The following is a 245751-nucleotide window of genomic DNA, read 5'->3' as shown; positions in this document are numbered from 1 at the left end:
GCGCGAATTATGATGACTCTTGTATGTCAAAATGCAATACGTTTTTGACATATGGGAGTTTGAGTTAAGCGTCCGTGCGTCAAACTAAAAACGCTTTAAACAGTGTTGCCAGATCAGAGGATTTCCCCTAGATTTAGGGGGATTTCAACCGAGTTAGGGGCAGAATAGTTGGGAAAAATATTTGGAGGTTTTTTTAGGGGAAATTTCAAAAACACGCCAAATACAGTTTTTTTCCTATTGTATATCACGTCCTGATTTTAGAACTAAATTGGAGTATGAACACATCGTTAGAATATAATCCGTGTGGTCCTTACTAATTGTTTATTGGTTTGAGCTGTCAAAGAACGATGTGATTTTAATTAAATATAAATTCAGAAATTACATGAAAATTCAGAAACAACACTACACAAGAATAATTATTTTTTTTTGTATTTGAAGGGGATTTCTGGGGGAAAATCAAATTAGTCTAGGGGTACGTCGCCAAGACCATCTGGCAACACTGGCTTTAAAGCAGCTAAACTTTACCGAATTTTTACAATGTCTAATTATGACTATTTTATGATTATCAAAAGCATGAACTTATTCTGAGGAAATGATGTTGGGTGTTGTTAAAACTAAAGATTACCTTCAATTGCCCTTCCTACTTTTTTGATGATAATTTTAATGTTTATTTCTGAATTATTCAGTTAAATAAGATTCGTGAAATCAAAATCAGTCTAATTGCAGTCTTTTAACTAAAGTACTTTTTCGTCTCTTTCTGTCTTATTGTGTCGATGCGACGTAAAGAGATATTTATTTTATATGAATGGTATTAAAGTATAATATGTATAACGTACATGCAATATTATAAACGTAAAGTACATGTAAGCTTTTTTAAGAACTTCCAAATTAAACGATTTTCTTTAATTCTAGGCTTACGTTAATTTTTTTAAATTATTTACTGGTGCGAGAAGTTGTTCCCTTCGGTTCCTACCTTTGACTATATAAACATTTATTACACAAAGTTTGGTAGCCAAAAGCCGAACTTAATGTTTTCCATACAAAATGTGCGCGAATACCTAAGGTTAGCTCTACGTTTATCAAAAAACATCATCATCATCATCAATGTACAGCCCCTTATGGGCCTTAGCCTCTGAAAGTATCTTTTGACATTGCAATCTATCTCGCGCTTATTGCGTCCTACTTCGAACACCTATTGTTTCGTGATCCTGGGCATCTCCACCCCACCCAGCGTTGGGGTTCTGTCGTTCGCTATTCGGTGCACATGTCCTTAATACCACTTGAGCCTATTCCAGTTTTTGAATGGGACGATGTTGGTGTCGTCAAGGATATAATTAAGTTCTTCATTAAAGCGAATGCACTATATACCGTCGTCCCAACAGGGTCAAAAATTATTCGAAGAAAGATTCTCCTTGAAAATAAGAGGAGAAAGCTCGTCCTCCTTGCCAGAACCATAATAATATAATATTATAGGATTAAATGAGGATAAATAGGATTGAAACAACTTTAATACCACTGACAATGAATACCAAATAAACAATCAATAGCTAGGGAGCGACAAAATTCTGCAACATGTTATACATGGAAAGGATAAATAATATAAGAATTTTGATGTATGCCAATACACCAAAATTCTTGTAGGTACAAAAGTCGGTCTTGCGGCGCATCCTTTACCTCGACTTGAGGGTTTTGCTAGCCGCGAAACTTGCTCTCATGGGTGGCTAATGACATTTATATTTGCACTGGTATTTCTATTGCGGATTGAAAACCTTCACAGTTGGAGTTGTCAAAGTTTCAGTAAGTATTAGCTCACGGCCCTTTTTACCTCGAGGATTTGGGAATTTTGCCGGATACGAAAGTCTTTTAATCGGTATTCAAGCTACATTTTATATTGCAAAAGTGTTGCTACCATAATCTCAATACTTTAGGTGCTTGGTGACGAGGTCCGCTTGGCAGGCCCCCCTCTCGAAAAGCACTAGCCTTAGTCTATATCTCTCAAAACAGAGCCACGCTTATTTAGATCTTGTTGCATAGAACGTAAACTAGAAAATGATTTCTCATCATCTCAAATACGAACTAAAAGATTGGAAGCTGATGTTTTGATATTATTACAAGGTTTTTGTTTTAAGATGGTTATCACATTAACATAATTATATAAGTAAATCCTTTATCATCAGTTAGATAGTTATGGCGGATTGACGTGATAGGCGCTAAAATAGACTGTAACTTTTTTAAATAAACCTTATGTTATTGACATACGTTTTCGCTTGCTTATATATTTTTTGACGAACTTGTAAGAATACAGAAAACTATGTTAAGGATTTCCTTGGCCACTACAAATTATTTGATATGTTATTATTATATAGCTATCCTTGTATGACGAATTGAACTATTCAAAACAGTGCAATATCATATTAGTAGGCAAGCGCCATCTCTGTAAAAAAGCAAAAATTTGCCCTTGTGTGCCCTCGATTGTTTGAAAGCTTGCAGAATTGCAACTTGAACTCTACGTGTGATATGAGTTAAGTCAAAGACTAATAAGTAATTGTTTGGTAAATTATATTACCCTTAACCATTATAATTGTATAAACAAATTATACTGTAAATAAATTGAGGTTTTGTATAATATACTGACTTATTGTCGCTTTTACTATTTCACACCCCTTCATACAATACAAGGCAAACCCAACTATTTCAAATTCCTCGGTCTAATACAAACTATTTACGTAACTCAGTCATGTATCGCATACCATCAGATTGTAACAGAAATTACCAGCAATTAAATTTAATGTAACTAAAAAATTTTTAAAAAATTGTATACAAAGCTCTGGTATCCTTTATTAGATATAATGGTTATTCCTGTTTTATACTAAAAATATTATAATGATCAATACATCTTACTATTTATTATATAAATGTATTTTTTGTATAATAATAGTTAAATGAGTTTTATGTCTATGTTTAAATGTGTATTCCGTTTTTGGCTTTTGTATATAATATAATTGTTTAAGAAGGATCTAGCCGTAGGAATACTGATAAACAAAACAAAAATATTTTTAGTATTTTTGGTTAGGTAATGAAACTCTAAGAACATATAGAGGAAACAGCCAATAAAATATTGTGCAAAGAAAAAGATAAAAGGGGCAGGCGGCTCCTATTTGTCAGTTAAGTCGCTTAAAAGCACTATTATTTTTAGGTAAATTAAAATTATTCTGCAATAGGAATTTTAGCAATAAACTAATTAATAAAGCCAAAACTAACACCCTTTTCTTAGATCATTTAGATAAAATGTTAAAGGATATTTTTATGTAGTCAAGAGATAGATAGAGATATTACATCAGACGCTTGCAGACAGTTCTGCGATACTAATACATATTCTATGACAGAGGGTCGCTCATTTTCCCTCCTCCAGTCTGTCTTTGTTTACGAGGGCGATCGGGCGTTGCTCCGATCCCGCACTGCACATTTTCGTTTATAAATAAAACTTAAACTTATTTGACAAGGATTTCTGCTTTTAAAATACATTAAGATTTAAGACGTTTTTGAAAATACTCTAAACATCACAATTGTTCGTATTAAACAATTGTTATAATACAAATGCGTGTAAAGCGTAAGTGATATAATTGTGGACAAGATTAAAAAAGGCAATAAAACTATGGATTGGCGCGAAAAACTTTTCGGGCGTGCACTTGTAAAATGCGATGCACCTGGTACGCAAAATGGTAAATTCGAAAATGTACCAACTCTTGAAGCGTTAGCCGACTGTGTTGAAGAAGGGGATGGTGCTGTTTGTGGTATATACTTTTCGTTTGCTAATATCAGTGATGCTAGTGATGACTTCGGTGTTCGCTTGGAGCAGGTTTATAAAGCGGTTCATCCGAGATTGAAGGTGGTCGAGGTGGTGCTTTGGGCTCATGTGGGTACTCCGGAGGGTCCAGTTGAAAGAGAAGCTGGTTTTCGTCGCACCCTTACTGGAAAACCGTGGTTCGCTGTGCCATTTCACGACGTTGATACGAAGGTATGTGAATAGAATTTTAGGACCGACTTTAGGATATGTACAATTCATATTTCGCCAATTAATATTTTTCAATTTGATAAAAGATTAAAATTATATATGTAAGAAGAATATTTTAATACATTACTTTTATATCGCTATTTACTTTATGCCTATTTAGCTCAAACTTCTAAAGAGCTATGTGGCTGCGTAAATACCTACACAGACTGTGTGAAATTGTTCAAGTTTAAACATAAAAACGAGCAAGTTTAATTAAGTTAAAAACGCTTGCTTGCAGCACGAATACAAACGGAATGAAATGGCGTACATAAACCTAAGTTATTATCCACGCGATATAAAGCACCTTTCCCCTCTATAATTATTCCTAAGAGGTGGGCGAGGGTGTACTGTACACCCTTCCAAGTGTTGCCATAACCAACGTAAGGAATTGGAGTGCAAAGAGAGAATCTTGCCCTTTAAATGCAATCTAATAAAAAATATAAAATCGTGAAAAAAATCGTAAACTTAAAAGTATATCCAGAAATTCTTAATTAATTCAATTTAATGTTGTACTCGTACCACATGTATATGTGTGAAAGAATCATAGATTATAGATAAAACCCTCAATTCATATACACTAATATACTGACGTAGTCTTGTCTGGTTGATAAGAAAGCTCCATCGTAAAAGTTAAATTTTGAAACAAAATAAAGTTAAAAAATATTTGTTTTGTTGTTATAAAATGAAACTACAATTAGCTGTAGTTTCTTATTTGTGTTATAATCGCGTAACCAATATTAAAACAAAAAGAAGTGAAACTTCAATTACACTAAGCTTACCCCTCATTAATACTGGCAACACTTGTAACCCTAATTTAAAAATGAGAAAATTAAAAAAGATGTTGCCCTCCCTAATTTCTCTAGGGATGTTTTCGTGCTGATAAAGTGATAGGCTCTTCGGGCGTGAGGTTCCTATGACGCACCCTGCGTAGAGTAAATATTTGCTGAATTGCGGATTCAAAGCGTTTGTTTTCCTTCTTTTTACCCATAAACAAAGAAACGATGTGTTTTCTTACAAATATTTTTATTTGAAATGTTTTTTATGTTTCTTTTCAGAAAATTAATTTTTAAACGATTTATAATTAAACTGGAAAGAGCTGGTATACAACATTATAACGTGTAGTATAACATGTTTAAAAAAAAGTCAGCTACGCTACAACCCTTCTAGATCTGGGCCTCAGATATCTCTGTATCTGTTTCATTTTCTCAATATAATAGGCAAGGAAAACGTCTATTGGTGCACAGCCGGGGATCGAACCTACGACCTCAGGAATGAGAGTCGTACTCCGAAGCCAAAGGCCAATAGGCCAACATGTTGAGTTTTATTTTTATTTGAGCTAGGCTTACGTACAACGCGCCGGTAGACAGCTACTCTGGGATGTAGAGTACATACTGTGCGCAATCTTGGTTGTTTTACTATTGCTCACCCTGCTGTCTGAGGTCAGAAATGCAGATGTTTTAGGTACTTAGTGCGTTGAGGCCTGGACGTCAAAAGCAACGGTCATGATATAAACTTCAGTTGTACCAGAAGTTGTCAAAATGAATAGTAATAACATTGCCCCAAGTTAGATTAAGTAATTAAGCAACGGAAATGTAACAAAATGTTTAGAATTCCCTTAAGGCTTTTGGCGCTTGTCACTCGCCATCCATTAACTCTTGCGTTGGCTATAAATAAACAGTAGATATCTTTATTTAATGTATATTTTATTATTATATTTCTATAATTTTTATATAGGCTTTAATAATGACTAATGCCTTAAAGGCGTAATTTATTTGGATTTCTTTATGACTTGATCATAGATTTCATCGCATACCATATAGTATATAGAATGTGTGACGACAAACAGATAATAAATATTATTCACTTAAAACAATCAAACATGTCCAGATTGTCTATTTCGCTAAGAAATAAGCATTACTAGAGAAAATATAATTGACTTTTCTTAACAAAATATTATTATATTCGATTGATAAGACAGAATAAGCGTAAGCTGTAAACGGCTGTCGTGGTGGTCAAATAATTTTTAAAATTACTTGTAACAAAGAAATTTAACTCTTTATTACTGTAAAAAACTAATATTTAAAAAAAACATCGTTGAAATTACAATGTTAATATTATTTTTTTATTAATTGTAAATTATTGTGTTGTATTGTATATTATTATACAAAAGAAGGAATTTCCATTGTTTTACTAAATTAAAACCTGTGTTACCTTAACAAAGCTCAGTTAATTAAGGCTAAACAATAGAAAATGTTTCTTATAATCGTATTGTACGCGTAGACAACATTAAAAAGACCCTTCATGCCGAGGACAAAGCTTGGAAAATAATTAATTTAATTTACAAGCTACGGCCCCTACTTAGAAAGCGGAAACTGACTCATTTTCCGTTCAATTTACTCCAGACATTCAGTGACTTCTATAGATTACTCTACTAGCCAAGCTGAATTCCAAAAATGCATGGTGAGAATTATGTACAATTCTTAAGAAAGTTGGTTACGGAGAATTTTTCACGTAACGAAAACGTATCCCTTCGTTCGCAATTATATTCGTTAAACTATTTGTCCAACTATATAAAAAAAGGGTGCGTGTACTTATGTATGCGCGTTAGAAGTTATACTTCTTTGGCATTATTAAAAATAGTTTTTGATTGCATGCAAATAATTAATTACAATTAAATAATCAAAGACTGGAAAATGAGTCATTATAGTCAATAAAGTTCAGTTTACATTTGAAAAATTAAATAAATAAATATTCATTATTATTCTCTTACATTAAGTGTAACATAAATACTATTATTATTCGAATGTTGTTTTTAAATTATGTCCAATGCCGTAGCATCTTCCGTGGGCAACTTCATTCTGTAAATTTTGTGTCACGGTGCGCGCGCATCGTAAAATTTCACTCTCATCAATTTTTCATCATCATAACGCGCCTAAAGAAGTATAACTTCAAAAACTTTTTTTTTGCAATTTCTTTTTGAAATGCGTCGCGATAATACCAAGAATATAGTTCAAATATGAATGAACCAGTTTAATACAGACTAACGGATTACTATAAAAGCAATAAAAGTATATCAAATTCATACTATTAATCAAGCAGAGAGATATTCTCCATTTTCTAACATAATGGGAGGCAAACAAGTGCTCTAACAAAGAGCCCGCACTGCATTCAGTCTGCGCTTGACAAATACTTGACATTTATACATTGCGCTTGCGATTTTTTTGCTCTCATTGATTACACCGTTATCGAAGAAGGGTTATTGAAAAAAGAACTTGATTTATTAAGTGTCAGAATGTAGGTTTTGTTAGGGTTTGGTTTAAGGACTGACTACTCTTTATTAATGTATGTAATATCTTTATTTGAAATATTTATGAAATAAATAATTTAAAACATTACGTCTACTTTGGTCAAGAACTAGAATGGTAGAATAGGAGAGCAACCCCGGGGCCACCTTAATGTGGCGGCAATCCTCTGCGGGCATTGTGATGGGAGACGAGCTTCACAAAATCCTGATAGAATAGGAAGCTCGCTTTGGGAATAGGGGATGTTCAAGAACTTTGTTGGATTCTTCTTTTCTTTCTTTCTTATAGTATAACTTTTTATTATTTTCTTAGAAACATTTTTTTAGTTCAATAAAAAGTATTATCTACTTTAATAAAAATAGGGATTAATCGTAGAGGGGTAAAGATTAAGGGTAGTATGTTTTTTGTATGTTGTATCATAAAAACAAACATTTAGGGTATGAAAAAAGATGTCCGATTCGCAGACCTAACCAATATGCACACAAAATTTCACGAAAATCGGTCGAGCCATTTCGGAGGAGGTTAATTACACCGTGATACGAGATTTTTTTTATATAAAATAATAATTTACATGTTATCCGTAAAAAAAGAATCTAGTAAAAATAAACGAAACTTTTAAAAGCGTTGGCTGGTTTTTAAAATGTATGTAGACAATAAAATTGTATTACAGTAGATATTGATTCAGTCGGAGCTGCCACCTCAAAATAGCGTGTCTGCACAGACAAAGCCAGATTTTTAGATCAACTGATGCGTACTATATATAATAGAAACTACAATTATTGACCTCAGAGCTAGAATGCAAATATAATTTAGACTTATATTATATTTTATCCAACATACACACTTCGAAAAAAAAACTGTTGAAAATTCGTAAAAAACTTCTTGCTGTGATCTGCATACCAAAACATACCCGTTTAAAAACTATTTAAGATGTCTTCTTGCTAATCAGGGTAACGATTTGAGAGTACAATTTACATTGGGATAAATAAAGAACTGATACGCCAATTTGATTTAAGAGCGACGTCAAAATTATTGTTTTAAAATTTTCATTACGATGGCAACAATGTGTGTCTCATATACAAGTTATCTGTGTGAACACAGGCCAGTTAAATTTTTTGTCCTAAAGCTGAAATTCTCATCGCTTCTATAAATCCTGGGGTTTATTGTGAACACACGTAGGCAAAGTTATATCAAAGTCAAAAAATAAACTCAAAGTATAGCAAAGCTCAAAGAGTAACAAGCAGTATTGTGCAGACAAAGTTCCGTTTGAAACGAGTCGTGAAACCGACACTTGAATTTAACTCATTAGTGGTAAGCCACTGTCGGTCACGGTTCAAAACGCGACAGAAATGCACTGCAATGTGCAATGTGCATCCGTTGGGGTGACCAACGTGTCGGTGTTTTAAGGTATTCCAAGTGCAAGTAAAGATGAAAAACTTAACAAATATCGGCATTGTTCTCTAATTTTGCGTTGTAATTTGGCGATTAAAAGTGGTGGAGAGTTGTCAGCTCTTCAGTCCTACCTGATTCGAGAACTGGAAGATGTAAATTTAGTCACTAGTTAATATTATTTTGAGGTTTATAAGTTAGTGAATAAATATATTTACTGTGGTTGTAAGTAATATATATAAACATGGGGTAAAATTCGGAGATAAGTTACGGAAGTAACTCCCCCATCTGTCAAGTAATAGATAAGATATATTTTTATATACCAAATTTCACTGGAATTTTATTTTTGATTGAAAACATCAAAAATAAATTTCTTTCGATACGATACAGTTGACTCTTTGGTTTTAAGATTGTGTCTTATATATATGTATATATCGTTTCTCCGTAGATAAAACTTTAAATGTAATCCATATGAGCCATATATATCTGTTTTTTCTGTTAATAAAAGCTTTAATGATGGTCTCTACAGCTACTATTAACTGATGCATACAGAGGCACACTGCGGAACAATAACTTCCTGTGCTGTCACGGTGCACAGTTGCACCCCGCTTTTCGAACACGGCTGACTCCCTATTATCAATGTTAGTTTTTTGAGCTGGCATAATCAAATTTGTTATTGAAATCTTCGACTAAATTTGAAATAATTATAAATAAAGCGATATCATTATTCTTATTAATGTCTAACAAAAAAAAACAATTTTATTTCTTACTCACACTCAGTCTTGACCTGAAACAAGAATCTTACAGCGCTTACTGTCCTGTGCCACCTTCCGCCAATTGCTGGATTGCAGCTTCTACAACTCTGTTCACTAGAGGATGGCCAATCCAGCGGTACCTAGGCTGGTCGTCGACCACTAGGTCGTCTCAGTTAAGCTTCCTTCCCTGCTCGATCTTGGACCATATCTTTTTATTTATACATTATTATACAGTAAATCTTGAGCAGTGTTGGCCTAGTGGCTTCAGCGTGCGACTCTCATCCCTGAGGTCGTAGGTTCGATCCCCGGCTGGGCACCAATGGACTTTCTTTCTATGTGCGCATTTATCATTCGCTCGAACGGTGCAGGAGGAAACCTCACGATGTTTTCCTGCACCGGCTTCCCTTAGACCCAAAAAGTCAACAGCGTGCACAGATGCTGATCATCTAATTACCTATTAAATAACCAAATGATCATAAAACAGATTCAGAAATCTGAGGCCCAGACCTAAAAAGGTTGTAGCGAAATTGATTTATTTTTATATACAGTAAATCTTGCTGTAGCAACGTAAGCTTGTTATGCCGTCTTCAATAAGGTATATATACAGGCATCGAGTGACCCTTTACGGGTGTTGGTCTCTTCGGTTTCTCCACAATAATCCTCTAGTGGTCTCGACTGGCGACTTAAAGTTCATATATTAATATCATAATATTTGAAAAATTTCTCATCCATCTTCGACGCAATCTTTCAATCTCCATCACCTCTTCTACTGTGATGTATATAAAAAACAAAATCAAATAACGTTGCAGTTTAAGAAAAATAATACAAAAGAGTACTACAAACAAATATACAGAAAAAGGGTTTAGCCACAGGGTATTGTTAGAAAACAGAACCATTGTTAAAGTGTGATAATTTTCAAACAACTTCCATATTCTCTTGTTTGAAAATCCCTTTGCGTAAAGACGTCGTTATTCTTACAAGATTTTATTCAATAACAAGAATTCCTCGGTAAGTAATAAACCTAAGGAAATATTACTTTTGCTCTCATTATAAACATTTTTCTCGACGTTCTTTGCCTTCTTAATTTATTGGGAGACTATGGTTTTTCTTGTTTCAGGATATGTTGGTATATTATATAGAAAGAATTTATAAGATACGTACGCTTTTAAAACTTATAGAAAACGTTAAAAATATTACGAACAACAAATTATGTTTTTTTTTTAAGACAATTCACACCAATTGACCTAGTCCCATGCTAAGCTGGTGAAGCTTGTGTTATGGGTACTAGGCAACAGATATACATATTATAGATAGATAGACATATAAATACATATTTAAACACCCAAGACCTAAGCACAACACCAAATGCTCATCACATCGATGTTCGTCTCAGCCGGGGATCGAACCCGGGACCCATGGATTCGCAGTCAGGGGTACTAACCACTAGACCAATGAGTCGTATGTTGTTTATATTTGTCAAATGTAACTAGACTAGTCTTCAATTTTACAAATATGTATTTATTTTAACGCTGATATTATTAGGAGTTCACAGAATATTAAAAACCAAACTTAATAGAAAATAAAAAATCGATTTATACATTTAAAAAGACGAGATTTATTATATCTTTTAAGGATTCTTCCAGGATATTTCCAGTCCCAGAGATTAAAAAATGATTGCCATATGAATTGAATTATTGTGGCATCTTTATAAAAGCTCACTTTGCTTAAGATTTTATCATTTCTGTTATATTATCTCAAGATTCAAGATTTCTTGAAGTTTTCAACATCAGGTGGCGAAATATTTCCCTAATAAATCAAACCAAACTTTTGTATTCGTTCCAAATATTTTTTATATGAATAGCTTAGGACAATACTTTTCTATTTATAGACTATTTTAAAGCGTTTTAGATTTTTTAATTTAGTCTGTTGTTACTGGTCAAGCCATGGGTTTGACAAAATAATAAATGCTAAATTATGCCTCAAATATTTGTAATTCTAGCGCAAATTTAAGATTAGATACATGTTATTTTCTTCGCCCGCTGTCTTATGCAAAATATAAATTACTAATGTTATTCATATAAAAATCGAATTGATAATTGCCCATTGCGACGATAGTGCGCATAGACAGAAAGTCCATTGGTGCACAGCCGGGGATCGAACCTACGACTTCAGGCATGAGAGTCGCACGCCACTAGACCAACACTGCTGGCATTACACAATACTAACGGAAATAATTATCATTTGGTTGCGAATTTGTATATTGCATTGAATGTAAGCAATTTTAGTGCATGCATTGTCCGTTTAATTCTCAGTAGTCTGGGCCGTCCAGTCTGCATTCTTGAATCTGGTTATGACGTAAGCCACATATTCTAGACAAGATCCTCGATGGGTCAAGGAATTGTAATGTGTAATACGGTCACGTGACAGTGTTAATAATTGGCTACTATTAAAAAAGTTCCTATAAATGTTTTGTTAATTTCAGACAGTTTTTTACTCCATAAGGCACTATACGCACAAACGATACTTAGAATCGAATAGTGTAAAACAAAAACAATAAACATCGCTAAGAAAACTCAGTTAAGTTACTTAGTCTTTGGATAAAAGGTAGCACGAACATACATCGTATTTGAGTAGTACTTGTGGATTTTCTTTTTTTTATTACCGGAAAGTCGGGGCATGGTTTATATGGGAATCACTGACGGTGTAAGGCCAGCATTGCATAGAAAAAGTCTAGTAGTAGTGATTATCCTACGTGTGTCGTCCACCCTGGGACCTACTGCATCCTACTCACGGGTGCTCACAACCTAGAACTCTCCAAACAGAATCCACTCTCCAGGGAGGAAACATGCACCGACAAAACCGACCTTGTCTAAAATCTCTGAAGTAGCAGCCTATCTACTATCGGATTAGGGTACAGTTGGTTAATCTTGCCTGAAAAGGATTTATGAAACCGTGCCGACACTTAACGTTTCAGGCAAAAAAGCCACGTGGTTTAAATTGGGTGCCTCGTACTGAACTAATAAAATAAACTGTGAAAATTGTATATTCATGAAATATTGTGGTTTTAATTCACTTGAATGTTACCGAGATTCTATCAATTGCCTACATAAACAAACTTAAATCAAATCAACAAGGTTTAATTTACCAGAATATATTTACAACTTTTACGTTGGACGCGATAATTTTCCTTTATTTGAGCCTATACTTGTGTCGTTTGCACTAAAAAGGTTTTTGTCTAGAGGCTGTATGTTACACACGTTTTGTAGGTGTTATTACATCATTGTCATATACACTACTTGAATTTAAACTCGTATATAGATTGACTCATCATTATTACATCATGGTCAAAATAAGCATTCATCTTTAAATAATTTAAGTACCTATCTTGTCGATGCTAAAATAAATATCGTGAAAGTTTTCCACGTAAAGATTATAAAATCGAATCGTTGACTTTAATTTATGTATTATCATCTATTAAAAACGTTTAATTAAATGATGAACTCACGTTATATAAATAACAAACTTAAAAAAGTAAATACAAAGTAATTCATTTTAACGTAACTACACATAATGCTATTTCATGAAATGGTTGACCATAATACTATACTTGTGACAATATTAATATATTATCATATACATATCATGTCATTATCATAAAATTTCAATGAAGTTAAACGAATAATAGTTTCAATAGATATCGCTAATAATTAAAAGTTGCTGCCTTTCTTTACTTTATTTACGAATTAGAATTTGTATCTTGATACAATTCCCACATTACCATGACAATACGAATTGGTAGAATTTATTTTATGGTTTTTAACAACATCAGTTATCCTAAAAATAATTAACAAGAGAAGTGACCTATCTCATGAAAATATGTATAATATTTGAATTTTTAAATGTACTTTAATATTTGACTTTACCTCTACTCCTCCTACTACTGTTATCCACTTGAAGGAACCCCTCTTAGACCCCTAACACTTGTAATACGCATCTAAAAGTAGTTTTTCTTTTCATGGAGTTCGCGGTTAGTTGAAGGGTTGACGTCTTGACAAGAGCACTTTCCTTTCACAGAAGTGTTTCACGCATTTTCACCGGGAAATATGATTTCACCGTCGCTTTCTCTATCACGACTTATTGAATTTTTCGTTACCGTGATCATTTAGAGGAAGTTTAAAATAACGTTTCATTTTATTACTTTATCTAATATATAAAATTCTCGTGTCACTTCCCATTCTCCTCCGAAACGGCTCGAACGTTTCTTATGAAATTTTTTAAGTAAGTCTGAGAATCGGCTATCGACTATCTACCTTTCAAACCCCTCAGTGATAAGGAGTGTCCAACCCAAAATTTAATTTTTCATATTTTAGACAAAACTTTTTGATTTTATTCTTTTATTATGTGGCATTAAAAAATACATATAACCCTTAATTTCACGATCTCTACGATCAACCCCTATTTTTTATTTGTTAATTAAAACTTATGACTTGAACACCGAGGTTTATATAGAGCAAAATTCACAGAAAAACTTAAAAAGTTTTCATTCCGGAAAACTGAACATTCTCTGGGGTAGCATAGCAAAATGTTCCATGTTGGTAGGCTAAGTAAAATCACATTAAGGAGAAACGAAGTTCGAGGTGGTAGCTAGTTTTATATACAACAAAACGGCAGGAGGCTCATCTGATGTTATGTGATAGACACTCACATTGCCAGTGGACTCTCAAGTGCGTTGCCGGCCTTTTAAGAATTGGTAAGCTCTTTTTTTAAAGGACCTTAACTCAAAGTTGTAAATGTACATAAAATATTTTGACAGATCTCAAAGATTGTAGAGGCAGTTTGTAATATTTCGGGTTTATTTAAATAGAGAACTATATCATTTTCTAAACTAGTTTTGTAGGACAATTAAAACATGTCTACCAGGGTACGAGACGAAACAATAAAGCCAAATGGAAATAATCGTATCCACGTAATAATCTCGGGTAAGGGTTGTAATCGCCCGACGTAATTTAGTAGGGTGTGCGGGCAAGCGTTACAATCACATACATATTTGTTTCAAGGAATAGTACTTCTAGTAAAACAATTTACAAGTTTAATAGCCAAAATAAAATTTCTTTAAATATGGAAATATGACCAAGCACCTCGCCTCGAAAATGTATCCAACGTTTCAATATTCATTTAAAAGGTTTTGTTCATTTAAGTGCGAGCAGTGTTGGTCTGATAGCTTCTGGTCATAGGTTCGAACCCCTGCTTTGCACCAATTAACTTTCTGTGTATGCGCATTTAACACTCAAGAAAACATCGTGAGAAAATCGGAACGCCGTTGGCCGAAACAGTCTATGGCATGTGTCAGGTACAGAAAGCTGATCAAGTACATGCCTATTAGAAGAAAAAACAAAATGCAAAGGTGCCTAGTTATTTGTTATTGTTCATTTAAAATCAAATTTCCCTGCATCTTTCCCCTGTTAGTTTCGGTTAGAAATAGCTTAAGTAGAAAATAAAAACTTCACAACCGATAGGAAATCTTCTATTATGGTCAAGGTAATTAAGATTTTTTTATCGCTTTACCGAAAGGCACGAAAGTTCTAAATAATTCACCGAATTGTTTCAGTTCAGTTTGCATTACAAACGATTTTGTTAGTAGTACATTTTTTATAGAACAGCGGGCAAACGGGCAGGAGGCTCATCTGATGTTCAGTGATACCGCTGTCCATGTACACTCTCAATGCCAGAGGGCTCGCGAGTGCGTTGCCGGCCTTTTAAGAATTGGTTTGCTCTTTTCTTGAAGGATCTTAAATCGAATTGGTTCGGAAACACTCCAGTGGGCCGCTGGTCCCACGTAGTGGTGGTGCGCGGAAAAAAATAACAATAATAGAGATAAACAATTTACCTATATCCTGATTAAAGTTCCAGGATACGTTTTTCTTACAAATTCTTAGAATATAACCCCTCTGTTGCTAGCCAAAACATCTTTAGAATTCCCTAGACATTAACGAAAGGGTTGCGATCACTCGACCGCAATAACTGCGGCGTAAGTCACTCTTAATCTTACTCGTTTCGATCTAATTCCTGTCCATTGTTGTGTATTAAGGAACTTATGGGAAACTTCGTCTGGTTCTGGCACTTTTTAATTCAGTAACTCCCATTACATAAAATATTTGTAAAACCTTCTTAATTACATTAAACCTCAAATATCAATTGAATGTTTTGTTTTTATCGTTCTAGGATTAAAAATACCAATATTGCGTAAATTATTTTAGGTGCAAGATTAGTTGGAAACATTTGCACTTTGATCAATGTACCCCGTTTTATACAATTCAGTAACTTTTATTATGCACAGTATACTTTATAGTGTGGACATCTTCGATATTCCTTAATTGTTAGCGATTAATCCTTCCTTAAACTCATAGTTTACTAGCTTTAGTTTTTACCATGATACTAAATAGGTTTATGTGAGTTAGATAAGGTAGGTTTAATCTATAATCTATATCTTGTGATTCTAAACAAATGGGCCGATCTAAAGTTTGACTCTGAAGTTAATGGATGAGATAAATTTATTGTTGGGTCTTAAAAGCTATATCGCCTGTAAGTTTGAAGACAAAAGTAGGCATTTTGTACTTTTTTAAATAATGTACTCATTGAGAATATAATATATACATGTGTTTTGCAAGGGATTGCTGCTATTTCATTATACACTGCGTTTTCATTTTAAACTGTTAGTCACGGGATAATCCGTGTATGTAGGGGGGGTCTCCCGTGCCTGTGCGAGGCAAATTTTCCCTCGTAATGAGCTGAGATAACCATCCCAGCAGATGGGGCTTATACAAAAAACGATAAAAACATCCATTCTATGAATAAAACATGCCATGATCGAAAGCTCAATATTGGCGATGCTTTTGGTTTGTTTTGTTAATTAATATGGTATGTTGCTTATGATTTATTTAGATTAAAATTGTACCACTATAAACTTGATAGTTTAAAGTAGGTATATATAAAGCAAAGCTATTAAATAGTTAAACTTTTAACTAGTAATCATTTAATTACCTTTCTTACATTTACATAATAATAGCACCTTTAAATCTATAGCTTCGAGAAGTACTTCTTTAAGTAATCTCGGTATACCAAACATACCATACATTTGGTTCAGTTGTACTATATATACTGTACAAAAGCTATAAGAGTACATACTTGTTTCCGTTTTCTATCAGTACTTGGAGAATTTCGTATTAGAATAATTCAAAAGTATAGGTCTTGTGCTAGAGGTTCAGGTGGATCTCTAATAACAAAGCGAAATACACAGCATGTATATTTTTCTCAGTAGTACATTAAAGTCCTAGATCAGTGATGGGCAAAGTACGGCCCGCGGGCCAACTCAGGCCCACGAAAGTATTTAATCCGGCCAGCCGAGGGTCCATCGACATAGATAGTATACGGCGCGTTCAGAAGAAAAAGTAGATTCTACTTGTAATGTTTTAATAATATTATGATTAAAAGCTTTAACACACAATGCATTTTCTATGATTCTGGCCCTCCTCTAGAATTTCTTAAACTTTGTGGCCCGCCATTAAAAAAGTTTGCCCACTACTGTCCTAGATGATAAAAAGCAGTAATCCATAGTGCTGGATGTAGGTCGTCACACGAACTCTTGACTTCATTGTGGCGTGAGAGCATCCAAGAGAATGAACATAGCATAATCATCATCTTTGCTATTAATGGATTGAAAACTATAAACTTCTTTTTAGAAACTAAACTTTTAATAAAATATGCTTCACATATTAAAGCCAGTTTTTAGTAAACGCTTTCATCGTTGTAATTAGCTTATCCATTGAGCCAAATTTAAATTTGAAAAGAACTTTTCGTCCCTTTCTTGATGACATTTACCAACCACTTTTCAAATGATTTTTTAAACGAACGACATCCTTATAACTATATAATGTGATATATGGCAAAACTCACTTCTAAAGATTTGTAGGTAACTAACTATGTGGGAACGAAATAATTTGCTGTTAAAGAAAAATTGTTGTAAAGTAATAATTATGTTCTAATTAAGTAGCTAAAAACACAGGAATACAGATACATTTAATAAATCCTCGAATATTTTTAAACGCAACTACTAATCTTTTATAAGCTAAATAAAAAGGGTTTTTACAATTATCAAGAGATTTTAAGACCGTAGCATACTGCAATATTTAAAGCAAAAGCTCCAAGTCAGATGTATTTCAGACTCTAACAAAAGACTTTCTTTTCAAGTGTTATCAGCTCCACAATCATAGAGCAAACAGTAGTCAACAGAAAGACAGGTCATGTCCTAGATATCCTAGGTACTCAGCAAATGGTTAGGTTCAAAGGGCCCTTAGTGAACCACGCTATATGACCTGGAATCTAGGTCTTAATGTAACAATAGTACTCGGGGAAGTAGTTCATAGAAAACCATTGGTTGTGTGTTTATTAGTTGCTATGTATACAACATAATATCTGAAATATATTAATATTTTTTTAGTAAACATATTAATATATTTTAATTGATTGACGCATAGAGGAGCTATAAAACTAAATATGTGGTCTATGTGGTAGAATGCTCTTAATGTTGGCAGCGTATTCCTAACCTAATAGGTCCAATCTTTTTAAATTTGTTTTAATTTTCTTTTTATTAATTATTCATTATTTTTACTATTACTATGTAGGTTAAGAAAATTGTAAATACTGTTTATTTTATTGTTATTATTACTAATAAACATTTATTATTATTGTCTCGTTTAAAAACAAGTTTAAACCAACAATTTCACAGAACACTGTCCAGTGTCCAGACTAAAATACTTTTTTATCAAAATCGATTGAGATTTAGTGCGGCATTGACGAGGTAAAGTAATTGAGGCGTGCTTTTAAATTCAAAATGAATAGTTGTAAAATGATAATAAAAAACATTTTATCCGATAGAGCGATATTGTTTATATGTAAGCTTCGTAACACTAATAAAATTTTAATTTCACTGAATTCACCGAGCGCGAAGTGGAGAGTTGCATACTGTCTATCTCGTCGGATGCTGTCGGATGCGATCAAGTTAGTCGTGCTATGATCTTACCTATCTTGCCAGCTATTCTTCATGTTATTACTCATATTTTTAATTATTCAGTTACTAGTGGTAAATTCCCTACTTCCTGGAAGGATAGTCTAGTTATTCCTATTCCCAAACGGCCCGATCCAATTAACTTTTCTGACTTCCGGCCCATTTCTATTCTACCATTCCTATCTAAAGCTCTAGAGCGCCTTATACACTCGCAGCTTAGCGGTTTTCTGAATAAAAACTCAATTCTAGACCCTCTCCAATCGGGTTTCCGCCCGGGGCATAGCACGACTACTGCATTGGTTAAAGTTTGTGACGACATTCGCCGAGGGATGGATGGTGGGCAGCTCACTGTTCTCACTCTGCTTGACTTTAGCAATGCTTTCAATACTGTGAACTTTGAAATTCTGCTTGGGTTGCTTCGCTCTATGAATATCTGTCCATCCGCTATTGACTGGTTTCATAGCTATCTTAACGGTCGTCGGCAGCGTATTAAAATGAATGATGCTTACTCTCAGTGGAATAGTATAAGTGCTGGTGTTCCGCAGGGTGGCGTTCTTTCACCTCTTCTTTTTTCTATCTTTATCAATACCCTGACTGCACATCTATCCGCTAGTTATCACCTTTACGCTGATGACCTCCAAATCTACGTTCAGTCTACACTGGATGAGCTTCCTCTTGCAATACAGGCGATGAATGATGATCTTGAAAACATAGCCAACTGGAGTAAAGACTTTGGTCTTCAAATTAATCCTGCCAAGAGTCAAGTCATTATCATCGGAAGCCCTTTCTTTATTTCAAGAGTCAAATGGGCTCAGCTCCCTGGTGTTTACCTTGACGGTGTGGCCTTGGCCCTCAATAAGACTGTTAAAAACCTTGGGGTCTTCTTCGACCAAACGTTTTCCTGGGGTCATCACGTAAAGGAGATCAGCCGTAAACTTTACGCCGCTTCTTTTACTCTGAGACGTCTTTCTAATTTCCTTCCTATCCGCACTAAAACTATGTTAGCGCAGTCTCTTCTGCTTCCTATTCTTGATTATGCGGACTCATGCACCTCTGATTTGAACGAAGAGCTTCTTGACAAGATCGAACGCCTGCAGAATTTCTGCATACGTTTCATATTTGGTCTTAGAAAATATGACCATGTGTCTAAATTCCGCAGGCAGCTGGGGTGGCTACCTATTCGATTCAGACGTCACGCTCATCTTCTTCAACTTCTATACTCAATTCTTTTCAATCCGAAAACCCCTTCTTATCTCAAAAATCACTTCAAATTCTTAGGTCCTTCTAACTATATGTTACGCTCTTCTAATAGATGTTTATTGGAAATTCCATCCCACACTTCATCCTTCTTAGGCAATTCTTTTACGATCTCCGCCATTAAGTTGTGGAATACGCTGCCTGACTCCGTACGATTGGCTACCTCTCTGTCATCTTTTAAAACTCTTCTGTATAATCATTTCTTAACCTTATCCTATCCTCATCAATCGTGACTTGTATAATTCTTATGTAAATCCTTTTACATCACTATTTGCTGTCCATGTATTTGTAAGATTAGCTTTTAAGTTTTTAGTTTGTATTACTTTAGATTAAGGATTCTGCACTTCTCGCACGCATGTTTCTTTTTTATTTTTTTTTAAGTTTTTCTCTTAACTAGGGTTGCCTGGAAGAGATCGCTTATTAGCGATAAGGCCGCCCGTTGCATCCCATAGAATTTTTATGTATTGTGTTTCTTTCATTTGCAACGAAGGGTAAATAAATAAAAATGATTAATATCTTTAAAATCCCTAACATTTTAAATTGGACATTTTGAAATAAGCTCCAAATTAGAATTCAGTGATCAAACCAGATGCAGACTCAATTACCAAGTTCAAACAAAATATAAATAAATTGCGAGCTGCGTTTAGTTCGGCTATAACATCATTTCCGGCGGTTATTTATACCAAACATACCAACCACCACTAATGATTTACAAACACCGTGTACCATGTTAATACTATTTATGTCTTCATTATGATTTGGAATGCCCAAATTATTATTGGTAAATAATATAAGTGAAACGTTGCCTATGTTTCAATCAATTATATTTTATTGCGGCTTGATCCCTTGGCGTTGCGTAGAGAAGTGGGGTCTCTCTGCATCTTCTACCGCATTTACCATGGAGAGTGTTTAGAGGAGTTGTTCGGTCTAATACCTGCAGCTGAGTTTCATCATCAGACGTCAAGGCAAAATACAAGATACCATCCGTATCACCTAATCGTCCGTCGTTCCACAACTGAGCGTTTTCTAAGGCAGTTTTTGCCACGCACCACCACTATGTGGAACCAGCTGCCCACTGAAGTATTTCCGAACCAATTCGACTTAGGGTCCTTCAAGAAAAGAGCGTACCAATTCTTGAAACGCTGGCAACGCACTTGCGACCCTTCTGGCATTGTGAGTGTCCATGGGTGGCGGTATCACTTAACATCAGGTGAGCCTCCTGCCCGTTTGCCACCTTGTTTATTACATAAAAAAAATTGCGAATGGACGTAGAAATCAGTTAGTAACATTTGTTTTAATAAGAGACAATATCTGGTTCTGCTTTTGCTCACTCCATGTCTGCAGTATAAAAACCTCGTAGTAAAATCCGTACATATGCAATACATATTTCTCTCAAATAAACGTTGATAATATAATATACCTATATCACGCACACATTTCAATTGGCCACCTTTATATCCATGTGAATCTATTGTCTAATATCTAAGGCTAAACTGGTGATATCAAAGAGGAATTATTCTCTATATTGCAAACACAATACCTTTGATATGCATCTGTTCTGATCATAATTGGAAATCATGCTTTCACTAGTGGGTTATTTGTTATGGTGCTCATTAAAAATTATAAACTGTATAAAGTTTTAAAGGAGAATACTGTGTTATTTTAATTAAAATAACAGGCCCATATTATATTTGCACCAATGCCTGAAAATATTTTTAACTGATGCTATGAAATGCTTGTATCTTAGGATCACTTGTTCTCATTTTTTAATTGAATCGCGTTGGAAAAATATCAATATTAAAATTTTTACTAAAGTTATTAATAATTATAATACCTATGCTGTATTTATTTTCTTATTATGTTTTTTAGAACAAAGGTCAAACTTACCTGATATTCGTTACAGGAAACAAAGTCTGTTCTTGAAAGACCAAAAGTCTGCTCGGATTAACCTGACAGGCAAATTTGGAGCTTCATGTTTTAAAAAAAGCTCTTAGCTACATTAAACACAAAAATAAAAATATATAACATAATTCTTATTTATATACTTATGCCACAGGGATCAAACTTTTTAAATTTGTTTTAATTTTCATTTTATTTATTTTTAATTATTTTTATTATTACTTTATAGGTTAAGAAAATTTATATTTAATGTCTGGCCGTATTAATTATATTCTTTCTAAGTAAAATGTTTTCCATTATCACTATTTATTGAACATAATTCTTATAATATTTACACAAGTTTTTTCTGAAATAAAAAAATTAACTTGTAAAACTCGTAGTATTAAAAGGATATCTACAAAAGACTCATCCATTAGCCAGTATGCAACGAAAAGAACTATTATTTGCATTATTCATAGTTTTTCCGGATGTCATTCTCAGTATGATGCAATCTGCTAAAAGCCTCACTCTCAAGAGACTGCAACAACTGCCTGAAACGGTGCGTTTCACTCGATTGGAAACGCTGGGTATAGATTTTTTAATTCTAAACGTAAATCCCATTGCTAGAAGGTACTCAGTTTATATATGTAAGGAAAACATAATATTTAATATTTTCCTATACAAACTCTTTTTATATTTTATTTTTCTTCTTTGCCGTCTGATCGACGTTGTTTTATTTGTCACTTGACATGATAGATGTAAGATGTTTTAATTTTTTCTTTATATTATCTTATTTTATAAAAACTTGAATATAGGCTTTAAATGTTGTTTCTTTTGTATTCACAGATGAGTGAATAATTTGTAAATATATATTATTCATTAAATGTAAATTAATAGATATTTCTTTTGTAAATAAAACTTTTGTATTCACAGATAAACGCAGTTGCGCCTTATTTATTCCCAGTACTCGTATAAGCGATTGATACCATTATATATATAAATTTATATGAAATACATTTTCCAGTGTTTTACAATATTTATTCCGGGTAGCTGGAAATTAAATAAAAATGCTTTGTTCCAGTATAAAATACAGTTACCTATTGTATCAGGAAAAACTAGGAATAAGTAATAAAAATAAGAGTGGAGTACCCTGACGTAAAGGTCTCCCTAGACTTAGTTCAAAGGCTCCAATATCTGCTACAACAATGTAATTTGTTATTAATTAAAGAAATTTTGAATAAAAATAAGAATTATGTATGTTATTATTTGTTTTATTGAAATTGAAAGGTCGAACCTCCATCGCATTTTTACATTTATTTTGCAACAACACGTACAGAAAACTTGGTAGTGTCAACGTTGATCCTATGTATAGGCAAGTCTATCTAATATAATCTATGTCTAAGCAAGTAGGTGATCAATCTTCTGTGTCTGTCACAAAACGTCGAATTTATGGGGCTTGCCGGTTTCCTCACGATGTTTTCCTTCACCATACTAGCGACTATTAAATACGCACTTAGAAAGTCCATTGGTGCGCAACCGAGGATCGAACCTACGGCCCCAAGGATGAGAATCGCACGCTGAAGTCACTAGGCCAACACTGCTCTAAGATATATCTATGCAATTTGATTAGCTATTCTTTTACAGTCTATAGTACGGGAGGTAGCAACGTTTGAAAAAAAAGAATTTTAGGTCAGCTGATTTTGTGATATGTCTTCCTTCTTGCACTTCCGGTTAGAGTCTGGGCAATCTGGCTGTCGGTAGTGGTTGCGTTCATTAGTGCGCATCCTATCTGTCCAGGTAAAAATCCTGGATTTTAAAAGCATTTTAAGAAGCGTAATTTTTAATTTTTCGTTTTTAAATACGTCTACCTGACATACTTTTTTTATTGCCAGACATTTTTCACGTTGCTAACTATGTGCCAGACGCGATTTTAAGTTTTATTTTTATAAAAATTTCAAAGCATTTTAGAATGTCTGTAATTTTAATATTATGTTATTTAAATATAAGAAAAACTGAAAATGAATTTGCCAGACATTAATTCGGTTGTTAAGTCTTGAATTAAAATGATAAAGTTTTGCAGTATGATGAAGCATTGCATTTTAAGAAGCGTAATTTTTGATTTTTCCTTTTTAAATACGTCTACCTGACATACTTTTTTTATTGCCAGACATTTTTCACGTTGCTAACTATGTGCCAGACGCGATTTTAAGTTTTATTTTTATGAAAATTTCAAAGCATTTTAGAATGTCTGTAATTTTAATATTTGTATATTATTTAAATATAAGGAAAACTGAAAATGAATTTGCCAGACATTAATTCGGTTGTTAAGTCTTGAATTAAAATGATAAAGTTTTGCAGTATGATGAAGCATTGCATTTTAAGAAGCGTAATTTTTGATTTTTCCTTTTTAAATACGTCTACCTGACATACTTTTTTTATTGCCAGACATTTTTCCCATTGTTAACTATGTGCCAGACGCGATTTTAAGTTTTTTTTTAATAAAAATTTCAAAGCATTTTAGAATGTCTGTAATTTTAATATTATGTTATTTAAATATAATAAAAACTGAAAATGAATTTGCCAGACATTAATTCGATTGTTAAGTCTTGAATTAAAATGATAAAGTATTGCAGTATGATGAAGCATTGCATTTTAAGAAGCGTAATTTTTGATTTTTCCTTTTTAAATACGTCTACCTGACATACTTTTTTTATTGCCAGACATTTTTCCCATTGTTAACTATGTGCCAGACGCGATTTTAAGTTTTTTTTTAATAAAAATTTCAAAGCATTTTAGAATGTCTGTAATTTTAATATTATGTTATTTAAATATAATAAAAACTGAAAATGAATTTGCCAGACATTAATTCGATTGTTAAGTCTTGAATTAAAATGATAAAGTATTGCAGTATGATGAAGCATTGCATTTTAAGAAGCGTAATTTTTGATTTTTCCTTTTTAAATACGTCTACCTGACATACTTTTTTTATTGCCAGACATTTTTCACGTTGCTAACTATGTGCCAGACGCGATTTTAAGTTTTATTTTTATGAAAATTTCAAAGCATTTTAGAATGTCTGTAATTTTAATATTATGTTATTTAAATATAAGAAAAACTGAAAATGAATTTGCCAGACATTAATTCGATTGCTAAGCCTTGAATTAAAATGAAAAAGTATTGCAGTATAATGCTTGTAGTACGAGCATAAAAAGGAATATAAAATTAGATTAAAATTAATAATCAACACTTTATTTAAATTGTCCTAATTACTAAATGTAAGTTATGAATAATTCATGCAACGTGAAAAATGTCTGGCAATAAAAAAAGTATGTCAGGTAGACGTATTTAAAAAGGAAAAATCAAAAATTACGCTTCTTAAAATGCAATGCTTCATCATACTGCAATACTTTATCATTTTAATTCAAGACTTAACAATCGAATTAATGTCTGGCAAATTCATTTTCAGTTTTTATTATATTTAAATAACATAATATTAAAATTACAGACATTCTAAAATGCTTTGAAATTTTTATAAAAAAAAAACTTAAAATCGCGTGTGGCACATAGTTAGCAACGTGAAAAATGTCTGGCAATAAAAAAAGTATGTCAGGTAGACGTATTTAAAAAGGAAAAATCAAAAATTACGCTTCTTAAAATGCAATGCTTCATCATACTGCAAAACTTTATCATTTTAATTCAAGACTTAACAACCGAATTAATGTCTGGCAAATTCATTTTCAGTTTTCCTTATATTTAAATAACATAATATTAAAATTACAGACATTCTAAAATGCTTTGAAATTTTCATAAAAATACAACTTAAAATCGCGTCTGGCACATAGTTAGCAACGTGAAAAATGTCTGGCAATAAAAAAAGTATGTCAAGTAGACGTATTTAAAAAGGAAAAATCAAAAATTACGCTTCTTAAAATGCAATGCTTCATCATACTGCAAAACTTTATCATTTTAATTCAAGACTTAACAACCGAATTAATGTCTGGCAAATTCATTTTCAGTTTTCCTTATATTTAAATAACATAATATTAAAATTACAGACATTCTAAAATGCTTTGAAATTTTTATAAAAATAAAACTTAAAATCGCGTCTGGCACATAGTTAGCAACGTGAAAAATGTCTGGCAATAAAAAAAGTATGTCAGGTAGACGTATTTAAAAAGGAAAAATCAAAAATTACGCTTCTTAAAATGCAATGCTTCATCATACTGCAAAACTTTATCATTTTAATTCAAGACTTAACAACCGAATTAATGTCTGGCAAATTCATTTTCAGTTTTCCTTATATTTAAATAACATAATATTAAAATTACAGACATTCTAAAATGCTTTGAAATTTTTATAAAAATAAAACTTAAAATCGCGTCTGGCACATAGTTAGCAACGTGAAAAATGTCTGGCAATAAAAAAAGTATGTCAGGTAGACGTATTTAAAAACGAAAAATTAAAAATTACGCTTCTTAAAATGCTTTTAAAATCCAGGATTATTACCTGGACAGATAGGATGCGCACTAATGAACGCAACCGCTACCGCCAGCCAGATTGCCCAGACTCTAACCGGAAGTGCAAGAAGGAAGACATATCACAAAATCAGCTGACCTGAAATTCTTTCTCGAAAACGTTGCTACCTCCCGTACTACTATAGGTTCTTTTGAACATACTGAAACTACATACAGTTTTTATGCTATGTAATCATAATTTAAAATAATAAATCTAAAGTATCTTAACTTTCAACTTAATAAAAAATAATTATACATAAAGCAACCCATCTACACAAGACTTCGATCATTTTAACTTTAGTAAAATCAGTTTTTGACATTTTAAATTATATTATAAATAACTTTTCTTTCTCTTTTCAGCGCCGTCTGACGCAAAAATACAGCATAGCTGTGGGTGTACCAACTCTAGTCATCAGAGGGAGAGGGGTTCGAGACGCTCTGCTAAGTGACCCAACAGGGGAGGGGTTCCCCTGGCCAGCCCCACCGCTCAACGAAGTGCTAAGGGGCATTCAGCTACAGGGCGAGCAGTCTAAGCTGTATGAAGAATTATCTGCGAATGCTATTAGGGTGTTCTACTTTGCAGCTCATTGGGTGAGTTTTAAGAATATACTCGTAAGGAACAATCAGTGCCGGACAAAGCCAGCGCGGGGCCTGTAGCAAATTCTGCCTAGGGGCTCTTGGTTAGGCTTTAGGATTTAAATAGGTCGCTTGTTTCCTCGAAATACTTATAATCGATATTATATTAAAATCGATTAGAAAAGTACAATCTCGGCTACCTAAACTCGCAAAATAAATGTATACCTATATAAAAATAAAAATAATAATAAAAATCTGAAGGGTACAAAAATATAACATGCTAGTCTAAATATGTATATCGATTATAATTAAATTTTGAAAATTAACGTTAAAAAGATAAATACGTACTTATTTTTACGATTATACTTAACGAAGTCGAGTTTATTTTTATGTGGAAGTGATGCATAGACTAAGCGCTTCGCGTTAAAGGTATGCAAGATATTTTACGCTACTGTCTAAATTAATACTTTTTTTATTACGGTCAGACAGGCGTTGGAGCGCGGGGCCCCTAAGTTCGCGGGGCCCGTAGCATTTGCTACTCTGGCTATGTGACTAATCCGGCACTGGGAACAATATATCTAGGAACTAAGTGTGTACTGTAACAATGGAGAGTTAAAAACCCTTTTAACTTTTTCAACCATTTTCGTTAATTGCGTTGAATAAATTTAGTACAACTCATTTTAATCTTGCACGGGATATACATAGTTTATTGTATATGTATTAGAGGATTAAATGCCTCATATATTAATCCTCAGTGCCCGCCATGCCGATCGTTTGCGCCGAGTTTATGTTCAACGCTGTCAGCCGTCCGCAAGCGCAGAGCCAAATATGCGAACACGCAGCTTATACTCGTTTCCAGCGATAGGTAAGTAAACATAAATAATTAAAGTAAATTTATTTATATACTTCAAACTATACTCGGTACAAAAATGTATTTTAGCTCTTTAAACCACAGATAGAATCCTCGATTTTATATAAGATTGTGACTAAGTAACAAATTATAATTCAACTATAACTACTAAGTAATTAAAATTGAAATATTATATATATAGTATTTTACTATTTTTGTTTGGGATGAAAAATTGATGTTGTCCGATTTGCACACAAAATTACACGATAATCGTTCGAGCCATTTCGGAGGAGTTTAATTACAAACACTGCGACACGAGAATTTTATATTTTAGATAAAACTTCTTATTAGAAACTCGAAATAAACATTTACATATCATTTCGAGTGTCTAACATCAACTGTGATCAACTAGACAGCAAAAGCAGTTTAATTTAATAATATGTAATAGTGCTGGTATGTTGGTATCCTTAGGTGTTATCTTCTATTGGCAGGTGGCTAATGGATGGTATCACTTGACACCCCTCGTGTCGTAACGTTACCAAACACTTGCCCACGTCCACATGTTTAAGATCGAGGGGAGCTTAATGATGGAAGCACTGTGAAAGAGGTTCCTTTGTTGTTAATTTAAAAGTTATATGGCAAACTAGGTGGCTGAATTAATTACATAGCTAATATATAAAGTACGATAAATCAAAAACACAAAAAAGGGGATTCATTAGGGCGATTCGGGAGGAAGAAACGAAATGACGAACTATGACTACCTAATGTCAAAATACGATACATTTTTGACGTACACATTCTCTATGGTGCACATAGTCCATTGGTGCACCTAGGTTCACCGATAACCTACGACAACCTCCTGCCAGCAAAACTGCTCTTTTTTATCAAGCAGCATTTTCGTGTTGTCTACAAAATATTTTCTTCCTAATTTCCTGTGAGTCAATAATTCACCCGTCGTTCAACTTTCCTCTGAGGTAATTAAATTCGTGTTAAACTTTACAATTGGGCGCCGGAGGTACAGGAAAACAAATGAATAACGATTGTTGGGTAGAGTTCTGTTTGCAAATTCCTCTTTTTCGTTACTCAAGCAACACAGCCAAACAAATACTCCTTCGTGTACTTTAAACTTTATTTCGTCTGAAACTCTGTATTTGCATTTATTTTTTGTTCATGGTTTTTAGCAACTTAAAATGTATTTTAGTTATTTACTGTACACAAGAACGAATAAAAACAAAGTGCTTATAAACTTTGCACAGTATACGGTCGGTCTTATCGGATAATGCGAATTAAAAAAAGTAATTATATAAACATTTACTTACCTCTTTTGTTACATTTTTATGGGACATAGAAAATACGAGAACTTAGAATAAAGTGTTTTACACCCATCACTGCAAACCATCCTATGGTGATTTTAGTTAGGGCCTACTCTGTTCTAAAACAAAATTAAAAGCGAGCGTTAAAATAAAGGTACCTGTTAAAAGGCTCGACCTAGACCTACCTTTTCAATGAGCCTAATTCGATATCAATGACTCAAACATCGATGTAAAGATGCACTTATTTCATTAAAAAAATATCTAATCAGTATCCAAGCACACCGTTTTAATCATACCTAATTAAATTTCGATGCCTTTTCAAACTTTGCCGACGTCGTGGAAAAGTTATTGCCAGGTTCAAAAGTCCCTACGGTTATTATTACTTTTCATAAATTTTGTAAGTTTGATTTATAACTTGTGTATGGATTTTACTCATTTAAAGACATGTTTAAGACATTCCAAATTATATTGACTGCGGACTCTTTATGTGAAGATTCATACATATAACAATGTATGTACATTATGGCAAAAAAACTTTGTCATTATGTACAAGTCACACTTAACACCTTTGAGAAATTAAAGTACTACATACCATATGCCTGGGAATCGTAATTCGGTATAAAATTTAGCAAAAATATTATCATAGATTTTTCCAAAACCGATTTCTACACTAAAATTTCTTCAATCGTTTCAATATTTTATTTTTAAGTTTTTGGGGATCTTCTGTGATATGTCAATGCCTTTTTATTTATAATTTATACGAAAGAGAAATAGTGGTGTTGTAGATTTTGTCTGATTATTGCTTATAACTTAAAAAACTTTCATAGAGAGTCATAAAACAATGTTCGGTTAGCTTAGTCGAAATAAAGTGTTTGAAAATTTTCACCATAACTGATATTAAATAAAAATGTATTTGCACAACTCACATTAATAATGCTATCACTCGAGAACGCAACCATTAAGAAATGGCGGGTGTAATGCACGCAAATGTGCAAAAAACTTCGTAGAATAGGGCTCGGGAAATATTTTAGCTCAACGCATTTCTGTATTTCAGACTCATTTATGAACTGCTTATAATTATAACCATAAAGAGTACATGATATTGATATTTCAATAATTCGCACGATACCTTTAAATTTACCATAGGAGAATCATCACGCCAAATAAAACGTTATGTTTTACCAGATTAATAAATATATATGTCACCGTAAAATTGTAAAAACCGTTACATTGTAATCTATCTCGCGAGATTGTAAACTGTCGAAAGATTGTGAACCTCAACGAACTGCTTACAAATTAACGTATTATTATTCGGTAGTTATATGAAATTGTTGGGAAGTAAAATTAATCTGTAATTGACCAAAGAAGTTTGAATGATAACTAAGTTAGTGTAGTACAATCTACCGAATACCGATAACCGATAACCGATAGATTACAATCTAACGGTTTTTACAATTTTACGTTAACATATATACGCTATGTTGGTTGCAATATGGGGTATATCTCATGATCACGCAACGACTCCTTAATCAGATAACATCGTAAGACGTGATATACAGTCGCCCACAAATTGGATCACGGCTCATTTGTCATTTGATACGTGATCGGTACAATCGTACGTAAAGCTTTTGTGCACATGTCTTGATGTAATTCAATTGGTAGAGATTGCATTGTAATAGTCCTCGACTTCAATTACAAATTACACTTTATTAAACAATTGCAATTCATCTCTTAAGGTGCGTACAGACTATATAACATAACATGTTATACAACATGTTTCAGATAATGTGGACACTGAATGTTATAATAACATGTTATTATTATGTATGCTAGGACGAACCCAGCATTTACGTTTTTTTGTTTTTCTTTTGTTATTTAAAATGGTTATATAACATTGTTATATTGCATTGTTATTCTAATGTGTACAGTATTGCTTTATGTTATAATGTTGAATAACAAGGTAACATAATGTGGACGTGTTATAAAACACAAGTTATATAATATGTTACATAGTCTGAACGCACCCTTAGCAAAACTGAAAATAATTCATATTTCTTTAACTGCACGGAATTCAGGTGCTAAAAAGCAATAAACTTACTAATGTATGAACTACGCTGACATCCAGTAAAAATTGAAAGATGTTAATACTTTTTTTAGAAAAACCAAAGTTGGCCTATACTTTCTCAAGCTTCGAAGTATTTTAAGAAGTAACAAAACTTATTGCCTATCTTCACAAGAATATCCAGTTTTACGTCGACATTTATTCAGTATAAATTTCTTAACACACAAAACGAACGTGTTTGTACTTCTATTATCCAAATACGTATTCCATAAACTCAATTTAGTGACAAAAGATTACGCGAAACGAAAGTAAACAAACGTTTTAAATATTCATAATCTCTTAGGGTACGCAAATTGTGGCGCAGACGTCCATTCAGCTAGATTACTCCATATCTTCAATAGCAATTCCGCACGCGACTTCAATATTGCGGTTTTGTACCACATTATTCCAATAGACCTGCGATAGCGGAATAAGTAACTCAAAATTCAGGTTAGATGACAGAATTATTGGAATCGAACGCAGATCTTAGTTAAACGCAACTATTTTACATCTATTTCGATTCCAGTATCTGCGCCTTTACTTAGTTACTTCTAATAGCGACAGCAATTTTGATCGGAATCTTCCTGTGGTCCTAAAGGGCCCCAGCTCATCTCGGGCTGTTTTGACGAGCATAGCTCTGTAGTATCTGAACTTCCCACATGGGCGTGTCCTGCGAGACTCGGATCTCGGCTTGGGCCTTCGAGGAGGGACCAATCGCCTGAAGGTAAGGACGGAAGCTCACTGGAGTGAGAGAAGAACGAAGTAAGGGACCTCGCCCTCCCCGTTAAAAGCGAAAGAGATACTGATCCCAATATTTTTGTATGCAAGTTCGATGTAGGTAGTTTTCACAATATCCGTAGCGGTGAGTCGACCTTAGGATCGCGCGGAACATAATCAGTGTCGCTATTAGAAGTTACAAAGGTCTCTGAATACACGATACTACTTGTGTCGTCGGGAATCAAACCAAGGACCTTCATTTGCACCTTTGTTATAACTTCTTTAGAGGCTTATAACGCTGGCAGTGTTAAATTAATTGCGTTGCGAAGAATAAGTTTCAAAATATTCAAATGTAAAAAAGTTTTTTCTATGAATAGATGTCATCATTGCATTCTAGTGGCAATCAAAAACAATTACCTAGGTACTTGAAATTTTCATTTATATTTTATAACGACGTTTTTTCGTAAAATAATAACGGCACTCTAATAAATTGATGAATGACATTGAAACGCAACTTACAGATTAAAAATACCTTTTTAATTCAATTGAGATATCATTGTGGTTTTTGCTTTTTATATGATTGTATATCTACGTAAAGACTTCCTCGAAATCTTTATTATTAAAGCTTTATTAATTAATCTATACAATATTGTTTAATTTACATTTCTTTAAATATTAGTTGTAGTATAAGTTCTAAAAATTAAGTTTTATTAGTGATCTAGTATTTATAACACGGTGAATGTTTGCAGCTCCTTACAAACGTTGTGTAAAACAAAAAACTTGGCGATTAAAAAGAGTGGCGGAGAGTTTATTGCCAGTTCTTCTCTTCCATTCTACGCCCTTGATTTGAGAACTGGCAGTAAATGTAAAATTAGAAGCATTTCATATATATTTATTTCTTGACCTTCATAAATGTACATTGTGTTACCTATATGAATAAATGATTTTGACTTTGACTATATTGGTAGGGTCCACATTGTCCATTTCTCTTTATCTTTTCTCCCACTAGTTCTTTTGCGTCATCTGTCCAACTTTTCTTGTTATGTCCTATACATCTCCATCCAGTAGGTCCAGTCCATTTTGTTGTTAGAAGTCTCCCGCGCTCTAGCTATAGATGAACTGTCCATTTCCATATAAGTCTTAGAACGTGTACAAGCAGCGCACATTGCAGGTTTTATTGTTATATTGACTGAATAATTGTTATCTGGAAAGAAATCATTAATATTTTTGAAACAAAATCCCACTTTTTTTACCTGTTCAAAAACATTGTTATTTAATAAATATAGTTGAATTACTTTTTAAAGTTATGTTGACCGGAACGATACTTTTTTTTTTTAATGGCTCTGGCACGATTTGTGCATTAGCCAGCGTCAAGTATAGGATTTTTTATAATTCGCGCTTGTCTTTACAAATTCGACCGTGTCCTCCATGTACGGTTTAGGCACTCGCCCGGTACCGCACAATCCTCCCAAAGGCCGAGAACAAATTTTAAATTAAATTATAGTTTGCCCTCGAACTGGGAATCGAACCCGGTACCCCTCACCTAGCTGCCACTTAATAAGACCGCTAGGCTATGAGGCCCCCTAAGGAACGATACATAAAATCGAAAAGTAAATATAAAAAGGTTGATTTGAATTGTAAATTTTTCTCGAAAATAAATGGATACGAATGTCAACTGTCACATTTATCGTTGCATCGCTAAACACGGGCGCGCTCATTATTGCAAATTGTATTCTTTGTACGCTGCGGTTGCTATAACTTTCATGTAATTTGAATTTAATATTACAATTTATTTACTGTTATTTGAATTGGCTCTAAAAATCCTGTTTTACGATTGCACCAATGAAAATGGTTAAAACTTGGAATCAAGGTACAAATTGTTATTATTAAATGTATAATATATTTGCAACACACAAATATACTTCACAATATTCTTAACCTACAAAGTAATATTAATAATAATTAAATGTATTCGTTTTAATAAGTCGAAGTAGCTCTGTCCACTCGGTAGAGTTAGTGAGTTCGGACAACCCAAAACAATTTTGATTTTCCCGAGAGTCAAACCCAAGAGGTGGTAATTGGTATAATGTCCCTAAAAGTTAATAAACACCCAACAAAAGCTCCTACTATGAAAAAAGTCAATAACATATTTATCAGTATTAAAATTGGCACCAATCGAACCGGTCCGAACTATGTCTCATGTACGTATATTCTGTGGCTAGTGGCTGCATCAGCGCAATTCACCCCTTTCCATTAACCCTACCTGTCGCGACTGCGTGACGTCACTCCGAACACAAGCCCCACGCTCGTTGAGCGATGGTCTGATTGATAGCGTTTTGCGAATACGATTTAGATTATTATAAACATCGCCCGTACTCTGTAACTTTCACACGCGTTGCCGATGCTGGCATTTTTGTATGCAATTTCGATGTCACGATAACATCGTGGTTGGTTTCGCTATTGGGAGTTATAAATTATCGGTGCAGCAACCGAGGTTGTCACAACGTTATCACACCGTAACACTACGACTGATTGACTGGGATTAAGTAATTAACATGTATTTAGCGGGTTCTTTATTTAAAAATAAAAAAACCTCAAAAGTCAAAATCATTTATTTATATAGGTAACACAATGTATACGTAAAATATACATATATACGTGAAATGCTTCTAATTTTACATTTACTGCCAGTTCTTAAATCAAGGGCGTAAACAACACGCAAATACATTTCGGACTATTTTATTATGTTCAATTCAAGTATGCAATAAGTTTTATTTTCCAACAAAAAAATACTTGATTAATTTAAGTACCACCGCATCATATTAATAAAGCATTAACTTCATTCGTCACCATGAAACACCGTCATTATGTACGGATATTAATGATGTATTTAAAACTATCCGTTTCGTACACAAATCAATTTTCAAAATAATTTTATATATAAGTCTTGATACCAATGTGTTCTTGTATTCCAAATAGCTTCTCCGCTCATCGCTGTAACTAGCGCCATGTTTTCATTGTAAACCCCAACCACCTGATAGGCAGACTCGCTTTCATACTTCTGAGATTAAAACCTTTGTACCGTTTTGATTGAAATATTTTCCTTCAGGCATCCTCCTGAATTGAGATACAATCGTGAAACACGAGAAAAGCTTGAAATGTTTCGGTTCCAACTTGTTTCTGTCTCTTTTGAAACATACAATAAAAGGCCAGACGTAAACGTAAAGAATTAATGCGCATTTCAATGGGGGCATATATTATAGCGGAATGTGTGCGCTCTATGGCTGTGAAACGTGGAAGGTCACTAAAGACATCTCGCATCGACTCCAAGTCTTCGTCAACCGCTGTCTTCGCCATATTCTGGGCATCTGCTGGCCTGAGAAGATCTCTAACGAGCAACTCTGGCAGCGCTTCCGAGAAACCCGGATTAGCCAGCAGATCCAGCGACACAAATGGAAATGGATAGGCATACACTCCCAGGGATTCCAATCATATCCCCAAGTGCTTGATTGGAACCCGCAAATAAAGCGGAAGCGTGGCCGTTCCAGCCAACCTGGCGTCGTACAGTTGCAGATGAGGCAAAGAGAAAGGCCGGAAAGACTTGGAGCGAGGTCAAATACCAGGCTCAAGACCTAACGCGATGACGCATTATGTACCTAAAATCCGAGACTACAAACAGCACGATGACGACATACCCTGAATCGCGCTAACGAAGTTATTTCGATTAAGGATATATTATTTATCTTTTCGAACCTAGGCACAGGCACTTTTTTTTATAAGCCGAAATCCGAGTCTCGCAGAAGACGACCTTGCGCTATTCGCGGGAAATGCCTATTCCAGCCCAGCTACGCTCGCCTAAACAGCCCGAGCTGAGCTGTCAGTCAGAAGTTTCTTGCCAGTTCTTCTTACCCGCTCTACGCTCTTGACTTGCGAACTGGTATTAAATGTAAATTTACAATTAATTTAACTTCTTTTTGACGATTCATAAGTGTACTTGTTTACCTATATGATTAAAGATATTTTGAGTTTGAGCTTGTCATGGCCTCTCGGGCCAACAGTGATAGATATAGATAAAATATTTAAAAAAATAAACACTAGGGCCGTCCAGACAGTGTTTAGACTGGTCGAGGATCCTTTAGGTCCTACGAAGCGCAGAGCAAACATTCTCCACAAAATTATTTGTTAGATGACACAAGGCGTTTCTTATAAAACAAAACCTATATATCTAGCTGGCTAGAAGACCGACAGTCTAGAGCTAGAAGACCAGCAGTAGCTCTAGGCAGTAGATGAGTATATGCTTCCAATGGGAAGCTACTCCACATGACAGCAAAACAGCACAGATTCACTCACAGCCTAAAGTGCCCTGTAAACGATCAAATTGTTTGTCAAATTTTACGTGTTTGTCAAATTATTTGATAGTGTACTGCTGTGTTTGACGCGTTTGTCAAACAATCTACGTGTTTGTCGTGTTTGATGAAAATCTGGATTGATGTCGAGTTTGAAACAAGATCTCACTCGTTGTATTGACATCATGGAGGACGCTACGCTCAGTGACAATATGAGTGTCAATATTACTAACATAGAATTTATGTTGCATTTCATATCTGTTTATCGTGATTTTTTTTTTATTTTTAGTAAACCTATGTTATTTTGTATATCTTTTAGCAAGAAATAAAAGGCTTTTTATTTTATTTTATTTTATTTATTGCTTCACAAGTTTCAATGATAATGTTGCTCAATGTTCGAGGTGCAACGCAGGCTTGAAATTTTAAGTCTTCGAAATCATCGCTGCTAGCCAGATACCTCAAAGTTATTGATAACCTTTGAGAAGCTGGTATAGATTTCCGCATAACTGTGTCCTTTTTTTTCAATACGAGGATGGAGTATAGTCAGTAAATCTTCAAAAGTTTTATGGTCCATGCGCAGGAAGTTTGCGTAGTCTTTAGGTTCAGTGCGCAATATTTGCCGTAGCAAATTCTCGTATTTATCTCTTAATTTCAACCATTCTCGACTCCATCGTCTTCTTTTTTTTGTCTTGATACACACTACACAGTGCTAGAGTCAATGCCAAAAATGCGTCATCTGAATTACTCGCGCTCGGCACGGCGACGTCACGTCACGAAAGGAGAATCTACTAGAAATTTAACAAATTTGATAGATATTTGGTTTGATCGTCTAAGCTATTGTTTGATGAAAACGTGAAGTTTGACAAACAAGTTTGTCAAGCAAATTTGATCGTTTACAGGGCACTTTAAAGCTGATTGCAAATACCCGCCGAAGAAAATAAAATATAACAAAAAATAACGTGCGATATTAATCTGTCATTTTCAAAAATTATATACATTAGTAGTAGTAGTTTACAAAAGATCAAAAGTTTACCAAATAGAAAGAATATTGAATTGAAAGAATATTTGAATAATGTCACAAAATGTAAATGGCAAGAAATTTAATTTTGTATAAAAGAGTCAGCGGCTTCTAGGCCTTTTGATTGCGATTTAATTTAAAAGAGCAAAAACGATGTTCTGCAATCATTCATATCTGCGACTCATCAATTCATATTTTTTAATTCAAACTGATCTTTAATTAATGTTAAAAGGACTACCGAAGACTTCAATAGAATTTGATAAATTGGTTGAAAAATAAGGACTGTTATTTTAAAGGATGAATATCAATTGGATTAATTGGATGTTACCAAAGTTTTGTTTGTTTAAAAAAATGGATGGACAAAGGAATTTAGTGTATTAATAAAGCATTTCGTTTTGGCGAAAACTACTATTTAAGCCAAGGCTTAGCTTGATAAACATTATTCGGACTGCACCAGAAAAATCAACCGTTAAGAAGTGAGTAACTGAGTTTAAACGAGGAAAAATGAGCACCGAGGAGATAAACGCAGTGGACGGTCCAGCACACATGGTGAAACGCAACTGCAACGAAACCCTTTTGAAATTATAGGTTTGAAACCAGTTTCAAACGTTTTCCACACACGCCGCAACCTAAATATGATGAAATTAGTCACAATCATTCCGATTTTTAGACCAGACAGAACCAAATCCGACACGAGTTCCTGCAACGCGTTTCAAACCGGTTTCAAACTAGTTGCGACGTGTGTTGTCTCTCAAAGGTATCTATGGCATAAACTCAAATGAAACTCAAAAGTAACTAGTAGTTGCAGTTTCGTTGCAGTTGCGTTTCACCATGTGTGCTGGGCCTTACACATAAACCTGACAAAAGTCCACAAAATAATTTTGTATAACTGAAAAGTGAAGTTGATCAAAATAGCTAAGACCCTCAAGATATCATATCATCAGACTCTACGCTATTCTTATTACGCCCTTCTTCGCCAGAGTAGTGTACACTATTTAGGCAGGATGAAATTTTACTTTTCATTAAATGAAAAATCGTTTGCCGTTTGTGTCAAAAACTCTACAAACAATTAACTTAATGGATATTTTTATAGCCAAATAGTAAGGTGCAGAAAATAAATTACTACTATTTTGGGGCAAATACGTTTAAACAAATACGTTTTCTTACATTGATATGAATATCATATTTATATGATACTAGCTGACCCGGCTAACTTCGTTTCGCCTTAATAATAATATCGTTGTTACTTTAGTTAAACTTATTTTAGAATTTCATTAAGGTGATAACTTTTTTTTTCAAATAGAGAAATGTTTTATTGCTTGCCATTGCAAAAGAAGAATGGCAGTTTTACACATTCGGCCTCTTCTCTCTATCGCCAATATTGCGATACTGCATGTTAAAGCACTTTCTGCTTTACAACATTTTTTGATGAGGTAACACATGTTTTCGATCAAGATCAAAGCCTGGTTATGCATCTCCTCATTTACCTCAAGTTCGGAATTTCTTGAACTGACACGAATTCGACGTAAAATGATGCGTTGTTTTGTCAACAGATGGCACCATATGGTTTTTGCATTCGTAAAATTAATTAATTAATTTATTGTTATTCGATAACTTATCCGATATTTTATTGCTTATTCTGCTATTCGGGACGGAAACAAATCCAACAAATCAAAAACTATGGCAATCGGTCCCGCCGTTCTCGAGTTATAAGTGTTGTAACAAACACGACTTTCTTTTATATATATAGATTAGTAATTGAAGTCAGTTTTAAACCGGCAGTATTTGAGAACAACTAATATAGAATATTTACTTTGTACATTTATAACCGCGGTTTTAATAACTCAGGAAAATACAAGAGAGTCTGATTATAATAAAAAATCCATTTGTATAACTAAGTAACTGATGAATAGCAGAATTTATCGTTTCAATAAAGTAGGGTCACGCCGGGTAAAGCCGAATTACAATATGACCTTTTTTATTACCTATTTACCCGGATTTTATGTACATTCTTGATTGAGCCTTTCAAGAATTCGTTTATTAGGACTTATACATATACACACTTCAGTGATATAAATCTCTTTGGAAATGAACTTTTATATATTTAATTTAATAGATACACGCAAATATCTAAAATAGTTTTTCATCACCTACCAAGAGATTACCATCGTCGTGATACATTCTCATAGAATGAGCTTTTTATTTACCCTAAAATATACAATTGATTATATGTATATGTTTCGATTGTAAAGCGTAAATGTGGATCTTCTTAACGGATTTTGTAAACTCTTTTACCAATAGAAAGCTACGTTATTTGTGATATTGGGAAAAAATAAAAGACATTTATGTAGTAGACGAAAACAGTCAAACGTAAACGTTTCCTACGAACGCTACCTTAACAATAAAAGATATAATATGATTGAATTCTAGAGAAACGTTGTAGAGATAATACATACAAATAAGTAAGGGACAGCATGTCAAACTTTTATATTAATTATATACGAGTTCTTCACCGCGTTTAGCATTATCTAGAATTATTACGGATCACGGTTCACAGATCACGGTTACGCGTGCGAAGCCAATATGATCAAATTATTTTTCTTGCAACTCGTATGACATAAAATTGAAATACGAAAATATTCCCGACTCAATCCCACTATCTGCGACACTATTGAATAACTTTTCCGCCATAACTTATATCTTTATGATTTTCATGTTATAAGCTTATCAGGGTCTCACAGCCCCCGCCCTAATGTCGGGAGATTTATGGCGGGAAACGTATCAGCCATTACATTCTCGTAGATTTGCTGCCAAAAATATTGTAGCCCGAATGGCGGGGAAATCCTTTGTTCCGCGCCGTAGCCTTCTCGATTTAGAGGAAATGTTTTACTACACTATACTATGTTTGAATTTAAGTTATTTTGTTCCTTCGTTGTTTATGCTCAAGCTAATACTTTTACTTTGATATTGGTATATAGATTGGTATCTTGGATAACATACTTGTTTACACGTAAGAGTATGAATGCGCTTCACAACTATTTCATTTAAATAAAACTTCTCGGATAAACAAGCTTAAACGAGTGCATAAACAAATATACAAGCTTATTAAAATGTTTGGTAGTCTCGTAAACCAAAGAGAATATTGCGGTTGCTGTGGTAATCTTAGTACTAATTATTCTTAATACTGTATATTTGTGTGTTAGAAATAAATTAGTGGGTCATTATTTTTTTCTAAAATTGATTTAGATGTATTATTTACTTTTTTAAGCCCATTCATAGGTATCTAACAAACACAATAACGGAAAACCAATATCAATGTATAATTTGAATTGAATTAAACACAATGTGAATTCAGCGAGATTTCTGCCAGCGTTAAAGGTACACTGCCACAGGTACCAAACTTTTTAAATTTGTTTTAATTTTCGTTTTTTTAGCTGTTGACTGAAACAGATTTTCTAAGTCAAGGCAAGTTTTTACCATATTAAATTTTTGAGCATTAAGAATAGAAATAAGAAAGCCTTTATTAATATAAAATAAAATGTGTATATTCATTTAAAACAATGTACGATTTAAGATTTGTGAACCCTTTTATATAAAAAATAGCTGTGTCCCAGCTCCATAACTTTTTTTGTCAATTTCAATTTTCATTTTTTTTAATGTTTACAACTTCTTAATATTCATTTACAAAAGTTTGAGAGATTATAAGTAAAGTACGAAACATAATTTATATAATTTCATCACAATTAAAGGCCAGAAACTGCATTGAAAGCCCAATAAAAAAAATACAGACAATATTCACGTATAGCTATATACCAGGCAATTTACGCAACTTCCAAATTGGCCAGAACTTACACAATTCTCCCTCAACCAATTTCAACGGAAAAACAAATTGCTGTGCTCGAATAACAAACTACTTACAACGATTATAAAGTTTTCCATTATAATTTACGAACAAGCACTCATAACTTTCGTCGTTATAACAAATAGGGTAAATACTAATAAAAGCCGCTTTTTTAATAGTGTTGATGTTCCTATACGAAAAAGCGTACACATATAAGAGGGATAATATATGAGGAGATGGGTTGTTTTCAAACGTCCCATTTGGCTTTCTATCGAAAGCGCACCGCTACTTTTTTTTGTCGTTTTTTTTATAGAACCGGGGCTAATGGGCAGGAGGCTCACCTGATGTTAAGTGATACCGTCGCCGCCCTTGGACACTCTGTATTAATCCGAACAACTCCTCTGAACACTCTCGATAGTAAATGCGGTGGAAGATGCAGAGTGACCCCACATCTCTACGCAACGCCAAAGGATCAAGCCGCTAGGAGAGGGATTGGTCGTCGACGATTCGTATGTCGTATATTAGGGACCTTCAAGAAAAGAAAAAAAACTCTCCTTTAAACTCCGATAACGCACTTGCGAGCCGATAATTACCTTCATTGTTACCTGCCTACTCTCTTTACGCCTATTTCATAAAAAATATCAGCCAAATGCAATCGTCAGAAGTGACAAGCCTTTAATATATAAATTACGTGTCACGTTGTTTGTCCGCGATGGACTCCTAAACTACCGAACCGATATCAATCAAATTTGCACACCGTGTGTAGTTTGATCCAACTTAAAAGATAGGATAGCTTACATCTCCATTTATACCCGCAATATTATTTTATTGCAAAACATTCGTTTATTATTTGATAGTCACAATTCTAACAGATGGCGCTGTGTTGAAAGTACCAACGTTTCACATAAGCTACAATTTAATGGCGTAACCACCAAAAAAGCATGGTGGATTGGTATTCTCCTGCCGTTTCTCTTGAATAGTTTACTACTATGTAAAACAACAAAAATCTTAGCCACAGCAACGCTTGGCCGAGTCTACTAGTAATATTGATAAAACTTTCCGGCTATTGAACATCTGAGTGATCATTTATTCTATAAAATAGCAATAAAACCAAAAGTCCTGAGTTCTATTCTCGTCGAAGAATTAAATGTTTCCGGTCGGCAGGAATAGGACTTAAACAGACGCTATATGTATCCTATTCTATATGAATATACCTTTATATAGCAATCAATATCTAACACGTAGCTCAAGACTGCTGTATATGTGGAATCTGTATCAGATACGTACTAATTACTATTATCTAGTCTAATGGGATAACTTTGTGGTCAAACTAACTTCGAATGTTAAAACTTTGCGATACGGATAATATAGAAAGAAATAATGATGGGATAAAGTAAACCGTATTTCCGTTGAACGGGTCGCTGGCATAGTTACCGTTGTTGAATTGTATGGAGTGGATTGTTCTGAGAGGTCTTTTAATAGTAAGAAATGTTGACAGATATTGGTCGATGGTTATAATAATAATTAAGCCTCATTTATTCTTTAAAAAGATACACCTACATTAATATATTTTTTACTAAAGGGTTAAGTTCTCCTCCAAAGTAATACTTATTTCATTTCTCTGTTAGAAAGGAATACTTATTTTTTGCTAATATTTTTTTCCTATACCACTCCATATATAAGAATTGTCGCTATGATCCTCAATAAGTATTACCAATAATATTTAACAATTACACATACGTAATGTATAATTTTCAAATGAGGTAATAAATACATAAAGATGGATGCTCAAAGAGACTCAAATAAACGCTTTCAGTTAGAAAACTTTAGATAGAATTTCAACCCAAAAAAATAACGATTAATTAAGATTATATTGTATCTGTGAGTTCATATATCAAATAACAAACTCAACCCAGAGTTTTATAAAGTAGTAAGAACAATGTTATTTGAGGTACTATATGGCTATTAAGTGTGCTACGACCACTGATAAATTGATAAGGAACATGACGATTACCAGTTGAAAACATAAAAAAAGGGTGCGTGTACTTATGTACGCGCGTAAGAAGTTATACTTCTTTGGCATTATTAAAAATAGTTTTTGATTGTGTGCAAATAATTAATTACAATTAAATAATCAAAGACTGGAAAAGGAGTGATTATAGTCAATAAAGTTCAGTTTTCATATTTTGAAAAATTAACTAAATAAATATTTATGATTATTCTCTTACATTAAGTGTAACATAAATTCTATTTTTATGCGAATGTTGTTTTTACATTATGTCCAATGTCGTAGCATCTTCCGTGGGCATCATTCTGTTAATTTTGTGTCACGGTGCGCGGATTGTAAAATTTCACTCTCATCAATTTTTCATAACGCGCCTATAGAAGTATAACTTCAAAAATCCTATTTTCCTATTCACAGATCAGAACAATCATTCAAGCGTACAGTAGCATCAGTAGCCGCGGGGGGTGCCCTAGCTGTGCCCTGGTCAGCGACCGAAGCACGAACAGCGTTACCTGCTGCACTTGGAGTGGCTGGTATCCCTGCGCTGGTGATCACTGATGCTGTCGGAAAATTACTGACGTCAAATGGCAGGCAGCATTTGGCGGCTGATCCTACAGGCTTGGTGAGTTGCAATACGTAACATACCTTTATAAATTACAAAACTCATGTGATTTTAAAAATATGTTTTAATAGTTCTTAGACCGTAGTTCATACGGACGTATTTTTAGCCTTACCAACTTCGCTATACGGTATAGTTAAATTAAAATAATTCAACCAGAAAATTATTAAATTTGAAAATTTGGAAATTGAAATTGTATTTAAATACTGAATTACTACGATCACTGCATTGATAAAATATGTACAACATACAACTCATACTATGACGGTTAAAATACCAACTATGTCGATGTCTATTGCCCCGCGTTTAACGCAGCTCGCAGCTTTGTTTTTTAAATTTGTATGGACGATTAAAAACAGCGTTTTAACGCATTTGTTTACGTACATTATCTTAAAATACTTTAGCCATCATTATGGACTAATATATTAAAATACGATTAAAATCTTGCAGAATTTCCCGTGGGGCCAACGAGCAGTGTCTGTGTTGACGGAACAGGCGTTGCTGAAGATGGCACGGCATCCAGCAGTGGTTTTATTTATCGGTAAGAAGCTTGTCTTGGTTAATTTCATGTTATTATGAATGAAACATTAGCGGTAATTTAATTTGTAAACGAAATAGGATACAATTAATGTAATCCTGTTAAAACTGCAGGAATCTTTACATTCTTTAGATATAGTTTATTTATTAGTTCAAACAGGTTTCTTTGCTTTTTTAACACTAACGTAATAAGGAATTTTTATCATAATAAAGACACGGAAATCAATAAATATAAATTCACGATACTTACATATATTATTTGGAATAAGAACTAATACTTCAGTACAATGAAATGTGTTACTTATGTAACAATATTCATTTATCGTCCTTTTTTGTTAAGTTTGTGAAATCACACATATGTTACCCCTGCTAGAACTACTCGTTGATAATAAAAAGACTTTTTCAAGGCCTTAGTTGAAACAATACTAGGTTAGAGACGAAATAAAGGGAAAAGTTAATATCAGTGAGATGTAAAAATGCAGATACGGCTACTGGAGTTATTGCACTAAAATAAAGCATTGTTGATTAAAACTACCTATGTTAATCTGCTTATGTGAAATTTCTATTAAATGTATTGTTATAAATAAAAAATAATTAGTTTTTTATTGCAGACGACGAGGACTCCGAAATCGAATTCGCCGAATCAGTACTAATGCCGGCAGCGGAATCATACTACGAAGAATGCAGCATCCAATATCCCGGCTTTTGTCCCTACCAAAACTCTTCCGATGACGAAAGTATGGACTTCGATTATTCGACAACAAAATCGTCCAAAATCAAGAAGAAATCCTTCAAACACGTAATGTTTTTTATAGGAATAGAAGGATCGGATAGTGCTGATATGATCAGGGAACACATAGGCTTAGACGACGCGGTGCCCATGTTAACAGCTATCGATTTCCCAAAACAACGCATGGTGACCATGAAGTTTGGGGACGAAATTACCACAGATTCAGTACAGAATTTTGTCGATGCTTTCTTAAGTGGCAACGCCGAGTTTAAACCTTTGAAACCCTATAGTGATAAATGTTAAATATAATGGCTTTATATTTAATTGTTTTAGTTTAGTAACCCAGAATCTGTACTAAGTATAATAGAACGTGAATGAAATTTTAAAGACCAAAAAAGGTTTTTACGGCTAACTTGAAAAGAGTTTCGTCAAATATACTTCGATACGACTTAATTCTATCAAAACATAATATGTTTTGATAGTTCGAACGTGTATACATTTTCCAAACAATTTCTATAATACATGAATTATATTGAAACTGTGTATGTCCGTTTAGTTTTAAATACGGCCATGGAGCGCTGATTAGGTTTTTCAAACAATTTTTAGTATATATTGCTTAACTTTTCGATTTTAATTCGTGCTAAGGGCTAATCGAATGCGTATGGTTCAATCAAATTAATCGGTTTTATTTTGCGATTGTTTGTACTTTGTAGTCTGTGCGTGTGAACCGGTGCGGTGCGGCCGTTACGTGAACTCATGTTTGTGTTTATATTTATTCACAAATATATTCTTTTTATTATAACTATCGAAATACAATGACATAATACTCTGGTCAACATAACAAAGAAACATAATTTATCACAGCTGTAACTTCAAATCCCACGACGGTTCTCTTTCTGAGTTTTAGCCACAAAATTCCCGAAGCTCGAGATCTGTGAAACATTTAATATCTATGACGTTATATTGGACTAGGTTTTATATTTTTACCTTGAGATAAATTGTTTATGATATTGACTTTGACAATTAATTACTGAACGATACACATTATAATTATCGTTACTTCAAAATTGAATTGTTATACACCCTGTATGGGATTATGCGAAACAAAACACGATACCAATAGCTTTGTTAAAAATCCATGAAAACATCTCGGCAGAGACACGCTTTAAATTAGACCGTGTTTTCACCTATTCAAATTAAATAATGCGTGAATGCTTTCCAAAACGCATTTAAAACCCGCATATTAAAATTGAAATTTTAATTAAACAATTAATTGTTTTATTTATGAACTTTTGTTAAATTGATCCTTATTCTACTATATAGTCGCTAAAGATTATCTACATTCATAGCTCAGTTGGATAGCTAAGTTAAATGATCTGGAAAACAGAATTGAATTTTTTTATAGAAAATTCATTCACGATCTACAAACTGATATGACTGATATATTTTTTTTAGTTTCTCGTGTATCCACGCTAGGCGCAGGCTAGTCACTAGTACGTGTTATTTTTCACATTTAACGATTAATCTGAAGTAGTAAATTTAAATTACACGTTGATGTGTCAGATTTTTTATAATCTGTTTAAAATGGCCTTAGCATTACAATCTTTCGTCAATTTATGATGTTTTAAGTAACTAGGATAAGTATTATTTAACAACGTGATTTCTGCCCATTACAAATAACCTTCTTTAGTACCTAATAGATAATTTGTCAAGTAGTGTTTTTACAAGTGTAGATTTTGTAGATTTTTACCTAATGGCAATTCTAGTATTATTATTTTTATATCTGTGATCATCTTATATGTACTAATTTGTAATTATTGTAGTTGTTTATTTAAAATAAATTGCGTAATTATTGCAGTAATAAACAATATACTCATTCCATACCGTGTTGTTTAATTTCTAGCTACAAAAAATCAACTTCGTGGCAAAATTTTAAATTTTCAGGGCAACATTCTGCTTTTACGAATTGAAAGCCATAAAGTGAAATTTAGAAACGAAACTTATTCTAACTATGACACCGTAAGTCAAAATATAATTTTGAAAATAGTACAACATCGCGTGCAGAATAATGTGTCTCACTTTCCACATTTAGAAAAAGGAAACGTTACTATAGGTCTACCAGGATCTGATGGCAAATAGGGAAAAAAGAAATTGACGCTAGCAATACTGGGGAAATTGGAGTAAAACGTTTTGATACTTTTTTTTTTTCTTATAGCGACTGATTCTGTGTATGATATATGCAAATTATATAAAAATTTATCCAATCATAATTTTTGAAAATGTGGCGGGTGGGGTTTGAAATTTAGATGAAAACTCCAATTACTCTGTTCATGAGTTTATTAATTAATTAAGAACTTGAAAATGGTTTCAAATACTGCACATCCATAAAAAAGTCTTCAACGCAGTATTTATAATAAACCTTTCCTCCTGCATCTCAATTAACCGATCTTGTTCTATGAACTTATTTTCAATTTTTATTACATGTTCACAAGATTTTCGCTATTCATCGATCCCTATTTGAGAGAAAGAAACAGTGTAAAACTCATTTATCTTGTTTCTGATCAATTCTAAATCAAAACTATCCAAGTTTATTTGTGGTATAAGAAACCCCTGAAATAAACCAAAGTTTAGTATAAGTACATAATATAATACACACGAAGAATCCCATAAACCAAAGTATCAAGACGTGTCATGCCTACTAACCAGTCAACGCTTGCACATGGCTCAATATCGATGATTGTGTATGTTCTGCTTCTTGTTGATCAAGCATTCTTTGATAAACATTGAAAACAATATGTCTTGCTTGCGATCGAAGAGGTTTCTTCGACATTTTCATCACATTTTAAAGGAAATTTGAAGGCAAACCAAAAACAATTCCTCGAAATTTCAGTTGACAGATGAAATTTTTCTTTTATTGCCATATGAAAATCGCTAATTTTTAAAAAAAAATTTTGCCATCAGATTCTGGTAGACCTATACTTCTCAATACGCACAATATATATTTATATCAACGAATTTCAGTAACTATACAATTTTTTTTGATATTCTAATGTTTATAATAAGTAAAGTTTTGTAAATTATAATTAATTGGTATTTTATGTGCGGCCCGCCAAATTTTTTTTTAATTGGCCCGTTGATAAAAAAAAATTCTAACCCCTGGTCCTAGTCTAGTACGATCTTTGTGTAAGATTTTCTCATATGTTATGAAAAGGATGAAGAAGATTCATGATGTTAATAGTATATTACAATATTAATAAATCAATGAAAGGTTTCTGTTATTCATCAAGAAATTAATAAAAATAGTTAGAAACAGATTAGTGAAGTTCGCGTATTTTAGAATAGAACCTGTTGTTTTCCCTATGACATCATATTTTAAAGAGATGTCTAAAAATACCTAAATATATATATATTTCTTAATATAACATTTGTTTCTGCACTTCTCGCACAAATCATGTTTCTTTTTTTTTAGTTTTTCTCTTTAACTAGGGTTGCCTGGAAGAGATCGCTTATTAGCGATAAGGCCGACCGTTGCATCCCTTATAATTTTTTGTATTGTGTTTCATTTATTGTTTTTTGCAACGAAGTGTAAATAAATAAATAAAATAAATAAATATATCTCGATTTTTCACAAATCTCGTTACATAAAATGGCGGTTCTGATACGAACCTAAACTTTTAAGAAGTTTTTTTATTATTTGGAAGCATAAACTTAAATATTTATCTTTTGTCAAATAAAATTGTACTGTTGAAAAAAAGAGTCAAACAATTTTCAGAAAACAAGCCTTTAAAAGAGCCCTGCAAATTTTATCAATCAATCAAAAACAATGATTAATTAATAATTATCCTTTTCGCAGTGTATAATGACAATAGATTGTCGTATATTTTATCTGTACGTTTTATAGTTTATGTCAACGGTTGTTTGGAGTCTATGGTTCCAACTTCCAAGCATAGCCTAAAGCCTTGCGTTCTTAATTTAACCGACGCCATTATTGTGAAATAAAATTGTTTGCTAATTTCACGTGTTAATACGAAAAAGTATTGTTAATTTCGTGTTGGTATTATATTCCAACCCTAAGATATGGCAGATAACGACGATCTTCTCGACTACGAAGACGAAGAGCAGGCAGATCAGCAAACAGCCGACGGAGCAACCGAAGCGGCGCCAAAAAAAGAGGTTAAAGGGTCCTATGTATCTATTCACAGCTCTGGCTTCAGAGATTTCCTGCTCAAGCCGGAAATTTTACGAGCTATAGTTGATTGCGGATTTGAACATCCGTCTGAAGTGCAACATGAGTGTATTCCCCAGGCCGTTCTTGGTATGGACATCTTGTGCCAAGCGAAATCCGGTATGGGCAAAACGGCTGTGTTTGTATTGGCAACGCTGCAACAACTCGAACCATCAGAGAATCATGTTTATGTTCTCGTGATGTGTCACACCAGGGAACTGGCTTTCCAGATCAGCAAAGAGTATGAACGGTTCTCAAAATACATGGCTGGAGTTAAAGTGTCAGTATTTTTTGGTGGTATGCCAATTCAAAAAGATGAAGAAGTGCTTAAAACTGCTTGCCCTCATATAGTTGTGGGAACTCCTGGACGAATCCTTGCTTTAGTCAATAGCAAGAAGCTGAATTTAAAGCATTTGAAACACTTCATTCTTGATGAATGTGATAAGATGTTGGAGTCTCTTGACATGAGACGAGATGTTCAGGAGATATTTAGAAATACTCCTCATGGAAAGCAAGTTATGATGTTTTCAGCTACTCTAAGTAAAGAGATACGCCCTGTGTGCAAGAAATTCATGCAGGATCCTATGGAAGTGTATGTTGATGATGAGGCTAAACTCACACTGCATGGGCTTCAGCAACATTATGTCAAACTTAAGGAGAATGAGAAGAACAAGAAACTTTTTGAATTACTTGATGTTTTAGAGTTTAATCAAGTAGTAATTTTTGTTAAATCTGTACAAAGATGTATTGCATTAGCACAGTTACTAACTGACCAAAATTTCCCAGCTATTGGAATTCACAGAAACATGTCTCAAGATGAACGTCTCTCTCGCTACCAGCAATTTAAAGACTTCCAGAAAAGGATATTAGTGGCAACAAATCTATTTGGTCGAGGAATGGATATTGAACGAGTTAATATTGTGTTCAATTATGACATGCCTGAAGATTCTGATACTTACCTACACAGAGTGGCAAGAGCTGGTCGATTTGGTACAAAAGGCTTGGCAATAACTATGGTTTCTGATGAAAATGATGCAAAGATCCTTAATGAAGTTCAAGATCGTTTTGATGTTAATATCACCGAATTACCAGAGGAGATAGAACTGTCAACTTACATAGAGGGACGATAAATTACAACATCCAGCATTAATTTAAGTAATTCTAAGACTAGTTATAAAACATTACCATGTGTCTAATGTCTGCTTGAATAAAGTTTGATGATCAACAATAAATAAATTGACATTTGGTATTTTGCTTCTGTGTTTTCTTTTAGTCATGTTGTAAAATTAATTGAAAATTACTTTCTAACGCAAGTCTGAGTTTAAACCTACCACTGGAAAAAATATAAATAATAGTATTAAAGCATAGCTTTGACTGATTTAAGCTAAGGTGGTGCTTGGGTAAATGAAATCTTAATTTTAAGGATTAGTAAAGAAAATGTTTTGTTCATGATATAATTCTTATTTCTTAGGTTTTTTCATCAAAATTTTAAAACAAAGGGAATTAACTAATTACAAATACTTCTACATAAACCATTTATTTTTATATATTCTTATAAACTTATCATCTATAATCATAACATATTATCTTCTTTGACAAGAATGAAAAATAACTATTTACAGAGTATTCTTAGTAAACATCTTTTCATGAGTGAGATGAGTGATCATATCAAGAGCCCATTTTGGTTGATCTCCAGGCACCATGTGGCCTGCATTTCGAACCATTAATTCCACCAGCTTTCCTGCTTGCTTCACATAACCAGCCAACTCACCATCAACCTTCCATTGGTACCTTTTAGCAGTCTTATAGTCACCTGCACCAGTAAAATTGAGATTTCTTAAGTAATTAAGAGTATTTGGGTAAGCAACAATAATATCAATTTGACCATTGTAAACAACTACATAGTAATGATCAAGTAACTCAGAGATCCATGGAGCAACAGATTGCATTATATCTGCTTTCAAGTGTTCTTCAACCTCTTTTCCACTGTTAAATGGAAGGGCACCAACATGGATTTCCTTGCGAACAGAAGATTTCTGTAACATTGGTCCAAAATCCATCTTGGTGAAATAATCTTTTGTATGTAAAAAGTTAAAATAAAACTCAAATCCAGTCATGTTGTAAAACAAACTTTTACCATCAATTAAATCTCCATTTAACAAAGTATCAAACGCCTCAAAGGCAGGAATCCATTTCTTTTCTTTAATTAGAGTGACGACTTTGTCTTCATACTCAGCAAATACCTTAGCTTGGTTCCAATCTAACAAACCAATTTGATATAAATACTTACTGTACAACAATTGATGTTCGGGGTCACTCAAGCCATTTCCTATAGCAATAGCTTTAAGATTAATTTTTAATTGCGCATTCTGGTTTTTTTTATGAATAGTGTAAGCCAATGCTGGAACATATTTACCAGCATAGGACTCTCCAGTTATAAAGAATTTGTTTTTCTGTAGTTCTGGAAAGAGCTGAAAGAACTGTATTAGAGTATTATACAGGTCCTCACCAACTTGAGTCTGGTCTGTACAATAGCCTTTAGGATCCTTTGTAAAGCTAAAGCCTGTGCCAACAGGATTATCTATATAGATTATGTGGTGACTAAGAGCCCAGTTATATTTACGTCTTTCAAATTTACCATCTCGAACTCTTAGCGGGCCATTTTCAGTAAAAAGTCCATAAAGGGAGGATGCTCCGGGACCTCCTTGAAGCCACACGATAACTGGCGCATCCTTATTATTTGGTACCATGGCTGGGAAGTACCAGAAAAATTGATTTGAATCATATTTCTTGTTGACAGTAAAGAATCCGGAATAACTCTTAATACGTAAAGCTTCTGTGAATTCAACTCGAGCGAGTCGTCGACCTTCCGTTATATTACCACTTTCAACATACTGCGTCAAAAACAATGGTGATCCAGGATCTCCACCATCTGGCTCTGTGAGATTTAGTTTTGGATACCGGTAAAACATACACTGCACTGATAAAGCTTGAATTATCAATAAAAGCCACAAAAAAGACATCTTGCGACTACCGAGTACAGGCACTAATAGCAGAGTTCTGTATAAATATGTAAATTAAAGTAGGTATTAAAGCGTATCAATTAAAAAAAAATGAAATTTAAATTTCGGCATCTGTTATTTAAATTTCGTAAATGCCAACTACTTCTCAACGGTTATGCGATAAGAAAACACTAAAAATGGCACAGTCACACATTTCATGAACTTATAATCTCTTTAATGTCAAAGGTTATCAAAATACCTATTAAAACTTGCAACAGTAAACAGGGATTCCACTCTTCATTAGTTGGTCCATTGAAATGTTACAATTTGAGGGCCAACTTAACATTTGTTAGAGGAAGCAATTTTATTTATGGCACATGTAGGGGGGGGGTCAATACAAGCTTAAACCCAAGTTTGTGGGGTTGGCGCCCTTGTCCCCCGGCCGCCATCTTGGAAAAAGGGGTGAAAACAATAAACATGTTTTTGGCTATATCACCTAACCTATCCATCGTACAAAAAGTTGTAAAGACATATTTTGTAGCAAATCGCTTTCGCCGCCCTCGCTGCATGTCCCATTAATAAAATCCGTCCTCTAACAAATGTTCAGCAAATGTAACATTTTAATGGACCAAGTAGCAAGTAATTTAAATAAGTCTGCTTTGCAGACTGCCGAGTGCAGAAATCGAATAAAATGCTCTATGACATTATTACCAGTAGGTACAAATAAGTTTGCTATCAAATACAAAGCGCTTCCAGAGTACAAGACTAGGGATATAATTAAACAAGATTTGTAAATTGTAATAGGTAATGGACGAGCTTCAGCTACGCTCGCCAAAATAGGCAGCCAGCAAGATTTCATTAAAAAAAATAGCGATTAGAATGATCTTGAGGCACTTTGTACGTGGTTACTGCAGAGTGCAGGTGTTTTAACCATAACATCGATACCTATGTCATATGATTAATAATTTAAATATAATCGATAAGGTCAATTAAATGTTTGGCCCTATCTGAATAATAAAACCTATATACATTGTACATGTTATTTTAGTATTTTACAGACTAGGAAGAAAGACAGTGACATTTCGATTTTCGGGACAGAAATGGAAACATAAGAAATAAAACTGCCGGCTGGGTAAATACTAACGTTTCCTATAGCCTCTTCGATTTACTACTTACTTCGTATTAACTACTACATAGTTAAATCTTGGAACGACAATAGCTGTGTAAAATTTACGATGGACAGTTCAGTATGTTTGTTTACATACTTAACTGTTTTACTAATTTGTAATGTAGAAAGTTCATTTTTTCCATATGTTTATCCTAGAATAAATTTACAATCTAAAATGAACAAGATTTCTGGTGATGCCTTAATACTTACCCCTTATTTGGAGCGTCAGGAAATTGATTTGGCACGGAATCTCTCCTATGTTCAACTCACAGAGAAAATGGGCTTCTCGAGTCATGCCGGTTTCTTTACTGTCGATAAGAAGTATAATTCAAATTTATATTTTTGGTACTTTCCTGCTTTTAATAAAAATAAAGCGGCACCTGTCGTTCTGTGGCTGCAGGGAGGTCCTGGAGGCAGTTCACTTTTTGGACTATTCACTGAAAATGGACCCATAATTGCCAAAAAAGGAGGCTTCGCTCGAAGAAAATATCACTGGGCTGTGGAAAACCATTTAATTTTTATTGACAACCCAGTGGGAACAGGATTTAGTTTCACAAATGACAGTAAAGGATATTGTGAAGATGAGGCATGTGTTGCTAAAGGGCTCTATGAGAGTTTGCAACAATTCTTTACTTTATTCCCAAACTTGTTTCATAATGACTTTTATATTACTGGAGAATCATATGCGGGAAAGTATATTCCATCATTAGGGCTATATATACACCAAAGAAACATGGTATCAAAACAAAAGATTAATTTAAAAGGAATGGCATTGGGTAATGCTTATTGTGACCCAATTAATCAACTAGACTATGGAAGTTATCTGTATCAACATGGATTGATTGATTCAAATCAGCTGGATGTATTCTATCAAATGCAATCAAACATAACTAAGGAAATAAAGAAACAGAATTGGCTCAATGCTGGCATTCTCATGGATCAATTAATGGATGGAGACATTTCAAACTTCTCATACTTTAAAAACTTCACAGGTTTTCTAACATATTACAATTTCTTGATGATTAACAATGAAATAGATGTACCTGCGTTTAAGGACCTTCTCAACAATGATAAAGTAAGAAATAGCATTCACGTAGGAAACCTGCCATTTCATGATGGAAAGGAAGTAGAAATTTCTCTGGCAGCTGATATTTTGCAATCAGTAACAGCTGAAATATCGCAGCTTTTATCACATTACAAGATGTTATTCTATAATGGACAATTAGACATTATTGTTGCTTATCCCTTAACAGAAAATTTCTTGCAACATTTAGATTTTTCTGCATCAAATGAATATAAAACAGCTGTAAAGAAAATCTGGAGAGTTGGAGATGATATTGCAGGATATTACAAAAAGGCAGGAAACTTGACTGAAGTTTTAGTACGAAATGCAGGACATATGGTACCAGGCGACCAACCAAAGTGGGCATTTGACCTTATAAGTAGATTTATAAAAAACAAATTGTAAAACTATTTTTATTATAATTATTTCAATTTCAGAGGATCAGCCTCATTAATAAAGCCAATACTCATCAATAAAATTTTATATTATGAAAAAATAGTGTTATGCTTTAGAAATCAAACTTTCTGGATGTGTATCTAATAAAATATGCTTACATCTTAATTGTGAGTTCAAGAACTCAACAGAATTTTCTTAAGATGGTTAAGAATCATGGTCCACAGCTTCAAGTATGTTTAATAGAAAAGGAAAAGACAAGGTTTAATACAAATTTAATCACATTTTCTTAAAAGTACACATTAAAAATAAATAACAATTCCACTAGATAATTGGAACATTCAGTCCATTTCAAACATACCACTCAATAATTATTTACAATGTCAATTCTACTTATCTAATATTATTCTCAATTCAGCTTATATTTTCAGATTAAATTTATTATTGGAATAAAATTTATTAACACCAAATATAAAAAAAATGGTTTTTCACGAATTCTAAAGTTATAAGGTAGAAAATGTTTTCCATTCAGGTGGAGTTTTTGGCAACAATGTGCATTACAAAATACTATTAAGCTACTCTACAACTTGTTTTATCTTAAATGTGATGTTATATTGCTATGGTTACTTGGATGGATACAAAATATTTACAGAATATTATATTTCTTCCAGGTGGGTCAAATTACAATATATAATGACAATTATGAAAAATGTGGTCTTAAAATGTTTGTAATTACATGCCACATGTAGTCAACAACTTTGTTTATCAGCCAGAAAAATTATCCAATATAAAAATACTACAGTGTGAATGGGGCGTAAACTAATGAATTTTGCAGCAGCATATAAAATTAAATGGGAACGACACTAGTTCATTCCTCACTGCTGGTCACATGACCATTTTCATACAAATTCGACTGGGACACAACTGAATCGAGCCTGTAGCAAAATACTTAAAATCTTGTATAAAGTGAATTTTGCCTTTGTATAAATTCATTTCAGAAGTTCCTAGTATGACTTAAAGTACCACTAGGCATAATCTTTTCTTGCGTACTGACATTAACAAACTTGCTGGCTAAGCAATAAAACAGTTATCCATTGTACAATACTCCTTAGGCTAGTAATGCGGTAAGAGCATCGAGAAACTGTGTTCTTTGACTTACAGGTAGTACAAGAATAGAAGTGTCAACATAGTCTAAGATAACGGTGGCCCCACTTTTCTGCGCTGCTTGTTCAAAAGCTGCTCCAAATAAGCTAGAAATTTAAATAAAATAATATTATGCTTACAATTTTAAAATAATAAATCTATACTAATATTATAAAGAGGAAAGATTTGATTTTTTGTTTGTTTGAAATGAATAGGCTCCGAAACTACTGGACCGATTTCAAAAATTCTTTCACCGTTGGCAAGCAAGTTGGAAATGTTTCATTTTCAAAACTATGTAATATAACAAAAATCTTAGCCACAGCAACGCTTGGCCGAGTCTACTAGTATTATTATACAAGAGGTATTTGTAGATGTCATATAATGTAATGTTGATGTAATATATTGTTGCAATTTTTGAAGTTATACTTCTTTAGGGGCGTTATGAAAAAATTGATGAGAGTGAAATTTTACGATGCGCGCGCACCGTGACACAAAATTAACAGAATAAAGTTAGTGGCGCGTGTTGGCACGCACGCCACCTCTGTTCACTGTGTATTTATATTTATAATATTTATCCACATGCTTTGAGTTTCTACATACACGTGTTTTCATTATACAAGTGCGAATTTTAAATGTGCGTCTGAATTATAATCAGAAGTGATTTAAATTGAATATTTAAATCAATACTAATTAATATTAGAAAATAATAATAAATATATATTTAATTTTTCAAATGTAAACTGAACTTTATTGAGTATAATGACTCCTTTTCCAGTCTTTTGATTATTTAATTGTAATTAATTATTTGCATGCAATCAAAAACTATTATTAATAATGCCAAAGAAGTATAACTTCTTACGCGCGTACATAAGTACACGCACCCTTTTTTTTATATAATAAAAATAATGAAATAAGTTAATTTAGTAACATTTCAATACACATACTTATGTGGCTCCTCGTCATATCTCGGGGGCAGTCCAAGAAGTAGACACTGCCCATTGGGTAGAGGGGAACTTGCTACTAATGGTTTAGATCCGCTTGTAGCTGATGCAATCCATCGAGCTGCTTCACCCAGCCATAGTGGACCCTTTACCATAGCAGATTCTGAAGTACCCTGGAGCAAATAATCTGTGCTAATATATGCTGGAAAATCTTGCGGGAATATTTAAAACTTAATATTACTAGTAGACTCGGCCAAGCGTTGCTGTGGCTAAGATTTTTGTATTATTATACTAGCCGTTTCGCGCCCGCTTTGCTGGACGAATTAAAATAAATTTTATGTTTCATTATTTTATTTTTTTTTCATATTTTTATTATTCTTTTTAACTTCCCGCTAAGAAAATTGAAATATTTCGAAAATCGAGTTTTTAACAGATGTTGACGTTTTGCGGTTCTAGGAAGCCTCTTTTGTTTTTATTAGCGGGAAATTTTTTCATAAAAGTAAAACAGAAATAAAAAAATGAAGGAACGTATGGAATGAATGGAATTTAATAAATAAATAGCCATAAACCATCTAGGAAAAATTTCGCATCGAATGGTGGTAGTTTCATGTCGATACGATCAGTGGTTTAAACGTGAAAGAGCCTCAAACGAACACCATTTTCTATTTATATATATAGATTAGTTAACTATTCAAGAGAAACGTCAGGAGAACACCAATCCACCATGCTTTTTTGATGGTTATGTTGGTACTTTCAACACAGCGCCATCTGTTAGAATTGTGACTATCAAATAATAAACAAATATTTGCAATAAAATAAAATTGCGGGTATAAATTGAGATGTAAGCTATCCTATCTTTTAAGTTGGATCAAACTACACACGGTGTGCAAATTTGATTGATATCGGTTCGGTAGTTTAGGAGTCCATAGCGGACAAACAACGTGACACGTAATTTATATATATTAAGATTGACATACAAATATTTCATTATTAAGACACGCTTAGACAATAGTTTTCCTTTATCAAAAAATGCAATTTATATTTAGAGGTTTTTTTTAATTATTTAGGCGTATTAAAATAGCTGATATGTTAAAAAATTTGTCATCATACCTCTTGAACTATAAAGTAGTTGAAAGGTCCAGCCAATAGCAGTCCTCGAGATGAAAGTATGGAATGAGCCAGTCGAGCCACAGCCTCCAAGGCCTTTCTCGCAGCTGATACTCCTGAACAAAAATAGTATGTTTGTATATCTGCCGATTGAACAATTTCTATAGTTGTCACATGGAAAATATACAAGCGGAATACAACCGGAACCTAATTACACAAAGCAATTTCGTACTGCATTGTGTAGACATAAAGATAAAACTTTTTTCACCAATATAGACGCGAATGTATTATATATTGACGACCCATTGGTCTAGTGGTTAGTACCCCTGACTGCGAATCCAGGCTTCCGGGTTCGATACCCGGCTGAGACGAACATCGATGTGATGAGCATTTGGTGTTGTGCTTAGGTCTTGGGTGTTTAAATATGTATTTATATGTCTTTCTATCAATAATATGTATGTATATCCGTTGCCTAGTACCCATAACACGAGCTTCACCAGCTTAGCATGGGACTAGGTCAATTGGTGTGAATTGTATTTAAAAAAAAAAAAAAATTTGCCGGCGCTAAAGTTTAAAATTTAGAACCCAACTAGATGTGCCATATTAATTACACTTATTTTTTACTACATTTTAATTAAACTAGACCTTTTGAATAAAACTACAAAATAATTTTTCTGTACCTTGCTTCAGAGATTCATTCTCTCCGCTGACTTGAAGCACTGACAGAGCTTTTTGAAAACCTTCTGCTTTTGGTAATGTCTCCTGAAATATAATATACATAAATATGTTAGATACCACCGATAAAATTAACAAAGATACACAGAGAAAGAAAAAAATAACTCTTTAAGTGTGTGATTTCCATTTTTTGTGTCCATCCGGAGTGATTAAACGAATGAACTGTTCAAAACCGGCATTTAAGAATCGGGAATTAGGACTCCTCCTATGAAAGTTCAATACTGTCTTAGAAACACGGTAGTCATACATAGCGCTCAGACTGTCCAACAGTATTAAACCCAAAAATTCATGATATGTGACGGGTCATCAACTATATATAAAGAAAAATAAAGATGCAGAAATGTGACTGCTCCAAGCCCCATAATCCTGGCACTATTTACAGTTTTTACTTCTATGGGATGGTATGGCGGCCATTTGGAACCGTCCGAAAAGTATAGTATGATTTTTGTAAACGGCTGATTAACTGTGCAAAAATTAGCCTGGTATGGTTAAATTTCTTTTTTTTATTAACGCGATTGGGCTGCCGGTACCAGTGCTATTTTTTTTTATTTATTTTTTTATGGCTCTGGCACGGTTTGTGCATTAGTCAGCGTCAAGTATGAGATTTTTATCATTCGTGCTTTTTGCCTTAGAAATTCGATGATGTCCTCCATGTACGGTTTAGGCACTCGCCCGGTACCGCACAACCCTCCAAAAGGCAGAGAACAAATTTAAATTAAATTAAAACTTGCCCTCGAACCGGGAATCGAACCCGGTACCCCTCACCTAGCTGCCACTTAATAAGACCGCTAGGCTATGAGGGCCCCAACCAGCGCTATGACCATCATTTTTCATTGCGTAATAAGAACCCTGAAGAACCGCCAAATGGTACAAATGACCCACTTTTTTGTGTCACTGTCTCCCGGCCTATATATGCAGCGATATTTGAACGAAAACTATTTTAATCCAGAATTGTATTCATGTGCTTTAACAATACCTTTTTTAATAAACAAAGAAGTCAAATGACGCTAACGAACTTTACTTATGTGTTTGTACGAGTTTTCTTCCCTTGCCCACATACTGTGATATGAAATATCAATTTTTTAGGTTTTAATGAAGAGATATTAAATTACAGCAGCTAACTATAATCACCTCGTTTCAGTGTGACATAAAAAAGTAGTGAAAAATATTAAGGAGTGGGCAGCTGATAGTTAACTTAATACTATAAGTAGAACTCTACACTTGTAATATAAAAAAAGGGTGCGTGTACGCGCGTAAGAAGTTATACTTCTTTGGCATTATTAGAAATAGTTTTTGATTGCATGCAAATAATTAATTACAATTAAATAATCAAAGACTGGAAAAGGAGTCATTATAGTCAATAAAGTTCAGTTTACATTTGAAAAATTAAATAAATAAATATTTATTATTATTCTCTTAAATTAAGTGTAACATAAATTCTATTATTATTCGAATGTTGTTTTTAAATTATGTCCGTAGCATCTTCCGTGGGCAACTTCATTCTGTTAATTTTGTGTCACGGTGCGCGCGCATCGTAAAATTTCACTCTCATCTATTTTTCATAACGCGCCTAAAGAAGTATAACTTCAAAAAAACTTACGTGTTCTATTAACGCCATGATAGCATATACAGTGTCCAACGCCGCCAATGGTTGGGCATGGGGCTTCTGTAGCAAGAAAGTGGCACGAGTAGGGACGGGTAACTTGTGCTTAGGCGCAGCTGTCTCCAGAGCTGTTAGAAGACAGCGACGAAGTTCCACGTCCATAGAACGGTAGGCTTGGCGTGCTTGCTGGAGGGGAAACCTGAAATTATGAAACATCAGCACATATTCATGAACGCTTTAACAGTTACGACACGCCAAGCAAATATTTAATCATAAAATTATTCATATCAAGTAAGCAGTAAATATGTAATATTTAACAATTGCTCGAACGGTGAAGGAAAACATCGCGAGGAAACCGACATGTCTTAGATCGACGGCGTGTGTCAGGCAATGGAGGCTGATCACCTACTTGGCTATTAGATTTAAAAATGATCATGAAACAGATTCAGAAATCTGAGGCCGTGAACTAAAGAGGTTGTAGCGCCACTGATTTATTTTTTAATATTAAAACACATCATCTAGAAAAATACAGGGGAAACTTGTGTTAAAAATGGCAAATAACCAAAGGAATTCAATACTTTTTGCCGCGCACCATCTCCATGTTGAACCATTGAAGTAAGATTTCTACCCTTATTCTATAATTAAAGGAACCTGCATTTTACGAATATATTGCAATTTAACTCTTTAGGGAGCGTTCAAGTATTACGTAACGTATTTTGGGACAGGGGGTGTGTCCTTTTGTAAAACATTACGATGCGGGGCGGGGATTAAATTACGCGTTATTGTTAATATTTTTTTCTACTTACACCACATAATAGTAACTAAAGAGTCACTAGGTGGTCATGAAACATTTTACTATACTTGGGTACAGTGCTGTACTTGGGTACTGAATAACGTTACGGCGAGTTACATGGGGGGGGGGGGGCCAATAATCTCCAAAAATTGCGTTACGTAATACTTGAACGCTCCCTTCTACGAATATTGCAATTTAACTCTTTACCCAGTCAATTGGCCTTCCAATACATAATTTTGAAACTCTTAATATAAAGTAAGATAAGCCCGATATGCACCATATGCAAAAGTACCGCTTAAGGACTCTGTTTTATGTTTCATAATCATATATTTAACAACAATTGCAATCCTATCAAAGTCAAACAAGAATCAATGTTAAAGTTATCTCCTTTAACTTACCCCATATCAGCTAATAACTGTCTTAAGCGACTTGCTCCCGAACTCGCGTGTAACTTTAACTTAGGGGCAAAGCACGAAGCGTGACTTAGAGCTCCTTCCACTGACCACCAACGGTACAGAGGGAGCCACGCGTCTTTTTCTACTACTACGTGTGCTGTCTGTAAATTAATATGTTATTAAAACAAAGTTCCCTAAAAATACTTGTTTAAATCAAGTTGTAACACATGTACTAATTTAAAATAAAAAAAATGTGTGCGTGTACTAGGTGTACACACGTAAGAAGTGAAACTTCTTTATGACCTTATTTTTCGAAAAATGATCTACGATATGCAACTTTACAGAAATTGGTTAAATAAAGTTAAATTAGATAAAGTTTAACAAAAGGCTTTTATTATCATAGACATGAATACAAATACAATTATTTCATTTTAACTTATTACTGTACTACTAAGATTATTACAGAATTTCATTAATTGTAATAGAATTATTAGTATTACTATCATTGTTATCGTTATTATATATTTTTGTTACTAATGGCTTCGAATCTCTTCGGATCAACCGTGGTAGGGACAAGAAAAAGATGGCGCGTAACCGAAAAATGTGACAAATGTGTGTAAATTTTTTTCCAACGCCGATAAAGAAGTTTGACTTCAAAAAGCAACATGGCGCGTAACCTGCTACAAAATTTCTCCCATACGTCGATAAAGAAGTTTCACTTCAAAGGATGGCGCGTAACGGAAAAATGTGACGCGTAACGAAAAAATGTTACACTCATTTTTTTTCCAACCCCGATAAAGAAGTTTCACTTCAAAAATTACTAAGTTGGTCTTGTGTTTTAACTTGCATTACATTTGGGCCTTGTACACATGTAACGCAGGTCCACGCGCGATCATTCATTCTCAGTTTAAATGACTGAGAATGAATGAGAATGATGTTTGTAGAGCGAGAGTGTCAGTCGTGTTTCCATAGAGCTTAGAAAATGGACGTGGAAGAAGCTATAATCTTTAGATTCACTCATTTTGAACGGAATACGAAAAAAAGGCACAAAAAAGGGGAATCGCGTTGGAAGTGCGCGCTCAACGGAACATTCACCGAACGTTACATAACAAAGCGCGCGTTCGCCCGCGTCTAGAGACTTTTATCTAAGCGCCGCGTCAACGCTCGCAGACACGCGTTAACGCGAGCTCATGTGATCGGTTGTATGTAAATAGCACGACGTCTAGTCAAAATGTCATCTGAACATGGTCTTAGGGGCTGTCCATTAATCGCGTGAGGTTCGAAAGGGGGGGATGGGTTCGGCAAAAATCACGAGGAGGGGGGGGGGGGGTATAGTAAGATAGTCAAACGCGTGATTTCTAAACCGAAAAGCGGCTTAGAAAAACGAGAAAGTGAGTCTCAAACCTCACTATGTATCACCATGGGGGAGGGAGGGGTTAAAAAACATCACGTGATTAATGGACAGCCCCTTAAGATAGTATGCATCAAAACAACGGCGCGTATTCTAGATTCACCTAGTTCAAGAGCTATCAAATATTTTTTTAAATAGTCAAATCAATAGCGACTTTTGATACCTTTTGGAAAATAAACCGAAGTATTGGTCCTTCGGTCCAGATAGAATGCTTACCGTACTATGTCTTTGGGTATGCAAACAGCGGTTCAGGGGTTCGGCGTCAAGCAAACACTGTGCGGGTGGTCTTAGGTGCAGAGCCGAATGAGTAGCGCAACCGACCGCACCCGCCCATAAGGCTGATGCATTACATCGTGACGCTCGCACTGCCAGCTCTAAGGCTATACATGCGCTCTGAAAAAAAAACACAGTTTGACAATTATCTTGATAGTTTTTTTTATTTATTATGGCTCTGGCACAATTTGTGCATTAGCCAGCGTCAAGTATATAATAGGATTTTTTTATAATTCGTACTTGTCTTTAGAAATTCGACCGTGTCCTCCATGTACGGTTTAGGCACTCGCCCGGTACCGCACAACCCTCCCAAAGGCCGAGATCAAATTTAAATTAAATTAAAACTTGCCCTCAAACCGGGAATCGAACCCGGTACCCCTCACCTAGCTGCAACTTAATAAGACCGCTAGGCTATGAGGCCCCTATCTTGATACTTAATAATAAAAAAAAACCAACCAAAACTTCTACTGAATTGTTTGGAGTACCTATTGCAATATTGAAAAATTTGAGTATGCCAGGTAGAAAAATTGGAAAATCTGGAACTTTCCATCATCCTAGGGGTTTATGGGTGATTTAATTGTTCAGATATTTAACCAAAAATTATTTGACTTATTTGACCCAGCGAGTATCGGAGTGGTATGAAATGGTGTAAAATTGAAAGAGTGGTGGAACGAGTTATTTTATACATTTGCGTAATTAAATTTGTCTAGGAGAGATGAGAATTTCTTAGAAGATCCTCCATTTTTTTTAGGACAAGTATTGTTTTTCATGTTGAGTTCATTATTTTTATAAGATTTTGTCTCCAGCCCCCACTCGCGTTTATGAGAGCGGAAAGCGTTTGACTTAGTGTTTGAAACAATTTCTATTTGGACAAGTAACTGGCATCGCAAAATCTCTTAGGAAATTTGACTTGAGTTAAGAAATTAGCTGAGAGCGGAAAGTATTGGACTAAGTATAGCCATTATGGAACCCCTTCTTCTTATACTAAATCTGACGTTTTACTCTAATACATAGTAATGTGGCCCCTAATGCCAAACAACCGCCAACTCGGGCCGTCTGCGGCCGCGCGACAGCGAGTTTTTATATAAAACTCAAGCTTTATTTATTTTTTCATCTTATACGATACGATTATATAATACCTACGTTTATATAATCGTATCGTAATCTTTAATAGCTTATAAATTTTGTAGCCTAAATTTAATAGAAGTAGTGTGTTTAGAATCAGTAATAATCCTCGTTAATTGAAGCTAGTTTATCATAAAAATACCTTTAACCCCTTATAGATGTTTATTATATGTATATTGTATATATTATAGTAATCAAGTTTATATTAATTATTATTCTTATTTAAACAAGAGTAATATCTTACAGGTTTCCCATAGTAGGAGAATTGTGTGTAATTAAACATAAGAGTATGTCTCTTCTCTTCCCATGCCTTTCTCTCTCTTCGCCGTTCTACTACCGCCTCTAATCTCTCTGTACCCTGAAGGTTTTCGTCAGGCACCTGAAACAATACAATCATAATTATGACACAGGCGATACACTCTTTTTATGTACGTGACTTTGGTGATTTTCGTAACAGGAAATTATCATTCCCTACACACTTTACGATCATATTATCAATAAAGCATAAAGGATATCGATTGGGAAAAATGTTATACTTTTCGTAAATATTGTACGGCTAGGCAAGTAATGAAACGTCATCGGTCCAAGTCATTTGCCTAGCTATTTGATCAACTGGCTGAACATCTTTCAGGCCTTTAGTTAAAAAGGCTAGGCTGTTAATTGAATGGCTAATTAAGCTAGTTGGCTGCGACAGATACAAGATATAATGGCTGATTTACATTATCTTAGTGTTTAGGAGAGTGCTTTAGTACAACTTGAAAGGCAAGTTCTTTAGCGTAGCGTTTACTAAAGTAACTAGCGTTTACATGTTTCAACTAAAGTACTATCCTAAACACTAACATAATGTAAATCGGCCTTTAGATATAATACAATTAAGACCATAACTGAGCCACACAGGTGTTAACATAATAACAATGAGAAGTGACTTTTATTTATTAAAAATATAAATTAGTTATGATTGACGGTTTAAATAATTAATAATAATCAAGAAGCGCTACAACAACCCTTCAAGGGGTGTTATTCCAGATTGCATCTGTTCCTTTGATCATTTGTTAATAGAGAAGTAGGTCCTAAGCGATCTTATGCCTTTTGGGTCTAAGAGATGCCATTTTCTTCATGATTAGTACCATCACCATAGCAGCAAGTGTCTAATGTGCATTGAGAAAGAACCTATTAATGCCCAACTATGATTTGAGCTCACAACCTCAGGTTTGAAAGTTCCATGCTTATGCCACTAGGCCATCACTGTTCCTTTATGCTAACAACTACTTTAAAACAATTTAAGATACGCACATCTTCATCTTCATCTTCTCTGAATATGTCATCAAAATTTGGAATGTTTTCTTCATCATCTTTGTAAACTAGCTGCACCTAAAATGTTATAAATTGTAAAACAATAAAAATCAAAAACTGTACTTATATATGCATAATCTAAAAAAAATTACAAAACATTAAAAATTACAGTTATGTGCACAGAATCTGATAAATTTACTGGTAATTAGCTCATATATAGCCATGAACAAAAAAAATATGATGTTTTTGTTACTATTATTATATAATAAATATTAAAGGGAGAATTTAATTTAAATACTTTCTGTATTTTAAAAAAAACCTTATCTGTGAACCCTCAGTGGCTGCATGGTGCAGAAACTTTGCTGTCTATTTCACTGACCATTTTAATAAATAGAAAGGCAGGTAACAGTTTTCAGTACATTTTATCCAAAAGAGTCAAAGTTTCACCAGGAATTAAACCTAAGACATCTGGGTATTATGTTTATTCTAAATCTTATGTTTTACCCACCATGCCATGGAAACAACACAAATAAATAAGCTGACTTGCACAGATATTTTGTTTTCTTATGCTTTATAATAAATCACAAACCTGTCCATCACTATAAACATTGCAAATATCAGTAGGTTTATGGGAGTCTAATACAAAAAACACAACATCTTCTTCTGGTTGAAGTATATCAACTAGGTCTATAGTCCCGCCACAGTTCACTAGGACCACATACTTGATCTCTTCATTATTTTCTTCATACGCAGTCTTTAACTCGGAAATACCACCAACTGGCACTAGTGTGTAAGAGATATTATCACATTTAAACAAATCCTGTAGTATCTTGCACGCACAAACTGCATCCACATCATAATGGACTAGCAATAAGACACGCTGAAATGATATAAGAGATTATAATCGTTAGGCTACCTGTTCTGGAGCTACCATCAGTCAAGTTAAAATTTAAAGAAGTGAATGAATTTATAATTTTATAATTTTTTTAATCGAAAGCAACTAATTTCATAAACTTTGACTTAACGAAGACAAAAAAAATATCTATAGTTTTCCATTAGCAGAATTAAAAGTTGAGACTACAAGCAATTAAAGTTGAAATAAACAAGACTACTTACATTTCCAAGAAGCAAGTTGTAGAAATCATTTTTGATATCTTCCACGAACATTTTATATCCTCCGTGGAAGAGATAAATATCATGAAATCATTTTTGAAATAAATAGCGTGACAAAAATCGAGTTAACCAAGCACCTGTTAAATTTTCTATCGACTTTTGCTAACATTTATGTGACAAGGATGAAAACTGAAAAGTAAAAACTAAAAATGACAATGACATCAACAAACTTTTCGCGCCAAAATAACGAATCGAAACGTTCCATTTTTTTTAAAGATTTTATGGCATGGGGTTTTTTTTTTTAATTTTATGGTCTGGTAACAACACCTTTAAACCAAGTGTTATTTTCGGACTCTAATTTACATTTTTTTTAAGCTTGTTGTTTTAAATGCATTCACATGTTTATTCTAACGTTCCACTTGTTTTAAATCACCTCACGGTTATTCTTAACGTATTTATATAATAATGCAGTATAACACTTTGTTTTTTGAGCCAATCACTAACTTTCATTATTTCACGTGCCAATAGTATTTCTATGAAAAATTAACATAATATAATTGAGTTTTGACACTTTAAGATAATATGGTTCATGAGTTCATGTCCATGACTCGTCTCTGCAATCTCGTTATAACAGAAAAAGTGGAGAGTGGAAATATTGATATCTATTATTATATACATAATATATAATATTTGCGAGGTGTGCGGGTGCATTGTTGGGGCCAAATCGCAAAACTTTTTCTCAATTCCGACATCAAGAGCATTAACATTTAACACCTTCATATACCTATTGCATATAGGTATATGAAGGTGTTTTGTCTGTTATTTAATTATCAAAAATACCTTTGTGTGACGTTACCCACATAAAGGCAATAGTTACATCTTTATTAGTTTTTCTTTCGTTTTTACCAAGACAAAAACTTTCATAAAATAAATAAAATAATTAGTTTTAGAAGTTTTGAGAGTTAAGACTATTTATGACTTAAGACTATTTATGACTTAAGACTATTTATGACTCAAAGAGACTTATTGCCACCATACCTATAATATTCGTAAATATATTATTTAAATAAATTGGATTTTTATTTCCCAGTCTGTCTTGCGAGTTTTCGCTTTCAATAAAAACCTTAAATTCCGCATTATTAGAATTTTCTGGGTATTATCTTTGGTAACTAGGCGATATGGCGAGAGTCATTCTCACCACCTCCGCCGGCAACATCCGAAACATCCTGGGGATCTTCAAGCCTCCGCTGAGGTCTCTTATTTGAGGTGGGCGAGTCGGGCCCGTGTTTTAATATTAAAAGAACGGGCAAAGGTATATACTAAATTCATTTAGGTATATTTAAAATTAATGTTTATAAAAGTAATTATTATTTAAATGTATATTTAATATAAATATAATTATGTTCCTTATTTAGACAAACGAACGCAATGAAAAATAAAACTTACAGAATTTATTGGTTGCAAGTTGCTCGCGAAATGGTCTTTAGTCTTTTCACACCTTAGCATAAGAATAAGCGATCACACTTATCCGTTTTTGGTACACGTAAAAAATATATTACTATTTATATTAGTGAAACATCTTACTTCTAAGAGGATTAATTTAAACCCACATTTTACTTTTACATTTAAAGAAAAGTTGTGTAAAGAAAGTGGTAAACTTTTATTTATAATAAAAACATAATTTATAAGTTATTAGACATAGATTTTTGTTTCTTATAACTTTCTACATGATGATGTGCAATTTTATAAGCCAATGTTTCGGGTCGGAGTAAATTGGATGTCAAAGCCCTATGATATGATTTTAAAACAGATTCGTCAGTTTCTTCAGGATAAAGATAAGCTTCTATACCATAACATAATAAATCTTCTGGACAATCAAGGACTCTTAAGCATCCTGCATACTCTGACCAAACCAGTTTTCTCCATTTCACATTGTGCCTTTGAGCCAAAGGAACTAACAGACAGGCAGCAAATATATGGTCTCCATAACTAACCGATTGAAACTGCTCTAAAAATTGTGTATAAAAATCTTGAAAATTATACAATCCAACCAACTCCTTATCAAAATCAAACTGAATTCCTTTTTTAAACAATAACTGTGTACATTTTGACAAAAGCATTTTAATCTTATTGTCTAAAAATAATGAATTATCACATAAAAACACACACATTATGCGACAAAATCTGTCTGTGATATCAATATCATTCAAGAGGTCTGGAAAACATATTTCATTGAATAAAATCCATTCTAGGCTGCAGCGAATTATATTTTCTTTATCTGTTGCTATTTCTTTTATTTTTGTAGCATGTTTTCCAACTATTGCTGGTCTTGGAGTTTCTTGACTCTTACTATATAAAGATAATATAGGCAAATATATCCAGTCACGTGGTAGGATGGGATTCTGCCATAGCTTGTATACAATAAATGGCCCAGTATCCACATAGTTCAAGTTTACAACTTTACAATAACACAATTTTATATCTTCAATATTAGTCAGTGCCTTAGAGAAACCATCTGCTTCAGACAGTGATACAAGATTGAAACGTCTTTCCGCTGTAAACCACTCCTTATTGAAAATAATATTTACAAAGAGGTAATTCAACTCTTTTCCCTTATCTATCCTAAATATGTAACATAGCTTACTTGCCACAGCATAAACAAGATCTTTTAAAGATTCTGGGATTTCAGACTCAATAGAAAGTTTTACTAAACTAAATAAGAAATCTACTTCCATTCTTGTAAACCAGTTATTTATTAAACATGGTTTAGCAGTTGTTACTTGTTGTAAGTATGGAAGGGTTTGCTCCAAAAATGATTGTGATACAGTCCTATTATTTAAAACATACAATAGTTTAAATAGTGATCCTAAAACTGGAAAAGGTGAAACAGAATTTAATGTGGGAAGAATTTTTTTTTCTGAATCAATAACTAATGTTCCCAATGAAACTAAATTTTCTGTGAAATGTAGTTTTGTATCTTCTATGCCTGATAATAAATTTGAACTAGGTATCAAATTGTTTGTTAGCTTTTGATATCCTTGAGATTTACTTAATTTAAGAAGAACTTCATTTAACATTTCAGTAGCAATGTTTTCAGTTATTAAAACATTTTCAAAACAATTTAAAATGGAACACACCAATTTTAAATGACCACAAGTATATGCATCAAGTTGTGTCAAATGCAGTAACCATTTCTGCATTCCATCTTTGAGTAATGGATAAATCTGTGCTTTAAAATCCATATTAATTTCACAGTTAATTAAACCACCAATAAATTGCAGAACTACTGCACAATGAGTTGCAGATAAAACTGATGAGTTTATGAATATGCTTGTTCCTTGTACATGTTTAAATAGTGTTGTTATCACTACTGGACACAGTGTCTTAGCATGCTCTATTCCCAATTTAAATTGCAGTAAATTAGATAATATATAATATGATTCTATCTGCAACTTCAATCCGTAAGTCCCATCTACTCCCGAGGAGATATACTTGGATATAGGTTTCAATATATTGTAATTTTTAATTAATTGTTCACCAATTTCTTTAGATGTCAATGTTAAAACACGTAAAAACTTTAAAGCCGCTAAAATTGGTTTGTTATATACAATGGTTAGATTAAACATAAAGTTGACACTGCAGCTTGGTACAAAGTGATTAATCACTGCATTCATCAAATGTTCAGTCTGAACTATTTTACTTGCAGTTTCCAACGAATCTCTTGCTAACCGAGTTAATATTTGCAAAGAATATTGTACACAATTAAAAGTAGGCTTTATTTTATCCAGAATGTAGAACAATCTTTGTAGAATATCTGTTCTTATCAAAGCAGCAATTAGGTCAATTTCAGCTAAATGAAAATCTTTTATTTCCGATTCTTTTAGTTCAATTTCTTCAATCTCAGACTTATCATTCTCTAAACATGGCTGAATTGCTCCTTCTTTCAAGCCAATTATAGCATCTAGGGAAGCTTCGTCTATTCTGTTATATAGTAAATTTCTCATAGCTTTTAAAGCTGGTTCCAAAATTATAAGTTTATTTTCATCCATAGATATACGTATAATGAAGAACAGCTTACTTAAAGGAATTTCTATAATATTTTTGTATGTCCCCGCATTATAGTATTCTAAGATACCAGCCAAACAATTCAATGCCATTACCCGTTGTTGTGGAACACCTGATCTTGATAGTTCAATAAGCTCTGTTAATGAATACCCTGGCCTATGAGACTCTTCTCCATGATGAAATAAGATCTTAGTCTTTTCAGTATATTCCATTGTGTACGGTAAAAGGTAGCCATTAAAATCAAACCTTGCCTCATATGGCTCATTAGACTTAATCTTACAATCATAAATACCTTTTATCCATTCTAACTTATCTACCTCTAAGCTATTAAAGTGAAGCCATTTGTCAATATTTGGATGAGAAAGAACATCATTCTCCCATAAGCTACCATAATCTATACTATCTTCTTCCGGCGTAGCATCAGTTTTTATTGTAACTCTATTACTTTTTTTATTTTCAGTTATATCCATAATTTCATCTTCTTTTTCTATACATTGCACTTCTTGTTGATTTCTTTTAGACTTGATAAAATCTACCAAATTAGGGTCTAAGCTTTGAAGTAACTTTTTTCTTTCTTCTAATATTTCATTTTCTGACATTCCACTTAAAATTTTTACATTTTCAATGTGAAGTTCATCTGCTGCCTTGTTAGTTAGTATATAACTTTTTTTTGGGAGATTAAGATGCTGATTACTTTCAATAATTATAGACGAATCATCTAATAACATTTCATGACTATTGGTTTGTTTTTTCACTTGATCACCTTGTTGCTTTGTTTTTTTCGTACTTAGACTCGGGTTCTGTGAGACCACATTAGGAAAACCTTGTGCCGGAAAAGCTTTGTATTCCAAGTCAATGGTTGCTTCAGTATTTTTTTCTATAATATTACCCAAAACTAATGGTAATATTTTTGGAAAATAAACGTTATCATCGTCAAATAGAGAAGCTTTGCTATGAGTTATGTCGTTATTCTTTTCTAAAATATCTCCAACTAGACTAGGTTTATTTTCCTCAAAACGAGGCCGCTTTTCGGAGTAATTTGTAAGCCCCTTCGATTGTGCATATTTTGAAGGTTTTCTAATATTCGTACATGAAGTATTTGTTCTTTTTGTTGTCTGATGCTGTGTACGACATATATTAACAACTTGTGCCGACGGTTGCATATTTTCATTTTTTGACTTTTCTTTTAGGAAGTCTGCTTGCATGCGAAGTATATCCTCTTCATTTTCACCAGGTTTTGGACGCCGTATCATATTTACTAGTAGCAGCTTTAGTTAAAAGTTTACAAACACTTTTATATAAGGATTTTGTTTTTTTGGCATAAATTTTAAAAGATAATAATGTATGAAATTAAAGTACTAAACGTCGTAAATCGTAATCTATAGTCCAAATTTATAGTTAATTATTATTAGGGTATGTTCCGATATACACTGCGAGTACTGTATAGTGCTCCCACTGTTCAAAAATTTGTTCCGCTATGGACTGCAGTATACAGCCGCAGCGTCCTAGGAAATATATGACGTCACAAATCCCCGCTATACTTCTACTGCGAGCACTGGCGTTTTCGAGGTAAGGTACTCGCAGTGCTTTGATCACGTGATCAATCAAAACCACTTGAATGCCTAACGGCTGATATAACTTACAGTTTAATAACAAACATTTAAAATTCTAACTTACTTTCTTTGTAGTATTAATTCAATTGACAGTTAATATTAATATAGATTTTTTTAATGCGATAATACTCCAATAATAGTTTTTCTTGTTGAATTGAAAAACTTTGATGCACTCATTTGAAAACTGTGTCGAAAAACGAAGCTGACTAGTATACTGGACTGCGTTCCGTTTTAAATTGTAACCAGTATAGCTGGCTATAGAGAAACGGTTTCACAGTATACTAAATTGACGGTACTCTGTACAGTGGTCGCAGTGTATATCGGAACATACCCAATAATAAGTATGTGGTCTGTGAGTTTGTGACTGACAGTCGACAGAGTAGTAAAAGAGTGTTTTTTTTTTGTAAACAAATACTAAAAACCATAGATGAATAACTTCACCACAGCGACAGGTGTGAGGTGACCTTAAAACTAAAGAATATTTCACCGCGTAAAATAGCAAACATAGAGATAGGTTGGTCTTTTCACGTTTTATTTTACGTAGGTTGGTAGTATTTTCCTTCAAAGACAGTATCATTCTTAATTCCAATAACTATAGTGCTTTTCATGAAAGAAGTCCCGCGGTGATTTTTGGAACTAAATTTGACAGGTCGGCAATGTTGTCATTCGTCAATGTTATCAAGTTCGTTTGTTGTGGTAGATTTTTGTGAATTTTTAACTAGCTTAGTGCATTTCGAAGATGCCAAAAGTTGTAAAAAGTTCGGCTCGAGAAATTATATTAAAGGTGAAAGAGTTCTGTGAAGCGGAACATAAGAATCAAGGTGTTTTAATACCACTAAACAATGTTCGGAAGAGAGTTGCCGCCATAACGGGATTTTTTTTTTTAATTTATTTATTAGCCGGATACAAAGTCCATTGGCAGTACGCCATAACGGGTACTTTTTAGAGTTGCCATTTAATAATTTTTTGCTGTATTGATGGGACTTTTATGATATAAATTCGTTTTTGCGACTAATTTGAACAAATACATAACGTGATGAAATTATATAATTTCATCATAAACTTAAAGTTACTATTATTTTTAACTGTTCATAATTTAATTGCAGGTGTGTCAAAGAAAACTGTAACAAGAATTACAAACGAAGGTATAATAGCGGCGTGTATTTCGAAAAAAAATGTAACCCAACAATTATGCATTAAAACTCTGAATGAAAAATTGTATTGCTTTTCTTTACCCTATTTTCTCATCTTTTCCCTGTAAGTAGGTAGAACACCGCTAATATAAGTAAATAAAAATATAATTTTCACATAACATAAATATTGTTTCATCGAAGTATGCAGAAAATAGTATTATTTGATAAATTACATCTGCTAAATGTAAATAAAATAGGTAATTTTTTTACTCATAAATGGCAACATTACGTCATGCGATTGCAGCGCCGCGTCTGGGGGACTTCTTTCATGAAAAGGACTATAAATAATATTTTTAACGTATTGACCATTATACCATATTTTTTTATATATGTATTATTAAAAGAGATAAATCATTATGTGCGTTTTCCAATTACAGAGCATTTTGCGACTCAGTGCCGCACAATGCCGCATAATGCTGAAGCTTAATTGGAACATGAATTAGTTTTCAAATGCATCAGCAGAGTGCGCTAAGTCAGTGTTGACAAAAAAATGGTCTGAATAGAGTTAGCAACCTCATTAATGTAAAAATAATGTGGTAAACAATAATAATTGGTTGAAAACTTTTTACGCTTAATTTAATAATCAAATTATTTCATTCACATTTTTTTACTGAAATAAGAGAAAACCTTTAAAGAATATAAGGTTTTAACAAGCTAAATTAACAGTAAAATATTTAGTTTCATGTAAGAAGTTTACATCATTTACGTTTTGAGTAATATATTTTAATGATTTCTAAAAAAATTATATACTTTTTCAAAACCATTGCAATTTTTTCTAAAGTATAATCCTGTAAAGTAAATTTGTTTACAGATCCGAATTTTAAAATAAAATTGTATTCATATTTTAAATGTGGAATATAAAAAAAGTAACTATTTATACCTTCATCCATACTAATATTTTTTTTTTTTAGCAGATTGAATTAACTTTAATTATCTTCAAAATCTACGACGAAACGAAAGCCTTACAAATTTTTCAACAATAAATAATATTTACTAACGAAAATTTCGATAAATGCCAACTTAAGGAAAAATACTGGTCAATTTTCAGTCACTGTGTTGGTATTGTTTGCGAGAAGCACGCGAGAGCATTCGTTTTGAGAGTGCTCATTGCTCAATTGTGCGAAGCGTTGCTGTAGTTGGAACACTCAACGTTGAGCATTATGCCGCAAAATGCGCTCTAGTGCTGTAATTGGAAAACGCACTATAATAACGTTTTGAACACATCAACTCTGCTATCTGTATCTCATTTATAAATTGTCAGATGTGTCATGTGAATTGTGAATGTCAATAACACGTTAACACGTTTGTACCTGATACCTCTACAAAACCTAAACTAAAAAGTGATAACACGTGAATCGTGATCGGATTATTGTCGAATTGTCGAGACCCGTTTGGCTCTCTAAGAAATCTATGAATTTACACTTCAATCATTGGCAGAGTCTAACGTATTGACCAAACGCGAAATCTTGCAATTAATTCAAAAATAATCAAAGTGATATATTAGCGCAGAAATTATATTTCTGAATTGTGGTTGGTTGTTGCGAATTAAAACAACTTTTTTGTCTTAACAAATATAAAATGCCAAAAATTAAAAAAAATATCGAAAATTTAAAACACCCCAACAGTCGCAAAATGATGTCTTTAGCAAAGAAAATTAATAAAGAAGAGAAGAAAAATAATAATAAACTTGGAACCCACATTAAACACAATTTAATTGGAGAAAAGATAATGTGGTTTAAAGACAGGCTTCCTGTAGGATGCCAGGTATTAACTAGGCCACAAACATTAGAACTTATTGAGAGTTATTTGGCGCGTTTTAATGAAGAACTAGATCAAATAGCTTTAAAAAACTCAATGGGTCAAAGGAAAAACCGTCAGCATGCTAGTCGAGAAGATGTCATAAACATAACAAAAAAACGAGAAATTGAAGAGTTTGAAACATGTGGCCTGGAAATGCCAGACTTAATGGATATACATCAGATGGAAGTATTAAGAAATTGGAATGGAGAGTTAAGGTTCTTGCAACATTTTAAACTGCGTAGGTATGCAAGAAAACATCTTACATAGCACAAAGAATATAATTACAATTCCCACTAATTAATACTTTTTCTAAGTTCTTATGTACCTGTAAGACCTCTGTAACTGATAATACAAAATATGTAGCATATATGAACAATATTTAAAACACCAATAAATGAGTTTTTCTTTTTGATTAATAACAAACCTATAAATCACATTATTGCGATTTCCATGAGATGGGTGCATAATAGTAAATACATGATTATCTAATTTCTTAACTCTAAATCTCATAGTAATAAAAAAATATAATTGAGCCTTAGTTATTATTTTGACAACATTTTTAAATTCCTAAGTGATATTATGTAGTTTTTGTACGAGCTTACCTGATTGATTTTTATTTTATTTTCCTGACAGTGGGAGCCTGGAAGAGATGGCTTGAAAGTTATAAGGCCACCTGTTGCCCCATTATTATTTAATTATTTTATATACCTATATTGAACTGAAGTTAAGAACAATGTCAAATAAATAAAAAAATTAACTTCTAATAAAAGACCAATTGACTAAACATAATATATTTACACAATAACCTAGATTAATACAAAAAGTTATATAATATGCAGAATCAAATTATTAGTGTACATAATTGAATATGAGTTAGTAAATATAGATGTGTTTTAATAACACAACCATTTGTCACATAATATTTTAGGTATTGGTAACTGGGATAAAAATAATAGATAAAATAACATTATATGTTGAATATGGCATGTATTTAAGTAAGGAAAAAAGTGACTTACTTAATTATGATACTGTCATTAAGGTCTGAAGCTTGGCAACTTAATGGAAAACAAAAAAATAAATTACAATATGTATAAATACTATTATTTTAAATTTGAATCAAGATAAAACTTGTTACAGAAAACTCATGGATGTAAAGCATGATTCAACACATTCAATTAAATTATATGTGCTCTATTGCAACTAACAATATAGCCTTTGTTATATGAAACCATTAATTTATTTTTATGAAATACATTTCCTAACATTTTGACTTTATTTAAGCAGTAATAATACATCAAAAGTCTGCACATTTGCATAAATCAAAATAAATAATTATGTGTAGTTTAAACACCAGATCATTTCTTTACTATTGAAGTATTTTATTTAGCATAATTTCAAAATATCCTATATATATATAATAAATATTCTTTAATAAATTATGTAATTCATATATAGATTTTGCTTATCATTAATTTTTATCAGATTTCATAGATACAATTTATGACAAAACAAGAGGAGACAATGACTGACTTAAACACTAATAAAATTCGAAAATAATTGAATTAATTAAACTTTTTTTTATTAATAGAGATCAATAGTATTTTATTAAAACTATATGACTTGAAAATCAAGGTAAACTTAAACAATTCATTCTCCCAGTATATTATAACATTATGCAATAATTTTATTTGAGTAACAAAAGATTCAATGTATATAGTTTATAGGCACTTTAATACAAACTATACATAAAGAATATTATCATCATAGCATAGAAAACTATTCCAGAATTTAGATACATATTTGTGATCCTTTAACAATTATCAATAGCTACCCAACTTAATTTTTTTAATAGAGGAAAAAGTATTAAGTGATCTGTTTAATCAATGGCTCTAAACTAATTACTTAATTTGCAGTATTTATTATTATCCTGTAAATTCCGCTAAAAAAGTACAACTCTACAAGTTGAGGGGCAATAGAGAGCTTGTTATATATATCAGTCAACCTTAAGAACACAACACATAATTTTATGATTTTACATCTCCATAAAAAATAATCAAGTAAATAAAGGCAGGTGGTAGAAATCATACCCTCTTTGTCCTCTTGCAGCAAGCCAAATGTAAACTACATGATAAGCTCCAGGGACAAAGCAAATCATGCCAGCTACAAAAAACACAGCGCCTTGTAGACCATTCTCCGGTTCAGCTACAGCAAAGGCACACATGCCAAGTAAACCAACTCCAACTATAAGTAGTATTACAGCAGCACATACTGTTTTCCAATTTTCCCGGACCTTTGGGTGATTCCAGCAATATAGAGATTGTGAAGCTTCTACATATTCATGTATGAGTGAATCAGAGTCTCGAGATGTTGTATCTTCAGTATATTTATAGGTTTTACTAAAATAAAGAATATATACAAATAAGGTGCCCTTCATTGGTAAAATTCAAGTTAAAAGCCTAAACTTAAATTTTATTAATTACTTTTACAAAAAGTATCTCAGTGAAATCTCTGAAGTGAAAATCTTTCAACTATGCTGTCAATACTTTAACAAGAATTTAAATACATTTATTTGATATTAATTATCTATAAGTAAATATCAGATTCAGACTACAACACACTTTACATACAAAAATTAATAATAGAACCTATCTGTGAAGAATTTAAACATCAGGAATAAACTATGAAATGAAACTAAGCTTTGTTAATTATATTTTCACAAGGTTATTGTTTATTTACATTGTTTGATAACGTCAACACGTGAGATTAATTTTAAATCCTTATGGGTTCAAAGTCAAAGAGATTCAAAAGAATTCAAGATAATCAGAAAATTTTCGAAATGCTTACTTTAATAGCTTTACGCTATAACAACTATTACTACTTTTGCCCGATATATAAAAATGACTCACAAACATCGAAACAAGATAATAGTAATGACTGAACTTTTAAGTTATTGAGAATAGCACGTTTTGTAAATCTAGGAATTTATAAAGTAAAGGGCTTACCTTGAAATAAAATCGCCTCCATTCTTAAATTTGTTTTGTATCGGAGACCTATCAACGGTAGCACCATACACTTTGATGGCTTCATCAGTTTCTTCTTCGAATGCATCGTCAATGGAAAATCGCTTTTCAGTGTTTCCAAGCGTTCTCGTCATTTTGATTATTTCCTACTATTTAGAGATGTAAAACATAACAATTTATTTATGAAATTATATTTATTACTATCGAGCGAAGACAAAACGAAAACACAGCTGTCAGCCTGTCACCAAATATAAAAATTTTGTGTGAGCGTCGAGCGACATTAGTCAATGTCCAGCCTGGATAAAAGTATTTAGTATTTACCTCATAAGTCATAACTTGATTTTAATCACCATTTACTAACTAATCTGTGGTTTACAACAATCTGAGGTCTAGCCGTATTACTACCGAAAAGTCGGCTACGAACTAAGCGTTTTCAACAATACAATAATTACGCAAAAGCGGTAGTGTATGTAGAAAACTTTTCGGTATCAATATGGCTAGACCCCCCAGTACTAATTTGCTGATATTTTCATATAAATATAAACAAAAACTAAAACTCTTAACTTAAAAAGCTTAACTATAGTTTACATCATTATAATTTTACGAGAACGTTTAAAGCAGCAAGATAAAATGAAAATTACAGTTTGTATTTAATAACATAAAAACTTTTCGTTAAAACGTCCAAAATATAACATGTATTTAAAACGGTATTCCCGAATTATAGCAAACGGCAGCTTTTGAGATCACGCAAAAATATGGCGGATAATCGCGGTTTTTTCGAAACATTAATTTCCGTTGACTACCGAAAAGCGTGAGTGTAAATGTGTGTCTTTTTGAACAGTGTCATGGCGTCGCTTTTTTGTATCCCGATTCACGCATATTGGGCCTATACTACCTAGTTACCTACCTATTATCACGAACTTTCGTCATTTACATACAAATTTAGTTTTTGACCGTACATACTGTTAAGGTATCGTGACTAAGCCCCCTTCTTTTTTTTTTAATTTTATGGCCTGGTAACGAAACCTTTAAGCTAGAGTTTGACGTTGGTGGGTCACGCCTATTGCAAGGTGATTTGGTCGCTCGTGAGTCGTGACACAGCGTGAGCTATACATATTACATATGAGTGTACTGTCAAGTGTCAACTATCTTTTATTCGTATACAACTTTAATGTTTCATGTTCTATGTTAGATGATAGAATATTATTACTAGTGTGATTAATGAATAATGGTTTACACTGTACATGTGGATCATTAAGGAACCTGGATTAATTATATATATTATATTAAATATACTTAGTACAGAATACAAAAGTTTACTGTATTATTTATTGGTGCCGACTGTTTGAGGAGTCACAGTCAAATATTTAAAGTAGAAGGAAAGTTATACTTTATAAATAATGGTTAATAAAGCTTGGAACAAGGTTACTCCCACTTTATCAATTCCTGTATTAAATTGTATCACTAAACAAGGCTTCAATGCCATGACTCCTATACAAGCAGCCGTGATTCCTCTGCTTCTGTCTTGTAAGGATGTAGTGGCTGAGGCTGTAACTGGTTCTGGGAAAACCTTAGCTTTTGTTGTACCTATGATAGAAATGTTGATGAAGAAAGAACGAGAGAGTCCGCTTAGAAAAAAGTTCGTTTACTCAATAATTATCTCACCAACAAGAGAATTAGCTACTCAAATTTTTGAAGTAAGGTTATATTTAGTATTTATTACACACACACAGATAATTCTTATCTTGAATATCTTCTTAATTTGAAATTGCTTATTGTACATTAATTCAATTCAAATGGTTTTTTATTTTTAGCATTTGTTATTTTAATTTGATCTATAAATATAAATTATATCAATAGAAAATAAGTAGAGAATAGAAGGGAAATTTTTTGTTGTAACATTTCATTTTGTAATTTTATTTGAAGGTTATTAAACAATTTCTTCTGGAACCTGAGCTGAGCCATTTCTCTCTTTGCTGTTTGGTGGGTGGACGTCCTGTTGAATCTGACATAGAAAATATTGAAAAGGGAGCTCAAATCATAGTTTGTACTCCAGGAAGGTTGCAGGACTTGTTAGCTGAACGTAAAAATCTTAATTTGCCAGGAAGAGTTAGGGAGATGGTATGATCCTAATGGCAAATATGAACCATTAATAATATTAGTAGGTTATTTTTATGGGAGTAATATTAACTGAAAAGATTATTAAAAAAAAAAAAAGTATAGCTAAAAAAAAAGTACAATTATAATATTAATAATGATATATATTATCTTTTACAGGAACTCCTAATATTAGATGAGGCAGATCGTCTTTTGGACCTAGGTTTCAATGCAACATTAACAACAATTTTGCAGTACCTTCCACGACAAAGACGAACCGGGCTATTCTCAGCAACACAGACTAAGGAGCTCCAAGATCTAGTTAGGGCTGGTCTTAGGAACCCTGTACTGATAAGTGTTAAAGAAAAATCAAGTATAAGCACACCTATTGCTCTTGAAAATTACTACATAATTGTAGAACCTCAAGATAAATTTCTTTTTCTGTTGAATTTCATTAGAAATCGACAAATGATGAAAGGCCTTTTTTTTCTTCCAACCTGTGCTTGTGTAGACTATTGGGCTGATGTGTTGCCGGTATTTTTGCCAGATTTAAAAATATTTGCAATACATGGTAAAATGAAACATAAAAGAGGAAAGATTCTGGATAAGTTTAGAGAAGCTGAAAGTACCATATTACTATGTACAGACCTAATGGCAAGGTAAACTTTATCTAAATTTAATTCAAACAAATATTTTTAGGCTAAAAAGTTTAATGACTGACAATGATAAATCTATATAAAGACTTTGTTGCTACTGCTTGCTCTACGGTAATGGAGGTGCATGCTACTGTTGGTAGAAGCTAAACAATTGTTTTATAATTATTTTTTCCTATTATGATTAATTCCTTAAAAATATTAAATGTTTATTGTTCAGTTCTATCTGTTTAATAATAATATAACTTTATTCATGACAGAAATATGGTTCTGACAAAATTGATCTGTTTAAAATGTGACCTTTGTTAATTGATTACACCATCATTATTTCAGAGGCTTAGACATACCAGAAGTAGAATGGGTGCTCCAATGGGAGCCTCCAACAAATCCAGCGGCATTAGTACACAGAGTGGGAAGAACGGCTCGAGGAGGGGCTGCTGGATGTTCTCTTTTACCTCTCTTGCCCACTGAAGATACATATGTGCCATTTATAAAGAGTAATCAAAAGGTAGAACTTCAAGATTGGAAGCAGTCTAGTGATCAGATCAAGATTACTGACAAGTTAAGGCATAAGGTGGGCTATCATTACATTTAGTCAAACTAGTGTAGAGCTAATAAAAAAATACCTGAACTAAATCATAAATATAAAAGACAATTTGGTTTTTATTTATATATTTAAAAATTTTTTTTAGGTCTTAACAATACTCCACGATCAACAGAGGAAGGATCGGACTATTCTTGATAAAGGAATGAGAGCATTCGTCTCTCATATTAGAGCTTACTCAAAACATGAGTGTAATATTCTTTTACAACTCAAAGAATTACCTTTAGGTCATATAGCAACCAGTTACGGTCTCCTAAAGTTACCGTTAATGCCAGAAATAAGGGAAGAACATAAAACACAATTTATTGGCCCTAAAGATAAGATTGACTTCAATAGTATATCTTACAGGGATAAGCAGAAAGAAACTAGTCGGCTGCAGAAGTTGCAAGAATATAAAAAAACTGGAATCTGGCCCTCAAAAAAGAAAAAGAAGATGGTAAGAGCGCTTCTAGAGAAAGTGAATATGCTAAGTAGATACTATAAACCTGGTCAGATTACTGATATATGTTTTAATGTTTATATATTTGCAAAGATATGAGATAAAGAAACAAATGTGTGGTGAAAATGGCATTTGAACTTTCAAAGTATTAAACTATTCCTAATAAACAACTACTACTAAAACTAAAATTATAATATGTTTATGAATAAAAGGGGTTTGGTGTTAATTTATTGGACTTAAAAGTATATTTATATAATTAAAAACTTTACAGGTGAAAACACCAGCCTGGGAACAAACTAAACAAATTAAGCAAGAGAAGAAAGAGAAGCGTACGCATCGAAAAGAAATAAAAAAGAAGATGATAGCAGAAGGAAGGAATACTAAGAAGAGAAAGACTGTCACTCAAGAGGAGCTACAGGAACTTGCAGCTGATGTAGCATTATTAAAGAAATTGAAGAAACGAAAGATTAGTGATGACCAGTTTGATAAGGCTTTCAATGTTGACAAATAAATTATTTTACCTTTGATAGTTTTTCTTTCACAGCATGCCTACCTTTAGAAGATGAAAGAACTCAACATGTTTATTTTGTTGCTAAATTCTTTCTCAACCAATACATAACAATTTCACATGATTTTTACAGTTGACCATCTCCACGTTTAATGTATTTTGAATGTTTTAATTAGGTACTTTTGTCGTTCTTTAGCTTATTTTAACTGGTAAGCATTACTTTGGAATCGAGGAAGAAGAAGAAAGTTGAAGTTTGTTGGAAGTCATGTTTGGAGAAGCTTTTCGCTCCATTCAGTTTATCTTGATAGGGGTACCGATAAAAGACTAGTGCTATATTTAATACGTCATTTCGCGAAGTAAGTCTGAGTACCTATCTCTGGGATTTAATAGTATGAATCCATTTTTTCCTTGTTAAGTTCTTTGAAGGGTTTCTTTTGGCTCCCAGTATTAATTAAGTTCGATCGTATCCTTTCGGAATTTACATAGTCGTATTTTATCATTTTATTTGTAAGTTATATAATATAATCACTACTAATACAAGAACGCTGGTGATGTAAATTCACGGCTTTTCTCGATGATTTGCCTGACAATTACATACTGTTCTCTCATTCTTCGGCCTTCTACAAACCTAGCTTGTTCAGTCTTCCTTATTTCCCCATTCGATGTTTGGTTTTAAGGGCCTTATCATACTAGCAAATTGAGAGTGGCTGCGGGGTAGGACGGGCGCGCAGCGAATTAACGACGTACAATACACTCAGTTACAAAATGGATTTTCAACAATACAAAAAATTTTACGCGCAAATTACGCGCAGCCGGGTATTCGCGACCTATTCGCTGCGTGCCCGCTCCGCCCCTCTCAATCCGCTAAATATAAGGCCCTAAATTGCGAGGTAATCCTGGTGATTTACATCGAGCGATGTCTCTTTTAGTTCAATCGAAATAATACTACTAGTGAAAATAGTAAAATAGACATTTATTTCAGCTCAACTTACATAACTGCAACATTTTGAGTATTTACCTAAACCAACAAGGCACATCATTTCGAATTGGTCTGACATATTTAAATGTATTAATATAATGCTATCATTTACACTATAATAATTTTAACATTTCTTTCTGGTAAAAAGCAATAATAAAACAAAGTAATTAAAAAATGGCAATACAAAGTTCATAGATAATAATCCACAATAATACAGAAACATTACGTTGAAAATTAATAGCACGTCAATAACAATTAGCACCAGTATTGCCATTTAACAAATGCTTATGTGGCCCTTATAAAGGCTAATTGGATTTTAAACTTAGCTCTTCTCATACTATGTAAAATGTCTTCACATACTGTCAATAGATACATTCAATTAGCCAACATAAAGTGGCCAGTACAATAAAAAATGTCAATGGTCCACATTTTAGAAAACAACAATGAATCAAGAACATTGAATAAGGTCATAACTATAAAACATTAATTTTTTTTAACTATAGGTCTACCAGAATCTGATGGCAAAAAAAAAGTTTAAAAATTAGCGATTTTCATATGGCAATAAAAGAAACATTTCATCTGTCAACTGAAATTTCGAGGAATTTGTTTTTGGTTTGGCTTCAAATTTCCTTTAAAAAGTGATGAAAATGTCGAAGAAACCTCTTCGATCGCAAGCAAGACATATTTTTTTCAATGTTTATCAAAGAATACTTGGTCAACAAGATGCAGAACATACACAATCATCGATATTGAGCCATGTGCAAGCGTTGACTGGTTAGTAGGAATGACACGTCTTGATACTTTGGTTTATGGGAATTTTCGTGTGTATTATATTATGTACTTATACTAAACTTTGGTTTATTTCAGGGGTTTCTTATACTACAAATAAACTTGGATAGTTTTGATTTAGAATTGATCAGAAACAAGATAAATGAGTTTTACACTGTTTCTTTCTCTCAAATAGGGATCGATGAATGGCGAAAATCTTGTGAACATGTAATAAAAATTGAAAATCAGTTCATAGAACAAGATCGGTTAATTGAGATGCAGGGGGAAAGGTTTATCATAAATACTGCGTTGAAGACTTTTTTATGGATGTGCAGTATTTGGAACCATTTTCAAGTTCTTAATTAATTAATAAACTCGTGAACAGAGTAATTGGAGTTTTCATCTAAATTTCAAACCCCACATTCGCCACATTTTCAAAAATTATCCTTGTTCATTGGATCAGCCGCTATAAGGAAAAAAAAGTATCAAAACATTTTACTCCAATTTCCCCAGTATTGCTAGCGTCAATTTCTTTTTTCCCTTTTTGCCATCAGATCCTGGTAGACCTATACATACTTACATTATGAGGAAATATATAATTAAACATTTTAAAAAGTATTAAAATCGGCGTAGGATTGTATTTACATGACTTAATATTATTTTACAATCAGATATTATTAACGTGGGGGAAGACCTAAAATACTGGCAACCCTAAGGCTTATGCACCCTTATTCAACTTAGACGATTTTTAAAATAGAGGAATAGTTCAACATCTTTTGGCACCTCATATTAAATATTTATTTTTTATTGTGCGTTTTATTTTACTATTTTCATTTTAAATCTTAGTATTTTTCTATAAATCGGTTCTTATTTACACATTCTCAGGAAAGTAGTTATTATAAAAAGCGATAAGCCCCATTAATTCGATAATAAGCATTTAATCATTTGGCACAATTCATAAATTCCAGTGGATTAACTGTAAATGTATACCTCAGCTACGAAAATACTAGCTATCTCTCCCTAGCAAGAGTTTAATATGCTAAAATGGGCTTATAATGCAAGGGGAGAACAGGTAATTATGACCCTGCAATCATACGTTCGGGCACAATAAGCAATTATATAATTTACAATAAGTACACAAAGCTCGATAATTCCTGCGTTTACACAATTAAAAAGCTATAAAAACAAAATAATACAAAAAAATATAATTGAAAACTGAAGCTTCACATACGAGGTACGACATATAATAATTTACACAAATAATAACCTTATACTTAAAAACAAGCATTTCATATAATCTATACCATACTTTGCCTTGTCATGATCTTAAAATAGAACATCTAAATTACGCCATCTTAAAAGTAAAAAAAATAATCAGTTATAATACTAATTAATTTAGACTATAATACTATGCTGTCGTCAGTGACAACACAAATGGGTGATCATATATTATAACGGTTTTCATTAGTCGAATTTAATCTTAGATGGTCACCCATCAACATTAACGTGTCATGTGTCAAAATGACATGACTAGCTGTCAAAAAACCGATGACGGTAAAAAGTATATTTAATAATTTTTATTACTTTATTTATTAGTGTTGCCTAAGGGTAAGTGGCAGAAAATGTATATTTCATTGTTTCCTAATTTTTGTGACTGAAAAATTAACATATTAAGGCACATTAAACATCTTTTAACTTATATCCTATAAATTTGAATAAATTTATTAATATTGATTACAAAGCATTATAAAAAGACTAAGCAATTAAAAATATTTCAATAGTGTATCTTCTATTTGTTTCCATCGTGGTAGTTTTATTATTGAAGGTTTTTGCGAAGAAATAAAGCTTTACCATAACTCGTTTGAAACTTAACTATAAAACATTTTAGAAATCATTAGAAAAGATTTACACAAATAAATTGTTAATAAAATGACGCGAACAGCAACATTAAATATACTATAGTAATCAATAATCTGTGTCGTAAAAATTTCGATTCAGAATTTTTGAATGCACTATGCTTTTCGCACTCAAAAAACCATAAATGATCAACTGATCCACATTGTGTTTACATTCATTTAGAATATTTTATTACTTAATTCACAATTAGCGACCAAGTTAGCGCCACATTAATGAGATTTGATACATTTAATACAAATCCCTCCTTTATTTACTTACAATAAAATTATGATATCTCAAGACGCGATGTTGGAAAGCCAACTAAATAATCTAATTATGTCAAAACTTAATACAAATTCCTAAAAACTCTTAGTCACAAAGGCACGGTATTTTAATATCATAAGATTTTGGATTATCTAGTGCTTAGTCTATAAAATCGCGTCTTGAAATACAGCTTGTCAAATGTTGCGTGTTGACAACTGACATCTGTCAGAGTTGACACGTACGTTTAACCTGCGTCACTCACACTTCATCGGGCGCCATATTCTCTTCGTGATTGTGGTCTGGCTGATCAGGGGCAGGTGAAGGTATGGGTGGTATTAAAGATTTTACCGTCGCTTCCAGCGCGCGAATACGGTTTTCCTGCTTTACGACCACCGATTTGAGTTTACGTATCTCGTCGGCTAAGTCGGATAGTTGCTTTTCCTAAAACGGGCATAACATAATCAATTAACAGAAATTTTATTTGTAAAATATCTTTTAACTGACAGTAAATGTAACATAAATAATGAATATTTAAAGAAAAAACTTTTTAACCGGATTAAAGTTATGTATTATTATAGATTTACAATTATTTAACATAATTTTAAATTTAACCGACGTTTCGCATGCTTTACAGCGTGCGTGGTCACGGTGACTGAAGACAAAAGGTTTTGAATGTCAAAAAAGTATCACAGCTGTAGAAAAAGTTGTACTATCTGTATTTATTTCCCCGGAGTAGGTATCGACTATCCGGTTAAAAAGTTTTTTCTTTAAATGTGTAAAGGTTATATCAAGACTATAAATAATGAATCTTCAAGTTGCGTGATTAATCTACGAAGAACATAATACATATAAATGAAGCTATATATAATAAATTCAATACGTACAACAAGAGGATTCGTAGGTGGCGGCGTAGCAGACGCAGGCGTACCAGCGTGACTATCCACTCGCGGTGTCGGTGATCTATTATCCTTGTCTTCTTCATCTCTTCTCCTCTCCCTTTCTCTTTCTTTTTCCTTCTCTCTGTCCTTTCCGGTGGCAAGGGCGTTGGTTCTTTTAGTAACAGTTAGCTGTTGTGCTCGGCCACTCACGTATCCTCCCTGGACGACAAGCGCTCGTTCCTGCATTTGGTTCAAACCCCCCCAAGAGAAATTAATCCTGTCGGCTTTTGCTACTTCATATCTTATAAAAAACTATGGCCATTTTCTTATCTTCAATGTTTTTTTAATGCTGAAGGCAAACTTGGCACTTCTTGAAATTGCATTTAACTAATGGATGATAATATAACTATTAGGAGGAAAAAATCTTAATTTTAGGTAAAATACATTACACTCCATAGAAGAAACTAAGAATGATCCCAGAATTTAGCACAAATAGATCTAAAGGCCAAGTTAGTAACACAACATCTAATTAGTCCACACAACACGCTAGTTAAGTAAAGCCAACAAAATTCACAATCTCTGAGGGTGTTAACCGAATGCATAAAAATACTCTAAAAGGCTGATATTTCTAGAAAAATCTTTGCAACACTATCGTGTCTCGGAATAGCCAGATTTTGTAAGAAATCAACCTTTTAGACATGAGCAAGTTCACCGACATTTCAACGGCTTTGATAATGTTAAGTGGTCGACTCAAATATTTGCCAACCGTTTGAAATGTCGACCAACTTGGGGTTTTAGTGATCCATAACGATCAAATCATACTGGTATCATAAGCATTATGCTAATTTAAAATCGTAGGATATTGTTTTAATATCCCTAATGTTTACTTTAGATCAGATTTAGAATCATATTCTAGAACGTCTATCAAACATCTATACCTGTCTAACCATTTTTTCTGTATGAAGTTTACATTTTTGATAGTGCTCATTTGTGATTGTAAATTGAGATACAAATTAGAATATGGACCTTAGCTTCGAGACTTGGCGCTAAGGGAGCGTTCAAGTATTACGTAACGCAATTTTTGGAGATTATTGACCCCCCCCTCCCCCATGTAACTCGTCGTAACGTTTTTCAGTACCCAAGTATAGTAAAACGTTTCGTGACCACCTAGTGACTCTTTAGTTACTATTATGTGGTGTATGTCGAATTTTTTTTTTAACAATAACGCGTAATTTAATCCCCGCCCCGCATCGTTCGTAACGTTTTACAAAAGGACCCCCCCCCCTCCAAATACGTTACGTAATACTTGAACGCTCCCTAAGCTGATGTCAAAAACGTATTGAATTTGACATACGGCAGTCACATTAGCGTAAGTCTCTGAATCTGAAGGTCTGAGTTAATTTAAACAAACGTTCAATGCGATAGACACTTTCGCGAATAATAATTTTGCATAAGGCAAATGGTATGTATCTGATTTGTACCATACAAACAGAAAATTTCTTAATCAATACCATTTGGTAACTAACAATTCTGATCCTTATGGAGTGGTTAACTCCATCCATAGATGATGATATGATAATATTAATAACATTCATGCTTGAACCAATATAGTAACTTCTATTGATTCCAAAAATACAAAATATGGGTTTTTGTTTTATAAAAGCATCTGGTAGAAAACCAAGGTAGATCTTGCTGTATTAGTACTAGAATATAGCAGTTTATGATCTCAAAATTGTAATGGGATTTTGGTTTACTACAACCATCAATACTTCTCATTCTTTCCATACCTTCAAAGACATGGTACAGGGCTCTGCATCTTCTCCTGAGAGCCACTCGTCAGCCGTGAGGCTGGCTTCGTCAGACAACGTGTCGGGATAGAGGTCTTCTTGGAACAGCTCCGATTTTCGAGGCACCGTCATCGATACCACCTATATCATATATTGTATACGTTTTAGAAATATATATATATAACTGCCAAGGTTTTTTTCTATGACACATAGTTGAGAATATTGTTTTAACCTTGTCTACTATATACATTTGGCGGTTTTCAAGAAAATTTACAAGCAAATTTCAATCTGAGTCTAAATTGATTTTCTGTTCTTAGAAGAAATTTTTAATTTCCGGGTTTTCATTTATATCTAACATTTACAGTATTCGTCGACGTCCGTGAACAAATCGTTACTGGGTGTCAAAACAATTTATGAAACAAAGTTTGGTATAGGGAGCGTTCAAGTATTACGTAACGTATTTTGGGGGGGGGGGGGCCTTTTGTGAAACGTTTCAATGCGGGGAGGGGATTAAATTAAGCGTTATTGTTAATATTTTTTTCGACTTACACCACATAATAGTAGCTAAAGAGTCACTAGGTGGTCACGAAACGTTTTACTATACTTGGGTACAGTACTGTACTTGGGTACTGAAAAACGTTACGGCGAGTTACATGGGAGGGGGGTCAATAATCTCCAAAAATTGCGTTACGTAATACTTGAACGCTCCCATACAATTGCTAAACCATACCTGACAGAGCCCGGAATTATTGAGCCGGTAGAACTTAGCAATTTCGCAGGTAGCGACATCACATCCACGTTTGGGCATCATACCGATACCTGGAAATATTTTTTTATTAATCACAAGTTTGTATGACGCTCAATCAACTAGTATAGTTAAAAATACCTCTTTGGGGATCTGGCGTTTGGAACGTATTGATGTAATGTACGAAGGGTGGTTCCGGTGTCACCTGGAACACGTAAATTATCGGTAAGTATTTTAATTTTTAAGTCCGAGAAGAACATCCTTTATATATCATAAGAGGTTAACCTAGTATTGTCTTTTATTGACATAACCTTTACACATTTAAAGAAAACACTTTTTAACCAGAGTTATGTTTTATTATAAATTTACAATTATTTTACATAATTTTAAATTCAACCGCCGTTTCGCGTGCTTTACAGCGTGAGTGGTCACGGTGACTGAAGGCAAAAGGTGTTGAATGTCAAAAAGTATCACAGCTATAGAAAAAGTTGTATTATCTGTATTAATTTCCCCGGAGTTGGTATCGACTAAAAGATGGAGGGTTTTGGCAAAAATGGCTAACGGTGTCCTCTATTTTCGCGGATTGTTTATCTTGAGATTTACAATCGGCGAAAATTGTTTATCTTGAGGTTAACCTAATGAAATTGTTCTGAAGTAGTTATTTAATCAAGAAAATTGACGTGTTTAATATCAGTTCTAGTTTTAATTCAATATATTTAAAGGCAAGACTGTGGCTGGTATATAAAATAGCATGTCAAAAACAAGTTAAACAAAAAACTATGCTAAATAGTCTCCTCCACTAAAAGCCAATTGCCGTATTAGGGCATCATAGCGAAGCAATCAAATCTGAATTTAATTTAATAATTTTTTTTTATAAAAACCTAGCAAACCGCCCAAGCGTTGCTGTGACTAAGGTTTTTGTTATAACGGTAGGAGAACACCAGTCATGGGGACCACCATGCTTTTTTGGTGGTAATGCCATTAAATTATAGCTTATGAGAAACGTTGGTACTTTCAACACAGCGCCAACTGTTAGAATTGTGATTATCAAATAATAAACAAATATTTTGCAATAAAATAATATTGCGGGTATATATTAAGATGTAAGCTATCCTATCTTTTAAGTTGGATCAAACTACACACGGTGTGCATATTTGATTGATATCGGTTCGGAAGTTGAGTCCATTGCGGACAAACAACGTGACACGTAATTTATATATATATTAAGATTATAATTCACATTTTTTATATAATAAATAAATGCATATTCTTTTTCATCTTACCTCAAAGTATCTGATAACAGAATCTCCTTTTCCACACAAATAGATGAGGTTAGTGTCAGGGTCATATAGTGGAAACATGACTCCATTGCTGGTATCAATCTCCACAGTCACTATGGGCTCATTGAGCGCATCCGGGGTACGAAGTGTGTATTGACGCTCCGACATTCGGCTGAAACTGTTCAAAGAGGTATTTCTTGAGGTCTGGCATCACATTTGTTTAGTTATAATTCGTCGATTAATTTAACTCGATCGAAATCTGGCCAAATAGAATATTAAACGTCCATAATTTATTGGACTTTCCTTCAGAAAGAAAATAGTATTTATAAAGTCGAAAACATAGTGTGGTTACATTTCAGTATGATATAGGTATTTGAATCGATTCGCACATAGCACTCGATCGGAATTCAAGATTTTTAATTGAGTTAGTTTGAATCTAATAAGATTTGTTTCAGAATTCGCATCTGTCGGTAGGAAAGGTTATAGGCGTATTAAAAAGATAAATAAATCAGTGGCACTTTTTAGGTCTGGGCCTCAGATTTCTGTATCTGTTTCATGATCATATGTAAATGTTATAGGCAAGTAGGTGATCAGTCTTCTGAGCCTGACACACGCCGTCGACCTTTTGGGTCTAAGCGAATGTTAAATGCGAGAAAGAAAGTTCATTGGTGCACAGCCGGGGATCGAACCTACGACCTTAGGGATTAGAGTCTCACGCTGATGCCACTAGGCTAACACTGCTTTATAGGCGTAATAGTTAGGTTTAAAAATAATTTTGTATTCATGTGACTGTCGGCTTTATTGCATTGTGCTAAAGTGCATTATAGGATACACACAAAAATTTCATACTTAGTGGTCTACGGTACGGTCAATAAAGCAACCGGTACCTAGCTTGGTATTACGGAGTCTAATTATTTAATTAACATTTCAAATACGAAACTAAAAATATAGTATCCGTTAGGTCTAAATGTAAACGTAAAGATAATTAATAAAAGCTGGTTTTAAACAATTATCTGAACTAACTTACAAAAATAAAACTCACCCAGTCGTGAACACAAGGCCATGTTTTAAGAATATAGCTCTGGAGGCTTTGCTGCCCTCGTGGGCTATCGCTTCCGACTCTACCTCGCCCTTTCTTGGGTCTATTATCCTGAAAAGTAACAAAGTCAAAGCTAAGCGTGAATTTTTTAATTACAACTACGAAATATCTAAATTGTATTTCCAAAATCAATTCAACTCCCTCCTAGGAACCTACTTTTGTTTTTGGAATCTCACACACACTCCCCCCCCCGTGTAACGCGCCGTAACGTTACGTTACGTTTTTCTGTACCCAATAGTAAAACATTTGACCACCTAGTGACTCTTTATACCTAAAAGTTACCATTATGTGCTGTTAACTACTAGAAATTCGAAAATAATATTAAGAATAATGCGTAATTCAATCCCCGCCCCGCATCGTAACGTTTTACAAAAGGACCCCCCTCCCAAATTCGTTACGTAATACTTGAACTCTCCCTAAGCAAAACACACCGAGTACTTTTCTCTGTAATTCTCGGACAAACTACCTTAATTAGAGGATTTTCCAAGGTTAAAACTCCACTCTCACCTGATCTTCTTATCACGGCACGTTGTAACTAGCTTCGACCCTGTCCAGTTCCAGCAAGCTGAATAAATGAGGTCCGGGTGACAGTCCAAACTGAGTAGCACCTCCCCAGTACCAACATTCCATATCGCAATCTGGTTGTCTGATCCAGCGGTGAGTAGGACGTTCTGAGCGATGGGATGCCATAATACGAGGCCGACTCGACGCTGGTGGTACACGAGATCTACTACTGGTTCCGTTAACGTTCTTGATATTCCACCATCAGGGATTTGCCATACCTGAGTTGAAATGGTTTTATACAATTATGCCGACTTACTTATTTGAACATTATCCGTCAGAAAATAATAAAAACTATTTCTCAGCCTATACCGACATTTTTGAAGTTATACTTCTTTAGGCGCGTTATGAAAATTTATAAGAGTGAAATTTTACGATGCGCGCGCACCGTGACACAAAATTATCAGTATGAAGTTGCCCACGGAAGATGCTACGGCATTGGACATAATTTAAAAACAACGTTCGAATAATAATAGAATTTATGTTACACTTAATGTAAGAGAAGAACTTTATTGACTATAATGACTCCTTTTCCGGTCTTTGATTATTTAATTGTAATTAATTATTTGCATGCAATCAAAAACTATTTTTAATAATGCCAAAGAAGTATAACTTCTTACGCGCGTACACGCACCCTTTTTATTTCTTAGTCTGTGACAAGTAATATTCTAACTCCTATGTCATATTATAATTATATACCTTTACGACACAGTCTTCAGAGCCGCTAGCGATGACGTTGTCATTGTGTGGGCACCATGCGATGTCCAGCACCGGGCCCTTGTGTCCGCCCACTAGTGGATGATCAGCCGGGATGCGGCCCACCTAGAAGATTTATGACCTAATTTATTTTGATGGCTAAAAATAAGTCTCTTTTAATAAAATAATGGACGTTATTCAGCAGTTTTTTTTTTTGAAAGTATGGTTATTTTATGTGTTATATTTCATAACTAATACTTTTTTTTTATTTTTATATAATAGGGGGGCAAACGAGCTTGCGGGACGACCAAAAAGGGCAGTCTACGCAGCCCATAGACACCCATTTTTAGTGGGTGCGTTTCCGGCCTTTGAGGGAGGCCTACTATATTTCGAATTTAATATCAAAAAGACTAAATAAACAATTTTCATTGTATTTCTTAATTACGATTATGTAACATTTAGCAAAAAAATATGTATTGTTGATTAATGAAAATGTTATTGAAAATAATGTTCTATTTAGTTTTTTATTGATAAAAAATGTACAGTTTTCAAAACATAAGCAAGAGATCGTGTCAAAAATTTATTCAATATAATTCATAAAAAGCGATCTTAATTCTACATCAGCCAGGAATAGTCCGCCCATATAGTAAATTATGATTACGAATCTCAAAATAGTACATCGCACCTACTACGCGTCACGCTTAAAATACCAAAAACGCAGCTAAAATTATCGAGGTAAGTTTGCTAATTATACTCTATGACAAGTTTCCCACGACTAGTCAATAGGTATATTATGCGATTATCGTTTGATAAAGTAATTTTATACGGCACGTGTTGGTATAATCTACACTGAATCGGTATATAATACATTAATGTGTATATAACATCTATGATTTTGGATTTTGTATGAACATATTTTACTGGCTCTTATTTTTCTATTTTCTATATGGTAGTCGAGATCGGAGCACTTTGTATTGTCTAATCATGATTAACGTACAAGTAAATATAACAAATTGGATTGTTTGTATTGATTTTAATTATAGCCCTTAAAGGATTAAAAAATAGCAATAGAAACTAAATATATGAAATAAAGTAAATAAAACAAAACAAGTACGTTCATATACGAAATAGATACTTTTGTAATATTTATTTACTTAAGATATACGAGAATGATAACTTAAATTAAATACCTATTTGAGGCTTACTATTGTAATGTAGGATGTGAAATCAAAGAATGTCAATGTTAAAACAAAGAACCATCAAACTACGTTTACTAAGTTTTCGTTTATTGATACTTTGAGAATTAACTAAGTTGTGCACCACGTTATTTCTTTTATGTTACATTACAGGCGATTACCATTAGTTGAGTTTATCTAATCTCCTTACTTGATAGTGAATTTGGCTTCAAGTGGTAGGTACTAAGGGTGGATCACTTTTCGGTGATGGCTCATGAAAAGGCACTTTTTATATGAACTACAAAAATTATAAAGAGTTCATGGCATAGCATAACTCTTAAAAATATGAATCAAAATAGCTATGCAACAATAGTATAAATTGACATGATTTTCTACTGATTTATCTCTAAATCGCCACACTGTCTAGACTGTATACTAATATTTCAATTAGTACAATTTATGTATTTCAACGAGGTCAGCCAAGCATGTCTCTATAGGTTAATAAACTGTTGTAAACAAATCCTTTGTTTGCTGATAAATCTACTTCCGAAGATAACTACGATATATTTCTTTGTACCTTCAAAAGTTATGTCGATAATGGTCGAAATCAGGTAATGCTCAAGCGGTTTCAACAATTTCAGTAAAAATAACTCACTATTCGTTAGTAGTTCTAATTATTTAATTATAATTAACAAAAACAGGCTAGCCTAACTTCACGCAGCCGTGAGCAGCAGACTACCTCTCAGACACCGAAGTCTATATAAGAATGCGTTTATATCAGAACAATATATATTGTATGTACATTGTACACATCAGAAATAAGAACAAAATATTTATCCTTTATAAAAGCTACAATATAATTTTCATCACGAAGACGTCCTGAATAACACAAATAGAAACGGGGACAGAATAAATTTAAACCACCTGAGCTCATTTACACGAATATTTGTTAAAATTTAGGACACTTTCACATCGGTAGCAGTTTTTGAGGTAGTGTTTTAATTTCATATAATATACTAGCCGTTTCCCGCCCGCTTTGCTGGGCGAATTAAAATAGGAAATAAATAAAATTTTATGTTTCATAATTATTATTTTTTTTTCATAAATTTCCCGCTAAGAAAAAAGAAAATTTTCGAAAATCGAGTTTTTAAATGATGTTGACGTTTTGAGGTTCTAGGAAGCCTCCCCGAATGTTTCCGCGGTGAAGTCCGTATGTATAAATTTTCATAAAAGTAAAACAGCAATAAAAAAATGGAATTTTAAAAATAAATAGCCATAAACCATCTAGGAAAAATTTCGCATCGAATGGCAGTTGTTTCATGTCGATACGATCAGTGGTTTAGGCGTGAAGGAACTCAAACGAAGACCATTTTTCTTATAATTTATATATATATATATAGATTGTTTTATTAACAGTATGATAAAAACTATACGTACATAAAATGCATTTTACTTAAGATAACTTCAGTTTAAAAGCTTTTTCTTAACGTTCGAAGATTTTGTAAACAGGAAGATTATTGTTTAACAATGTAAACACGGATAACAATTACTAATATGTATACACGATACGGTGTATCAAGTTCATTGGATCACTTGTCATGTAATCACCGCGTGTTTATTGACATTGCGTCTAAACCGCAACTAGTGCGAGGGTAGTCGGTAGTAACAATTTTCTGATATGGTAAAATCTTGGTTAGTTAAAGCCCCATTTAGCCGTATATCAAATTTCATAAAAAAACCTTTTAGTAAATAGTGGTATATGACTTATACTTGTGACGTTATTGAACCTTCACAGAGACTAAAGCGGGCAATAGACGGACCGCATGTTGCAGTCAAGACCGACTGCAATATGCGGTTTGCTCACGAACTGCTCGAGCGGTCCGTGTATTGCGAATATGAATTTAGTATGGAAACTGCAGATCGCCGTGCGGCGACCGCATATTGCAGTCGGTCTTGACTGCAACATGCGGTCCGTCTATGGCCCGCTTAACAAAACTTGCGTTTAGTTTAGACCTAGAGAGAATACACATACCCCAATAGGTCTTTATTAGTTATAACATAGTAACCGATGTATATGCAACAAGTTACTTGGCAGTACGATCTATTGTAAATGATTCATACTGACGCCGTCATGACACGGAATAATGAAGCTAGTGATACCACAACGATAACTTTGTTAATGCTTTATTATTCATACTGGCTCGCACCTTTTCAATAAGCGAACAGAAAATATCATACATTTATCCAACCAACAATCAACCAGAGCCTATGCAAACTGTACATTCGCACGTCAAACAACAGGCATTTTTATAATAAACTTTAACAATAGGAAAATTATGATAATTAAAGGGATTTATTTTAGAGAACTTTATAGACTTTTAATACTGTAATTAAACATATCACAGTGCTATTCGGACATTAAAATATTTGTTTTATGTAATAAAAAATAAGCGAATTTTCAATTCTACTAAACACAAATATTCAACTGTTTTAACCGGCAAAAATAGGAGGTAATTTTCAATTCAAAAATAAAAAATTCGCTAAAAAGGTTATACAATAGTAAAAAGAGGAATTTCTTAACATGATTTTCCACCCTAAATGAATCTAGACCATCCCCGGCAAAATTTAATTAAAAAAACTAATAGGTTATAGGCCGAAATCTTACAATTCCGACCGACTGACTCGTTTTCAGCGGGGCGTGTGCCAAATAGCGAATATCATATTTTACCGCGGTGCACACGCCACGTCTGCAGCGCGTGGGAGGACCCTCGCGTTGCCCAATGCGTGCTTGATATAAACAATCACACCTAATAACAGTTTTAAACAAGTATATCAGCGAAGCAGAAACTTGTAAAAACAAACTGAGAATCGAACAATTTATAGTAATACGTTCTTATTATACAATTATCTTAATTTTCCTTAATCATTAAAAGTCAAGGCCTATGTTGCATATTTCGCCGCATTGAAGTTACATACATATATAAAAGGTAGATTTTTCTTTAGTTCATACAGCTACCGGTCGGAGCGAAATCGTCCATTTAAGTACACGCAATAAGCATTACATAAATGGAAACCTGCACATTCGGAGAAAATTCATCAGGAAGCACATATTAGGCAGGTTGCGATGCGCTGTACTTAGGGTTGACAGTTAATAAATTATAATAATTTAACAATAAGGTATGAATATGTGAGATTTCATTTAAATATCCCAATACTGAGCAATAAGATAACAAAATCTCATCTAGACGAGCGTACGAAGATATCAGAAGCGTGTCTTAAAACAAATATTAAAAATAAAATTGTGGCAGCTGGTTCGTTTATAGGCTCAAGACTTAATTGTACCACGTGTTTAAGTACGCGAAACTAACCATTCGATATTTAAAATACTCCTATCATGCTCAACATAGTGATATATAATCAATAAATAAATGACAGCCCTAAGCCTTAATCAAAGCCGCTCGTCTACTAACTACTCGGGCAGTCTATTTGCGCGTTTGTTATGATTTATTGAACCGAGAACGATCTTGACACACTTGACTCGTGCTTCCTGTGAGATCATTCAAGGTCAAATTTGGTTACCTGCAAATATCTAAGATTATCTGCAATCCAAACTAGATATTAATATATAAGATAATCATTTATTTTGGCAAGAGTAAGGATATTTCACACAAAATAAACATCCCACTAAAATCAACAATGGCAAAGCTTAAGTTAGATTACAAGTCAATGTTTGCAATCACTTATAATAGTGTTACAGTAGTAAATAGCATGACCCCATTGCTGGCAATCAAGGAAAAAAGGGATATGGACATAATATATAAAAAATATGTTCTCAAGTGCATTGTGTTCTATCTATTGTTCCATATCAGTAGCATGTTGCACCAAAACAATGAGTGTTTAAAAAATTCCATTGACTATCAACTGCATACTAATATCAACTTTATGACAATGAATTTAAGTTGAAATTTTTTAACTGTGAAAACTTCCTGTGATAATGCATATTATTGGTTCCTATATATGTAGATTATATATTTAGGTTTTGTTAATGATGTTAACGAAAGAGCTTGTTAAGATAAGACACATAGAAAAACGGGTTTAAGAATCTTTTTAACACGTTCATTCATATAATTATATATAGTTTATTACACAATCAATATATAAAGAAAAGTTATCAATAAATTTGTTTTTCATGTTGCAAGCTAAATCTATATAAGAATCCACATTTTTGCATATGTTTTTTATGCCTTTTTTATCTAAAAAGTTTTAGAGACATTATAAATACATATATATAAAATAAAATAATAAAAACTCAAAGCATACTGTGTGCACTGTTCCCCACAATTGTTCTTTATGCATTGTGCAAATAAATACCGACTGATCAAATGCCCAAAGCCCACACTTATAAGAAGAATAAAAAGGAAATGTTCTGTTATGAGAGTTATAGTGCCAACCAACAACAACATAATTTGTAATATTCTTGCTTGAAACTACAGCATTTTTGCAAAATTAAATTTGAAGTACATTAATAAGAAACAAAACAGGTCATATATAGCGGCTACTCAATTACTTCAGCCTTGAGTATATAAAGAAGTGACCTGTGTCTAAATGTCATTGCTGCGTCAATAAATATATTCCAGATTTTTTAGCCAATAATGACTGGTAAACACTACAGGTCAGGAAAGAGTGTCAAAGTTTCTAATAAAAAAGCTAATGAAAATGGTATATCTGGTATTATTCACATATGTGCATATTATGACAAATAAACTTGACTTTTTATTTTTATTTCCTGTTTTTGTACTCATAATAATAATTTAAAAGTAACATAACTTTAATAAATACATCTCTAAAAAGTATTTATCATATTAGTTTATGAGAAATATTAAATAATTCCCAGTGAAATATTATATATATGTAACCAATGTCTTGAGTGTGTGTCATGTTCGGTTACTTCTACCTATGTATTTCAGAAATTATTAAAAAAGCTTGGAAGGAAATATAAATCTTCTGTGTGTGTTTGTAATTTAACAATTTTAATGAAATTTCTTGTGTGTCCAAGTGGATTTGAGAATGATTTAGATTTAAGTTTATAATTTATGTATTTAATATATGTGTACAGGATAACATCTGTTAGGTAGTAGAATATAATATTCCATGTTTACAACTACAACAATAACTGACAGATTGCAGTCGATGAGTAAGGATAATTTTTAATCAATACTTTATTTTCTTATGATAACATATCTGTACATAGGAAAATAACTGATTAAACAGCAATGATCTTTTATTTACTACTTTATAATGAAACTTTACTGTGTGAATCCACATCTTATTTATAATAAATGATCATAAGATCTACTTAAAAGACTTTAGCCCTATATCCATGTTCATCAGCAGTAAGCAAGCTAAACAAGCTCATTTTCACATTTTTAATATTAGTAAAGATAATACCATTGTTTTATCTGGAATATTATTCATTTTGGCACACTAGGTAGTGTAATAACGTTTTGAATAATTTAAAAATAATTCAGAACTAAATTTGTTTATGTATCATACAATTGCAACTGTATTCATTAATAGTAATAAAAATTATATTTGGCACTTTCGATAAGCGGGAAATTCGGCATTTATAAACACTTATTAATGATCTAAGGCGCTTACCTTATTGTGAGGTAGAACTATGAAGGCACCTCCACCAGCTGACTCTACGATGATGGCCAAAAACTTGGGATTTACAGCACAAAACGTAGAGTCCCAGGAACTCTTTGACACTCTTATATTATCGTAACACTGTTCCCTTTTTAACGCCTGCCCGTAAACGTGGCGAAATTTTGAACTACGAACCACCCTAAACGACATCTGTAAAACCAAAATACGCTAATATATCACTAAATTCACACAATAATAATTTCATTTCAATAATTTCACGTAAAACATAACCTATTTATCACTGTATGACCTATTTTGTCATAACTTATTTTAATAACGTATCAACTCACTTTTGAAATGAAGAAGAAAATTTAATATTACAAGAAATATCACTATGAATTCATTTGAATTGTCCTCGTTTTATTTAGACAAATTAAAATCGAGAGCTACTAAGGTTCGAAGGGAGGACGGTTGGGAAAACGAGCGAACTCCATATTTGGTAATGCTTACAGACGACTACTTAAATAATGTCTTAAAAATTAATTAAACATTGCACAGTAGTTTAATTGTCGTAAAATTAAGTAAGCATTTATATCGTAGCAAAAGTAAGTACAGTATTATTCTAAATATTACCGCAAGTTTTTGATTATATTTTGTTACAAATGACAAGTTATATCCTTATTTCTGAACGCACATTTATAACGTCAGCCTTCAAATATTTATGAATATAGTAATATCGAATTGACAGCTGACAAATAACTTTAACATTTGCAAATTGTCATCGTTATGTGATCGATGAAGTAAATCATAATAAAGAGAAAAAAATAATCTGGATATGTTGTTAAGTATAGTTACAATATGATAAGATATTTAATAACTAAAAGACTAATGATATATTATGATACAAAATATCTTACTTTTGGTTGATCCACGAAATTATCTCTTAGTTTTTCAATCGAAGGTCGAGAGCCAAAGCTGTAGCATCGTTCTCGGCTATATCTTTTTGAAACTTGTGGCCGTTTACCACTCTTGTTTGAAAAACTATTTGGTCTTTTTATTTCCTGTAACGACATAATTTATAAAAATGCTTATAATAATCCATTAATAGAAAAAAATAGTTTAAAGTGTCTTTGTTTTCTTCCGTCTAAAGAGAAAGCGCTGACACCATTTATAGTATAATTTTTTTTAATAGTTAATAATAATTGGGGAGTTTTATTAAGATTATTTTTATAGCAAGAAAAAGGGGACCAAGTAATCTATCAGTAGGTATCTACCTGCCATACCTGGCCATATGTGGCTGTGATCCTAAGGGGATACGGTATTTGTACCCTACATGCTAGATGTTGTACAATATTATGTTATGACGTAAATATTTTTTCGCGTCTTTTAAAATCCTTAGAGGACACACACAGAACAAAGTTTTGCAGTCGTAAATCTGACTTGAGTCGTAATTATATCTGCTATACTACGTTTCAGGACTACAACTATGTGCTAATAAAACTCGAACCTCCATTTAGGTTGCACGTGCTACCCAAAACGTCTAAATAAAGCTGCGGTCTCTAACATCTGAATAAAGTTTTTGTATAGTCATATTTTTTTTTGGAACAACTTTTCTTTAAGGAAAGATTAATCAATGATTCAATGGCTTCCTTCCATTTCATTTATATCTCTCCGAGCACTCTCAACATTGGTGACCCGGACATGAGCAACAATCGTTACACGTGCTGTGGATACGGAAGTTTTATTTTATTTCTAGTTGTATTCCCAGGACGTAGCCCGTATGGTCTGCTTTAAATATGATTATACAGTTTAATCCACCAAATAACCAGATAGGTTTAATTATGAGGCATTTCAATTGTCAGTAGTTGAGTTTGAAAAAAAACTTTTACACTGCATTGTAACCAACTGACTACTTAAATAATCACACGTGGTGTTATAGATATTAAGATTTTATACTTTGACTATTATACATACCGTAACTTCCATATCCATAACTTCTAACTTTGCACTCTAGAAATGATCGACTAAATTTTTGCAAAAAGTGCTGAATATATTTAGTTGATGAACAGCACCCTAAATTTGAGTTTAAAGTACTACTAATGAAATACCGTACGGAAAGTTAGCACAAAGTTTAAGAATTAAACTACCCTCTAACTACCTTAATTAAAGAATTTTAACTACCCTCATTTAATACACGCACTGTTTTCTTATGGTGAAATGTATATTATGTATAAACTTCGGTGGAATGGAACGTCTAAACTATCATCCTTTCTTTGACATTGACAGCAACATTCAACACTTACTATTTTGACGGTAAAATTATAAGTTTTACTTGACAATTATGCAGTTTCAAATTTTAATTTCGGTCGTCTTCCGATAATAGTAAATGTGTAAAATATTATTTTTGATTATATGTTTTCGAAACTGTTTAAGTTGTTAGAATGTTTTAAAACGACTTTACATTTTTACAATCTTCGACAGATCTAAATAAACATAATGGAAATTGCCAGTGCAAAGGTAATTATAATTTATTTAGATAATTAGTACAATTTCTGCATTATTATCCTTGAATGGCGATACAAAAAAAAACATTTAAATTGTATTGTTTATCCAATTTATAGCAATGAATTATGACATAACAGTTTACAAGCTTATTAGTCAACATGATAGGTACATCAATAAAAGTAAGATAAAACTACTAGGAAAATTCTTTTCTAGAGATTTTCAGGTAGGTTCACTTTAAATGATTGTTTTTTAAAAGAATTTTTAAACCTCTATAAATTAGCATATCAATTTTCTCTCACTTACAGTATCTTTCTGAATTGTGAAATGAAAAAACATAAGATTTGCATCAGGTGTTTTGAACGGACACAAAAATATACCACATTTTTTTTTTAAATCATGGTAGTAAAATAAATAGGTTATAGCACATATTTTAAGCCTGCCTTTTAAATTATTTATTCTTGTTTTAGGCACGTCACCATAGAGTGGTGTTGTGTGTACTTGGAGCTAGCAATTTGGCATCACTTTTGGCTGCGCTTCATCTAGTTATTCACCTTAATCCAGAAGATAAGTAAGTTGTTATAAGTGGCTTTGATCAATAGTATTTTGTACTTACCCACAAAATAGTGGGATAAAAACTAGTATTTGTACTAGTCCAGTATGTCTGCCTGTCATGTTTCTCCATCAAGTATGAAAAACATTGATATAATTATTTCATTTTGTTATATGTATACACTTGTTTTGATTGTTGTATAGTTTTTTGAGTTACTTCCAGTACTTACCTGTACTGTTGAACCTGAGTGAAGGTACAGGTATAGGCAGACATATTGTTTAGTATTAATATCAAGTAAAGACTTTGGTATGAAATAATAACTTATTTAAAATAATCAAGAAAAAGAATAAGAATTTTCGTAATATTATTTATATTACGTAAATATTGTAAAGGTTGTCCGATGCGGTGAGTAATTAACATGCTTGCGATATGTGACCTTGTAATACATAAGAATTAATGAAAATTATGTGATGTATAATTTTGACTCTAAAATATGTTAGATTCTTAAAGAATGTAAAGGTTTAAGGAACAGAGGCTGGCTTGCATCAATTTAAAAACTTAATACTTGCCTATTAAGTCTTTAGCTTCTTGTATTATATACTTTCTTTGCTGTTATTAGGTCGGTCAGAGGGCCCTCTCTGTGGCTTACTAGCTAACCCTTACTTTGTACAACCTAGTTCTTGTGTATGGCATGACATGCCTCATGTGTCATTCATTATCTGGCTCATGTGTCTGGTGGTTCATGCCCTAGCACTCATGGATCACAGCTGGGACTATTATGGAATTTGCGTTAGAAGTGAGTGACACATAGATTCTTTAAGATTGTCATGAGCACAAGAGCTTCATAAACAAAAAACCTGCATTAAGTTGAACTAGTATAAATGCAGGATATACAAGATCGAGTCTAGCTGTGTAGTAGGTTAGGGTTTCAATACTAAGTTTGTTTATACTAACTTCCGTGCCATTGTGGGATTGTATGTTTATAATGATTAAAAATTGCACTTCAATATGACAATCGATCATTGTTTTTGAATTGATAAATAGAGCTCAAGAGTATCTTTTTAACTGATAAGAATATAACAAAAAAATTTGTGCATCAATGACACTCAATTGCTTTTATCATCCATTTTAATTAGCGAAAGTCACATTTTAAGTGATAAGTGATTATTTATTTTAAAGTAGATGACAATTATGCATATATATTTAATCGAATATATAATATGTTAACTGGCTTGCTTTTTTTTAAACTAAATTAGAGATAAGGAATGACAAGCTTACTAACATGAATTTTTATAAATTTCAGCTTGTTAGGGCTTTAAATTTTTTATTTGTATACTAATATATAAACTAAAAATAATGTGTTAATTAATTTCTAAAATACAATGTTTTGAAAACTATTCAAGGTTGGTTTGTAAATATAGTGCTGATGAATTTCTGATGCTAATCTGGATATGACTTTAAACATTCAAATTTGTTTGTTAATTGCAATAGACAACACGAAAACAACACTTTAATGATTCCCAATCAAGTTACTTTACGAATGAATGGTATAGGCAAAAATTAGAAATCGACCAAGTCATAAAGAGAACATCCTTGTTTCCTTCCAACTTGAGTTTAAAATGCAGTTTCTGATTTTACCATTATAAAGAGAAAACACAAAGGTTTGTTAGAGCAAGGGTTCTTGAAGCTTAGACGTTTTCAGTAAATAATTGTGTCACGTCTAATAGGATTCTGTGAAGTTTTCGCTTACCACGGTAGAGGCAAGAAATTTAGTTTTAAAACGTTATCATAACTATAAAATGTTATCATAATATATACATATTAAAGGGTTAGAATAGTATTATTAAAATAGTTTTTAATACGTCGTTAAGATAAGTCTGGGTGTTGGTGGCAATAAGCGACACTATCACTTTACAAAAAACATCTAAAAAGATACTGGCGTTGATTAAAGATCAAAAAGACTTTTATGAATTTCAGACGTTGCCTTGATCGTGGCATCTTGCCTTAATCTCGCAAACAATAAACAGTTTAACACTATCGATAAGGACTGATAAACTTCATCGTCACGAGTAAAATTTTATTATGTTTTGCTGAATAATATTTTACAATACACATAATAATATACCGCAACTCCCTAAAGGAACATTTTTGCGCCAAAATATACGATAACGTTATAATACCATTTAATTGCTTATAGGATAATAGTAGATTTTTTGAAAATCGAACATCCAACTGATATGCCAGGCGCGTGTTGTTAGCGCCTAAGTTTTCTTTCTTAGTTTATCCATATTATATAGTATAAGATCTCGCTATACAACGACCTTCACCGAGATGCTTATTTAATGAAACTTATTTTATATTTAATTTAATATGTCAATAAATATAATCCATATGGGTTGCCTAGCAAATTTCAGTCCAGAGTATGTTTAATTCATATTTAAAAAAATTTTTTTTTATAATTTGCATGTAGTAAATTTTTTGAACTTTTTTCAATCAATATTTTTAATCAGGATAGTATTATATATGTATCACTATAACCTTCTTTTATACTAAAGATGTATATATACTTTAGTGTCACATAAAAAATATACACATAAATAATTAATTGATTAAAAACAACCTAACGTTTGCATATTCTATGGGCTTCATACTTACGATTGGTATAGAATTTATCTAATAATCATACCGGTGCAATGTTTAAAAATTTTTTTTTTAAATTAATTAAACATACTCTGGACTGAAATTTGCTAGGCAACCCATATGGATTATATTTATTGACATATTAAATTAAATATAAAATAAGTTTCATTAAATAAGCATCTCGGTGAAGGTCGTTGTATAGCGGGATCTTAGACCAATATTTAAAAATCGTCGAAAGCATCAGTACAATTTACTCATCAGAGACTATATATGGGACAATCTAAAGTAATACGTAAGCCTACTTGGCCTTGTTGATAAATACGTGTTCTTACATCCTAATCATCTTTTTTAGCATAACTACAATTATTTTAGTTGTTGCAAATATAATTTTGTTTTTGTTTCGTTTAACTTAAGATTACTACACTTTAGATGGCACTGTTTACATTTTCAATTGACGTATCTAGTTGTTTACTTTAAATAAAATAAAAGTATCATCATTCATCAGTATTACTATCTCTGAAACTATTACCAGTATGAGTAGAGTAGATTAAGTATGGGTCTTAAAACTTATAATAAAATGTTCAGCGTATCAATCTTCTATCTTAGACTTTATAAGAAATCACTACATAGTATAAAACAAACGCTTTCTCTGTCCCTATGTATGCTTATGATTCAAGAGGAAGGTTTATTTGTATAATAACATCCATTAAGTATGGATGGAGAAATACTGTTATTTTTTTATGTTTCTAATATGATGTCGTAAATCGCAAATAATTTACACTTTTGCCGCTTACATTGCGAACCCTACGAGATTTATCAAAATCATGTACTAAGTTTTGTACACATTGAAAAGGTCTACAGAAAACTCCGCGATGGTATATGTCTATCTCTCATGGATATCCCACAATATTTTTTTTTTGTCATTTACTTTTTCGTCAAATAATGGCTAATTTTCGAAGCGATTTTAACCAATACAGCATTAATCCTTATCCAATTAAATATCTTAAATACATTGTTGATTTAGTATAGATCTATATGGCCCTTTACAGCATATGATTTAAATGAATATTTTCGAAGATATTACAAATTTAAAAATTGCGGGACGCAGCGCGTCGGAGGCCGCGGTTCTCCCTATACTCTATAGCACTTTGAATTTAGTATCAGCATTGCATCCGTGCGAAGCCGGATCGCTAGTTTAAATATATACGGTTTTCGTTTAATTTTTAATCTGTTAATTTCAGAATATCAATAAAACGCGGAACAGCGCTCACATTGTTGGGCTTCGTCTATTTTATGACACTGTTCGAACTATTCAACGTAGCGGCTCTCTTCACTACTCTCGGAGCGAAGTTTAGACACAAGTTCAGATTGAGTTCGGGCGATGTACTCGATATTACAAACAAGTGAGTATATACGTAGTTCCATTGTAACTAACTTCTAATCTAAGACAGGTCATGTCTAAATAAAAATTATCTTAATTGAGACTTGGAAAATAACTATAACTAACTAGCAGACCGGCCCAGCGTTGCTGTGGCTAAGGGTTTTGTTATATTACATAGTAGCAAACTATTCAAGGGAAACGGTAGGAGAACTCTAGTCATGGGGACCACTATGCTTTTTTGGTGGTTATGCCATTAAATTGTAGCTTATGTATATATATATATATGTGAAACGTTTCACATATTTTCAACACAGCGCCATCTGTTAGAATTGTGACTATCAAATAATAAACAAATATTTTGCAATAAAATAATATTGCGGGTATAAATTGAGATGTAAAGCTATCCTATCTTTTAAGTTAGATCAAACTACACACGGTGTGCAAATTGATTGATATCGGTTCGGTAGTTTAGGAGTCCATAGCGGACAAACAACATGACACGTAATTTATATATATATTAAGATATTGCGCCTGTGTCTATTATTTGAACTTTAAAATACATGATCCTAAAAATCCAGTACGAACCTTATATTTCACGTTCTGCACGGACAATTCAGACCTTCTAAGACACTCGTTGTCAATTATTGCCGGTTACTTATCGAAGAAATCATGTAATTATAATTTAGAATATATTAAGCAAGAAATATCTATGGATGGTTCTAACGCAAGGTTATTTTTAGGACACATTAAAAAATAATAATTATTCGATAATATTTCAGATTTGTGTTGGGCGAGGCACACAGAATCGGTTATCGTAGATTAAGAAAAACAATAGTATTTTCTTTTATGTAATAGAAGGCAAACGGGCAGGAGTCTCATCTGATGTTAAGTGATACGCCCATGGACACTCACCCTGCCAGAGGGCTCGCAAGTGCGTTGCCGGCCTTTCAAAAGAATTGGTACGCTCTTTTCTTGAAGGACCCTAAGTCGAATTGGTTCGGTGGGCAGCTGGTTCCATATAGTGGTGGTGCGCGGCAAAAACTGCCTTAGGAAACGCTCAATGTATTTAGTTTTTCTGATATAAGGCTATAAATATAATATTTCAGATTAGTATCAGCTGTGCAAGCAGCGTTTTCTTGTGCGACCGGCGTGGTAGTTTGTCTCTGGTCATGTACAAGAGATCTGATGCGGTCCTCACATTACATTTCCGAAGCCTACGCGTGGTTCGGTGCGGCCTATTTCTTTTATGACATATGGTCTATGTACATGGTAAGACATTGTGTGTATAACTTTGGTAAATTTATGAATCCTCAAACAATTAAACACCAAATTGAATGTGTTTAATTAAAATGAAGATTTAATGCAAACAATTCCATAAGTATTGCTTTTTTTATTGTTATGTTGTTTTTTTTTATTGTATGGGGACAGTAATGATATTGTCTTTGTTTGTTCGGATACAATTATTTCTTAATTAAAAGCCCACGATAAAGGTTTTAATGACATAGGGCCAATGTTTTTTTATTCAACAAAATTAAATAAATTACATTGATTATATTTTCTTAAGCAATATTGTAATATTGGGATATAATTTTTCAGGTACATGTACACATGACCACCAACTCAAACAGCACTCAATCGACGAAGAAGTCCCTTCCATCTGGTGACGCGTTGGAGTCTCCAAAGAAACCCTCATTTTTTGCTTACTGCAAACATGAGCCAGTGATTCTGATGCACCATCTGTTCATTGGTGCCTTCGGATTTCTAGTCATTGTCGTAAGTGTATTATTAAAAAAAAGCGTGCGTACAAAGTACACATGTCAGAAGTGAAACTTCTTTGGCAAACAAATTTTTAAGTCTTGTTCATATTTATACAAATCGAAAACTTTAGATTTCTGAGACTTAGAGGGAGGGAAAAAGGAAGATATGTTAGGAATTTCACTGCCATTAAAATACTAACAGTGTCGAAAATTAATACAAATCATTAATTTAATTTTTTTTATAAAAAACACGTGGCATTTTAATTTATAATTCGTCATTTGAGATTTTAATAAATTATTTTGCATCAAATATAAAATACATAAAATATAGAAAACTTCATTAATTCTGTTTAAAAAATTTTAATTTTAAAAATATAATTTCTATAAGGTAATTCGCCCTTCTCACTCTCAATCGGTCTCAATCGCTTTCTCCCTTTTCTTCGTCAAAAACGCTGCATATCTTCGTGACGCTAATATTATTGTTATTGCGTTTCATCCGTAAAAAAAATTACCGTCATGCGCCTTAAGAAGTTTCACTTCAATAATAGTTTTTGCGTTATCAATTGATTGATGAAATCATCATCCTTATGTTCTTAATGAACAGCAAAAAACTAACTAATTTATGAAATTTATACAAATTTGCAAACATTATTAAATTTATATTAACTATACTATTTCACTATTAAGGTTAAACACATTCAGTAATTTTTCAAAGTGCACCTCTGCGCCATTGTTACCGGACATGAAACAACAACATGTGCTCAGCTTACGTGATACAGGTTACACAATGCTATATCTTAGAAGATAAATGGGTTTGAAAGGTGTAAATTAAACTATAATATGGTATCTGCGTAACGTTTCGTTTCACTCTTGAAAGTTGCCGCGATTTGCAAATTGTGACTTAGTATTTCAGCTATACCACATTCGTAATATATTAAAGTATTAATAACTGTAGTAGCTTAAATTTAACCCAGCCTAGTTCTGCCAGTTCTAGTCTACAGATAAAATCATATTGAAAGAAAAATTAAGCAACTGTCACCCACACCATGCTACAGCGCACATAGTATAGGTGATGTTAACATAATTAATGTGTCGTGTGCGAGATACGTACAAAGTCGTAACGTAAGTTGGACAAGTGTCTAACTTACGTTACGACTTTGTACATAGGGCTTCCAGTTACTATTGTTTAGTTTCAATATTTTAAAGTCTAAAATAAACAAAATCGAATTTACACGCTACTGATTATAAAGTATTTTTTTATTTATTGTCAAGTTAAAAAAATCTAAATGTATACTAAATAAATAATAATATTATTCGTTTTGACATACCTTGAAAATATTATATAAACCTGCCATGCGAATTTTCTGACCTTATTAGAAGTGACACAGAAAATTCAGAGAATAACTTCTTGTCTATGAAACAGGACAGTTCAACCAATGGGCTGGAGTGAATTATGGGTGCACGTAAAAGTATAAAGTTTAATAGAGACCTTACAGCTATTTTACACATCCATAGACACAATGTGAAGGGATGGCGCAAGTGGAGACGTGTTTGTCTTTCACATGGTCCATGGTATTTAACACTGGTTAGGCACAGAAACATATTACTTGCCTATAAATTGCGTGTTGTTCCCACGAGAACGTAAGTGCGTGCTACTATTTCACCATGCCCCCTGCTGCTAGAGGACAAATCTTTGTTTTTCATTTATTTTATTATTATTTATTACTTAAGATGTCATGTGGCACATGTTATAATGGTTGCAGCTCCTTACTAACGTTGTGTAAAACAAAAACTTGCCGATTAAAAAAAGTGACGGAGAGATTATTGCCAGTTCTTCTCTTCCGTTCTATGCCCTTGATTTGAGAACTGGCAGTAAATGTAAAAATTGAATTTCATATAAATATTTTCTTTTTTTTGACGTTCATAAATGTACGTTGTGTTATCTATATGAATCAATGATTTGGTTTTGACTTTAAATACAAATGAATGTTCATCCCGCCTAAGGCGATTGTTGGTGGCGCCTTCGGGTTTTAGTGGGTATGCACATTCGCGAGTCCCACATAACCCTCCCGCACTAAGCAGTCGCACCGCGGTTGGGTATGCGCAATGCATTTCCCCAAGTTAAAAAAAATTATGTGTCCAATTCACACGTGGTAGAAGTGAAACCTTCAAAAACAAAGTTTTTATTATTAAAATATGTAAATTAGACTTTTTCTCTATCTAAATGTAGGATCTTTTCTTTAAAAAAATATATATTTTAATGTTAATTTTTTATTTATAACTTTAATATCAATCTTTAATTTGGTAAAAACTAAAATAATAAAAGTTTGAAATAAATTCTCAAGATCCAACGTGGGAGAAAATGAGATAGGAAGCATTATACAGTGTATAAACTTTTAATTAAGTGTAGTACGAAGTTTTCACTTCAAAAAGTTTCTATAACTAATGATTTGTAAATAAAATTGATAAATAATCTAATTTTATAATTAAACTACTTACTTGACTTACTTATTTAATTTTCATCAAATCTGTTTTTTTATTTCAGAAAATGGTCAAATACACACTAATTTAAAGTTTATACACTGTATAATCCTATCTCACTCTCTCCCACGCCAAATCCTATTAATTTATGTGTCTGTCTCTTTTTACTGTCGCTTTTTCCGTTGCATCCGGTTTGAAATCACAACGATTCTAAAGAAGTTTCACTTCAAAAAAAAAAAAAAATAGATCCGAAAATATGAGGTCTAAGGGTTGTAACTCATAAGTACCTAAAACTTTCCAGTACTTTCGCGGTGGGCTGGGCGATTGTGTATTCGGATTCGTCTACCTCATGGAGCTATCCACTCCATTCGTTTCGCTTCGAGGCATTCTCTCCCGTCTTCAACTCAAGAAGTCTCCAGTTTACGTGTACAATGGACTGGCGATGTTGGCCACCTTTCTGGTGTGTCGTGTGCTGAGTCTGCCGTATGTGTGCCTGCTCTACAGTCGAGCTGCTAGTATGACGTATTTTGAGGTAAGGTAACATGACTTACTAAGAAAATATATAATATTTATTACTTGGCGATTAAAAAGAGTGGCGGAAAGTTTCTTGCCAGTTCTTCTTACCCGCTCTACGCCCTTGACTTGCGAACTGGTAGTAAATGTAAATTTACAATTAATTTAACTTGACAATTCAAAAGTGTACTTGGTTACCCACTTGAATAAAGATATTTTGAGTTTGAATTTATTGATCTTTCTAGGACTGTATGTTTTGTTATAGCAGCAAGCAATTTCGTTAATATAATAAATCAATGACGTTTTAAAACTTTTTCATAAAATTGTAATTAAGAAGAAAAGAAATGCCAGAACTCAACAAAATTGGTTCAGTTAGTTGTGAACAAGTGACAAATATTTTTTTTAGTTAAACTATTAGTGTTTGATATAGTAGTAAAGTTTTTCCCACAGGCTATAAAATCCCTACCCACGGGTTGTAAGGTATCCATCTGCATCTTACTCTTACCCCAGATTTATTGGTTCTACCTCATGTCAGCTGGAGCTCTGAAACTCTTCTTCAAACGAGACCCCGTTAAACGTAGTTGATTATACAATATTCCTCTGATTTAGATTTTAGGACGTTTAACGCGCGTATGATGCTCGCATGCGTTAATATATAATGTATTCGCATAAAGCATGTCGAGCTGTAGGCTTATATTACAATACAATAACCTAGTCCCTATAAACGCTAATAATATACACGTCAAAATACGTACTCATACGCTACCAACGTATACGTACAGTTTGTGACTATTTCTCTCAATACGTTAAACCTTGAAAAGGAGATAATTGACATTTGAGAATATCTTATGGAAATGCTAGTCTGACGGTGTATTGAGAATTTAATATTTCTGTTTTATAAAGTTGTGTTTATAGCTTAGTTAAAAGAGCAAATTATTTTCTTATTTGGCTTTCTAAATGAATCTGAATTCTATCTCTTTCTTGCACGATAAAATATGGTAATAACTACGAGGTTCCAGCATAGTATTATTTGTTAGTAGCACAAATTGTCTACATTGAAGTTATTGCTCATACAATTTATATACAAACAAACGCACGAGCCGTTGAAATTGTATGAGAAATAACATCCGCTTGTATACGGACAATGCTACGTAATTTTTGTGCGAATAAACTTTGTGTTAGATATTTCTCGTGTAGTTTTCAAATATTTCTTAGTATTTTCTCGTAATAACCTTTTTATTACACGATGAGCTTACAAAGTTCATTAATCTGAGCTTATATTATCGAATATTAACAGTGTTAATCATAGACTATTATTTCTGGTTACCGATAATTAATAATATACCAATTGTTATATTGTATATAAAACTCATTAACATTGAAGCCACTATTTTCCTCGTGTTTCGATCTATACGGAGTATGAAATTAGTATAAGGCTTTTTATGATAACGATGGTTCAAAGTGGTGTCATATAAATATAAGAAAATGGTTTAAGAGGCTCTGCAGTAAGAATTTGAATTACGGCCGGAAAGATAATTGGGGTTTTCACCCAAAATGATTATTTTGATGTAATAGTGATTGAATTCCCCAAAAACAACTTCGAATTGTGAAACAAAATTAATTGTTTCTGGATTAAAATTATTTTGGATCTGTAATCAAGGATTATAATATAGTTAAATAATTTCATAAGTGCTTATGATATTATATAATATGTATTTGAAATATTTTCCTTATAAATGATACAGATTTCGAAATTTGTAATGGCTAACGTCCGCATTCGTAACTCAACTCATCATTCCATTGAACTTGGGATCGTGATTTCGAACGCTAGGTAGTCTAATCGGACAGTTACCTGTAGACGGTGAGTGAAACTATGAATCCAATTGCTATTTACGAGCTGTAGATTTACCTATAAAGAGAAGAGCTGTGATTGATTCCAAGCCATGAATTTCTACATAAGAACTTACGAAATTACGTACGTACGAACCTAAGTACGTACGTATGTAGTTCTTGGCGCATGAAGAAATAGTTGTTTCACAATATCATAAACATTATTACCGATTTTGAAGTACTTTAATCCAAATTAACGGTCACTTAGAGCTTAAAAATTATTTGTTGTTCAAAAATAAATTACTAAAGTTATAGGCCTAGCGTTTGTTAAAATTTCATAGATTTATTCTGTGTTTAAAGCACTGTTTTCATTTCTTTGAGTAAAAGAGTATATTTATGATCGTGTACGTGTGTTGTCTAAGATTTTTAACCAATACTTTTTATTAATTAAAAATAACTTGTCGAATTAAACATACAACGTAGTTGTATACTGAATGTGTTTATATAGTAGAGGATTTGGCTTTGATAATTAAAACTTGGTACAATAATTGCTTGTTTTGTGAACTGTTTTAATATAAATTGTTTCGATGGCTGTGTGGGCATGTCAAAGTTTTGGTTATGGTTGATAACAGTGGTTTGGATAATAGGGTAAAGGAATAAAAATGAGTTAGTATCTAGTTCTTAAATTGGTTTTAATGCTATGGTGGTTTTTTGCAATGCAGTAATACCAGTATTTTCATTTATTGCGTTTACTTACGTTTATATTCTTTTACTTTGAATAGCATCGTTTTTTTACACTTTATATAAATTTCAATACCATTTATTGTGATATTATTTTAAATAATGACGCACAACACTACCAGTGTAGTATAGGATATTCATATAAGAAGGATTAAACCCAAGCATCCATAGTCAGAGACAAGTTAAGGGTCCCTAATCTGTCAAAACCATAAACCACGTTTTATTAATTTTAGAAAAGGAATGACTTAAAACAATATCTCACATAGGAGACAGGGCAGATAAGTTTTGTATTCATATGATCAATAAAAGCCTTATTTATAAGAATTATAAATAATTCTTCCATTATTTGCCGAGTCAAAAAAGATAGAGGAGTTCGTATAGTGTCTTTGAATATTATCCGCATTTCGCTTCAAAGCTTGAAGAAAATATTGTATTGATTTTTAAAATTTGTTTTATACTGCTTGACGTTACAACGTACTTTCCGACCACCTTGGCCACTATTTATTGATATAACGGGTATATACGAGGTAATTCGAAATGTCTTATGAATATTTGTATATCTATCGTATAGTTGCTTTACCAACCCACCTCTAAAGCTTTTATAATTTAATAATTAATATAACTATTATATTTTAGCAAATTTGTCTAATGCTTATAATTTTAAAGTTGGTAAAGCAATTTTGTGAGTGTAGAACATTGTTTTAGGTCTCTCATGATAGATTAATGTATAGAACGGTGCTTTCTTATCGTGTTGTAGTTGTATTGGACGTCTAGAGCTAACTTTGCCCCAATCTTCTAATAAGCTTGTTAAATTATTTAAAAAATTGAATTTGCTAAAGTAAATTTTGGAATTACGTACTATCAACGTTCGACAATTATCACGCGACTTTCTACATTTTTATTGAGCACCAAATATAAGTTATTTTTTTTAATTCTAGTAATTTCTAAATTAAATATCGCTTTTGCCTGTGGTACCTATTATTTTGAGATGGGTATTCATGTCCTTCGTATTCTTAAGCGCTTGATTTAATTTTAGACATAAAATAGAAAGAATCAGTCCGAAAAAATTTGATTGTATAATAATATAATGAGCTGAATACTAAATGTTAAATTCGGGTAAAGTTAGCGATTTGTTATTTGTATTAGATCTGAGTGGGTTAAGGTAACGTTTTCCTCTATGATGATACTTCCACTTTTCACTTTGCATTTTATATTATTTTATGAATATATGTTAGATGGATTTTATAATTATGCATTTTTTCACATTAAACATAATTTAACTGTTGCCAATAGATATAAAAGAAAGATTCCATCTAATATTAATTTACAGCTGTGATTGCATTAATTTTAATTGAAAATATAAAACTGTGTATGATAACAAACGTGGACGGAAAAAATATTGGAATGCAAATATTAAAACATTTAATTTGTAGTACTAAAATTGTAGACTAAACCAGTCTAATATTTTTACGTTATTTCGAAATTACCAGAGACAATAAAAAAAAAACATTAAAAAGCTAATACAATAAAGAAAAAAACGAACAAATAAATTTTTATTAGTTCCAATATTTTTCACGTTATGAATAATATGAAGAAGTATCGCTTTTTATTTAAATGTTATATACTAATTTAGTATCGACTGTTGAAGGAGGCCTTTATTTTTATTTATTTTTGTGGATGTTTTAATAAAATATGTATAATAAACGTCTGCGGTTTTATTTTTAATATCCCTGCTAAGATCATTGATATTTCCTTTTTGGTTCTCTATCTTAATATATATAATAGTAGACTCGGCCAAGCGTTGCTGTGGCTAAGGTTTTTGTTATATTCCATAGTAGCAAACACCAGTCATGGGGACCACCATGCTTTTTTGGTGGTTATGCCATTAAATTGTAGCTTATGTGAAACGTTACTTTTAACACAGCGCCATCTGTTAGAATTGTGACTATCAAACAATAAACAAATATTTTGCAATAAAATAATATTGCGGGTATACATTGAGATGTAAGCTATCCTATCTTTTAAGTTGGATCAAACTACACACGGTGTGCAAAGTTGACAAACGACGTGACGCGTAATCTTAATATATAAAAATTACGTGTCACGTTGTTTGTCCGCTATGGACTCCTAAACTACCGAACCGATATCAATCAAATTTTCACACCGTGTGCATCTTTGATCACATTGTTCTAACTTAAGAGATAATGTAGCTTCTTAATTTATACGCTCAATATTATTTTGTTGCTAAATATTTGTTTATTATTTTTATTTAGTCACAATTCTAACAGATGGCGCTGTGTTGAAAGTACCAACGATTCACACTTACTTTTTTTAAGTTCAATGAGAAAAAAAAAATTAACTAAATTATTGACGGTAGGGAGTAATATCTAAAAAATTAATGAAACCAATCAGAAAAGTGTAATAAAACACAAATACTTTGGGTTATCAAAACTGCTTAACGGATTTTTTTTTCATTTCTACAAATAAATTACTCGTTACGTCAAATAAATCATAGTTTATGACATATAAATATAAATATTTCAAGATATTTTCCATTAACAATTCATAATTATTTCAAAACTCATGAATGCAAATTAATTTTAGCTTGGTGGCTGAGTTATCTACTGTTATACGATTTCAGATAACAATTTTTTTTATCTGGTTAAGGTTTCGACTGGGTGTCGGAGGATTTCAGAATATTATTAGAGACTATTGTTAAAATTAAACAATAAACTTCAATAAAAGGGCTCTAGGTACTTTGTGGTGGGCTATAAAGTATGTTATGACAGGTGTGAAATGGTGATACACGTATTTAGTATTTTACTGTAAACTGTTTCGTCAATTCATAATATATATTTCTAGTAAATAGTTTAATGAATTAAAAACATCGCGTATTTGGAATTAAAATTATTCAATCGGCAAATATTTGATGTGTTCGATTTCCTTAGTTTTTCCAGCAACTTTCTTGTATTTCTTTAAGTTGACTTCCACTCGCACCTTGACCTGTAACTTCTTCAATAGTTCGGAGATATCGTCATCATCATCATCGTCGTCCTCCTCCTCCTCTGGAGTTTCATCTGGCTTTTCTGGTTCAGGTGTTGGCTTGGGGGTGGTTGGTGCTGGAGTAGACTCGGTGGTTGGTTCTGGAGTAGGCTCGGGGGTTGGTTCTGGAGTAGGCTCGGGGGTGGATTCTGGAGTTGTCTCAGGGGTGGTTGGTGCTGGTGTTGTAGTTGGGTCATCCAAAGATTCAAAGTCGACATCAGTGATCTCTTGGAACCAGGAGAGGAATGGACCAGGTCGAATGAAACCTAAAAAAAAAAGAATTGTATGTAATGAAACAAGTTAGTATTTTTTACTCATGACACCAGTAGTACACATCTTTCAACATATTTTATATTTTAAGAGGCTGTGTGATGACTAACCACCAGGATGTCCAGAGTGACAACCTCCAGATGCAGCTCCAGCTACGAAGGAAGTGACTCCCACCAAGGTCGGGACACCGTCTTTGTATTGTACTAAGGGACCACCACTGTCACCCTGCAATAAAATGCTTTTTAAAAACACTACGTATGTAGGTAATTAGTTTCAAGACCAGTTTATATATTTTGATAGTAGCTCTTCAAGTTGAATGGTAAATACATAAATATGGAAATGTGCTTATCACATAGCCTATTGGGTCATTCAAGCTTCAACCTAACACAGATTTATTAAGACTTACGCAAAATGACCTTTTGAACATGTTCACTACATGAGTAATTAATTTCGAGAAACAGATTCAATGGCATGGCAGCTTGCTTTACTACAGGTAATATCAAATTACCTGGCAAACGGATTGAGAGGTGACGTTGTACCAACGCGCGCAAATAGTGTTGGAGTTGACAATTCTGCTTGTGAAAAGACTTAGGCACAAAGCGTCGTCAACGCCGCGGAGATATGTCCATTGTAGGGTTGTTGCTGCTGGAGCTAAAATTTATATAATGTTTGATTATGTATACCTACCCTAGATCTTAAATGGTTTCTTATATTCACTCAATGTATACTACATATACATACTAGATGAGAGTATACTACCCATACAACATTTGGCATGAATACATCTGAAACTACTGCGTGAAATACTTTATATGTATTCAGTGGAATGTACGATTTTTTAAACAGCATTCGTCTGATACCTTGGGTCCAAGTCCTTCCCCATCCGCTAGCAATCAGTCTCTCTTCAGAATAGTCACTGAATGCCTCAGTGGACGGCTGAATCCTCACCCTTTGAACGTTTGCTTAAAATATTCAGAAGGGGTTAATTATAAAAACTAAAGTCCATTAATCTTATTTCTGTAAACAATATACACTTACTATCACTTATCGTCTGCTTAAAGTATAATATATGTAGCTCGTCGGTAGCTCTAAACATACTTATATAGGCTAGTCAAACACATGAGCAAATATTTAAATAAAAACCTGAAGTTTAATGTTGTAGCGTGTTAGACTCTAAACTTACAGCTGAATGTAATTGGAGTGGTCAGTTTTATAAGAGCGACGTCATTAGGCTGCACAGCTCCAGGATTGTCTGAATTGTAGGTGGGGTGGTTGTACCAGTCCCATGAGTCGGATATGTACTCTGCTGAGTTCATCTCGATGAGACCCGCACGAACCGTAATTTGACGGTAGCTGCAAATTTTTAAAATATCATTCACTAATTTACAGTTGTATTTCTACTTTTAAATCTGTCATTGAAGACTTATCGACTCCATACAGTGGCCGTAACAATAGGGTGGCAGACCCAAGAGGGCCCTTGCCCAAGAGATATTATGTTCTATGGATGAATGTGAAGTCTCCAATACGCATTGGCTAGCGTGGGGACTACAGACCATTCCCTCTCACCCAAGATAGGAGGCCTATGGCCATTAGTGGGACATATACAACCGGTGATTGAGAACGCTGGAAATCTCGCAGTTTAGATATAATATTAAACTGAGTACAACGTGACGATTTTTACTGATAGGGCCATATAAAAAGAATTTGCCACGGGCCCCAGATGGTATAGTTACACCACTGACTCCATATAAGTAGGGATATTAAGTATGTTAACATACTTAGCTGTACAATGGGCTGCTGTGATCACCCATGATTCGTGAATAACTGAACCTCCGCAGCCCAATATTCTGAAGGACTGGTCGATGGCTCTTAAATGCGCCTGGTACGGAATCTGACCCAGGGCAGCGTCGTGGCCCGACACAATGCGGCCTTGGGTTTGCTCTGTAATGAAAACAGCAGTCATTAAAACGTAAAAAAAATTGCTATTCCTTTATGTCTGTTTACTTGTAAATTTGTTACTTGGACTTTGGATTATATTTATTAGATATTAGAAAAAAAGAAAATGGCCGAGTCTTTTGATTAATTGTTACGAAACGAAACTAAAAATAAATAGCATTTACTCAATAAACTTTTGTTGAATGCTTTACAGCGATTAACTTTTTAAGCTTGCCTTTGTCCCCTCTCAATAACCTTATTTATCTTATACTGGTTATTAGTACCTAATAATAATTAAAACATAATGTAAAACAAAGGTGACCAAAATTTTCTAAATAAGGAAGACGTTGTAGCTCTATTTTAACCAAATTTATTTTTATTAGTCTGTTTTCTATTTGGTCGAACATTGTCCTTTGTAAATGATATTCACATATTTATCGCAAATCACGTTTCATACAAATAATCTTGAATTAATCATTGTTTGATAGCTTTAAATTCTCATAATCGAGTGATATTTTTGCGATAAAATTATTATCAGATGTGATTGGAGCCAATGTTATTAACTGATTAAATAGTGAAAATTCTGATTTCTTTACAATGTGATTTATTTTTATTTGTATTGTGTAGATATAATAATTATTTTAAACTAAATTGATGTAGGAACTAAATTGAACGCTATTAAATGAACCATTTACATATAATGAGGAGGCTTAAACTGGTTTTCCTATTAAATAATAATGAATTCGTTATGAATAACGAATAACGTTTCTTTGAATATTTTTAAATTAATGAAAAGAAGAAAATTATTAGATATATTGGTCTAGTAGTGGTTTAAAGTTTCATTGCGAATAGCTACAATATTATTATTGGCCTCACATGCATTTGTTTTTACATTCCATTATTAATTACACTGAAGATTGTGTTTTTAGAATTATTTATCGTTTAAAAATCATTGTTAACACGATAATTAAATTTAAAACATAACTTACCATATTCTCTTACATTTTCTACAAAGTCTACGTTGGCCCTAAGCGTCGTTGACGCCTGAAAATAAGGCAAGAAAATTTTATTACAACTATGTATTATGTCTATATTTTGCTTGATTTCGGCACATACCTTTTATCCTTGTAGATAAGTAGATATAAGACTGGATAAATTCTTAAATGAACGCGGTAACAAATTTAATTTTTACCTATTATTATTAGCTTTCTCTTATTAAGGCAAGATCCCAGATAGTACCAGATGTAATTTTTTCATTAATAAGGCATTAAGTTTGAAGCTTTATTTTGTTTTGTGTATTTGTAATGCAATGCATATGTTACTGCCAACTAGCTTAATCCGCCGTTCTATTAACTGCCTAGCCGTTGAACTAACGGCCTGAAAGATGTTCAGCCAGTTGATTAAACGGCTAAGCTAATGACTTGGATCGATGACGTTTCATTATTTGCCTAGCCTGTTAATTAAAATATAGTTCCACTTTTTGTTATCTAGCGTCAAAACTCTTTAAACTGTCAATATGGCGTCCAAATATAACTTTAATGGTGTTTTCCAAATTTTCATGAAAAACAAGTACAATAATTGAAGAGTGTAGTGACAATAATAATGTAAATTTGGGTAACTATTTAGAAATACGGGGGACCTTCATTGGAACACTTCCAAGTAATTTTAGCTGCCGGAGTTGCGTCTAAGTATTAAACAAATTTTGTATACATTTTATACATCTAAAATTACATTTGAAAAACTAAATAGTTTAACAGATGCTTAATTACTTTAAAACAATTTGCAGACATTTATAAATAAATTCCGTAAAAATGCTTCTACAATAAAAAGCTTTATGAAATAAAAATAAATATTTTTTCATAGTTTTTTTTTAAATTTAGTTTACATACTATAGTATTAACACGTTTATCTACAGTTACAGTTACAGTCATCTACATGGTTAGTTCAAAACTTACCGCGATCCCCGCTAGGGCTATTAGAAGTACTAATTTGCTCAACATGCTGTCACCCACTAATATCGTCGGCATTTCTTATTAAGATTTAACTTAAATACTACCGTCATAACATTAATTAGCGAGATAAACATATTAATCAGATATCACTGATAATATATTTAATGATAAGACTAATGTTCTTGGCCCTGAATACCACGAAAATCTAGCTTTATTATAGACTCCTTTGTTGATCCTTATCATAAAATAGAGTGATATTCAGTTGTTAGGTTATGTAATATGTATGTTAATTAATTTCTACAAGCCGTGACTTTTACATTTTCACCAATGAGCTTACCAGTTTAATCGTTGGAGATATCATTCCTAGAATGTAACAAGGAGACGTCGCAACCATCAGCGACGGATTAAAGGGTATGAAGGTGTCGGGTCAACAAAGGAGTGGCCAGGGCCCTGGCCGGAAATCAAATCAAATCAAAATACGTTTATTCAATTTAGATGCTTCTTAGACCATGCTTATGAATGTCAACAACGTTTACAAAATTCACGAAAGAGCAGGACTACGCCATCCGTTCGCAAAACTACCAGGAGGCCTTGTTCTGAGAAGAACGGGCAAGAAACTCAGCAAGTTTTGCCCTCCCTTTACATTACAATTATTCAAAGGAAAATGTCATAAACCACAACGTCATTAAAGTTACATAAGTAAAAAAAATAAAAATCTGTTCTGTGATTTACCACATTCCACATAAAATGAACAGTCGAGTTTTTCAATCAATAATTTATTGTGGAACTAAGTAGATTCTTTAAGTGTTTAACAAACATAAAAATATGTTAAAAGAAAAGTTGTTCTCTAGTGTATACTAAGTCAGAATTTAAAACAAATTTTTTCGAAGTCTCTATTGTGGATCTTTTGTGGGGTTCTGTAGTCCCGGTTCCCCTCCCCTAAATCCAGCCCTGTCTTTTTTTATATTGTACTCGTACTGATTGAATTGTATCGCCATTATTTTATTTTCATTAAAAATACTATCCGTTTTATTTTAATAATTTTTCGACGAAAAAAGTATTTTCTATCAATTCTTTAATAAAACACACTTGTCGACTTAATTGTAATTGTAACTGACAATTGATACAGTACGTAGATCATCGATTCTTAGTATAAGTATTTGCAGTCTGCACTAATATTATGAAGCTGAATAGTTTCTTTGTGTAACTGCGGTAATCTCGAGACTATTTGTTCGGTACAATAAAATCTGTCTTTGTGTTGGATAGGCCATTAAGGAAGGCTTTTGGACATATAAAATCACGGTACAACCTATACATATGCAAGCATCAATAGAAATGTTACAAATATTCCGCATTAGGAGATTCCGTGCCGTGCGATACGCCAACGATAAGATAAAAGGTATCACATTATTAAAAGTCATGAACGATGGAAATATTTAAATCAATTAGATATTTGCGAAGCTCTTTTATAGATATAATTTTAAATAATAATTCTAATTATTAAAAGTATTTAATTTTGAACAACACCTTAGGGTGCGTTTGAATCTGGCGAATATGCCGCGATGTACATTCGCGAATTTAGGTATAGGTCTACCAGAATCTGATGGCAAAAAAAAAAATTAAAAATTAGCGATTTACATATGGCAATAAAAGAAAAATTTCATCTGTCAACTGACATTTCGAGGAATTGTTTTTGGTTTGGCTTCAAATTTCCTTTAAAAAGTGATGAAAATGTCGAAGAAAACTCTTCGATCGCAAGCAAGACATATTGTTTTCAATGTTTATCAAAGAATACTTGGTCAACAAGATGCAGAACATACACAATCATCGATATTGAGCCATGTGCAAGCGTTGACTGGTTAGTAGGAATGACACGTCTTGATAGTTTGGTTTATGGGATTTTTCGTGTGTATTATATTATGTACTTATACTAAACTTTGGTTTATTTCAGGGGTTTCTTATACTATAAATAAACTTGGATAGTTTTGATTTAGAATTGATCAGAAACAAGATAAATGAGTTGTACACTGTTTATTTCTCTCAAATAGGGATCGATGAATGGCGAAAATCTTGTGAACATGTAATAAAAATTGAAAATCAGTTCATAGAACAAGATCGGTTAATTGAGATGCAGGAGGAAAGGTTTATTATAAATACTTCGTTGAAGACTTTTTTATGGATGTGCAGTATTTGGAACCATTTTCAAGTTCTTAATTAATTAATAAACTCATGAACAGAGTAATTGGAGTTTTCATCTAAATTTCAACCCCACATTGGATAAATTTTTATATTTGCATGTATCACACACAGAATCAGCCGCTATAAGGAAAAAAAAGTATCAAAACATTTTACTCCAATTTCCCCAGTATTGCTAGCGTCAATTTCTTTTTTCCCTTTTTGCCATCAGATCCTGGTAGACCTATACATTAGTTTACTAGTTTAAAAATTTTAACATGGTTCATACTACCTATAAAATTTTACAGATCGATCTGCAATCGAAACGAACGCTGTCCTTTAATTTGCACAACTCGTAACCATTTTCAGCTGACCGTACACAATGGCAAAGCATTTATATACGATAAAAATGATGTCAGGCTACCAAATACATGTTGAAAACCAAACATGTCGTATTTGGCGGCATTAATTCCACTTGCTTAGTTTCTTTGTTTCTAATTATTATTAGCTTATACAAAAGGTGTTTTTCTTTTAAAAATCACTTTCTATTTACTTTAGCTATAGCGCAGCAACTTTTTTACCCTTTTAAGTGCTGAAAAAGACCTTTCGCCGCTGCAGTTGGTAACTCTCATTGTCCAAAAATATATATTATCTGCACATTCGGGAACATGCATGAAATATTAAAACTGTCAGGACTGCGCCTGATATGTGTTCTTTCAACACATCTTTCGGGTCAGCAACCGTAATACTCTCAAAAGAGCACCAGCACAAAGGCTGTCAGGACTGCACCTGATATGTGTTCTTTCAACACATCTTTCGGGTCAGCAACCGTAATACTCTCAAAAGAGCACCAGCACTAAGGCTATCAGGACTGCACCTGATATGTGTTCTTTCAACACATCTTTCGGGTCAGCAACCGTAATACTCTCAAAAGAGCACCAGCGCTAAGGCTGTCAGGACTGCACCTGATATGTGTTCTTTCAACACATGTTTCGGGTCAGCAACCGTAATACTCTCAAAAGAGCACCAGCACTAAGGCTGTCAGGACTGCACCTGATATGTGTTCTTTCAACACATCTTTCGGGTCAGCAACCGTAATACTCTCAAAAGAGCACCAGCACTAAGGCTGTCAGGACTGCACCTGATATGTGTTCTTTCAACACATCTTTCGGGTCAGCAACCGTAATACTCTCAAAAGAGCACCAGCACTAAGGCTGTCAGGACTGCACCTGATATGTAGAGTTTTTTACTGGCAACACTGGTGGCCGGTCGTAAAAAAAACGATCTCTAGATTTAAATTTAGTAAAATTAATAAAAGTGTACTAATTAAGTTAAATAAGTGTAATATCGTTTAAAATAAGTATTGTGTATTACATGTAGTAATTGTACAGTGTTTTTTTTGTCGCGAGAGCTTCGCAAAACAAGAAACTTAAACCGGCTGTCAACTTAACGCCTCAACGGCGACGGATTTCAAAAACCTCATAACCCGGGGAGTATTCTGTTCTTTTAATGTTATTATAGTTAATATTTACATCTTAACATAACATCACAAAATACTGCTCAGGCATCTGAGCCACGTCCATCACACATTGGCACGGTTTTATGTCTCCTTTTACTTGACAACTGGTGGAAGTAAAATCGAAGACGAAAACATTCGCCGAGACAATTACTTAATACTACATAATTACTGCACAAAATAAGCTCATTAAGTGTTCCATGTTAATGAAATACTTAACTTGTAATGTAAATTTAGCTTTTTTTGTAGCTTAAAACTTAGTACTTAATAACAACCAAAGCAGTGTTTTAACATTTTGTACTTGCACTGTTATTTAGCTGCAAACCTTTCACACATTCCAGGTCACTAACATTAAGGAAAATGATGACCCGCAGAGTTACTATCAAGGAGATGGAAACAAAACTGAGAGCTACTTTGAAGGAGCTTGAAGTTTCTAAAGCTTTATGCGAACAGTTGCTCCAGGAGAGGGACGACAGTGAGGTGGAAGTGAAAAATGTTGTTGACAAGAACACCTTCCTCAAAAATGAGTTAGCTAAGCTACACATTGAGCACATGGACTTAGCTGACCAACACAATCAACTGAAAATCCAAGTGTCAACACTTCAAGAGTGCAGTGACACTCATGAACTGGCTTTGAACCGTATTTCAGAACTTGAACAAGAATTGTGTGATGCCCATAGGGCCCTTTCTCTCTCAGAATCTGTCAAGTTTAGCAAGCAGGTTTCTAAAACCAATAGCCTATTTAATGAGTTGGTAGTCAGTACGTCAAAACCAGTGTGTGAGCCGGCTGTAACAATAGATTTGACTGGTGATGACACCTTACCATTGTGTCCTATAGTTATGAGTCATAACAAATTAAAAAAATATATTAAAATTAAAAAAACTATTAAACGGTCACAGAGAACAATAAAAAAACATAATCTCTTAAAATTAAATCTTTCCCTTAGAAAAGACCGGGTAGTTTTATCAAATAAATTAAATACTTGTATTGTCCAGCTAGAGGAATGTAGGGAAAAGTATGATATTGATACTCAGCTTCTCCAACATGATTTACTATACAAGGAGGACTTGCTGAAGAATATTTATGAGAAATATGAGATATCACAACAACAACTGAGTGAGCGCCTGCTTGAAGCTGGGGAGCTGCTGGACTTGGTGAAATGCAATGCTGAGATGTATGAGTCGCTGACCAACAATCTCTCAAGCACCAGTGCGAGCCATCCGCCACCTCCTCAGCTCAATCTTGACTTATCTCCTCCGGTGCTAGCTCTTACAGCAAAGGCCGGTGTTGATACACAGAAAAATAAAACCATTTTCTTTTGTGATGAAATAGGTTCAGGCTTTGGAAAAATCCTACATAATTACCTTAGCCATAGTTTTACCAATCATAGTTACCATAACATAAGTTTTAAACAAATAATTAAACAAATTAAAAATTCAAACCTGGACAATTATTCTGCTTTAGTTTTATTACTAGGTAACAGCATTGGTATTACCAAAAAGGACATAGTGGATGGTGTCAGCACCTTATTAAAATTAAACATAGGAAAGCTGATGTTATGTGCTTTTCCCTACTCTGATACTCTGTCAGAGGTTGAAAATAATCATATTTTTAAATTGAATAATACTATTCACATGTTGACATGTCGTCATAGTGACAAATTATTATATTTTGACACTAATAAGTTTGTTAGTGGTTCTAAGTTAACTCAGAGAACTTTATCTCTGTCTTTGGAATGTAGACGGTTGATTGCTATGTTAATAGCATACAATATTAACAAGGTTATAGCTAATATAACAAATTCTAGGATTAGTGACGAGACTGTGTTGCCTAGTTACACTAACAACACAGTGATTGATAATATATCTTTATGTTGTACGAAGGAGGGTCCACCTATAATACCAACATACTTGGAGGCCAATACCAGTCAGATAGAGTATACTCTTCCTGCTGGAAAACATACCTTAGGTTATTCTACAACTGTAGAGGTCACTCCGGATAGTACTTTAAACTAGGCTGTAAGACAACAGAAGTTAACCGTTTAAATAATCAATTATTATTTGTGGATAATAAAAAGGTAGCTTCTGGCAATTTAACATGTTTTAATAAACCAAAAGGAAAGCAACATACTTTAAGATTATTTCATCAGAATATTCAAGGTTGCTCTTCCAAATTACTGGAAATAGAAATGTTTTTAGAAAAAACCAAGTTCGATATTATTTGTTTAACTGAACATTGGTTAAATGATCATCAGATAATGTCTATTAATTATGAAAATTATTGTGTAGTTAGCTATTTCAGCCGGAAGTGTATGATACACGGTGGATCATTAATATTAATCAAAAATTCTGTTAAATCTAAAGAAAGGAAAGACATTATCAGATTGTCAGTTGAACATTCTATAGAATTGTCCTGTGTCGAGCTCGATAAGCATGTTGTAGTATGTGTTTACAGACCTCCGGGCTATCAGAATCTATCTGTATTTGATTCTGTAATGGAAGATGTGTTAAAAAAACTTAGTACAAGTAGTAAATCAATCATCATAAGTGGTGATTTTAATATTAACTTATTAGAAACAAACTCAAATAGTATCAGATTAATAAGTCTTTTTAAATCATTTAATCTGTCTAATGTTTTTATGGAACCAACTAGAGTGACAGCTTCTTCTGCCACTTGTATAGATAATATTTTTTGTAATTGTGATTACTTACATAAAGAAATTGTTAATAAATTGCCTTCTGATCACAGTGGACAAACAATAACGTTTTGTGCCTACATACCTGTACAAAAAATTCAAATAAGGTATAGGCCAATTACATGTAAAAATTTAGAGAAATTAAATAATACCTTGACCAGTAAATTGTGTGTTCAAAACTTTAATAATATTTGGGACCCTAATGAGTTCTATGCGGAGTTTTTTACCTTGTTAAAATCGCAATTTAATGACATTGTTCCACAAAAGACAAAAAGTATTTACACCAAGTTCTTATTTAGTGATTGGGCGACTCCAGGTATTCGTAAGAGCAGGGATAAACTTTTTGAACTGTATGGCCTAAGGCAACATGTAAAAAATACAAACTTTCATCAGCATGTTGCGAAATATTCAAAAACTTTTAAAAGTGTGTGCAAAATTGCTAAAGCACTGTATATTAGTAATAAAATAAAATCAGCGGATGACAAAATAAAAACTACCTGGCAAATAATAAATAATGAAACTGGTAGAAAAAAACAGCGTAATACTGAATTTAACTTAGAGACTGCACATGGCCCAATAAACTCAAATGCAGAAATAGCTCAGGAATTTGAAAACTTTTTTATCAATATTCCCTTTAAAACTACCGAAGCTTTAAGTTCATCATCCGCACTTTCTTTTGCGTTACTTACGAAGAATGTAAGGGCATGCCCTACGGAGTTTCGATTTCAATATACAAACCCCCAGGCTGTTATGAAAGCTTTTAAAGATCTTAAAATTAAATCTACAGAAGATCTTTGGGGATTGTCTGTAAAAGTCTGTAGTTCTATCATCGAAACTATTGCGCCTTATTTAGCTTTCATATTTAACACCAGCATAGACCAAGGAGTCTTTCCGAATCTCATGAAACACAGTAAAGTAGTTCCGTTGTTCAAATCCGGTGATAGTAAAGAACCCAATAATTATAGACCTGTGTCAATTCTGCCAGCTCTCAGTAAGGTGTTTGAAAAGTTAATGCTCAATCAAATGTTATGTCACTTTAATAAAAACTCCATCTTTCATGAACAACAGTACGGTTTCACCAAAGGGCGTTGTACAACTGACGCCGGTGTCTCCCTAATCAAGAACATTTTTAACGCTTGGGAGGAAGCACAAGATGCCATTGGAATCTTTTGCGACCTTTCGAAGGCGTTCGATTGCGTAAACCATGAGACTCTTCTGCTGAAACTTAATCACTACGGGATTAAGAACAAAGCTCTGGACTTACTAAGATCTTACTTGAAAAACAGACAGGTTAAAGTTCAGGTTAACGGCATAAACTCGTTAGGGTCTGAAATTACAATGGGCGTTCCTCAAGGTTCAATATTGGGTCCATTCCTCTTTTTAGTATACATAAATGATTTACCCCAATTAGTTCAGAATAAACCGAAGATGGTGTTATTTGCAGATGACACATCATTGATTTTTAAAGTAGATCGACGGTCACAAAATCGTGACGACGTGAATAACTCTATTCTTCGGGTCCAAAATTGGTTTACGGTAAACAATTTGGCACTGAATGATAAAAAAACTAAATGTATTAGATTTACGTTGCCAAATGTTAAAAGTAAGGAATGTGACATAATGTTGAATGAAGGAAAACTGGAATTTATTAATCAAACGGTTTTCCTAGGCATCACGCTAGACGAGAAGTTACAATGGGGACCTCATATCACATCTCTTGCGGGGCGGCTGAGCTCAGCCGTTTATGCGGTTAGAAAGATAAGATATTTAACCAATGTAGAAACTGCGCGTTTGGTCTATTTTAGCTACTTTCACAGCATAATGTCTTACGGCATTTTACTGTGGGGTCGGGCTGCTGACATAGAATCCATTTTTATTTTGCAAAAGAGAGCGATCAGAGCCATTTATAATCTACGTCATTGCGAATCTCTCAGGGAACTATTTAAAAAGATTAATATTATGACAGTACCTTGCCAATTCATTTATGAAAACATTATGTATGTAAGAAAGAATCTACATCTTTTTAGTAAAATAAATGAAAGACATAATTTTAGTACTAGAAATAAAGATAAAATAGCTCAACCATCTTTCAGATTAGCCAAAGTTCAAAATTCATTTATGGGGTACTGTGTGAAATGTTACAATAAAATACCTTGTGACATTTTAAAACTAAATGAACGAAAATTTAAATGTTTTATTAAAAGTACACTTTGTAAACAAGCATATTACAAATTAGATGATTATATTCAAGATAAGAATGCTTGGAAACATGCTGGTCCTGCTCCATAGGACAATCCTATGATTGGCTCTATAGCCTGGACAAAATCAAATTGGTTGCTGATTTTTTGCTTTAATGCTACAAATGTAATTATTATTTTATTTTTTTTTGTATCTCACACACTGTTTTGTTGTGTTTTTTTAATATTTTTTATTACTCTTTAATGTTAATATTCTACGGTTTCGATATTTGTAAATATGTGAGGAACATGTATACTAACTTTTTTAGTATAGTAGTTTATTCTAAGAGTACATTGTCTTCACATATAATTATTTAACAAATGTAACAAAATATTGTAAACCTATTTTAAAAGAGTAAGTGTGGAGTTTCTTGCCCATTCTTCTCCACACGAAACTACCTTTTGGAAGGGGCAACTAGAATCATCTTTATATTTTATTTTTTTTTGACGTTCAAAAGTGCCATTTTAGATGGTCTAATTGAAATAAACGATTTGACTTTGACTTTGACTTTATGTGTTCTTTCAACACATCTTTCGGGTCAGCAACCGTAATACTCTCAAAAGAGCACCAGCACTAAGGCTGTCAGGACTGCACCTGATATGTGTTCTTTCAACACATCTTTCGGGTCAGCAACCGTAATACTCTCAAAAGAGCACCAGCACTAAGGCTGTCAGGACTGCACCTGATATGTGTTCTTTCAACACATCTTTCGGGTCAGCAACCGTAATACTCTCAAAAGAGCACCAGCACTAAGGCTGTCAGGACTGCACCTGATATGTGTTCTTTCAACACATCTTTCGGGTCAGCAACCGTAATACTCTCAAAAGAGCACCAGCGCTAAGGCTGTCAGGACTGCACCTGATATGTGTTCTTTCAACACATCTTTCGGGTCAGCAACCGTAATACTCTCAAAAGAGCACCAGCACTAAGGCTGTGTCAGGGACTGCGCCTAAATTATTTATTATTCGTTATTTGTTATTTGTTATTTGTTATTTATTATTTATTATTTGTTATTTATTATTTATTATTTGTTATTTATTATTCGTTATTCGTTATTCGTTATTCGTTATTCGTTATTCGTTATTCGTTATTCGTTATTCGTTATTCGTTATTCGTTATTCGTTATTCGTTATTCGTTATTCGTTATTCGTTATTCGTTATTCGTTATTCGTTATTCGTTATTCGTTATTCGTTATTCGTTATTCGTTATTCGTTATTCGTTATTCGTTATTCGTTATTCGTTATTCGTTATTCGTTATTCGTTATTCGTTATTCGTTATTCGTTATTCGTTATTCGTTATTCGTTATTCGTTATTCGTTATTCGTTATTCGTTATTCGTTATTCGTTATTCGTTATTCGTTATTCGTTATTCGTTAATCGTTATTCGTTATTCGTTATTCGTTATTCGTTATTCGTTATTCGTTATTCGTTATTCGTTATTCGTTATTCGTTATTCGTTATTCGTTATTCGTTATTCGTTATTCGTTATTCGTTATTCGTTATTCGTTATTCGTTATTCGTTATTCGTTATTCGTTATTCGTTATTCGTTATTCGTTATTCGTTATTCGTTATTCGTTATTCGTTATTCGTTATTCGTTATTCGTTATTCGTTATTCGTTATTCGTTATTCGTTATTCGTTATTCGTTATTCGTTATTCGTTATTCGTTATTCGTTATTCGTTATTCGTTATTCGTTATTCGTTATTCGTTATTCGTTATTCGTTATTCGTTATTCGTTATTCGTTATTCGTTATTCGTTATTCGTTATTCGTTATTCGTTATTCGTTATTCGTTATTCGTTATTCGTTATTCGTTATTCGTTATTCGTTATTCGTTATTCGTTATTCGTTATTCGTTATTCGTTATTCGTTATTCGTTATTCGTTATTCGTTATTCGTTATTCGTTATTATTTATTATTTATTATTTATTATTTATTATTTATTATTTATTATTTATTATTTATTATTTATTATTTATTATTTATTATTTATTATTTATTATTTATTATTTATTATTTATTATTTATTATTTATTATTTATTATTTATTATTTATTATTTATTATTTATTATTTATTATTTATTATTTATTATTTATTATTTATTATTTATTATTTATTATTTATTATTTATTATTTATTATTTATTATTTATTATTTATTATTTATTATTTATTATTTATTATTTATTATTTATTATTTATTATTTATTATTTATTATTTATTATTTATTATTTATTATTTATTATTTATTATTTATTATTTATTATTTATTATTTATTATTTATTATTTACTCTCAAAATAGCTCCAGCACTAAGGCTGTGTCAGGGACTGCGCCTGATTTGTGTTCTTTCAACACATCTTTCAGGTTTGCACCCATAACACTCTCAAAAGAGCTCCAGCACTAAGGCTGTGTCAGGGACTGCGCCTGATTTGTGTTCTTTCAGGTTTGCACCCATAACACTCAAAAGAGCTCCAGCACTCAGGCTGAGTCAGGGACTGGGCCTGATTTGTGTTCTTTCAGGTCAGCACCCGTAACACTCTCAAAAGAGCTCCAGCACTAAGGCTGTGTCAGGGACTGCGCCTGATTTGTGTTCTTTCAGGTCAGCACCCGTAACACTCTCAAAAGAGCTCCAGCACTAAGGCTGTGTCAGGGACTGCGCCTGATTTGTGTTTTTCAGGTCAGCATCCATAACACTCTTAAAAGAGCTCCAGCACTAAGGCTGTGTCAGGGACTGCGCCTGATTTGTGCTCTTTCAGGTTTGCACCCATAAAACTCTCAAAACAGCTCCAGCACTAAGGCTGTGTCAGGGACTGCGCCTGATTTATTTTCTTTCAGGTCAGCAACCTTAACACTCTTAAAAGAGCTCCAGCACTAAGGCTGTGTCAGGGACTGCGCCTGATTTGTGTTCTTTCAGGTTTGCACCCATAACACTCAAAAGAGCTCCAGCACTAAGGCTGTGTCAGGGACTGCGCCTGATTTGTGTTCTTTCAGGTCAGCATCCATAACACTCTTAAAAGAGCTCCAGCACTAAGGCTGTGTCAGGGACTGCGCCTGATTTGTGCTCTTTCAGGTTTGCACCCATAACACTCTCAAAAGAGCTCCAGCACTAAGGCTGTGTCAGGGACTGCGCCTGATTTGTGTTCTTTCAACACATCTTTCAGGTTTGCACCCATAACACTCTCAAAAGAGCTCCAGCACTAAGGCTGTGCCAGGGACTGCGCCTGATTTGTGTTCTTTCAGGTTTGCACCCATAACACTCTCAAAAGAGCTCCAGCACTAAGGCTGTGTCAGGGACTGCGCCTGATTTGTGTTCTTTCAACACATCTTTCAGGTCAGCATCCATAACACTCTTAAAAGAGCTCCAGCACTAAGGCTGTGTCAGGGACTGCGCCTGATTTGTGTTCTTTCAACACATCTTTCAGGTCAGCATCCATAACACTCTTAAAAGAGCTCCAGCACTAAGGCTGTGTCAGGGACTGCGCCTGATTTGTGTTCTTTCAGGTCAGCACCCGTAACACTCTTAAAAGAGCTCCAGCACTAAGGCTGTGTCAGGGACTGCGCCTGATTTGTGCTCTTTCAGGTTTGCACCCATAACACTCTCAAAAGAGCTCCAGCACTAAGGCTGTGTCAGGGACTGCGCCTGATTTGTGCTCTTTCAGGTTTGCACCCATAACACTCTTAAAAGAGCTCCAGCACTAAGGCTGTGTCAGGGACTGCGCCTGATTTGTGTTCTTTCAACACATCTTTCAGGTTTGCACCCATAACACTCTCAATAGAGCTCCAGCACTAAGGCTGTGTCAGGGACTGCGCCTGATTTGTGTTCTTTCAGGTCAGCATCCATAACACTCTTAAAAGAGCTCCAGCACTAAGGCTGTGTCAGGGACTGCGCCTGATTTGTGTTCTTTCAGGTCAGCATCCATAACACTCTTAAAAGAGCTCCAGCACTAAGGCTGTGTCAGGGACTGCGCCTGATTTGTGTTCTTTCAGGTTTGCACCCATAACACTCTCATAAGAGCTCCAGCACTAAGGCTGTGTCAGGGACTGCGCCTGATTTGTGTTCTTTCAACACATCTTTCAGGTTTGCACCCATAACACTCTCAAAAGAGCTCCAGCACTAAGGCTGTGTCAGGGACTGCGCCTGATTTGTGTTCTTTCAACACATCTTTCAGGTTCGCACCCATAACACTCTCAAAAGAGCTCCAGCACTAAGGCTGTGTCAGGGACTGCGCCTGATTTGTGTTCTTTCAGGTTTGCACCCATAAAACTCTCAAAAGAGCTCCAGCACTAAGGCTGTGTCAGGGACTGCGCCTGATTTGTGTTCTTTCAACACATCTTTCAGGTTTGCACCCATAACACTCTCAAAAGAGCTCCAGCACTAAGGCTGTGTCAGGGACTGCGCCTGATTTGTGTTCTTTCAGGTCAGCATCCATAACACTCTTAAAAGAGCTCCAGCACTAAGGCTGTGTCAGGGACTGCGCCTGATTTGTGTTCTTTCAGGTCAGCATCCATAACACTCTTAAAAGAGCTCCAGCACTAAGGCTGTGTCAGGGACTGCGCCTGATTTGTGCTCTTTCAGGTTTGCACCCATAACACTCTCAAAAGAGCTCCAGCACTAAGGCTGTGTCAGGGACTGCGCCTGATTTGTGTTCTTTCAACACATCTTTCAGGTTTGCACCCATAACACTCTCAAAAGAGCTCCAGCACTAAGGCTGTGCCAGGGACTGCGAATGATTTGTGTTCTTTCAGGTTTGCACCCATAACACTCTCAAAAGAGCTCCAGCACTAAGGCTGTGTCAGGGACTGCGCCTGATTTGTGTTCTTTCAACACATCTTTCAGGTCAGCATCCATAACACTCTTAAAAGAGCTCCAGCACTAAGGCTGTGTCAGGGACTGCGCCTGATTTGTGTTCTTTCAACACATCTTTCAGGTCAGCATCCATAACACTCTTAAAAGAGCTCCAGCACTAAGGCTGTGTCAGGGACTGCGCCTGATTTGTGTTCTTTCAGGTCAGCACCCGTAACACTCTTAAAAGAGCTCCAGCACTAAGGCTGTGTCAGGGACTGCGCCTGATTTGTGCTCTTTCAGGTTTGCACCCATAACACTCTCAAAAGAGCTCCAGCACTAAGGCTGTGTCAGGGACTGCGCCTGATTTGTGCTCTTTCAGGTTTGCACCCATAACACTCTTAAAAGAGCTCCAGCACTAAGGCTGTGTCAGGGACTGCGCCTGATTTGTGTTCTTTCAACACATCTTTCAGGTTTGCACCCATAACACTCTCAATAGAGCTCCAGCACTAAGGCTGTGTCAGGGACTGCGCCTGATTTGTGTTCTTTCAGGTCAGCATCCATAACACTCTTAAAAGAGCTCCAGCACTAAGGCTGTGTCAGGGACTGCGCCTGATTTGTGTTCTTTCAGGTCAGCATCCATAACACTCTTAAAAGAGCTCCAGCACTAAGGCTGTGTCAGGGACTGCGCCTGATTTGTGTTCTTTCAGGTTTGCACCCATAACACTCTCATAAGAGCTCCAGCACTAAGGCTGTGTCAGGGACTGCGCCTGATTTGTGTTCTTTCAGGTCAGCATCCATAACACTCTCAAAAGATCTCCAGCACTAAGGCTGTGTCAGGGACTGCGCCTGATTTGTGTTCTTTCAGGTCAGCAGCCATAACACTCTTAAAAGAGCTCCAGCACTAAGGCTGTGTCAGGGACTGCGCCTGATTTGTGTTCTTTCAACAAATCTTTCAGGTTCGCACCCATAACACTCTCAAAAGAGCTCCAGCACTAAGGCTGTGTCAGGGACTGCGCCTGATTTGTATTCTTTCAACAAATCTTTCAGGTTCGCACCCATAACACTCTCAAAAGAGCTCCAGCACTAAGGCTGTGTCAGGGACTGCGCCTGATTTGTGTTCTTTCAGGTTTGCACCCATAACACTCTTAAAAGAGCTCCAGCACTAAGGCTGTGTCAGGGACTGCGCCTGATTTGTGTTCTTTCAACACATCTTTCAGGTTTGCACCCATAACACTCTCAAAAGAGCTCCAGCACTAAGGCTGTGTCAGGGACTGCGCCTGATTTGTGTTCTTTCAGGTCAGCATCCATAACACTCTTAAAAGAGCTCCAGCACTAAGGCTGTGTCAGGGACTGCGCCTGATTTGTGTTCTTTCAGGTCAGCATCCATAACACTCTCAAAAGAGCTCCAGCACTAAGGCTGTGTCAGGGACTGCGCCTGATTTGTGTTCTTTCAGGTTTGCACCCATAACACTCTCATAAGAGCTCCAGCACTAAGGCTGTGTCAGGGACTGCGCCTGATTTGTGTTCTTTCAACACATCTTTCAGGTTTGCACCCATAACACTCTCAAAATAGCTCCAGCACTAAGGCTGTGTCAGGGACTGCGCCTGATTTGTGTTCTTTCAGGTTTGCACCCATAACACTCTCAAAAGAACTCCAGCACTAAGGCTGTGTCAGGGACTGCGCCTGATTTGTATTCTTTCAGCTTTGCACCCATAACACTCTCAAAAGAGCTCCAGCACTAAGGCTGTGTCAGGGACTGCGCCTGATTTGTGTTCTTTCAACACATCTTTCAGGTTTGCACCCATAACACTCTCAAAAGAGCTCCAGCACTAAGGCTGTGTCAGGGACTGCGCACGATTTGTATTCTTTCAGGTTTGCACCCATAACACTCTCAAAAGAGTTCCAGCACTAAGGCTGTGTCAGGGACTGCGCCTGATTTGTGTTCTTTCAACACATCTTTCAGGTTTGCACCCATAACACTCTCAAAAGAGCTCCAGCACTAAGGCTGTGTCAGGGACTGCGCCTGATTTGTGTTCTTTCAGGTCAGCATCCATAACACTCTTAAAAGAGCTCCAGCACTAAGGCTGTGTCAGGGACTGCGCCTGATTTGTGTTCTTTCAGGTCAGCATCCATAACACTCTTAAAAGAGCTCCAGCACTAAGGCTGTGTCAGGGACTGCGCCTGATTTGTGTTCTTTCAGGTTTGCACCCATAACACTCTCAAAATAGCTCCAGCACTAAGGCTGTGTCAGGGACTGCGCCTGATTTGTGTTCTTTCAGGTTTGCACCCATAACACTCTCAAAAGAACTCCAGCACTAAGGCTGTGTCAGGGACTGCGCCTGATTTGTATTCTTTCAGCTTTGCACCCATAACACTCTCAAAAGAGCTCCAGCACTAAGGCTGTGTCAGGGACTGCGCCTGATTTGTGTTCTTTCAACACATCTTTCAGGTCAGCATCCATAACACTCTTAAAAGAGCTCCAGCACTAAGGCTGTGTCAGGGACTGCGCCTGATTTGTGTTCTTTCAACACATCTTTCAGGTCAGCATCCATAACACTCTTAAAAGAGCTCCAGCACTAAGGCTGTGTCAGGGACTGCGCCTGATTTGTGTTCTTTCAGGTCAGCACCCGTAACACTCTTAAAAGAGCTCCAGCACTAAGGCTGTGTCAGGGACTGCGCCTGATTTGTGTTCTTTCAGGTCAGCACCCGTAACACTCTTAAAAGAGCTCCAGCACTAAGGCTGTATCAGGGACTGCGCCTGATTTGTGCTCTTTCAGGTTTGCACCCATAACACTCTCAAAAGAGCTCCAGCACTAAGGCTGTGTCAGGGACTGCGCCTGATTTGTGCTCTTTCAGGTTTGCACCCATAACACTCTTAAAAGAGCTCCAGCACTAAGGCTGTGTCAGGGACTGCGCCTGATTTGTGTTCTTTCAACACATCTTTCAGGTTTGCACCCATAACACTCTCAATAGAGCTCCAGCACTAAGGCTGTGTCAGGGACTGCGCCTGATTTGTGTTCTTTCAGGTCAGCATCCATAACACTCTTAAAAGAGCTCCAGCACTAAGGCTGTGTCAGGGACTGCGCCTGATTTGTGTTCTTTCAGGTCAGCATCCATAACACTCTTAAAAGAGCTCCAGCACTAAGGCTGTGTCAGGGACTGCGCCTGATTTGTGTTCTTTCAGGTTTGCACCCATAACACTCTCATAAGAGCTCCAGCACTAAGGCTGTGTCAGGGACTGCGCCTGATTTGTGTTATTTCAGGTCAGCATCCATAACACTCTCAAAAGATCTCCAGCACTAAGGCTGTGTCAGGGACTGCGCCTGATTTGTGTTCTTTCAGGTCAGCAGCCATAACACTCTTAAAAGAGCTCCAGCACTAAGGCTGTGTCAGGGACTGCGCCTGATTTGTGTTCTTTCAACACATCTTTCAGGTTTGCACCCATAACACTCTCAAAATAGCTCCAGCACTAAGGCTGTGTCAGGGACTGCGCCTGATTTGTGTTCTTTCAGGTTTGCACCCATAACACTCTCAAAAGAACTCCAGCACTAAGGCTGTGTCAGGGACTGCGCCTGATTTGTATTCTTTCAGCTTTGCACCCATAACACTCTCAAAAGAGCTCCAGCACTAAGGCTGTGTCAGGGACTGCGCCTGATTTGTGTTCTTTCAACACATCTTTCAGGTTTGCACCCATAACACTCTCAAAAGAGCTCCAGCACTAAGGCTGTGTCAGGGACTGCGCACGATTTGTATTCTTTCAGGTTTGCACCCATAACACTCTCAAAAGAGTTCCAGCACTAAGGCTGTGTCAGGGACTGCGCCTGATTTGTGTTCTTTCAACACATCTTTCAGGTTTGCACCCATAACACACTCTCAAAAGAGCTCCAGCACTAAGGCTGACGGGGCTTCCCCTGGTTTATGTTATTTCAACATATCTTTCAGGTAGGCACCCGTAACACACTCTCAAAAGAGCTCCAGCACTAAGGCTGACGGGGCTTCGCCTGATTTATGTTATTTAACATATCTTTCAGGTAGGCACCCGTAACACACTCTCAAAAGAGCTCCAGCCCTAAGGCTGACGGGGCTTCGCCTGATTTATGTCATTTCAACATATCTTTCAGGTAGGCACCCGTAACACACTCTCAAAAGAGCTCCAGCACTAAGGCTGACGGGGCTTCGCCTGATTTATGTCATTTCAACATATCTTTCAGGTAGGCACCCGTAACACACTCTCAAAAGAGCTGCAGCACTAAGGCTGACGGGACTGCGCCTGATTTATGTTATTTCAACATATCTTTCAGGTAGGCACCCGTAACACACTCTCAAAAGAGCTCCAGCACTAAGGCTGACGGGGCTTCCCCTGATTTATGTTATTTCAACATATCTTTCAGGTAGGCACCCGTAACACACTCTCAAAAGAGCTCCAGCACTAAGGCTGTGTCAGGGACTGCGCCTGATTTGTGTTCTTTCAACACATTTTTCAGGTTTGCACCCATAACACTCTCAAAAGAGCTCCAGCACTAAGGCTGTGTCAGGGACTGCGCCTGATTTGTGTTCTTTCAGGTCAGCATCCATAACACTCTTAAAAGAGCTCCAGCACTAAGGCTGTGTCAGGGACTGCGCCTGATTTGTGTTCTTTCAGGTCAGCATCCATAACACTCTTAAAAGAGCTCCAGCACTAAGGCTGTGTCAGGGACTGCGCCTGATTTGTGTTCTTTCAGGTTTGCACCCATAACACTCTCATAAGAGCTCCAGCACTAAGGCTGTGTCAGGGACTGCGCCTGATTTGTGTTCTTTCAACACATCTTTCAGGTTTGCACCCATAACACTCTCAAAATACCTCCAGCACTAAGGCTGTGTCAGGGACTGCGCCTGATTTGTGTTCTTTCAGGTTTGCACCCATAACACTCTCAAAAGAACTCCAGCACTAAGGCTGTGTCAGGGACTGCGCCTGATTTGTATTCTTTCAGGTTTGCACCCATAACACTCTCAAAAGAGCTCCAGCACTAAGGCTGTGTCAGGGACTGCGCCTGATTTGTGTTCTTTCAACACATCTTTCAGGTTTGCACCCATAACACTCTAAAAAGAGCTTCAGCACTAAGGCTGTGTCAGGGACTGCGCACGATTTGTATTCTTTCAGGTTTGCACCCGTAACACACTCTCAAAAGAGCTCCAGCACTAAGGCTGACGGGGCTTCGCCTGATTTATGTTATTTCAACACATCTTTCAGGTTTGCACCCATAACACACTCTCAAAAGAGCTCCAGCCCTAAGGCTGACGGGGCTTCGCCTGATTTATGTCATTTCAACATATCTTTCAGGTAGGCACCCGTAACACACTCTCAAAAGAGCTCCAGCACTAAGGCTGACGGGGCTTCCCCTGATTTATGTTATTTCAACATATCTTTCAGGTAGGCACCCGTAACACACTCTCAAAAGAGCTCCAGCACTAAGGCTGTGTCAGGGACTGCGCCTGATTTGTGTTCTTTCAACACATCTTTCAGGTTTGCACCCATAACACTCTCAAAAGAGCTCCAGCACTAAGGCTGTGTCAGGGACTGCGCCTGATTTGTGTTCTTTCAACACATCTTTCAGGTCAGCATCCAAAACACTCTTAAAAGAGCTCCAGCACTAAGGCTGTGTCAGGGACTGCGCCTGATTTGTGTTCTTTCAGGTTTGCACCCATAAAACTCTCAAAAGAGCTCCAGCACTAAGGCTGTGTCAGGGACTGCGCCTGATTTGTGTTCTTTCAACACATCTTTCAGGTTTGCACCCATAACACTCTCAAAAGAGCTCCAGCACTAAGGCTGTGTCAGGGACTGCGCCTGATTTGTGTTCTTTCAGGTCAGCATCCATAACACTCTTAAAAGAGCTCCAGCACTAAGGCTGTGTCAGGGACTGCGCCTGATTTGTGTTCTTTCAGGTCAGCATCCATAACACTCTTAAAAGAGCTCCAGCACTAAGGCTGTGTCAGGGACTGCGCCTGATTTGTGCTCTTTCAGGTTTGCACCCATAACACTCTCAAAAGAGCTCCAGCACTAAGGCTGTGTCAGGGACTGCGCCTGATTTGTGTTCTTTCAACACATCTTTCAGGTTTGCACCCATAACACTCTCAAAAGAGCTCCAGCACTAAGGCTGTGCCAGGGACTGCGCCTGATTTGTGTTCTTTCAGGTTTGCACCCATAACACTCTCAAAAGAGCTCCAGCACTAAGGCTGTGTCAGGGACTGCGCCTGATTTGTGTTCTTTCAACACATCTTTCAGGTCAGCATCCATAACACTCTTAAAAGAGCTCCAGCACTAAGGCTGTGTCAGGGACTGCGCCTGATTTGTGTTCTTTCAACACATCTTTCAGGTCAGCATCCATAACACTCTTAAAAGAGCTCCAGCACTAAGGCTGTGTCAGGGACTGCGCCTGATTTGTGTTCTTTCAGGTCAGCACCCGTAACACTCTTAAAAGAGCTCCAGCACTAAGGCTGTGTCAGGGACTGCGCCTGATTTGTGCTCTTTCAGGTTTGCACCCATAACACTCTCAAAAGAGCTCCAGCACTAAGGCTGTGTCAGGGACTGCGCCTGATTTGTGCTCTTTCAGGTTTGCACCCATAACACTCTTAAAAGAGCTCCAGCACTAAGGCTGTGTCAGGGACTGCGCCTGATTTGTGTTCTTTCAACACATCTTTCAGGTTTGCACCCATAACACTCTCAATAGAGCTCCAGCACTAAGGCTGTGTCAGGGACTGCGCCTGATTTGTGTTCTTTCAGGTCAGCATCCATAACACTCTTAAAAGAGCTCCAGCACTAAGGCTGTGTCAGGGACTGCGCCTGATTTGTGTTCTTTCAGGTCAGCATCCATAACACTCTTAAAAGAGCTCCAGCACTAAGGCTGTGTCAGGGACTGCGCCTGATTTGTGTTCTTTCAGGTTTGCACCCATAACACTCTCATAAGAGCTCCAGCACTAAGGCTGTGTCAGGGACTGCGCCTGATTTGTGTTCTTTCAGGTCAGCATCCATAACACTCTCAAAAGATCTCCAGCACTAAGGCTGTGTCAGGGACTGCGCCTGATTTGTGTTCTTTCAGGTCAGCAGCCATAACACTCTTAAAAGAGCTCCAGCACTAAGGCTGTGTCAGGGACTGCGCCTGATTTGTGTTCTTTCAACAAATCTTTCAGGTTCGCACCCATAACACTCTCAAAAGAGCTCCAGCACTAAGGCTGTGTCAGGGACTGCGCCTGATTTGTATTCTTTCAACAAATCTTTCAGGTTCGCACCCATAACACTCTCAAAAGAGCTCCAGCACTAAGGCTGTGTCAGGGACTGCGCCTGATTTGTGTTCTTTCAGGTTTGCACCCATAACACTCTTAAAAGAGCTCCAGCACTAAGGCTGTGTCAGGGACTGCGCCTGATTTGTGTTCTTTCAACACATCTTTCAGGTTTGCACCCATAACACTCTCAAAAGAGCTCCAGCACTAAGGCTGTGTCAGGGACTGCGCCTGATTTGTGTTCTTTCAGGTCAGCATCCATAACACTCTTAAAAGAGCTCCAGCACTAAGGCTGTGTCAGGGACTGCGCCTGATTTGTGTTCTTTCAGGTCAGCATCCATAACACTCTTAAAAGAGCTCCAGCACTAAGGCTGTGTCAGGGACTGCGCCTGATTTGTGTTCTTTCAGGTTTGCACCCATAACACTCTCATAAGAGCTCCAGCACTAAGGCTGTGTCAGGGACTGCGCCTGATTTGTGTTCTTTCAGGTCAGCATCCATAACACTCTTAAAAGAGCTCCAGCACTAAGGCTGTGTCAGGGACTGCGCCTGATTTGTGTTCTTTCAGGTTTGCACCCATAACACTCTCATAAGAGCTCCAGCACTGAGGCTGTGTCAGGGACTGCGCCTGATTTGTGTTCTTTCAACACATCTTTCAGGTTTGCACCCATAACACTCTCAAAATAGCTCCAGCACTAAGGCTGTGTCAGGGACTGCGCCTGATTTGTGTTCTTTCAGGTTTGCACCCATAACACTCTCAAAAGAACTCCAGCACTAAGGCTGTGTCAGGGACTGCGCCTGATTTGTATTCTTTCAGCTTTGCACCCATAACACTCTCAAAAGAGCTCCAGCACTAAGGCTGTGTCAGGGACTGCGCCTGATTTGTGTTCTTTCAACACATCTTTCAGGTTTGCACCCATAACACTCTCAAAAGAGCTCCAGCACTAAGGCTGTGTCAGGGACTGCGCCTGATTTGTGTTCTTTCAGGTCAGCATCCATAACACTCTTAAAAGAGCTCCAGCACTAAGGCTGTGTCAGGGACTGCGCCTGATTTGTGTTCTTTCAGGTCAGCATCCATAACACTCTTAAAAGAGCTCCAGCACTAAGGCTGTGTCAGGGACTGCGCCTGATTTGTGCTCTTTCAGGTTTGCACCCATAACACTCTCAAAAGAGCTCCAGCACTAAGGCTGTGTCAGGGACTGCGCCTGATTTGTGTTCTTTCAACACATCTTTCAGGTTTGCACCCATAACACTCTCAAAAGAGCTCCAGCACTAAGGCTGTGCCAGGGACTGCGCCTGATTTGTGTTCTTTCAGGTTTGCACCCATAACACTCTCAAAAGAGCTCCAGCACTAAGGCTGTGTCAGGGACTGCGCCTGATTTGTGTTCTTTCAACACATCTTTCAGGTCAGCATCCATAACACTCTTAAAAGAGCTCCAGCACTAAGGCTGTGTCAGGGACTGCGCCTGATTTGTGTTCTTTCAACACATCTTTCAGGTCAGCATCCATAACACTCTTAAAAGAGCTCCAGCACTAAGGCTGTGTCAGGGACTGCGCCTGATTTGTGTTCTTTCAGGTCAGCACCCGTAACACTCTTAAAAGAGCTCCAGCACTAAGGCTGTGTCAGGGACTGCGCCTGATTTGTGCTCTTTCAGGTTTGCACCCATAACACTCTCAAAAGAGCTCCAGCACTAAGGCTGTGTCAGGGACTGCGCCTGATTTGTGCTCTTTCAGGTTTGCACCCATAACACTCTTAAAAGAGCTCCAGCACTAAAGCTGTGTCAGGGACTGCGCCTGATTTGTGTTCTTTCAACACATCTTTCAGGTTTGCACCCATAACACTCTCAATAGAGCTCCAGCACTAAGGCTGTGTCAGGGACTGCGCCTGATTTGTGTTCTTTCAGGTCAGCATCCATAACACTCTTAAAAGAGCTCCAGCACTAAGGCTGTGTCAGGGACTGCGCCTGATTTGTGTTCCTTCAGGTCAGCATCCATAACACTCTTAAAAGAGCTCCAGCACTAAGGCTGTGTCAGGGACTGCGCCTGATTTGTGTTCTTTCAGGTTTGCACCCATAACACTCTCATAAGAGCTCCAGCACTAAGGCTGTGTCAGGGACTGCGCCTGATTTGTGTTCTTTCAGGTCAGCATCCATAACACTCTCAAAAGATCTCCAGCACTAAGGCTGTGTCAGGGACTGCGCCTGATTTGTGTTCTTTCAGGTCAGCAGCCATAACACTCTTAAAAGAGCTCCAGCACTAAGGCTGTGTCAGGGACTGCGCCTGATTTGTGTTCTTTCAACAAATCTTTCAGGTTCGCACCCATAACACTCTCAAAAGAGCTCCAGCACTAAGGCTGTGTCAGGGACTGCGCCTGATTTGTATTCTTTCAACAAATCTTTCAGGTTCGCACCCATAACACTCTCAAAAGAGCTCCAGCACTAAGGCTGTGTCAGGGACTGCGCCTGATTTGTGTTCTTTCAGGTTTGCACCCATAACACTCTTAAAAGAGCTCCTGCCCTGCGATTCTGTAACTCACTTCACGAACTCACACAGCGGTTTTCGCATCGGCGGTCTCTCTCAAATCAGTCGTGAAGCAGTCATTTTATGATTTGGCATTCTGATAAACAATAAAGTACAAGCTCCCACCTTTTCAGAATGCCAAATCATAAAATGACTGCTTCACGACTGATTTGAGAGAGACCGCCGATGCGAAAACCGCTGTGTGAGTGCGTGAAGTGAGTTACAGAATCGCAGGGCAGCACTAAGGCTGTGTCAGGGACTGCGCCTGATTTGTGTTCTTTCAACACATCTTTCAGGTTTGCACCCATAACACTCTCAAAAGAGCTCCAGCACTAAGGCTGTGTCAGGGACTGCGCCTGATTTGTGTTCTTTCAGGTCAGCATCCATAACACTCTTAAAAGAGCTCCAGCACTAAGGCTGTGTCAGGGACTGCGCCTGATTTGTGTTCTTTCAGGTCAGCATCCATAACACTCTTAAAAGAGCTCCAGCACTAAGGCTGTGTCAGGGATTGCGCCTGATTTGTGTTCTTTCAGGTTTGCACCCATAACACTCTCATAAGAGCTCCAGCACTAAGGCTGTGTCAGGGACTGCGCCTGATTTGTGTTCATTCAACACATCTTTCAGGTTTGCACCCATAACACTCTCAAAATAGCTCCAGCACTAAGGCTGTGTCAGGGACTGCGCCTGATTTGTGTTCTTTCAGGTTTGCACCCATAACACTCTCAAAAGAACTCCAGCACTAAGGCTGTGTCAGGGACTGCGCCTGATTTGTATTCTTTCAGCTTTGCACCCATAACACTCTCAAAAGAGCTCCAGCACTAAGGCTGTGTCAGGGACTGCGCCTGATTTGTGTTCTTTCAACACATCTTTCAGGTTTGCACCCATAACACTCTCAAAAGAGCTCCAGCACTAAGGCTGTGTCAGGGACTGCGCACGATTTGTATTCTTTCAGGTTTGCACCCATAACACTCTCAAAAGAGTTCCAGCACTAAGGCTGTGTCAGGGACTGCGCTTGATTTGTGTTCTTTCAACACATCTTTCAGGTTTGCACCCATAACACACTCTCAAAAGAGCTCCAGCACTAAGGCTGACGGGGCTTCCCCTGGTTTATGTTATTTCAACATATCTTTCAGGTAGGCACCCGTAACACACTCTCAAAAGAGCTCCAGCACTAAGGCTGACGGGGCTTCGCCTGATTTATGTTATTTAACATATCTTTCAGGTAGGCACCCGTAACACACTCTCAAAAGAGCTCCAGCCCTAAGGCTGACGGGGCTTCGCCTGATTTATGTCATTTCAACATATCTTTCAGGTAGGCACCCGTAACACACTCTCAAAAGAGCTCCAGCACTAAGGCTGACGGGGCTTCGCCTGATTTATGTCATTTCAACATATCTTTCAGGTAGGCACCCGTAACACACTCTCAAAAGAGCTGCAGCACTAAGGCTGACGGGACTGCGCCTGATTTATGTTATTTCAACATATCTTTCAGATAGGCACCCGTAACACACTCTCAAAAGAGCTCCAGCACTGAGGCTGACGGGGCTTCCCCTGATTTATGTTATTTCAACATATCTTTCAGGTAGGCACCCGTAACACACTCTCAAAAGAGCTCCAGCACTAAGGCTGTGTCAGGGACTGCGCCTGATTTGTGTTCTTTCAACACATTTTTCAGGTTTGCACCCATAACACTCTCAAAAGAGCTCCAGCACTAAGGCTGTGTCAGGGACTGCGCCTGATTTGTGTTCTTTCAGGTCAGCATCCATAACACTCTTAAAAGAGCTCCAGCACTAAGGCTGTGTCAGGGACTGCGCCTGATTTGTGTTCTTTCAGGTCAGCATCCATAACACTCTTAAAAGAGCTCCAGCACTAAGGCTGTGTCAGGGACTGCGCCTGATTTGTGTTCTTTCAGGTTTGCACCCATAACACTCTCAAAAGAACTCCAGCACTAAGGCTGTGTCAGGGACTGCGCCTGATTTGTGTTCTTTCAGGTTTGCACCCATAACACTCTCAAAAGAACTCCAGCACTAAGGCTGTGTCAGGGACTGCGCCTGATTTGTGTTCTTTCAGGTTTGCACCCATAACACTCTCAAAAGAGCTCTAGCACTAAGGCTGTGTCAGGGACTGCGCACGATTTGTATTCTTTCAGGTTTGCACCCATAACACTCTCAAAAGAGTTCCAGCACTAAGGCTGTGTCAGGGACTGCGCCTGATTTGTGTTCTTTCAACACATCTTTCAGGTTTGCACCCATAACACACTCTCAAAAGAGCTCCAGCACTAAGGCTGACGGGGCTTCCCCTGGTTTATGTTATTTCAACATATCTTTCAGGTAGGCACCCGTAACACACTCTCAAAAGAGCTCCAGCACTAAGGCTGACGGGGCTTCGCCTGATTTATGTTATTTCAACATATCTTTCAGGTAGGCACCCGTAACACACTCTCAAAAGAGCTCCAGCCCTAAGGCTGACGGGGCTTCGCCTGATTTATGTCATTTCAACATATCTTTCAGGTAGGCACCCGTAACACACTCTCAAAAGAGCTCCAGCACTAAGGCTGACGGGGCTTCGCCTGATTTATGTCATTTCAACATATCTTTCAGGTAGGCACCCGTAACACACTCTCAAAAGAGCTGCAGCACTAAGGCTGACGGGACTGCGCCTGATTTATGTTATTTCAACATATCTTTCAGGTAGGCACCCGTAACACACTCTCAAAAGAGCTCCAGCACTAAGGCTGACGGGGCTTCCCCTGATTTATGTTATTTCAACATATCTTTCAGGTAGGCACCCGTAAAACACTCTCAAAAGAGCTCCAGCACTAAGGCTGTGTCAGGGACTGCGCCTGATTTGTGTTCTTTCAACACATTTTTCAGGTTTGCACCCATAACACTCTCAAAAGAGCTCCAGCACTAAGGCTGTGTCAGGGACTGCGCCTGATTTGTGTTCTTTCAACACATCTTTCAGGTTTGCACCCATAACACTCTCAAAAGAGCTCCAGCACTAAGGCTGTGTCAGGGACTGCGCCTGATTTGTGTTCTTTCAACACATCTTTCAGGTTTGCACCCATAACACTCTCAAAAGAGCTCCAGCACTAAGGCTGTGTCAGGGACTGCGCCTGATTTGTGTTCTTTCAACACATCTTTCAGGTCAGCATCCATAACACTCTTAAAAGAGCTCCAGCACTAAGGCTGTGTCAGGGACTGCGCCTGATTTGTGTTCTTTCAACACATCTTTCAGGTCAGCATCCATAACACTCTTAAAAGAGCTCCAGCACTAAGGCTGTGTCAGGGACTGCGCCTGATTTGTGTTCTTTCAGGTCAGCACCCGTAACACTCTTAAAAGAGCTCCAGCACTAAGGCTGTGTCAGGGACTGCGCCTGATTTGTGCTCTTTCAGGTTTGCACCCATAACACTCTCAAAAGAGCTCCAGCACTAAGGCTGTGTCAGGGACTGCGCCTGATTTGTGCTCTTTCAGGTTTGCACCCATAACACTCTTAAAAGAGCTCCAGCACTAAGGCTGTGTCAGGGACTGCGCCTGATTTGTGTTCTTTCAACACATCTTTCAGGTTTGCACCCATAACACTCTCAATAGAGCTCCAGCACTAAGGCTGTGTCAGGGACTGCGCCTGATTTGTGTTCTTTCAGGTCAGCATCCATAACACTCTTAAAAGAGCTCCAGCACTAAGGCTGTGTCAGGGACTGCGCCTGATTTGTGTTCTTTCAGGTCAGCATCCATAACACTCTTAAAAGAGCTCCAGCACTAAGGCTGTGTCAGGGACTGCGCCTGATTTGTGTTCTTTCAGGTTTGCACCCATAACACTCTCATAAGAGCTCCAGCACTAAGGCTGTGTCAGGGACTGCGCCTGATTTGTGTTCTTTCAGGTCAGCATCCATAACACTCTCAAAAGATCTCCAGCACTAAGGCTGTGTCAGGGACTGCGCCTGATTTGTGTTCTTTCAGGTCAGCAGCCATAACACTCTTAAAAGAGCTCCAGCACTAAGGCTGTGTCAGGGACTGCGCCTGATTTGTGTTCTTTCAGGTCAGCATCCATAACACTCTTAAAAGAGCTCCAGCACTAAGGCTGTGTCAGGGACTGCGCCTGATTTGTGTTCTTTCAGGTTTGCACCTATAACACTCTCAAAAGAACTCCAGCACTAAGGCTGTGTCAGGGACTGCGCCTGATTTGTGTTCTTTCAGGTTTGCACCCATAACACTCTCAAAAGAACTCCAGCACTAAGGCTGTGTCAGGGACTGCGCCTGATTTGTGTTCTTTCAGGTTTGCACCCATAACACTCTCAAAAGAGCTCTAGCACTAAGGCTGTGTCAGGGACTGCGCACGATTTGTATTCTTTCAGGTTTGCACCCATAACACTCTCAAAAGAGTTCCAGCACTAAGGCTGTGTCAGGGACTGCGCCTGATTTGTGTTCTTTCAACACATCTTTCAGGTTTGCACCCATAACACACTCTCAAAAGAGCTCCAGCACTAAGGCTGACGGGGCTTCCCCTGGTTTATGTTATTTCAACATATCTTTCAGGTAGGCACCCGTAACACACTCTCAAAAGAGCTCCAGCACTAAGGTTGACGGGGCTTCGCCTGATTTATGTTATTTCAACATATCTTTCAGGTAGGCACCCGTAACACACTCTCAAAAGAGCTCCAGCCCTAAGGCTGACGGGGCTTCGCCTGATTTATGTCATTTCAACATATCTTTCAGGTAGGCACCCGTAACACACTCTCAAAAGAGCTCCAGCACTAAGGCTGACGGGGCTTCGCCTGATTTATGTCATTTCAACATATCTTTCAGGTAGGCACCCGTAACACACTCTCAAAAGAGCTGCAGCACTAAGGCTGACGGGACTGCGCCTGATTTATGTTATTTCAGGTCAGCATCCAAAACTCTCTTAAAAGAGCTCCAGCACTAAGGCTGTGTCAGGGACTGCGCCTGATTTGTGTTCTTTCAGGTTTGCACCCATAACACTCTCATAAGAGCTCCAGCACTAAGGCTGTGTCAGGGACTGCGCCTGATTTGTGTTCTTTCAGGTCAGCATCCATAACACTCTTAAAAGAGCTCCAGCACTAAGGCTGTGTCAGGGACTGCGGCTGATTTGTGTTCTTTCAACACATCTTTCAGGTTTGCACCCATAACACGCTCAAAAGAGCTCCAGCACTAAGGCTGTGTCAGGGACAGCGCCTGATTTGTGTTCTTTCAGGTTTGCACCCATAACACTCTCATAAGAGCTCCAGCACTAAGGCTGTGTCAGGGACTGCGCCTGATTTGTGTTCTTTCAACACATCTTTCAGGTTTGCACCCATAACACTCTCAAAAGAGCTCCAGCACTAAGGCTGTGTCAGGGACTGCGCCTGATTTGTATTCTTTCAGGTTTGCACCCATAACACTCTCAAAAGAGCTCCAGCACTAAGGCTGTGTCAGGGACTGCGCCTGATTTGTGTTCTTTCAGGTCAGCATCCAAAACTCTCTTAAAAGAGCTCCAGCACTAAGGCTGTGTCAGGGACTACGCCTGATTTGTGTTCTTTCAGGTCAGCATCCATAACACTCTTAAAAGAGCTCCAGCACTAAGGCTGTGTCAGGGACTGCGCCTGATTTGTGTTCTTTCAGGTCAGCATCCATAACTCTCTTAAAAGAGCTCCAGCACTAAGGCTGTGTCAGGGACTGCGCCTGATTTGTGTTCTTTCAGGTTTGCACCCATAACACTCTCATAAGAGCTCCAGCACTAAGGCTGTGTCAGGGACTGCGCCTGATTTGTGTTCTTTCAGGTCAGCATCCATAACACTCTTAAAAGAGCTCCAGCACTAAGGCTGTGTCAGGGACTGCGCCTGATTTGTGTTCTTTCAGGTCAGCATCCATAACACTCTTAAAAGAGCTCCAGCACTAAGGCTGTGTCAGGGACTGCGCCTGATTTGTGTTCTTTCAACACATCTTTCAGGTTTGCACCCATAACACTCTCAAAAGAGCTCCAGCACTAAGGCTGTGTTAGGGACTGCGCCTGATTTGTATTCTTTCAGGTTTGCACCCATAACACTCTCAAAAGAGCTCCAGCACTAAGGCTGTGTCAGGGACTTCGCCTGATTTGTGTTCTTTCAACACATCTTTCAGGTTTGCACCCATAACACTCTCAAAAGAGCTCCAGCACTAAGGCTGTGTCAGGGACTGCGCCTGATTTGTGTTCTTTCAACACATCTTTCAGGTTTGCACCCATAACACTCTCAAAAGAGCTCCAGCACTAAGGCTGTGTCAGGGACTGCGCCTGATTTGTGTTCTTTCAGGTCAGCATCCATAACACTCTCAAAAGAGCTCCAGCACTAAGGCTGTGTCAGGGACTGCGCCTGATTTGTATTCTTTCAGGTTTGCACCCATAACACTCTCAAAAGAGCTCCAGCACTAAGGCTGTGTCAGGGACTGCGCCTGATTTGTGTTCTTTAAACACATCTTTCAGGTTTGCACCCATAACACTCTCAAAAGAGCTCCAGCACTAAGGCTGTGTCAGGGACTGCGCCTGATTTGTGTTCTTTCAGGTCAGCATCCATAACACTCTTAAAAGAGCTCCAGCACTAAGGCTGTGTCAGGGACTGCGCCTGATTTGTGTTCTTTCAACACATCTTTCAGGTTTGCACCCATAACACTCTCAAAAGAGCTCCAGCACTAAGGCTGTGTCAGGGACTGCGCCTGATTTGTGTTCTTTCAGGTCAGCATCCATAACACTCTCAAAAGAGCTCCAGCACTAAGGCTGTGTCAGGGACTGCGCCTGATTTGTATTCTTTCAGGTTTGCACCCATAACACTCTCAAAAGAGCTCCAGCACTAAGGCTGTGTCAGGGACTGCGCCTGATTTGTGTTCTTTCAACACATCTTTCAGGTTTGCACCCATAACACTCTCAAAAGAGCTCCAGCACTAAGGCTGTGTCAGGGACTGCGCCTGATTTGTGTTCTTTCAACACATCTTTCAGGTTTGCACCCATAACACTCTCAAAAGAGCTCCAGCACTAAGGCTGTGTCAGGGACTGCACCTGATTTTTGTTCTTTCAGGTTTGCACCCATAACACTCTCAAAAGAGCTCCAGCACTAAGGCTCTGTCAGGGACTGCGCCTGATTTGTGTTCTTTCAACACATCTTTCAGGTTTGCACCCATAACACTCTCAAAAGAGCTCCAGCACTAAGGCTGTGTCAGGGACTGCGCCTGATTTGTGTTCTTTCAACACATCTTTCAGGTTTGCACCCATAACACTCTCAAAAGAGCTCCAGCACTAAGGCTGTGTCAGGGACTGCGCCTGATTTGTGTTCTTTCAACACATCTTTCAGGTTTGCACCCATAACACTCTCAAAAGAGCTCCAGCACTAAGGCTGTGTCAGGGACTGCGCCTGATTTGTGTTCTTTCAGGTCAGCATCCATAACACTCTTAAAAGAGCTCCAGCACTAAGGCTGTGTCAGGGACTGCGCCTGATTTGTGTTCTTTCAACACATCTTTCAGGTTTGCACCCATAACACTCTCAAAAGAGCTCCAGCACTAAGGCTGTGTTAGGGACTGCGCCTGATTTGTATTCTTTCAGGTTTGCACCCATAACACTCTCAAAAGAGCTCCAGCACTAAGGCTGTGTCAGGGACTTCGCCTGATTTGTGTTCTTTCAACACATCTTTCAGGTTTGCACCCATAACACTCTCAAAAGAGCTCCAGCACTAAGGCTGTGTCAGGGACTGCGCCTGATTTGTGTTCTTTCAACACATCTTTCAGGTTTGCACCCATAACACTCTCAAAAGAGCTCCAGCACTAAGGCTGTGTCAGGGACTGCGCCTGATTTGTGTTCTTTCAGGTCAGCATCCATAACACTCTCAAAAGAGCTCCAGCACTAAGGCTGTGTCAGGGACTGCGCCTGATTTGTATTCTTTCAGGTTTGCACCCATAACACTCTCAAAAGAGCTCCAGCACTAAGGCTGTGTCAGGGACTGCGCCTGATTTGTGTTCTTTCAACACATCTTTCAGGTTTGCACCCATAACACTCTCAAAAGAGCTCCAGCACTAAGGCTGTGTCAGGGACTGCACCTGATTTGTGTTCTTTCAGGTTTGCACCCATAACACTCTCATAAGAGCTCCAGCACTAAGGCTGTGTCAGGGACTGCGCCTGATTTGTGTTCTTTCAACACATCTTTCAGGTTTGCACCCATAACACTCTCAAAAGAGCTCCAGCACTAAGGCTGTGTCAGGGACTGCGCCAAATTTGTGTTCTTTCAACACATCTTTCAGGTTTGCACCCATAACACTCTCATAAGAGCTCCAGCACTAAGGCTGTGTCAGGGACTGCGCCTGATTTGTGTTCTTTCAGGTCAGCATCCATAACACTCTTAAAAGAGCTCCAGCCCTATGGCTGTGTCAGGAACTGCGCCTGATTTGTGTTCTTTCAACACATCTTTCAGGTTTGCACCCATAACACTCTCAAAAGAGCTCCAGCACTAAGGCTGTGTTAGGGACTGCGCCTGATTTGTGTTCTTTCAACACATCTTTCAGGTTTGCACCCATAACACTCTCAAAAGAGCTCCAGCACTAAGGCTGTGTCAGGGACTGCGCCTGATGTGTATTCTTTCAGGTTTGCACCCATAACACTCTCAAAAGAGCTCCAGCACTAAGGCTGTGTCAGGGACTGCGCCTGATTTGTGTTCTTTCAACACATCTTTCAGGTTTGCACCCATAACACTCTCAAAAGAGCTCCAGCACTAAGGCTGTGTCAGGGACTGCGCCTGATTTGTGTTCTTTCAACACATCTTTCAGGTTTGCACCCATAACACTCTCCAAAGAGCTCCAGCACTAAGGCTGTGTCAGGGACTGCGCCTGATTTGTGTTCTTTCAGGTTTGCACCCATAACACTCTCATAAGAGCTCCAGCACTAAGGCTGTGTCAGGGACTGCGCCTGATTTGTGTTCTTTCAACACATCTTTCAGGTTTGCACCCATAACACTCTCAAAAGAGCTCCAGCACTAAGGCTGTGTCAGGGACTGCGCCTGATTTGTGTTCTTTCAGGTCAGCATCCATAACACTCTCAAAAGAGCTCCAGCACTAAGGCTGTGTCAGGGACTGCGCCTGATTTGTATTCTTTCAGGTTTGCACCCATAACACTCTCAAAAGAGCTCCAGCACTAAGGCTGTGTCAGGGACTGCGCCTGATTTGTGTTCTTTCAACACATCTTTCAGGTTTGCACCCATAACACTCTCAAAAGAGCTCCAGCACTAAGGCTGTGTCAGGGACTGCACCTGATTTGTGTTCTTTCAGGTTTGCACCCATAACACTCTCATAAGAGCTCCAGCACTAAGGCTGTGTCAGGGACTGCGCCTGATTTGTGTTCTTTCAGGTCAGCATCCATAACACTCTTAAAAGAGCTCCAGCAATAAGGCTGTGTCAGGGACTGCGCCTGATTTGTGTTCTTTCAGGTCAGCATCCATAACACTCTCATAAGAGCTCCAGCACTAAGGCTGTGTCAGGGACTGCGCCTGATTTGTGTTCTTTCAGGTTTGCACCCATAACACTCTCATAAGAGCTCCAGCACTAAGGCTGTGTCAGGGACTGCGCCTGATTTGTGTTCTTTCAACACATCTTTCAGGTTTGCACCCATAACACTCTCATAAGAGCTCCAGCACTAAGGCTGTGTCAGGGACTGCGCCTGATTTGTGTTCTTTCAACACATCTTTCAGGTTTGCACCCATAACACTCTCAAAAGAGCTCCAGCACTAAGGCTGTGTCAGGGACTGCGCCTGATTTGTGTTCTTTCAGGTTTGCACCCATAACACTCTCATAAGAGCTCCAGCACTAAGGCTGTGTCAGGGACTGCGCCTGATTTGTGTTCTTTCAGGTTTGCACCCATAACACTCTCATAAGAGCTCCAGCACTAAGGCTGTGTCAGGGACTGCGCCTGATTTGTGTTCTTTCAACACATCTTTCAGGTTTGCACCCATAACACTCTCATAAGAGCTCCAGCACTAAGGCTGTGTCAGGGACTGCGCCTGATTTGTGTTCTTTCAACACATCTTTCAGGTTTGCACCCATAACACTCTCAAAAGAGCTCCAGCACTAAGGCTGTGTCAGGGACTGCGCCTGATTTGTGTTCTTTCAGGTCAGCATCCATAACACTCTTAAAAGAGCTCCAGCACTAAGGCTGTGTCAGGGACTGCGCCTGATTTGTGTTCTTTCAACACATCTTTCAGGTTTGCACCCATAACACTCTCAAAAGAGCTCCAGCACTAAGGCTGTGTCAGGGACTGCACCTGATTTGTGTTCTTTCAGGTTTGCACCCATAACACTCTCATAAGAGCTCCAGCACTAAGGCTGTGTCAGGGACTGCGCCTGATTTGTGTTCTTTCAGGTCAGCATCCATAACACTCTTAAAAGAGCTCCAGCAATAAGGCTGTGTCAGGGACTGCGCCTGATTTGTGTTCTTTCAGGTCAGCATCCATAACACTCTCATAAGAGCTCCAGCACTAAGGCTGTGTCAGGGACTGCGCCTGATTTGTGTTCTTTCAGGTTTGCACCCATAACACTCTCATAAGAGCTCCAGCACTAAGGCTGTGTCAGGGACTGCGCCTGATTTGTGTTCTTTCAACACATCTTTCAGGTTTGCACCCATAACACTCTCATAAGAGCTCCAGCACTAAGGCTGTGTCAGGGACTGCGCCTGATTTGTGTTCTTTCAACACATCTTTCAGGTTTGCACCCATAACACTCTCAAAAGAGCTCCAGCACTAAGGCTGTGTCAGGGACTGCGCCTGATTTGTGTTCTTTCAGGTTTGCACCCATAACACTCTCATAAGAGCTCCAGCACTAAGGCTGTGTCAGGGACTGCGCCTGATTTGTGTTCTTTCAGGTTTGCACCCATAACACTCTCATAAGAGCTCCAGCACTAAGGCTGTGTCAGGGACTGCGCCTGATTTGTGTTCTTTCAACACATCTTTCAGGTTTGCACCCATAACACTCTCATAAGAGCTCCAGCACTAAGGCTGTGTCAGGGACTGCGCCTGATTTGTGTTCTTTCAACACATCTTTCAGGTTTGCACCCATAACACTCTCAAAAGAGCTCCAGCACTAAGGCTGTGTCAGGGACTGCGCCTGATTTGTGTTCTTTCAGGTCAGCATCCATAACACTCTTAAAAGAGCTCCAGCACTAAGGCTGTGTCAGGGACTGCGCCTGATTTGTGTTCTTTCAACACATCTTTCAGGTTTGCACCCATAACACTCTCAAAAGAGCTCCAGCACTAAGGCTGTGTCAGGGACTGCGCCTGATTTGTGTTCTTTCAGGTTTGCACCCATAACACTCTCATAAGAGCTCCAGCACTAAGGCTGTGTCAGGACTGCGCCTGATTTGTGTTCTTTCAACACATCTTTCAGGTTTGCACCCATAACACTCTCAAAAGAGCTCCAGCACTAAGGCTGTGTCAGGGACTGCGCCTGATTTGTGTTCTTTCAGGTCAGCATCCATAACACTCTTAAAAGAGCTCCAGCCCTATGGCTGTGTCAGGGACTGCGCCTGATTTGTGTTCTTTCAACACATCTTTCAGGTTTGCACCCATAACACTCTCAAAAGAGCTCCAGCACTAAGGCTGTGTTAGGGACTGCGCCTGATTTGTGTTCTTTCAACACATCTTTCAGGTTTGCACCCATAACACTCTCAAAAGAGCTCCAGCACTAAGGCTGTGTCAGGGACTGCGCCTGATGTGTATTCTTTCAGGTTTGCACCCATAACACTCTCAAAAGAGCTCCAGCACTAAGGCTGTGTCAGGGACTGCGCCTGATTTGTGTTCTTTCAGGTCAGCATCCATAACACTCTCAAAAGAGCTCCAGCACTAAGGCTGTGTCAGGGACTGCGCCTGATTTGTGTTCTTTCAACACATCTTTCAGGTTTGCACCCATAACACTCTCAAAAGAGCTCCAGCACTAAGGCTGTGTCAGGGACTGCGCCTGATTTGTGTTCTTTCAACACATCTTTCAGGTTTGCACCCATAACACTCTCAAAAGAGCTCCAGCACTAAGGCTGTGTCAGGGACTGCGCCTGATTTGTGTTCTTTCAGGTTTGCACCCATAACACTCTCATAAGAGCTCCAGCACTAAGGCTGTGTCAGGGACTGCGCCTGATTTGTGTTCTTTCAACACATCTTTCAGGTTTGCACCCATAACACTCTCATAAGATCTCCAGCACTAAGGCTGTGTCAGGGACTGCGCCTGATTTGTGTTCTTTCAACACATCTTTCAGGTTTGCACCCATAACACTCTCAAAAGAGCTCCAGCACTAAGGCTGTGTCAGGGACAGCGCCTGATTTGTGTTCTTTCAGGTTTGCACCCATAACACTCTCATAAGAGCTCCAGCACTAAGGCTGTGTCAGGACTGCGCCTGATTTGTGTTCTTTCAACACATCTTTCAGGTTTGCACCCATAACACTCTCAAAAGAGCTCCAGCACTAAGGCTGTGTCAGGGACTGCGCCTGATTTGTGTTCTTTCAGGTCAGCATCCATAACACTCTTAAAAGAGCTCCAGCCCTATGGCTGTGTCAGGGACTGCGCCTGATTTGTGTTCTTTCAACACATCTTTCAGGTTTGCACCCATAACACTCTCAAAAGAGCTCCAGCACTAAGGCTGTGTTAGGGACTGCGCCTGATTTGTGTTCTTTCAACACATCTTTCAGGTTTGCACCCATAACACTCTCAAAAGAGCTCCAGCACTAAGGCTGTGTCAGGGACTGCGCCTGATGTGTATTCTTTCAGGTTTGCACCCATAACACTCTCAAAAGAGCTCCAGCACTAAGGCTGTGTCAGGAACTGCGCCTGATTTGTGTTCTTTCAACACATCTTTCAGGTTTGCACCCATAACACTCTCAAAAGAGCTCCAGCACTAAGGCTGTGTTAGGGACTGCGCCTGATTTGTGTTCTTTCAACACATCTTTCAGGTTTGCACCCATAACACTCTCAAAAGAGCTCCAGCACTAAGGCTGTGTCAGGGACTGCGCCTGATGTGTATTCTTTCAGGTTTGCACCCATAACACTCTCAAAAGAGCTCCAGCACTAAGGCTGTGTCAGGGACTGCGCCTGATTTGTGTTCTTTCAACACATCTTTCAGGTTTGCACCCATAACACTCTCAAAAGAGCTCCAGCACTAAGGCTGTGTCAGGGACTGCGCCTGATTTGTGTTCTTTCAACACATCTTTCAGGTTTGCACCCATAACACTCTCAAAAGAGCTCCAGCACTAAGGCTGTGTCAGGGACTGCGCCTGATTTGTGTTCTTTCAGGTTTGCACCCATAACACTCTCATAAGAGCTCCAGCACTAAGGCTGTGTCAGGGACTGCGCCTGATTTGTGTTCTTTCAACACATCTTTCAGGTTTGCACCCATAACACTCTCATAAGATCTCCAGCACTAAGGCTGTGTCAGGGACTGCGCCTGATTTGTGTTCTTTCAACACATCTTTCAGGTTTGCACCCATAACACTCTCAAAAGAGCTCCAGCACTAAGGCTGTGTCAGGGACAGCGCCTGATTTGTGTTCTTTCAGGTCAGCATCCATAACACTCTTAAAAGAGCTCCAGCACTAAGGCTGTGTCAGGGACTGCGCCTGATTTGTGTTCTTTCAACACATCTTTCAGGTTTGCACCCATAACACTCTCAAAAGAGCTCCAGCACTAAGGCTGTGTCAGGGACTGCGCCTGATTTGTGTTCTTTCAGGTTTGCACCCATAACACTCTCATAAGAGCTCCAGCACTAAGGCTGTGTCAGGACTGCGCCTGATTTGTGTTCTTTCAACACATCTTTCAGGTTTGCACCCATAACACTCTCAAAAGAGCTCCAGCACTAAGGCTGTGTCAGGGACTGCGCCTGATTTGTGTTCTTTCAGGTCAGCATCCATAACACTCTTAAAAGAGCTCCAGCCCTATGGCTGTGTCAGGGACTGCGCCTGATTTGTGTTCTTTCAACACATCTTTCAGGTTTGCACCCATAACACTCTCAAAAGAGCTCCAGCACTAAGGCTGTAATAGGGACTGCGCCTGATTTGTAATCTTTCAGGTTTGTACCCATAACACTCTCAAAAGAGCTCCAGCACTAAGGCTGTGTTAGGGACTGTGCCTGATTTGTGTTCTTTCAACACATCTTTCAGGTTTGCACCCATAACACTCTCAAAAGAGCTCCAGCACTAAGGCTGTGTCAGGGACTGCGCCTGATTTGTGTTCTTTCAGGTTTGCACCCATAACACTCTCATAAGAGCTCCAGCACTAAGGCTGTGTCAGGGACTGCGCCTGATTTGTGTTCTTTCAACACATCTTTCAGGTTTGCACCCATAACACTCTCATAAGATCTCCAGCACTAAGGCTGTGTCAGGGACTGCGCCTGATTTGTGTTCTTTCAACAAATCTTTCAGGTTTGCACCCATAACACTCTCAAAAGAGCTCCAGCACTAAGGCTGTGTCAGGGACTGCGCCTGATTTGTGTTCTTTCAGGTCAGCATCCATAACACTCTTAAAAGAGCTCCAGCACTAAGGCTGTGTCAGGGACTGCGCCTGATTTGTGTTCTTTCAACACATCTTTCAGGTTTGCACCCATAACACTCTCAAAAGAGCTCCAGCACTAAGGCTGTGTCAGGGACTGCGCCTGATTTGTGTTCTTTCAGGTTTGCACCCATAACACTCTCATAAGAGCTCCAGCACTAAGGCTGTGTCAGGACTGCGCCTGATTTGTGTTCTTTCAACACATCTTTCAGGTTTGCACCCATAACACTCTCAAAAGAGCTCCAGCACTAAGGCTGTGTCAGGGACTGCGCCTGATTTTTGTTCTTTCAACACATCTTTCAGGTTTGCACCCATAACACTCTCATAAGAGCTCCAGCACTAAGGCTGTGTCAGGGACTGCGCCTGATTTGTGTTCTTTCAACACATCTTTCAGGTTTGCACCCATAACACTCTCATAAGATCTCCAGCACTAAGGCTGTGTCAGGGACTGCGCCTGATTTGTGTTCTTTCAACACATCTTTCAGGTTTGCACCCATAACACTCTCAAAAGAGCTCCAGCACTAAGGCTGTGTCAGGGACTGCGCCTGATTTGTGTTCTTTCAACACATCTTTCAGGTTTGCACCCATAACACTCTTAAAAGAGCTCCAGCACTAAGGCTGTGTCAGGGACTGCGCCTGATTTGTGTTCTTTCAGGTTTGCACCCATAACACTCAAAAGAGCTCCAGCACTAAGGCTGTGTCAGGGACTGCGCCTGATTTGTGTTCTTTCAGGTCAGCATCCATAACACTCTTAAAAGAGCTCCAGCACTAAGGCTGTGTCAGGGACTGCGCCTGATTTGTGCTCTTTCAGGTTTGCACCCATAACACTCTCAAAAGAGCTCCAGCACTAAGGCTGTGTCAGGGACTGCGCCTGATTTGTGTTCTTTCAACACATCTTTCAGGTTTGCACCCATAACACTCTCAAAAGAGCTCCAGCACTAAGGCTGTGCCAGGGACTGCGCCTGATTTGTGTTCTTTCAGGTTTGCACCCATAACACTCTCAAAAGAGCTCCAGCACTAAGGCTGTGTCAGGGACTGCGCCTGATTTGTGTTCTTTCAACACATCTTTCAGGTCAGCATCCATAACACTCTTAAAAGAGCTCCAGCACTAAGGCTGTGTCAGGGACTGCGCCTGATTTGTGTTCTTTCAACACATCTTTCAGGTTTGCACCCATAACACTCTCAAAAGAGCTCCAGCACTAAGGCTGTAATAGGGACTGCGCCTGATTTGTAATCTTTCAGGTTTGCACCCATAACACTCTCAAAAGAGCTCCAGCACTAAGGCTGTGTCAGGGACTGCGCCTGATTTGTGTTCTTTCAACACATCTTTCAGGTTTGCACCCATAACACTCTCAAAAGAGCTCCAGCACTAAGGCTGTGTCAGGGACTGCGCCTGATTTGTGTTCTTTCAGGTTTGCACCCATAACACTCTCATAAGAGCTCCAGCACTAAGGCTGTGTCAGGGACTGCGCCTGATTTGTGTTCTTTCAACACATCTTTCAGGTTTGCACCCATAACACTCTCATAAGATCTCCAGCACTAAGGCTGTGTCAGGGACTGCGCCTGATTTGTGTTCTTTCAACACATCTTTCAGGTTTGCACCCATAACACTCTCAAAAGAGCTCCAGCACTAAGGCTGTGTCAGGGACTGCGCCTGATTTGTGTTCTTTCAGGTCAGCATCCATAACACTCTTAAAAGAGCTCCAGCACTAAGGCTGTGTCAGGGACTGCGCCTGATTTGTGTTCTTTCAACACATCTTTCAGGTTTGCACCCATAACACTCTCAAAAGAGCTCCAGCACTAAGGCTGTGTCAGGGACTGCGCCTGATTTGTGTTCTTTCAGGTTTGCACCCATAACACTCTCATAAGAGCTCCAGCACTAAGGCTGTGTCAGGACTGCGCCTGATTTGTGTTCTTTCAGGTCAGCATCCATAACACTCTTAAAAGAGCTCCAGCCCTATGGCTGTGTCAGGGACTGCGCCTGATTTGTGTTCTTTCAACACATCTTTCAGGTTTGCACCCATAACACTCTCAAAAGAGCTCCAGCACTAAGGCTGTAATAGGGACTGCACCTGATTTGTAATCTTTCAGGTTTGCACCCATAACACTCTCAAAAGAGCTCCAGCACTAAGGCTGTGTCAGGACTGCGCCTGATTTGTGTTCTTTCAGGTCAGCATCCATAACACTCTTAAAAGAGCTCCAGCCCTATGGCTGTGTCAGGGACTGCGCCTGATTTGTGTTCTTTCAACACATCTTTCAGGTTTGCACCCATAACACTCTCAAAAGAGCTCCAGCACTAATGCTGTAATAGGGACTGCGCCTGATTTGTAATCTTTCAGGTTTGCACCCATAACACTCTCAAAAGAGCTCCAGCACTAAGGCTGTGTCAGGGACTGCGCCTGATTTGTGTTCTTTCAACACATCTTTCAGGTTTGCACCCATAACACTCTCAAAAGAGCTCCAGCACTAAGGCTGTGTCAGGGACTGCACCTGATTTGTGTTCTTTCAGGTTTGCACCCATAACACTCTCATAAGAGCTCCAGCACTAAGGCTGTATCAGGGACTGCGCCTGATTTGTGTTCTTTCAACACATCTTTCAGGTTTGCACCCATAACACTCTCAAAAGAGCTCCAGCACTAAGGCTGTGTCAGGGACTGCGCCTGATTTGTGTTCTTTCAGGTCAGCATCCATAACACTCTTAAAAGAGCTCCAGCAATAAGGCTGTGTCAGGGACTGCGCCTGATTTGTGTTCTTTCAACACATCTTTCAGGTTTGCACCCATAACACTCTCAAAAGAGCTCCAGCACTAAGGCTGTGTCAGGGACTGCGCCTGATTTGTGTTCTTTCAGGTTTGCACCCATAACACTCTCATAAGAGCTCCAGCACTAAGGCTGTGTCAGGGACTGCGCCTGATTTGTGTTCTTTCAACACATCTTTCAGGTTTGCACCCATAACACTCTCAAAAGAGCTCCAGCACTAAGGCTGTGTCAGGGACTGCGCCTGATTTGTGTTCTTTCAGGTCAGCATCCATAACACTCTTAAAAGAGCTCCAGCACTAAGGCTGTGTCAGAAACTGCGCCTGATTTGTGTTCTTTCAACACATCTTTCAGGTTTGCACCCATAACACTCTCAAAAGAGCTCCAGCACTAAGGCTGTGTCAGGGACTGCGCCTGATGTGTATTCTTTCAGGTTTGCACCCATAACACTCTCAAAAGAGCTCCAGCACTAAGGCTGTGTCAGGGACTGCGCCTGGTTTGTGTTCTTTCAACACATCTTTCAGGTTTGCACCCATAACACTCTCAAAAGAGCTCCAGCACTAAGGCTGTGTCAGGGACTGCGCCTGATTTGTGTTCTTTCAACACATCTTTCAGGTTTGCACCCATAACACTCTCAAAAGAGCTCCAGCACTAAGGCTGTGTCAGGGACTGCGCCTGATTTGTGTTCTTTCAGGTCAGCATCCATAACACTCTTAAAAGAGCTCCAGCACTAAGGCTGTGTCAGGGACTGCGCCTGATTTGTGTTCTTTCAACACATCTTTCAGGTTTGCACCCATAACACTCTCAAAAGATCTCCAGCACTAAGGCTGTGTCAGGGACTGCGCCTGATGTGTATTCTTTCAGGTTTGCACCCATAACACTCTCATAAGAGCTCCAGCACTAAGGCTGTGTCAGGACTGCGCCTGATTTGTGTTCTTTCAGGTCAGCATCCATAACACTCTTAAAAGAGCTCCAGCCCTATGGCTGTGTCAGGGACTGCGCCTGATTTGTGTTCTTTCAACACATCTTTCAGGTTTGCACCCATAACACTCTCAAAAGAGCTCCAGCACTAAGGCTGTAATAGGGACTGCACCTGATTTGTAATCTTTCAGGTTTGCACCCATAACACTCTCAAAAGAGCTCCAGCACTAAGGCTGTGTCAGGGACTGCGCCTGATTTGTGTTCTTTCAACACATCTTTCAGGTTTGCACCCATAACACTCTCAAAAGAGCTCCAGCACTAAGGCTGTGTCAGGGACTGCGCCTGATTTGTGTTCTTTCAACACATCTTTCAGGTTTGCACCCATAACACTCTCAAAAGAGCTCCAGCACTAAGGCTGTAATAGGGACTGCGCCTGATTTGTAATCTTTCAGGTTTGCACCCATAACACTCTCAAAAGAGCTCCAGCACTAAGGCTGTGTCAGGGACTGCGCCTGATTTGTGTTCTTTCAACACATCTTTCAGGTTTGCACCCATAACACTCTCAAAAGAGCTCCAGCACTAAGGCTGTGTCAGGGACTGCACCTGATTTGTGTTCTTTCAGGTTTGCACCCATAACACTCTCATAAGAGCTCCAGCACTAAGGCTGTATCAGGGACTGCGCCTGATTTGTGTTCTTTCAACACATCTTTCAGGTTTGCACCCATAACACTCTCAAAAGAGCTCCAGCACTAAGGCTGTGTCAGGGACTGCGCCTGATTTGTGTTCTTTCAGGTCAGCATCCATAACACTCTTAAAAGAGCTCCAGCAATAAGGCTGTGTCAGGGACTGCGCCTGATTTGTGTTCTTTCAACACATCTTTCAGGTTTGCACCCATAACACTCTCAAAAGAGCTCCAGCACTAAGGCTGTGTCAGGGACTGCGCCTGATTTGTGTTCTTTCAGGTTTGCACCCATAACACTCTCATAAGAGCTCCAGCACTAAGGCTGTGTCAGGGACTGCGCCTGATTTGTGTTCTTTCAACACATCTTTCAGGTTTGCACCCATAACACTCTCAAAAGAGCTCCAGCACTAAGGCTGTGTCAGGGACTGCGCCTGATTTGTGTTCTTTCAGGTCAGCATCCATAACACTCTTAAAAGAGCTCCAGCACTAAGGCTGTGTCAGAAACTGCGCCTGATTTGTGTTCTTTCAACACATCTTTCAGGTTTGCACCCATAACACTCTCAAAAGAGCTCCAGCACTAAGGCTGTGTCAGGGACTGCGCCTGATGTGTATTCTTTCAGGTTTGCACCCATAACACTCTCAAAAGAGCTCCAGCACTAAGGCTGTGTCAGGGACTGCGCCTGATTTGTGTTCTTTCAACACATCTTTCAGGTTTGCACCCATAACACTCTCAAAAGAGCTCCAGCACTAAGGCTGTGTCAGGGACTGCGCCTGATTTGTGTTCTTTCAACACATCTTTCAGGTTTGCACCCATAACACTCTCAAAAGAGCTCCAGCACTAAGGCTGTGTCAGGGACTGCGCCTGATTTGTGTTCTTTCAGGTCAGCATCCATAACACTCTTAAAAGAGCTCCAGCACTAAGGCTGTGTCAGGGACTGCGCCTGATTTGTGTTCTTTCAACACATCTTTCAGGTTTGCACCCATAACACTCTCAAAAGAGCTCCAGCACTAAGGCTGTGTCAGGGACTGCGCCTGATTTGTGTTCTTTCAGGTCAGCATCCATAACACTCTTAAAAGAGCTCCAGCCCTATGGCTGTGTCAGGACTGCGCCTGATTTGTGTTCTTTCAGGTCAGCATCCATAACACTCTTAAAAGAGCTCCAGCCCTATGGCTGTGTCAGGGACTGCGCCTGATTTGTGTTCTTTCAACACATCTTTCAGGTTTGCACCCATAACACTCTCAAAAGAGCTCCAGCACTAAGGCTGTAATAGGGACTGCACCTGATTTGTAATCTTTCAGGTTTGCACCCATAACACTCTCAAAAGAGCTCCAGCACTAAGGCTGTGTCAGGACTGCGCCTGATTTGTGTTCTTTCAGGTCAGCATCCATAACACTCTTAAAAGAGCTCCAGCCCTATGGCTGTGTCAGGGACTGCGCCTGATTTGTGTTCTTTCAACACATCTTTCAGGTTTGCACCCATAACACTCTCAAAAGAGCTCCAGCACTAAGGCTGTAATAGGGACTGCGCCTGATTTGTAATCTTTCAGGTTTGCACCCATAACACTCTCAAAAGAGCTCCAGCACTAAGGCTGTGTCAGGGACTGCGCCTGATTTGTGTTCTTTCAACACATCTTTCAGGTTTGCACCCATAACACTCTCAAAAGAGCTCCAGCACTAAGGCTGTGTCAGGGACTGCACCTGATTTGTGTTCTTTCAGGTTTGCACCCATAACACTCTCATAAGAGCTCCAGCACTAAGGCTGTATCAGGGACTGCGCCTGATTTGTGTTCTTTCAACACATCTTTCAGGTTTGCACCCATAACACTCTCAAAAGAGCTCCAGCACTAAGGCTGTGTCAGGGACTGCGCCTGATTTGTGTTCTTTCAGGTCAGCATCCATAACACTCTTAAAAGAGCTCCAGCAATAAGGCTGTGTCAGGGACTGCGCCTGATTTGTGTTCTTTCAACACATCTTTCAGGTTTGCACCCATAACACTCTCAAAAGAGCTCCAGCACTAAGGCTGTGTCAGGGACTGCGCCTGATTTGTGTTCTTTCAGGTTTGCACCCATAACACTCTCATAAGAGCTCCAGCACTAAGGCTGTGTCAGGGACTGCGCCTGATTTGTGTTCTTTCAACACATCTTTCAGGTTTGCACCCATAACACTCTCAAAAGAGCTCCAGCACTAAGGCTGTGTCAGTGACTGCGCCTGATTTGTGTTCTTTCAGGTCAGCATCCATAACACTCTTAAAAGAGCTCCAGCACTAAGGCTGTGTCAGAAACTGCGCCTGATTTGTGTTCTTTCAACACATCTTTCAGGTTTGCACCCATAACACTCTCAAAAGAGCTCCAGCACTAAGGCTGTGTCAGGGACTGCGCCTGATGTGTATTCTTTCAGGTTTGCACCCATAACACTCTCAAAAGAGCTCCAGCACTAAGGCTGTGTCAGGGACTGCGCCTGATTTGTGTTCTTTCAACACATCTTTCAGGTTTGCACCCATAACACTCTCAAAAGAGCTCCAGCACTAAGGCTGTGTCAGGGACTGCGCCTGATGTGTATTCTTTCAGGTTTGCACCCATAACACTCTCAAAAGAGCTCCAGCACTAAGGCTGTGTCAGGGACTGCGCCTGATTTGTGTTCTTTCAGGTTTGCACCCATAACACTCTCATAAGAGCTCCAGCACTAAGGCTGTGTCAGGGACTGCGCCTGATTTGTGTTCTTTCAACACATCTTTCAGGTTTGCACCCATAACACTCTCAAAAGAGCTCCAGCACTAAGGCTGTGTCAGGGACTGCGCCTGATTTGTGTTCTTTCAACACATCTTTCAGGTTTGCACCCATAACACTCTCAAAAGAGCTCCAGCACTAAGGCTGTGTCAGGGACTGCGCCTGATATGTGTTCTTTCAACACATCTTTCAGGTTTGCACCCATAACACTCTCAAAAGAGCTCCAGCACTAAGGCTGTGTCAGGGACTGCGCCTGATTTGTGTTCTTTCAGGTTTGCACCCATAACACTCTCAAAAGAGCTCCAGCACTAAGGCTGTGTCAGGGACTGCGCCTGATTTGTGTTCTTTCAACACATCTTTCAGGTTTGCACCCATAACACGCTCAAAAGAGCTCCAGCACTAAGGCTGTGTCAGGGAATGCGCCTGATTTGTATTCTTTCAGGTTTGCACCCATAACACTCTCAAAAGAGCTCCAGCACTAAGGCTGTGTCAGGGACTGCGCCTGATTTGTGTTCTTTCAACACATCTTTCAGGTTTGCACCCATAACACTCTCAAAAGAGCTCCTGCACTAAGGCTGTGTCAGGGACTGCGCCTGATGTGTATTCTTTCAGGTTTGCACCCATAACACTCTCAAAAGAGCTCTAGCACTAAGGCTGTGTCAGGGACTGCGCCTGATTTGTGTTCTTTCAACACATCTTTCAGGTTTGCACCCATAACACTCTCAAAAGAGCTCCAGCACTAAGGCTGTGTCAGGGACTGCGCCTGATTTGTGTTCTTTCAACACATCTGTCAGGTTTGCACCCATAACACTCTCAAAAGAGCTCCAGCACTCAGGCTGTGTCAGGGACTGTGCCTGATGTGTATTCTTTCAGGTTTGCACCCATAACACTCTCAAAAGAGCTCCAGCACTAAGGCTGTGTCAGGGACTGCGCCTGATTTTTGTTCTTTCAGGTTTGCACCCATAACACTCTCATAAGAGCTCCAGCACTAAGGCTGTGTCAGGGACTGCGCCTGATTTGTGTTCTTTCAACACATCTTTCAGGTTTGCACCCATAACACTCTCAAAAGAGCTCCAGCACTAAGGCTGTGTCAGGGACTGCGCCTGATTTGTGTTCTTTCAACACATCTTTCAGGTTTGCACCCATAACACTCTCAAAAGAGCTCCAGCACTAAGGCTGTGTCAGGGACTGCGCCTGATTTGTGTTCTTTCAACACATCTTTCAGGTTTGCACCCATAACACGCTCAAAAGAGCTCCAGCACTAAGGCTGTGTCAGGGAATGCGCCTGATTTGTATTCTTTCAGGTTTGCACCCATAACACTCTCAAAAGAGCTCCAGCACTAAGGCTGTGTCAGGGACTGCGCCTGATTTGTGTTCTTTCAACACATCTTTCAGGTTTGCACCCATAACACTCTCAAAAGAGCTCCTGCACTAAGGCTGTGTCAGGGACTGCGCTTGATGTGTATTCTTTCAGGTTTGCACCCATAACACTCTCAAAAGAGCTCTAGCACTAAGGCTGTGTCAGGGACTGCGCCTGATTTGTGTTCTTTCAACACATCTTTCAGGTTTGCACCCATAACACTCTCAAAAGAGCTCCAGCACTAAGGCTGTGTCAGGGACTGCGCCTGATTTGTGTTCTTTCAACACATCTTTCAGGTTTGCACCCATAACACTCTCAAAAGAGCTCCAGCACTCAGGCTGTGTCAGGGACTGTGCCTGATGTGTATTCTTTCAGGTTTGCACCCATAACACTCTCAAAAGAGCTCCAGCACTAAGGCTGTGTCAGGGACTGCGCCTGATTTTTATTCTTTCAGGTTTGCACCCATAACACTCTCATAAGAGCTCCAGCACTAAGGCTGTGTCAGGGACTGTGCCTGATTTGTGTTCTTTCAACACATCTTTCAGGTTTGCACCCATAACACTCTCAAAAGAGCTCCAGCACTAAGGCTGTGTCAGGGACTGCGCCTGATTTGTGTTCTTTCAACACATCTTTCAGGTTTGCACCCATAACACTCTCAAAAGAGCTCCAGCACTAAGGCTGTGTCAGGGACTGCGCCTGATTTGTGTTCTTTCAACACATCTTTCAGGTTTGCACCCATAACACGCTCAAAAGAGCTCCAGCACTAAGGCTGTGTCAGGGAATGCGCCTGATTTGTATTCTTTCAGGTTTGCACCCATAACACTCTCAAAAGAGCTCCAGCACTAAGGCTGTGTCAGGGACTGCGCCTGATTTGTGTTCTTTCAACACATCTTTCAGGTTTGCACCCATAACACTCTCAAAAGAGCTCCTGCACTAAGGCTGTGTCAGGGACTGCGCCTGATGTGTATTCTTTCAGGTTTGCACCCATAACACTCTCAAAAGAGCTCCAGCACTAAGGCTGTGTCAGGGACTGCGCCTGATTTGTGTTCTATCAACACATCTTTCAGGTTTGCACCCATAACACTCTCAAAAGAGCTCCAGCACTAAGGCTGTGTCAGGGACTGCGCCTGATTTGTGTTCTTTCAGGTTTGCACCCATAACACTCTCATAAGAGCTCCAGCACTAAGGCTGTGTCAGGGACTGCGCCTGATTTGTGTTCTTTCAACACATCTTTCAGGTTTGCACCCATAACACTCTCAAAAGAGCTCCAGCACTAAGGCTGTGTCAGGGACTGCGCCTGATTTGTGTTCTTTCAGGTCAGCATCCATAACACTCTTAAAAGATATCCAGCAATAAGGCTGTGTCAGGGACTGCGCCTGATTTGTGTTCTTTCAACACATCTTTCAGGTTTGCACCCATAACACTCTCAAAAGAGCTCCAGCACTAAGGCTGTGTCAGGGACTGCGCCTGATTTGTGTTCTTTCAGGTTTGCACCCATAACACTCTCATAAGAGCTCCAGCACTAAGGCTGTGTCAGGGACTGCGCCTGATTTGTGTTCTTTCAACACATCTTTCAGGTTTGCACCCATAACACTCTCATAAGAGCTCCAGCACTAAGGCTGTGTCAGGGACTGCGCCTGATTTGTGTTCTTTCAACACATCTTTCAGGTTTGCACCCATAACACTCTCAAAAGAGCTCCAGCACTAAGGCTGTGTCAGGGACTGCGCCTGATTTGTGTTCTTTCAGGTCAGCATCCATAACACTCTTAAAAGAGCTCCAGCACTAAGGCTGTGTCAGGGACTGCGCCTGATTTGTGTTCTTTCAACACATCTTTCAGGTTTGCACCCATAACACTCTCAAAAGAGCTCCAGCACTAAGGCTGTGTCAGGGACTGCGCCTGATTTGTGTTCTTTCAGGTTTGCACCCATAACACTCTCATAAGAGCTCCAGCACTAAGGCTGTGTCAGGACTGCGCCTGATTTGTGTTCTTTCAACACATCTTTCAGGTTTGCACCCATAACACTCTCAAAAGAGCTCCAGCACTAAGGCTGTGTCAGGGACTGCGCCTGATTTGTGTTCTTTCAGGTCAGCATCCATAACACTCTTAAAAGAGCTCCAGCCCTATGGCTGTGTCAGGGACTGCGCCTGATTTGTGTTCTTTCAACACATCTTTCAGGTTTGCACCCATAACACTCTCAAAAGAGCTCCAGCACTAAGGCTGTAATAGGGACTGCGCCTGATTTGTATTCTTTCAGGTTTGCACCCATAACACTCTCAAAAGAGCTCCGGCACTAAGGCTGTGTCAGGGACTGCGCCTGATTTGTGTTCTTTCAACACATCTTTCAGGTTTGCACCCATAACACTCTCAAAAGAGCTCCAGCACTAAGGCTGTGTCAGGGACTGCGCCTGATTTGTGTTCTTTCAGGTTTGCACCCATAACACTCTCATAAGAGCTCCAGCACTAAGGCTGTGTCAGGACTGCGCCTGATTTGTGTTCTTTCAACACATCTTTCAGGTTTGCACCCATAACACTCTCAAAAGAGCTCCAGCACTAAGGCTGTGTCAGGGACTGCGCCTGATTTGTGTTCTTTCAACACATCTTTCAGGTTTGCACCCATAACACTCTCAAAAGAGCTCCAGCACTAAGGCTGTGTCAGGGACTGCGCCTGATTTGTGTTCTTTCAGGTTTGCACCCATAACACTCTCATAAGAGCTCCAGCACTAAGGCTGTGTCAGGGACTGCGCCTGATTTGTGTTCTTTCAACACATCTTTCAGGTTTGCACCCATAACACTCTCAAAAGAGCTCCAGCACTAAGGCTGTGTCAGGGACTGCACCTGATTTTTGTTCTTTCAGGTTTGCACCCATAACACTCTCAAAAGAGCTCCAGCACTAAGGCTGTGTCAGGGACTGCGCCTGATTTGTGTTCTTTCAACACATCTTTCAGGTTTGCACCCATAACACTCTCAAAAGAGCTCCAGCACTAAGGCTGTGTCAGGGACTGCGCCTGATTTGTGTTCTTTCAACACATCTTTCAGGTTTGCACCCATAACACTCTCAAAAGAGCTCCAGCACTAAGGCTGTGTCAGGGACTGCGCCTGATTTGTGTTCTTTCAACACATCTTTCAGGTTTGCACCCATAACACTCTCAAAAGAGCTCCAGCACTAAGGCTGTGTCAGGGACTGCGCCTGATTTGTGTTCTTTCAGGTTTGCACCCATAACACTCTCATAAGAGCTCCAGCACTAAGGCTGTGTCAGGGACTGCGCCTGATTTGTGTTCTTTCAACACATCTTTCAGGTTTGCACCCATAACACTCTCAAAAGAGCTCCAGCACTAAGGCTGTGTCAGGGACTGCGCCTGATTTGTGTTCTTTCAGGTTTGCACCCATAACACTCTCATAAGAGCTCCAGCACTAAGGCTGTGTCAGGGACTGCGCCTGATTTGTGTTCTTTCAACACATCTTTCAGGTTTGCACCCATAACACTCTCAAAAGAGCTCCAGCACTAAGGCTGTGTCAGGGACTGCACCTGATTTTTGTTCTTTCAGGTTTGCACCCATAACACTCTCAAAAGAGCTCCAGCACTAAGGCTGTGTCAGGGACTGCGCCTGATTTGTGTTCTTTCAACACATCTTTCAGGTTTGCACCCATAACACTCTCAAAAGAGCTCCAGCACTAAGGCTGTGTCAGGGACTGCGCCTGATTTGTGTTCTTTCAGGTTTGCACCCATAACACTCTCATAAGAGCTCCAGCACTAAGGCTGTGTCAGGGACTGCGCCTGATTTGTGTTCTTTCAACACATCTTTCAGGTTTGCACCCATAACACTCTCAAAAGAGCTCCAGCACTAAGGCTGTGTCAGGGACTGCGCCTGATTTGTGTTCTTTCAACACATCTTTCAGGTTTGCACCCATAACACTCTCAAAAGAGCTCCAGCACTAAGGCTGTGTCAGGGACTGCGCCTGATTTGTGTTCTTTCAACACATCTTTCAGGTTTGCACCCATAACACTCTCAAAAGAGCTCCAGCACTAAGGCTGTGTCAGGGACTGCGCCTGATTTGTGTTCTTTCAGGTCAGCATCCATAACACTCTCAAAAGAGCTCCAGCACTAAGGCTGTGTCAGGGACTGCGCCTGATTTGTATTCTTTCAGGTTTGCACCCATAACACTCTCAAAAGAGCTCCAGCACTAAGGCTGTGTCAGGGACTGCGCCTGATTTGTGTTCTTTCAACACATCTTTCAGGTTTGCACCCATAACACTCTCAAAAGAGCTCCAGCACTAAGGCTGTGTCAGGGACTGCGCCTGATTTGTGTTCTTTCAACACATCTTTCAGGTTTGCACCCATAACACTCTCAAAAGAGCTCCAGCACTAAGGCTGTGTCAGGGACTGCGCCTGATTTGTGTTCTTTCAGGTTTGCACCCATAACACTCTCATAAGAGCTCCAGCACTAAGGCTGTGCCAGGGACTGCGCCTGATTTGTGTTCTTTCAGGTTTGCACCCATAACACTCTCATAAGAGCTCCAGCACTAAGGCTGTGTCAGGGACTGCGCCTGATTTGTGTTCTTTCAGGTCAGCATCCATAACACTCTTAAAAGAGCTCCAGCACTAAGGCTGTGTCAGGGACTGCGCCTGATTTGTGTTCTTTTAGGTCAGCATCCATAACACTCTTAAAAGAGCTCCAGCACTAAGGCTGTGTCAGGGACTGCGCCTGATTTGTGTTCTTTCAACACATCTTTCAGGTTTGCACCCATAAAACTCTCAAAAGAGCTCCAGCACTAAGGCTGTGTCAGGGACTGCGCCTGATTTGTGTTCTTTCAACACATCTTTCAGGTTTGCACCCATAACACTCTCAAAAGAGCTCCAGCACTAAGGCTGTGTCAGGGACTTCGCCTGATTTGTGTTCTTTCAACACATCTTTCAGGTTTGCACCCATAACACTCTCAAAAGAGCTCCAGCACTAAGGCTGTGTCAGGGACTGCGCCTGATTTGTGTTCTTTCAACACATCTTTCAGGTTTGCACCCATAACACTCTCAAAAGAGCTCCAGCACTAAGGCTGTGTCAGGGACTGCGCCTGATTTGTGTTCTTTCAGGTCAGCATCCATAACACTCTCAAAAGAGCTCCAGCACTAAGGCTGTGTCAGGGACTGCGCCTGATTTGTATTCTTTCAGGTTTGCACCCATAACACTCTCAAAAGAGCTCCAGCACTAAGGCTGTGTCAGGGACTGCACCTGATTTGTGTTCTTTCAGGTTTGCTCCCATAACACTCTCATAAGAGCTCCAGCACTAAGGCTGTGTCAGGGACTGCGCCTGATTTGTGTTCTTTCAACACATCTTTCAGGTTTGCACCCATAACACTCTCAAAAGAGCTCCAGCACTAAGGCTGTGTCAGGGACTGCGCCTGATTTGTGTTCTTTCAGGTCAGCATCCATAACACTCTTAAAAGAGCTCCAGCAATAAGGCTGTGTCAGGGACTGCGCCTGATTTGTGTTCTTTCAGGTCAGCATCCATAACACTTTTAAAAGAGCTCCAGCACTAAGGCTGTGTCAGGGACTGCGCCTGATTTGTGTTCTTTCAGGTTTGCACCCATAACACTCTCATAAGAGCTCCAGCACTAAGGCTGTGTCAGGGACTGCGCCTGATTTGTGTTCTTTCAGGTTTGCACCTATAACACTCTCATAAGAGCTCCAGCACTAAGGCTGTGTCAGGGACTGCGCCTGATTTGTATTCTTTCAGGTTTGCACCCATAACACTCTCAAAAGAGCTCCAGCACTAAGGCTGTGTCAGGGACTGCGCCTGATTTGTGTTCTTTCAACACATCTTTCAGGTTTGCACCCATAACACTCTCAAAAGAGCTCCAGCACTAAGGCTGTGTCAGGGACTGCACCTGATTTGTGTTCTTTCAGGTTTGCACCCATAACACTCTCATAAGAGCTCCAGCACTAAGGCTGTGTCAGGGACTGCGCCTGATTTGTGTTCTTTCAACACATCTTTCAGGTTTACACCCATAACACTCTCAAAAGAGCTCCAGCACTAAGGCTGTGTCAGGGACTGCGCCTGATTTGTGTTCTTTCAGGTCAGCATCCATAACACTCTTAAAAGAGCTCCAGCAATAAGGCTGTGTCAGGGACTGCGCCTGATTTGTGTTCTTTCAGGTCAGCATCCATAACACTTTTAAAAGAGCTCCAGCACTAAGGCTGTGTCAGGGACTGCGCCTGATTTGTGTTCGTTCAGGTTTGCACCCATAACACTCTCATAAGAGCTCCAGCACTAAGGCTGTGTCAGGGACTGCGCCTGATTTGTGTTCTTTCAACACATCTTTCAGGTTTGCACCCATAACACTCTCATAAGAGCTCCAGCACTAAGGCTGTGTCAGGGACTGCGCCTGATTTGTGTTCTTTCAACACATCTTTCAGGTTTGCACCCATAACACTCTCAAAAGAGCTCCAGCACTAAGGCTGTGTCAGGGACTGCGCCTGATTTGTGTTCTTTCAGGTCAGCATCCATAACACTCTTAAAAGAGCTCCAGCACTAAGGCTGTGTCAGGGACTGCGCCTGATTTGTGTTCTTTCAGGTCAGCATCCATAACACTCTTAAAAGAGCTCCAGCACTAAGGCTGTGTCAGGAACTGCGCCTGATTTGTGTTCTTTCAACACATCTTTCAGGTTTGCACCCATAACACTCTCAAAAGAGCTCCAGCACTAAGGCTGTGTCAGTGACTGCGCCTGATTTGTGTTCTTTCAGGTTTGCACCCATAACACTCTCATAAGAGCTCCAGCACTAAGGCTGTGTCAGGGACTGCGCCTGATTTGTGTTCTTTCAACACATCTTTCAGGTTTGCACCCATAACACTCTCAAAAGAGCTCCAGCACTAAGGCTGTGTCAGGGCTGCACCTGATTTGTGTTCTTTCAGGTTTGCACCCATAACACTCTCATAAGAGCTCCAGCACTAAGGCTGTGTCAGGGACTGCGCCTGATTTGTGTTCTTTCAGGTTTGCACCCATAACACTCTCATAAGAGCTCCAGCACTAAGGCTGTGTCAGGGACTGCGCCTGATTTGTGTTCTTTCAACACATCTTTCAGGTTTGCACCCATAACACTCTCAAAAGAGCTCCAGCACTAAGGCTGTGTCAGGGCCTGCGCCTGATTTGTGTTTTTTCAGGTCAGCATCCATAACACTCTTAAAAGAGCTCCAGCACTAAGGCTGTGTCAGGGACTGCGCCTGATTTGTGTTCTTTCAGGTCAGCATCCATAACACTCTTAAAAGAGCTCCAGCACTAAGGCTGTGTCAGGGCCTGCGCCTGATTTGTGTTCTTTCAGGTTTGCACCCATAACACTCTCATAAGAGCTCCAGCACTAAGGCTGTGTCAGGGACTGCGCCTGATTTGTGTTCTTTCAGGTTTGCACCCATAACACTCTCATAAGAGCTCCAGCACTAAGGCTGTGTCAGGGACTGCGCCTGATTTGTGTTCTTTCAACACATCTTTCAGGTTTGCACCCATAACACTCTCAAAAGAGCTCCAGCACTAAGGCTGTGTCAGGGACTGCACCTGATTTGTGTTCTTTCAGGTTTGCACCCATAACACTCTCATAAGAGCTCCAGCACTAAGGCTGTGTCAGGGACTGCGCCTGATTTGTGTTCTTTCAACACATCTTTCAGGTTTGCACCCATAACACTCTCAAAAGAGCTCCAGCACTAAGGCTGTGTCAGGGCCTGCGCCTGATTTGTGTTTTTTCAGGTCAGCATCCATAACACTCTTAAAAGAGCTCCAGCACTAAGGCTGTGTCAGGGACTGCGCCTGATTTGTGTTCTTTCAGGTCAGCATCCATAACAATCTTAAAAGAGCTCCAGCACTAAGGCTGTGTCAGGGCCTGCGCCTGATTTGTGTTCTTTCAGGTTTGCACCCATAACACTCTCATAAGAGCTCCAGCACTAAGGCTGTGTCAGGGACTGCGCCTGATTTGTGTTCTTTCAGGTTTGCACCCATAACACTCTCATAAGAGCTCCAGCACTAAGGCTGTGTCAGGGACTGCGCCTGATTTGTGTTCTTTCAACACATCTTTCAGGTTTGCACCCATAACACTCTCAAAAGAGCTCCAGCACTAAGGCTGTGTCAGGGACTGCACCTGATTTGTGTTCTTTCAGGTTTGCACCCATAACACTCTCATAAGAGCTCCAGCACTAAGGCTGTGTCAGGGACTGCGCCTGATTTGTGTTCTTTCAACACATCTTTCAGGTTTGCACCCATAACACTCTCAAAAGAGCTCCAGCACTAAGGCTGTGTCAGGGACTGCGCCTGATTTGTGTTCTTTCAGGTCAGCATCCATAACACTCTCAAAAGAGCTCCAGCACTAAGGCTGTGTCAGGGACTGCGCCTGATTTGTGTTCTTTCAGGTCAGCATCCATAACACTCTTAAAAGAGCTCCAGCACTAAGGCTGTGTCAGGGACTGCGCCTGATTTGTGTTCTTTCAACACATCTTTCAGGTTTGCACCCATAACACTCTCAAAAGAACTCCAACACTAAGGCTGTGTCAGGGACTGCACCTGATTTGTGTTCTTTCAGGTTTGCACCCATAACACTCTCAAAAGAGCTCCAGCACTAAGGCTGTGTCAGGGACTGCGCCTGATTTGTGTTCTTTCAACACATCTTTCAGGTTTGCACCCATAACACTCTCAAAAGAGCTCCAGCACTAAGGCTGTGTCAGGGACTGCGCCTGATTTGTGTTCTTTCAGGTCAGCATCCATAACACTCTCAAAAGAGCTCCAGCACTAAGGCTGTGTCAGGGACTGCGCCTGATTTGTGTTCTTTCAGGTCAGCATCCATAACACTCTTAAAAGAGCTCCAGCACTAAGGCTGTGTCAGGGACTGCGCCTGATTTGTGTTCTTTCAGGTCAGCATCCATAACACTCTTAAAAGAGCTCCAGCACTAAGGCTGTGTCAGGGCCTGCGCCTGATTTGTGTTCTTTCAGGTTTGCACCCATAACACTCTCATAAGAGCTCCAGCACTAAGGCTGTGTCAGGGACTGCGCCTGATTTGTGTTCTTTCAGGTATGCACCCATAACACTCTCATAAGAGCTCCAGCACTAAGGCTGTGTCAGGGACTGCGCCTGATTTGTGTTCTTTCAACACATCTTTCAGGTTTGCACCCATAACACTCTCAAAAGAGCTCCAGCACTAAGGCTGTGTCAGGGCCTGCGCCTGATTTGTGTTTTTTCAGGTCAGCATCCATAACACTCTTAAAAGAGCTCCAGCACTAAGGCTGTGTCAGGGACTGCGCCTGATTTGTGTTCTTTCAGGTCAGCATCCATAACACTCTTAAAAGAGCTCCAGCACTAAGGCTGTGTCAGGGCCTGCGCCTGATTTGTGTTCTTTCAGGTTTGCACCCATAACACTCTCATAAGAGCTCCAGCACTAAGGCTGTGTCAGGGACTGCACCTGATTTGTGTTCTTTCAGGTTTGCACCCATAACACTCTCATAAGAGCTCCAGCACTAAGGCTGTGTCAGGGACTGCGCCTGATTTGTGTTCTTTCAACACATCTTTCAGGTTTGCACCCATAACACTCTCATAAGAGCTCCAGCACTATGGCTGTGTCAGGGACTGCGCCTGATTTGTGTTCTTTCAACACATCTTTCAGGTTTGCACCCATAACACTCTCAAAAGAGCTCCTGCACTAAGGCTGTGTCAGGGACTGCGCCTGATTTGTGTTCTTTCAGGTCAGCATCCATAACACTCTCAAAAGAGCTCCAGCACTAAGGCTGTGTCAGGGACTGCGCCTGATTTGTGTTCTTTCAGGTCAGCATCCATAACACTCTCAAAAGAGCTCCAGCACTAAGGCTGTGTCAGGGACTGCGCCTGATTTGTGTTCTTTCAGGTCAGCATCCATAACACTCTTAAAAGAGCTCCAGCACTAAGGCTGTGTCAGGGACTGCGCCTGATTTGTGTTCTTTCAGGTCAGCATCCATAACACTCTTAAAAGAGCTCCAGCACTAAGGCTGTGTCAGGAACTGCGCCTGATTTGTGTTCTTTCAACACATCTTTCAGGTTTGCACCCATAACACTCTCAAAAGAGCTCCAGCACTAAGGCTGTGTCAGGGACTGCGCCTGATTTGTGTTTTTTCAGGTCAGCATCCATAACACTCTTAAAAGAGCTCCAGCACTAAGGCTGTGTCAGGGACTGCGCCTGATTTGTGTTCTTTCAGGTCAGCATCCATAACACTCTTAAAAGAGCTCCAGCACTAAGGCTGACGGGGCTTCCCCTGATTTATGTTATTTCAACATATCTTTCAGGTAGGCACCCGTAACACACTCTCAAAAGAGCTCCAGCACTAAGGCTGACGGGACTGCGCCTGATTTATGTTATTTCAACATATCTTTCAGGCCAGAACCCGTAACACACTCTCAAAAGAGCTCCAGCACTAAGGCTGTGTCAGGGCCTGCGCCTGATTTGTGTTTTTTCAGGTCAGCATCCATAACACTCTTAAAAGAGCTCCAGCACTAAGGCTGTGTCAGGGACTGCGCCTGATTTGTGTTCTTTCAGGTCAGCATCCATAACACTCTTAAAAGAGCTCCAGCACTAAGGCTGTGTCAGGGCCTGCGCCTGATTTGTGTTCTTTCAGGTTTGCACCCATAACACTCTCATAAGAGCTCCAGCACTAAGGCTGTGTCAGGGACTGCGCCTGATTTGTGTTCTTTCAGGTTTGCACCCATAACACTCTCATAGGAGCACCAGCACTAAGGCTGTGTCAGGGACTGCGCCTGATTTGTGTTCTTTCAACACATCTTTCAGGTTTGCACCCATAACACTCTCAAAAGAGCTCCAGCACTAAGGCTGTGTCAGGGACTGCACCTGATTTGTGTTCTTTCAGGTTTGCACCCATTACACTCTCAAAAGAGCTCCAGCACTAAGGCTGTGTCAGGGACTGCGCCTGATTTGTATTCTTTCAACACATCTTTCAGGTTTGCACCCATAACACTCTCAAAAGAGCTCCAGCACTAAGGCTGTGTCAGGGACTGCGCCTGATTTGTGTTCTTTCAGGTCAGCATCCATAACACTCTCAAAAGAGCTCCAGCACTAAGGCTGTGTCAGGGACTGCGCCTGATTTGTGTTCTTTCAGGTCAGCATCCATAACACTCTTAAAAGAGCTCCAGCACTAAGGCTGTGTCAGGGACTGCACCTGATTTGTGTTCTTTCAGGTTTGCACCCATAACACTCTCAAAATAGCTCCAGCACTAAGGCTGTGTCAGGGACTGCGCCTGATTTGTATTCTTTCAACACATCTTTCAGGTTTGCACCCATAACACTCTCAAAAGAGCTCCAGCACTAAGGCTGTGTCAGGGACTGCGCCTGATTTGTGTTCTTTCAGGTCAGCATCCATAACACTCTCAAAAGAGCTCCAGCACTAAGGCTGTGTCAGGGACTGCGCCTGATTTGTGTTCTTTCAGGTCAGCATCCATAACACTCTTAAAAGAGCTCCAGCACTAAGGCTGTGTCAGGGACTGCACCTGATTTGTGTTCTTTCAGGTTTGCACCCATAACACTCTCAAAAGAGCTCCAGCACTAAGGCTGTGTCAGGGACTGCGCCTGATTTGTATTCTTTCAACACATCTTTCAGGTTTGCACCCATAACACTCTCAAAAGAGCTCCAGCACTAAGGCTGTGTCAGGGACTGCGCCTGATTTGTGTTCTTTCAGGTCAGCATCCATAACACTCTCATAAGAGCTCCAGCACTAAGGCTGTGTCAGGGACTGCGCCTGATTTGTGTTCTTTCAACACATCTTTCAGGTTTGCACCCATAACACTCTCAAAAGAGCTCCAGCACTAAGGCTGTGTCAGGGACTGCACCTGATTTGTGTTCTTTCAGGTTTGCACCCATAACACTCTCATAAGAGCTCCAGCACTAAGGCTGTGTCAGGGACTGCGCCTGATTTGTGTTCTTTCAACACATCTTTCAGGTTTGCACCCATAACACTCTCAAAAGAGCTCCAGCACTAAGGCTGTGTCAGGGCCTGCGCCTGATTTGTGTTTTTTCAGGTCAGCATCCATAACACTCTTAAAAGAGCTCCAGCACTAAGGCTGTGTCAGGGACTGCGCCTGATTTGTGTTCTTTCAGGTCAGCATCCATAACAATCTTAAAAGAGCTCCAGCACTAAGGCTGTGTCAGGGCCTGCGCCTGATTTGTGTTCTTTCAGGTTTGCACCCATAACACTCTCATAAGAGCTCCAGCACTAAGGCTGTGTCAGGGACTGCGCCTGATTTGTGTTCTTTCAGGTTTGCACCCATAACACTCTCATAAGAGCTCCAGCACTAAGGCTGTGTCAGGGACTGCGCCTGATTTGTGTTCTTTCAACACATCTTTCAGGTTTGCACCCATAACACTCTCAAAAGAGCTCCAGCACTAAGGCTGTGTCAGGGACTGCACCTGATTTGTGTTCTTTCAGGTTTGCACCCATAACACTCTCATAAGAGCTCCAGCACTAAGGCTGTGTCAGGGACTGCGCCTGATTTGTGTTCTTTCAACACATCTTTCAGGTTTGCACCCATAACACTCTCAAAAGAGCTCCAGCACTAAGGCTGTGTCAGGGACTGCGCCTGATTTGTGTTCTTTCAGGTCAGCATCCATAACACTCTCAAAAGAGCTCCAGCACTAAGGCTGTGTCAGGGACTGCGCCTGATTTGTGTTCTTTCAGGTCAGCATCCATAACACTCTTAAAAGAGCTCCAGCACTAAGGCTGTGTCAGGGACTGCGCCTGATTTGTGTTCTTTCAACACATCTTTCAGGTTTGCACCCATAACACTCTCAAAAGAACTCCAGCACTAAGGCTGTGTCAGGGACTGCACCTGATTTGTGTTCTTTCAGGTTTGCACCCATAACACTCTCAAAAGAGCTCCAGCACTAAGGCTGTGTCAGGGACTACGCCTGATTTGTGTTCTTTCAACACATCTTTCAGGTTTGCACCCATAACACTCTCAAAAGAGCTCCAGCACTAAGGCTGTGTCAGGGACTGCGCCTGATTTGTGTTCTTTCAGGTCAGCATCCATAACACTCTCAAAAGAGCTCCAGCACTAAGGCTGTGTCAGGGACTGCGCCTGATTTGTGTTCTTTCAGGTCAGCATCCATAACACTCTTAAAAGAGCTCCAGCACTAAGGCTGTGTCAGGGACTGCGCCTGATTTGTGTTCTTTCAGGTCAGCATCCATAACACTCTTAAAAGAGCTCCAGCACTAAGGCTGTGTCAGGGCCTGCGCCTGATTTGTGTTCTTTCAGGTTTGCACCCATAACACTCTCATAAGAGCTCCAGCACTAAGGCTGTGTCAGGGACTGCGCCTGATTTGTGTTCTTTCAGGTTTGCACCCATAACACTCTCAAAAGAGCTCCAGCACTAAGGCTGTGTCAGGGACTGCGCCTGATTTGTGTTCTTTCAGGTCAGCATCCATAACACTCTCAAAAGAGCTCCAGCACTAAGGCTGTGTCAGGGACTGCGCCTGATTTGTGTTCTTTCAGGTCAGCACCCATAACACTCTCAAAAGAGCTCCAGCACTAAGGCTGTGTCAGGGCCTGCGCCTGATTTGTGTTTTTTCAGGTCAGCATCCATAACACTCTTAAAAGAGCTCCAGCACTAAGGCTGTGTCAGGGACTGCGCCTGATTTGTGTTCTTTCAGGTCAGCATCCATAACAATCTTAAAAGAGCTCCAGCACTAAGGCTGTGTCAGGGCCTGCGCCTGATTTGTGTTCTTTCAGGTTTGCACCCATAACACTCTCATAAGAGCTCCAGCACTAAGGCTGTGTCAGGGACTGCGCCTGATTTGTGTTCTTTCAGGTTTGCACCCATAACACTCTCATAAGAGCTCCAGCACTAAGGCTGTGTCAGGGACTGCGCCTGATTTGTGTTCTTTCAACACATCTTTCAGGTTTGCACCCATAACACTCTCAAAAGAGCTCCAGCACTAAGGCTGTGTCAGGGACTGCACCTGATTTGTGTTCTTTCAGGTTTGCACCCATAACACTCTCATAAGAGCTCCAGCACTAAGGCTGTGTCAGGGACTGCGCCTGATTTGTGTTCTTTCAACACATCTTTCAGGTTTGCACCCATAACACTCTCAAAAGAGCTCCAGCACTAAGGCTGTGTCAGGGACTGCGCCTGATTTGTGTTCTTTCAGGTCAGCATCCATAACACTCTCAAAAGAGCTCCAGCACTAAGGCTGTGTCAGGGACTGCGCCTGATTTGTGTTCTTTCAGGTCAGCATCCATAACACTCTTAAAAGAGCTCCAGCACTAAGGCTGTGTCAGGGACTGCGCCTGATTTGTGTTCTTTCAACACATCTTTCAGGTTTGCACCCATAACACTCTCAAAAGAACTCCAACACTAAGGCTGTGTCAGGGACTGCACCTGATTTGTGTTCTTTCAGGTTTGCACCCATAACACTCTCAAAAGAGCTCCAGCACTAAGGCTGTGTCAGGGACTGCGCCTGATTTGTGTTCTTTCAACACATCTTTCAGGTTTGCACCCATAACACTCTCAAAAGAGCTCCAGCACTAAGGCTGTGTCAGGGACTGCGCCTGATTTGTGTTCTTTCAGGTCAGCATCCATAACACTCTCAAAAGAGCTCCAGCACTAAGGCTGTGTCAGGGACTGCGCCTGATTTGTGTTCTTTCAGGTCAGCATCCATAACACTCTTAAAAGAGCTCCAGCACTAAGGCTGTGTCAGGGACTGCGCCTGATTTGTGTTCTTTCAGGTCAGCATCCATAACACTCTTAAAAGAGCTCCAGCACTAAGGCTGTGTCAGGGCCTGCGCCTGATTTGTGTTCTTTCAGGTTTGCACCCATAACACTCTCATAAGAGCTCCAGCACTAAGGCTGTGTCAGGGACTGCGCCTGATTTGTGTTCTTTCAGGTATGCACCCATAACACTCTCATAAGAGCTCCAGCACTAAGGCTGTGTCAGGGACTGCGCCTGATTTGTGTTCTTTCAACACATCTTTCAGGTTTGCACCCATAACACTCTCAAAAGAGCTCCAGCACTAAGGCTGTGTCAGGGCCTGCGCCTGATTTGTGTTTTTTCAGGTCAGCATCCATAACACTCTTAAAAGAGCTCCAGCACTAAGGCTGTGTCAGGGACTGCGCCTGATTTGTGTTCTTTCAGGTCAGCATCCATAACACTCTTAAAAGAGCTCCAGCACTAAGGCTGTGTCAGGGCCTGCGCCTGATTTGTGTTCTTTCAGGTTTGCACCCATAACACTCTCATAAGAGCTCCAGCACTAAGGCTGTGTCAGGGACTGCACCTGATTTGTGTTCTTTCAGGTTTGCACCCATAACACTCTCATAAGAGCTCCAGCACTAAGGCTGTGTCAGGGACTGCGCCTGATTTGTGTTCTTTCAACACATCTTTCAGGTTTGCACCCATAACACTCTCATAAGAGCTCCAGCACTATGGCTGTGTCAGGGACTGCGCCTGATTTGTGTTCTTTCAACACATCTTTCAGGTTTGCACCCATAACACTCTCATAAGAGCTCCAGCACTATGGCTGTGTCAGGGACTGCGCCTGATTTGTGTTCTTTCAGGTTTGCACCCATAACACTCTCATAGGAGCACCAGCACTAAGGCTGTGTCAGGGACTGCGCCTGATTTGTGTTCTTTCAACACATCTTTCAGGTTTGCACCCATAACACTCTCAAAAGAGCTCCAGCACTAAGGCTGTGTCAGGGACTGCACCTGATTTGTGTTCTTTCAGGTTTGCACCCATTACACTCTCAAAAGAGCTCCAGCACTAAGGCTGTGTCAGGGACTGCGCCTGATTTGTATTCTTTCAACACATCTTTCAGGTTTGCACCCATAACACTCTCAAAAGAGCTCCAGCACTAAGGCTGTGTCAGGGACTGCGCCTGATTTGTGTTCTTTCAGGTCAGCATCCATAACACTCTCAAAAGAGCTCCAGCACTAAGGCTGTGTCAGGGACTGCGCCTGATTTGTGTTCTTTCAGGTCAGCATCCATAACACTCTCAAAAGAGCTCCAGCACTAAGGCTGTGTCAGGGACTGCGCCTGATTTGTGTTCTTTCAGGTCAGCATCCATAACACTCTTAAAAGAGCTCCAGCACTAAGGCTGTGTCAGGGACTGCGCCTGATTTGTGTTCTTTCAGGTCAGCATCCATAACACTCTTAAAAGAGCTCCAGCACTAAGGCTGTGTCAGGAACTGCGCCTGATTTGTGTTCTTTCAACACATCTTTCAGGTTTGCACCCATAACACTCTCAAAAGAGCTCCAGCACTAAGGCTGTGTCAGGGACTGCGCCTGATTTGTGTTCTTTCAACACATCTTTCAGGTTTGCACCCATAACACTCTCAAAAGAGCTCCAGCACTAAGGCTGTGTCAGGGACTGCACCTGATTTGTGTTCTTTCAGGTTTGCACCCATAACACTCTCATAAGAGCTCCAGCACTAAGGCTGTGTCAGGGACTGCGCCTGATTTGTGTTCTTTCAACACATCTTTCAGGTTTGCACCCATAACACTCTCATAAGAGCTCCAGCACTATGGCTGTGTCAGGGACTGCGCCTGATTTGTGTTCTTTCAACACATCTTTCAGGTTTGCACCCATAACACTCTCAAAAGAGCTCCTGCACTAAGGCTGTGTCAGGGACTGCGCCTGATTTGTGTTCTTTCAGGTCAGCATCCATAACACTCTCAAAAGAGCTCCAGCACTAAGGCTGTGTCAGGGACTGCGCCTGATTTGTGTTCTTTCAGGTCAGCATCCATAACACTCTCAAAAGAGCTCCAGCACTAAGGCTGTGTCAGGGACTGCGCCTGATTTGTGTTCTTTCAGGTCAGCATCCATAACACTCTTAAAAGAGCTCCAGCACTAAGGCTGTGTCAGGGACTGCGCCTGATTTGTGTTCTTTCAGGTCAGCATCCATAACACTCTTAAAAGAGCTCCAGCACTAAGGCTGTGTCAGGAACTGCGCCTGATTTGTGTTCTTTCAACACATCTTTCAGGTTTGCACCCATAACACTCTCAAAAGAGCTCCAGCACTAAGGCTGTGTCAGGGACTGCGCCTGATTTGTGTTCTTTCAACACATCTTTCAGGTTTGCACCCATAACACTCTCAAAAGAGCTCCTGCACTAAGGCTGTGTCAGGGACTGCGCCTGATTTGTGTTCTTTCAGGTCAGCATCCATAACACTCTCAAAAGAGCTCCAGCACTAAGGCTGTGTCAGGGACTGCGCCTGATTTGTGTTCTTTCAGGTCAGCATCCATAACACTCTTAAAAGAGCTCCAGCACTAAGGCTGTGTCAGGGACTGCGCCTGATTTGTGTTCTTTCAGGTCAGCATCCATAACACTCTTAAAAGAGCTCCAGCACTAAGGCTGTGTCAGGGACTGCGCCTGATTTGTGTTCTTTCAGGTCAGCATCCATAACACTCTTAAAAGAGCTCCAGCACTAAGGCTGTGTCAGGAACTGCGCCTGATTTGTGTTCTTTCAACACATCTTTCAGGTTTGCACCCATAACACTCTCAAAAGAGCTCCAGCACTAAGGCTGTGTCAGGGACTGCGCCTGATTTGTGTTCTTTCAGGTTTGCACCCATAACACTCTCATAAGAGCTCCAGCACTAAGGCTGTGTCAGGGACTGCGCCTGATTTGTGTTCTTTCAACACATCTTTCAGGTTTGCACCCATAACACTCTCAAAAGAGCTCCAGCACTAAGGCTGTGTCAGGGCTGCACCTGATTTGTGTTCTTTCAGGTTTGCACCCATAACACTCTCATAAGAGCTCCAGCACTAAGGCTGTGTCAGGGACTGCGCCTGATTTGTGTTCTTTCAGGTTTGCACCCATAACACTCTCAAAAGAACTCCAGCACTAAGGCTGTGTCAGGGCCTGCGCCTGATTTGTGTTTTTTCAGGTCAGCATCCATAACACTCTTAAAAGAGCTCCAGCACTAAGGCTGTGTCAGGGACTGCGCCTGATTTGTGTTCTTTCAGGTTTGCACCCATAACACTCTCATAAGAGCTCCAGCACTAAGGCTGTGTCAGGGACTGCGCCTGATTTGTGTTCTTTCAACACATCTTTCAGGTTTGCACCCATAACACTCTCAAAAGAGCTCCAGCACTAAGGCTGTGTCAGGGCCTGCGCCTGATTTGTGTTTTTTCAGGTCAGCATCCATAACACTCTTAAAAGAGCTCCAGCACTAAGGCTGTGTCAGGGTCTGCGCCTGATTTGTGTTCTTTCAGGTCAGCATCCATAACACTCTTAAAAGAGCTCCAGCACTAAGGCTGTGTCAGGGCCTGCGCCTGATTTGTGTTCTTTCAGGTTTGCACCCATAACACTCTCATAAGAGCTCCAGCACTAAGGCTGTGTCAGGGACTGCGCCTGATTTGTGTTCTTTCAGGTTTGCACCCATAACACTCTCATAAGAGCTCCAGCACTAAGGCTGTGTCAGGGACTGCGCCTGATTTGTGTTCTTTCAACACATCTTTCAGGTTTGCACCCATAACACTCTCAAAAGAGCTCCAGCACTAAGGCTGTGTCAGGGACTGCACCTGATTTGTGTTCTTTCAGGTTTGCACCCATAACACTCTCATAAGAGCTCTAGCACTAAGGCTGTGTCAGGGACTGCGCCTGATTTGTGTTCTTTCAACACATCTTTCAGGTTTGCACCCATAACACTCTCAAAAGAGCTCCAGCACTAAGGCTGTGTCAGGGACTGCGCCTGATTTGTGTTCTTTCAGGTCAGCATCCATAACACTCTCAAAAGAGCTCCAGCACTAAGGCTGTGTCAGGGACTGCGCCTGATTTGTGTTCTTTCAGGTCAGCATCCATAACACTCTTAAAAGAGCTCCAGCACTAAGGCTGTGTCAGGGACTGCGCCTGATTTGTGTTCTTTCAACACATCTTTCAGGTTTGCACCCATAACACTCTCAAAAGAGCTCCAGCACTAAGGCTGTGTCAGGGACTGCGCCTGATTTGTGTTCTTTCAGATTTGCACCAATAACACTCTCATAAGAGCTCTAGCACTAAGGCTGTGTCAGGGACTGCGCCTGATTTGTGTTCTTTCAACACATCTTTCAGGTTTGCACCCATTACACTCTCAAAAGAGCTCCAGCACTAAGGCTGTGTCAGGGACTGCACCTGATTTGTGTTCTTTCAGGTTTGCACCCATAACACTCTCATAAGAGCTCCAGCACTAAGGCTGTGTCAGGGACTGCGCCTGATTTGTGTTCTTTCAACACATCTTTCAGGTTTGCACCCATAACACTCTCAAAAGAGCTCCAGCACTAAGGCTGTGTCAGGGCCTGCGCCTGATTTGTGTTTTTTCAGGTCAGCATCCATAACACTCTTAAAAGAGCTCCAGCACTAAGGCTGTGTCAGGGACTGCGCCTGATTTGTGTTCTTTCAGGTCAGCATCCATAACACTCTTAAAAGAGCTCCAGCACTAAGGCTGTGTCAGGGCCTGCGCCTGATTTGTGTTCTTTCAGGTTTGCACCCATAACACTCTCATAAGAGCTCCAGCACTAAGGCTGTGTCAGGGACTGCGCCTGATTTGTGTTCTTTCAGGTTTGCACCCATAACACTCTCATAAGAGCTCCAGCACTAAGGCTGTGTCAGGGACTGCGCCTGATTTGTGTTCTTTCAACACATCTTTCAGGTTTGCACCCATAACACTCTCAAAAGAGCTCCAGCACTAAGGCTGTGTCAGGGACTGCACCTGATTTGTGTTCTTTCAGGTTTGCACCCATAACACTCTCATAAGAGCTCCAGCACTAAGGCTGTGTCAGGGACTGCGCCTGATTTGTGTTCTTTCAACACATCTTTCAGGTTTGCACCCATAACACTCTCAAAAGAGCTCCAGCACTAAGGCTGTGTCAGGGACTGCGCCTGATTTGTGTTCTTTCAGGTCAGCATCCATAACACTCTTAAAAGAGCTCCAGCACTAAGGCTGTGTCAGGGCCTGCGCCTGATTTGTGTTCTTTCAGGTTTGCACCCATAACACTCTCATAAGAGCTCCAGCACTAAGGCTGTGTCAGGGACTGCGCCTGATTTGTGTTCTTTCAGGTTTGCACCCATAACACTCTCATAAGAGCTCCAGCACTAAGGCTGTGTTAGGGACTGCGCCTGATTTGTGTTCTTTCAACACATCTTTCAGGTTTGCACCCATAACACTCTCAAAAGAGCTCCAGCACTAAGGCTGTGTCAGGGACTGCACCTGATTTGTGTTCTTTCAGGTTTGCACCCATAACACTCTCATAAGAGCTCCAGCACTAAAGCTGTGTCAGGGACTGCGCCTGATTTGTGTTCTTTCAACACATCTTTCAGGTTTGCACCCATAACACTCTCAAAAGAGCTCCAGCACTAAGGCTGTGTCAGGGACTGCGCCTGATTTGTGTTCTTTCAACACATCTTTCAGGTTTGCACCCATCACACTCTCAAAAGAGCTCCAGCACTAAGGCTGTGTCAGGGACTGCGCCTGATTTGTGTTCTTTCAGATTTGCACCCATAACACTCTCATAAGAGCTCTAGCACTAAGGCTGTGTCAGGGACTGCGCCTGATTTGTGTTCTTTCAACACATCTTTCAGGTTTGCACCCATTACACTCTCAAAAGAGCTCCAGCACTAAGGCTGTGTCAGGGACTGCACCTGATTTGTGTTCTTTCAGGTTTGCACCCATAACACTCTCATAAGAGCTCCAGCACTAAGGCTGTGTCAGGGACTGCGCCTGATTTGTGTTCTTTCAACACATCTTTCAGGTTTGCACCCATAACACTCTCAAAAGAGCTCCAGCACTAAGGCTGTGTCAGGGCCTGCGCCTGATTTGTGTTTTTTCAGGTCAGCATCCATAACACTCTTAAAAGAGCTCCAGCACTAAGGCTGTGTCAGGGACTGCGCCTGATTTGTGTTCATTCAGGTCAGCATCCATAACACTCTTAAAAGAGCTCCAGCACTAAGGCTGTGTCAGGGCCTGCGCCTGATTTGTGTTCTTTCAGGTTTGCACCCATAACACTCTCATAAGAGCTCCAGCACTAAGGCTGTGTCAGGGACTGCGCCTGATTTGTGTTCTTTCAGGTTTGCACCCATAACACTCTCATAAGAGCTCCAGCACTAAGGCTGTGTCAGGGACTGCGCCTGATTTGTGTTCTTTCAACACATCTTTCAGGTTTGCACCCATAACACTCTCAAAAGAGCTCCAGCACTAAGGCTGTGTCAGGGACTGCACCTGATTTGTGTTCTTTCAGGTTTGCACCCATAACACTCTCATAAGAGCTCCAGCACTAAGGCTGTGTCAGGGACTGCGCCTGATTTGTGTTCTTTCAACACATCTTTCAGGTTTGCACCCATAACACTCTCAAAAGAGCTCCAGCACTAAGGCTGTGTCAGGGACTGCGCCTGATTTGTGTTCTTTCAGGTCAGCATCCATAACACTCTTAAAAGAGCTCCAGCACTAAGGCTGTGTCAGGGCCTGCGCCTGATTTGTGTTCTTTCAGGTTTGCACCCATAACACTCTCATAAGAGCTCCAGCACTAAGGCTGTGTCAGGGACTGCGCCTGATTTGTGTTCTTTCAGGTTTGCACCCATAACACTCTCATAAGAGCTCCAGCACTAAGGCTGTGTCAGGGACTGCGCCTGATTTGTGTTCTTTCAGGTTTGCACCCATAACACTCTCATAAGAGCTCAAGCACTAAGGCTGTGTCAGGGACTGCGCCTGATTTGTGTTCTTTCAACACATCTTTCAGGTTTGCACCCATAACACTCTCAAAAGAGCTCCAGCACTAAGGCTGTGTCAGGGACTGCGCCTGATTTGTGTTCTTTCAGGTCAGCATCCATAACACTCTTAAAAGAGCTCCAGCACTAAGGCTGTGTCAGGGCCTGCGCCTGATTTGTGTTCTTTCAGGTTTGCACCCATAACACTCTCATAAGAGCTCCAGCACTAAGGCTGTGTCAGGGACTGCGCCTGATTTGTGTTCTTTCAGGTTTGCACCCATAACACTCTCATAAGAGCTCCAGCACTAAGGCTGTGTCAGGGACTGCGCCTGATTTGTGTTCTTTCAACACATCTTTCAAGTCAGCATCCATAACACTCTTAAAAGAGCTCCAGCACTAAGGCTGTGTCAGGGCCTGCGCCTGATTTGTGTTCTTACAGGTTTGCACCCATAACACTCTCATAAGAGCTCCAGCACTAAGGCTGTGTCAGGGACTGCGCCTGATTTGTGTTCTTTCAACACATCTTTCAGGTTTGCACCCATAACACTCTCAAAAGAGCTCCAGCACTAAGGCTGTGTCAGGGCCTGCGCCTGATTTGTGTTTTTTCAGGTCAGCATCCATAACACTCTTAAAAGAGCTCCAGCACTAAGGCTGTGTCAGGGACTGCGCCTGATTTGTGTTCTTTCAGGTCAGCATCCATAACACTCTTAAAAGAGCTCCAGCACTAAGGCTGTGTCAGGGCCTGCGCCTGATTTGTTTTCTTTCAGGTTTGCACCCATAACACTCTCATAAGAGCTCCAGCACTAAGGCTGTGTCAGGGACTGCGCCTGATTTGTGTTCTTTCAGTTTTGCACCCATAACACTCTCATAAGAGCTCCAGCACTAAGGCTGTGTCAGGGACTGCGCCTGATTTGTGTTCTTTCAGGTTTGCACCCATAACACTCTCAAAAGAGCTCCAGCACTAAGGCTGTGTCAGGGACTGCGCCTGATTTGTGTTCTTTCAGGTCAGCATCCATAACACTCTCAAAAGAGCTCCAGCACTAAGGCTGTGTCAGGGACTGCGCCTGATTTGTGTTCTTTCAGGTCAGCATCCATAACACTCTTAAAAGAGCTCCAGCACTAAGGCTGTGTCAGGGACTGCGCCTGATTTGTGTTCTTTCAACACATCTTTCAGGTTTGCACCCATAACACTCTCAAAAGAGCTCCAGCACTAAGGCTGTGTCAGGGCCTGCGCCTGATTTGTGTTCTTTCAGGTCAGCATCCATAACACTCTTAAAAGAGCTCCAGCACTAAGGCTGTGTCAGGGACTGCGCCTGATTTGTGTTCTTTCAGGTCAGCATCCATAACACTCTTAAAAGAGCTCCAGCACTAAGGCTGTGTCAGGGCCTGCGCCTGATTTGTGTTCTTTCAGGTTTGCACCCATAACACTCTCATAAGAGCTCCAGCACTAAGGCTGTGTCAGGGACTGCGCCTGATTTGTGTTCTTTCAGGTTTGCACCCATAACACTCTCATAATAGCTCCAGCACTAAGGCTGTGTCAGGGACTGCGCCTGATTTGTGTTCTTTCAACACATCTTTCAGGTTTGCACCCATAACACTCTCAAAAGAGCTCCAGCACTAAGGCTGTGTCAGGGACTGCGCCTGATTTGTGTTCTTTCAGGTTTGCACCCATAACACTCTCATAAGAGCTCCAGCACTAAGGCTGTGTCAGGGACTGCGCCTGATTTGTGTTCTTTCAACACATCTTTCAGGTTTGCACCCATAACACTCTCATAAGAGCTCCAGCACTAAGGCTGTGTCAGGGACTGCACCTGATTTGTGTTCTTTCAGGTTTGCACCCATAACACTCTCATAAGAGCTCCAGCACTAAGGCTGTGTCAGGGACTGCGCCTGATTTGTGTTCTTTCAACACATCTTTCAGGTTTGCACCCATAACACTCTCAAAAGAGCTCCAGCACTAAGGCTGTGTCTGGGACTGCGCCTGATTTGTGTTCTTTCAGGTCAGCATCCATAACACTCTCAAAAGAGCTCCAGCACTAAGGCTGTGTCAGGGACTGCGCCTGATTTGTGTTCTTTCAACACATCTTTCAGGTTTGCACCCATAACACTCTCAAAAGAGCTCCAGCACTAAGGCTGTGTCAGGGACTGCGCCTGATTTGTGTTCTTTCAGGTTTGCACCCATAACACTCTCATAAGAGCTCCAGCACTAAGGCTGTGTCAGGGACTGCGCCTGATTTGTGTTCTTTCAACACATCTTTCAGGTTTGCACCCATAACACTCTCAAAAGAGCTCCAGCACTAAGGCTGTGTCAGGGCCTGCGCCTGATTTGTGTTTTTTCAGGTCAGCATCCATAACACTCTTAAAAGAGCTCCAGCACTAAGGCTGTGTCAGGGACTGCGCCTGATTTGTGTTCTTTCAGGTCAGCATCCATAACACTCTTAAAAGAGCTCCAGCACTAAGGCTGTGTCAGGGCCTGCGCCTGATTTGTGTTTTTTCAGGTCAGCATCCATAACACTCTCATAAGAGCTCCAGCACTAAGGCTGTGTCAGGGACTGCGCCTGATTTGTGTTCTTTCAGGTTTGCACCCATAACACTCTCATAAGAGCTCCAGCACTAAGGCTGTGTCAGGGACTGCGCCTGATTTGTGTTCTTTCAGGTTTGCACCCATAACACTCTCATAAGAGCTCCAGCACTAAGGCTGTGTCAGGGACTGCGCCTGATTTGTGTTCTTTCAACACATCTTTCAGGTTTGCACCCATAACACTCTCAAAAGAGCTCCAGCACTAAGGCTGTGTCAGGGACTGCGCCTGATTTGTGTTCTTTCAGGTCAGCATCCATAACACTCTCAAAAGAGCTCCAGCACTAAGGCTGTGTCAGGGACTGCGCCTGATTTGTGTTCTTTCAGGTCAGCATCCATAAAACTCTTAAAAGAGCTCCAGCACTAAGGCTGTGTCAGGGACTGCGCCTGATTTGTGTTCTTTCAACACATCTTTCAGGTTTGCACCCATAACACTCTCAAAAGAGCTCCAGCACTAAGGCTGTGTCAGGGCCTGCGCCTGATTTGTGTTTTTTCAGGTCAGCATCCATAACACTCTTAAAAGAGCTCCAGCACTAAGGCTGTGTCAGGGACTGCGCCTGATTTGTGTTCTTTCAGGTCAGCATCCATAACACTCTTAAAAGAGCTCCAGCACTAAGGCTGTGTCAGGGCCTGCGCCTGATTTGTGTTCTTTCAGGTTTGCACCCATAACACTCTCATAAGAGCTCCAGCACTAAGGCTGTGTCAGGGACTGCGCCTGATTTGTGTTCTTTCAGGTTTGCACCCATAACACTCTCATAAGAGCTCCAGCACTAAGGCTGTGTCAGGGACTGCGCCTGATTTGTGTTCTTTCAACACATCTTTCAGGTTTGCACCCATAACACTCTCAAAAGAGCTCCAGCACTAAGGCTGTGTCAGGGACTGCGCCTGATTTGTGTTCTTTCAGGTTTGCACCCATAACACTCTCATAAGAGCTCCAGCACTAAGGCTGTGTCAGGGACTGCGCCTGATTTGTGTTCTTTCAACACATCTTTCAGGTTTGCACCCATAACACTCTCAAAAGAGCTCCAGCACTAAGGCTGTGTCAGGGACTGCACCTGATTTGTGTTCTTTCAGGTTTGCACCCATAACACTCTCATAAGAGCTCCAGCACTAAGGCTGTGTCAGGGACTGCGCCTGATTTGTGTTCTTTCAACACATCTTTCAGGTTTGCACCCATAACACTCTCAAAAGAGCTCCAGCACTAAGGCGGTGTCTGGGACTGCGCCTGATTTGTGTTCTTTCAGGTCAGCATCCATAACACTCTCAAAAGAGCTCCAGCACTAAGGCTGTGTCAGGGACTGCGCCTGATTTGTGTTCTTTCAACACATCTTTCAGGTTTGCACCCATAACACTCTCAAAAGAGCTCCAGCACTAAGGCTGTGTCAGGGACTGCGCCTGATTTGTGTTCTTTCAGGTTTGCACCCATAACACTCTCATAAGAGCTCCAGCACTAAGGCTGTGTCAGGGACTGCGCCTGATTTGTGTTCTTTCAACACATCTTTCAGGTTTGCACCCATAACACTCTCAAAAGAGCTCCAGCACTAAGGCTGTGTCAGGGACTGCACCTGATTTGTGTTCTTTCAGGTTTGCACCCATAACACTCTCATAAGAGCTCCAGCACTAAGGCTGTGTCAGGGACTGCGCCTGATTTGTGTTCTTTCAACACATCTTTCAGGTTTGCACCCATAACACTCTCAAAAGAGCTCCAGCACTAAGGCTGTGTCAGGGACTGCGCCTGATTTGTGTTCTTTCAGGTCAGCATCCATAACACTCTCAAAAGAGCTCCAGCACTAAGGCTGTGTCAGGGACTGCGCCTGATTTGTGTTCTTTCAGGTCAGCATCCATAACACTCTCAAAAGAGCTCCAGCACTAAGGCTGTGTCAGGGACTGCGCCTGATTTGTGTTCTTTCAGGTCAGCATCCATAAAACTCTTAAAAGAGCTCCAGCACTAAGGCTGTGTCAGGGACTGCGCCTGATTTGTGTTCTTTCAACACATCTTTCAGGTTTGCACCCATAACACTCTCAAAAGAGCTCCAGCACTAAGGCTGTGTCAGGGACTGCGCCTGATTTGTGTTCTTTCAGGTTTGCACCCATAATACTCTCATAAGAGCTCCAGCACTAAGGCTGTGTCAGGGACTGCGCCTGATTTGTGTTCTTTCAACACATCTTTCAGGTTTGCACCCATAACACTCTCAAAAGAGCTCCAGCACTAAGGCTGTGTCAGGGACTGCACCTGATTTGTGTTCTTTCAGGTTTGCACCCATAACACTCTCATAAGAGCTCCAGCACTAAGGCTGTGTCAGGGACTGCGCCTGATTTGTGTTCTTTCAACACATCTTTCAGGTTTGCACCCATAACACTCTCAAAAGAGCTCCAGCACTAAGGCTGTGTCAGGGACTGCGCCTGATTTGTGTTCTTTCAGGTCAGCATCCATAACACTCTCAAAAGAGCTCCAGCACTAAGGCTGTGTCAGGGACTGCGCCTGATTTGTGTTCTTTCAGGTCAGCATCCATAACACTCTTAAAAGAGCTCCAGCACTAAGGCTGTGTCAGGGCCTGCGCCTGATTTGTGTTCTTACAGGTTTGCACCCATAACACTCTCATAAGAGCTCCAGCACTAAGGCTGTGTCAGGGACTGCGCCTGATTTGTGTTCTTTCAACACATCTTTCAGGTTTGCACCCATAACACTCTCAAAAGAGCTCCAGCACTAAGGCTGTGTCAGGGCCTGCGCCTGATTTGTGTTTTTTCAGGTCAGCATCCATAACACTCTTAAAAGAGCTCCAGCACTAAGGCTGTGTCAGGGCCTGCGCCTGATTTGTGTTCTTACAGGTTTGCACCCATAACACTCTCATAAGAGCTCCAGCACTAAGGCTGTGTCAGGGACTGCGCCTGATTTGTGTTCTTTCAACACATCTTTCAGGTTTGCACCCATAACACTCTCAAAAGAGCTCCAGCACTAAGGCTGTGTCAGGGCCTGCGCCTGATTTGTGTTTTTTCAGGTCAGCATCCATAACACTCTTAAAAGAGCTCCAGCACTAAGGCTGTGTCAGGGACTGCGCCTGATTTGTGTTCTTTCAGGTTTGCACCCATAACACTCTCATAAGAGCTCCAGCACTAAGGCTGTGTCAGGGACTGCGCCTGATTTGTGTTCTTTCAGGTTTGCACCCATAACACTCTCATAAGAGCTCCAGCACTAAGGCTGTGTCAGGGACTGCGCCTGATTTGTGTTCTTTCAACACATCTTTCAGGTTTGCACCCATAACACTCTCAAAAGAGCTCCAGCACTAAGGCTGTGTCAGGGACTGCGCCTGATTTGTGTTCTTTCAGGTCAGCATCCATAACACTCTTAAAAGAGCTCCAGCACTAAGGCTGTGTCAGGGCCTGCGCCTGATTTGTGTTCTTTCAGTTTTGCACCCATAACACTCTCATAAGAGCTCCAGCACTAAGGCTGTGTCAGGGACTGCGCCTGATTTGTGTTCTTTCAGGTTTGCACCCATAACACTCTCATAAGAGCTCCAGCACTAAGGCTGTGTCAGGGACTGCGCCTGATTTGTGTTCTTTCAACACATCTTTCAGGTTTGCACCCATAACACTCTCAAAAGAGCTCCAGCACTAAGGCTGTGTCAGGGACTGCACCTGATTTGTGTTCTTTCAGGTTTGCACCCATAACACTCTCATAAGAGCTCCAGCACTAAGGCTGTGTCAGGGACTGCGCCTGATTTGTGTTCTTTCAACACATCTTTCAGGTTTGCACCCATAACACTCTCAAAAGAGCTCCAGCACTAAGGCTGTGTCAGGGACTGCGCCTGATTTGTGTTCTTTCAGGTCAGCATCCATAACACTCTCAAAAGAGCTCCAGCACTAAGGCTGTGTCAGGGACTGCGCCTGATTTGTGTTCTTTCAGGTCAGCATCCATAACACTCTCAAAAGAGCTCCAGCACTAAGGCTGTGTCAGGGACTGCGCCTGATTTGTGTTCTTTCAGGTCAGCATCCATAAAACTCTTAAAAGAGCTCCAGCACTAAGGCTGTGTCAGGGACTGCGCCTGATTTGTGTTCTTTCAACACATCTTTCAGGTTTGCACCCATAACACTCTCAAAAGAGCTCCAGCACTAAGGCTGTGTCAGGGACTGCGCCTGATTTGTGTTCTTTCAGGTTTGCACCCATAATACTCTCATAAGAGCTCCAGCACTAAGGCTGTGTCAGGGACTGCGCCTGATTTGTGTTCTTTCAACACATCTTTCAGGTTTGCACCCATAACACTCTCAAAAGAGCTCCAGCACTAAGGCTGTGTCAGGGACTGCACCTGATTTGTGTTCTTTCAGGTTTGCACCCATAACACTCTCATAAGAGCTCCAGCACTAAGGCTGTGTCAGGGACTGCGCCTGATTTGTGTTCTTTCAACACATCTTTCAGGTTTGCACCCATAACACTCTCAAAAGAGCTCCAGCACTAAGGCTGTGTCAGGGACTGCGCCTGATTTGTGTTCTTTCAGGTCAGCATCCATAACACTCTCAAAAGAGCTCCAGCACTAAGGCTGTGTCAGGGACTGCGCCTGATTTGTGTTCTTTCAGGTCAGCATCCATAACACTCTTAAAAGAGCTCCAGCACTAAGGCTGTGTCAGGGCCTGCGCCTGATTTGTGTTCTTACAGGTTTGCACCCATAACACTCTCATAAGAGCTCCAGCACTAAGGCTGTGTCAGGGACTGCGCCTGATTTGTGTTCTTTCAACACATCTTTCAGGTTTGCACCCATAACACTCTCAAAAGAGCTCCAGCACTAAGGCTGTGTCAGGGCCTGCGCCTGATTTGTGTTTTTTCAGGTCAGCATCCATAACACTCTTAAAAGAGCTCCAGCACTAAGGCTGTGTCAGGGCCTGCGCCTGATTTGTGTTCTTACAGGTTTGCACCCATAACACTCTCATAAGAGCTCCAGCACTAAGGCTGTGTCAGGGACTGCGCCTGATTTGTGTTCTTTCAACACTTCTTTCAGGTTTGCACCCATAACACTCTCAAAAGAGCTCCAGCACTAAGGCTGTGTCAGGGCCTGCGCCTGATTTGTGTTTTTTCAGGTCAGCATCCATAACACTCTTAAAAGAGCTCCAGCACTAAGGCTGTGTCAGGGACTGCGCCTGATTTGTGTTCTTTCAGGTTTGCACCCATAACACTCTCATAAGAGCTCCAGCACTAAGGCTGTGTCAGGGACTGCGCCTGATTTGTGTTCTTTCAGGTTTGCACCCATAACACTCTCATAAGAGCTCCAGCACTAAGGCTGTGTCAGGGACTGCGCCTGATTTGTGTTCTTTCAACACATCTTTCAGGTTTGCACCCATAACACTCTCAAAAGAGCTCCAGCACTAAGGCTGTGTCAGGGACTGCGCCTGATTTGTGTTCTTTCAGGTCAGCATCCATAACACTCTTAAAAGAGCTCCAGCACTAAGGCTGTGTCAGGGCCTGCGCCTGATTTGTGTTCTTTCAGTTTTGCACCCATAACACTCTCATAAGAGCTCCAGCACTAAGGCTGTGTCAGGGACTGCGCCTGATTTGTGTTCTTTCAGGTTTGCACCCATAACACTCTCATAAGAGCTCCAGCACTAAGGCTGTGTCAGGGACTGCGCCTGATTTGTGTTCTTTCAACACATCTTTCAGGTTTGCACCCATAACACTCTCAAAAGAGCTCCAGCACTAAGGCTGTGTCAGGGACTGCACCTGATTTGTGTTCTTTCAGGTTTGCACCCATAACACTCTCATAAGAGCTCCAGCACTAAGGCTGTGTCAGGGACTGCGCCTGATTTGTGTTCTTTCAACACATCTTTCAGGTTTGCACCCATAACACTCTCAAAAGAGCTCCAGCACTAAGGCTGTGTCAGGGACTGCGCCTGATTTGTGTTCTTTCAGGTCAGCATCCATAACACTCTTAAAAGAGCTCCAGCACTAAGGCTGTGTCAGGGACTGCGCCTGATTTGTGTTCTTTCAGGTCAGTATCCATAACACTCTTAAAAGAGCTCCAGCACTAAGGCTGTGTCAGGGACTGCACCTGATTTGTGTTCTTTCAGGTTTGCACCCATAACACTCTCATAAGAGCTCCAGCACTAAGGCTGTGTCAGGGACTGCGCCTGATTTGTGTTCTTTCAACACATCTTTCAGGTTTGCACCCATAACACTCTCAAAAGAGCTCCAGCACTAAGGCTGTGTCAGGGCCTGCGCCTGATTTATGTTCTTTCAGGTCAGCATCCATAACACTCTCAAAAGAGCTCCAGCACTAAGGCTGTGTCAGGGCCTGCGCCTGATTTGTGTTTTTTCAGGTCAGCATCCATAACACTCTTAAAAGAGCTCCAGCACTAAGGCTGTGTCAGGGACTGCGCCTGATTTGTGTTCTTTCAAGTCAGCATCCATAACACTCTTAAAAGAGCTCCAGCACTAAGGCTGTGTCAGGGCCTGCGCCTGATTTGTGTTCTTACAGGTTTGCACCCATAACACTCTCATAAGAGCTCCAGCACTAAGGCTGTGTCAGGGACTGCGCCTGATTTGTGTTCTTTCAACACATCTTTCAGGTTTGCACCCATAACACTCTCAAAAGAGCTCCAGCACTAAGGCTGTGTCAGGGCCTGCGCCTGATTTGTGTTTTTTCAGGTCAGCATCCATAACACTCTTAAAAGAGCTCCAGCACTAAGGCTGTGTCAGGGACTGCGCCTGATTTGTGTTCTTTCAGGTCAGCATCCATAACACTCTTAAAAGAGCTCCAGCACTAAGGCTGTGTCAGGGCCTGCGCCTGATTTGTTTTCTTTCAGGTTTGCACCCATAACACTCTCATAAGAGCTCCAGCACTAAGGCTGTGTCAGGGACTGCGCCTGATTTGTGTTCTTTCAGTTTTGCACCCATAACACTCTCATAAGAGCTCCAGCACTAAGGCTGTGTCAGGGACTGCGCCTGATTTGTGTTCTTTCAGGTTTGCACCCATAACACTCTCATAAGAGCTCCAGCACTAAGGCTGTGTCAGGGACTGCGCCTGATTTGTGTTCTTTCAGGTTTGCACCCATAACACTCTCATAAGAGCTCCAGCACTAAGGCTGTGTCAGGGACTGCGCCTGATTTGTGTTCTTTCAACACATCTTTCAGGTTTGCACCCATAACACTCTCAAAAGAGCTCCAGCACTAAGGCTGTGTCAGGGACTGCGCCTGATTTGTGTTCTTTCAGGTCAGCATCCATAACACTCTTAAAAGAGCTCCAGCACTAAGGCTGTGTCAGGGCCTGCGCCTGATTTGTGTTCTTTCAGTTTTGCACCCATAACACTCTCATAAGAGCTCCAGCACTAAGGCTGTGTCAGGGACTGCGCCTGATTTGTGTTCTTTCAGGTTTGCACCCATAACACTCTCATAAGAGCTCCAGCACTAAGGCTGTGTCAGGGACTGCGCCTGATTTGTGTTCTTTCAACACATCTTTCAGGTTTGCACCCATAACACTCTCAAAAGAGCTCCAGCACTAAGGCTGTGTCAGGGACTGCACCTGATTTGTGTTCTTTCAGGTTTGCACCCATAACACTCTCATAAGAGCTCCAGCACTAAGGCTGTGTCAGGGACTGCGCCTGATTTGTGTTCTTTCAACACATCTTTCAGGTTTGCACCCATAACACTCTCAAAAGAGCTCCAGCACTAAGGCTGTGTCAGGGACTGCGCCTGATTTGTGTTCTTTCAGGTCAGCATCCATAACACTCTTAAAAGAGCTCCAGCACTAAGGCTGTGTCAGGGACTGCGCCTGATTTGTGTTCTTTCAGGTCAGCATCCATAACACTCTTAAAAGAGCTCCAGCACTAAGGCTGTGTCAGGGACTGCACCTGATTTGTGTTCTTTCAGGTTTGCACCCATAACACTCTCATAAGAGCTCCAGCACTAAGGCTGTGTCAGGGACTGCGCCTGATTTGTGTTCTTTCAACACATCTTTCAGGTTTGCACCCATAACACTCTCAAAAGAGCTCCAGCACTAAGGCTGTGTCAGGGCCTGCGCCTGATTTATGTTTTTTCAGGTCAGCATCCATAACACTCTCAAAAGAGCTCCAGCACTAAGGCTGTGTCAGGGCCTGCGCCTGATTTGTGTTTTTTCAGGTCAGCATCCATAACACTCTTAAAAGAGCTCCAGCACTAAGGCTGTGTCAGGGACTGCGCCTGATTTGTGTTCTTTCAAGTCAGCATCCATAACACTCTTAAAAGAGCTCCAGCACTAAGGCTGTGTCAGGGCCTGCGCCTGATTTGTGTTCTTACAGGTTTGCACCCATAACACTCTCATAAGAGCTCCAGCACTAAGGCTGTGTCAGGGACTGCGCCTGATTTGTGTTCTTTCAACACATCTTTCAGGTTTGCACCCATAACACTCTCAAAAGAGCTCCAGCACTAAGGCTGTGTCAGGGCCTGCGCCTGATTTGTGTTTTTTCAGGTCAGCATCCATAACACTCTTAAAAGAGCTCCAGCACTAAGGCTGTGTCAGGGACTGCGCCTGATTTGTGTTCTTTCAGGTCAGCATCCATAACACTCTTAAAAGAGCTCCAGCACTAAGGCTGTGTCAGGGCCTGCGCCTGATTTGTTTTCTTTCAGGTTTGCACCCATAACACTCTCATAAGAGCTCCAGCACTAAGGCTGTGTCAGGGACTGCGCCTGATTTGTGTTCTTTCAGTTTTGCACCCATAACACTCTCATAAGAGCTCCAGCACTAAGGCTGTGTCAGGGACTGCGCCTGATTTGTGTTCTTTCAGGTTTGCACCCATAACACTCTCAAAAGAGCTCCAGCACTAAGGCTGTGTCAGGGACTGCGCCTGATTTGTGTTCTTTCAGGTCAGCATCCATAACACTCTCAAAAGAGCTCCAGCACTAAGGCTGTGTCAGGGACTGCGCCTGATTTGTGTTCTTTCAGGTCAGCATCCATAACACTCTTAAAAGAGCTCCAGCACTAAGGCTGTGTCAGGGACTGCGCCTGATTTGTGTTCTTTCAACACATCTTTCAGGTTTGCACCCATAACACTCTCAAAAGAGCTCCAGCACTAAGGCTGTGTCAGGGCCTGCGCCTGATTTGTGTTTTTTCAGGTCAGCATCCATAACACTCTTAAAAGAGCTCCAGCACTAAGGCTGTGTCAGGGACTGCGCCTGATTTGTGTTCTTTCAGGTCAGCATCCATAACACTCTTAAAAGAGCTCCAGCACTAAGGCTGTGTCAGGGCCTGCGCCTGATTTGTGTTCTTTCAGGTTTGCACCCATAACACTCTCATAAGAGCTCCAGCACTAAGGCTGTGTCAGGGCCTGCGCCTGATTTGTGTTCTTTCAGGTTTGCACCCATAACACTCTCAAAAGAGCTCCAGCACTAAGGCTGTGTCAGGGCCTGCGCCTGATTTGTGTTTTTTCAGGTCAGCATCCATAACACTCTTAAAAGAGCTCCAGCACTAAGGCTGTGTCAGGGACTGCGCCTGATTTGTGTTCTTTCAGGTCAGCATCCATAACACTCTTAAAAGAGCTCCAGCACTAAGGCTGTGTCAGGGCCTGCGCCTGATTTGTGTTCTTTCAGGTCAGCATCCATAAAACTCTTAAAAGAGCTCCAGCACTAAGGCTGTGTCAGGGACTGCGCCTGATTTGTGTTCTTTCAACACATCTTTCAGGTTTGCACCCATAACACTCTCAAAAGAGCTCCAGCACTAAGGCTGTGTCAGGGACTGCGCCTGATTTGTGTTCTTTCAGGTTTGCACCCATAATACTCTCATAAGAGCTCCAGCACTAAGGCTGTGTCAGGGACTGCGCCTGATTTGTGTTCTTTCAACACATCTTTCAGGTTTGCACCCATAACACTCTCAAAAGAGCTCCAGCACTAAGGCTGTGTCAGGGCCTGCGCCTGATTTGTGTTTTTTCAGGTCAGCATCCATAACACTCTTAAAAGAGCTCCAGCACTAAGGCTGTGTCAGGGACTGCGCCTGATTTGTGTTCTTTCAGGTCAGCATCCATAACACTCTTAAAAGAGCTCCAGCACTAAGGCTGTGTCAGGGCCTGCGCCTGATTTGTGTTCTTTCAGGTTTGCACCCATAACACTCTCATAAGAGCTCCAGCACTAAGGCTGTGTCAGGGACTGCGCCTGATTTGTGTTCTTTCAGGTTTGCACCCATAACACTCTCATAATAGCTCCAGCACTAAGGCTGTGTCAGGGACTGCGCCTGATTTGTGTTCTTTCAACACATCTTTCAGGTTTGCACCCATAACACTCTCAAAAGAGCTCCAGCACTAAGGCTGTGTCAGGGACTGCGCCTGATTTGTGTTCTTTCAGGTTTGCACCCATAACACTCTCATAAGAGCTCCAGCACTAAGGCTGTGTCAGGGACTGCGCCTGATTTGTGTTCTTTCAACACATCTTTCAGGTTTGCACCCATAACACTCTCAAAAGAGCTCCAGCACTAAGGCTGTGTCAGGGACTGCACCTGATTTGTGTTCTTTCAGGTTTGCACCCATAACACTCTCATAAGAGCTCCAGCACTAAGGCTGTGTCAGGGACTGCGCCTGATTTGTGTTCTTTCAACACATCTTTCAGGTTTGCACCCATAACACTCTCAAAAGAGCTCCAGCACTAAGGCGGTGTCTGGGACTGCGCCTGATTTGTGTTCTTTCAGGTCAGCATCCATAACACTCTCAAAAGAGCTCCAGCACTAAGGCTGTGTCAGGGACTGCGCCTGATTTGTGTTCTTTCAACACATCTTTCAGGTTTGCACCCATAACACTCTCAAAAGAGCTCCAGCACTAAGGCTGTGTCAGGGACTGCGCCTGATTTGTGTTCTTTCAGGTTTGCACCCATAACACTCTCATAAGAGCTCCAGCACTAAGGCTGTGTCAGGGACTGCGCCTGATTTGTGTTCTTTCAACACATCTTTCAGGTTTGCACCCATAACACTCTCAAAAGAGCTCCAGCACTAAGGCTGTGTCAGGGACTGCACCTGATTTGTGTTCTTTCAGGTTTGCACCCATAACACTCTCATAAGAGCTCCAGCACTAAGGCTGTGTCAGGGACTGCGCCTGATTTGTGTTCTTTCAACACATCTTTCAGGTTTGCACCCATAACACTCTCAAAAGAGCTCCAGCACTAAGGCTGTGTCAGGGACTGCGCCTGATTTGTGTTCTTTCAGGTCAGCATCCATAACACTCTCAAAAGAGCTCCAGCACTAAGGCTGTGTCAGGGACTGCGCCTGATTTGTGTTCTTTCAGGTCAGCATCCATAACACTCTCAAAAGAGCTCCAGCACTAAGGCTGTGTCAGGGACTGCGCCTGATTTGTGTTCTTTCAGGTCAGCATCCATAAAACTCTTAAAAGAGCTCCAGCACTAAGGCTGTGTCAGGGACTGCGCCTGATTTGTGTTCTTTCAACACATCTTTCAGGTTTGCACCCATAACACTCTCAAAAGAGCTCCAGCACTAAGGCTGTGTCAGGGACTGCGCCTGATTTGTGTTCTTTCAGGTTTGCACCCATAATACTCTCATAAGAGCTCCAGCACTAAGGCTGTGTCAGGGACTGCGCCTGATTTGTGTTCTTTCAACACATCTTTCAGGTTTGCACCCATAACACTCTCAAAAGAGCTCCAGCACTAAGGCTGTGTCAGGGACTGCACCTGATTTGTGTTCTTTCAGGTTTGCACCCATAACACTCTCATAAGAGCTCCAGCACTAAGGCTGTGTCAGGGACTGCGCCTGATTTGTGTTCTTTCAACACATCTTTCAGGTTTGCACCCATAACACTCTCAAAAGAGCTCCAGCACTAAGGCTGTGTCAGGGACTGCGCCTGATTTGTGTTCTTTCAGGTCAGCATCCATAACACTCTCAAAAGAGCTCCAGCACTAAGGCTGTGTCAGGGACTGCGCCTGATTTGTGTTCTTTCAGGTCAGCATCCATAACACTCTTAAAAGAGCTCCAGCACTAAGGCTGTGTCAGGGACTGCGCCTGATTTGTGTTCTTTCAACACATCTTTCAGGTTTGCACCCATAACACTCTCAAAAGAGCTCCAGCACTAAGGCTGTGTCAGGGCCTGCGCCTGATTTGTGTTTTTCAGGTCAGCATCCATAACACTCTTAAAAGAGCTCCAGCACTAAGGCTGTGTCAGGGACTGCGCCTGATTTGTGTTCTTTCAGGTCAGCATCCATAACACTCTTAAAAGAGCTCCAGCACTAAGGCTGTGTCAGGGCCTGCGCCTGATTTGTGTTCTTTCAGGTTTGCACCCATAACACTCTCATAAGAGCTCCAGCACTAAGGCTGTGTCAGGGACTGCGCCTGATTTGTGTTCTTTCAGGTTTGCACCCATAACACTCTCATAAGAGCTCCAGCACTAAGGCTGTGTTAGGGACTGCGCCTGATTTGTGTTCTTTCAACACATCTTTCAGGTTTGCACCCATTACACTCTCAAAAGAGCTCCAGCACTAAGGCTGTGTCAGGGACTGCACCTGATTTGTGTTCTTTCAGGTTTGCACCCATAACACTCTCATAAGAGCTCCAGCACTAAGGCTGTGTCAGGGACTGCGCCTGATTTGTGTTCTTTCAACACATCTTTCAGGTTTGCACCCATAACACTCTCAAAAGAGCTCCAGCACTAAGGCTGTGTTAGGGACTGCGCCTGATTTGTATTCTTTCAGGTTTGCACCCATAACACTCTCAAAAGAGCTCCAGCACTAAGGCTGTGTCAGGGACTGCACCTGATTTGTGTTCTTTCAGGTTTGCACCCATAACACTCTCATAAGAGCTCCAGCACTAAGGCTGTGTCAGGGACTGCGCCTGATTTGTGTTCTTTCAACACATCTTTCAGGTTTGCACCCATAACACTCTCAAAAGAGCTCCAGCACTAAGGCTGTGTCAGGGACTACGCCTGATTTGTGTTCTTTCAACACATCTTTCAGGTTTGCACCCATAACACTCTCAAAAGAGCTCCAGCACTAAGGCTGTGTCAGGGACTGCGCCTGATTTGTGTTCTTTCAGGTCAGCATCCATAACACTCTTAAAAGAGCTCCAGCCCTAAGGCTGTGTCAGGGACTGCGCCTGTTTTGTGTTCTTTCAACACATCTTTCAGGTTTGCACCCATAACACTCTCAAAAGAGCTCCAGCACTAAGGCTGTGTTAGGGACTGCGCCTGATTTGTATTCTTTCAGGTTTGCACCCATAACACTCTCAAAAGAGCTCCAGCACTAAGGCTGTGTCAGGGACTGCACCTGATTTGTGTTCTTTCCGGTTTGCACCCATAACACTCTCATAAGAGCTCCAGCACTAAGGCTGTGTCAGGGACTGCGCCTGATTTGTGTTCTTTCAGGTTTGCACCCATAACACTCTCATAAGAGCTCCAGCACTAAGGCTGTGTCAGGGACTGCGCCTGATTTGTGTTCTTTCAACACATCTTTCAGGTCTGCACCCATAACACTCTCAAAAGAGCTCCAGCACTAAGGCTGTGTCAGGGACTGCACCTGATTTGTGTTCTTTCAGGTTTGCACCCATAACACTCTCATAAGAGCTCCAGCACTAAGGCTGTGTCAGGGACTGCGCCTGATTTGTGTTCTTTCAACACATCTTTCAGGTTTGCACCCATAACACTCTCAAAAGAGCTCCAGCACTAAGGCTGTGTCAGGGACTGCACCTGATTTGTGTTCTTTCAGGTTTGCACCCATAACACTCTCATAAGAGCTCCAGCACTAAGGCTGTGTCAGGGACTGCGCCTGATTTGTGTTCTTTCAACACATCTTTCAGGTTTGCACCCATAACACTCTCAAAAGAGCTCCAGCACTAAGGCTGTGTCAGGGACTGCGCCTGATTTGTGTTCTTTCAGGTCAGCATCCATAACACTCTCAAAAGAGCTCCAGCACTAAGGCTGTGTCAGGGACTGCGCCTGATTTGTGTTCTTTCAGGTCAGCATCCATAACACTCTCAAAAGAGCTCCAGCACTAAGGCTGTGTCAGGGACTGCGCCTGATTTGTGTTCTTTCAGTTCAGCATCCATAACACTCTTAAAAGAGCTCCAGCACTAAGGCTGTGTCAGGGACTGCGCCTGATTTGTGTTCTTTCAGGTCAGCATCCATAACACTCTTAAAAGAGCTCCAGCACTAAGGCTGTGTCAGGGACTGCGCCTGATTTGTGTTCTTTCAACACATCTTTCAGGTTTGCACCCATAACACTCTCAAAAGAGCTCCAGCACTAAGGCTGTGTCAGGGACTGCACCTGATTTGTGTTCTTTCAGGTTTGCACCCATAACACTCTCATAAGAGCTCCAGCACTAAGGCTGTGTCAGGGACTGCGCCTGATTTGTGTTCTTTCAACACATCTTTCAGGTTTGCACCCATAACACTCTCAAAAGAGCTCCAGCACTAAGGCTGTGTCAGGGACTGCACCTGATTTGTGTTCTTTCAGGTTTGCACCCATAACACTCTCATAAGAGCTCCAGCACTAAGGCTGTGTCAGGGACTGCGCCTGATTTGTGTTCTTTCAACACATCTTTCAGGTTTGCACCCATAACACTCTCAAAAGAGCTCCAGCACTAAGGCTGTGTCAGGGACTGCGCCTGATTTGTGTTCTTTCAGGTCAACATCCATAACACTCTCAAAAGAGCTCCAGCACTAAGGCTGTGTCAGGGACTGCGCCTGATTTGTGTTCTTTCAGGTCAGCATCCATAACACTCTTAAAAGAGCTCCAGCACTAAGGCTGTGTCAGGGACTGCGCCTGATTTGTGTTCTTTCAACACATCTTTCAGGTTTGCACCCATAACACTCTCAAAAGAGCTCCAGCACTAAGGCTGTGTCAGGGACTGCGCCTGATTTGTGTTCTTTCAGGTCAGCATCCATAACACTCTCAAAAGAGCTCCAGCACTAAGGCTGTGTCAGGGACTGCGCCTGATTTGTGTTCTTTCAGGTCAACATCCATAACACTCTCAAAAGAGCTCCAGCACTAAGGCTGTGTCAGGGACTGCGCCTGATTTGTGTTCTTTCAGGTCAGCATCCATAACACTCTTAAAAGAGCTCCAGCACTAAGGCTGTGTCAGGGACTGCGCCTGATTTGTGTTCTTTCAACACATCTTTCAGGTTTGCACCCATAACACTCTCAAAAGAGCTCCAGCACTAAGGCTGTGTCAGGGACTGCGCCTGATTTGTGTTCTTTCAGGTCAGCATCCATAACACTCTTAAAAGAGCTCCAGCACTAAGGCTGTGTCAGGGACTGCGCCTGATTTGTGTTCTTTCAACACATCTTTCAGGTTTGCACCCATAACACTCTCAAAAGAGCTCCAGCACTAAGGCTGTGTCAGGGACTGCACCTGATTTGTGTTCTTTCAGGTTTGCACCCATAACACTCTCATAAGAGCTCCAGCACTAAGGCTGTGTCAGGGACTGCGCCTGATTTGTGTTCTTTCAACACATCTTTCAGGTTTGCACCCATAACACTCTCAAAAGAGCTCCAGCACTAAGGCTGTGTCAGGGACTGCGCCTGATTTGTGTTCTTTCAACACATCTTTCAGGTTTGCACCCATAACACTCTCAAAAGAGCTCCAGCACTAAGGCTGTGTCAGGGACTGCGCCTGATTTGTGTTCTTTCAGGTCAGCATCCATAACACTCTTAAAAGAGCTCCAGCACTAAGGCTGTGTCAGGGACTGCGCCTGATTTGTGTTCTTTCAACACATCTTTCAGGTTTGCACCCATAACACTCTCAAAAGAGCTCCAGCACTAAGGCTGTGTCAGGGCCTGCGCCTGATTTGTGTTTTTTCAGGTCAGCATCCATAACACTCTCAAAAGAGCTCCAGCACTAAGGCTGTGTCAGGGACTGCGCCTGATTTGTGTTCTTTCAGGTCAGCATCCATAACACTCTTAAAAGAGCTCCAGCACTAAGGCTGTGTCAGGGCCTGCGCCTGATTTGTGTTCTTTCAGGTTTGCACCCATAACACTCTCATAAGAGCTCCAGCACTAAGGCTGTGTCAGGGACTGCGCCTGATTTGTGTTCTTTCAGGTTTGCACCCATAACACTCTCATAATAGCTCCAGCACTAAGGCTGTGTCAGGGACTGCGCCTGATTTGTGTTCTTTCAACACATCTTTCAGGTTTGCACCCATAACACTCTCAAAAGAGCTCCAGCACTAAGGCTGTGTCAGGGACTGCGCCTGATTTGTGTTCTTTCAGGTTTGCACCCATAACACTCTCATAAGAGCTCCAGCACTAAGGCTGTGTCAGGGACTGCGCCTGATTTGTGTTCTTTCAACACATCTTTCAGGTTTGCACCCATAACACTCTCAAAAGAGCTCCAGCACTAAGGCTGTGTCAGGGACTGCACCTGATTTGTGTTCTTTCAGGTTTGCACCCATAACACTCTCATAAGAGCTCCAGCACTAAGGCTGTGTCAGGGACTGCGCCTGATTTGTGTTCTTTCAACACATCTTTCAGGTTTGCACCCATAACACTCTCAAAAGAGCTCCAGCACTAAGGCTGTGTCTGGGACTGCGCCTGATTTGTGTTCTTTCAGGTCAGCATCCATAACACTCTCAAAAGAGCTCCAGCACTAAGGCTGTGTCAGGGACTGCGCCTGATTTGTGTTCTTTCAACACATCTTTCAGGTTTGCACCCATAACACTCTCAAAAGAGCTCCAGCACTAAGGCTGTGTCAGGGACTGCGCCTGATTTGTGTTCTTTCAGGTTTGCACCCATAACACTCTCATAAGAGCTCCAGCACTAAGGCTGTGTCAGGGACTGCGCCTGATTTGTGTTCTTTCAACACATCTTTCAGGTTTGCACCCATAACACTCTCAAAAGAGCTCCAGCACTAAGGCTGTGTCAGGGACTGCACCTGATTTGTGTTCTTTCAGGTTTGCACCCATAACACTCTCATAAGAGCTCCAGCACTAAGGCTGTGTCAGGGACTGCGCCTGATTTGTGTTCTTTCAACACATCTTTCAGGTTTGCACCCATAACACTCTCAAAAGAGCTCCAGCACTAAGGCTGTGTCAGGGACTGCGCCTGATTTGTGTTCTTTCAGGTCAGCATCCATAACACTCTCAAAAGAGCTCCAGCACTAAGGCTGTGTCAGGGACTGCGCCTGATTTGTGTTCTTTCAGGTCAGCATCCATAACACTCTCAAAAGAGCTCCAGCACTAAGGCTGTGTCAGGGACTGCGCCTGATTTGTGTTCTTTCAGGTCAGCATCCATAAAACTCTTAAAAGAGCTCCAGCACTAAGGCTGTGTCAGGGACTGCGCCTGATTTGTGTTCTTTCAACACATCTTTCAGGTTTGCACCCATAACACTCTCAAAAGAGCTCCAGCACTAAGGCTGTGTCAGGGACTGCGCCTGATTTGTGTTCTTTCAGGTTTGCACCCATAATACTCTCATAAGAGCTCCAGCACTAAGGCTGTGTCAGGGACTGCGCCTGATTTGTGTTCTTTCAACACATCTTTCAGGTTTGCACCCATAACACTCTCAAAAGAGCTCCAGCACTAAGGCTGTGTCAGGGACTGCACCTGATTTGTGTTCTTTCAGGTTTGCACCCATAACACTCTCATAAGAGCTCCAGCACTAAGGCTGTGTCAGGGACTGCGCCTGATTTGTGTTCTTTCAACACATCTTTCAGGTTTGCACCCATAACACTCTCAAAAGAGCTCCAGCACTAAGGCTGTGTCAGGGACTGCGCCTGATTTGTGTTCTTTCAGGTCAGCATCCATAACACTCTCAAAAGAGCTCCAGCACTAAGGCTGTGTCAGGGACTGCGCCTGATTTGTGTTCTTTCAGGTCAGCATCCATAACACTCTTAAAAGAGCTCCAGCACTAAGGCTGTGTCAGGGACTGCGCCTGATTTGTGTTCTTTCAACACATCTTTCAGGTTTGCACCCATAACACTCTCAAAAGAGCTCCAGCACTAAGGCTGTGTCAGGGCCTGCGCCTGATTTGTGTTTTTCAGGTCAGCATCCATAACACTCTTAAAAGAGCTCCAGCACTAAGGCTGTGTCAGGGACTGCGCCTGATTTGTGTTCTTTCAGGTCAGCATCCATAACACTCTTAAAAGAGCTCCAGCACTAAGGCTGTGTCAGGGCCTGCGCCTGATTTGTGTTCTTTCAGGTTTGCACCCATAACACTCTCATAAGAGCTCCAGCACTAAGGCTGTGTCAGGGACTGCGCCTGATTTGTGTTCTTTCAGGTTTGCACCCATAACACTCTCATAAGAGCTCCAGCACTAAGGCTGTGTTAGGGACTGCGCCTGATTTGTGTTCTTTCAACACATCTTTCAGGTTTGCACCCATTACACTCTCAAAAGAGCTCCAGCACTAAGGCTGTGTCAGGGACTGCACCTGATTTGTGTTCTTTCAGGTTTGCACCCATAACACTCTCATAAGAGCTCCAGCACTAAGGCTGTGTCAGGGACTGCGCCTGATTTGTGTTCTTTCAACACATCTTTCAGGTTTGCACCCATAACACTCTCAAAAGAGCTCCAGCACTAAGGCTGTGTTAGGGACTGCGCCTGATTTGTATTCTTTCAGGTTTGCACCCATAACACTCTCAAAAGAGCTCCAGCACTAAGGCTGTGTCAGGGACTGCACCTGATTTGTGTTCTTTCAGGTTTGCACCCATAACACTCTCATAAGAGCTCCAGCACTAAGGCTGTGTCAGGGACTGCGCCTGATTTGTGTTCTTTCAACACATCTTTCAGGTTTGCACCCATAACACTCTCAAAAGAGCTCCAGCACTAAGGCTGTGTCAGGGACTGCGCCTGATTTGTGTTCTTTCAACACATCTTTCAGGTTTGCACCCATAACACTCTCAAAAGAGCTCCAGCACTAAGGCTGTGTCAGGGACTGCGCCTGATTTGTGTTCTTTCAGGTCAGCATCCATAACACTCTTAAAAGAGCTCCAGCCCTAAGGCTGTGTCAGGGACTGCGCCTGTTTTGTGTTCTTTCAACACATCTTTCAGGTTTGCACCCATAACACTCTCAAAAGAGCTCCAGCACTAAGGCTGTGTTAGGGACTGCGCCTGATTTGTATTCTTTCAGGTTTGCACCCATAACACTCTCAAAAGAGCTCCAGCACTAAGGCTGTGTCAGGGACTGCACCTGATTTGTGTTCTTTCAGGTTTGCACCCATAACACTCTCATAAGAGCTCCAGCACTAAGGCTGTGTCAGGGACTGCGCCTGATTTGTGTTCTTTCAGGTTTGCACCCATAACACTCTCATAAGAGCTCCAGCACTAAGGCTGTGTCAGGGACTGCGCCTGATTTGTGTTCTTTCAACACATCTTTCAGGTTTGCACCCATAACACTCTCAAAAGAGCTCCAGCACTAAGGCTGTGTCAGGGCCTGCGCCTGATTTGTGTTCTTTCAGGTTTGCACCCATAACACTCTCATAAGAGCTCCAGCACTAAGGCTGTGTCAGGGACTGCGCCTGATTTGTGTTCTTTCAACACATCTTTCAGGTTTGCACCCATAACACTCTCAAAAGAGCTCCAGCACTAAGGCTGTGTCAGGGACTGCGCCTGATTTGTGTTCTTTCAGGTTTGCACCCATAACACTCTCATAAGAGCTCCAGCACTAAGGCTGTGTCAGGGACTGCGCCTGATTTGTGTTCTTTCAACACATCTTTCAGGTTTGCACCCATAACACTCTCAAAAGAGCTCCAGCACTAAGGCTGTGTCAGGGCCTGCGCCTGATTTGTGTTTTTTCAGGTCAGCATCCATAACACTCTTAAAAGAGCTCCAGCACTAAGGCTGTGTCAGGGACTGCGCCTGATTTGTGTTCTTTCAACACATCTTTCAGGTTTGCACCCATAACACTCTCAAAAGAGCTCCAGCACTAAGGCTGTGTCAGGGACTGCGCCTGATTTGTGTTCTTTCAGGTTTGCACCCATAATACTCTCATAAGAGCTCCAGCACTAAGGCTGTGTCAGGGACTGCGCCTGATTTGTGTTCTTTCAACACATCTTTCAGGTTTGCACCCATAACACTCTCAAAAGAGCTCCAGCACTAAGGCTGTGTCAGGGACTGCACCTGATTTGTGTTCTTTCAGGTTTGCACCCATAACACTCTCATAAGAGCTCCAGCACTAAGGCTGTGTCAGGGACTGCGCCTGATTTGTGTTCTTTCAACACATCTTTCAGGTTTGCACCCATAACACTCTCAAAAGAGCTCCAGCACTAAGGCTGTGTCAGGGACTGCGCCTGATTTGTGTTCTTTCAGGTCAGCATCCATAACACTCTCAAAAGAGCTCCAGCACTAAGGCTGTGTCAGGGACTGCGCCTGATTTGTGTTCTTTCAGGTCAGCATCCATAACACTCTTAAAAGAGCTCCAGCACTAAGGCTGTGTCAGGGACTGCGCCTGATTTGTGTTCTTTCAACACATCTTTCAGGTTTGCACCCATAACACTCTCAAAAGAGCTCCAGCACTAAGGCTGTGTCAGGGCCTGCGCCTGATTTGTGTTTTTCAGGTCAGCATCCATAACACTCTTAAAAGAGCTCCAGCACTAAGGCTGTGTCAGGGACTGCGCCTGATTTGTGTTCTTTCAGGTCAGCATCCATAACACTCTTAAAAGAGCTCCAGCACTAAGGCTGTGTCAGGGCCTGCGCCTGATTTGTGTTCTTTCAGGTTTGCACCCATAACACTCTCATAAGAGCTCCAGCACTAAGGCTGTGTCAGGGACTGCGCCTGATTTGTGTTCTTTCAGGTTTGCACCCATAACACTCTCATAAGAGCTCCAGCACTAAGGCTGTGTTAGGGACTGCGCCTGATTTGTGTTCTTTCAACACATCTTTCAGGTTTGCACCCATTACACTCTCAAAAGAGCTCCAGCACTAAGGCTGTGTCAGGGACTGCACCTGATTTGTGTTCTTTCAGGTTTGCACCCATAACACTCTCATAAGAGCTCCAGCACTAAGGCTGTGTCAGGGACTGCGCCTGATTTGTGTTCTTTCAACACATCTTTCAGGTTTGCACCCATAACACTCTCAAAAGAGCTCCAGCACTAAGGCTGTGTTAGGGACTGCGCCTGATTTGTATTCTTTCAGGTTTGCACCCATAACACTCTCAAAAGAGCTCCAGCACTAAGGCTGTGTCAGGGACTGCACCTGATTTGTGTTCTTTCAGGTTTGCACCCATAACACTCTCATAAGAGCTCCAGCACTAAGGCTGTGTCAGGGACTGCGCCTGATTTGTGTTCTTTCAACACATCTTTCAGGTTTGCACCCATAACACTCTCAAAAGAGCTCCAGCACTAAGGCTGTGTCAGGGACTGCGCCTGATTTGTGTTCTTTCAACACATCTTTCAGGTTTGCACCCATAACACTCTCAAAAGAGCTCCAGCACTAAGGCTGTGTCAGGGACTGCGCCTGATTTGTGTTCTTTCAGGTCGGCATCCATAACACTCTTAAAAGAGCTCCAGCCCTAAGGCTGTGTCAGGGACTGCGCCTGTTTTGTGTTCTTTCAACACATCTTTCAGGTTTGCACCCATAACACTCTCAAAAGAGCTCCAGCACTAAGGCTGTGTTAGGGACTGCGCCTGATTTGTATTCTTTCAGGTTTGCACCCATAACACTCTCAAAAGAGCTCCAGCACTAAGGCTGTGTCAGGGACTGCACCTGATTTGTGTTCTTTCCGGTTTGCACCCATAACACTCTCATAAGAGCTCCAGCACTAAGGCTGTGTCAGGGACTGCGCCTGATTTGTGTTCTTTCAGGTTTGCACCCATAACACTCTCATAAGAGCTCCAGCACTAAGGCTGTGTCAGGGACTGCGCCTGATTTGTGTTCTTTCAACACATCTTTCAGGTCTGCACCCATAACACTCTCAAAAGAGCTCCAGCACTAAGGCTGTGTCAGGGACTGCACCTGATTTGTGTTCTTTCAGGTTTGCACCCATAACACTCTCATAAGAGCTCCAGCACTAAGGCTGTGTCAGGGACTGTGCCTGATTTGTGTTCTTTCAACACATCTTTCAGGTTTGCACCCATAACACTCTCAAAAGAGCTCCAGCACTAAGGCTGTGTCAGGGACTGCACCTGATTTGTGTTCTTTCAGGTTTGCACCCATAACACTCTCATAAGAGCTCCAGCACTAAGGCTGTGTCAGGGACTGCGCCTGATTTGTGTTCTTTCAACACATCTTTCAGGTTTGCACCCATAACACTCTCAAAAGAGCTCCAGCACTAAGGCTGTGTCAGGGACTGCGCCTGATTTGTGTTCTTTCAGGTCAGCATCCATAACACTCTCAAAAGAGCTCCAGCACTAAGGCTGTGTCAGGGACTGCGCCTGATTTGTGTTCTTTCAGGTCAGCATCCATAACACTCTCAAAAGAGCTCCAGCACTAAGGCTGTGTCAGGGACTGCGCCTGATTTGTGTTCTTTCAGTTCAGCATCCATAACACTCTTAAAAGAGCTCCAGCACTAAGGCTGTGTCAGGGACTGCGCCTGATTTGTGTTCTTTCAGGTCAGCATCCATAACACTCTTAAAAGAGCTCCAGCACTAAGGCTGTGTCAGGGACTGCGCCTGATTTGTGTTCTTTCAACACATCTTTCAGGTTTGCACCCATAACACTCTCAAAAGAGCTCCAGCACTAAGGCTGTGTCAGGGACTGCACCTGATTTGTGTTCTTTCAGGTTTGCACCCATAACACTCTCATAAGAGCTCCAGCACTAAGGCTGTGTCAGGGACTGCGCCTGATTTGTGTTCTTTCAACACATCTTTCAGGTTTGCACCCATAACACTCTCAAAAGAGCTCCAGCACTAAGGCTGTGTCAGGGACTGCACCTGATTTGTGTTCTTTCAGGTTTGCACCCATAACACTCTCATAAGAGCTCCAGCACTAAGGCTGTGTCAGGGACTGCGCCTGATTTGTGTTCTTTCAACACATCTTTCAGGTTTGCACCCATAACACTCTCAAAAGAGCTCCAGCACTAAGGCTGTGTCAGGGACTGCGCCTGATTTGTGTTCTTTCAGGTCAACATCCATAACACTCTCAAAAGAGCTCCAGCACTAAGGCTGTGTCAGGGACTGCGCCTGATTTGTGTTCTTTCAGGTCAGCATCCATAACACTCTTAAAAGAGCTCCAGCACTAAGGCTGTGTCAGGGACTGCGCCTGATTTGTGTTCTTTCAACACATCTTTCAGGTTTGCACCCATAACACTCTCAAAAGAGCTCCAGCACTAAGGCTGTGTCAGGGACTGCGCCTGATTTGTGTTCTTTCAGGTCAGCATCCATAACACTCTCAAAAGAGCTCCAGCACTAAGGCTGTGTCAGGGACTGCGCCTGATTTGTGTTCTTTCAACACATCTTTCAGGTTTGCACCCATAACACTCTCAAAAGAGCTCCAGCACTAAGGCTGTGTTAGGGACTGCGCCTGATTTGTATTCTTTCAGGTTTGCACCCATAACACTCTCAAAAGAGCTCCAGCACTAAGGCTGTGTCAGGGACTGCACCTGATTTGTGTTCTTTCAGGTTTGCACCCATAACACTCTCATAAGAGCTCCAGCACTAAGGCTGTGTCAGGGACTGCGCCTGATTTGTGTTCTTTCAACACATCTTTCAGGTTTGCACCCATAACACTCTCAAAAGAGCTCCAGCACTAAGGCTGTGTCAGGGACTGCGCCTGATTTGTGTTCTTTCAACACATCTTTCAGGTTTGCACCCATAACACTCTCAAAAGAGCTCCAGCACTAAGGCTGTGTCAGGGACTGCGCCTGATTTGTGTTCTTTCAGGTCAGCATCCATAACACTCTTAAAAGAGCTCCAGCACTAAGGCTGTGTCAGGGACTGCGCCTGATTTGTGTTCTTTCAACACATCTTTCAGGTTTGCACCCATAACACTCTCAAAAGAGCTCCAGCACTAAGGCTGTGTCAGGGCCTGCGCCTGATTTGTGTTTTTTCAGGTCAGCATCCATAACACTCTTAAAAGAGCTCCAGCACTAAGGCTGTGTCAGGGACTGCGCCTGATTTGTGTTCTTTCAGGTCAGCATCCATAACACTCTTAAAAGAGCTCCAGCACTAAGGCTGTGTCAGGGCCTGCGCCTGATTTGTGTTCTTTCAGGTTTGCACCCATTACACTCTCATAAGAGCTCCAGCACTAAGGCTGTGTCAGGGACTGCGCCTGATTTGTGTTCTTTCAGGTTTGCACCCATAACACTCTCATAATAGCTCCAGCACTAAGGCTGTGTCAGGGACTGCGCCTGATTTGTGTTCTTTCAACACATCTTTCAGGTTTGCACCCATAACACTCTCAAAAGAGCTCCAGCACTAAGGCTGTGTCAGGGACTGCGCCTGATTTGTGTTCTTTCAGGTTTGCACCCATAACACTCTCATAAGAGCTCCAGCACTAAGGCTGTGTCAGGGACTGCGCCTGATTTGTGTTCTTTCAACACATCTTTCAGGTTTGCACCCATAACACTCTCAAAAGAGCTCCAGCACTAAGGCTGTGTCAGGGACTGCACCTGATTTGTGTTCTTTCAGGTTTGCACCCATAACACTCTCATAAGAGCTCCAGCACTAAGGCTGTGTCAGGGACTGCGCCTGATTTGTGTTCTTTCAACACATCTTTCAGGTTTGCACCCATAACACTCTCAAAAGAGCTCCAGCACTAAGGCTGTGTCTGGGACTGCGCCTGATTTGTGTTCTTTCAGGTCAGCATCCATAACACTCTCAAAAGAGCTCCAGCACTAAGGCTGTGTCAGGGACTGCGCCTGATTTGTGTTCTTTCAACACATCTTTCAGGTTTGCACCCATAACACTCTCAAAAGAGCTCCAGCACTAAGGCTGTGTCAGGGACTGCGCTTGATTTGTGTTCTTTCAGGTTTGCACCCATAACACTCTCATAAGAGCTCCAGCACTAAGGCTGTGTCAGGGACTGCGCCTGATTTGTGTTCTTTCAACACATCTTTCAGGTTTGCACCCATAACACTCTCAAAAGAGCTCCAGCACTAAGGCTGTGTCAGGGACTGCACCTGATTTGTGTTCTTTCAGGTTTGCACCCATAACACTCTCATAAGAGCTCCAGCACTAAGGCTGTGTCAGGGACTGCGCCTGATTTGTGTTCTTTCAACACATCTTTCAGGTTTGCACCCATAACACTCTCAAAAGAGCTCCAGCACTAAGGCTGTGTCAGGGACTGCGCCTGATTTGTGTTCTTTCAGGTCAGCATCCATAACACTCTCAAAAGAGCTCCAGCACTAAGGCTGTGTCAGGGACTGCGCCTGATTTGTGTTCTTTCAGGTCAGCATCCATAACACTCTCAAAAGAGCTCCAGCACTAAGGCTGTGTCAGGGACTGCGCCTGATTTGTGTTCTTTCAGGTCAGCATCCATAAAACTCTTAAAAGAGCTCCAGCACTAAGGCTGTGTCAGGGACTGCGCCTGATTTGTGTTCTTTCAACACATCTTTCAGGTTTGCACCCATAACACTCTCAAAAGAGCTCCAGCACTAAGGCTGTGTCAGGGACTGCGCCTGATTTGTGTTCTTTCAGGTTTGCACCCATAATACTCTCATAAGAGCTCCAGCACTAAGGCTGTGTCAGGGACTGCGCCTGATTTGTGTTCTTTCAACACATCTTTCAGGTTTGCACCCATAACACTCTCAAAAGAGCTCCAGCACTAAGGCTGTGTCAGGGACTGCACCTGATTTGTGTTCTTTCAGGTTTGCACCCATAACACTCTCATAAGAGCTCCAGCACTAAGGCTGTGTCAGGGACTGCGCCTGATTTGTGTTCTTTCAACACATCTTTCAGGTTTGCACCCATAACACTCTCAAAAGAGCTCCAGCACTAAGGCTGTGTCAGGGACTGCGCCTGATTTGTGTTCTTTCAGGTCAGCATCCATAACACTCTCAAAAGAGCTCCAGCACTAAGGCTGTGTCAGGGACTGCGCCTGATTTGTGTTCTTTCAGGTCAGCATCCATAACACTCTTAAAAGAGCTCCAGCACTAAGGCTGTGTCAGGGACTGCGCCTGATTTGTGTTCTTTCAACACATCTTTCAGGTTTGCACCCATAACACTCTCAAAAGAGCTCCAGCACTAAGGCTGTGTCAGGGCCTGCGCCTGATTTGTGTTTTTCAGGTCAGCATCCATAACACTCTTAAAAGAGCTCCAGCACTAAGGCTGTGTCAGGGACTGCGCCTGATTTGTGTTCTTTCAGGTCAGCATCCATAACACTCTTAAAAGAGCTCCAGCACTAAGGCTGTGTCAGGGCCTGCGCCTGATTTGTGTTCTTTCAGGTTTGCACCCATAACACTCTCAAAAGAGCTCCAGCACTAAGGCTGTGTCAGGGACTGCACCTGATTTGTGTTCTTTCAGGTTTGCACCCATAACACTCTCATAAGAGCTCCAGCACTAAGGCTGTGTCAGGGACTGCGCCTGATTTGTGTTCTTTCAACACATCTTTCAGGTTTGCACCCATAACACTCTCAAAAGAGCTCCAGCACTAAGGCTGTGTCAGGGACTGCGCCTGATTTGTGTTCTTTCAGGTCAGCATCCATAACACTCTCAAAAGAGCTCCAGCACTAAGGCTGTGTCAGGGACTGCGCCTGATTTGTGTTCTTTCAACACATCTTTCAGGTTTGCACCCATAACACTCTCAAAAGAGCTCCAGCACTAAGGCTGTGTTAGGGACTGCGCCTGATTTGTATTCTTTCAGGTTTGCACCCATAACACTCTCAAAAGAGCTCCAGCACTAAGGCTGTGTCAGGGACTGCACCTGATTTGTGTTCTTTCAGGTTTGCACCCATAACACTCTCATTAGAGCTCCAGCACTAAGGCTGTGTCAGGGACTGCGCCTGATTTGTGTTCTTTCAACACATCTTTCAGGTTTGCACCCATAACACTCTCAAAAGAGCTCCAGCACTAAGGCTGTGTCAGGGACTGCGCCTGATTTGTGTTCTTTCAACACATCTTTCAGGTTTGCACCCATAACACTCTCAAAAGAGCTCCAGCACTAAGGCTGTGTCAGGGACTGCGCCTGATTTGTGTTCTTTCAACACATCTTTCAGGTTTGCACCCATAACACTCTCAAAAGAGCTCCAGCACTAAGGCTGTGTCAGGGACTGCGCCTGATTTGTGTTCTTTCAACACATCTTTCAGGTTTGCACCCATAACACTCTCAAAAGAGCTCCAGCACTAAGGCTGTGTCAGGGACTGCGCCTGATTTGTGTTCTTTCAGGTCAGCATCCATAACACTCTTAAAAGAGCTCCAGCCCTAAGGCTGTGTCAGGGACTGCGCCTGTTTTGTGTTCTTTCAACACATCTTTCAGGTTTGCACCCATAACACTCTCAAAAGAGCTCCAGCACTAAGGCTGTGTTAGGGACTGCGCCTGATTTGTATTCTTTCAGGTTTGCACCCATAACACTCTCAAAAGAGCTCCAGCACTAAGGCTGTGTCAGGGACTGCACCTGATTTGTGTTCTTTCAGGTTTGCACCCATAACACTCTCATAAGAGCTCCAGCACTAAGGCTGTGTCAGGGACTGCGCCTGATTTGTGTTCTTTCAGGTCAGCATCCATAACACTCTCAAAAGAGCTCCAGCACTAAGGCTGTGTCAGGGACTGCGCCTGATTTGTGTTCTTTCAACACATCTTTCAGGTTTGCACCCATAACACTCTCAAAAGAGCTCCAGCACTAAGGCTGTGTTAGGGACTGCGCCTGATTTGTATTCTTTCAGGTTTGCACCCATAACACTCTCAAAAGAGCTCCAGCACTAAGGCTGTGTCAGGGACTGCACCTGATTTGTGTTCTTTCAGGTTTGCACCCATAACACTCTCATAAGAGCTCCAGCACTAAGGCTGTGTCAGGGACTGCGCCTGATTTGTGTTCTTTCAACACATCTTTCAGGTTTGCACCCATAACACTCTCAAAAGAGCTCCAGCACTAAGGCTGTGTCAGGGACTGCGCCTGATTTGTGTTCTTTCAACACATCTTTCAGGTTTGCACCCATAACACTCTCAAAAGAGCTCCAGCACTAAGGCTGTGTCAGGGACTGCGCCTGATTTGTGTTCTTTCAGGTCAGCATCCATAACACTCTTAAAAGAGCTCCAGCCCTAAGGCTGTGTCAGGGACTGCGCCTGTTTTGTGTTCTTTCAACACATCTTTCAGGTTTGCACCCATAACACTCTCAAAAGAGCTCCAGCACTAAGGCTGTGTTAGGGACTGCGCCTGATTTGTATTCTTTCAGGTTTGCACCCATAACACTCTCAAAAGAGCTCCAGCACTAAGGCTGTGTCAGGGACTGCACCTGATTTGTGTTCTTTCAGGTTTGCACCCATAACACTCTCATAAGAGCTCCAGCACTAAGGCTGTGTCAGGGACTGCGCCTGATTTGTGTTCTTTCAGGTTTGCACCCATAACACTCTCATAAGAGCTCCAGCACTAAGGCTGTGTCAGGGACTGCGCCTGATTTGTGTTCTTTCAACACATCTTTCAGGTTTGCACCCATAACACTCTCAAAAGAGCTCCAGCACTAAGGCTGTGTCAGGGACTGCACCTGATTTGTGTTCTTTCAGGTTTGCACCCATAACACTCTCATAAGAGCTCCAGCACTAAGGCTGTGTCAGGGACTGCGCCTGATTTGTGTTCTTTCAACACATCTTTCAGGTTTGCACCCATAACACTCTCAAAAGAGCTCCAGCACTAAGGCTGTGTCAGGGACTGCACCTGATTTGTGTTCTTTCAGGTTTGCACCCATAACACTCTCATAAGAGCTCCAGCACTAAGGCTGTGTCAGGGACTGCGCCTGATTTGTGTTCTTTCAACACATCTTTCAGGTTTGCACCCATAACACTCTCAAAAGAGCTCCAGCACTAAGGCTGTGTTAGGGACTGCGCCTGATTTGTATTCTTTCAGGTTTGCACCCATAACACTCTCAAAAGAGCTCCAGCACTAAGGCTGTGTCAGGGACTGCACCTGATTTGTGTTCTTTCAGGTTTGCACCCATAACACTCTCATAAGAGCTCCAGCACTAAGGCTGTGTCAGGGACTGCGCCTGATTTGTGTTCTTTCAACACATCTTTCAGGTTTGCACCCATAACACTCTCAAAAGAGCTCCAGCACTAAGGCTGTGTCAGGGACTGCGCCTGATTTGTGTTCTTTCAACACATCTTTCAGGTTTGCACCCATAACACTCTCAAAAGAGCTCCAGCACTAAGGCTGTGTCAGGGACTGCGCCTGATTTGTGTTCTTTCAGGTCAGCATCCATAACACTCTTAAAAGAGCTCCAGCCCTAAGGCTGTGTCAGGGACTGCGCCTGTTTTGTGTTCTTTCAACACATCTTTCAGGTTTGCACCCATAACACTCTCAAAAGAGCTCCAGCACTAAGGCTGTGTCAGGGACTGCGCCTGATTTGTATTCTTTCAGGTTTGCACCCATAACACTCTCAAAAGAGCTCCAGCACTAAGGCTGTGTCAGGGACTGCACCTGATTTGTGTTCTTTCAGGTTTGCACCCATAACACTCTCATAAGAGCTCCAGCACTAAGGCTGTGTCAGGGACTGCGCCTGATTTGTGTTCTTTCAGGTTTGCACCCATAACACTCTCATAAGAGCTCCAGCACTAAGGCTGTGTCAGGGACTGCGCCTGATTTGTGTTCTTTCAACACATCTTTCAGGTTTGCACCCATAACACTCTCAAAAGAGCTCCAGCACTAAGGCTGTGTCAGGGACTGCACCTGATTTGTGTTCTTTCAGGTTTGCACCCATAACACTCTCATAAGAGCTCCAGCACTAAGGCTGTGTCAGGGACTGCGCCTGATTTGTGTTCTTTCAACACATCTTTCAGGTTTGCACCCATAACACTCTCAAAAGAGCTCCAGCACTAAGGCTGTGTCAGGGACTGCACCTGATTTGTGTTCTTTCAGGTTTGCACCCATAACACTCTCATAAGAGCTCCAGCACTAAGGCTGTGTCAGGGACTGCGCCTGATTTGTGTTTTTTCAGGTCAGCATCCATAACACTCTTAAAAGAGCTCCAGCACTAAGGCTGTGTCAGGGACTGCGCCTGATTTGTGTTCTTTCAGGTCAGCATCCATAACACTCTTAAAAGAGCTCCAGCACTAAGGCTGTGTCAGGGCCTGCGCCTGATTTGTGTTCTTTCAGGTTTGCAGCCATAACACTCTCATAAGAGCTCCAGCACTAAGGCTGTGTCAGGGACTGCGCCTGATTTGTGTTCTTTCAGGTTTGCACCCATAACACTCTCATAAGAGCTCCAGCACTAAGGCTGTGTCAGGGACTGCGCCTGATTTGTGTTCTTTCAGGTCAGCATCCATAACACTCTCAAAAGAGCTCCAGCACTAAGGCTGTGTCAGGGACTGCACCTGATTTGTGTTCTTTCAGGTTTGCACCCATAACACTCTCATAAGAGCTCCAGCACTAAGGCTGTGTCAGGGACTGCGCCTGATTTGTGTTCTTTCAACACATCTTTCAGGTTTGCACCCATAACACTCTCAAAAGAGCTCCAGCACTAAGGCTGTGTCAGGGACTGCGCCTGATTTGTGTTCTTTCAGGTCAGCATCCATAACACTCTCAAAAGAGCTCCAGCACTAAGGCTGTGTCAGGGACTGCGCCTGATTTGTGTTCTTTCAGGTCAGCATCCATAACACTCTCAAAAGAGCTCCAGCACTAAGGCTATGTCAGGGACTGCGCCTGATTTGTGTTCTTTCAGTTCAGCATCCATAACACTCTTAAAAGAGCTCCAGCACTAAGGCTGTGTCAGGGACTGCGCCTGATTTGTGTTCTTTCAGGTCAGCATCCATAACACTCTTAAAAGAGCTCCAGCACTAAGGCTGTGTCAGGGACTGCGCCTGATTTGTGTTCTTTCAACACATCTTTCAGGTTTGCACCCATAACACTCTCAAAAGAGCTCCAGCACTAAGGCTGTGTCAGGGACTGCACCTGATTTGTGTTCTTTCAGGTTTGCACCCATAACACTCTCATAAGAGCTCCAGCACTAAGGCTGTGTCAGGGACTGCGCCTGATTTGTGTTCTTTCAACACATCTTTCAGGTTTGCACCCATAACACTCTCAAAAGAGCTCCAGCACTAAGGCTGTGTCAGGGACTGCACCTGATTTGTGTTCTTTCAGGTTTGCACCCATAACACTCTCATAAGAGCTCCAGCACTAAGGCTGTGTCAGGGACTGCGCCTGATTTGTGTTCTTTCAACACATCTTTCAGGTTTGCACCCATAACACTCTCAAAAGAGCTCCAGCACTAAGGCTGTGTCAGGGACTGCGCCTGATTTGTGTTCTTTCAGGTCAACATCCATAACACTCTCAAAAGAGCTCCAGCACTAAGGCTGTGTCAGGGACTGCGCCTGATTTGTGTTCTTTCAGGTCAGCATCCATAACACTCTTAAAAGAGCTCCAGCACTAAGGCTGTGTCAGGGACTGCGCCTGATTTGTGTTCTTTCAACACATCTTTCAGGTTTGCACCCATAACACTCTCAAAAGAGCTCCAGCACTAAGGCTGTGTCAGGGACTGCACCTGATTTGTGTTCTTTCAGGTTTGCACCCATAACACTCTCATAAGAGCTCCAGCACTAAGGCTGTGTCAGGGACTGCGCCTGATTTGTGTTCTTTCAACACATCTTTCAGGTTTGCACCCATAACACTCTCAAAAGAGCTCCAGCACTTAGGCTGTGTCAGGGACTGCGCCTGATTTGTGTTCTTTCAGGTCAGCATCCATAACACTCTCAAAAGAGCTCCAGCACTAAGGCTGTGTCAGGGACTGCGCCTGATTTGTGTTCTTTCAACACATCTTTCAGGTTTGCACCCATAACACTCTCAAAAGAGCTCCAGCACTAAGGCTGTGTTAGGGACTGCGCCTGATTTGTATTCTTTCAGGTTTGCACCCATAACACTCTCAAAAGAGCTCCAGCACTAAGGCTGTGTCAGGGACTGCACCTGATTTGTGTTCTTTCAGGTTTGCACCCATAACACTCTCATAAGAGCTCCAGCACTAAGGCTGTGTCAGGGACTGCGCCTGATTTGTGTTCTTTCAACACATCTTTCAGGTTTGCACCCATAACACTCTCAAAAGAGCTCCAGCACTAAGGCTGTGTCAGGGACTGCGCCTGATTTGTGTTCTTTCAACACATCTTTCAGGTTTGCACCCATAACACTCTCAAAAGAGCTCCAGCACTAAGGCTGTGTCAGGGACTGCGCCTGATTTGTGTTCTTTTAGGTCAGCATCCATAACACTCTTAAAAGAGCTCCAGCACTAAGGCTGTGTTAGGGACTGCGCCTGATTTGTATTCTTTCAGGTTTGCACCCATAACACTCTCAAAAGAGCTCCAGCACTAAGGCTGTGTCAGGGACTGCACCTGATTTGTGTTCTTTCAGGTTTGCACCCATAACACTCTCATAAGAGCTCCAGCACTAAGGCTGTGTCAGGGACTGCGCCTGATTTGTGTTCTTTCAGGTTTGCACCCATAACACTCTCATAAGAGCTCCAGCACTAAGGCTGTGTCAGGGACTGCGCCTGATTTGTGTTCTTTCAACACATCTTTCAGGTTTGCACCCATAACACTCTCAAAAGAGCTCCAGCACTAAGGCTGTGTCAGGGACTGCACCTGATTTGTGTTCTTTCAGGTTTGCACCCATAACACTCTCATAAGAGCTCCAGCACTAAGGCTGTGTCAGGGACTGCGCCTGATTTGTGTTCTTTCAACACATCTTTCAGGTTTGCACCCATAACACTCTCAAAAGAGCTCCAGCACTAAGGCTGTGTCAGGGACTGCGCCTGATTTGTGTTCTTTCAACACATCTTTCAGGTTTGCACCCATAACACTCTCAAAAGAGCTCCAGCACTAAGGCTGTGTCAGGGACTGCGCCTGATTTGTGTTCTTTCAGGTCAGCATCCATAACACTCTTAAAAGAGCTCCAGCCCTAAGGCTGTGTCAGGGACTGCGCCTGATTTGTGTTCTTTCAACACATCTTTCAGGTTTGCACCCATAACACTCTCAAAAGACCTCCAGCACTAAGGCTGTGTTAGGGACTGCGCCTGATTTGTATTCTTTCAGGTTTGCACCCATAACACTCTCAAAAGAGCTCCAGCACTAAGGCTGTGTCAGGGACTGCACCTGATTTGTGTTCTTTCAGGTTTGCACCCATAACACTCTCATAAGAGCTCCAGCACTAAGGCTGTGTCAGGGACTGCGCCTGATTTGTGTTCTTTCAGGTTTGCACCCATAACACTCTCATAAGAGCTCCAGCACTAAGGCTGTGTCAGGGACTGCGCCTGATTTGTGTTCTTTCAACACATCTTTCAGGTTTGCACCCATAACACTCTCAAAAGAGCTCCAGCACTAAGGCTGTGTCAGGGACTGCGCCTGATTTGTGTTCTTTCAACACATCTTTCAGGTTTGCACCCATAACACTCTCAAAAGAGCTCCAGCACTAAGGCTGTGTTAGGGACTGCGCCTGATTTGTATTCTTTCAGGTTTGCACCCATAACACTCTCAAAAGAGCTCCAGCACTAAGGCTGTGTCAGGGACTGCACCTGATTTGTGTTCTTTCAGGTTTGCACCCATAACACTCTCATAAGAGCTCCAGCACTAAGGCTGTGTCAGGGACTGCGCCTGATTTGTGTTCTTTCAGGTTTGCACCCATAACACTCTCATAAGAGCTCCAGCACTAAGGCTGTGTCAGGGACTGCGCCTGATTTGTGTTCTTTCAACACATCTTTCAGGTTTGCACCCATAACACTCTCAAAAGAGCTCCAGCACTAAGGCTGTGTCAGGGACTGCACCTGATTTGTGTTCTTTCAGGTTTGCACCCATAACACTCTCATAAGAGCTCCAGCACTAAGGCTGTGTCAGGGACTGCGCCTGATTTGTGTTCTTTCAACACATCTTTCAGGTTTGCACCCATAACACTCTCAAAAGAGCTCCAGCACTAAGGCTGAGTCAGGGACTGCACCTGATTTGTGTTCTTTCAGGTTTGCACCCATAACACTCTCATAAGAGCTCCAGCACTAAGGCTGTGTCAGGGACTGCGCCTGATTTGTGTTCTTTCAACACATCTTTCAGGTTTGCACCCATAACACTCTCAAAAGAGCTCCAGCACTAAGGCTGTGTCAGGGACTGCGCCTGATTTGTGTTCTTTCAGGTCAGCATCCATAACACTCTCAAAAGAGCTCCAGCACTAAGGCTGTGTCAGGGACTGCGCCTGATTTGTGTTCTTTCAGGTCAGCATCCATAACACTCTTAAAAGAGCTCCAGCACTAAGGCTGTGTCAGGGACTGCGCCTGATTTGTGTTCTTTCAACACATCTTTCAGGTTTGCACCCATAACACTCTCAAAAGAACTCCAGCACTAAGGCTGTGTCAGGGACTGCACCTGATTTGTGTTCTTTCAGGTTGCACCCATAACACTCTCAAAAGAGCTCCAGCACTAAGGCTGTGTCAGGGACTGCGCCTGATTTGTGTTCTTTCAACACATCTTTCAGGTTTGCACCCATAACACTCTCAAAAGAGCTCCAGCACTAAGGCTGTGTCAGGGACTGCGCCTGATTTGTGTTCTTTCAGGTCAGCATCCATAACACTCTCAAAAGAGCTCCAGCACTAAGGCTGTGTCAGGGACTGCGCCTGATTTGTGTTCTTTCAGGTCAGCATCCATAACACTCTTAAAAGAGCTCCAGCACTAAGGCTGTGTCAGGGACTGCGCCTGATTTGTGTTCTTTCAGGTCAGCATCCATAACACTCTTAAAAGAGCTCCAGCACTAAGGCTGTGTCAGGGACTGCGCCTGATTTGTGTTCTTTCAACACATCTTTCAGGTTTGCACCCATAACACTCTCAAAAGAGCTCCAGCACTAAGGCTGTGTCAGGGACTGCGCCTGATTTGTGTTCTTTCAGGTTTGCACCCATAACACTCTCATAAGAGCTCCAGCACTAAGGCTGTGTCAGGGACTGCGCCTGATTTGTGTTCTTTCAACACATCTTTCAGGTTTGCACCCATAACACTCTCAAAAGAGCTCCAGCACTAAGGCTGTGTCAGGGACTGCACCTGATTTGTGTTCTTTCAGGTTTGCACCCATAACACTCTCATAAAAGCTCCAGCGCTAAGGCTGTGTCAGGGACTGCGCCTGATTTGTGTTCTTTCAACACATCTTTCTGGTTTGCACCCATAACACTCTCAAAAGAGCTCCAGCACTTAGGCTGTGTCAGGGACTGCGCCTGATTTGTGTTCTTTCAGGTCAGCATCCATAACACTCTCAAAAGAGCTCCAGCACTAAGGCTGTGTCAGGGACTGCGCCTGATTTGTGTTCTTTCAACACATCTTTCAGGTTTGCACCCATAACACTCTCAAAAGAGCTCCAGCACTAAGGCTGTGTCAGGGACTGCGCCTGATTTGTGTTCTTTACACATCTTTCAGGTTTGCACCCATAACACTCTCAAAAGAGCTCCAGCACTAAGGCTGTGTCAGGGACTGCGCCTGATTTGTGTTCTTTCAGGTCAGCATCCATAACACTCTTAAAAGAGCTCCAGCCCTAAGGCTGTGTCAGGGACTGCGCCTGATTTGTGTTCTTTCAACACATCTTTCAGGTTTGCACCCATAACACTCTCAAAAGTGCTCCAGCACTAAGGCTGTGTTAGGGACTGCGCCTGATTTGTATTCTTTCAGGTTTGCACCCATAACACTCTCAAAAGAGCTCCAGCACTAAGGCTGTGTCAGGGACTGCACCTGATTTGTGTTCTTTCAGGTTTGCACCCATAACACTCTCATAAGAGCTCCAGCACTAAGGCTGTGTCAGGGACTGCGCCTGATTTGTGTTCTTTCAACACATCTTTCAGGTTTGCACCCATAACACTCTCAAAAGAGCTCCAGCACTAAGGCTGTGTCAGGGACTGCGCCTGATTTGTGTTCTTTCAGGTCAGCATCCATAACACTCTTAAAAGAGCTCCAGCCCTAAGGCTGTGTCAGGGACTGCGCCTGTTTTGTGTTCTTTCAACACATCTTTCAGGTTTGCACCCATAACACTCTCAAAAGAGCTCCAGCACTAAGGCTGTGTTAGGGACTGCGCCTGATTTGTATTCTTTCAGGTTTGCACCCATAACACTCTCAAAAGAGCTCCAGCACTAAGGCTGTGTCAGGGACTGCACCTGATTTGTGTTCTTTCAGGTTTGCACCCATAACACTCTCATAAGAGCTCCAGCACTAAGGCTGTGTCAGGGACTGCGCCTGATTTGTGTTCTTTCAACACATCTTTCAGGTTTGCACCCATAACACTCTCAAAAGAGCTCCAGCACTAAGGCTGTGTCAGGGACTGCGCCTGATTTGTGTTCTTTCAGGTCAGCATCCATAACACTCTCAAAAGAGCTCCAGCACTAAGGCTGTGTCAGGGACTGCGCCTGATTTGTGTTCTTTCAACACATCTTTCAGGTTTGCACCCATAACACTCTCAAAAGAGCTCCAGCACTAAGGCTGTGTCAGGGACTGCGCCTGATTTGTGTTCTTTCAGGTTTGCACCCATAACACTCTCATAAGAGCTCAAGCACTAAGGCTGTGTCAGGGACTGCGCCTGATTTGTGTTCTTTCAACACATCTTTCAGGTTTGCACCCATAACACTCTCAAAAGAGCTCCAGCACTAAGGCTGTGTCAGGGACTGCGCCTGATTTGTGTTCTTTCAGGTCAGCATCCATAGCACTCTTAAAAGAGCTCCAGCACTAAGGCTGTGTCAGGGACTGCGCCCGATTTGTGTTCTTTCAGGTCAGCATCCATAACACTCTTAAAAGAGCTCCAGCACTAAGGCTGTGTCAGGGACTGTGCCTGATTTGTGTTCTTTCAACACATCTTTCAGGTTTGCACCCATAACACTCTCAAAAGAGCTCCAGCACTAAGGCTGTGTCAGGGACTGCGCCTGATTTGTGTTCTTTCAGGTTTGCACCCATAACACTCTCAAAAGAGCTCCAGCACTAAGGCTGTGTCAGGGACTGCGCCTGATTTGTGTTCTTTCAGGTTTGCACCCATAACACTCTCAAAAGAGCTCCAGCACTAAGGCTGTGTCAGGGACTGCGCCTGATTTGTGTTCTTTCAGGTCAGCATCCATAACACTCTCATAAGAGCTCCAGCACTAAGGCTGTGTCAGGGACTGCGCCTGATTTGTGTTCTTTCAACACATCTTTTAGGTTTGCACCCATAACACTCTCAAAAGAGCTCCAGCACTAAGGCTGTGTCAGGGACTGCGCCTGATTTGTGTTCTTTCAACACATCTTTCAGGTTTGCACCCATAACACTCTCAAAAGAGCTCCAGCACTAAGGCTGTGTCAGGGACTGCGCCTGATTTGTGTTCTTTCAGGTCAGCATCCATAACACTCTTAAAAGAGCTCCAGCACTAAGGCTGTGTCAGGGACTGTGCCTGATTTGTGTTCTTTCAACACATCTTTCAGGTTTGCACCCATAACACTCTCAAAAGAGCTCCAGCACTAAGGCTGTGTCAGGGACTGCGCCTGATTTGTGTTCTTTCAGGTTTGCACCCATAACACTCTCATAAGAGCTCCAGCACTAAGGCTGTGTCAGGGACTGCGCCTGATTTGTGTTCTTTCAACACATCTTTCAGGTTTGCACCCATAACACTCTCAAAAGAGCTCCAGCACTAAGGCTGACGGGGCTTCCCCTGATTTATGTTATTTCAACATATCTTTCAGGTAGGCACCCGTAACACACTCTCAAAAGAGCTCCAGCACTAAGGCTGACGGGGCTTCCCCTGATTTATGTTATTTCAACATATCTTTCAGGTTTGCACCCATAACACTCTCAAAAGAGCTCCAGCACTAAGGCTGTGTCAGGGACTGCGCCTGATTTGTGTTCTTTCAGGTCAGCATCCATAACACTCTCAAAAGAGCTCCAGCACTAAGGCTGTGTCAGGGACTGCGCCTGATTTGTGTTCTTTCAGGTCAGCATCCATAACACTCTTAAAAGAGCTCCAGCACTAAGGCTGTGTCAGGGACTGCGCCTGATTTGTGATCTTTCAACACATCTTTCAGGTTTGCACCCATAACACTCTCAAAAGAGCTCCAGCACTAAGGCTGTGTCAGGGCCTGCGCCTGATTTGTGTTTTTTCAGGTCAGCATCCATAACACTCTTAAAAGAGCTCCAGCACTAAGGCTGTGTCAGGGACTGCGCCTGATTTGTGTTCTTTCAACACATCTTTCAGGTTTGCACCCATAACACTCTCAAAAGAGCTCCAGCACTAAGGCTGTGTCAGGGACTGCGCCTGATTTGTGTTCTTTCAGGTCAGCATCCATAACACTCTCAAAAGAGCTCCAGCACTAAGGCTGTGTCAGGGACTGCGCCTGATTTGTGTTCTTTCAGGTCAGCATCCATAACACTCTCAAAAGAGCTCCAGCACTAAGGCTGTGTCAGGGACTGCGCCTGATTTGTGTTCTTTCAGGTTTGCACCCATAACACTCTCATAAGAGCTCCAGCACTAAGGCTGTGTCAGGGACTGCGCCTGATTTGTGTTCTTTCAACACATCTTTCAGGTTTGCACCCATAACACTCTCATAAGAGCTCCAGCACTAAGGCTGTGTCAGGGACTGCGCCTGATTTGTGTTCTTTCAGGTTTGCACCCATAACACTCTCATAAGAGCTCCAGCACTAAGGCTGTGTCAGGGACTGCGCCTGATTTGTGTTCTTTCAACACATCTTTCAGGTTTGCACCCATAACCCTCTCAAAAGAGCTCCAGCACTAAGGCTGTGTCAGGGACTGCACCTGATTTGTGTTCTTTCAGGTTTGCACCCATAACACTCTCATAAGAGCTCCAGCACTAAGGCTGTGTCAGGGACTGCGCCTGATTTGTGTTCTTTCAACACATCTTTCAGGTTTGCACCCATAACACTCTCAAAAGAGCTCCAGCACTAAGGCTGTGTCAGGGACTGCGCCTGATTAATGTTCATTCAGGTCAGCACCCATAACACTCTAAAAAGAGCTCCAGCACTAAGGCTGTGTCAGGGACTGCGCTTGATTTGTGTTAAAAAAACACATCTTTCGGGACAGCGCCTGTTGTACTCATAAAAGAGCACCAGCACTAAGGCTGTCAGGACTATGCCTGATATGTGTTAAAAAAACACATCTTTCAAGTCAGCACCCGTAACACTCTCAAAAGAGCTCCAGCACTAAGGCTGTGTCAGGGACTGCGCTTGATTTGTGTTAAAAAAACACATCTTTCGGGACAGCGCCCGTTGTACTCATAAAAGAGCACCAGCACTAAGGCTGTCAGGACTATGCCTGATATGTGTTAAAAAAACACATCTTTCAAGTCAGCACCCGTAACACTCTCAAAAGAGCTCCAGCACTAAGGCTGTGTCAGGGACTGCGCCTGATTAATGTTCATTCAGGTCAGCACCCGTAACACTCTCAAAAGAGCTCCAGCACTAAGGCTGTGTCAGGGACTGCGCTTGATTTGTGTTAAAAAAACACATCTTTCGGGACAGCGCCCGTTGTACTCATAAAAGAGCACCAGCACTAAGGCTGTCAGGACTATGCCTGATATGTGGTAAAAAAGCACATCTTTCAAGTCAGCACCCGTAACACTCTCAAAAGAGCTCCAGCACTAAGGCTGTGTCAGGGACTGCGCCTGATTAATGTTCATTCAGGTCAGCACCCATAATACTCTAAAAAGAGCTCCAGCACTAAGGCTGTGTCAGGGACTGCGCCTGTTTTGTGTTCTTTCAACACATCTTTCAGGTTTGCACCCATAACACTCTCAAAAGAGCTCCAGCACTAAGGCTGTGTTAGGGACTGCGCCTGATTTGTATTCTTTCAGGTTTGCACCCATAACACTCTCAAAAGAGCTCCAGCACTAAGGCTGTGTCAGGGACTGCACCTGATTTGTGTTCTTTCAGGTTTGCACCCATAACACTCTCATAAGAGCTCCAGCACTAAGGCTGTGTCAGGGACTGCGCCTGATTTGTGTTCTTTCAACACATCTTTCAGGTTTGCACCCATAACACTCTCAAAAGAGCTCCAGCACTAAGGCTGTGTCAGGGACTGCGCCTGATTTGTGTTCTTTCAGGTCAGCATCCATAACACTCTCAAAAGAGCTCCAGCACTAAGGCTGTGTCAGGGACTGCGCCTGATTTGTGTTCTTTCAACACATCTTTCAGGTTTGCACCCATAACACTCTCAAAAGAGCTCCAGCACTAAGGCTGTGTCAGGGACTGCGCCTGATTTGTGTTCTTTCAGGTTTGCACCCATAACACTCTCATAAGAGCTCAAGCACTAAGGCTGTGTCAGGGACTGCGCCTGATTTGTGTTCTTTCAACACATCTTTCAGGTTTGCACCCATAACACTCTCAAAAGAGCTCCAGCACTAAGGCTGTGTCAGGGACTGCGCCTGATTTGTGTTCTTTCAGGTCAGCATCCATAGCACTCTTAAAAGAGCTCCAGCACTAAGGCTGTGTCAGGGACTGCGCCCGATTTGTGTTCTTTCAGGTCAGCATCCATAACACTCTTAAAAGAGCTCCAGCACTAAGGCTGTGTCAGGGACGGTGCCTGATTTGTGTTCTTTCAACACATCTTTCAGGTTTGCACCCATAACACTCTCAAAAGAGCTCCAGCACTAAGGCTGTGTCAGGGACTGCGCCTGATTTGTGTTCTTTCAGGTTTGCACCCATAACACTCTCAAAAGAGCTCCAGCACTAAGGCTGTGTCAGGGACTGCGCCTGATTTGTGTTCTTTCAGGTTTGCACCCATAACACTCTCAAAAGAGCTCCAGCACTAAGGCTGTGTCAGGGACTGCGCCTGATTTGTGTTCTTTCAGGTCAGCATCCATAACACTCTCATAAGAGCTCCAGCACTAAGGCTGTGTCAGGGACTGCGCCTGATTTGTGTTCTTTCAACACATCTTTCAGGTTTGCACCCATAACACTCTCAAAAGAGCTCCAGCACTAAGGCTGTGTCAGGGACTGCGCCTGATTTGTGTTCTTTCAACACATCTTTCAGGTTTGCACCCATAACACTCTCAAAAGAGCTCCAGCACTAAGGCTGTGTCAGGGACTGCGCCTGATTTGTGTTCTTTCAGGTCAGCATCCATAACACTCTTAAAAGAGCTCCAGCACTAAGGCTGTGTCAGGGACTGTGCCTGATTTGTGTTCTTTCAACACATCTTTCAGGTTTGCACCCATAACACTCTCAAAAGAGCTCCAGCACTAAGGCTGTGTCAGGGACTGCGCCTGATTTGTGTTCTTTCAGGTTTGCACCCATAACACTCTCATAAGAGCTCCAGCACTAAGGCTGTGTCAGGGACTGCGCCTGATTTGTGTTCTTTCAACACATCTTTCAGGTTTGCACCCATAACACTCTCAAAAGAGCTCCTGCACTAAGGCTGTGTCAGGGACTGCGCCTGATTTGTGTTCTTTCAGGTCAGCATCCATAACACTCTCAAAAGAGCTCCAGCACTAAGGCTGTGTCAGGGACTGCGCCTGATTTGTGTTCTTTCAGGTCAGCATCCATAACACTCTTAAAAGAGCTCCAGCACTAAGGCTGTGTCAGGGACTGCGCCTGATTTGTGATCTTTCAACACATCTTTCAGGTTTGCACCCATAACACTCTCAAAAGAGCTCCAGCACTAAGGCTGTGTCAGGGCCTGCGCCTGATTTGTGTTTTTTCAGGTCAGCATCCATAACACTCTCAAAAGAGCTCCAGCACTAAGGCTGTGTCAGGGACTGCGCCTGATTTGTGTTCTTTCAGGTCAGCATCCATAACACTCTTAAAAGAGCTCCAGCACTAAGGCTGTGTCAGGGACTGCGCCTGATTTGTGTTAAAAAAACACATCTTTCGGGACAGCGCCCGTTGTACTCATAAAAGAGCACCAGCACTAAGGCTGTCAGGACTATGCCTGATATGTGTTAAAAAAACACATCTTTCAAGTCAGCACCCGTAACACTCTCAAAAGAGCTCCAGCACTAAGGCTGTGTCAGGGACTGCGCCTGATTAATGTTCATTCAGGTCGGCACCCGTAACACTCTCAAAAGAGCTCCAGCACTAAGGCTGTGTCAGGGACTGCGCTTGATTTGTGTTAAAAAAACACATCTTTCGGGACAGCGCCCGTTGTACTCATAAAAGAGCACCAGCACTAAGGCTGTCAGGACTATGCCTGATATGTGTTAAAAAAACACATCTTTCAAGTCAGCACCCGTAACACTCTCAAAAGAGCTCCAGCACTAAGGCTGTGTCAGGGACTGCGCCTGATTAATGTTCATTCAGGTCAGCACCCGTAACACTCTCAAAAGAGCTCCAGCACTAAGGCTGTGTCAGGGACTGCGCTTGATTTGTGTTAAAAAAACACATCTTTCGGGACAGCGCCCGTTGTACTCATAAAAGAGCACCAGCACTAAGGCTGTCAGGACTATGCCTGATATGTGTTAAAAAAACACATCTTTCAAGTCAGCACCCGTAACACTCTCAAAAGAGCTCCAGCACTAAGGCTGTGTCAGGGACTGCGCCTGATTAATGTTCATTCAGGTCAGCACCCGTAACACTCTCAAAAGAGCTCCAGCACTAAGGCTGTGTCAGGGACTGCGCTTGATTTGTGTTAAAAAAACACATCTTTCGGGACAGCGCCCGTTGTACTCATAAAAGAGCACCAGCACTAAGGCTGTCAGGACTATGCCTGATATGTGTTAAAAAAACACATCTTTCAAGTCAGCACCCGTAACACTCTCAAAAGAGCTCCAGCACTAAGGCTGTGTCAGGGACTGCGCCTGATTAATGTTCATTCAGGTCAGCACCCGTAACACTCTCAAAAGAGCTCCAGCACTAAGGCTGTGTCAGGGACTGCGCTTGATTTGTGTTAAAAAAACACATCTTTCGGGACAGCGCCCGTTGTACTCATAAAAGAGCACCAGCACTAAGGCTGTCAGGACTATGCCTGATATGTGTTAAAAAAACACATCTTTCATGTCAGCACCCGTAACACTCTCAAAAGAGCTCCAGCACTAAGGCTGTGTCAGGGACTGCGCCTGATTAATGTTCATTCAGGTCAGCACCCGTAACACTCTCAAAAGAGCTCCAGCACTAAGGCTGTGTCAGGGACTGCGCTTGATTTGTGTTAAAAAAACACATCTTTCGGGACAGCGCCCGTTGTACTCATAAAAGAGCACCAGCACTAAGGCTGTCAGGACTATGCCTGATATGTGTTAAAAAAACACATCTTTCAAGTCAGCACCCGTAACACTCTCAAAAGAGCTCCAGCACTAAGGCTGTGTCAGGGACTGCGCCTGATTAATGTTCATTCAGGTCGGCACCCGTAACACTCTCAAAAGAGCTCCAGCACTAAGGCTGTGTCAGGGACTGCGCTTGATTTGTGTTAAAAAAACACATCTTTCGGGACAGCGCCCGTTGTACTCATAAAAGAGCACCAGCACTAAGGCTGTCAGGACTATGCCTGATATGTGTTAAAAAAACACATCTTTCAAGTCAGCACCCGTAACACTCTCAAAAGAGCTCCAGCACTAAGGCTGTGTCAGGGACTGCGCCTGATTAATGTTCATTCAGGTCAGCACCCGTAACACTCTCAAAAGAGCTCCAGCACTAAGGCTGTGTCAGGGACTGCGCTTGATTTGTGTTAAAAAAACACATCTTTCGGGACAGCGCCCGTTGTACTCATAAAAGAGCACCAGCACTAAGGCTGTCAGGACTATGCCTGATATGTGTTAAAAAAACACATCTTTCAAGTCAGCACCCGTAACACTCTCAAAAGAGCTCCAGCACTAAGGCTGTGTCAGGGACTGCGCCTGATTAATGTTCATTCAGGTCAGCACCCGTAACACTCTCAAAAGAGCTCCAGCACTAAGGCTGTGTCAGGGACTGCGCTTGATTTGTGTTAAAAAAACACATCTTTCGGGACAGCGCCCGTTGTACTCATAAAAGAGCACCAGCACTAAGGCTGTCAGGACTATGCCTGATATGTGTTAAAAAAACACATCTTTCAAGTCAGCACCCGTAACACTCTCAAAAGAGCTCCAGCACTAAGGCTGTGTCAGGGACTGCGCCTGATTAATGTTCATTCAGGTCAGCACCCGTAACACTCTCAAAAGAGCTCCAGCACTAAGGCTGTGTCAGGGACTGCGCTTGATTTGTGTTAAAAAAACACATCTTTCGGGACAGCGCCCGTTGTACTCATAAAAGAGCACCAGCACTAAGGCTGTCAGGACTATGCCTGATATGTGTTAAAAAAACACATCTTTCAAGTCAGCACCCGTAACACTCTCAAAAGAGCTCCAGCACTAAGGCTGTGTCAGGGACTGCGCCTGATTAATGTTCATTCAGGTCAGCACCCGTAACACTCTCAAAAGAGCTCCAGCACTAAGGCTGTGTCAGGGACTGCGCTTGATTTGTGTTAAAAAAACACATCTTTCGGGACAGCGCCCGTTGTACTCATAAAAGAGCACCAGCACTAAGGCTGTCAGGACTATGCCTGATATGTGTTAAAAAAACACATCTTTCAAGTCAGCACCCGTAACACTCTCAAAAGAGCTCCAGCACTAAGGCTGTGTCAGGGACTGCGCCTGATTAATGTTCATTCAGGTCGGCACCCGTAACACTCTCAAAAGAGCTCCAGCACTAAGGCTGTGTCAGGGACTGCGCTTGATTTGTGTTAAAAAAACACATCTTTCGGGACAGCGCCCGTTGTACTCATAAAAGAGCACCAGCACTAAGGCTGTCAGGACTATGCCTGATATGTGTTAAAAAAACACATCTTTCAAGTCAGCACCCGTAACACTCTCAAAAGAGCTCCAGCACTAAGGCTGTGTCAGGGACTGCGCCTGATTAATGTTCATTCAGGTCGGCACCCGTAACACTCTTAAAAGAGCTCCAGCACTAAGGCTGTGTCAGGGACTGCGCTTGATTTGTGTTAAAAAAACACATCTTTCGGGACAGCGCCCGTTGTACTCATAAAAGAGCACCAGCACTAAGGCTGTCAGGACTATGCCTGATATGTGTTAAAAAAACACATCTTTCAAGTCAGCACCCGTAACACTCTCAAAAGAGCTCCAGCACTAAGGCTGTGTCAGGGACTGCGCCTGATTAATGTTCATTCAGGTCGGCACCCGTTACACTCTCAAAAGAGCTCCAGCACTAAGGCTGTGTCAGGGACTGCGCTTGATTTGTGTTAAAAAAACACATCTTTCGGGACAGCGCCCGTTGTACTCATAAAAGAGCACCAGCACTAAGGCTGTCAGGACTATGCCTGATATGTGTTAAAAAAACACATCTTTCAAGTCAGCACCCGTAACACTCTCAAAAGAGCTCCAGCACTAAGGCTGTGTCAGGGACTGCGCCTGATTAATGTTCATTCAGGTCGGCACCCGTAACACTCTCAAAAGAGCTCCAGCACTAAGGCTGTGTCAGGGACTGCGCTTGATTTGTGTTAAAAAAACACATCTTTCGGGACAGCGCCCGTTGTACTCATAAAAGAGCACCAGCACTAAGGCTGTCAGGACTATGCCTGATATGTGTTAAAAAAACACATCTTTCAAGTCAGCACCCGTAACACTCTCAAAAGAGCTCCAGCACTAAGGCTGTGTCAGGGACTGCGCCTGATTAATGTTCATTCAGGTCAGCACCCGTAACACTCTCAAAAGAGCTCCAGCACTAAGGCTGTGTCAGGGACTGCGCTTGATTTGTGTTAAAAAAACACATCTTTCGGGACAGCGCCCGTTGTACTCATAAAAGAGCACCAGCACTAAGGCTGTCAGGACTATGCCTGATATGTGTTAAAAAAACACATCTTTCATGTCAGCACCCGTAACACTCTCAAAAGAGCTCCAGCACTAAGGCTGTGTCAGGGACTGCGCCTGATTAATGTTCATTCAGGTCAGCACCCGTAACACTCTCAAAAGAGCTCCAGCACTAAGGCTGTGTCAGGGACTGCGCTTGATTTGTGTTAAAAAAACACATCTTTCGGGACAGCGCCCGTTGTACTCATAAAAGAGCACCAGCACTAAGGCTGTCAGGACTATGCCTGATATGTGTTAAAAAAACACATCTTTCAAGTCAGCACCCGTAACACTCTCAAAAGAGCTCCAGCACTAAGGCTGTGTCAGGGACTGCGCCTGATTAATGTTCATTCAGGTCGGCACCCGTAACACTCTCAAAAGAGCTCCAGCACTAAGGCTGTGTCAGGGACTGCGCTTGATTTGTGTTAAAAAAACACATCTTTCGGGACAGCGCCCGTTGTACTCATAAAAGAGCACCAGCACTAAGGCTGTCAGGACTATGCCTGATATGTGTTAAAAAAACACATCTTTCAAGTCAGCACCCGTAACACTCTCAAAAGAGCTCCAGCACTAAGGCTGTGTCAGGGACTGCGCCTGATTAATGTTCATTCAGGTCAGCACCCGTAACACTCTCAAAAGAGCTCCAGCACTAAGGCTGTGTCAGGGACTGCGCTTGATTTGTGTTAAAAAAACACATCTTTCGGGACAGCGCCCGTTGTACTCATAAAAGAGCACCAGCACTAAGGCTGTCAGGACTATGCCTGATATGTGTTAAAAAAACACATCTTTCAAGTCAGCACCCGTAACACTCTCAAAAGAGCTCCAGCACTAAGGCTGTGTCAGGGACTGCGCCTGATTAATGTTCATTCAGGTCAGCACCCGTAACACTCTCAAAAGAGCTCCAGCACTAAGGCTGTGTCAGGGACTGCGCTTGATTTGTGTTAAAAAAACACATCTTTCGGGACAGCGCCCGTTGTACTCATAAAAGAGCACCAGCACTAAGGCTGTCAGGACTATGCCTGATATGTGTTAAAAAAACACATCTTTCAAGTCAGCACCCGTAACACTCTCAAAAGAGCTCCAGCACTAAGGCTGTGTCAGGGACTGCGCCTGATTAATGTTCATTCAGGTCAGCACCCGTAACACTCTCAAAAGAGCTCCAGCACTAAGGCTGTGTCAGGGACTGCGCTTGATTTGTGTTAAAAAAACACATCTTTCGGGACAGCGCCCGTTGTACTCATAAAAGAGCACCAGCACTAAGGCTGTCAGGACTATGCCTGATATGTGTTAAAAAAACACATCTTTCATGTCAGCACCCGTAACACTCTCAAAAGAGCTCCAGCACTAAGGCTGTGTCAGGGACTGCGCCTGATTAATGTTCATTCAGGTCAGCACCCGTAACACTCTCAAAAGAGCTCCAGCACTAAGGCTGTGTCAGGGACTGCGCTTGATTTGTGTTAAAAAAACACATCTTTCGGGACAGCGCCCGTTGTACTCATAAAAGAGCACCAGCACTAAGGCTGTCAGGACTATGCCTGATATGTGTTAAAAAAACACATCTTTCAAGTCAGCACCCGTAACACTCTCAAAAGAGCTCCAGCACTAAGGCTGTGTCAGGGACTGCGCCTGATTAATGTTCATTCAGGTCGGCACCCGTAACACTCTCAAAAGAGCTCCAGCACTAAGGCTGTGTCAGGGACTGCGCTTGATTTGTGTTAAAAAAACACATCTTTCGGGACAGCGCCCGTTGTACTCATAAAAGAGCACCAGCACTAAGGCTGTCAGGACTATGCCTGATATGTGTTAAAAAAACACATCTTTCAAGTCAGCACCCGTAACACTCTCAAAAGAGCTCCAGCACTAAGGCTGTGTCAGGGACTGCGCTTGATTTGTGTTAAAAAAACACATCTTTCGGGACAGCGCCCGTTGTACTCATAAAAGAGCACCAGCACTAAGGCTGTCAGGACTATGCCTGATATGTGTTAAAAAAACACATCTTTCAAGTCAGCACCCGTAACACTCTCAAAAGAGCTCCAGCACTAAGGCTGTGTCAGGGACTGCGCCTGATTAATGTTCATTCAGGTCAGCACCCGTAACACTCTCAAAAGAGCTCCAGCACTAAGGCTGTGTCAGGGACTGCGCTTGATTTGTGTTAAAAAAACACATCTTTCGGGACAGCGCCCGTTGTACTCATAAAAGAGCACCAGCACTAAGGCTGTCAGGACTATGCCTGATATGTGTTAAAAAAACACATCTTTCAAGTCAGCACCCGTAACACTCTCAAAAGAGCTCCAGCACTAAGGCTGTGTCAGGGACTGCGCCTGATTAATGTTCATTCAGGTCGGCACCCGTAACACTCTCAAAAGAGCTCCAGCACTAAGGCTGTGTCAGGGACTGCGCTTGATTTGTGTTAAAAAAACACATCTTTCGGGACAGCGCCCGTTGTACTCATAAAAGAGCACCAGCACTAAGGCTGTCAGGACTATGCCTGATATGTGTTAAAAAAACACATCTTTCAAGTCAGCACCCGTAACACTCTCAAAAGAGCTCCAGCACTAAGGCTGTGTCAGGGACTGCGCCTGATTAATGTTCATTCAGGTCGGCACCCGTAACACTCTTAAAAGAGCTCCAGCACTAAGGCTGTGTCAGGGACTGCGCTTGATTTGTGTTAAAAAAACACATCTTTCGGGACAGCGCCCGTTGTACTCATAAAAGAGCACCAGCACTAAGGCTGTCAGGACTATGCCTGATATGTGTTAAAAAAACACATCTTTCAAGTCAGCACCGGTAACACTCTCAAAAGAGCTCCAGCACTAAGGCTGTGTCAGGGACTGCGCCTGATTAATGTTCATTCAGGTCAGCACCCGTAACACTCTCAAAAGAGCTCCAGCACTAAGGCTGTGTCAGGGACTGCGCTTGATTTGTGTTAAAAAAACACATCTTTCGGGACAGCGCCCGTTGTACTCATAAAAGAGCACCAGCACTAAGGCTGTCAGGACTATGCCTGATATGTGTTAAAAAAACACATCTTTCAAGTCAGCACCCGTAACACTCTCAAAAGAGCTCCAGCACTAAGGCTGTGTCAGGGACTGCGCCTGATTAATGTTCATTCAGGTCGGCACCCGTAACACTCTCAAAAGAGCTCCAGCACTAAGGCTGTGTCAGGGACTGCGCTTGATTTGTGTTAAAAAAACACATCTTTCGGGACAGCGCCCGTTGTACTCATAAAAGAGCACCAGCACTAAGGCTGTCAGGACTATGCCTGATATGTGTTAAAAAAACACATCTTTCAAGTCAGCACCCGTAACACTCTCAAAAGAGCTCCAGCACTAAGGCTGTGTCAGGGACTGCGCCTGATTAATGTTCATTCAGGTCGGCACCCGTAACACTCTCAAAAGAGCTCCAGCACTAAGGCTGTGTCAGGGACTGCGCTTGATTTGTGTTAAAAAAACACATCTTTCGGGACAGCGCCCGTTGTACTCATAAAAGAGCACCAGCACTAAGGCTGTCAGGACTATGCCTGATATGTGTTAAAAAAACACATCTTTCAAGTCAGCACCCGTAACACTCTCAAAAGAGCTCCAGCACTAAGGCTGTGTCAGGGACTGCGCCTGATTAATGTTCATTCAGGTCAGCACCCGTAACACTCTCAAAAGAGCTCCAGCACTAAGGCTGTGTCAGGGACTGCGCCTGATTAATGTTCATTCAGGTCAGCACCCGTAACACTCTCAAAAGAGCTCCAGCACTAAGGCTGTGTCAGGGACTGCGCTTGATTTGTGTTAAAAAAACACATCTTTCGGGACAGCGCCCGTTGTACTCATAAAAGAGCACCAGCACTAAGGCTGTCAGGACTATGCCTGATATGTGTTAAAAAAACACATCTTTCAAGTCAGCACCCGTAACACTCTCAAAAGAGCTCCAGCACTAAGGCTGTGTCAGGGACTGCGCCTGATTAATGTTCATTCAGGTCAGCACCCGTAACACTCTCAAAAGAGCTCCAGCACTAAGGCTGTGTCAGGGACTGCGCTTGATTTGTGTTAAAAAAACACATCTTTCGGGACAGCGCCCGTTGTACTCATAAAAGAGCACCAGCACTAAGGCTGTCAGGATTATGCCTGATATGTGTTAAAAAAACACATCTTTCAAGTCAGCACCCGTAACACTCTCAAAAGAGCTCCAGCACTAAGGCTGTGTCAGGGACTGCGCCTGATTAATGTTCATTCAGGTCAGCACCCGTAACACTCTCAAAAGAGCTCCAGCACTAAGGCTGTGTCAGGGACTGCGCTTGATTTGTGTTAAAAAAACACATCTTTCGGGACAGCGCCCGTTGTACTCATAAAAGAGCACCAGCAATAAGGCTGTCAGGACTATGCCTGATATGTGTTAAAAAAACACATCTTTCAAGTCAGCACCTGTAACACTCTCAAAAGAGCTCCAGCACTAAGGCTGTGTCAGGGACTGCGCCTGATTAATGTTCATTCAGGTCAGCACCCGTAACACTCTCAAAAGAGCTCCAGCACTAAGGCTGTGTCAGGGACTGCGCTTGATTTGTGTTAAAAAAACACATCTTTCGGGACAGCGCCCGTTGTACTCATAAAAGAGCACCAGCACTAAGGCTGTCAGGACTATGCCTGATATGTGTTAAAAAAACACATCTTTCAAGTCAGCACCCGTAACACTCTCAAAAGAGCTCCAGCACTAAGGCTGTGTCAGGGACTGCGCCTGATTAATGTTCATTCAGGTCAGCACCCGTAACACTCTCAAAAGAGCTCCAGCACTAAGGCTGTGTCAGGGACTGCGCTTGATTTGTGTTAAAAAAACACATCTTTCGGGACAGCGCCCGTTGTACTCATAAAAGAGCACCAGCACTAAGGCTGTCAGGACTATGCCTGATATGTGTTAAAAAAACACATCTTTCAAGTCAGCACCCGTAACACTCTCAAAAGAGCTCCAGCACTAAGGCTGTGTCAGGGACTGCGCCTGATTAATGTTCATTCAGGTCAGCACCCGTAACACTCTCAAAAGAGCTCCAGCACTAAGGCTGTGTCAGGGACTGCGCTTGATTTGTGTTAAAAAATTACATCTTTCGGGACAGCGCCCGTTGTACTCATAAAAGAGCACCAGCACTAAGGCTGTCAGGACTATGCCTGATATGTGTTAAAAAAGCACATCTTTCAAGTCAGCACCCGTAACACTCACAAAAGAGCTCCAGCACTAAGGCTGTGTCAGGGACTGCGCCTGATTAATGTTCATTCAAGTCAGCACCCGTAACACTCTAAAAAGAGCTCCAGCACTAAGGCTGTGTCAGGGACTGCGCTTGATTTGTGTTAAAAAAACACATCTTTCGGGACAGCGCCCGTTGTACTCATAAAAGAGCACCAGCACTAAGGCTGTCAGGACTATGCCTGATATGTGTTAAAAAAACACATCTTTCAAGTCAGCACCCGTAACACTCTCAAAAGAGCTCCAGCACTAAGGCTGTGTCAGGGACTGCGCCTGATTAATGTTCATTCAGGTCAGCACCCGTAACACTCTCAAAAGAGCTCCAGCACTAAGGCTGTGTCAGGGACTGCGCTTGATTTGTGTTAAAAAAACACATCTTTCGGGACAGCGCCCGTTGTACTCATAAAAGAGCACCAGCACTAAGGCTGTCAGGACTATGCCTGATTAATGTTCATTCAGGTCAGCACCCGTAACACTCTAAAAAGAGCTCCAGCACTAAGGCTGTGTCAGGGACTGCGCTTGATTTGTGTTAAAAAAACACATCTTTCGGGACAGCGCCCGTTGTACTCATAAAAGAGCACCAGCACTAAGGCTGTCAGGACTATGCCTGATATGTGTTAAAAAAACACATCTTTCAAGTCAGCACCCGTAACACTCTCAAAAGAGCTCCAGCACAAAGGCTGTGTCAGGGACTGCGCCTGATTAATGTTCATTCAGGTCGGCACCCGTAACACTCTCAAAAGAGCTCCAGCACTAAGGCTGTGTCAGGGACTGCGCTTGATTTGTGTTAAAAAAACACATCTTTCGGGACAGCGCCCGTTGTACTCATAAAAGAGCACCAGCACTAAGGCTGTCAGGACTATGCCTGATATGTGTTAAAAAAACACATCTTTCAAGTCAGCACCCGTAACACTCTCAAAAGAGCTCCAGCACTAAGGCTGTGTCAGGGACTGCGCCTGATTAATGTTCATTCAGGTCAGCACCCGTAACACTCTCAAAAGAGCTCCAGCACTAAGGCTGTGTCAGGGACTGCGCTTGATTTGTGTTAAAAAAACACATCTTTCGGGACAGCGCCCGTTGTACTCATAAAAGAGCACCAGCACTAAGGCTGTCAGGACTATGCCTGATTAATGTTCATTCAGGTCAGCACCCGTAACACTCTAAAAAGAGCTCCAGCACTAAGGCTGTGTCAGGGACTGCGCTTGATTTGTGTTAAAAAAACACATCTTTCGGGACAGCGCCCGTTGTACTCATAAAAGAGCACCAGCACTAAGGCTGTCAGGACTATGCCTGATATGTGTTAAAAAAACACATCTTTCAAGTCAGCACCCGTAACACTCTCAAAAGAGCTCCAGCACTAAGGCTGTGTCAGGGACTGCGCCTGATTAATGTTCATTCAGGTCGGCACCCGTAACACTCTCAAAAGAGCTCCAGCACTAAGGCTGTGTCAGGGACTGCGCCTGATTAATGTTCATTCAGGTCAGCACCCGTAACACTCTCAAAAGAGCTCCAGCACTAAGGCTGTGTCAGGGACTGCGCTTGATTTGTGTTAAAAAAACACATCTTTCGGGACAGCGCCCGTTGTACTCATAAAAGAGCACCAGCACTAAGGCTGTCAGGACTATGCCTGATATGTGTTAAAAAAACACATCTTTCAAGTCAGCACCCGTAACACTCTCAAAAGAGCTCCAGCACTAAGGCTGTGTCAGGGACTGCGCCTGATTAATGTTAATTCAGGTCAGCACCCGTAACACTCTCAAAAGAGCTCCAGCACTAAGGCTGTGTCAGGGACTGCGCTTGATTTGTGTTAAAAAAACACATCTTTCGGGACAGCGCCCGTTGTACTCATAAAAGAGCACCAGCACTAAGGCTGTCAGGACTATGCCTGATATGTGTTAAAAAAACACATCTTTCAAGTCAGCACCCGTAACACTCTCAAAAGAGCTCCAGCACTAAGGCTGTGTCAGGGACTGCGCCTGATTAATGTTCATTCAGGTCAGCACCCGTAACACTCTCAAAAGAGCTCCAGCACTAAGGCTGTGTCAGGGACTGCGCTTGATTTGTGTTAAAAAAACACATCTTTCGGGACAGCGCCCGTTGTACTCATAAAAGAGCACCAGCACTAAGGCTGTCAGGACTATGCCTGATATGTGTTAAAAAAACACATCTTTCAAGTCAGCACCCGTAACACTCTCAAAAGAGCTCCAGCACTAAGGCTGTGTCAGGGACTGCGCCTGATTAATGTTCATTCAGGTCAGCACCCGTAACACTCTCAAAAGAGCTCCAGCACTAAGGCTGTGTCAGGGACTGCGCTTGATTTGTGTTAAAAAATTACATCTTTCGGGACAGCGCCCGTTGTACTCATAAAAGAGCACCAGCACTAAGGCTGTCAGGACTATGCCTGATATG

The 245751-nt window shown here is 39.8% G+C and overlaps 13 protein-coding genes and 2 long non-coding RNA genes across 18 annotated transcripts; 8 read left to right on the top strand and 7 right to left on the bottom strand.

The window, feature by feature from the left end:
• The first annotated feature begins 3613 nt into the window (after positions 1-3613).
• LOC125061143 (nucleoredoxin-like) lies at positions 3614-46718 on the top strand. Its single transcript, XM_047666371.1, has 6 exons — positions 3614-4018; positions 26574-26804; positions 27545-27654; positions 43398-43602; positions 44050-44140; positions 44748-46718. The coding sequence occupies exons 1-6, from the start codon at positions 3656-3658 to the stop codon at positions 45167-45169; spliced, it is 1422 nt and encodes a 473-aa protein (XP_047522327.1). The 5' UTR covers positions 3614-3655; the 3' UTR covers positions 45170-46718.
• Positions 46719-47185: 467 nt separating this feature from the next.
• On the bottom strand, positions 47186-47842 carry LOC125060958. Its single transcript, XR_007118948.1, has 2 exons — positions 47570-47842; positions 47186-47476 (listed from the first exon to the last, which is right to left on the bottom strand). It is a non-coding gene; the product is annotated as an uncharacterized LOC125060958 (long non-coding RNA).
• Positions 47843-48791: 949 nt separating this feature from the next.
• On the top strand, positions 48792-50345 carry LOC125058811 (ATP-dependent RNA helicase WM6). Its single transcript, XM_047662961.1, has one exon. It carries the CDS (start codon positions 48944-48946, stop codon positions 50219-50221), a length of 1278 nt encoding a protein of 425 aa, XP_047518917.1. The 5' UTR covers positions 48792-48943; the 3' UTR covers positions 50222-50345.
• A 267-nt stretch (positions 50346-50612) lies between these two features.
• LOC125058090 (venom serine carboxypeptidase) lies at positions 50613-52390 on the bottom strand. The gene has a single exon (XM_047662132.1). It carries the CDS (start codon positions 52112-52114, stop codon positions 50708-50710), a length of 1407 nt encoding a protein of 468 aa, XP_047518088.1. The 5' UTR covers positions 52115-52390; the 3' UTR covers positions 50613-50707.
• A 682-nt stretch (positions 52391-53072) lies between these two features.
• LOC125055704 (venom serine carboxypeptidase-like) lies at positions 53073-54820 on the top strand. Its single transcript, XM_047658193.1, has 2 exons — positions 53073-53243; positions 53277-54820. Exon 2 carries the CDS (start codon positions 53329-53331, stop codon positions 54727-54729), a length of 1401 nt encoding a protein of 466 aa, XP_047514149.1. The 5' UTR covers positions 53073-53243; positions 53277-53328; the 3' UTR covers positions 54730-54820.
• Positions 54821-54975: 155 nt separating this feature from the next.
• Positions 54976-66954, bottom strand: LOC125055697 (cell division control protein 45 homolog). The gene is made up of 11 exons (XM_047658181.1): positions 66653-66954; positions 66126-66416; positions 65537-65614; positions 64488-64622; positions 63062-63238; positions 61438-61595; positions 60244-60445; positions 58589-58670; positions 57912-58024; positions 56805-56974; positions 54976-55967 (listed from the first exon to the last, which is right to left on the bottom strand). The coding sequence occupies exons 1-11, from the start codon at positions 66701-66703 to the stop codon at positions 55826-55828; spliced, it is 1599 nt and encodes a 532-aa protein (XP_047514137.1). The 5' UTR covers positions 66704-66954; the 3' UTR covers positions 54976-55825.
• Positions 66955-68294: 1340 nt separating this feature from the next.
• LOC125055690 (RNA polymerase II-associated protein 1) lies at positions 68295-72107 on the bottom strand. Its single transcript, XM_047658170.1, has one exon. The coding sequence runs from the start codon at positions 71965-71967 to the stop codon at positions 68332-68334; it is 3636 nt and encodes a 1211-aa protein (XP_047514126.1). The 5' UTR covers positions 71968-72107; the 3' UTR covers positions 68295-68331.
• A 2701-nt stretch (positions 72108-74808) lies between these two features.
• Positions 74809-76202, top strand: LOC125057209 (translation machinery-associated protein 16 homolog). Its single transcript, XM_047660751.1, has 2 exons — positions 74809-75562; positions 75954-76202. Exons 1-2 carry the CDS (start codon positions 75099-75101, stop codon positions 75976-75978), a joined length of 489 nt encoding a protein of 162 aa, XP_047516707.1. The 5' UTR covers positions 74809-75098; the 3' UTR covers positions 75979-76202.
• Positions 76096-78606, bottom strand: LOC125057208 (transmembrane protein 134). The gene is made up of 2 exons (XM_047660737.1): positions 78323-78606; positions 76096-77716 (listed from the first exon to the last, which is right to left on the bottom strand). Exons 1-2 carry the CDS (start codon positions 78472-78474, stop codon positions 77374-77376), a joined length of 495 nt encoding a protein of 164 aa, XP_047516693.1. The 5' UTR covers positions 78475-78606; the 3' UTR covers positions 76096-77373.
• A 913-nt stretch (positions 78607-79519) lies between these two features.
• LOC125057199 (probable ATP-dependent RNA helicase DDX55 homolog) lies at positions 79520-82658 on the top strand. The gene is made up of 6 exons (XM_047660723.1): positions 79520-80037; positions 80267-80461; positions 80618-81096; positions 81424-81664; positions 81783-82130; positions 82405-82658. The coding sequence occupies exons 1-6, from the start codon at positions 79741-79743 to the stop codon at positions 82642-82644; spliced, it is 1800 nt and encodes a 599-aa protein (XP_047516679.1). The 5' UTR covers positions 79520-79740; the 3' UTR covers positions 82645-82658.
• A 935-nt stretch (positions 82659-83593) lies between these two features.
• LOC125063015 (coronin-6) lies at positions 83594-102536 on the bottom strand. 4 transcript variants are annotated; one of them, XM_047669204.1, is made up of 13 exons: positions 102390-102536; positions 101333-101476; positions 100428-100625; positions 93598-93720; positions 92845-93119; positions 92281-92388; positions 91242-91416; positions 90100-90163; positions 89944-90032; positions 89214-89354; positions 87433-87666; positions 84961-86989; positions 83594-84117 (listed from the first exon to the last, which is right to left on the bottom strand). In XM_047669204.1, exons 1-12 carry the CDS (start codon positions 102405-102407, stop codon positions 86807-86809), a joined length of 1752 nt encoding a protein of 583 aa, XP_047525160.1. In that variant the 5' UTR covers positions 102408-102536; the 3' UTR covers positions 83594-84117; positions 84961-86806. The 4 variants fall into 4 exon arrangements, with proteins under 4 accessions (XP_047525160.1, XP_047525161.1, XP_047525163.1 ...); XM_047669205.1 differs by having other exon boundaries at positions 87433-87645; XM_047669207.1 differs by lacking the exons at positions 101333-101476; positions 102390-102536 and adding an exon at positions 101049-101158.
• On the top strand, positions 84175-84778 carry LOC125063017. Its single transcript, XR_007119451.1, has 2 exons — positions 84175-84394; positions 84488-84778. It is a non-coding gene; the product is annotated as an uncharacterized LOC125063017 (long non-coding RNA).
• A 198-nt stretch (positions 102537-102734) lies between the features above and the next one.
• LOC125063016 (TLC domain-containing protein 3A) lies at positions 102735-116517 on the top strand. Its single transcript, XM_047669208.1, has 7 exons — positions 102735-102932; positions 103388-103488; positions 107352-107513; positions 108598-108760; positions 109088-109264; positions 112031-112261; positions 112693-116517. The coding sequence occupies exons 1-7, from the start codon at positions 102912-102914 to the stop codon at positions 112825-112827; spliced, it is 990 nt and encodes a 329-aa protein (XP_047525164.1). The 5' UTR covers positions 102735-102911; the 3' UTR covers positions 112828-116517.
• A 1134-nt stretch (positions 116518-117651) lies between these two features.
• LOC125063048 (collagenase-like) lies at positions 117652-122143 on the bottom strand. The gene is made up of 8 exons (XM_047669264.1): positions 122016-122143; positions 121050-121104; positions 119904-120066; positions 119309-119478; positions 118986-119087; positions 118634-118776; positions 118236-118350; positions 117652-118121 (listed from the first exon to the last, which is right to left on the bottom strand). Exons 1-8 carry the CDS (start codon positions 122085-122087, stop codon positions 117721-117723), a joined length of 1221 nt encoding a protein of 406 aa, XP_047525220.1. The 5' UTR covers positions 122088-122143; the 3' UTR covers positions 117652-117720.
• Positions 122144-125434: 3291 nt separating this feature from the next.
• On the top strand, positions 125435-130816 carry LOC125059061. The gene is made up of 2 exons (XM_047663258.1): positions 125435-127390; positions 130678-130816. The coding sequence occupies exons 1-2, from the start codon at positions 126064-126066 to the stop codon at positions 130686-130688; spliced, it is 1338 nt and encodes a 445-aa protein (XP_047519214.1). The 5' UTR covers positions 125435-126063; the 3' UTR covers positions 130689-130816.
• The last annotated feature ends 114935 nt before the right edge of the window (positions 130817-245751 follow it).

Source organism: Pieris napi, chromosome 2, assembly GCF_905475465.1.
Source record: "Pieris napi chromosome 2, ilPieNapi1.2, whole genome shotgun sequence".
Lineage (NCBI taxonomy): Eukaryota > Metazoa > Arthropoda > Insecta > Lepidoptera > Pieridae > Pieris > Pieris napi.
Note: the sequence above shows the minus strand (reverse complement) of the source record. Positions and strands in the feature narration are given on the sequence as shown.

What these genes read in the sequence shown, in the direction of transcription:
- LOC125055697 (XM_047658181.1), bottom strand. Translation starts at nt 66,703, where the DNA reads ATGTTCGTGGAAGATATCAAAAATGATTTCTACAACTTGCTTCTTGGA. An exon ending in GAATGAATCTCTGAAGCAAG is followed by an intron (nt 58,025 to 58,588) that starts GTACAGAAAAAT and finishes ATTTTTGTTCAG; the next exon opens with GAGTATCAGCTGCGAGAAAG. An exon ending in TATGACGAGGAGCCACATAA is followed by an intron (nt 55,968 to 56,804) that starts GTATGTGTATTG and finishes TTAAATTTCTAG; the next exon opens with CTTATTTGGAGCAGCTTTTG.
- LOC125057209 (XM_047660751.1), top strand. Translation starts at nt 75,099, where the DNA reads ATGCCAAAAATTAAAAAAAATATCGAAAATTTAAAACACCCCAACAGT. An exon ending in CAACATTTTAAACTGCGTAG is followed by an intron (nt 75,563 to 75,953) that starts GTATGCAAGAAA and finishes TTTTCCTGACAG; the next exon opens with TGGGAGCCTGGAAGAGATGG.
- LOC125055690 (XM_047658170.1), bottom strand. Translation starts at nt 71,967, where the DNA reads ATGATACGGCGTCCAAAACCTGGTGAAAATGAAGAGGATATACTTCGC.
- LOC125058811 (XM_047662961.1), top strand. Translation starts at nt 48,944, where the DNA reads ATGGCAGATAACGACGATCTTCTCGACTACGAAGACGAAGAGCAGGCA.
- LOC125058090 (XM_047662132.1), bottom strand. Translation starts at nt 52,114, where the DNA reads ATGTCTTTTTTGTGGCTTTTATTGATAATTCAAGCTTTATCAGTGCAG.
- LOC125063016 (XM_047669208.1), top strand. Translation starts at nt 102,912, where the DNA reads ATGGAAATTGCCAGTGCAAAG. An exon ending in TCGGATTTCTAGTCATTGTC is followed by an intron (nt 109,265 to 112,030) that starts GTAAGTGTATTA and finishes AAAACTTTCCAG; the next exon opens with TACTTTCGCGGTGGGCTGGG. An exon ending in CTAGTATGACGTATTTTGAG is followed by an intron (nt 112,262 to 112,692) that starts GTAAGGTAACAT and finishes TTTTTCCCACAG; the next exon opens with GCTATAAAATCCCTACCCAC.
- LOC125061143 (XM_047666371.1), top strand. Translation starts at nt 3,656, where the DNA reads ATGGATTGGCGCGAAAAACTTTTCGGGCGTGCACTTGTAAAATGCGAT. An exon ending in ATACTCGTTTCCAGCGATAG is followed by an intron (nt 27,655 to 43,397) that starts GTAAGTAAACAT and finishes TCCTATTCACAG; the next exon opens with ATCAGAACAATCATTCAAGC. An exon ending in CGGCTGATCCTACAGGCTTG is followed by an intron (nt 43,603 to 44,049) that starts GTGAGTTGCAAT and finishes AAAATCTTGCAG; the next exon opens with AATTTCCCGTGGGGCCAACG.
- LOC125063048 (XM_047669264.1), bottom strand. Translation starts at nt 122,087, where the DNA reads ATGCCGACGATATTAGTGGGTGACAGCATGTTGAGCAAATTAGTACTT. An exon ending in CACTCCAATTACATTCAGCT is followed by an intron (nt 119,088 to 119,308) that starts GTAAGTTTAGAG and finishes GAATATTTTAAG; the next exon opens with CAAACGTTCAAAGGGTGAGG. An exon ending in CCTCTCAATCCGTTTGCCAG is followed by an intron (nt 118,351 to 118,633) that starts GTAATTTGATAT and finishes ATTTTATTGCAG; the next exon opens with GGTGACAGTGGTGGTCCCTT.
- LOC125057199 (XM_047660723.1), top strand. Translation starts at nt 79,741, where the DNA reads ATGGTTAATAAAGCTTGGAACAAGGTTACTCCCACTTTATCAATTCCT. An exon ending in CAGGAAGAGTTAGGGAGATG is followed by an intron (nt 80,462 to 80,617) that starts GTATGATCCTAA and finishes TATCTTTTACAG; the next exon opens with GAACTCCTAATATTAGATGA. An exon ending in TGTACAGACCTAATGGCAAG is followed by an intron (nt 81,097 to 81,423) that starts GTAAACTTTATC and finishes TCATTATTTCAG; the next exon opens with AGGCTTAGACATACCAGAAG.
- LOC125059061 (XM_047663258.1), top strand. Translation starts at nt 126,064, where the DNA reads ATGATGACCCGCAGAGTTACTATCAAGGAGATGGAAACAAAACTGAGA.
- LOC125057208 (XM_047660737.1), bottom strand. Translation starts at nt 78,474, where the DNA reads ATGACGAGAACGCTTGGAAACACTGAAAAGCGATTTTCCATTGACGAT. An exon ending in GGAGGCGATTTTATTTCAAG is followed by an intron (nt 77,717 to 78,322) that starts GTAAGCCCTTTA and finishes TCTTTATTTTAG; the next exon opens with TAAAACCTATAAATATACTG.
- LOC125063015 (XM_047669204.1), bottom strand. An exon ending in TAGTTCTACCTCACAATAAG is followed by an intron (nt 93,721 to 100,427) that starts GTAAGCGCCTTA and finishes TAAATCTTCTAG; the next exon opens with GTGGGCCGCATCCCGGCTGA. An exon ending in TGCCGTGATAAGAAGATCAG is followed by an intron (nt 92,389 to 92,844) that starts GTGAGAGTGGAG and finishes GTTACTTTTCAG; the next exon opens with GATAATAGACCCAAGAAAGG.
- LOC125055704 (XM_047658193.1), top strand. Translation starts at nt 53,329, where the DNA reads ATGGACAGTTCAGTATGTTTGTTTACATACTTAACTGTTTTACTAATT.